The sequence below is a fragment of the Dermochelys coriacea genome, chromosome 6, assembly GCF_009764565.3.
Source record: "Dermochelys coriacea isolate rDerCor1 chromosome 6, rDerCor1.pri.v4, whole genome shotgun sequence".
Lineage (NCBI taxonomy): Eukaryota > Metazoa > Chordata > Testudines > Dermochelyidae > Dermochelys > Dermochelys coriacea.
In genome coordinates this window covers 111,480,005-111,716,398 of record NC_050073.1, presented here as the reverse complement: position 1 = coordinate 111,716,398, position 236,394 = coordinate 111,480,005, and the positions used below count along the sequence as shown (strand labels likewise).

The following is a 236,394-nucleotide window of genomic DNA, read 5'->3' as shown; positions in this document are numbered from 1 at the left end:
CTCACTAGTCGCAAGTTGCTGCCAGTCTGACCGGTGCCAGATGGTAATATTTCTGTTAATGGAAATCTCCAAGTCTCCACTTTTGCTTGGAACTGTATATTTGATTTTTGTTTATTGCATTCTGTTGCACTATAGTTTTGCCTGTAAACTGAAAAACTTCAATGAAATATTTAATAGTTATATAGAAGGAATCACAGGTCCATATAAATTGAAGGGTCTCTCGACTGTATCACCCACAGCAATTAAGACCTGGCAGTAAGAATAAGATAATGTTTGATAGTTTACAAGGAAGGATCTAAGTTTTCACTTTCACTGACACCTGTTTTCTGCGCTGTGGAAGTTAAAGTCAGATTCAACTATATCATCCTTTGGCATTGCTCTTCCTCTGTTATATAATGGGTTGATGGTGGTGTTCTTCTGTTTATAATTACCCAGAGGGAAGGCAGATGGCCATAAATATACATAAAAAGGTCATCAGTGTCAGAACAAGCCAGCCAGCTTATACTGGGTGGAGGGGAGTGGATAACCTTAATGATAACATACGTGCCATCAGTCATAGATTTATGCGCTCGCCGTACCTTTGAAAATAAATCATTAGAGCAATGTTTGTGTTCCTTGAGAGGGACTGGAGGGATTAGAAGCATCAAAGGGAAAGGAGGGCAACCAGGAGGAGTCTGATAGAAGAGTGCTCTGAGCACAGTACATGTGGGAGCTGCATTTAGTTTACATGCATTATTTTGAAAGCTTCGGGATATTTGGGATTAATCTTGTTGCATCACAGTGGTTGGGTTCCTGTGTGCTATGCAGCAATTCGATCATCTTGTCATACCCTCACTGGAGAGCCCTTGCCTCAGCTCATGTGCATCCTGTAAAATATCTCTCTGAATTATGCACGCATACTCAGCACAGCCTCCCTTCGCTGCACATTTCACTGATCCAGCTCCCTTTAAAGTCAATGGAAAGATTCCCAGGGGTGAGAATGCCGGGAGAGAGCAGCTATAGGTCATCCTAGCTCAGCCTTAAGCAGAGAGCATCTGTGTCATCCTAGCTCAGCATTAAGCAGATGCGGATGAGACATTAAAGGTCCTGTGACCTATCTGCACTTGCACTCTCACCTTTGCTAGCCTCAGTGTACATGCACCAGTACTAGACAAAAGCAGCTCAGTGTAGAGAAACTAACGGGGCTACGTTCTCAGACGATGCATTACACTTTTCGGGGGGCATTTGAACAAGAGGCAAAGAGACTTCATGTAGCTGAGATGTGATTTGCAGAGAAATGAGAGAAAAATATCCCTGATTTAATTGTGTAGCAAGTAAAGTCTAATAAGTGTCTCAGCTCTTTGATAAGCTTCATTAAGATGCATTTTTATAGTCTCCCCCCCCCAAATAAAACCGTGGCTTCTTTCACACTCCTTAACTGCTGACTGGGAGAGGAGGGAACGGCGGAGGCTGCCATTGTTAATGTCTGGCTCAGTTTTAGTCTGAACTGCCTTACCCACCTTCTAGCAGGGAATTGCTCTTGCCAGGGCTGCACAGAGGAAGCACCCATCTGGTACATCCCACAGTAGCCAGAGATTGTGTGATAAGTTCAGTGGCTGGCCCTGCTGCTGGAGAGTCTAAGAGCTGCCACAGGGTCTGATGTATTAGCCAGCCAGTCACAGGGATGAATGGTTTCGCTCTCTGTGCTGGCAGTCGGAAACAATCCAATAGGCAGAGGAGTGCTAGGTGGTTTTTCTCACAACTTCTCATTTCCCTGCAGTGTCCACTGTCTTTGAGTTTCACTGATGTACTTGTTAGTGTATATTCTATGGCAGCCAATCCCTGGCTTAAGAAAGTGCCAGAAATGGTATGGGAAGAGGGTGGGAGAGAGTACCAGCCAGTCAGTAATGTATGCGTGGAAGAATAGGAGCTTGAACACTGATTAGAGATGGGCTTGTCTGCTCAATGAGCAAATGCTGAGATACAAGAATGGGCTAAGTTTGGATGCAGCGACTTGAACCATTCACATTATCTGTCCCGTTAAGCCTATTGGGGTCTGGCTATATGAGGTCCTATTTTTCATATGGGCGTCCAGAAGAGATTTCCTGTGCCTTTTGGCCCAGACACTAGTAGGTGGTAGGAGCTCTATATTTATGTACAGATGTGTTCAATCACATTGCATTCTGCCTTTCAGTGTCTCCTCATTCAGGGCATATTCTCTGTAATCTACATTTTCCCCTTTTCTGCTGTTATTAAAGTCTCAGGATCTGAGTTTACAAAACAATCAGTATAAGGCGATTATGAAGTACAAAGGGAAATACATAGCACTACTTTACAGCATGACATTGATGTAAAACAGTGTTATTTAAATAACTGGAATGATGGAAAAATAAGTATGAAGGAAAAGGTAGAATGAAAGAAAAGATACCCTTTCACTGTAACGCTAAAGCCATAACCACATAAGAGAGACAACATTGTCTAGTGGTAAGGTCGCTAGATTAGCACTCAGAAGAGACAGTGTTTTATTCCTGTAAAAGCGGCCAAGGTGCCACAGGACTCTCTGCCGCTTTTACAGATCCAGTCTAACACAGCTACCCCTCTGATACTTGTTTTATTCCTAGCACCGAGTGAGAGCAAGTCACTTCATCTCTATTTCCTCTCCCACCCTTTGTCTGTCTTGTGTGTTTAGATCGTAAGTGTGGGGCAGGGACTGTCTCTTGCTCTGTGTACAGTGCTCTAGGTCCAATCTCAGTTGGGTCCTCTAGGCATTATTGTCGTAGTAATTCAGTGAAAGCCAGCAGATCTATCAAGACCAATACTCACAGGTTTCAGAGTAGCAGCCGTGTTAGTCTGTATTCGAACTGCTGGAATTAGCCTACCTGCTTGTCACCATGAAAGGTTTTCCTCCTTTTCCCCCCCCTGCTGTTGGTGATGGCTTATCTTAAGTGATCACTCCCCTTACAGTGTGTATGATAAACCCATTGTTTCATGTTCTTTGTGTGTGTGTATATAAATCTCTCCTCTGTTTTTTCCACCAAATGCATCCGATGAAGTGAGCTGTAGCTCACGAAAGCTTATGCTCTAATAAATTTGTTAGTCTCTAAGGTGCCACAAGTACTCCTTTTCTTTTTAAGACCAATACTGAGTCACTAGGTAACTATTACAGGACACCACTGAGTTGTAAATTTACATTAGGATCTCCTGAATGTAAAGATCTAGAAAAGGTTGTTAGATCAGGTCATATGGTCTATAATTTCTTACCTTGATGGTTAGGCTTGGAAAGATTCAATTTTTATTGGTAAATGTCAGTAAACTTCAATTTCACCATATCCATGCAAACAGACAAAAACAAATTTTCATCTATGATAATAGAAATGTATAGATAGGCAAGATAAGAAAAATGCTGCTTGAGAACTTATTAGAGTTTGATTTAAGGAAATTGACTTTGTATATTTTGACATGGGATATTGACAATTCGTGTTTTAACAATTTTAGCTTTAACTTTTTGAATTTTAGTGTTTACTGTCATTAAATTGTCTGACCTCCCAGTCATCTGACTCCCCCCATAATTTCTCCTAACTGTGAAAGTTTAAATAAAAAAATACAAAAAAGGTTAAAAATTAATATTGACATTGTCTATTAAAATTAAAAAAAAAATCTGCTAAGCCTATTGATGACTAAACAGGTATTAGCAGAGCAAAAAGAAATTTAGTGAGTAAACTCTTTTCCTTAAGAGATCACATTTAGAACCAGAAAAGATACTTTGTTGACTTACACAGAACAGGAAATAGAGATAGCATGGGGACAACATAGTTTTATGACTCTTGTGTTCCAAGCAGTCAGTCTATAGTCCTGCTCCTGAGCAAGGGGCGAATGAAAGCTCAGCTGAGTTTAACCCCATGTGTGCCAGAGATTAATTAGTGTCCCTGCCCCCTTTCAGTGAGTTTGTCAGACTTTTTATGTAAATATCCTTCTGAATTACTTGAAGAAAAAGTTATTGTACATGTGACACAGAAGACAATTTTAAAACTCAGTCCTCTTCAAACGGATATTTCATAATGCTTGGTGATTTGGCTAGCATATTGGCTAATCATTTGCCAGATTTGTTTGTTTTATCTTGAAGGAAAAGTGAAATGACAATTCAGTTGACAAATTGCTTTTTGCCAGCAGATCAGTCTTTGCAAATGGAAAAGAACAACATGGCTTTAGAAGATATGGATTTTCCTGCTTTTAAGAAATAACAGAGTAAACATTTTCAGAACTACTTTTAAAAATGTCCTTTAAATTTCCTCTTTAAAAAAGCAGTGGGAAAGAATTGGACTTCATTGCTACTATTATTTAACATTTGTATTATGGTAGTGCCTAAAGGACTCAACCAAGTCATAGCCCCAGCATGCTAAGACACTGTACAAACATACACTAAATGACAGTCAAAGAGCTTACAGCCTATAAAAAGAGCTTAAGAAGGTCCCAATGCTGCAATCAAATCCATGGTGGGCAAACACTTGCACCCTCAGGGATCCAGTTGCAACATCAGAGCTGTACGATGTACTCAGTAGACTAGATCATCACTGATTACGTTTATGAAGCAATTACCTAATTGCGCAGTTTTATAGTCTTGTATGATGTTCATAAAAGTTTCCCGCTGCAATTATGGTGCCTTTTGGAGTCACATAGTTAAGGCATTTAGGCATGTTTGAGCATTAATTTGGTTGAATACCTGTCTAATGTCATGGGTGCCTAGAATGTATGGATTTATACAAATATAAATAAAGAAGACATTCCATTATAAAAAACCTTTAGGAAATTTCAGTGTTTTTTTGTTTTTGTTTGTTGTTTTTAAAGAACTATTCATCCTCTGTAGGCTACTTTAAAACTTAATACCAGCCATTTTTAGGGTTAACAAACTCAATAGGCTTATGTGAAGTAGTAAACTTGCCCAGTTCATCATGTAAGTCATTTTTGATGTTGAATAACAGATGCCAAAAATCTTATTAGGAGCAGAGTCCAATACTGCATGTCCTTTGTGGTTTCACTGGGAGTTTCACATCGCTGCTGTCTCGAAAGGTCAGGCCCTAAACAGGTATTTTATACGGAGACAGGAAAATGAGCTGGCATTTGGATCAAGCCTATGTTTGAGCTGGGGTTTGTTTCAAGAGCACTAGCATCACAGAAACATTACTAGATGGAGATGGTAAAAATGTTAATGATATAGAAAATATAAAAGTGTGCAATAAATGTTTTTGTTTGGTATTTATAAAGAAGTAGGCTGATGTACTCGTATTACATGAGGATGATGGAAGTACTTTCCAGTGCATTAGTAACTAAGAAGGATGTTAACAGCATCTACTAGGAATGAACATGTGAATCAGCAGGCCTGGATAATTTGTACCCAGAAGTGTTAAAAGAGTCGATTAAGGAGAACTCTGGCCTGCTGCTGTTAATGTTTAATAAATCTCAAAATACCAGAGAAATTCCAGAAGACTGGAAGAGTAATATTCAAAAAGGGCAAGTGGGTTGACCTAGGTAATTATTGGCCAGTTAGTCTGACATCAGTATCAGGCAAAACAATAGTATAGCTGATACAGGATTCAATTAATAAAATATTAAAGGATGGGAATATAATTAATTCCCTTCAACATGGTTTTATGAAAACTAGATCCTTTCAAACAAACCTGATTTCATTTTTGATGAAGTTATAAGTTTGGTTGATAAATGTAAATATGTAGATGTGGGCATTTGACTTATTACCATGTGACAGTCTCATTAAAAATTGGCATTAGACCATATCTATAAAGCACACATTAACTGGATTAAAAACTGGCTAACTGACAGATATCAAAAAGTAGTTGTCAATGGGGAAACATCATCAACTGGAGATGTTGCTAGTAGGGTTCTGCAAGGATCAGTTCTAGACTGGATGCTATTTAACATTTCTTTCAGTGATCTGGATGTAAATATAAAATCACTGCTGATAAAATTGGAGGATGACACACAGCTTGACAGAATGGTAAGTAACATTGAGGACAGGGCCGTCATACAGAGCAATCTGGATTGCTTGATAAACTGGGCCTGTTCAAATGAAATGCATTTTAATACAGCCAAATGCAAGGTCGTATATCTAGGAACAAAGATTGCTGACTGTATGTACAGAACAGGGGAGTGTGTCTTGAAAAGCAGTGACTCCTGAGGTCATGGTGGATAAGCAACTGAATTTGAGCTCCCATTGTGATTCTGTGGCCAAAAGGGCAATCCTTGAATGTATAAATGGAGGAGTAGGGAAGTGATTTTATCCTCTGTACGTTGCATTGGTGGGACAGATACTAGAATACTGCATACAGTTTGGGTGTTCACATTTTTAAAAGGATGTTAAAAATTGAAGAGAGTGCAAAAGAAATGATTCATGGGCTGGAGAAATTTCCTTACCGCAGGAGACATAAAGAGCTCAATCTGTTTAGTTTATCAAAAAAAGAAAACTGAGAGGGGACTAGATTACAGTGTTATACCTTCGTCAGGGAGAAAATACCGGGTATTAAAGGGCTCTTCAATCTATTGCAAAAAGGCAGAACAAGAACCAATTGGAAGCTGGAAGCTGAAGCTAGACAAATTCGAGTTAGAAATTAGGCACTGATTTTTAACAGTGAGGGTGATTAATCACTGAAACAGGCTACCAAGGGAAGTGGTGGATTCTCCATCTCTTGAAATCTTAGTCAAGACAGGCTGCCTTTCTGGACGACATGCTTTAGTCAAACACAAATTATCGGTCTCAATATAGGGGTCACTGGGTGAGGTGCTAAGGCCTGTCAGATACAGAAGGTCAGATTAGGTGATGCAATGATCCCTTCTAGCCTTAAACTCTACGAAAAATTGCTCATGTGAAATTTTAAACCAAAAATGAAAAGTCAGACGAGCAGCTGTGCTTGCAATAATTTGGCCATTGTAGCCCAAAACGTTGTAAAAATGGCTTTTCTCATGTTATTTTAGGTAGCCCCTAAACCTGAAAATAGGCCCCTTCCACTTTTGGATCCAATCCAAACTAAAACCCCATGGGAAGGTTCGGATCAGGTCATTCCAATCAGAAATCTCCCATCAACACCCATCAGAATGCAAAGAAGTTGAGATTTGAAGTTCTGGTTTTGGACTATCAAAATGGCAAAACTGGGAACCGATGAGAGTATAGACTGACTCTTTCTGGTACTGCCTCTTCTACTCAGAAGGCTTGCTGGACAGCATAAAAATAAAAGTTAAAGGCAATTAAAACACACACAGAGAGTCGTATTCATCCCAATAAGCAGGAGAGTTCTCAGTCCTGAGACTTTACCCTCAGAATTTCTCAGAGGGTTTGTTTTCTCTCCTCTCTTTTTAGTATAATATTTGGGCCAAATCCTATACTGGTGTAAATAGGTGTCACTCCATTTAAGTTAATTTACAGCAGCAAAGGAGCTGAGCTGACCATTTGAGTTTGTTTTTCTACAAAGCAGTTAACACTCATCTTTATGGAGGACAGAAGAAAACAAATTACAATATATTTACCACTATTGTTTGGTAATAGTTATTTTACAGTCTGTGAAAGATTGACAGAATATTTGGGGACCAGTAAGCCATGAAATAGCTAAACTAGGAGCAGGGAGAAGGCATAGTAAAGTCAGATGAGGAAGACCAAATTCATTCACGAATTAAAAACTAAAATACTTGCTGTGTTTGTTTGTGTTGTAGCAAATTGAAAGCAGATTGCAACAGGACCTTTGTTTACTAATAATGGATTTGGTCAAAAGTTTATAAATTCTCTATGTGCTTTAAATGGAGGAATCCACTGACTTTTATAGTTGTTACACAGAACCTTTATCTCTCCCTTATTTGGAATATAATAGGAATGAATGTGGGGAGGTGAAATCCTGCCTCCACTGAAGTCCATAGCTCAACTTCTATTCACTTCAATAGGGCTAGGATTTCACCATTTGTGTCCTTGCCTAATACAAATACCCACTGTGTTGTGTTTGGAGTGGGGTTTGATCTAGGGCAGGGGTAGCCAACCTGTGGCTCCAGAGCCACATGTGGTTCTTCAGAAGTTAATATGTGGCTCTTTGTATAGACACTGACTCCGGGGCTGGAGCTACAGGTGCCAACTTTCCAATGTGCTGGGAGGTGCTCACTGCTTAACCCATGGCTCTGCCACAGGTCCTACCCCTGCCACAGATCCTGCCCCATTCCAGCCTTTCCCACCCCCTCCCTTGAGCCTGCCATGCCCTCGCTCCTCCTCCTCCACCCTCAGAGCCTCCTGCATGCCACGAAACAGCTGATCGGGAGGTGCAGGAAGGGAGGGGGAGGCACTGATCAGCAGGGCTGCCGGTGGGCGGGAGGCGCTGGGAGCAGGGAACTGGGGGGAGCTGATGGGGCGGGGCTGCTGTTGTATTGCTGTGGCTCTTTGGCAATGTACATTGGTAAATTCTGGCTCCTTCTCAGGCTTAGGTTGGCCACCCCTGATCTAGGGTCTTAGCTACTTAGGGGGAAACGTAAATCAGGGGGACTTAAAATTATATCTACTAGCTGTGGTTTGGTTTTCGGCCCTATGCCTCACACTGTGCCTGTCCTGCGCCATTCTTGACAGCAGGCAGGATATTCAAATGTAGAAAGACTCCTTCACACCTTATGACAGCAGGGAAGCAGGCAAAAGAGGGTGTTTTTAATCACCAGGAAATGCACCACCTCAGGTATGTTGTGGAGGACTAGTACTTTCGTGTATATGGGATCCACGTTCCAGCTCTCAGCTTGGACAGCAGGAGATCAGTGAGCTTGGGGGATAAACGTTGATGGGCCACATTCTGCCTTCAGTTATCCACGTGCAACCCCTTCATGCCCTGGTGTTGCCTGGGTGTCAGTGAGGGCAAAATTTACCTATATTTTAAAGGTACACTACACTTAAAAGGCCTACTTGATTAAAAGATCCTGCTGTAGGTCGACTTGTTCCTCTGTCTTTCTTTACAGCTTTTGGATGGTTACTTTGATTTCTTGGCATTCAACGGTGTTGGTGACTCACCAGGTTAGGTGTTATGCAGGTGGTGACATGGCCCTGGAAAGCTTCCCATCAGTGTCGCTGCACGCGGGAGATGGATACAAAAGAACCTGTAACTGCTAAACCTATACAGGAAGAGGAGAGGCTTCAAAGATGTTTAGCAGACATGTCTGATTATAGACTTTGGAGTTAGTGCGAGCCCTGCATAATGGCTGGGTCAGAGCAGCTTCAGGCCCTTCAGGGGAATGCTACAGCTAGAAGCTGGGAATGCAGAGACAAGAGCAATTGCTGAGGGCAGATGGAAACAGAAGAGGCTACTCAGAGGGGGATTTCTGGGACAGGGAAGGAAGCAGAAGATCCAATGACTGATACAGAAGTGCCCAATCCTGCAAGGTTCAGAGTCTCCACTGCAAGGTGCTGAATGCCCTCAATTGCCAGAGACCTCAGTGAGAGAGGAGGGCATGGAGGTGTCTAGCTCCCCTTGAAATCAATAGGAATCAGGGGCCTAAACACCCTTGTGGATCTGGGCCTCAGCACCTTGCAGGATCAGGCACAGCATGATTAGGGTCAGAAATGTCAGGTTACAAAAGGCAGAAATAAGAGAAGGCAATGGAAGTGGACTGGGAAAGCCTGGCTAAAGAGAGCATCAGAGTGTATTAACTGTGTGGGAATTAGCTAAATCAAGGGGAGAAGCCATTTGAGAAGCTTACTGTAAATACTAATCATGGAATCAATGTGGTAGACGGTATTTTATCAGTAGTGTTAAGCTGGAGAGTTGAAGCACAGATCATAGAGCAGCTCATTAGTGCTCTGACCCAACTCCCACAGACATCTATAGCAAAACTCCCATTGACTTAAGTGGTGCTGGATCGAGCCCCAGAACAAGTTCTAACAGCACTGTTAGCTCAATACTTTTTCTTTTAATCTGGGCAGGATAGGTGCTCTCTTTGCCCTTATCCTAACTGTGAGGCTCCATCTAAGAGCATCGTGCCTGGGAGCAAACAGATCTATGCTGAAGACATGCAAGGAAGAAGCATCCAACTACACTGCATTAGTCTGAACATGCTGCTAAGAAGTGGGTGATGGTCAGATAGTAAATATAGTCTGAGACTAGCAAGAACACATGGAATGTTCCCTCTTATCCTTATTAAATAAGATTTGATCATATTTACCAGTCTCTGAGTCTAGCCTGGTCCAGGCCTCTGTACTTCCTGATCAATTCTTACCTGCAGGTGATGATTTAGTACATCCATTCAATACCACCTCCTCCCATCATCATTACATAAGGACTGCTTTAAATTCTAACCTAATGTTGATAAATCAAAATGTATTTATATAGGGTAAATATAATATATGTCAGTTGATCACCATGAGGCAGCCTTTAAGACAAGGCTGTGATGAAGCTTTTTACAATATCTTAGTGAACTTCGAGACCCCGATATGTTCAAAGACATCTATTTTCTCTTCAACTATGGGATCATGACACATAGCTACATAGAATGTATGAATTTTTAGTGACAATTAATTTTGTCACTGGAAACTAGGCTTGATAGGATTTGTACTGTACACTAATGACCAGATTATCAAAAAGTCAGACATTTAGGCCCATGTGCAAGAGTGAGTGCGCACATGTATCTAATTGGTATACAGAATTAAATTAATGTACCTAATTGGTATACAGATGAAAATTCATCTGATTAGCTGTTTGCACATTCAAATACCAGTTAGGTACTTGACTGCATTCACATTTTTAGTTAGTCTTCTACCTTTTGAAAATCTATCCCTGAGTTTGACCTTATAGTTAATACATGTCTACAGTCTGGCTTAGTCACTGATTTAACAAAAGGCATGGGAGATGGCAGACAGGGAAGGTATGCAGCTTTTCTTGTACGGTATCAACTAATTCTTCTGTAATTAACTATATAGAAAATGTATTACACCAACAACCTTAGATTGCATGGAGTCAGTCCTCTGAGAGATGTAATAGACTGTGGAGTTAAAGGCTTTATTCTTTTATAGGGTTGATCAGGTCAAGAGATGCTCATATTTAGAAAATCACTTTGGACATCTAAATTGGATTCCTCGCTTTGCTATTATTTTTTCCAGGAGTTGATTCACTACTGATTCTTCACAGAACAATGTATCAGTGCCATCACTAGTAAGAAACAGACACTGTTTCCTGGCCTGGAATAGGGAGCATTTTACCACTGGACCTCTATTGTCGCTTCAAATTGCACCCTCCCTACGGAATCTCCAAGTAACCAATTCTTGCCCCATTTTGATTTATACCAGTCTCTCAATATCTCCACATTCTAGGTGATCTCTGCTCTCTGTATTTCCTTTGATAAAGCAAAATCTGTTTTCTCTTCCTTTGTCTGATTCATATTGTAAATTAAATCTCTATAGTTTTTCACAATTAAAAAATAAGACAAAGAGAAGCAAAGTTGAAAAGCAGCAGTTAAAACTGACTAGTGGCAACTTCAATTTATTGACTTAACTATATTACAGTAATTACCAAGAGACCACAGCCCATTGTGCTAGGTACTGTACAAACACTTAGTAAAAAAACACACCCTATTTTAAAGAGCCTTCAATCTAAATAGACCGGAGTAGGAGGGAATACACAGTCACAGAGGGCTGAAATGACTTACCTAAACTCATACAGCAGGTCACTGGTAGAACCAGAAAAGAAGCCTGGCTTCTTGCCTGGCTCCTGCTTCAGTGCTCTGTTTTCCAGACCACCTTAAATCCCACACAAGTCTTCTCTATTATACAACCTAAGGTTTGATTTGCATTTGATTTGCATTTCAGCTGAATGTTCTTTTGTATCTGAAACAGTTTACCCATCCCTTGCTGGGAGATGGCATGATCCAAAGGTGGAAATCTGCAACTATGCTTCCCAAGCATATTCTCTTGGAAATCCAGAGTCATTGTGTGGTCTTGGTCAAGTCACTTTCTCTACCTGCCTGTTTCTTTGCCCATATGTAAAATGGGGATAGCACTACCGATCTGCCTTACAGCGGTATTGTGAGAATGCATTAGATAGTATTTGTATACAGGATAGTGCTATGTAAATGCTAAACATTATGGAGCTGTGTGCAGCTGGTAGGCTCATACTTGGTCACTGCATAAATTCCAAAGGAATGATGTAGTGTGTGAAGAAATAGGAAGATTTACAGCCATTTCCTCCATAGGAGCAGGGGCGTGGTTCACAGCCAAGTTTCGGTAGTTTTAATGTGAATGGCTGCCTTTCAAAATCCTACTAACTTCTTTGAGGAAGGGGCAAGGAGCCCTGTGCTCAGCTTTGCAAGCTCCAGCCCTCTCTACATGCTTCCCCGCCGCCAACTGGAAGATGATTAACTCTCCTTGTGGAGCTGCAAAGGGCCCAAAGACGTGCCCTGTTTGGGAAATAGAGCAACACTTTTTATGTAACATAAGCAATTATGGCTTGGCCATGGCATGGAAAAATCCATTTGGAAACGCCTCCTAGTGACTCTTGCAGTTTTTGTCCGTGCCCCTCTCCCAACACATGGGACTTTGGATCATTGGGCAGCAAGGTGGCTGTGTGTGTGTGTGTGTGTGTGTGTTGGGCGGGGGGGTGTCTGGAGTTCCCCTACAGGGTATTTTTGCTGCTTCCCTCTGCTGCCCCCCACAGAATAGATCTAATGTGTTTGGACAGAAATACTGTTCTGTTTGAAGTGACAACGCAAACATCCCCACACAACCTGAACACAGTGGGATTCAACCACCCGCCTGTGCATCGTAGAGCCAGGCTATATATAGATTCTCTGCACAGGAGTGCTGAGAGTCAGGAGAGGGGCAGTGATTTGGCCCGCAAGAAGGTACCCCATGCAGCTCCACTGGCTCAAAATCCAATGCAGGGGGAGAAGCACTGTGCAGCCAGTACTCCTGCCTATCAGCTACAATAGTAGCTAAGCAGCATGTCTGTCTAAGGTTCTTATATGGCCCTCATTACCATAGTAACTAAGCACCTCACAAACAATTAATAGATTATAAAGCTGGATCAGACTACTATAATTATCTTAGTCTGACCTCCTGTACAACATAGGCCATAGGACTTCCCTGAATTAATCCTTGTTTGAACTAGAGCATATCTTTCTTTCTTTCTTTCTTTTTTAATCTTGATTTAAAAATTTCCAGTGATGGAGAATCCACCACAAGCCTTGCTACATGGTTCCCATGGTTATTTACCCTCACTGTTCACCTTATTTCTAGTCTGAATTTGTCTAGCTTCAACTTCTAGCCATTGGCTCTTGTTATCCCTTTCTCAGCTAGATTGTAAAGTCTTCTACTATCAAATTTCTGTTCCCCATGTCAGGACTCTCAGACTGTGTTCGGATCTCCCTTAACCTTCTCTTTTATCAGGTCCGCAGACTGAGCTCCTTGCATCTTTCACTCTACAGCATATTTTTCATTCTCATAACTCTTCTTTAACCCTGCTCCAATTTAATAACATCCTTCTTGCAGCGTGAACACCAGAACTAGGCATAGTAGTCCAGTAGTGCACCAGTTCCATACAGAGGTAATGTAACTTCTCTACTCATAGAATCTCAGGGTTGGAAGGGATCTCAGGAGGTCATCTAGTCCAACCCCCTGCTCAAAGCAGGACCAATCCCCAACTAAATCATCCCAGCCAGGGCATTGTCAAGCCTGACCTTAAAAACCTCTAAGGAAGGAGATTCCACCACTTCCCTAGGTAATGCATTCCAGTGCTTCACCACCCTCCTAGTGAAAAAGTTTTTCCTAATATCCAACCTAAACCTCCCCCACTGTAACTTGAGAGCATTATTCATTGTTCTGTCATCTGCTATCCCTGAGAACAGTCTAGATCCATCCTCTTTGGAACCTCCTTTCAGGTAGTTGAAAGCAGCTATCAAATCCCCTCTCATTCTTCTCTTCTGCAGACTAAACAATCCCAGTTCCCTCAGCCTCTCCTCAAAAATCATGTGCTCCAGCCCCCCCTACTCCTAATCATGAATCCCCTATTTATACATCCAAGGGTGTCATTAGCTCTTTTGGATACAGCATTACACTAAGAGCTCATGTTCAGCTGATGACACGTACTATGTCCTTTTCAGAGTCACTGCTTCCCAGGATAGTGTCCCCCACCCAATAAATGTGGCCTATATCCTGTGTTCCTAGATGCATGACTTCAGATTTGGTCATTTATAGAACCAAAACATTATTTGTTTGTGATCAGTTTACCAACTGATTCAATTTCTCTGTAGCAGTGACCTATCTTCTTCATTGTTTATCACTCCCCCGCATTATTGTGTTGTTTGCAAAGTTGATCAGTGATGATTTTATGTTTTCTTACATGTCACTGATAAAAATGTTAAGTAACATAGAGGGAGGAACTGATCCCTGCAGGACCCCACTAGAAACACACGTGCTGGATGATACTTCCCCATTTACAATTACAGTCTGAGAGCTAGCCAGAGTTAACCACTTTTTGATCCATTTAATGTATGCCATGCTGATTTTTGTATCATTCTAGTTTCTTAATCAAAATGTTGTGCAGTACTAGTCAAATGCCTTACAAAAGCCTAATTATATTACATCAACCCTGTTACCTTTATCATTCAAACTTGTAACCTCTTCCAAAAAAAAAAAAAAGTTAGAGACAAGATCTATTTTCCATAAACCCTCCATATTAGCTTTTCCATTATTTTGCCCAGGATTTATGTCAGGCCAATAAGCCTATAATTACCTGGGTCATTCTGTTTACACTTTTTAAATACTGCCACAGCATTAGTTTTCTTCCAGTTTGGTGGAACTTCCCCAATGTTCCAAGACTCGCTGAAAAACAACATTAGCCCAGAGAGTTCCTTAGCCAGAACTGTTGCATCTCTGGGATACAAGTTATATGAACCTGTTGATTTTAACATGTCTATCTTGAGTAGCTGCTGTTTAACATCTTCCTTAGTTACTCTTGGAATTGAAAGTATTTCATCATCATGTTATCTAAATGTCATCTGGCTTTTCCCAAATACAGAACAGAAATATTTATTAATACTTCTACCTTTTCTGCACTATTATTAATGATTCTACAGAGCTGGTCAGAATTCAGTTTTGTTAAAACAGCTTTTTTTTGTGTGAAATCATATTGATTTTAATGAAATTTCCCTGCAGAAAAGCTGTTTTAGAAATGAAAAGTTTTGGAAAATTTTCATTTTGGAAAATTTTGAAATTTGGGTTTGAAAACGGCTATGAAAAAAGTTAAAACATGTAGAACAAATGGAAGGAAGGGGAAGCTGATAGTAATGAACACAAATCAGAAGCTAGGAATTGCAGAAAGAAAGATAAGATATTTCAATCAGTACTGAATAGTATCTGCCCTTAATGATTAAGGCTACATTTTAGTCACAGGTATTTTTAGTAAAAGTCATGGACAGGTCATGGGCAGTAAACAAAAATTCATGGCCCGTGACTGTCCATGACTTGTACTATATACCCCTGATTAAATCTTGGGAGGGATCAGCCTGGGGGTGTTGGAGGGGGGTGTGGCCCAGGTGGCACCGTGGGTGCTGGGGTGGGGGGTAGCCCAGGTGGCACTGCGGGTGCTGGGAAGCGGGTGGCAGTGCACGGCTTGGGACCCCTGCTGGTGCTGCCGGGGGCAGTTGGCGGGGCTGGCAGGCTCTCTACCTGGCTCCGCACCTCCCTGGAAGTGGCGACGTCCATCCTCTTTCAGCTCCTAGACAGAGGCATGGCCAAGCAGCTCTGTGCACTGCCTCCGCCCCAATCACCGGCTCCACAATTCCTATTGGCCGGTAACCACGGCCAATGGGAGCTGCAGAGGCAGTGCCTGCAGGTGGAGTCAGTGCGCAGAGCTGCCTGGCCATGTCTCCACCTAAGAGCTGAGGGATGTCGACACTTCCAGGGAGCCACCCTGAGGTAAGCGTCGCCCAGAGCCCTCCCCCTCTCCAGTCCTGAGCCCCCTTCCACACCCAAACTCCTGCTGCTGCTGTGGGTGGGGGACATAGTGGCATCAGATTGCCCCAACAGCAGTTGGTGCAGCTGGCCCAGGGGCCGACCGAGTTGCTCAGGCAGCCCCCGGGGCCAGCCTCACTGGCTGCTGCAGAAGTCACAGGGGTTTTGGAAAGTCACGGAATCCATAACTTCCGTGATAGACTCGCAGCCTTATTAATGACTGCAAAAATAAAATAAGACTATTTCAATTATTATGTTGTCATTATGACATGGCAGTAATAGTGTCTCAGGCTGACATATGCACTCACAATGAATTCAAGATGCCAGAAAAAAACAAAATATTAACTACAGGAAACTTTTGCAAGAGAAAAAATACACTTCCCCAAACACTTGGAGAAGGTGCAATGGAATCATTAGTCCATTTAGAATATATAAATAGTCAAAATATAGGTCATTTAAATATTAAAGTTATGTATTTTATTGGCCAGTATCTTGTAATTCAAATGTTTCCTGTACGGTCAATCTTCTATATTAAAAAATCTATTTAATTGATTGTTTGAAAATCCCCCATTGTTTCAATTAGAAAAGAGTTAGAATTCAACTGAACCTGGTGAATTCCAGTTCGGTAATCCATAAATACAGCACTTAAGGGCTTGGCTTTGCAAGGTGTTCAGTGTCATCCACTCCTATTCAACTCAGCTCTTCATGTGAGTGAGTGATCACAGTCTATATTTGCATTCTTATCATCTTACATCTAATGCCGTCAGTCAGAGGTGATTTCCATGAATGGGTTTTTGTCCTTTACTTTAGAAATGTTATTCTTGCACAATGCAAAGAGGTACAGAATACTGTATTGTTACCATAAACATACACCAGGGGATGCTCTTGGGTCATCATGAAGACAAACTGCCTCTTCTTGCTTCTTAAATAAGTGCCGTTTTAACAGGAAACCAGAGATTTACAGTAGAGAGATTAAAATAGTGTTTTAATGGACAAATATATAATATCAGAATAGTGAAGGATACTGATAAGATACATTTTTTTTCTTCTTGCAGCTGTAATGCTATTAAATATGTTGATTATATTTAAAGATTCAGGATTTGGATAATTCCTGGAGTTCCATGTTTTTAAAATAAATATTCATCATAGGGGAAAAGAGAGGGGCTTTAATCAAATCATAATGCTGAGAATACATTTGGTGAAAAGGTTTGGTAAAGGCTTGTAAGGGACATTCCCAGAGCCCGGTGTGATGTACAGTTTGAAGAATATTTAAATCAACAATGAGAACAAGTTGTATCTTGCAGAAAAAGAGATTCTGGGCACATTTCTGAATTCCTTTTACACCCAAAATTCCCAGTGACTTGAGCGTGTTTTACCTGGGGTTTTACCACAATATAAGGGAGCTAAGTGTCTACTTCTCAGGCTTCTTTGAAAAGACCACATTTAGTTCAATGAGAATTTTCAAGCCCCAGCCTGCAAGCTGCTCTGTGTGGGTGAATGCAGCTGAGTCCCTTTGAAATCACTAGTGTTCCAGGTGGGCACAAGGCGTCCATATAGAATAGCTTGCAGAATCAGGGACTTGAGGCTCTGACAAGCATGTACTTAAGTGCTTTGTTGAACTTTAAATACTCAAGTAATCACACTGATTAAATGTCATGCATAAAGTTAAGCATATGCATAAGTGTATGCAGGATTGTTGCCTTTGGGTACTTGTGGCACCTTAGAGACTTTGCGAATACAGACTAACATGGCTGCTACTCTGAAACCTGCCTTTGGGTGTGTCTGTTTACTCTGCAATCAGAGGTCTGGCTGCAGCAGGTGTAGAAATACCCAAGCTAGGTTTAGACTAGCTAGAGCAGGTACCAATAATGGTGGAGCCATGACAGTATGGGCTGTTCAAGCCTGCGTGGAACCCTGGGTACCTACTAGGGAGGCTAGCCCATGCGGCCACAGCTTCACTGCTATTGGTACTTGTGCTAACTAGATCAAAGCTAGCTCAAGCATGCCTGCAAGAGGTGCAATCATACCTCCAGTTGCAGAGTAGGGATACCCTTAATTTGAAGACATCTGACCCAAATCTCTGGTAGATAAAGTTTTTAGTTGTGTATTTGTACATACATAATAAATAATAGCACTAATATAGCACTTTTCATCTGAACTATTTTTGGTGGTTGGTTTGAAAGGTACATTCATTTAAAATGCATTTTTCGGCAAGCGACTCTTCCATAGCTCCATGAAAGCTGTTGCTGCACATTGTAACCAATCCAGTAAAATGGACATAAGTGCATCCTAAGCGTCAGCAGACACCAGAAGATCCAAAAAAAAAAAAATTGCTATAAGCTAGGGGTTTTGAATATACTCAAAATTATTCCTACTAAATATTTATATAAAGTATTTGCTAATGAACTATTTTAAAATACAGCTAAAGTATCCAGTAGCAGGGGGAACCCCCTTCTTTAATCAAGTTAACTGAATCTGTGCCATGGTTTAGTTATTATGGACCCCATGCTGCAGCTCCTGATCACACAAGTGGTCTTTAATGGGTCTATTGACATGGTTAAGGTTTCTCAGGAGCATGCTCCTGTCTGTGCAATTTTTGACTTTGGAAAATCCTTATACAATACCTCGTTTCATACAAGAGGCTTTCTTTTAATAGTTCTCTGTACCTTTAAGCCCCTCTAAAAGTAAAGATAGGTTTTGAGAGAGACCCAAAGCAACATGCAGGAATAAATATACCAGATCATTTAAAATGCAGCAATGGTATATTTGGCATTTAGTTCCAGTCTTGTTACCTTTTCTCTTCAGCGTGTTTTTGAGGCTGCTGAGGATGAAATCAAGGCAATATGCGATTCATTGCATTCAGGATGAAGTAAGGTATCGAGTTTTACACCCTCCAATTAAGATATGACTAAATCTTCTCTCATACCAGCAGAAAATGAGCGTCACTCCAGTGGCATCAACGAGCAATTCAGTGTAAATTATTTTTGGTCAGACACTGCAAACGTGGCCAAAGTGGGGGAGGAAAAGAAAAGAAGCAGAGTTCTCAGATATCTGTAACAGATAGATGTGATCTGTCCACTGTGTTTGTGATTTAGTGCTGAAGCATAGGTTGTGCATTCAGGAGTAAAATTATTTAAAATACTTTGAAGGGAGGCATTGTCTGCATGTTGCTATAGCATGCAGGCAAAAACAAGGGTCCAAGAAATAGTACAGAGGATTGGATCACACACAGGGTAACGTTGCTTCCTAGTTCCTATTAATTAGTGGTTGGTTTGGGGGCTGAAACATGAGGATTTGTAGCTATTGAACAAATATATATATTTGGCTCTTGTAACTCTGGATGTTCTTGTTCTGCTGGTCTCAGGGATACCATGTGGCAATGAAGTCTCACAGGCTAACTGTGTGAAAAAGCCTTTCCTTTCATCAATTTTTTTTTTTTTTGCCTTTTAATACCATTGAATGCCCCCTTGTTCTTGCATCACATGAAAGTAATGTTTAAGGCAGGGAGCTGGAACTGACCCAAGACCAACAATTCATTGCACAGAGGCCACTGAACTGCTGACAGGTTATAACAACGGTTGCTCACTACCACCTACCAAAGGTGCAAAAGAGCCTGACACGCACAAAAAACATTCATTGGGAAATTGTACTGTGGAGGACAACTCTACTCCAGGAGAATAGTTCAGTAGATATTTACTTCATTTGACGGTCCTCAAATCCACAAGATGAGTGCTTCAGCCTGCATGCAGCTTGCGGACAGAACCACACCTGGCAGGCTCTAAGGCAGTAGGGGAATCCCAGCTTCCTGAAGTTCCATCCTGTTTTTTTGTCTCCCTAGTGGGCGGCAGCTCAGCCAGCCCTCCCAGCTGCATAGCTTTTCGGAGGGAAATTCCAACCCTGATTTCAAGTTCTCTGACAAACAATTTAGTGTCGTACACGTTTGTGTAATTCCCAGCAGCGTCTCAGAACAGCCTTTGTCCATCGGGGAAGATTGGCCCCTCAGCTCAACGGAGGGATAGCTCAGTGGGTTGAGCATTGGCCTGCTAAACCCAGGGTTGTGAGTTCAATCCTTGAGGGGGCCATTTAGGGATCTGGGGCAAAAATTGGGGATTGGTCCTGCTTTGAGCAGGGGGTTGGACTAGATGATCTCCTGAGGTCCCTTCCAACCCTGATATTCTATGTCTTCTTCTTCTTCCCCATTTGAAGAATTTGCAGCTGCTGGTGCCCCTGCAGGTTTCAGCGAGTGAGGTGGGCCAAGAAAAAAGAGAAGCAAAAGGAAAAGTGCATCTCTTCTGCTTCACCTCCTTATGAGTGTCCCATTGAGGAGCCTGAACAGTTCTGTGGGCAGAGTGCAGTTCACCTCTCTCAGCCCAGGCGAGGTGGCCTGAGCTCTTCTCTTCCTGACAGGAATGGATAAGAATTAGGTCCAGAGACAGGCAGCACCCTGCCCCTCCATGAGGGAGAGAAGGCAGAAGGGTAGACAATGGCACCTGAATCCCTAGAGCTCACACCAGCAGCCATACCTCTAACTACAGAGCTGAGTCGCCTCCTTCCCCATAGGTCACAGATGGAGGGTGCTGGACACAATACGGATACTGCCAATGTCAAAGAACGTGGTAAGGGACCTTCCAGCCCAGACCCTTCAGTGGATCCCTATTCATATCCCAGGGTGAGACCTCCAGAGAAAATAGGCCTTCCCCTTCCCAGCCCATGTGGATCCCATTGAGTGGAGAGAGGTAGAGCTTCTGGGGGCCCAGCCTTGAGCCCCAGAGCCCCTACTGCCCTGGAGACACCCAGATGGGGCTGATATGAGGGATAGACTCAGATATAAGCCCAGTTTTTTTTTGTTTTTGTGGCTAGGGAGATCACTAGCCTCTTGAAATGTTTTTGCAGCAATCTTCAAGCACAGTTTAGTTCCCCCCTCAGATAATTAAAGGACAAACTCCCAAAGGAGAAATAAGTGAAGACATAAAATCACTGCCATTTCCGCTGTTCACCTTCCTGGAGTGCATCGTGGTGATAAAACTCAGCACCTAATTCCCTGGCTCACCCTCACAGAGTGCAGTGGGGCAGACCAGTGCAGAAGAGGACTGGGCTACAGCCGTGTGCTGGTTCCTCACGCGTGCACAGGGAACTCTTCCTCGTGAGGGGTCGGAGGCCAGCAATCCAAATCAGAGTTAGAGACTCAATCAGTAAAACACAAAAATCATCCAACCCAGCGTACAAACTCTCAGACAGAGCATACTGAAGATTGTGAAACTACATTTAAGAAGTCTGCAGCCGCTCTAGATGAGCTAATAGTCATAAATCCCTCCTCCTGCACCCTCGGAAGATGTAATAGAGGGATGGGAATTTCCTGTCACTTCTAGAAGTCTCCAGCAGCCACTGGGGCTCACCGTGCCCTAACTATTGGGCAATCATTCCCAACCCCGTTTTTAGGGGTCACCATGCTCTAGTGTCCAGGTTATTGTTCCCAGCTTCTACTGCAGGTTGCCAAGCCTCGCCCCTGCCTCCACCTCCACTCCAGGCAGCTATGTCTGGAGTGGTGAGAGGGAAAGCAGCCACACCAGCAGAACAGCGGCAAACAGTAAGGGACCTTTTGGCCCATCATGTATTCCCCTCCACGCCTCCATTTGATAAGGCGAGCAGATTCCTCAGGGTGCACTAGTCCAAATGTAACCTGGTATCACTACCAATGTGGCTATTACATCTGATGGTCAGGGGCTCAGCAGTTTTAACTGAGGGAGATTTTTACATGAACGAGCAGCCTCTTCACTACACGGTCCCTTTACGAGCAGCCATGTCCAGGCCAGCATTGCCTTAGCCCCCTCCTTTGGGCGTGAAAGCTACCAGGTCCCATCGGAACAAAATAAATATGAACTAATTGTTCAGGACTCTGTACTGAGAGAAAGCTGAAGTTAACACACTGAGTTCCTAGAGTACTTGGCATTCATGGCACCAAAGGAACCAATCACAGTCGTGGGCTGAGGATGAATACGATGAGGTAGAAGGTCTCATCTCGGAACGTTAACAGAGGATGAAGATGGCCCTAGTGGAAAACAAGTGGTGTCACCGAAACAAAAATCCAGTTCTTATCAGAGCCTCTTGAAAATTCTGATCTCACATAGGTATGCTTCAGAGTTCACTGGAGACCGATGTAATAATTCCTATCATCTCCTCTGCACTTCACCCTTCTCATCCATTGGCAGAGCTCTAGCTCCAATTGTATAGTCTTTGCTCATGAATGTGGATTTAGGTGTGTTTATTTTTAAGGAATCCTCCCAATTCAGTTCAGAGAATGGGCACTAGAAAGAGAAATTCCAGCCGGTGGATGCTGGGCTACCTTTCATTGAGATTTTGGAGCACTCTTCCTTCCCTAGGAAACAGGTTTGTTCTGGTCATGACAGTCAACACATCTGATGGGGTTTTAAATAAACTAGGAATTACATGACCAACCCTACTCCAGAGAGAAATTTTCTTCGCCTAGGTGGAGCAAAGTTCCCTATGTGTATGCACTGCCCATTTAGGGAAGATGAATGCCAAGATTTACATGGCAAGAGTTGGATTAACAGACTAGAACCTGCACCCAAATGTATCCCCACATGCTGTAAGTCAATTTGATGGGCTGGTGCTTGACCTCTTTGCATCTGGGAAGAGCAAATAAAAGAGTCTTGTGGCCTCATTGTGTATCAGGACTTGGAATGTGAGGTGCTGAATGACCGCTCAGAAAGTTGGGCAAGGTTTCTGCTATGATTTCCCATCTCTTCTACTGCTCCCCAGGACAATACAAAAATAGGAAGGAGAAGGCAGCAGTGATACTATTTATGCCTTCCTTGCAGAGGAAGCTGTGGCTCTTGGGCCAGATTAATCTAGCATTGGACCTCTGATGTCTCTCTCACAGCAGAGGTCTGCTAGTGCAAAATCAATCCTCTGGATGATTCAGCCAAATTCAAAATGGAGACTTTGATAAAGTCATGGTCATAGAACCAAAGTCAATAAATAGACCATATTCTACTTGGTCGTGTAAAGTAGTTTAACATCCATGTTTAACAAGCGAAATGGCTCTGAGTTCCTCCAACAGGGATTGAATTTAGAAAAGCGGAAGGAAAGTATCCTGGCTGTGGAAGTTCTCTCGACTGGACAGAACTTCAGGGGGTGGGGCATTCTGCTGCTGCCAGAGGCTGACTGGGCTAGATCTGCCACAAGCAGGCTGAATTACCCACAGTAATAGATCTGTGACCTTATCACTCAAAGAAAGGAAATTTTCAGGTAAGCACAGATAAATTTTCTTATTTCTCCCTCATCTCACACGATGGTTTAGCCTACACCATCTGGGACTATTTGAACTAGCACCCTTGAAACAAGAGCTTCTGCATTCCATTACTGAGTACCTAAACTAACCAGTTCCCTTCCACGCTTGTTTTATTGTAGCAGTCAGAAGTCATGCACTAACACAACTCTGACTTGCAGAGGACTATTAATAAACAGGACTCATGAGGTACTGTATGAAGATAGTATAACTAAATAGCAAACTGTGTTAAAACTTAAAAACCTATAGTGAAATGGGTTCATCAGAAGTATTTTATAGTGTGTGACTGCACAAATGATGGAGAAACAAAGGGATCTAATCAAAATGCTACAAGAAATTGTCTACAATCATATTAATGTTTATAATTAGCACCATAGGTGTCCATGGTGCATTGCAGAGAGAATAAAACCATAGTCTCTGCCTTAGAAAATGTATAGTAGATGCCATTTACACACACACACACACACACACACACACACAATTACGCTGCTCAACTTCCAACTTTGAGAGCTATTACTGACACGTAGGAAGTGAATATTTGATAAGCCTAATAAAAGTGTAATTGAAAAATTGAGAAGCATTAACAAGCATACCCTGTGCTATAATAAGATGCAGTATGTTCTTATGATTAGTTGCTGGTCCACATTTATTTAGGGATGTTATCTAAAGGATGCACCATATATAAGAAAGGCTATCAACGAAGTCAAACGTCAACATCAGCTATATTATTTCATAATTTCTTCACTGATCCATTATTTAAACATTCTCTGGCTGAAAGAAAAAATGTACAATTTTTTAAAGTTTAAGGCAAAAGTGAAATCAAACAGGTTACTACAGTGGAAACACTGTCACTTATAGCTCTGTTATATTGCAATAACAACACTCAAGTTGCAGTTGAGATAGCACTTCCAGTGTGAAGGGGTTTGTTTTGGAAGGGGCGGTAACGAAGGAAAAAAGGCATTTGTTTGACCTTTTTAAAATATAACTGAACATGCAAATAAAAGTATTTTACATGCCATAGCATTTGTCAGGTGCTCCTTTTTGATATAAAAGTTTAAAATAATTCTTTGTTTATAGTTAAAGCTAAAATGTGGCTTTGAGTAAAATCCCTCTTTTTCCAAATTTTCACCCCAAAAGAATTTTTTTTGAGAAAAGTTCTACACTTGGTGTCTGCTCAGAGTTGTTTGTTTGAGCAAAATCTCTTCAACTGTTCTTGAAGTCTACATGTACAAAGACACACTTGCCCTGTATATTCAGATCAGCAATTTTATACATTCATAACTCAGCAGCTAAAATTTTGTTCAAACTTGTCTTGATTGAAATCTCAGTGAGATCTATAAAACAAGCCAAGTCTGGAGATTTGTACTATATGTAAAGCTGTATAAGAATTCAGGTTTGTATGTATATTATACAAATACAATTTCGACAAATTTACGAGAGGCAAATGTGCAACAAGGGATGGACAATTTTGAGTTTTCAGACGCAACTCTTCATTTCCAGGTTTCTATGTACTCTATTTCACCACTTTTATATTAGTGTTAATCTTTTGCATCGAATATCTGAAAATATTCAAGGGACAATTTTATATCATGCTGGGTTCCAAGCAATGAGGAATAGTGCTTTAGTTTTAAAGGGGGCAGTCAGGCAGCTGAGAGAGCAAGCAAAAAAATCTGGCAGAATGGCAGGGGCAATCTCAGTGCACAAAAGAACTGGGAGACTAAACTATAAATTGGCTCATAGTTTACCGTTAGCTTTTTTAGGTGAGAGATTATTTATTTCCCTTCTCTAAGCTAATGGTGGAAGTGTTTTATATTTGAGAGGCTATAAAAAAAAACTTAAATTATTGCAGTAGTTATGGACCCACCTATGTTCTGTAGATACTGTTTAAAAAAAAAATTTGGTTTGTATATATTTGATTTGCTGGGGGGGGCGCTATGCTACTTTCTTCAATTACTAATTGTTGAATAGGTATAATTGTTTTGTAGTCTAACATTACAATTGTCAAACTTGGCTAGAATCAGTTTCCTCTTTTTAGGAGGCTTGACTGTTGAGTGTGCTGATTCTTTATTTCAGTGACCATTTTTCCTTTTTTTATTCCAACCACTCCCACTCCTCTCCCTCTAAAAAGTAAGGTATACTAAAGAGACCCAGGTGCTAGCGTTTTTCTCTGTTCATATTGGCTTGATGCTATTGTAAGTTTTAAACTTGACAAAGGAATTTTTTTGTTTAGCATAGTTTTACATAGTTCCACTCAAAATACAGTTCCACACATGAAACAGAAAATCCTAGAAATATTAGAGTCCATTGTGCACAATATTTGTTTTTAAGAGGAATTTTAAAAAAACCCTGAAATTAGCTTGATAGAGGGAAATTTGGGGCAGAATCACTTTTGGCACAACACTCTAGCCAAGACTATTCAGTTTAGCCAGCTCTAAGCAGTTCCAGGTCATCTTGTCAGCTTCCCCCCCAAACCCCCATTTTAAAGAATTAAGCAAAATGCGTTGTGTTATACTTCGCCCAGTCCCTTGCCAATGGCTGGATGCTGAAGCTAGACAGTCAGACTTGAAATAAGGGATAACCAGTGAGTAATTAACCACCGTCACTGATTGGATGTGCTCTAGGAATTATTGTGGAGAAGTTCTGTGGTGTGAGAGATACAGGCGGTCACAACCTAGCTGATCACAATGGTCCCTTCTGGCTTTGAAATCTATGACGGAAGTTCTGTTGATTAGCAGCTTCATAATACAGGCCCCTTTCCAACAAGGAGCTCTGCGTAGGCAGATTCCTGCATCCATATGGAACCCCAGTGACTTCAGTGGGACTAGCACTTGGAGATTCTTGAAAGACCAGGGCCATATTGCATAAGTTAGATTTATGCTAAGATGATGAGAACAGATTAGATAGGCGTTTTCCACAGCACCTGACACCATAGTATCTCAGCATTTCCTCGGTAAGTTAGGTCTCCAAGAATGAGATGCTTTGCAGTGAATTCTTTGCCCTACTAAGTCAATAGCAAACCTCCCATTGACTTAGCCCCAATTAAGAGTTCACCCCATCTGCCTTCTGCTCTTTTCTCTCCTCTGGTAGCAGGTGACTCTGGTTAGGAGATTGTATATATTTGTGTATGTATATATGGGGGAGGGAAGGAAATCATTTGATCCTCAGACACTTCTACAGTAATTAGACACTTTATATTATCTCTCTTTTAACTCCACTCAATATTTACAGTATTACCTTCAATGCATTAGTGAAGTTGTTCATTCACAAGAAGTTCATTCACATCAACTGCCTGCCAAAATATCTGAGTTAATTACGCTTGGTGATAGAATTCAAGCATTTTGAGTCATCAAAATCCTTGGCATTAATGTCCAACATCAAATACACTCAGGAGCGAATACTGATGTTTTTAAAAGTCAGCAATTCCATTTGATTTAAAGTCATGTAAATTGGGAGCCATTAAATCAAAGAGCTGGTAGCAATGGCCAGAACTGGCCATTACATAAACCATTCTGGAAATAGACCTTAGTCCTGACATGTAGCACTTCCAGTATCTTGACATTGGCAATGTGGTGTGAGGAGAATGCCTGTTGTTGGGTGGTTGGGTGTTAGCGGGACGGACACACACACACCCCTAGAGATTGCAGCATTACCCAGACAGACAGTCTCCACTTGTTAGTTAAGCAAGCTTTGAAAAAAAAAAAAAAAAAGTGGCTCAATTATTCATGAGTTAAACTGCACACTTTTATTACACCAGATGTTTCTCTGAATATTTGACACTGCCCATTAACTCACCTTTTAATTTTAATTGCCTAACTAATGACTACATTCAAGGTTAAATGAGTTGAAATCTTTATACTAAATGACATAAGAAAAGAATGAAGACAGCATGTGACATGGGGAGAGGGGGGAAAAGGGAGAAAAGAAGCTGAACCCAATGTAATCCTTGACAGAGAATCTGAATAAATGGTCAACTTCCACTCCTTGGGCCCAGGGATGGGCACAACTTCCATTTGCTTTTAAAAACAGAGAAGTGACAGAAAGATATGGGCTTGCAAAGCTGACTGCTGTTGGGAGTGGCAGAATACGATATACAAGTAGTTCACACTGTGCTACTTCCTTCCAACCCATAGAATTCTTGAAGCGAGTCGTTATAAACAATTGAGAAAGGACGCACTCGCTCAGGGTAGACGGTGTTGTTCAAAACATTACACTTTGGAATGAGATTTCAAATAGCTTCTGGGAAATTTGGTTAGCAGCATAACTTCTGTTTCAATGTTAACCTGATATAAGACCGCCCCAGTGCTCTGTTAAGTTCTGGGATAAATATTTAATACCATTCTCTTGATGACAGAACTGGCTGGCTGGCTGGCTGGGAAAGGAGTCACTGTGGAAGGAGGACACCACTACCAGGAAATGCTAAGTGCTAGGACAGGAATGTTCCAGCAGCTGTAGAGAGGGAGAGTCGTAGGTTTACCCAGCCCAACTTCCCACCCTTTTCTGTTCTACTCAGGGAGCTCCAGCTGGTCTCCCCTCCTCAGCCAAACAGCGCTCTGACACTGAGCTCTAAAGCAGTGGTTCTCAAACTGGGGGATGTGACCCCTCAAGTGGCCATGAGGTTATTATGTGGGGGTCATGAGTGGTCAGCCTCCACCCCCAAACTCTGCTTCCCCTCCATCTTTTATAATAGTGTTTAATATTAAAAAATTGGGTTTTTAATTTATAAGGGGGGGTCACACTCAGAGGCTTGCTGTGTGAAAGGGGTCACCAATACAAAAGTTTGAGAACCACTGGTCTAAATGCCACCTCCCAGGCCAGCGGATGCCACCCATTCTGCCTCTAGAAGTTGGGGCCCCTCGGGCATAGTGAAAGTTGGTGCTAATACCGCTGGAGGAAGAGTGCCCCCCCTCCCATCCCTCACGACACAGCCATTAGTGACAGTAGTTCTGACCTCCGCTGCCCAGGCCACCCACGTCAGGGCTGATCTTCACTAGAAAAATGAAGTCATTTAAAACATGCCTGTCAGGGTTCCTTCCCCACTCTGAACTCTAGGGTACAGATGTGGGGACCCACATGGAAGACCCCCTAAACTTATTCTTACCAGCTTAGGTTGAAAACTTCCCCAAGGTACAAACTTTGCCTTGTCCTTGAACCATATGCTGCCACCACCAAGCGTTTTAAACAAAGAACAGGAAAAGAGACCACTTGGAGACGTCTTCCCCCCCAAGCTCTACACACCCCCTTTCCTGGGGAGGCTTGAGAATAATATCCTAAACAATTTGTTACAAAATCAGACCCAAGATCCAGGGGTTTGGAAAAATGGGGAAAAAAAAAAAGTCAGGTTCTTAAAAGAAGGATTTTATTTAAAAAAAAATCATCTCTGTAAAATCAGGATGGAAAATACTTTACAGGGTATTCAGATTCAAAACACAGAGGATCCTCCTCTGGACAAAACCTTAAAGTTACAGAAAACAGGAATAAACCTCCCTCTTAACACAGGGAAAATTCACATAAAACAAAAGATAAACTAATCCGCCTTGCCTGGCTTACCTGTACTGGTTGCAATATTGGAGACTTGGATTAGGATGGGTTGGAAAAGATGGATTTATGTCTGGTCTCTCTCTCAGTCCCAAGAGAGAACAGCCACGTAAACAAAGAGCACAAACAAAAGCCTCCCACCCCCCAAGATTTGAAAGTATCTTGTCCCCTAATTGGTCCTTTGGGTCAGGTACCAGCCAGGTTAGCTGAGCGTCTTAACCCTTTACAGGTAACAGGACGTTGCCTCTGGCCAGGAGGGATTTTATAGCACTGTATACAGAAAGGTGGTTACCCTTCCCTTTATATTTATAACAATGCCCTTGAGGACACACGAGATTATACAAAGGCTTGTTTCCATCAGCACAATCGGGGCCTATTTGAGTTCAGCATAGGGCTTGTTAATATGACACAAGAGCATATTCCACCAGGGCCTGATTTTTCTCGCAGAGACAAATCCGTAATGGGAAGTGGCCTAAATATTGCAAGCCTGACCTGAGAGAGAGTGAGTGTGCGCGCACACAGAAAAAAGTTACAAAGCCAGTGGGAATGCAACAGAAAAGAAGGGAGGGGTTCTGTTTGTATGTTATGGAAACAAACAGCAAGATGTCACACCCACTCTGCAACAGGGCAATAGGAACATGACATATAGAGCCAGCGCAGGTGTAGCATTGTTTTAGCATCAATTTATGGTCTCTGACACACTCACCCTCTTACATCAATACCAGTATCGTCCCTGTGACCCAGGAGCCAACTATCCGGGAGGGAACAGAGAAGAGAGCAACTTTGTCATTCTTGAGGAGAGAAGAAAGTGTCTGTCTCTCCCACCCACCCCACATTTGCCGCACCAGTAACATTAGAGACTGCTTTTACGGGCCTCACCTTGTGGGTAGTAGGCTACAGGTCGATTTGCATAACTCTCCTGGTCATTTCTCCTCCTTCCATGTGTCCAGGCAAATGCAAACAGTTGCCATTCTTTGAAAGTCCTCGGAGATAAGCAGATGGTACTATTTACATTCTCGCTGTGTCATTTGAAAGTCACATTGGGCCAAATTCTAACCTCAAACTATGTCGCTGTAAATCAGGGATAATTCCAGTAACTTCATTACACTTAGCATCCCATCCAGCATCCTTACAGGACTGGGCCCTGACATTGGATTTCCACAAGAGTTTTGGTAATATTGATAAGATTCCTGAGCATCACAAACCAAGATCATTTAGAATTAATTCATAATCACTGTTTTTGCAAAGTAAGTTACAATACCTTATTGCAGTAAATTTAGTCTGAAATAACTTAATAAAAATGATTTGAAGCGGACCTGTGTGGGCATAGAAAGGCATTCCCTCTCTTCCTTAGATCAGTGTTTATGTTCCACTTTGAACTATATTAAATAGAGGTGGCCAAAGAAATTTGACTTGTAATTTTTCCATGGAAAGCATTCTTTTTCAGATGATTTCTTACATGATGCAAGCAACAAAACCTTTTGCAGACAGGATCAGGAACTGGTAAAATGTGACTTTCATTGCTTTGGGTCTGGCCCAAGGTTCAGTAATGACAGACACACTCACCTGCCAGCCATTTGGTGGCATACATTACAATGAATGGGTGATCTCAGACTAGCTCCTACCTGACAATTTGCATCATGTTTGACAGTCACAGACAAAAGGCCACAGATTTAATAATAGGGAGCCTTAAATATAGTCCTACCCACAGAAGTGGTTTCTGCAGAACAAAGTTGCAGGACCCTTCCGGTGTCATGGTGCATGCTGTGCCAGTTCTGTGAACAAATGCAGGATTTCAGAGCTTTTAATCTTTTGCTTTTCAATCGCACTAAAACTCACTTATGATTTTTTTCCCACCTACCACGCGTCAGCTTGAGTTGTATTTAGTTTTGTTGAAGTTCAGCACATTCTGATTCTTGGCAGGGGAGGGGAAGGTTACATACAAGTATTCCCTTTAGCCTGTAATTTCAAGGTCCAGTTGAGGGCAAGCTACCAGCTAACCCATACCCTTTCATGAATATCAGATTTCTGGGTACAGAACTGAGGATTTCATTCTTTGTTCCTGAATTCATTCTTTCCATCCCAGGGTCCAATGGAATGTGATCTGTCCAGATGCCAACACTTCTTAGGAAACTGTAATATAGCAACTATGCAGTTTAAGTGGCTTATTCAGGAGGAGAAAGAGAGAGTGTAGCATATCCTAAGGGCCAGATCCTCTGCTGAGGTAGCTGAGGATTGACATAGCTCCAGTGAAATCCATGAGCTACACTAATTTACACCAATTAAAGATCTGGCCCTAAATAGGCATGTTTTCAGAGGGGCAGCTAAAGCTTCTGTTCTGCATTATACTGCAAATGTGCCAATTTTTTCTTGCAGCTAACTTACAGGACTTGGTAGAAGGTAGGGGTGCCACAAAGGTTACTATAAACAGTCTGGGAAAATCCTCAGCTGATATAAATCTCCTTTGCTCCAATCAGTTGGCACTCCAATGATTGACATCAGCCCAGAATCTGGCCCTTTTTTATTAATTATTATTATTATTATTAAAATAAGAGGGATTTGCTGAAATATTCCCTTTGGAACAAGCCAAAGGAAATGCCTTGTAGAGAGCAATCCCGTGGGCTATTTTATAAGCTCTCATTTAACAACTCAGAATGTAGAGGTTTGTCAGAAAGAAAAAGCATCTAGGAGAACAAGGCAGCCCAAAGAGCCAATTGACAGATTATCACATGACAAAGCTAAAATGAAACTCCAGTTGTTGCCAGCACAACTGTCTGTAGAACATGCCAAAGAGCCAGATGCTGCCACTGGAAGAATCTCTCTGAGCTTGGCGACGGGGCCTCATTAGTGCCATCCAAAGCTCAAAAGGTGAAAAGAAATGAATGTTGGAATAACTATTTGCACTGAAAGGAGACCAACAACGCTAAAATGCTCAGAAAAGTGTGCGCTACACCTATCAAGACTATCTTATTGCTAACAGGATATTAGGAACCATTAGGAAAGAGAAAAGATGACAAAAATATCATAATGGCCCCCTATAAATCCATAGTATACCCATAACTTGAATACTGAGTGCAATTCTGGTCGTTCCACCTCCAAAAAGGCATATTACAAATGGAAAAGGTGCAGAGAAGCGCAACAAAAATAATAAGGTATATAGACCAACTTCCATATTAGGGGAGAGATTAAAAATACTGGGACTGTTTATCTTAGAAAAGAGATCACCAAACGGGGGATATGATGCAGGTCTATATCATGATGAATGGCGAGGAGAAAGTGACTAAGGAAGTGTTATCTACCCCTTCACATAACACAAGAACCAGGGGCACCCAAGGAAATTAATAGGCAGCAGGTTTAAACAAACATAAGGAAGTGTTTCTTCACACAACGCACAGTCAACTGTGAAACTCCTTGCCAGGGGATGTTGTGAAGGCCAAAACTATAACAGGGTTCAAAAAAGAATTAGATAAGTTCATAGAGGATAGGTCCATCAATGACTATTAGCCAAGAGTCAGGGAGACAACCCTGAGCGACCCTAAACCTGACTGCCAGAAGTTGGAACTGGACAACGGGACTGATCACTTGACAATTGCTGTGCTCTCTTCATCCCCTCTGATGCATCTGGCACCAGCCAGTGTCAGAAGACAGGATACTGGGCTAGATGGACCTCAGGTATGACCCAGTATGGCTGTACTTATGGGCAACCATAAAAGCATTTATATGATATTTAATTTGAACATGCTGTCACGGGGCTGATACACCCAGTCACCCTTTGGGGGCAGGGAAGAGGTCCATTACAGCTGCCCCCGGTCTCGGGCCTGCATGGCCCTGTGGCCTAAGTCAGTAGCCCAGCCCTTGCTATCAGGCAGTATGGCATAGTGGCCCAAGTCAATAGCCCGGCCCTTGCTACCAGGGCAGAGTGGCCTAGTGGCCAGAGTCAGCCCTTGCTATCAGGACAGAGTGAACTAACAGCCAGAGTCAATAGTGCCAGTGAGCTGGGCCACCACCCTAGGGTGGGCAGTGGCCAGGATAGGGGGACCCAGACCCACCCCTTCCACTGGGTCCCAACCCAGGGCCCTGTCGATGGCGGGGGATCCTATCAAAACACACAGAACCTATCTACAGTTCTACAACTGCTTCACAGAGTTTCCCTGGGTCACTTCCTACCCAATTCTCCACAGCTTGCCGTCTCCGGGTCTTCACTGTCTTTCCCTTCTCTGTAGCATCCTGAGCCTATATGTTGAGGTCCATCTCTGACTGGCTGGCCTCTGCATCTTGGAGTGCAGGCAGTCCTCCCCCAGGAGTCAGCAGCGCACCTCCTTCCTCAGTCAGAGTCAGCCCAGACTGAGCTGCTCTTCTGCATTTTATATCCTGTCTCCAGCTGGAGCATGCCCAGCAGAGGATTAACCCCTGCTACATCAGTGCAGGACTGATACACCCCGTCACACATGCTATAAGTAAAACAGTCATTCCAATGTTATTTGTATTGGAGTAGCGCCTAAAGGCCCTGACCCAGATCAGGGCACCATTGTGCTAGGCATGGTATATACACATAGTAAGGAGACATTCACTGCTCTAAAGGGGACTCAAAGTCTAAATACACAAGACAAAGGACATATTATCCCTTTTTACAGATGGGGAACTGAGAGAATAAGTGACTTGCCCAAGGTCACCCAGAAAATTTGTGGCAGAGCCAAGCACTGAGACCATCTCCAAAGTCCCAGTCCCTTAACCATGACATACTTCCTCTTGAGCAGCTATCGGTGAAACAGCTTTACTAACCAGGGTCAGAGCTAGAGCCATCAGAATTTCCATCAAAATGAAACTGATGAACAACAGGAGAAAAAGATCTTGGGAAAGTGTTTTGTGACCAGCTCTAATCATAACTTAAAGGAGGTGGCTCATTTCATTTTTGGATCACATATATTTAGGTTCTGCATAGGCTGTATGAAAGGAATACATAGCATATGTGGTACAATGATTAGCAAAAGGGGTATGATAGGTACCACGTGCGTTATTTTCAGAGCCTTTCACTTAAAACTGAGTTATGTACAGTATTTCCCTTTCTGAAAGGATTCCTCCTATTACATGCTCAGCTTGACCAGGGTACACAGAACCCATGAACAGGAGCTTGGAAGTTGGAATTATTCTGATGTATCACATCTACAATGTATTCATTAAAATCACTTTAGTGGGCATGAATTTAGGGATTATACCAGATGTTTTGGGGATAGCATGTATTGACAAGGAGGGGATTAGACAGCAATGAACACTGCCACTTATAAAGAAAAAGTTTAGACGTCAAATCTGCTTCTAATTATGTGAGCACATTCACAGAAACTCCTATGTGAAGAAACGAATCACACCAGACTCTGGATAATTTGGAGCAAACTCTTCCTCTATTATGCCTACATTCTGCAATGTAAATTCTGCTCTCAATAAAAGGCATTATAAAGGGGCCAGCTAGGAGAAGAAGTTAAGAATATCAGTAGATGAATGAGGGGGGTGTAACTTTGTGGTCTTAAGAACCAAACTGCATATTGTCACGATTTAGGCATAACTACTTACCTCTTTTGAGGTAGAGGTTTTATTAGTCACCAGCTGTAACATTAACTTTGCAGTCAAATTAGTTCACCCCTTTCACAGTGAACAACGCTATCTCTCTCTCTAATGGAAACCAAAGTTACAAATATAAAATGCTTCACTGCTACATTGTGACAGCTATTCTCATGGATACCTGGCCTTTCACCATTTCTTCATGCATTGGGTATTATTGTTCATTGCTACCCATTTTCATTTAAAAGTTTGCAGACATTAAGGTCCTAATTCTACGCTCCTTACTCAGGCAAAACTCTCAGTAATTCCAGTGGGCGTTTCACCTTGGTATGGACTGTAGGATGGAACCTTTCACTTGACTTCTGGTGAAGCAGACACAAAAAATCAAATGTACATTTCTTCTTGAACAATTTAGAGCCACTCTAGTGATGCTATACCTGACTATTTACTTAAGGGGATGGCACAGCTCTTAGGATTTAAACATAAAACACTGCAAATGCAATAGTTGGGTAGCTCAGCGCATTTAAAAAAAAGGGGGGGGGGGGGGCAGAATCTTCCAGTTCTTTAACCAAAGCTGAAATCCATCCTAGAGTCAGAATGTTCACTTAAGGTATCCACCTCGCTTTCACAACCACATCAGAATGTGATATTGTTGCAAAAGCCAAGCAAGTCTGTACCATGTCAGTACTTGGATAAAGTATTCCAAGGAAAACTCAAGTGCCACAGGAAGCAATGTTGGTGATTTACCAACTGTCAGGAGCATTGTGCTGTTAAAAAAGTCCCAAGTTGAGATGGCAAACGAGATCCTGATGCTGTGAAAATTAAAGATCTCCTGACTTGTTCATAAGACAGCCCCAGTGTCCTGGCCAAATTCCAGTTTAGTAATTAAATTTTGCACCTCCACCTTTTTCCTACTGTTTTCATTTGGATATAGGATTCTTCACTTGTTTCATAGTGTTGCTGTGCATCATTAAAGATAGAGTAGTCATACATATGGAATATAGCACATTTTGGAGATCCTTCATGATAAAAGAATTTTTAAAATAGATCTTTCAACTTTCTTTACTCTGAAATCAATGTGGCTTTCTTTTAAAAAAAAAATAATGAAATGTTGCAAGAAATTGAAAATATGCCATGGAAGCTACAGAAAAAGTGCTACAAGAAAATCGTTGTGCTGATACTGAACACAGGACAGAACTGGAATAATTTTCGGCATATTTTGAAATTGCAAACATTGCAGAGCAAAGTGTATGATCTTGTCAAATCTAGTTTTACAAGCCGAGAAGCAAGGAACAGGTGTTTTTTGTGGTTGCAAAGTCTCAGGTGACTTTTTAAACCTAATTCGCAGAGATAATTGTTTCTAATTTTATTAATAATCATGGATGAAATTCATTCTGGCATAGCAGTCTTGCGTGAGTTTCTCTGCACTTCTGAAGTTCAGTTGGCTAAAGCCACTGGAGAAGTGGTATTTTATCTATCTAAAATACTTCTGTAGGCTTCCCCTTCCTCCCCCCCCCCACCATAGCATTTCAAAAAACTCACAATGTGAGGAAGGCCAGTATTAGCCTCTGTAAAATGGGGGTAATAAGTGATTTGCCAAAAAAAATCAAACAACCCCACACAGGAAGTCTCAGGGTATTGAACTTGGGTCTCTGGTTTTCACCCTAACCATTGGGCCACACTTCATCCCAAAAAGAACGGAGGAGTACTTGTGGCACCTTAGAGACTAACAAATTTATTTGGGCATAAGCTTTCATGGGCTAAACCCACTTCATCAGATGCATGCAGTGGAAAATACAGTAGGAAGATCACATCACACACACACACACAGAACAGAAACATGAAAAAATGGGGGTTGCCATACCAACTCTGATGAGACTAATCAATTCAGGTGGACTGTTATCGGCAGGAGGAAAAAAAAAACACTTTTGTAGTGATAATCAGGATGGCCCATTTCAAACAGTTGACAAGAAGGTGAGAGTAACAGTAGGGGGAAAATTAGCATGGGGAAATAGTTTTTAATTTGTGTAATGACTCATCCACTCCCAGTCTTTATTCAAGCCTAATTTAATGGCATCCAGTTTGCAAATTAATTCCAGTTCTGCAGTTTCTCATGGGAGTCTGTTTTTGAAGTTTTTTTGTTGAAGAATTGAGACTTTTAGGTGTATAATTGAGTGTTCAGGGAGGTTGAAGTGTTCTCCGACTGGTTTTTTAACGTCATAATTCTTGGTCTGATTTGTGTCCATTTATTCTTTTGCATAGAGACTGTCCGGATTGGCCAATGTACATGGCAGAGGGGCATTGCTGGCACATAATCATATATCACATTGGTAGATGTGCAGGTGAGCGACCCCGATGGTGTGGCTGATGTGATTAGGTCCTATGATGGTGTCCCTTGAACAGATATGTGGACCTCTCCAGCGCATCATCAAGGATCTACAACCTATCCTGAAGGACGATCCCTCACTCTCACAGATCTTGGGAGACAGGCCAGTCCTCACTTACAGACAGCCCCCCAACCTGAAGCAAATACTCATCAGTAACCACACAACAAAAACACTAACCCAGGAACCTATCCTTGCAACAAAGCCCGTTGCCAACTCCGTCCACATAATCTATTCAAGGGACACCATCATAGGATGGCAAAACACAAAACGTCCAATAAATTATTGGAATGTATTGGGGACAATTTCTTTCAGAAGGTGGAGGAAGTAACCAGGGGGACAGACATTTTAGACTTGATTCTACCAAAAAGGGAGGAATTGGCTACCAATCTGAAGGCTGAATTCAACTGGGTGAAAGTGATCGTGCAATGGTAGATTTCATGATTCTAGGGAAAGGAAGGAGTGAAAGCAGCAGAATCAAGATAACGGACTTCAAAAAAGCAGACTTTAACAAGTTCAGAGAACTGGTCAGTACAGTCCCTAGGAATAAAGAGTTCAGGAATGCTGTCAATGTCTCAAAAAGACAATATTAAAAAGGCACAACAGCATGATAAGAACCACCCAGGAAACTATAGACCAGTCAACCTAACTTCAATACTTGGAAATATACTGGAACAAATTATTAAGAAGTCAGTTTGTAAACATGCAGAGAATAATAGGGTGATAAATAATAGCCAAAAACAAATCATGTCAAACCAACCTAAATTTCCTTCGATGGGGTTACTGAACTAGTGGATGGGGGAGAAGCAACAGATGCAATATATCTTGAGTTTATATCTTGAGTTTAGTAAGGCTTTTGACATACTCCCAAATGACATTTACATAAGCAAACTAGGGAAACATGGTCTCATTGAAATTACTGTAAGGGAGGTGCACAATTGTTTGAAAGACCCTACTCAAAGAGTAGTCGTTAATGGTTCACTGTCAAATTGGAAGGACATATCTAATGGGGCCCCATGTTGGGCTGGTACTATTCAATATTTTCATTAATGACTTGGATGATGGAGTGGAGATTTTATGTTTATAAAATCTGCAGATGACACCAAGAGGGCACGGATTGCAATCACTTAGACAGGATTAGAATTCAAAGTGACCTTGACAAACTGGAGAATTGGTCTGAAATCAAGAAGATGAAATTCAGTAAAGATAAATACAAAGTACTACACTTAGGAAGGAAAAATCAAATGCACAATTACAAAATGGGGAATAGATAGCTAGGCAGTAATACTGCTGAAAAGGATCTGGCAGTTACAGCGGATCACAAATTGAATACGAGTCAACAATGGGATACAGTTGGGAAAAAGGGGATCATCATTCTGGGGTGTTGTGACTTAGACCCCTTGGCAAAAGGTCCCCTGGTCTTTGCAAAAAGCTCTCAACACAGATCTGACAAACTCACTACACCAGGGGCAGGAAAACTTTTTGGCCTGAGGGCCACATTAGGTTTCTGAAATTGTAGGGAGGGCCGGTTAGGGGAGGCTGTGCCTCCCCAAACAGCCAGGTGTAGCCCAGCCCCTGCCCCCTATCTGATTTCCCCCCCCCCCGCTTCTCACCCCGACAGCCCCACCCTGGGACGCCTGCCCCAGCTACCCCTCTCTGTCCCCCGACCACCCCCGGCAGCCATGCCACCACACAACACAGAGCACCGGGTCAGGCCATGGCTCTGCAAGAGCCCTGCCACCCAGAGCATTGCACCGGCAGCACAGTGAGCTGAGGCTGCGGGGGAGGGGGAACAGCAAGGGGGGCCATGAGCTCGCCTCCCAGGCCAGGAGCTCAGGGACTGGGCAGGAGGGTCCTGTGGGCCGGATGTGGCCCACGGGCCGTAGTTTGCCCACCACTGCTCTACACCATATACCTCTTACAGCATATTTATCCATAAAGACTAACATGTAAGGTATGTACAGAAAGTTCACAACTTGTCAAGATTCATAATCATTGCAAGATGTACATACAGGTAATATTTAAGGAGCAATGTGTTTATGTTGAAAGTCTGCTTCATGGACTTGGAGTAGAAATTAGTCACCAGGAGATAATGTGTTTCAGTGACTGCCCATTCAGGCATGGGGGAGTTGTCACCGCTTCTCTATTTGGCTGGTGATATAGTGCAAGGCTCAATTTGTTTAGCTTTGTGCAATACTAAGACTTTGACTAGGAAAACAGAGGCAATGATAATCAAAATCACTTAAAGATAATTTAGCATCTTTACAAGAAGACAGGGGTTGGCCCTGCCTGTACATAGAAACAAAAAGCTGTTCTCAGTATAACACAGAGGAGGGAGAAGTACTGTATACCCATTCACTGAGGAAAACCCTGTGGAACAGGCTGCTTTCACAAATGTTTGGACCTTGGTTTTTGAGAAACTAGCCAGCCCTGCAACAGAGTGAACGTTTGAGAGCGTGGGGGAAATTTATTAGATAAGAAAGGTAACTATTGATAAGCGTAGACCCAGGTTTGCATTAATGATTTTGTTTTGCTTTGTAACCAGTTGTTTCCACCACTCTCCCATTTCTAGTTAAATCTTTATTCTCAATTATTTAAGCCTTCTTTGTTTTATTATAAGTGCTCACAAGTGCTGCATGGTTTACAGGAGCGGCGGGTTAAGGTAAAACTGGGATATACCGCACTGTTGGGTGCCAAGGATGTGGAATTTTTGTAAATAACGAGTGAGAGGGGCTGGACTTCACAGGAGAATGATCCAAAGAGATACAGGGATTGGGAGGCACCTATTGTTATTCCGTAAGGCAAAGTCAGGACTGCCCGCACTTGAGTGGCTGAAAGGCTAGTGGGTCAGGGAGCTGATACCCACTTACCACTAGAAAGACTCCCTCACTCTGTAGAGGCAGTAGGTAATGAGGTGACTCTCTGTCCAGGGTGCCCCAAGAACTGACACAGGAGTAGGGCTTAAATTCTCAGAGTATTTCCCAGAGCCACCCCCTGCAAGCTATAAAAACTCCACAGGAGTTGAAAATGTTTACTAGAGCTCCAATCCTGACAGCTCCAGCCCTGCACAAGAAGGTATTAACAGGAGTGTTGTATGGACAACATGGTAGGTAACTGTCCCGCTCTACTCTGCAATGGTGAGGGCTCAGCTGCAGTGCAGTGGCTAGGTCTCGGTGCCACACACTAGGAAAGATGTGCACAAACTGGAGGGAGTAACAAACAGGGTAAATGGTTTAGAAAATCTTTCCTCATTGGTCAGGTTAAAAATCGTGGGCAAGTTTAGTCCTGAGAAAAGAAGACTAAGGAGGGGACCAGATAACAGTCTGCAAATATTATTAAGGGCTGTAATAAAGAGGATGGTAATCAATTGTCCTCCATGTCTACTGGCAACAGGACAAGTTGTAAAGGTCTTAGTCTGCAGCAAGGGAGATTTAAATTAGAGATTAGGGGAAAAAAAGCTTTAACTCTAAAAGGGAGCTAAGCTCTGGCATAGGCTTCCAAGGAAGGTTCCTTAGAGGTTTTAAGGAACAGGTTGGACAAACACCTGCCAGGGTTCATCCAGCCCTACATTAACATGATTCTATAATAAAAACATTTGTATGGTTTCAAATTGGGGTTTGTTTTTTCCCCTGTAGCCTGGCTCCTTCTCCCTGGGACACTGGGTCCAGTTCTATTTTCAGTATTTCTACTGGTTAGTTTCATCCATTACCCCATAACGTGACTATATAAACTGATATAAATCCATTTTTATAGCCTAATTGTCACACTGACAATAGAAGTTCCTTGCTTATCCAAATCAGAGGAACCATCAGACAGTTATGATATGCATATAAATTTTAAACTGCATCCTGAAAAGGTTTGATTATAAAATGAATCCAGTAAAGCAAGATTGAGAGCGGGTTTAGGGAAATGATTAAAGAAAATGATTAGACAGTAGAAAGTGATGATGTATCCCTGCATATAGGGATTCCCTGTTTAGAGGCACAGAGATAAAATAGTTGACCTCTAATTTAGAGAAAATTCAATGTCTTGTTGCTGATCCCTTCTATTAAAAAAAAAATCAGCTTCCAATACATGAGTAAATAGAAGATGTATCTCTAGGATCCCCACCCCCCGCTTCAATAGGTTAAAGCAATAAACATAGATGCGATGGATTTCTGAACAGCTTCTTCAACTTATGTATATTGTGAAAAATTCACCAGAAACTCCAAGCTTTAAAAGGTCTTTAAAATACCTTGCCTCATAGTTACCTTTTACACAGAGTACACACCAGCAGTCAAACCCAAGCACTAATTCAGGAGTATTATCCATTGGTTAGTTGATAAAATCACTCCTAGGCCTGTATATCCATTACTGGGGGAGGAGCAGGGAACATTATTTACCCAATAATCATCCTCTTTTTCCTGGAGCAATCAACAAACTGGCTTCTCACTCTGGAGTATCTGTAACAGGGAAATTGACTGTAGTTCAAGACATCTAACAGCAATTTTACATAGTCTTTTCTCTTGCAAGAGTATTCTAGTATGCACCATAACTCTGTGATCCTTCTCTTTCTGTAATGATCTGAAACAAAGTTTTAGAAGTCCAAATGCGTAAAAAGGATTATTGGGGTAGAGATGGGTTATATCCAAATGGTCCGTTTTCTGTGTCTTGGAAAACGATTTGTTTACACATGCACCTCTTTGCTCCTAGTTTAGTACTTTTGAGAGACATTGGATGGAAGGAAAAATGATGTCTATTTATTCACACAATAGCATGGGCAGACTGTCCTTCCAAACGTTTTTCACTCTAACCTTGAGTTGCAGAGACATACAAATATCAGAGGCTGGGGTTGCCTAGTTCATTTCTTGGCCTTTCTAGTAGAGCTATAAAGATGCCCATGATGAGGGCTTTTGTGTGACAGGGACACCAGTCCATTAGGACATGGCCTGGAGATTCATTTCTTATACTGTAGAGGCCAAGACTACTTATATATTTGGACCAAGCTAGATCATTTGAAATAGTTAGCCTGGCAGTGAAAGGATGTGTGTCCATTATCAATCCCCTATGGATTTGGCTTGGGTTGCTTTTAAACTCAGAAGAGGGACAGCAACTAAATATTTTCAATCAAGCCACTCATGCCCCTTGCAGTAATTAGGTCACATGCCAGCAGCCAGGAAAGTCCCGTGGTGGAACATTAGATTCTCAGATCACATTAATGAACACTGTAAATGTAACATATGTAGGGGTTACCTGGAACACACCACCTTCTGAACAGTTACTGAACCTGCTGGGAAAGCATTAAGCAGATGGCTTATAACGCAACCTTCATGGAAGGGAGAGGAAGTGGCTGTTGAGAGAGAGGATCTAGGATGTGGACTGAGCAGTCCTGAGGTAGGAGCAGCCTGGGGATAAGGCTTCAGCTAAACTTTATTAATAAAGTTAAACCCAAGAAAGGGCCAAGTTTGTGTCTCCACACAGCATGTTGAGCATTTTAGAGCACGCTGTGAAAAGTTAAAGCACTTGGTCACAGACATTTTACCAAAGAACCAGACAGGGGAAACTGTGTATAGGAGCTTTTAAGAGGAATAATTTTTCACATGATGTGTAATTAACTTGTGGAACTCATGGGCATAAGAAGCGATTGAGGCCAAGACATTAGTAAGGTTCATAAAGGGAATGGATATTTACATGACATCAAGTCTGTCTAGTTACCATAATTATTAACAGTTACAGAAGTGACCTTGAGCTTCAGGTTGTAAGCCAATCTCTAACTACTAAAGATCACTATGAGCCCAAGTGTGAAGGGCAGATAATTCCACATCTGTCTGCTGTAAGGTTCTTGCACCACACTCTGAAGCATCAGATCCTGGCCACTGTCAAAGACAGGATACTGGACTGGTTGGACTGTGGGTCTGATCCAGTCCAGCAATTCCTAGGACGTTTGTTAGTTGCCAACAGTGTGGTTGATGCTATGCAAAACACAGGCTGTGCCCCACAGAGAACACTCAGCCAGTTAGAAAGAACACAAAACAAACTGGACTAGCCAGAGGCAGTTAAATATATAAATGGATGGGTTAACAGGAAAGTAGCTAAAAATGCAAGTTCCACAGACACTGTCTTGAACAGTTTAAATACAACTTGGTACACAAGAGAGACTATTAAAAAAAAAAAAAACAATCAGAAAGAGGTAGCTATCCAAGCGGTGGGAAGGGACAAGAGGAAGAAGCCTGGGTGTTAATTCAAGTGGGTAGCTGGATGCTGGTTTGTCAGAGCAGACCCTCTGCCTATGGAAACTGTCGTCACTGCTGGCCTGCACAAAATGTTTTGGCTGGCAGCCTGCAGCAGCACAGACTTGGCTCCCCGTTTGTGCCAGGCTACTCTTACTGGGGTAGTGTACGACTGTCACTTTGATGCATATAAAAGCCAAAAAGGATATTAATAGATTTTTTTTGATTAAAGCCAGGTTGGCAAGTATTTTTATTTTCTGTGACAAATCATTCTGAAAGGGCACAAGAGCCAGCTGTGCACAGAAGTGTGCAGCTGTACTAAAAAGAGAACAAACAGGAAAAGGTAACAATAAGCAAATTGTTTGTTCTCCCTTCCTATTAAGCAGGGTTAGCAAATATTTTTCATTTGGATGAAAAGCGCTAGTCAGAAGCCAATCAGAATGTCACAACCTCAGACACGTAGGTTACTAATACGTATAGTGCTTTGCATTCTTCTGCAATGTTTCACCACCCCCGTTCTACATTAATAAAAAGGAGTAAGAAACCAGAGTCTCTCCATCATTATGAAAGATGCAGCTCTGCACCAACTAGCTTAATCAGCTGCACTTGCAGCCAGGCTCTCCCCAGAACAAACAAGAAGCGATTTGAGACAAATTGTTCTTGAGGCTGACTAGCAATGGTGCTGTTAACAATCCTTATACTTCGAGCACAAAACGTTTTCATAGTCCAACTGCACTGTTGATTCCATTTTACTTGATACCAGCTTTGTCCTACAAACACTACTTCCTCTGGGTCACACCTGCCACAGCTTCCCTTAGATAACAGCTGCTGATTCATATTATGTTCAGGAATACTTAGAGCAGAACAAAAAATACCCACAAGACTAATTTGGAAGAGTGGCAACTGCAGTCTAAGACAGCAATATCTTGTGATGACCAGTAAGCAGAATGGCATTACTGAGATAGCCATTCCTACAGTCAATAGAAAAAGTTCAGTTACCCAGCAGACAACTCCTGCCACAGATCAGTATTTACTGACTTTCAACCTATCAAGGCTAACGTTGAGAATGAATCAGTCAGATTTTGGTAGTTTAAGCCAGCAAAAAGATGTTGCTCATGTGTGCTTCCAGTGTCAAAAGGACAGTACTTCATCACATCACAAGGCCTGGATGCTTAGTTTGTATTAAAAAAAAAAGTAAATATGGTTTTGACTAAAAGCGTGGCGAACCATAGATGCTACCTCTCACAATCTAGAATCCAAAATGCTAATGGAGAACCTACATGATTAAAATCCCCTATAGCACTTTGTTGCCAAACAGCTGATGATAACAAAATGCTGGTAACTATATTTGGGCTGCTATATCCTGTCCTGTGCCACATCAGTCAAGAGAGCACTAAGCCATTTCTTTGTGGTTGCAGTGGTCTCTGGCCTGCATTGTGACATGTGGTGGTGTGAACTGCACAGCTGGACATACAATATTGTGTGTCTGGTACCAAGGTGTTTTGCTTTTCCGTGTAGTTTTGTTTGAAGTAATATATGGGCCAACTTAAGGACCTCCTACGAACTAGGAAGTGGAAGGCAGTTGGCACCTCAAAGAAAAGTAGCACCAACCAGGACTGAATAGATAGCTAAACAGCAAGTCCATCTTTCAAAAGATATCAAAACCCAGCAGCCACTCTGATACATGTCCCTCTCCTCACTTCTATTTTATTTATAATCAGTTGAGTCATTGGAAAAGCGTATTTCAGGCAGCATAGATGCACCTTAAAATTTAATAAGTTATCAAGCAATAAGCACCAAGATCTGGAGTGTTAGGATACCTTAACATTTTTAATTGGCATAAATAAAATGGGCCAAGCCAAAGTGTATGCAAAGTATGCCCAAGCCAAAGTGTTAAAAAAAAAAAACAAAAAACCTCCAACACTTGTGTGCTGCTTTCTTCAGTTTGGAAATATTTGTTTGACCCATATTTGCTGATCATCCACTTATAGGGTCATCTTTAAGTTTAATAAAAAGACTTTTCCTATGTCTACCATCCCTCAAAGGCAGGTATTTTTGTACAGCAGAGCAATAAAATAGGGTATGTTCAGTTTGCATCTTGAAGACAGTCTGTATCTGCAAGTGTATTCAGAAGGCTAGGGACAGAAGAAAACAATCGATAATGGTGCCAGACAGACAGCTGTAAGAATCCCAACAACAGACACTCACTTACCTCTAGCGGTGGCTACACATCCAATAAAATTATACAAAACTTGCCAACACTTCATCACATCACAGCCGGGTGCCGTAGGAATGATAGTTGTCTCCAACAGCATTCTATCCTCCCTACAGAGCGAGACAGGAGGTAGTGAAGTGCTGCAAGGCAGGAAATGTGCTTGAATACAATATGAGAGACTTCGCAATAAAGATATTACAGAAAAAGAAAGGGCAAAACATGCTCCCTGAAGTACAAATTTCCTTCCTTGCAGCTCTGCAATACTGGTTCTTTCAAACTTTCTGTCCCTGGTTGGGTCCTTCAGAATATAGCAACACACAGCTTATTCTGTCTCTTCAGAAGCAGCCAGCATGTCCAACTTGGGAACTTTAAAAAAGAAAACCCAATTCCAACTCCCACAGAAGGGAGCCTTTACATTTATTTCAGCGGGAACAGGCTCAAACCTTAAGGCCCCAATCCTGTCAACATGTACACATATAGTAACTACTCATATAAGTAGTCCAATTGACTTCAGTGAGACTACTCCCACCTGAATAAAGTTATGCAGGAGAAGTCTCAGTCAAGTCAATTGGACCATACGAGTAGAGTTGCTTAAATCCTTAAGCATTTACAGGATAGGAACCTGTGACCTGGTACCCATGTCCCCAATAGAAGCAAACACAGCTCTAGACAGAGCAGCATATACTGCCGAGTTTCTCAAAAATGGGCCAGATCCAAAAATCTCATTCAAAAGTCAGTTGAAAGGCTCACACCGAGATCAATAAGCTCTGAATTTTGTTCAGTATGACTAGGACATCAAAACAGAAGAACAGGATGTGAATATTTAGTTTTCCTCAGTGACGGGGTAATGGATTAAACACTGGGTCTATGTCCCTGTCAGACAAGAATATAGCAATTCCCTCAACTGTCTACTTTTTCAGGGCCACTTGGATTTTTAGTTTGTCATTCAAAGAGACAGTGAAACCACGATCAGGTATAGATTTTTAAAAGTTCTGTTAAAGAGTGAAAGGGCTCGATGTACAACTCTAGCACATTTTATTGTGTAAATTTATAAAGACAACAATCCTAATCACGATTGTCACATTTTACAGCACATACCAATACAGTAGCAAACAAAACTCCACACAAAAATACTAAGCGCTAACAATAGTTTTCCCTTAAGTCACTCTTTACGCGATTGTCGTATCTAGACTAAACAGGATAGTACTAACACTGAAGAAAAAAAATAGTTCACTATAAAACAGTGATAGAACATTTTTATAAAATATATTCCATTCCAATAGCTTTTCTACTTACTGTATACTATAAAACTCTCCCACAAAAATTAGTGTCTTTAAATATACATATTTAATCTGAACTGCAACAGGATTAAAAACAATTAAAAATATTGATGATTTTTTTTACATTAACTTCACAGTTTTTGTTTGTAGTAGAAGACAAATCCAGTGTTTAAAATTTAGAGCAGTATTAGTCTCTACAGAGAAGGTGACTCCCCTACAGTGAAACATTTTATGAAAACATACATAAGTGTGCAATGTTTTTAGTACTTCTCTGTTATGAACCATTTTTGAAGACATGCTCAAAGCTATTGCAACTTTTTAAAAAAAAAAAAAGCCAAGACAGAGCGCATCAAAATAAAAAAAAAAATAAAAAGTCACTATAAAATAAAAATAAGTGCAAACATCTTTACTTTAGAAATTCAAGCTATTACGGTTGGGGAGAAAAATACTAAGCTATGAGAAAAGAATAGTGCATCAAGAACGCACTAAAAGAAAACACACAGCTTGTTGTATCTTTTACTTTTACCCCATTTTCAATGCAGTACAGAGCATGCTCATAGCATTATTTTAGCGAGTTATTTCCAGACTAAAGCCAGATGCAAACTTGTTTTGACTTTCCCTCTCCCCCTCTACTAATGTCTTATGGCACAATTTATGATATTTGAGCTTTAAAAAAAAAAGTGGAAGTGAAGAGTGAAATGCAACAGCAGTATCACAAAAAATGCAAAATTTTAAAAAAATATTGCTAGTTTAGATAATACCACTACTGTATTAGTTGTTCACTTTAAAGCATGTACAGAAGTTTGTGTAAGATTTAAGGGGAAGCATAGATTAACTTATTTTGAAATAGTTTAACAGTAATAATTCCACTTCAAAAAATTCTAATAAATACTATATCAAGTATCATCAGGAGAAAAAAAAATAACTTAATTTTCGTAGATTTTTGTTCAGTGCTATTTCCAATCACAGCAACAACAACAAAAAAAGTGATTAAGTAGAATAAGACCACAGTACCAAAGCCACATCTGTTTACACATACAGTGCTCTCCCACATGTTCCTATGTAACAGGTTCAGCAAAAATATTTTACAGTAATGCAAAGAAATTAGTCTGAACAAACTAAGAGTAGAAGTAAAATTTCACATTACATGTACATTCATAGTTTAAGAGATGAATAAGGAGGTCACAACAAGTGAAGTCCTGATTTTTTTTTAAAAAGTACTTTCACAATAGATCAATATCACATTACACTGTTGAAACCACATAGGTAGTAGTGCTTACTTAATACATGTAAAGGGAAATGCTGGATAATTCCTTCTTTTGGGATGAAATCCGATATTCTGAAGTACAGTATTTAGAAGAATCCACTTCAGTGCTTCAAATTCACTTAAAAAATAAATGACTGAACTTCAAGAAACCATTCCAGGAGTGTCAGTAAACTTGACAAAATAAACTTTTTTTTCCTTAATTAAAAAAAAAGATTCAGTTCAGAAAAAATGAAATTCAAAAGCACAGATGTCATAAGAATTCAGTTCTGTATGTGTGTGTACCTTGAACGGATGCTTTAACTGGAGAGGCATAATCTGATATTTACTGACATACACAGACCAAAGGGTGTTCTTAGGCAGATAACTGAATTACTGTATTTAGAATTCAGTAACCTGTTATAATTACAGATGGTCTAAAGTTTAGGAAACAATGGGAAAGTTAGTATTTCGTTTGGCTGGTGCAAAACTAGCAGGGCCAAGTCCCTCCACTGGCTTGCATTTGTGCTACCCAGGAAATCAGTAGAATTCCACAGAACTTGGCCCAGGGCAGTTGCCAACTTTAACAATATATAAGCCATAAAAATATATACATCTCCAAGCTACTGATCTTTAATACAGGTCATTTCAAAAAAATTGTAATTTTACTAAAATGTACTAAAAGATGCTACAGGTATCCTGAACAAATCAGAAATCCCCGTTTTAAAACAAAAAACAAAAACAAAGATTGACTGTCACATATTACTACACTGACCAATTTCCTCTTAAGAATACCGGTCATCAGTTCCTAACTAGCTACTCAGCCACTGCATTTCCTTCACCAGACCCTGCAGTTGTTATATAGTTGTATCCATTCCCAAATGTCTGAGCAAGGTTATGGCACATATTACAGACCCAATCTTGCACCCTCTATGAGTTTACTCACTGAAGTAACGTTTCCCTGGCAGTAGCAGGATTGGTCCCTGTGTTTGTTTGTCCAGACAGGGATGGAGATGTGTTCATATATCACATGAGTTTACACGTTTACTCTAATGCTTATCCCTCAACAGCTAAGAAGTGAATATAGCGCAGATAAAACCTGGATAGAAACATGTTTTTAAAATTCAAAAGCAGCTTAGTGCTATTCAACAAAATAACAGTCCTTGGAGGAGGGAAGGGGAGAAAGAAATTTAAAACTTTTCTTCCAAGTATGCCAAGTCTGTATGCAAGACTTTTCATTCAGATTTTAGAACTGATTGCAAAAATACTCTGATACAGTAGTAAGAATCAAAAGCCAAACTGTACTAGATACGTAAGTACAAGTCAAGGAATTCTCAAACCTCTTTAAAAAACTGGGCCACTTACAGCCTTTTCAAGAAGTAGGCTTAAAGGTCTCATCTTCAGACACATGGAGTTAAGTGAGCAGATTCCCTCATACACATCAAAAGAAGCTATAGTTCAACTCTTATGTTGTCATGAAATACACAGATAGCATTTAGGGGATTTAAGTAAATCTTGGAGTATTTCTCCAATTCCGTTATCAATCTTTTTTTAAACGGGGTGGGGGGTAAATGGGGGTGAACACAAAGCAAGTACTTCCAGCATGAAAAATAGAAGCTAAATCATTGAATCTTAAATCATTTTCACTCTACTAACTTGGAAATAATGCAACAGGGTACGCAACAGACAATGGGGGGGAGGAACAGGGGAGAAAAGGCCATTGAAGTGTACACTTAGCATCTTTCAACATTGTTAACTGATGTGAGTATCAGTAAAAAAAAAAGAAAATCAGATGCTGCCTTAAAAAAAAGGCCAACAGAAAACCCCTACACATTAGTAACCACCATTAAAAAAAAAAAAAAAAAAAAAAAAAAAAAAAGAAGAAAAGCTTGTCTCAAACTACCAAGGACTTTACGAGGCCACAATGAAATTTACGGATGTGTCTGTATAAGTCACCGGATTGTGTAAATCGTCTTTCACACCATTTGCAACCATGGGGTTTCTCTCTGGTATGCACTACTGCGTGACGGCTGAGATTGTGGGAATACTGGAAGCTCTTTCCACATTGGGCACAGGTATAAGGCTTTTCGCCCGAGTGAGTCCTTTCATGTCTCTTTAAGGTGTACATGCAAGAAAAAGTCTTCCCACAAAGCGTACAGGTGGGCACCGAACCATCAGGTGACAACCTGGTCCTTGAGCCATCTTTATCTCTGAAGTGAGAGCTCAGGTGCAGCTGAAGGATGTGTGGGCTTGGAAAAACTTTGCTACAAAGGGGGCAAATGCAGATATGCCCAGGAGGCACAAGTACACCAGAGGAGGAGACATCTGATGAATCCATGTCATCTTCACTCTCATCTCTATCTTGATCTATATCCTCTTCTCTTGCGTGAGAATTGCCGTTTCCTGTGAACATGTGTCCTAACCCTGTCACTAGGCTTTTGGCTGAATTCCCAAAATGCTGACTCTCTGGACTCCTTGCTTCACTGTCCTCCTGATCTGACAGCAAGTCTTGTTCATCTTTAACAAGTGGCTCAGTACCCTGCTGCTGGCTGTCGGAAGCCAGCTGTCCAAAGACGTAGGAGGGGTGTAAGGAATCTCTCCCAGACACAGGCTTGAAAGACAAATCCAGAGCACAGTCCACATCACTTGAAGCCGGGGTATGGTTAACAGACCTTTGGGACAAAGATCCTGCAGAACTATTGACATTAGCTTTTGTTTTTCCAGCTGCTATGGTACATGATTCTGCCTCTGCAGACCCAGAGCTGACACACATAAGATCAGAGGACCAGCCAGGGTGACCACTGACCCGATCTTTATTCATTGCTCTATCATATTCTGTGACACTGAATTTTTGTTTGTGTCCCGGGTCGAACTCATGTACCAGGGGCACTCCTGTGTCTAAAAAATGCTCATCTTTTTCCAAATTAGCCACATCATCATTCATCTTTTCTTCCAAACACAATTCTTTATCTTTCAACTTGCCCTTGCAGACTTTCACAATGTCATACATGTGAAGGTAGCTCGCTGCAGCGAGCACATCTTCAACTGGAAGACTGTTAAACTCCAGCTTTCCTTCATACATGAATTCAAGCAGCAGACTGAAGGCTGGGGCTGTGACAATGTCACTGTTCAGATGCACAATATCCCTTTTGTCTAACTGGTCCCTGTAGAAAAGATGGAAGTACATGCTGCAAGAAGCAAGAACAGCTCTGTGGGCTCTGAACTGAGCTTCTCCAACTAAAACAGTACAGTCACACAGGAAGCCCTGGTGACGCTGCTGACTCAGACACTGCAGCAACTGGCGGCTATGGTCTGGAAACTCCATTCTTCCTTCATAACCTGTTCAAAACAGGAAAAACTTGAATGCTACTATAAACTAAAGACTCCTAGCAGCTGTAACAAACAGATTGGTTTTGGGTAATACAAGCCAAAGAAACAGCCTTGGAGATAACGTTTACTGTTTGTTGTCTACAATAGTTTTATTTAAAACAAAGAAAGCCAAAATGCTTCTCATCCTTCACCACCTGCTCCAAACAGGAAAAACTTGATTGCAAGTAAACAAAAGCTTCTAAAGAAGCAGCACCTCCAACCTTTGTCTCTTTCACTAACAAACTGGGGAGGGGGGGGGGGGACTCAGCAGTTTATGCATTCCTGGAAACGTCTAACTCCGGGCATCAGTTTTGTTCTTTTAATGAAACAAATCAAGGCAACCCCCCCCCCCCGACTTAACTTTATGCGCAATCATTTTACATTAAATAATAGAGCACTCATTCATTGCTTGGGCTAGTAGAGGAACTTCAACGCTTCACGTATGGGCTGGGGGGGGGAGGGAGGGAGGGAGGGAGGGAGAAAGGTCCTATGAATGAAGCCCGTACACACGAAGTTTACTGCCCTAAAAGTTATTAAAAGCCAAACCAATCATTCGAGAGAGATGCGGTGAGGCTACAAGTCCAACTACCTGCGGCCACAGCTCCAAGCAGGGAGATCCAAGCAGGGGGCTCACCTTACCCGGCTGCCACGCAGGGATTGAGAGGTGCATGGGGGGGGGGGAAACGCCCCTCCTGGAGGCGCCCAAGTTTGCGGTGGGAGAGGGCACCCCGGGCGGAGGCGGCGATGGTGCGGCTCGGCGGTAGCGGAAGAATAGCAGGCGGGTGAGTGCGTGTGCGAGAGAGGAGAGTGTGCGAGTGAGGGAGGGAGTGCTCGGTTTGCTAATTACACTGCAAGCTGGAGAGTCAGCTGCTCTGACTTCACTGCGCTGGAAATGCTACCTCCAGCTGTGCTCCTTTTAATGCCATATGTTACTCCAAATCTCGCTACCAGCCAACCACAGCTTGCTGCCTTTTAAAGTTCCAGCCACCCCATTTATAGCCCTCTATTAAATCCCATAAACTTAAACCGAGTCCTCCCCTGGCTCCGGCTCTGCCTCTCCCCTCCCCCCCCCCCCAAAGAATAATACTGGGAAAGTTGCTTAATAACCATCCCACCGCGGCGGCGGCAGCGGGGCGAGGGAGCCCGTTTGACCTTTGCTGGGAGAAGAGCCCAGCGCCAGCGCAGCTCGCAAACTTTACCCGGGAGGGGGAGGCTCCGAGTTGCGATCGGGCTCGTTCCGCTGGGGGGGGGGGGGGCTCATTGCGGCTCCCCCCATAACTTTACGGGACTAGTGCCGGGACTTTCCCTTTGCGGGCGGACTCGGAGGGGGCCCAATGCACTAGAGAGCACAGAGGCAGCCCCCGCAAGGGGGTGGGGAGAGGCCGCGGAGGGTGCCCCCCAGGCCGGGGTGGGGGTGCAGCCCGGGAGGGGAGGGGGGGTGAGGGGAGGCACCGCTGCTGGCTACTTACCAGCCTGCCTCGCTGGCGGCTCAGCCTCCGGGCCGCGGCCGCACGTGCGAGGCCGCCCCGCCGCCCCAGCTGTGGCCGGCGGCGGACGGGAGCCCGGGGCTCCGTGGCGGGCAGCCTAGCAGCGCTCTTGTGTTGTGAAGCAGGTTGTTAGCCAGCCGCTCTCGCGATACTTTCCCTGCGAGCGAGCGAGGGGGGGTGTCGCTGTCTCTCTCTCCCGGCTCGGGCGCACAATAGCCCCCGACGCGGCCGGCCCCCGGCCCCGGCCCCGGCCCGCCCGCCCGCATGCTGCTCGGGGCGGCAGCTGCCCCCGCGGCTTCGGGCGCGTCCCGCGCTGCGGCAGCGGGCGGGGGCGGGGGCGGGGGGTGGAGAAGGTGCTGCGGGGCGCTCCCCTGGCGGAGAGGGGGCGGGAGACATCGTCTCCGGCAGGGAAATGTGCTCTCATCATGGCTGGAAAGTGTCTTCTCCCCGCTCGCCGACCGGAGCTTGTTTAACTGCAACCCAACGTGCTGCGAGCCGAAAGTCCCTTTCCCCCGGGTGGCGTTTCCTAAGGAACCATCGATCCCCCGTAGCAGGGGCGATTCCTCCCCCGGGCTGGGGACTGGCCGTCGCTCCGCTGCGAGACGACCCCTGTTTTCCAACCGCGAAGCCGGGACTTCGCCCGAGGCTTTATGTTGCACGACGAGTGTTGCCACTCTGCTGATTTTTAAGCAGAATGTTTTGCCGGTACAGTCATTCGCACCGGGCTCGAGCCATCCTCCCCCCCCCACCCCCCCAACTTTCAGTTCTTGGGCTGGGAACTTTTTGTTTGCCGAGTGGCTTAGCTATCCGTGTGAAACGCAACGGGCTTGTATATGGACATTCCTGTCGTGTCCCGTCTAGATGATCGCAGGGGATGCTTTTGGCACGGTTAAATCGTGCCTGCTGGTAAAGAACTAACAGCACAAATCTGTAATCCGTGACATGTGGCTAGGATTGGATCAGGTGACTGTCATAAAATGGGGCTAATTTAGTCATAAATTACATGTACATTTTAAAAAAAGAAAAGGAGGACTTGTGGCACCTTAGAGATCTCCAAGGTGCCACAAGTCCTCCTTTTCTTTTTGCGAATACAGACTAACAGGGCTGCTGCTCCGAAACATGTACATTTTAGAGTAATTGTGATGCGAACCTGAGATCATCCCCCTGCAGTGTATTTTGACCTAGGCCGCTTTGATTGCAAGTAAATAAAGAAAAGGAGGACTTGTGGCACTTTAGAGACTAACCAATTTATTTGAGCATAAGCTTTCGTGAGCTACAGCTCACTTCATCGGATGCATTTGGTGGACTAACCAATTTATTTCAGCATAAGCTTTCGTGAGCTACAGCTCACTTCATCGGATGCATTTGGAGGGAAAAAAAAGTTTTCCACCAAATGCATCCGATGAAGTGAGCTGTAGCTCTCGAAAGCTTATGCTCAAATAAATTGGTTAGTCTCTAAGGTGCCACAAGTCCTCCTTTTCTTTTTGCGAATACAGACTAACACGGCTGCTACTCTGAAACCAGTAAATAAAAAGTCATTTAAGAGGCTTTCACAAAGTGTGGTCTCAGAGTAGCTCACGAAAGCTTATGCTCTAATAAATTTGTTAGTCTCTAAGGTGCCACAAGTACTCCTTTTCTTTTTGCAAAGTGTGGTCTGTGTCTGAAAGCAGGGAGATTATGGAGCACGCCTTCCCTAGGCGCTGTAGGGTTAAAGAAGGAAGAGATTCAAAATTTATATTTTAAAAAATCGAATTGAGCAGCAAGTTTTTATTACGCATTATCACTTTCCTCAGGCGATGCTAATTGCTCATTGCCTCATTCCTGCTTCCAGTATGGGATTGACTGAAACATGACACTTGGAAAGGTGGCATGCTTTCCTGGATTTATCTTTAGTTGTGTGTCAGCTGATAAATACCAGATGCCTACGGATTTTCAAGATGACCTTTTAGATAGTTAATTTGAATTTTAAATTTTAATTAGCTGTAATCTCTTCAAACGTAAACTCCTTTGTAGTAAAAAGTGTAGAAATTCATTGGCCATTTTACCGGTTTTCTGTTCAGTGTGTTAGGTACCACCAGCTAGTCCCACCAAAGGAACATAGGGTGAAATCGTGGCCTCTTCCAAATCAATGGCAAAATTCCCAATGATTTCAGGGAAGCCAGGATGTCATCCCTCCTGCCTGATCCTACACCATTGAAAGTTGGGCCCCTAGGGAATGAATAACAATATAAGCGACTTTCATTGTCCTGCATTTGTGTGGATTGTGAACATATGTAACATTTGAGGCATGTCAGAATAAAGATGGTCTCATAATTAAAGACCTGGACTGGGACCCAGTTTTAAAAATGTTGAGTTTAAAAAAATAAATTTGCATGAGGTAATATCTTTTATTGGACCAACTTCTGTTGGTGAGAGAGACAAGCTTTCAGGTTTACACAGAGCTTTTCTTCCGCTCTGTGTAAGCTCAAAAGCTCGTCTCTCTCACCAACAGATGCTGGTCCAATATAAGCTATTACCTCACCCACCAAAATGGCTACAACAACACTGCATACAAATACTGAATGACATTTTTTGCAAAAAAGTAATCCTGTTTTTCAACCTGTCATATTCAAGATACCTGGGCTCACTTCCTAGCTCTGCCACAGAATTTCTGTGTGACCTTGGGCAGGTCATTTATCTGTCTGTGCCTCAGTTTCAAATCTGTAAAATGGGGATAACACGTTCTGTCTCCCACCCATAGTCGGTCCTGTCTAGATTGTAAAATGGCCTGGGGCAGGGACTATCATTTACTGTGTGTATGTTACAATATCTAGAGCAATGGGGCCCCATGTACTATCATAAAATATTACTATAATTAATGTGTTTGGTTACAGTTTAATTCAGATTTCTGTCCTTTTATTTCCTGGCTCTTTGTTCACAGAAGTCAGGAACTGTATCGCCTTTGACTTGTTGTTGCTCTCAGAGATCAAATTTCACCATGGCTGGTTAATTTTAAAGACATTTCTATGGCATTGATTACCAAAGTATCTGCGTTCCTCATGAAAATTAATGACTGTATCCGCATAGTGTGCTTTTCACATAGAGGTAGTATTATTATCTCCATCTTACAAATAGGGAAACTGAGGCACAGAGTGGTATAGGTTCTGATTCCACAAAGCCCTTAAGCTTAAATCCATCCCTATGCAGCAAAGCCCTTAAACTTAAGTGATTTGGCCATTATCACACTGGAACAGAACAGGGAATACAACCTATATAATATATATATATATATATATATATATATATATATATATATATAATATAATATAGCCTAGATCTTCTCACTGTCCTGGAACTGTCCCTTTAACTATGGTAGCCTACATTACTCCACTGTAACGGCCAACAGTCCAGCCAACACCAGAAAATTATTCCTGTTTACCTCACAAATTGCATGTGAAGTTTTCATAAGGCTTTTCTTTGTTGATGTCCGGACTGACACAGTCTCCATACGTTCGTGTGTTTGAAATGTTATGCAGTCTCGTATACATCTGAATTATGCTGCTTTGGGTAGGGACTTTTTATTATGCGTGGAGTAAAGCATGGTGCAAATCCATGACACTCTGTCAGTCATACTAGTGAACTGATATCTCAGCATCTTCATCCTGAGTTTGTAATGTCACTAATACCATCTTTAAAAATTTCATACCCGTTAGTGCCTCTGGCTCTTTTTTTTTTTTTTTGGAACAAAAACATTTTATTGAAATGAATGAGACTTTCTATTTTTCCAGTCTAGGATCTGATCCCACAATCTACACTTTGGCAGTATGGCTACAAGGGGAATTTTCTCTTAACAAGATCTGCAAGTATCAATTCCTTATTTTGCACTACCATATTTTTAATTGCCACTTCTCTTCTTTAAAAACAAGGGAAAAGAAAGAGAAAGAAAAAGAGAAACAAGCAGAAAAGGTTAGATTTAATTTCTGTTGGCTTCCTATCAGCTAGGAATAACTGTCTACAAATAACAGCACTTTATTTTTAGTAAAGTGATTATAATTTCACAAAAAGAAAAGGAGTACTTGTGGCACCTTAGAGACTAACAAATTTATTTGAGCATAAGCTTTCGTGAGCTACAGCTGAGCTGTAGCTCACGAAAGCTTATGCTCAAATAAATTTGTTAGTCTCTAAGGTGCCACAAGTACTCCTTTTCTTTTTGCGAATACAGACTAACACGGCTGCTACTCTGAAACCTATAATTTCACAGTAATTTTAGATTAGTTTGTATCTTTGAAATGTAACTAAAATATGGCAGCAGTCAGTTTTTCTCGAGAAATAACATTTATCTATATTTAGTCACATCTAAACTTTTTATTTAAAACAAAATGGGAATAGTGACACCTTACAAGAATAGCTATCTGTGTATCTAACTCCTTTATACTGATATAACTGTGTTCACACTAGGAGATTGTACTACTTTAACTATACCAATATAGTTTAAACAGTACAACTTTCTAGTGTAGACAAGACCTAAGTGGTGACCTTGGCAAGGACAACAGGGACAAATGCCCTTGGCACCACATTTTGAGAGGTTCCGCACTTCTGAAGACCCTCATGTAAACATATGACTGTGTCCAAGCAACCTGCTTTCATCTCCCTTGCAGGTCTCTGAGTCCCTCCCAACCTGCATTATGAAAATTCCCCTACTAATAAACTGAGTAGGAGGCTCCATTTTAAATTATTCCATGAGAGGAGGGAGCCAAGCAGGAGGTTGTGTCCCATCTAAACCACTGCTGCCACCGTTGCAGAGCTATTAGACCAGGGGTTCTTCAGCTGGGGTGTGTGAACAAGTTGTGACCATGCTGCTCTTTCCATATCATTGAATGCAAGTGTGGGTCCCAGCTAGACCCCAGCTGAGGAAAGGAGAGAGAGAGGGACCAATATAGAAAAAATGGAGAACATCTGCATTAGACTATTCAAGAGTGCAGTCTATGGTGTCATATGCTGTCACTGGGCCCTGTTCTGCTGTTAATACTCATGGAAAACTCCCATTGACTTCAATGAGCATTTTGTCTGGGCAAAGACTGCTGGGCCATAGATTGGAAGTAGAACTCGGAACTGATGTCAACTGGTCTTTCATGTGCAGATCAAGGGTCATATGTGGCCCTAATAGTTTATGCGATTTGGGCCTGATTCAAAGTCCATTGAAATCAATGGAGGCACTGAACACTAAAATGGGCTTGGGATCAGGCCCATAAAGCTTGATAATTCATTGTCATTTTTCTCCCTTTGATCCAACAAGCGTATATATTACCTCATGGTATCTCTCTTCCCTCTCCATGGGCAAGCTTGGCAGTGGTAGCAACAGGGTTTTTTATGTGATCTGATAATAGTCTCACACTTTCTCTCATCCCATTGTATGGAAGGCTTCCCTGTATTTTCTGTCTGTTATTTAAGTGCTATGTGATCTTGCTTTTATGTTTTGGGTTAGTCCGATATCAGTTCAGAGGGAGAATCAGTTTTAGAAATAGTATTATACTCATAGGGCCTTACCTTAGACTTTAATTCATCCTGAGTCTCTGACATATCGGGCAGTCCAGTTCTTCCACTGATTATGCTCATTCGCTACTTGTGGTACTTCTTCAAGGATGATGCCTGTACATTCAATATCCTCTGTAACTCTCTTCTGCCAGTTCTTCCTGGGCCTTCCTCACTCTCTCTTTCCACCCTTATGTACCCACTTTAGTGCCTTCTTAGCAGGCCTCCCATCTTCCATATGATGTGCATGTCCCAATCACCTGAACCTTCTTTGATGATATGTTCTAACATGTCCTGCTCTGTCAGATCCCTTTCTCTCACATTTGTTATATTGTCTTTCCATGAAATGTGTAATATCTTCCTCAGCCATCTGTGACGGGCAGCCTCCCATCTCTTGTAGTTAGTCACAGTCATCAGCCAAATCTCTGCTCCACACAGTGGCATGCTTAGTATAGTCCCATGATATAATCTCAATTTTAGTTTGGTGTGGAGACCACAGTCTGACCAGATACTGTTCATCCTTCCAAAAGCAAGGTTTGCTTTTCCTAATCTCATATGAATAACTTTAGCACAGCCACCTTCAAATGTCATCAGACCCTCCGGATGGCAGAACTCTTCTACCTGGTTGATTTCTTTTCCATCCACGTACACCTTTGCATCTGTTGTCCTGTTTCCTACCTTCATAATCTTGGTTTTCTGTGTATTTGCTTTCAATCCAATTGTTACTGCTTCCTGTTGTACCTGTGATGTAGGGGCAATCATTTTGTTCCATGTCATATTTAGGGAAAGCAGTGTCATCAGCCAAGTCAAGGTCATATAACTCATCTCTGCTAACCCAATTTACTCCGTCCATGATACCTTTTGGTGCCTCTTCATCACCCAATCTGTTGCTCATGCAAAGAGGATTGGTGATAAGACACAGGACATACTCACAGGAACTGAAGGGTTATCAAATACATTGGTCATAACTGGTTCTATGTAGTTAAGTTTTTATGCTTCTGTTTCTGAAGCCCATTTATGCCAACTGGTTCACAGCATACAATAGAAAGGCTGCCAGTTACATCTCATCCTCTCAATACAAGTGGGAGCCAGAATGCGGCTCCAGTTGGTATAAATTAGAGTGGCCCCATTGAAGTCAGTGGAGCTACTCCAATTTACATCAGTTGAGCATCTGGCTTGCTACCTTATGATTTTAGGGAAACATGGTATGGTGCAGACAGCTTGCTCACTACTCGGTCCTGCTGTGGAAAAAGTGGGTGTGGCTTTCTGAAAAGGAGGCATGGTCAAGTACCAAGTGCAGCAAAGAAGGGAGCTGCTTGAGGCAGCTTTAACATGCATCTTTGCAGCTCCTTACATGATCACAGTAAATATTGCAGCCAGTGTGGTCTCCTCCATGGATTCTGGATGCCCAGTCAATGCACCAGTGATGGTTGTTTCAAGAGACTTATTTGTTTTATTGATGTCCTATTGATATCTCACTGACACCTAAACCACTGACACCTAAAACTTGTTTGCCATGCTCTATTTGATGTGCATGTATGTGTAATTAAGTGTGAGGGTTCTATATCCATAGTATATTCATCCCTGAATGGGATCCCTATGTTGCTGAGTGTGTGTGTGTGTGTGTGTGTGTGTGTGTGTGTGTGTGTGTGTGTGTGTGTGTGTGTGTGTGTAAAAAATTTATTCATCCAGTTTATTTCAACGCTGGGGATTAGTAAGAACACACCAATCCAGAACTGACATGCATGCACAGGTACAGCCAAATGTATATTGTTTGGGGAGCGCTATTATACATGGCAGTGTCTGCACACGTTCTCATTGAAGTCGGCCAAGCGTTTCTGCTCTTACACCTCTGTTTTACCTCCAGTGTTAAAGGGTGATTATCACCCCTGAGATTTGGGGATGCATTCCCATTAGACATGCATCTTTCACACTTGTACTGTCTGTCTGCCTAGTTTTGCTGATATTGTCGGCTGCCATGACCTCTGTGCTATGCCTGCTAGACACCTTTCATTTCTGGTTGTTCTTGTTGTAGGCTGTGTCCAAGAGCTCTCAGTAAAGGTGCTTATGCAGCCTTAGATTCCCTCTTCCTTATATGGAACATTTATCCTCATTGAAACCACATCTACTGGTTTCTGCTGACATTGCAAATTTGCAGGAATATGGTAGGTTACAATTTACACTTTCCTGTTTTGTATAGCTTTTGAATATTCCCCTCCCCCCCACACACACACATTTACCCTTTTTTACTCCCAAAGTAATGTTTGGGGGCCTTCCTTTGTATTATAGGCTTATATTCAGAATGTCTTATTCTTTTTAAATAAAAAAAATCCAGTAGCGGTAAAGTAGAATTTTCATTTTTTAACATTTTGTTTCTTAAATTTTCCCAGAAAAAAGCAATCTGATAGCCTACATTACAAAATAACAGGTGAATGCAAGTTAGTATTCACTATACTGAATGGGGAATAGTAATAGATCAACTTGGTGTCAACCGGGGACTGGGTACCAAGACTTATCATGTCCTAACGAAATTGTTTAAATCAGAAGCCATTACAGTCACAGATAAGCCAAGTAATTCAGTTAAAGGCCAGACTGCCAGGGAATAAGAAAATATCCTGTTAAAGGAAAAGAACTTAACCAACATTGTTCTGTTTAAAATTGCATAATACATTATTTTAACAATTCATCACGAGGCTTTATTTTACCAGTACCAGGAAGAACACATTGTAATGTATACATAAGTGTTTATCTGCAGCAATGGTATTTTGCTATATGAGAATGGAGAGATCTTGTGATTAAAATACATATTAAGCAATAAAATAAACTAGCATAAAGGCTTGATACCAATCACCTTCTGCTGAAAACTTCTTCCTTTAGCAACAGTTTCTTAGCAGATGTTTCAGAGTAGCAGCCGCAAAAAGAAAAGGAAGACTTGTGGCACCTTAGAGACTAACAAATTTATTTGAGCATAAGCTTTCATGAGCTACAGCTCAGTTTCAGCATAACTGCATCTGTATATCCCCACCACCACCTCTGGTCAACCCCAGGAGGTCCCAGTCAGGTCTCAGGTCTCCAGCCATCATCTGTGTCTGGACAGGGACCCTGTCCCACTCTTTTCTAGCCATGGGTTTGAAGGCTGCACAACCCCCTGCCTTGCACTGTGATATCCCCAGCAAGCCAGTCTGCCTAAAGGCCAGAACCCATGTGTTGCTTTCTTTCTGAGGGCTGTGAATAGTGTATTGCCAGTAGTTACAAGTTACCACACAGCTTTTTCTAAGCAAGCACCTTTATTCTTAAGGTAAAAGTATTACAGAACATATAAAAACAATTCAAGTTCCTATACCATGCTACAAGCCTACCAGAGGTCACCCACCAGTTTTATGGGGCCCTAGTGAGCCAAGATCTTTCCAATGCTTCTGCTATGGAAAGCAGGTCCTGTCTGTTTGTTTTATCAGAAAGAAGTTTAAGTGCAGCATTTTTATGCCAAAGCCCTTTCTTTGTCTGTTGGTCTCTGGGAAACCCAGTTTGAACCAGTATATGCTAGCCTCCTCTGGGGATGGTACCTCTCTGGAAGTGTTTACACCCTAAGTGATTCACTTTAATCCCCCTCACTGCTTTTGGTGCCTGGAGAAGCTGTGGTAACCCACCCCCCTGGAGTTGCATACAATCCTTTTCCTACAGTGATACATAAAGTTAATACTATATATGGTCCCCAAAGATATTGCATGGGATTGCAATATCTATCACTTTATAACCTAGGATAAATCAGCTTACCTCTGTTACCCAGAGCTTTGCAAGGTAGAGGATTGATGCACCCATAAAAGGTCTCTTAAGTAGGATCAGTTCCTCTCTTGTGAACCATGTAGTCAGCCTAACATCTTGGTAGAAAATGTGTTGTGATCTGTATTAGATAAATGCCTAGCTCTCTCATAGCTTTAATGGCTCTGTCTTTGCCCATGCTCTCCGATAAATGGAATAGAAGAGTTCTTCCCTTATCCTCTTTTGATCTTTGCTTTTTGCACTGAGATCCTAAATGTCCCTTGATTATTTATTTGTATTTATCCCTAGGCACCCCAGTGCAAGTTACAAGTACAAAAATTAACTTAAACAACCCATTTCTCTGCATCCCCCATGCTGAAACCCCAAAGCAAACAGTAATCAGCTCCAACCATGACTACAGGATGAAGACCATCATTGACAACTTCTCTCCTCTGGCACAATGGAACTCTTAATAATAAGTGTTAAGCTCGTCTGTGTAGGAGACAGAATCTTCACAGGGCATGGTCTGAGATTGTGGAGTGCACCGTCCCAAACCTCACCACTTTCTGCTCCAATGCAAGGCACATTTCTTTGATCCTCCTCTAATACGAACAAGTATATTAAGAAAACAAAAACCCTAACCAACCATACAGTACCCTCCACTGCCCATGCTGCTGCCCCTCAGGAGAGGATGAAAGCACAAACAAGACATGACAGATGTGTAGTTATGTTCTTTAATGCACAACTGAAAGGTGCTCAGGTACTGTGGTGATTAGTATGTTCTAAAAACCTATATAGACAGCATACTACTTTAGCCTTCATGCAACTCACTTTAACACTTGCTAATCTATCCAAAACTCCTGCAGAAGTCAACTCTACCTTTGCTTTCCCCTTTCCCAATCCCTCACTGGCCCTTGAATTGAATTCATATGTCTTCCTCTCACCTTCCAGACCCTCCACAACTTAATTCCCTCATGAAGGAATTTTTGTCTCCTTTTACTCTCCCTCGGCACTCAGCCCAACCACTCATTTGTCTCCCTCTTTCCCAATGTCTACTGTCCATCTTTTTCATACTGCCCCATATTCCTAGAACACCCTGCCTGACCCAATTTGTCATGCCTCTTTCACTAAAAACCCCCCAACACTTCCACAGGGAGGCTTGTAAGCTACAGACAACTATGCATTTAAAACATCATAGACCCGTTTTAAAACACTTTATTGTGACCTTCAAGACACTTGTGCTAGCCTCCCAGTACCTCAAGCACAAGACCATCTTCCCTCTCTACCATTCTGCTCATGCTAGTGTGAAGAACAGGGGCTTGAACAGGCCATAGACGGTGCTGTCACTTAGTTGGTGAAGGTGTGGATAAGGGTTTCAGGAGGGGTAGTGCTGAAGCAGCATCTGACATGGCGAATGTTGCACAGATTATGATCATTTTACGGTTACAGGAACTCTGGGGCCTGACCCTGCAATCCTTGTGCAACCCAAACTCCAGTTGGTTTCCCTGGGATCTTTGGATGACTAAGGCCTACCTGGCTGGGCCACTAGGGGCAAAAAAGTTTGGAGGAGGAAAATGGAAGATTGGAGATGAGGTGAGCAAGGGAGAAGATCATTCCTCTCGTCTAAGAGAACCACAGCGGTCTTTGTGACACATAGCAGAAGGAAGCCAGCGCGTAACAGTGGCCCCTCCATCTCCTTCAGTCTTATTCCATTGAAGGGAAAGTCCAGGCAGTGCAACAAAAGAAATGCAAATAGAAATATCTTTCCAGAACTTCCTTCTCCTGCCTGCCTGGAAGCTAACTCCAGTCCCTATTTTATTCTGCTATGAATTTGCTTGACACTTTTACACTGCACTTTCACTGTGGTTGCTTTGGGGTTATATAACTTGTCCCTTCCTGATCAGGAAATGAAAATGGGATGCTCGTCTTGGTTAGTAAGAGCCTAGTATAGGCCCTGATCCAGCACTTAAGCACAGGCATAACTTTGAGCCTATGAGTAGTTCTATGACTTAAAATAATGCAACTGCTTAAATACTTTGCTGTGTAGAGGCCTGGCCTTGTAAGTATGTAAATGTCCCCATGACAGATTTGGTGCTCCTTTTTTGGAGAAAATAATTATGGAAGAGAGTGAAAACTAGGACCCAGCTGTACTAAGGTATTGAGCTCCTTCGGTAAACTGTTGTGAATCCTCAAATCCCATTTACTCCAGTTGGAGCTGAAGGTTTTCAAGGGCTTGCAGGAGACTTAGTCCATCTGAAGTCTGGTGATGTGAGATCCTGGAGACATTAATAAAAAAACAAGTAAGAGTATATGACAAAATATCAGCCCATTATAAAGTTGTATTTATTCTTTTACAAAGTATAAATCTCATCTGACAAGACCGGTGGCATATTTAGAAAGCAGGTGGATGCCATCTACTTGGCTTTGCAAAAGGCACTGAACAGGAAATTAGACTATATAGTTAGTAAGTAGAAGGGAACAATCCTGAATGATAAGGTAACCACAGCACATATTAATAGTAGTATGTCATTAGTCAGGGAGGAAGAAGGAATGTGTGGAGTATTACCATTGGAAAAGCATTGGTGATATTTTTCATTCTGTTCCTAAATAGTTTAAATGAAGTTGACTCTAGCATGGAATCCAAATTTGCAGAAGATACTAAACTAAATGGACTAGGCAATAGTATAAGGGAAAGTAGCAATGGGTCAAAAAGGTGGTTTTCAGATCTGAATTAGGTTTGACTTGGGTTCAAGGTTCTGGTTTGAGGGCAACTATGGGCTAGCGTTCATGATTGAATACAATAGCACCAAACTTGCGCAACTGCAGCCTAAAAAGTCAAAAATCCCACGAAATCAGTTGTTTGAGAGATTTGTGTCATCTTGGGGCACATATGAATTGTAACCAGAAAATAGTCCGCTTCTGATTTTGCATGTGACCCAGAACTAAAGCAGAAGGGGCAGGTTCTGATCCAGAAATGAAAATCCAAACACCCTTTCCCACCTCTTCCCGTATTTGAAAGAGATTAGATTCAAGATTCTTGGTTTTGCCATCTCTAAAGTAAAGTGGTAACATCCAGAGAGATTTAAATAGATGGGGAGAATGGAGGACAAAGGCATTGTGAGTCTCACTTTAAATGAGGGGTCATGACATTTGGAGTTATATAGTCAATATACAGGGAGAGCAGGAGAACCCCTCGAAAAACAAACCATTAGCACAATTAATGACAGGTCCTTGGGTCCGAAGGCGAAGGGGCTACTGTAATTAGTGGCATAGAAGAGAATTGGAATGCATTATAGCGTTTGGTTGACGGTTGTGCCTAATATTAAGCATACAGTCTGGGCCCATTTACATCAAGGGCAAAACTCACACTGACTTTGATGGGGCCAAATTTTCACCTTGTATTATTATAAGTCCTGGTGTAATCGGTAGAGTCAACTGAAGTCAGTGGAGGTGTGCCCATGTGCCCCAGGGCTGAATTTGGCCCACTGAGGCAATAAAAAAGTCTCAGAGAAGAGTAGCAAGATGATAAAAAGGTGAGTCTCAGTTAAGTTCTACACAGAAATTGAAAAAATAAATAAATGGAATGAGATAAATGAGACAGGTAAAGGCCAGATCCCAGAAACACTCACTCACTCAGCCACTGATTTAAATAGGACTGCTCCTATAAGGACTACTTCCATGAGTAATGGCTGGCAGGACTGGGCCCAGAGAGCGGTTAGAGTTGACATTTTCACAAGGAGGTGTAGTCTTCAATATGCCACAAGCGATAAGGGGCAATTGTGAGAAGATAACTTTTGTCCAGTTCCAAATCTAAGTGTGGGTGGGGTAGGGTAGCAAAGGGATAACTGGGAAGTGACTCAGTGAAACTGGCAGGTCGGGTGGCTAGCTACTAGTTTTGAACTTCAGTGAAGGCAGACCTTCTGCCTATGAAAACTATTTCCAGTGCAAACTTGCATAAGTTGTCTTGGCTATCAGCCTAGAACAACACTGGGCTGTTTTTTCCCTGTTCGTGCCAGTCTCGGATGTTTAGGACAAGGTGGGGTTTTCACTTTTATACAAAGGAACAAAAAATGATTTTTGTGTGTATTATTAAAAAACTGGGTTGACAAATAGTTTTATATTGGCAACAAGTCTTCATGCAAAGGGCACAAGAGGTAGCTGAGGGTGAGCAGTGCACCTATAGTTGAAATGAACACACGAAACCAATCAGGAGACTTGCCCCCGCCCCCCTTTGCTTTTAAAACAGGGCTGGCTAATAGCTTTTTGTGATGAGCCTCCCCGAAAGGGAACACAGTAGCATACAGCTGCTGCAGAAAGAAATGGAAGCAGAATAAGCAACAAGTGCATAACAGGAGGGGTTTCTGTAACTAAAGTCTGATGGTCAAAAACATAATATACTTTCTATTAGAAATGACACTAAGCAGGGAGCTCATGTGAGTAGTCTCACTGAAGCCTATGGGATGACTCGTGTGAGTAACTGCTCACCAGCATGAGAAAGGAGTGCACAATCTGGGCATAAGGGCTGATCCAACTCCCACTGAACTCAGGCGAAAGACTCCTGTGGACGTCAGTGGTTTTAGGATTGGGCCCTGAGGACTTATTTGTGGCTTTGCAAGAGGCAGCGAGTAGCTGTGCTGCCCCAGGAGCAAAGCAGGATCCAGAGTGTGACTCCAAGAGTCACTGGAACTACTCCCATGCTTAAACTTAGGCATGTGCTTAAGCACTTCTTTGACTCAGGGCCTAAATGGTTAATTTTCAAGTGGCTTCTTGGAGCAGATGTTGTGGGGATGACCCCATGGGAATGTGTGTGCCCTCCTTGCCTCTCCTACAGAAACAGCAGATTGCATCACTGCTGTCCTTTTGATCTGAGGGAGGGGAAGGAAAATCCCACATAAAAATGATATCGGTTGTCTTTTTAGGCAGCTTGGTGATGGTGCATGTGGCAACCAACATTTGGCCGTTTCTAATGCATCTATGTTGCCACTTTATTCGGTATCATTTATTAACATTAGAAAGTACACTTGTAAGGGGAAATGATATATTTTCCCCCTGCCAACCATATTTTTTCTTCTGGAAAATTAAAAGAAATATATAGTCCTCATAAACTTTCTTTAGTTTCTTGATTAAAGTGAGGACTACACGTAAGATTTTAGTTTTCTAACATCGGTCTATAATAATAAGAAATGAGCACATTACATTACATTTATTTATATGTCTTTGATCAAACGTGCTGAGGAAGCATCACAGAAAGATACAGTCACAAAACAAGCAACGATCAACAGTAAAAAGAAGTCCACAACTTACAATTCTTAGTGAGGACAAAATATTGAGATTTAAAATTATGGACGAGGATCAGAGAAACAAATGAGAGGGGGAGAGTTCCAAAAAAGCTGAGCCTAAAACAGGTCAAACCATATTGTGACTGTGACAGAAGATGACAATAGTAAGGTAACAGAAAAGTGCTTAATCCATCCCATTATAGCAAGATAGACTAGCACATGGGAGATGAAACATTATGTTTTGGTCTCATATCCTTACAATTCTAAGGTTGTTAGTGGTTGGAAAGTTCTCTATTCTTGTGACCTCTCTGTCCAGCTATAGCAGATTTCAAGGTCTCACAGGTCAGTTTCCTGTAGGAGGAAAAATCAGGGACATAGAATCAGGGTATTTTCCGAGTATAAATTGTATATTTACACTATGTACACCAGTCCTTGAACAGAGATGGTCACAAACTACAAGCAGGCTATTCCCTCTCTCAGAGATCTCAGCCCAGCCAACAATGCCAAGTTCTCAGGAACCAACTTTACAGCAAGAATTGATTCTAGTTGGAGAGATTAAGGCAAGGAACACTTGCTGTTTGCAATGGCTTCCCCCGAATAAATTTGCTTCACAAAAGTAACAATACAGCATTTAGTCCACCATAGTACACTGCTGAATGCTAAGAAAAAGATCATGTGTCACAGTGCAACCTGGTGACTCCCTCCCATACCATTAGTTGGCACTCTAATAGTTGGGACCCAATCCTCCAAGTCTCTGCCCATGTAACTCCCTTTGGAATCCATAGGACTTCTGTGCCCAGAAGGCTTGTAAGAGCAGGCCCTTCATTAATGTATTTGACTTCGTAGTTGTCTTTGCACATGCACCTATAGAACACTCCAAGCATTTCTTTATATATAGGAAAGGTGAATAAAATAAACTCCTAGGCATTCCAAGAAAGGTCATTGATGGAGAGTCACCTTCTTTTATAAGAACAAATAGCTTAAAATGTTTACAGACTTCAAAATTCTGCATAATATAGAACTGATATGGTCTCATATCAATAGATCTCCTACTTATACACCCACTAGAAGGCTGTTAAACAGTCTCTCATATAGAAAATGTCTCAATGGTCATCCCCACAACTCCCAAGCACATTTTAAATAAAAATCAAACCATACTAAAACAGAAAAGGACAAGTAGCATACAGTCACTTGCTGGTCAGCCAAGGGGAGCTCTGTTATTGGAGTCAATCTAGCCGTTGAACTAATTTTTTTAAAGTAAGTATGTTCTGACTGTTTAAAAAAATGCAACCCAAACATTACAAAAAAAGGGAAAAGACCACTCTTGTTGCAGATATTTAAAAATACTTAAGGGACTTAGGTGAAAGAGTTTGCTGGTCTGTGGGCTCAGTCCAATGGATAGGACTCCTCATCACAACCTCCTCCCTAAGCCATGACACAATTTTGGCAGGCTTGTCACCAGCTAAGAGGCCAAGAACTGTATTGACTATGGAGTCTAAACTGATCTCTGACCAGGCCAGTCTCTCTTGGTTAGTGTTGAAGCTCACTGTCAGGGTGTTGCGGAGAAGCTCACACTGCCACTGTCCTCATTGCACCTGTCCTTTGGAGAAAGAGGACTTCATTCTCCAGTGCTATCAATCTTGTAGCACAGATGCACTACAATCAATCTTTCTTAGGGTGTGTCTACACTAGGGAGACTATACCACATAGCTGTGTCTCTGTACTGGCATAGCTGTGTCTCTTTACCGGCACAGCTGTAGCTCTGCCAGCATAACCTCATAGTATAGAGCAGCGTTTCTCAAATGCGGCCACCGTGGCCACATGCGGCCACCAAGGACTTTTCTTACAGCACAACTTCTTGGTCTGTGATGGGGGAGGGATGGAGCTCTTCCCTGTCCCTCTTGCTCCTGGATGCAAAGCCCTGCTGTTGGGTGCCCCAGGTGCCAGCAGCAGGGTTTGGGCTCTGCCCCCCCCTGGAGTCACCTGGGGTACAATGCTGTAGGAACAGGCAGTCAGTGAATTCCCCACCTTCCCAAGCGTGGTGGGCTCAGGATTTGGGCTTCAGCCCTGGGCTGGTGGGGCAGAAGCTTTGGCCGCATGGCTTCAGGCTTCATCCCTGGACCCCATCCTCTGGCCATGGGGCTTCAGGCTCTGACTACAGGGCTTCAGATTCCAGGCCCCCTCTCCCCCCACTGCCTCTCATCCCCATCGCCTCCCCCAACCCTCCATCCAGGGCTTAATTTGTCCCCAGGGCTTGCCAGGGCTAAATAAATCTACTGTGAAAAGTGATACTTGTACGTTTGTTAATATCACTTTTCACAACAGACTTACTAGCTAGCAATAAATAAATTACAATGATTTGGGCATGTATATGTGCATACTTATTTGATTTTCCTAAAGCTAATTAAGTATTTTAGGGGGGAAAGTGTGAGAGCGGCCACTAGCAAGAGTTATAGAGGCAGCTTACACTGGTATAGAGGCAGCTTACACTGAAAGAAGTGGTTTTCCCCTTGGTGTAGGAACATCACCCCAAACAGCAGTAGCTGCATTGACGGGAGCATTCTTCTGTTGCCATACCTCTGTCTACACTAGGGGTTAGCTCATTTTTCTCACACTCCTGACTTATGTATCTATTGACCTAAGTTTTTAGTGCAGACCAAGCCGTATTCACCCATCAAACAATTTGTTAACTGCTTTTGTCCTCTGGCCTCACTGAAATTTTGCCTGGATGTGGTCTTAACTGCTCAAGTTGCTTCTTTGTGCTATCTAGGGGGGAAACTGTCTGTTGTCCTCTCCTGTTGGTTTAAGAAGGTTTTATCTATCTCTCTGTCTAGGTAGTTATACCGCACTTATCACCATGGCATTACTGCATCAGAGGATTAATAAACTGATATCTGGAGAGTTTAGAATCCCACTTGAGAAGCTTCAGAAATGATGGAAAAACCTTCATAGAGCAATATTACTTAGTGAAGAGTAGTGAAAATGAAGAGTAATGAGAAAAAAAGAAAAGCATGTAGTTGAATAATTTCATTTCCATAAGTCATTTCACTCTGTCTTATGGAGCAGAGAGTGTTATGAATATAAAAATGAAGAATTTCATATTTAAAGGAACCTCAGCAAATCAGAATTTAGATCGGAGTAGTTTCTAGTACTGCAACTGCCCCTACCCTTTTGGCAAGTTTTCTAGTTTTACAGTCACATTTTCTTATTTTCAAAAAGTATTTTCTCTCCCTTTCGGCTCTGTGAGAAATGCACAGAAACTGCAAGAAAAAGTGATTGATGTGACAGAAGAAATAGTGAGATGGACTATATAGAAAATGCTGTCAAATACACAAAGTAAACCCTGAAAAAAAAATAGTGAGAATGGCTTTTTCTCCTCTAATCTTTCAGTTTCAGTAATCTCAGATTCCCTGTAATAATGGTGACTAGCAATGTTTTAGACAGAAGAGTGATTTTTTAAATTGGTGCTTTAACAAACAACTCAGGTATTAGCATGCAATGAAATAATGATATTGCACTTGGAATGGCAGTGGCAGTATGAGGATGTGTCACATTTAGGGCTCTATCCTACCTGCACTGAAGTCAGCAAGAATTATATGTACATATATTTCAAAGGACTACAAAAGGTCTTTGCATCATTACATGCTAGCTAAATGTTCTATTGCTTCAGCATCAATTCTCCAAGCATCAAATACTCCAGACAACTAAATGTGTTTTCCCTTTCTCAGTAGTAGACAAATTTTGCCTTTGATTTGGAGAACAGCTTCATATCAGCTGATTTAAGCAGTGGGCAAAGTGAAAATTACTATTATTGATGGCCTTGCAATTCTTGGTTTCTATACCAGAGACAAAAAAAAACCAGTTCTTTCTCCAGAAAGTTCTTTGGTCTCATGCCAATCTCTATCAAATTATTCACATTAGCTATTATTAAAACATTAAAATATAATTAATTTTCAAATGTATATATAAAATACACATATAATAATCAATGCACAGATATATATTAACAATGTAATGTCATAACATAATTAGAAACTGTGATGAAATATATATGGTATTGCAATATCTGCAAATCTGGTGCATGCAAAGCAAATACCGGACTGCTATATATCAGAGCTCTCAGCACATCACAGGATAGGATTTTAAAAAAAAGCTTGCAATAACATACATTATTTTTCATACTGAAGGTCTGTTTCTGTTTGGTACATCAGTTGTCTTATGACAACATTTGTCCAGTGGAAAAGAATAATGTTTATATTAATTATAATGAGACTGTCTCAGAATCTTCTGTGACTAATAATCAAATTAGGGGTTGGAAGAATTTTGGCTACACCAATATTAATCCATTTTCATATTTTAAAATGGCCTTTCCCAGAGCTCATTGAAGTTTATGTTCCAGCCACATGTCCCCCAGATAAATAAACAGATGCTCGATGTAAAGCGTTATCTCATATTCTGAATGAGTGAGGAACATATATCATCATTAAGGGAAGCTTCAGTGCCAATACTGGCAATAAGGTAGAGGAAAGAAAACAAGGAGAAATTTGGAATAGGGCAACATAATTCTATGGAAATAGTGAAAGTAGAAGATTAATTATATTAATTATAACTGGCCAGAAAATGTTTTCATCAAAAATTTCCATAGAAAAGAAGTTCTCATTTCAGCATAAAAATTTGTTTTTATTAAAAAAAAATAATTGTTGCTGGTTTTTGGCAGTTTTCGGTTGAAAAACAAACAAACAACAACATTTTCCCAAAAAGTACAATAACAAACAAAAAATGTTTTGGGCTAAAAAGAAACACCTTGTTTTGGGGTGTTTCATTTTTCAACTAAATGGATTTTTTTTTAGGAAAACAGGCACTTTCTGTATAAATGTTCATTTTCTCATAAACCCAATTTTCTGTTTAAAAAAAGTTTTGATGGAAAATTTCCCACCAGCCCTAATATTACCACTTTCTTTTATTCAGTAATAAAAGGAGTTTCATGAGGAAATCTGGGCACAGCAGACTATAGGTTTTTAGAGACTGATATGAAATTAGATTAGGTCTTCTTTGGGATGAAGAGCTAGCACAACAAAGAACGTGCACTTTGGCATTGTCAGATGTGCTTGTTTTGAATACCTGTAAAGCCAGCTCCGTCACCATAAATAATTAAATATATCCTTTCATCATGACTCAGCCAAGCATGTACATGATGTCTTTTACGTTAACATAATTATATTTTGTTCTTATATAGGTCTTTATATCAATCGCTCTCATAGATGACTTTACAAAGGGGATCATTATCATCACCCCCATTTTACAGGTGGGGGTGCACAGATTTCCAGTGCCACACTGCTGGTGATTGGCAGGAACAAGAATAGAACCCAAGTCTTTTCACTCCCACTGCAGTGCCCTGTCCGCTGGAGCAAGCTGCTTGAACTTAAGATACCTTCATATGATATGTCCACAAAGGTCCAAATTTCATGAAACTCAAAAATATAGAGAGTTAAAAGAGAAATATTGTAAAGAAATCTAGAAGAATGTCAACTTCAATGCTTTAAACCAAATCCAAGCTGAAGAAAGACACCACAAGCCAAGAAATCACAGAAGTTGTTCACAAAAAGTGGCTAGAATTAAACTGCCAGACAAATGGGAGAAGGAAGAAAGATTAGAAAATAGAGAGGTGAATATTTTAGAAGTGCTACAAAAGTGATATAATTAAGTAATTGACAGAGCAAAGATCATTAAGTGAGTTAGAAGGTTTTATGCAGAACACGGCTTCAGTGTGCCATTTGACTTCCTATATGACGGATACCTTACAAGACATTTCTGAAGTTACAATAAATTAAGTTAATGAGCAAAGCATTGGCAGAACATTTTGACTTTGCCATAGATGCTCTATCAGATGGTGAACTCATAATACACAATTGTCTTGCTAAGTTGTCCAAAAGATGGTTGATGACTTGGAAGAGGCCCACAAGATAAAAAAAGGAAAAAAAACATTATAAGAAAAATGAAGAACTTCATGACAGACCCAATATCCTATGTTGGATAAAGAGACTTCTGGACTGTAATCAACACAGGTGAAAAGTTATTTATCTGCGGACCATAAATTAGTTCTGGAGAAGGCTGCTGAGTTTAACAAGCCACTGTTGATTGCACTGGTTGTGTTCGTCAGTGATGATGGATAAAGATTGGAGGTGAAATCTTGATTCCATTAAAGTCAATGGCCAATGGGATCAAAATTTCACTCCAGGTATCCTGCTGATATTAGATCTATCAGCTGCCTTTGACCCTGCAAACAGATGGAGCTTGAAATGTTAATTTGACTCAGGACCTTAACGAGTGGAGTCCTTGGCCATTTGATCAATGAAATCAAACTAGATCTGGTTGAAAAAAAACGGGGAGAAAATCATGACTTTCCCCTAAAATTTCTTCTGTTTCTCTCCTATTTCCCCTAACCTCCAATTCAAAATTTTGACTAGCTCTACAGTTTATTTAAAAATGAGGAGCAGGATTTACTGAAGTATTACTTTTTTTTTTCAATTTATTACATTTCAAAATGTGAAATTTTGTCAGCATTTCAAAATTCAAAACTTTTCAAGCAGCTGTAACTAAAACAGGGATACATGCTACCACAGTAGCCATCTCCGTGTGCGCTCTAAATCTAATTCTAGCCCAGAGCCAAATCCTGCAGGCCTTAGGCCTTGGGCACAACAGGGCTTTGATACTGGAATAGTTACACTACCATGGCTATACTGGAGCAAACTCCTCATTCAGGCATGTGGGGGACTACTTCTTGTGTAGCGTGGGTACAGAGCGGGACACACAGCACAAATGCTGACCAGTGGGTTGGAGAGGCATTGCACCAGTGTAAATTGTGACTTGCACCAGCACAGTTTACACTTGTTTGACTCTGAGTAAAGCTGCCGTTTTTACACCATTGGAATTGACACTAGTGCAGCTACATTGGTGTAGACAAGGCAAATGAAGAGTTTTGCCTGACTAAGGACAGCAGGATGTAGCCCAAAGAGTTAGCCCTCCCTGTATCTTCTGTTATGCTCAAAACCTGCTGGCTAGTAGATTTGTTAAAAATAATTTGAAAAAAACAAATAAATGAAGGGAGTGGCCAGTTGCTTATGGCCTGATCCACTATCAAATACCCACTGCTTCCTGTGATACAAAAGCCCAGGAAAGCCATAGTTTCAGGCTCTGATCCAGAGGAAACACCAGCCTGGAAACACCACAATACTCAAGAGAGTAGCTCTGCCACAGAAAGTTGTAGAAAAAGGTTGTAGAGAAGGCTAGTGCATTTCAGTGAGCTTTGTAACTGTCCTGCCGGAGTTACCACAGCTCTGTAGCTGAGTAACACCCATTGTGTGTGTGAGAGAGAGAGATAACAGTCAATCAGGTAGAATTTTCAGTTGCGTGGGACCTTTCTTCTCCCACACTGACCTTTAGAGAGGAGAGATCAGCAAAGCAGACGTCTTCAGGTCCAATGGGCCATTTAAATTATTTTTCCTGACTGACTGATTGGCACACATTATGACCTTGGTGGATACTCAGTACATCCCATGACATCATTCCCACAAGCCAGATTGCCAGATGGATGGCATCTGTGACTATGTCCTTGGGAAGATGGCAGTTTTCAGTTTCCATGGCTGCTTCTGAGAAGAGGGATTAGCTACCATGGCTCCTCATCCTCATGCTCCTGGAAGTCTGCTGAGGTCTTGCTCCTGTGAGGGTCAGGTGCATCCCCAGGGGGTTGGGATGGGGGCTGGGGGTTGCTCTAGTGCACCTCAACCCCCTGCCCAGAGCAGGTGGGGGGTCTGGGACTCCCCACAGCGGCCTGGGCTCTCTGGGTGGTGCTTACCATGTCTTGGCTCTGGCTGCCGGCCTGGCCAAGGGGTGGGGCCCCTGGGGGAAGTGGAAAAACAGGGGTGGGGCCACTGTTCAGGCGCTGGTGGCCTCCTCCCCCCTGGTTCTACACAGCTTCCAGCGCTCCAGTGGGGGGTCCAAGTTGGCCCGTGCGTTAATCCACCACTGCAGCTGAATACAGTCCTGCTTCCTTTATGTGACACTTTGTGGGAAACATCTGGCGAAGCATCTGACTGACATGTCTCCAGCTATAGAAAACCGAGAAGTCAAGTCAACACAAGGACAACAAAATGCATGGTTACACATCTCAGGCCTGATTCTCCTCTGAAGTGTCAATGGGGCTACACTTCAAAGCATAGTACACTAAGCCACACTCTGGAACTTTCACTGCGCTGTAACAGTGTCAATGCAGGACTTTACTGTATGGCAAGCTGGTGCCCAGTAGATCCACACCCTGGTTTGCTGCATAGTAACTTATTATATGAACAAGCCCTTAGACTTCTGTAAAGTATTTGACTTGGTAATATATGCCATTTTGATTAAGAAATTAGAGCAATGCAAAACCAACATGGCACACATCAAATGGATTGAAAACTGGCAATCTGATAGGTTTCAGATTAGAAATGGAAAGGAGGAATCATCATTGAGCGGGTGTTTTTCTAGTGAAGTACTGCAGGGATTGGTTCTTGAGCTTACACCATTTAATTTTTTTATCAGTAACCTGGAAGGAAACATAAAAGCACTGATAAAGTTTACAGATGACAAAGATTGGAGGAGTGGTAAATAATGAAGAGGACAGGCCACTAATACAGATTGATCTGGATTGCTTGGTAAGCTGGGTGTAATCACACAATATGTGTTTTAATACAGCTAATGTAAATGTATATGTCTAGCATTGAAAAATACAGACTAGGAAGGGGGATAGCCTGAAAAACAGCTGCCAATGTGATGCTGTGACCAAAAGAGCTAATGTGATCCTTGGAGGCATAAACAGGGGACTCTTGAGTACGAGTAGAGAGGTTATATTACCGCTGTCTTTGGCTCTAGTGTGACTACAATTAGAATATGTGTCCAGGTCTGGTACCCACAATTCAAGAAAGATGTTGATAAGTTGGAGAGGGTTCAGAGAAGAGCCACAAGAATGATTAAAAGGTTGGAAAACCTGCTGTAAAGTGACAGACTCATGGAGCTCACTCTATTTAGCTTATCAAAGAGAGGGTTTAAGGGTGACTTGATCACAGTTTATGAACACCTACATGGAGAATAAATATGTAATAATGGGCTCTGCAGTCTAGCAGAGAAAGGTATAACACGATCCAATGGCTGGAAGTTGAAGCTGGACAAAGTCAGACTAGAAATAAAGTGCATATTTTTAACAATGAGGGTATTAACTATTGGGACACCTTAGCAAGCGCTGTTGTAGATTCTCCAAACCTGGACATTTTAAAGTCAGGATTGGATATTTTTCTAAAAGATATGGTCTAATTCAAACAGGAATTAATGCAGGGAAATCCAGTGGCCTGTGATTTGCAGGAGGTCAGACTAAATGATCACAATAGTCCCTTCTGGCTTTAGTATCTACGAAAACATCTCTACGTCTCTGTTTCCCCTCACACTCTTTGTCCGTTTTGTCTCTTTTACTGGGCTTGCCCTTTAATGTGTGTTTGTGCCATACCTAGCACAATGGTGCCCTGATCTCAGTTAGGGGCTCTGTGTGCTACTAGAATACAAATAGTAACATGTGAGGGAGAATCAGGCCTGTAATATTGAAACACTGTGGAAAAGTGAAAGGAACTTTTGGAGAGCTGCACATCAATCCTTCGAGCTTGTTAAAGGGGGGGAAGGGAGCTGTAAATTGAGGACATTCCAACAAGTAACCCACTACATACTACACACAGCCTGAATGATGGTAGTGTCATCATCTGACCAGTTTGCTATTACTGCTTTCTTGATCAAAATACTAAGTGCACTATTGGCATAGGGGAGAGGTAAATCTCCTTGCCTGTGATAGAGCATTATCCAAATGTTAAATAAGTGACAAAAAGAGAGTTTTCTGAAGTAATTAGGTCAAATAAAAGTTAACAAGAACAGAGGTCTGGACAGCATTTCAATTAACAGGGAACTGGATACATTTGGCCTTTTTATTTCATTTCTCCATTTAACCATCCTACTCATCTATATGAATTTCTGGCAAGTTAAAGTCACAAAATTGCCTCTCCAAAAAGATGGTAACTAAACTGTGTCAAATTACGGGTCAATGTTACTGGTGCCTATTAGGTCTACAGTGTAAGAGAAACTCAACCAGATTGTCAGCTAATGTAAATTGGCTTGAATTCAATGGATTTACACTGTGTATGCCATCTAAGGATCTGGACCGGTATTATGTTTTTATAAGGTTCAGAGGATAAAATGGCTGAAGTTCTGTATTTGCCAATTGGGTTTTAAAGTTAAATATTCAGGGCCCAATTCTGAAACCCAGTGGACTAGTAGTAAGACAAAGGGTTGAAGTGGCTCTGGTTCTCCATGTGGCCTGTACCATCCAAAGTTGCAGTAGGTATTTATGTAGCCACAACTGATGGTTTTAAGCTAGTATAAAATGCGTGGATCTAAAAAAGGGGGGGGGGTATGAAAAACTGGAGTATGATGTTCTCTTACACAAATGATAATAGTGGCATCCATACTCAGTGAGGATCTGGTGCTATGGCTTGGATGTTATATGGCTGATCCCCGACCGTCAATCTCTATTAGTGAAGCTAACTTGCATGAGGAGGAATTCCCCCCTGTGCAGAGAGTTGAGAGAAGACCTATGCACCAGTTAAGTCCCACTTGCCAGTAAGTGATGCAGTGTCTGTGCTAGCCCTCTGCACAGGGATGAAATTCATCTCTTTGAAATATCAACACAAGTATCTTGAAGGATATGCTGTAAGCGATCTTCCTAGTCTTTGGATCAGAGTTCCTTCCTTAATGGCCTGGTTATGATTGCACTGTGTTCTTAATCAGAACTCCCACAGACTTCATTAAGATAAAAAAAATCAGATTCTAAAGGACAGAAAAAGTACTCAGTGTGTCTTTTAATGGAATTATTTTTGTGGGGAAGAGAATAGGAAGATGAGGAAGTTGGGCAGGGAAGGGATATCATTGGAGAAAAAAAGATGTATTTGGAAAGTATATTTTTATGCAACTTGTATATAAATTTCTCTCTCTCTCTCTCTCTCTCTCTTCCACTTTGGATTCAGGCAACTGGGGAACTCCCAACTGAGTATTTAGTAGTGAACTGAATATTCAAAACAATATTCCTCTGTCATATTAATAATTTGTGCTTTAACCTGCCGTTGAAGAAGATGGAGCTTTTCTGGAGAAACCAGCTTCACAGTCTGAGAAACACATGGTGAATGCAATTATACCTCTGCATGGAAGAAACAGCATTGTACAACAGAGACATGAGCTTTGATAGTGTTGAACCATCTTTGGAGAATAAATTATATTTTCTGATTGGGTACCTGGTGAATTGAAATAGGGTGAGGCTTCAAAATTTTGGGCCTGGTATTTAGATGGCTAAACATATAGTTAGATATCTAGATATACAGGGATGAACAGAACCTTGACAAGACTCTAAAGTGAAGATAAGGAAAGTTGGATCATTATGTGTTTGGTTGGGGATGAAAATTAAATCTGTAATAGGGATTGGTGAATGGGTTTGGCCAAAATAAGACTCAGTTTGAAATTTGCCCAGCCCCTAACCTCTACTGAACCTGAAGCTTTTTCTTAAGATCATAGGCTGTTTTGATTAATGTGTACTGCAGTGATGTTGGCTCACTGTTGCTGTTGTTATAAGCTACTGGAGCTTCCTTGGCATTGTATACCCAGTATTGACCAGGAACACATCACATACATTCTAGGGCTTCCCAGGCATCCTGTATATCTTTTGGCATCACTACCATAGAATCCACAAACCATGCTGCTTTTCAACTGAGCAGCAATGTATTTAACACTATGGCTAGGTGAGGAAGGGCCAGGAACCTGACTTCTGAAGATACTTACAGGTGGCAAGACTCCTTGGAAGAGCACTGCTGCCAGAGGAGGAGTGGGAAGTCTCCCCATGACAAAGATAGGTGGCAGGAAACAGGGAATTTCCCAGGAGAAGGATCTGAACTTTTGAGTGCTTGTCTGACCTAAACCAAATCACCAAACTTTTCAAACGTCACCCTTCACGAATCTATATGTTTGTGATATACAGACCAGTGTTTCCCAATCTGGGGGCATAGGCCCCTGCAGGCAGAATGACCCACACTAGTCAAGTGGAGGCTGAGACAAGACAGTGGGGAATGGAGAAACTTGCATGCTTGCAGGATCTGTTCCCCTCCCAATGCCAGTCAGATCCTGTGGCAATAGGGAAAGCACTGAGTGATTCACTGACAGCCAGCTACTTTCTGTCAGTGCTCCTATAACATCTCTGTGACAGAATGTACCCCTGTGTCCATGCCCTACACTCTAGTGTAATAACTGTTGTACAAAGTATGCCTTGTGAGGAATCATTTGAAAACTCATAATTTACTTGTCATTATTGTGCTGATAAAATGTTTATGGCAGCACTGTATGTGAAGTTATAAGACTCCCCTGCATAGTGTTCTGAATACATAGGCCAAACAGGTCTGTCTCAAACAAAGGAATTTGTATTTAAGCAGTCAACAGAGTCATCAAGCAGGAAGGGAAAAAAAAGCACTCAAACAGGTGAGGCAAAAATAGCAGGGAACATCATTTCCTGTAGACTCTTGGTGTCCTGAATCTCTGCTGGAAATGTTTTTCCACAGGGGGACTGACGCTACAAAAAAGAGGGACAAACACCCCAAGGCACCCCTCATCTCTCTCTCCCTGCTCATCGTGTTCATGGCATCCGAAGTAACAAAACAAAGGAAGCATTTGTTGGATTCTGGGGAGAAGGATTCCTGACCTAAGAAGTTTGGTCAGTAAGACTGCTGAAAACATGTGGTAAGAAAACTTTGCTTTGAATTTAACATAGTATGTTAAGTTAGGCACCAGTTGCATTTTATCTTTATCTTTCTTGTAACCATTTCTGTTCTGTCTGCCTCATTACTTGTACTCACTTAAAATCTCCCTCTTTGTAGTTAATAAACTTGTTTTATATAATCCAGTGTGTTTAAATTGAACTGTTTGGGAAATGCCATATGCGGTGGCAAATTATGTGCATATTATTTCTATTAAAGAAATAACAGACTTTATATAAACTTGTACTGTCCAGGGAAGGGCAGGGAAGTACAGGACAAACATTTCTGGGGGGAAATCTAAGACTGCGAGTGTGTTGGGGTTCACCCTGGGGTATAACCAAGGCTGGTAGGAGCCAAGGTGTGGCTGGCTGGCTGCAGCCCACACATAGACATGGCTGGGAGTGACTTGCATGCTGGAGGCTGTTTGTGAGCAATCCAGGCAGGCTGGAAGCTACAGCAGCAAAGCTTTCTAAAGGGCACTCCACGTTAGAGGGCTGGGGTGACACAGCTACTCATTAGTGTGGATTGTGCCCTGGTCTGTCACAAGCTCATAATGAATCAAGTTTTCAAAGAGCAGCTTGTATTTACAGGGCTGCATCTTGCCTTTGCTCCTTCAACAGTCAGCTAAATTGAAAGAGTGTAAGGGGCCACAGAAGGATGCTCTCTGGCCCCCACATCATGGGCCACTGTGAGGGGGCACCAGAGAGCAAGAAATCCCCACAAGAATAAAAATGGGAAAGTACAACAAGCAAACAAACCAAAGACAGAAGATAAAAAGATAATGTAGAAGAATAGACACACCAGTGGCACACCCCCTGCATGTCAACAGGCTCTCCTCAGCTAGCATCCCCTGTAGACACCATTCAGGCTCTGCGGTGTTCTGCTGCTTCTCATGACTCAGCTCTCCAGCCAGATCACATTTAGTCTCAACCCGTCCAAAGTAACAGAGAATCCAACAAACAAGAGTCCACCATCCTTACATCGGTTTTCAGCCCCTGACATCACCTTCCCCAGTGGCTGATAGGAGAACCCAGGTCCTCCCACTCCTCTCTGAGCAAGCAAGTTCTGTCTCTTCAGAGCCACCCCCTGCTACTTCCCTGAAGGTCTTCCTATCTCAGTCTGTCAGCAGGCCTTCCCACAGCCCCTTCCTTGGCCCACTGTGTACTTGTGTTCTTCTCAGACTCCACAACCTCTCTGTCTCCTCCAGGTGCAGGGTTCTCCTGTCTTTCAGGGCCAGGGAATCACTGGCATCCTCCCCGGAATCCTCCAACAAATTCAAATTGAAAATATAAACTTAAGCCAACTTCTTCTCTCCTTGGGCTTGATCTTTCATCCCTTGTAACTTTCTCACGCTCCATTCCTCAGCTGAATATCTCCCAGGGTTCTCTACCTGGAAGTCCTGTGCTTTTCTCAGGACTCATCACCATCGCTTGCTCCACATCTTTCCTGACCCTTTACCAAAGCATCTTTTCAAAAACCACTCCAAGACCTCCTCTACCCTGGGGCCTCCTCCTCCTCTCTTCTACCCTGAAGCTCTTCCTTTATAGCAGCCACCCAGCTCCTTCCCAGATGAGACTCATCCTAAAGTGGTCCTGCCCCATCACTATGTGAGTTCTCCAGATCCTGTACGCCCTTTCAGTGCCATTGTGGGGTTTACACCCCCTTACAGATGAGAAGAAAGGAGAGGAGCAGAGAGAAGAGGGAAAAAGAAATCAAAGCTCTGCCAGGATATTGTGCGTGGGGACAGGAGTGGATGTGCCCCTTTGACAGTGAATTTCAATGAGACACTCCGCTGCAAAAGGCTGGGAACCAATGGAATAGAGTGGACTGAACTTTATTTAAAAAACAAACAACACCTTTAACCCCAGCTGTGGTCACCATCTAGGACTCCATCCAAAGTGAACTGCTGGCTAAGTAAGTGATGTAAAGTAGAGGGGTTAGATTTTGTGGAACATTGGTCCACCTTCTAGGGGGAGAGGGAGCTGTAGAGCTGAGATGGCCTCTAGCTCTAGGGCAGTGGTCCTCAACCTTTTTGTGGGAATAGCACATTCCTATTTCCAGAAGACTGTGGTGGGCGCCAGATACCCACCGCCGAAATGCCACCACAAAATGGCAGCGGAAAGAAGTGTCACCACTGAAATGCTGCTGAGAAACGGCAACGCTTCTCGGCAGCATTTCGGAGGGCGGTTCTTCGGTGGTGGCATTTCGGCGGCGTTGTGTCCTTTGGGTGCACACAACTCCCCCAGCGCCTGCCACAGCGCCTGCGGGCACCGTGTTGGGGACCCCTGCTCTAGGGGATCCAATCTCTTTGGGCACAGGCTAGCTAGACTCGTCCGGAAGGCGTTCTGCCAATAACAAAAGGGAAGGGCGAAAAGGAAGGAGAAATACGTACCATGTAGAACCCAGTCATGATCTTGAGAACAAAAATAATCAAGGCACCAAGGAAAATGAAGAGACTAAACGTTTTAATTGCATATACACCAAGGCTATTAGCTTGGTGTAATAAACAAGAGGAATTGGAATTTCTCATTCATCTATCTAGCTGATATTACTGAAACCTGGTGGGATGATTTGCATGATTGGAATGTTAAAATCACTATTTAGGAAGGACTGAGTGGGCAAAAAGGGAAGGGGAGTGACACTTTATGCCAGAAATAGCATTACTGTTTCCAAGTCACTGACAATTTGGAAGCAAATGATCTTGAATGCTTAGAGATCAATGTCCTAACAGATAAAGCACAATATGGAGTACTAGTTCGTGTCTGCTACAGACCATCAAATCACACTAGGGAACAGGATGACTGACTCCTTCCACACCTATCTATAATGTGTGGGGGAAAAGAACAGCATGATCATGTGGGGGACTTGAATTTGAGTGACAAGTGCTGGAGGTCTCATACTGCCATGACTAAAATGTCTTCAGAATTTCTAAATATTACAGATGACAATTTCTTAATCAAAAAGTGTTGCATCCAACATGGGAGAATTCTATATTAGACCTCATCTTGACAGATAAGGAGGACAGATCACAGAACTAAAAATTAGAGGTTGCTTAGGCATAATTCATCATGACTTGATTACATTTGTTATGTGCAAACAGAATAAAGTCCAGACCAGTAATACAGACAAATGGGCAACTTCACAAAACTAAAAATAATTATGAGCTGAATCAGCCTGAAGAATTTTAACATTAAAAAGTGAATGATGTTGGGAATTGTTTAATAATATGTTACTAAATGCCCCCAAATCCACTATTAAGAAACAAGGCTACATGGCTTAAAAAAAACAACCTGGCTTAGAGGGAAGCAAAAGCAGCTATAAAAATACCCAACAATATATAAAAAATGGAAAAAAGGGGAAGTTGATAGTGATGAATATAAACTAGAAGCTAGGAATTGTAGAAAATTGATAAGGGAAGCAAAAGGACATAAAGAGAACTCAAAATCCAGAAAAGTTTACAACAAAAAAGTGTTTTAAAGTATATTAGGATCAAAAGGAATCTTAATGGTATTGGTCCATTGGTAGAATGGTAGAATTGTTAATAATAATGCTGAAAAGGCACAAGTATGTAATGAACATTTCTGTTCCGTATTTGGAAAATAGCCAGATGATATAGTTATATCATATGATGATGATGAAATACTTTCTATTCCAGTAGGAACTCAGGAGGATGCTAAACAGCAGCTACTAAAGTTAGACATTTTTAAATCAGCAGTTCTGGATAACTTGCATCTGAGAATTTTAAAAGAGCTGTCCAAGGAGCTCAATGGATTTTTAATACTAATTTCCAAAAAGTCTTATAACACTGAGGAAATTCCACAGGACTGGAAGAAAATCAATGTGCCAATATTTATAGAGAGTAAATGGGACGACCCGCAGTAGTTATGAGCCTGTCAGCCTGACATTGGTCCTAAGCAAAATAATGGAATAGCTGAGATAGGATTCAATTAATAAAGAATTTGAGGAGGGTAATATAATTAATGCCAATAAAGTTGGGTTTATGGAAAAAATATCTTTTGAAATAAACTTGATATTTTTATGAGATTACAAGTTTGCTTGATAAGTGCTGATGGAATATGTTTAGTCCTTTGTAAGGCATTTGACTTTGTACTGTATAACATTTTGATTAAGAAACCCAACAATACAAAATCAACATGGCACACATTAAATGGATTAAAAATTAGCTAACTGACAGGTCTCAAAATGTAATTGTAAAGGGGAAGCCATCATCAAGTTGGGTGTATTTCTAGTGGGTCCTACCAGGACTGGTTCTTGGCTCTATGCTATTTAACATTTTTATCAATGTTAAACATAAAAGAAGAAAACATAAAATCATTACTGATAAAGTTTGCAGATGACACAGAATTGATCGAGTGGTAAATAATTGAAGAGGTCATATCACAGATACAGAGCAATCTAGATCACTTGGTAAGCTGGGGACAAGCAAACAATATGCATGTTGATGTGATCAAATGTGATACATCTAGCAACAAAGAATGTAGGCAGTACTTATTGGATGAGAGATGCTGTTAAATTGGAGAGGGTTCAATAAAGAGCCGGAGGAATGATTAAAAGATTGGAAAACCTCCCTTATAGTGAAAGACTCAAGAAGCTCAATCTATTTAGCGTATCAAAGAGAAGGTTAAAAGGTGACTTGATCACCGTGTATGAGAACCTACATGGGGAACAGAAATTTGATAAAGAGGGCTTCTCAATCTAGCAGACAAAGATATAACAAGATCCAATGGCTGGAAGCTGAAGCTAGACAAATTCAGACTTGAAATAAGGTGCAAATATTTAACAGTGAGGGTAATTTAACCATTGAAAAAAATTACCAAGGGTTGTGGTGAATTCTCCATCACTGGCAATTTTTAAATCAAGATTGAATGTTTTTCTAAATGATACGCTGCAGTTCAAACAGGAATTAATTCAGGGAAGTCCTATGGCCTGTGTTATACAGGAGGTCAGACTAGATTATCCCAATGTGGCCTCTTTATAATCTACGAATCAAAGGAAAAGACTTCCTGTCAAGCTGTCTGGAGTGGCTCATTAGTGTGAATACCAACTTCAGGACAGACTGTGAAGAAGCAGGGCCTAAACCCCAAACTGGTTGTGAATTCTATACTTAGATTTCATCAACCAAATATCAAGTGTAAACTCCTCAAGCACTAGAACAACCTTGTCATGGAGTCACGGACAGTCTCCTTGTGTACTTCCATCTATCTTGCCACTCAGGCAAGCTTGCCTTTGTGATAGAGGGTCTCTTATACCAAAAAACACAACATTCAAGTTACTCCCGATCTCAAAGGAGCAGTCACATACGCAAGGTCAACCACACCTTACATCCTACACCAAAGACAATGCTTATAGTCAATCCTATAATAAACTCTCTAAAGATTTATTAACTAAGAAAGAGAAATGAGTTATTTACAAGGTTAAAGTAGATAAACATACACCCACAAATGAATTACAGGCTTAAGTTTCAAAAGGTGATAGAAGTGCTGTGATATGCAAGCTCTGGGCCAGGCTAAGCAGCTGGGGATCTCTTGCTTATGCTTAGAAATCTTTGCCTCTCAGAGTCCAAGCAGCATAAAGAGATACAATTCCTTCTAGTCAGAGATTTTTATTCTCTTCTCCCAGAGTTCAAACTGATGGGACAAGTCCACCTGCACATCTCCTCTTCATGGGTGTGTGGGAAGCAATCAACAAAGTTTTTTTCCTCTGATGTTCCATTCATCTGGTGTCTATGGGCCTTCTTTTGTTGGGCAGAAGATGACACCTCTTGTGGAGAACTTGGTAATGCTTCTCTCCTGACTATGGGGGCTTATAGTTTCAGAGCAAATGGGATACAGATATTACAAATGAGATTAATGCATGAAGCAACTCACAAGCATTTCATAAAGTCTAAACACATTTTTATAACTTTAATACCCATTTTAACACTATTAACACACAGGCGAGCCAGACTGGTTTTTAGCTAAGCATTTGTCAGCATTCAGTGAGGCCTAGAAATCTTGACATGAGTTTGCACCTGGTCTGCCAGAGTCACACTTCCATTTACTTCAGCAAGAGGCCAGATTATCCAGGCAGTGATCGGAATACAGCGTATACATCCCAAACTGGCCAACCCAAAAGTGAAAATAAAGTAGATGGAAAAATTCCTTTTCTCTTGGACAGCTGGCTGATGAGCTCTGATTCACATGGCAGCAAAGAAAGTAATTTAAGAGATTTATTGCAGAAGAAGCTCATTCATATTGTAGATTGATCACATGCCTTTTCATCTGATCATGTCTTCTCTGATTTTTCTCCTTTTATTTTAATTGTCTTATTTTGGTATGAATTGTAACCCGACTGTTATGAATTAGCCAGTTTGAAAGTGTACCTGGAGCATCCATTCTCATCCACTATTTGCATTGGTTAACAAGTATCATTTTTCCTAATGAAGGATAATTATTACAATCACATTGACACAGCAACTTTCATCCTGAAGGATTGAGACCAGTTTAATAACTTGCCCAACAAACTATAGATGCAGGAAACACCTTTTATGCATCCATCTTTACATGCATACATGACATAAATTTTGTCAAGTTTCAGACGAGACCAAAATGTTCCTGGCCCAGTTAAACACCCTTAGAAATGGGGGAAGGGATTGGTGGGAGCCCCTCAAACAACATTAACACTAGTAGTTCATGTTGGTGCAGTGGTACTGGAATATACATTTTGATCAGCTACTCCAAAAAACAGCTCACACTCCTAAACACAATGTTTACAAAAAGATGCAGTGGATTACAAGGTGAATTTCATAATGCAGAGCAGACAGAAGTCTTGGCTGCTTAAAAACAGACTTAATTCATAGCTGAAAATAAGTTAATTTTCAGTTTTCCTCCACATCACATACTAGATCCAAAAAACCCATATATGATTTTTGACAGGCAAAAATTGTCTGGGAATTGTGGCTTTTCAAGATCTGTCTTTCTCAGCAGTAGCAGGTATAAGACCAGACTGTTGATTAGCCCTAAGATGACTTGTGAATGAAAAAAAGGACCCCAAGAACATACTAATTCAGCGGATATAATGAAATATTATTTGGTGAACATTGAGTGAATGGTGATTTGGGGAGCCTGTAGAATCTCAAGCTGAATATATTTTAAAATAGTGCTTAGTTAGAGCTTCCAATTTTACAGGATTACAATAGCATTTTATATGATCACTAGCTAGACACAGAAATTTTATATATGTGGGTCAATTGAGTGACTCAGCAATCAAAGTTACTTAGTCTTCCTGCAGTCAGAAGACTGCAGTTTGATTTTTAGAACCAGGGTTTACTATTTCCAATGGGTAGAAGGAAGAGGAGATAAGTCAGGGAATTAAAACAACCTTGCATTGCTTAGCTAGTGCCTGTGTCTTGATCAATAGTACTGGCAGAGCTCTGCTGTAGGGAAACCCTGCAACAGTGTCGCAGTCTGCTCACTATTCTAGAGTGCTGTGGCGGATACCAGTGCTCTATAGAATTGGGGGGGAAGTGGGGAGGAAGAAATATGGGAATGAAATAATACTGGAATTTCATCTCAAATCAAATAGTAAATAATATTTACCCTTTTCTATATGAGGTTATGCACACTCTACCCCAGCAATTAGACAGACAAATAGACAAAACTTTATATCATAGTCCAAAAATATTGTTATTTTCAAGACACAGCCAATCACTGCTAAAATGGAATGCACACAAATACACAAGGTCCACAGAACAGGAGTATATCCCTCCCGGTCAGCTACAACATTAGGCAGGTAATTAACGAATGCCAGGATAAAAGGAACAAGGGTTTATTTATCAATCAAAATGATATTAATTATCTCAATTGTGTCAATTTTAATTGAAGTGATTTAGATTAATAATGGTGATTTGTGTAAACATACCTCGAGTGATAAATATTCGTTTCTATGTCTAGCATTAGGCAAACATTCTAATAAGAAAAAATATGTCATGACAGTTTCAAAGTAGAAAATTTCTTGAAGGTGCAGGTTTCAGTGGATATTATTAACAAAATCTGCCAGTGAAAAATCATTGCCTAACAGCTTTCTCTGGAGTAAAAAGAAGAATGCCGTTATGTAAGAAACTGTCTAGTGGAAGACTTGTCATAAAAAAAGCTCAGACAACATACATAAAAGGGTAACATTATTTGCAAACTATAATGATAACTTTCCACATCTACGATCATAAAGAAGGAAAGCTGGATGGCTGGTGATATTTTATCCAAGGTTTTAAACCATCCATATTGTATTAAATTTGAAAAAAATTAATTTTTTCTTTTTCTTTATATTTATTTTTTCACTTTATTGAAAACCTGGTATAGTGATTTGCATTAGAACCCTATGTTTTTATGAAAATGTCCCACTGATGCTGACTCTCTCCAGGCTTAGTTTTAGCCCAAAGGTGAGTTTCTGAGGACAATCCCTTCAGCTATTTGTCAATTATTGGAGGTTATTATTCATTTATTAGTTGTATTACAATAAAGTCTAGAGACCCCCACCCCTCTTGAGCTGTCCTAACATGTAGTAAGAGACAGTCTCTGCCCCAAAGAGCTTACAATCTAAATAGCCAAAGAAAGTAAAATACTATTAGGTCCTAATCTGTAGAATAGGGCTAAGACAGAGATGTTAAGTGACTTATCCAAGGTCATGCAGGCAGTCAATAGCAGAGCAGGGAACCGAACCCAGATCTCGAGTCTAAGTCCCTAACTTAGCCACAATGCCAGTGAATAGCAGTAGCATCCAGAGGTCCAAGTCAGGTTTAGGTTCTATTTACGGTGTAAACATAGAATAAGAGATAATAACCACATGGATGGACCCCTACTGCTATGTGGAGCTCCAGTGATTTCATTGCAACTCTAGAGGCATAAGGGTCCACCCATGTGGAGCTGATTACCTAAATAGGGATAAGACAGGTGCACAAGTCAAAGGGTTTATGGGAATAGAAAGGTGACCATGGGTAATAAGACTGCGTGGATGGGTGTATTAGATAATTGTGCAATGTGGAGGCATCCTAGTTTGCTTAGTAGGCGGTGTGGCCTAGTGGATGGAGACATGGACAGGATTCAGGAAATGTGGATTCTATTCCCAACTCTGCCCCTGACCTGTTGAGTGACCATGGGCAAGTGACTTCACTTCACCTCTCTGTACCTTAGTTTCTCCATCTGCAAAATGGGGAATAATACTGAACACGTTTGTAAAGGGCTTTGAGATCTGATGAAAATTGTTGTTTTGAAAATGATTATTTTGTTCTGAAATAAGAGAAGTGAACATTACTACATTAGTACACATAAAATGCACATTTTCAACAGTCAGGCTTCAATTTTGCCAAGCACTTATATCCCATTGGCTTCATTGTTGACTATACTATGGACTATATGAGCAAGGCTGAACATGTGTTTAGTGTTTTGCTGAATCAAGGCTTAAGATCTTCTTTATTTGTTCATTTATTTATTTGTTTATTTATTTATTGGCTGAAGGATAACTCAAAAATATTTAACAAAAGCAAAAGTCACAAAACCCCTCCAAACAAATATTGCATATAAAACAGTCTTTACCCAGGAGAAGGCTCTTTGTTAATTTGGGAGGTGGGTGGGTGAAAAGGACATTAAAAACAGAGATATTGGACTGGAAAAGAACAGTGATCATGCTCAGTGGGCATCTGCTAAGATTTTATCAGAGCCTAAAGAAGCTCTGGCCATTCTGTGACATCACTCTGTACAGCTTCCCTGCATGTCCTCACTGATTATACGGCTGCTGCTGGAACAATATATAGGAGGCAGATGGAAGCCAGCAGAAAAATACAGTGGGCCTGTCTTGCAATAAGTATCTCATTGAAACATAAAGCAGAGTCCTTCATCATAACACAAATTAGGAGACTGATTGCTGCGGTAAGGACTGCAGGACTGGCCCCCGGTTTCTCTCTATTACTGTTGCCCTTGTTATTATTTTCAGCATTTAATATTTGTATTACAATAACACTCAGGGACTCCAGTCTGGATAGGGGCCACATTGTGCTAGGCGCTGCACAAAGGCATATTAAGAGGCAGTTCCTGCCCCAAACAGCTTTGAATGTAAGGCCCCCGTTCTGCAAAGACTTATGTATCTGCTTCATGTTATACCCCTAAGTAGTTCAACTGATGTCCCCTTCAAATTACCTATACGTGGAAAGTAAAGCACATGCATAAGCGATCTGGGGCAGAGGCTGTCTTCTTGCTCTGTGTTTATACAGTGCCTAAAACAAAGGAGTCTTGGTCCATGACTGGGTCTCCTGGGTCCTAAAGTAATGCAAATAATAAATAATACTAATAAAGAGTTTGCAGAATCAGACCCTAAGAAAACAAGTGATACACAAAGTGTAAGAAGAGGGACGCATTCAAATATATACTATTTTTGTATAGAGAGATATGCATTTGCAGTTTCTTATCACGAATTAAACAGGATCCATTTATTCCACATTGTCACTCAAATGGCCATTGTTAATTTGGCTGACTTCTCATAGCCATCACTGCAGAAGTGGGTCTTGAGGGCATTGAAGGAAGAGAACAACAAAGGTGTGAGCTCATCCCTGCCTTATTCACCTCCCTGAAGTGTGATCTCTTTACCCAGAGGCCATTCACCTTGATGAGGTAGGTGTAAGTGCAGGAATGCAGATATAGAAATCACTAGGTGAAATCCTATGGCCTGAGTTATGCAGGAGGTCAGACTAGAATGATGAACATAATGGTCATTTCTGACCTTCAAATCTATAAAATCTATGAACTATACAACTAAGATGAGACCATGCAAATGCTAACATGCACTGGCAGATTTTTTGTGTGTGTATTAATAAAATATAGTGTGGGCGATAGAAGCACAAAGGAAATTAAATGCAATCTCCTCTCTCCTAATGCTAAAACACAAATAATAAAAAGAACTGTTAATGCACTGTTAATGTGACATATTTAGGTACAAAAAACCTACTTGAAATCTTTTGACAGGTTTCAGAGTAGCAGCCTTGTTAGTCTGTATTCGCAAAAAGAAAAGGAGTACTTGTGACACCTTAGAGAATAACAAATTTATTTGAGCATAAGCTTTCATGAGCTACAGCTCACTTCATCGGATGCATTCAGTGGAAAATACAGTGGGGAGATTTATATACACACACAGAGAACATGAAACAATGGGTGTTACCATACACACTGTAACAAGAGTGATCAGGTAAGGTGAGTTATTACTAGCAGGAGAGCGGGGTGGGGGGGGCAGGAACCTTTTGTAGTGATAATCCAGGTGGGCCATTTCCAGCAGTTGACAAGAAATGTCTGAGGAACAATGGGGGGTGGAGGGAGGGAAATAAACATGGGGAAATAGTTTTACTTTGTGTAATGACCCATCCACTCCCAGTCTCTATTCAAGCCTAAGTTAATTGTATCCAGTTTGCAAATTAATTCCAATTCAGCAGTCTCTCCTTGGAGTCTGTTTCTGAAGTTTTTTTTGTTGAAGGATAGCCACCCTCAGGTCTGTAATCGAGTGACCAGAGAGATTGAAGTGTTGTCCAACTGGTTTTTGAATGTTATAATTCTTGACATCTGATTTGTGTCCATTTATTCTTTTACGTAGAGACTGTCCAGTTTGACCAATGTAATGGCAGAGGTGCATTGCTGGCACATATTGGTAGATATGCAGGTGAACGAGCCTCTGATAGTGTGGCTGATGTGATTAGGCCCTATGATGGTGTCCCCTGAATAGATATGTGGACACAGCTGGCAACGGGCTTTGTTGCAAGGATAGATTCCTGGGTTGTGGTTCTGTTGTGTGGTTGCTAGGTGTATTTGCTTCAGGTTGGGGGGCTGTCTGTAAGCAAGGACTGGCCTGTCTCCCAAGATCTGTGAGAGTGATGGGTCATCCTTCAGGATAGGTTGTAGATCCTTGATGATGCGTTGGAGAGGTTTTAGTTGGGGGCTGAAGGTGATGGCTAGTGGCGTTCTGTTATTTTCTTTGTTGGGCCTGTCCTGTAGTAGGTGACTTCTGGGTACTCTTCTGGCTCTGTCAATCTGTTTCTTCACTTCAGCAGGTGGGTATTGTAGTTGTAAGAATGCTTGATAGAGATCTTGTAGGTGTTTGTCTTTGTCAGAGGGGTTGGAGCAAATGCGGTTGCATCGTAGAGCTTGGCTGTAGACAATGGATCGTGTGGTGTGGTCTGGATGAAAGCTGGAGGCATGTAGGTAGGAATAGTAGTCAGTAGGTTTTCTGTATAGGGTGGTGTTTATGTGACCATTGCTTATTAGCATCGTAGTGTCCAGGAAGTGGATCTCTTGTGTGGACTGGTCCAGGCTGAGGTTGATGGTGGGATGGAAATAGTTGAAATCATGATGGAATTCCTCAAGGGCTTCTTTTCCATGTGTCCAGATGATGAAGATGTCATCAGTGTAGCGCAAGTAGAGTAGGGGCATTAGGGAACGAGAGCTGAAGAAGCATTGTTCTAAGTCAGCCATAAAAATGTTGGCATACTGTGGGGCCATGTGGGTACCCATAGCAGTGCCACTGATTTAAAAGTATACATTGTCCCCAAATGTAAAATAGTAATAAACACCCCCACTGTATTTTCCACTGAATGCATCCGATGAAGTGAGCTGTAGCTCAGGAAAGCTTATGCTCAAATAAATTTGTTAGTCTCTAAGGTGCCACAAGTCCTCCTTTTCTTTTTACTTGAAATCTATCTGCATACATAAAGCACCTCCCCAAGCATAGCAACTATGTGCTGAACTGTTAGAGTCAGAAAATAAAATTCTTACCCTAGAGGAAATTCCAGAAGACTCCATTAGAAACCTTAAATCTGTTAGTTTCTACTGGGAAACCAGTACCGTGGGAACCAATCTAGCCCAATAGACCTTTTGTTCTATACTAAGGCCTAGAAGCAGGAACCAAATGGAAATTTACAACTAGAATCTCTGCTAGCACCATTACATTAATTCACCTGTACATTTACAGGTTAATAGCAAGTAGCAATGTGAGTGAGTTAAGTCTACCACAAGAACCTTAGTATTTCTATTTCCAGACTTTTATGTGTGTCTGTAATCTTAATGCTAAAGCACCATAGGTTTTCCCCTTTTTTACATAACTAACAAGATTTAGATCTAACTTCCAAAATCTCTCTGCAAATCTTAGCATTCTCAAACAAGTCCCCCCAAATGAGGCCATAGCAGATATTAATTACGGAGAGAGGAAAATTCAGCTTTTCAAAGCAGACTGTAATCTCTTCAGAAGAAAGACTCCTGTGTGTTCAGAGCAAGAACTTGCTGTGTGTGTGTATGGTGCCTATCATGGCAGGGACCTTATCCTGACAGGAATTCTGGGTACTACTGTGATGATAATTAATCATTTGGGGGGATCTAAGAGACAGGACTCATGTGTTTGCTACTTTAGCATGTTCAATATCTAACCAATTCAGTCACTGTATTCCTTGTAGCATATGTTTTGGCTTGTGTCCCAGTCACAGTCTTTCAGATGAGGAGAAAGGAAGGGTACTCCTGCAAGAGTTTGTCAACACTATTAATTAATCAGTCACTAGACCTCATGGGCCTAGAATGTAGGACCAGAGGGTCTGAGTCAGGTGCTGCTGCCTCATTGCCACCAGTGACCCAGGCAGAGTTATCCCTGAGCAGAACTGAAAGGAAGTCCTGCCTAACAGGGTTTAAGCAACTGGCCTCGTTGGCTACATCTACGCAGCAAAAAAAAAAGAAAACCCGTGGCTGTGCCATCTCAGGCTCACAGGGCTTGGTATACAGGGCTATTTCATCTCTGTGTAGACTTCCAGGCTTGGGTTTGGGCTGGAGCCCAAGCTCTGGGATCCTCCCACTCTGCAGAGTCCTAGAGCCTGGGATCCATCCCAACCCTAGAAGCATACACAGCGATGAAAGAGCCCCACAGCCCAAACTCAGTGAGCTGGAGTCAGCTGGCATGGGCCAACTGCGTGTTTTTCTTTGCTGTGTAGACTACCCTCTGATTCCCTGATTGGCTGGCAATTTGCCTATAACCCAGGAAACCATTTCTTGGAGTTGTCTGAGCAACACAGACCTCTTGTATGTTTATACCCCACACCTTGCTTGCTGCTCCTCGCTGCAACTTGCCTGGATCCCAAACTCTCAATCTGGCTCCCGACTCTGATCTTGGTTTACTCTCTTTGTCTTAGGACCATTGCTGGCCCTGGGACAAGACCCAAGGTGGCTTGAACTCAATTCTTGCCTCATGCTCTCAATTTGTTAACAAACTCTGACTTAGCAATTTTGACTTGGCTTGGCACCAGACTGATGTTCAACTCTTCAGCTTAGATACTGAGCAGCTCACCCCATGCCCACAGGCTGCCCACAACCCAGCCCTAAAAGACTATTCAGACCTTTTCCTCTAATCTCTCAACAGATGATGGAAAGAGCAGGTCATCTCCTACCACTTATCTACTGGAGGAGACAGAATGTCAACTTTTCTTTCAATTACTGCGAAAAAGTAGGCCTGCAACCCCCATATGAGCCAACCTTTGCTCTCCAGGAAGGGATGTTACCACCCCAGGAGACATCCAGGGCAGTGGGAGCGAGCCAGAAAAGAGGTACCTTGAGCCCACAACCATGTCCCTCCAAGAAATCACTGATGTTTTTGAGAAAAAAAATTTGGACATCCTGCCCCCTCTCTGGGACTAAGATTGCCCCATAGATTTGCAGCCCAGGGCAAAGGCCCCTAATGGATGAACATACACCATGTTTTAATCAGAACTGGAAACACTGTGCACATATATCTAAGAAAATCTTGAGAAGGGCTTCATCTGCTAATCTACCGCCCCATTCAGGGCACCAATCCTTTTTTGTATGGAAGAAAGATGGATTGCTGCAACTTTACATGGACTGTTGAGCCCTAAATCAGGTCACAATTTACAACCAGTATATTCTGCCTATTATTCCAGAATTGCTAGATTGCATGAGAATGGCCAGGATCTTCATGAAGCTAAAGCTTGAAGAAGCTTACAACTTAGTGCATATAAGAGCCAGGGATGAATAGAAAACCAACTTCCATACCCAGTACAGGCACTTTGAACACCCCTGGTTTAACACTGCCCCTGCAACTTTCACACACTTTGTGAACTACATGTTCAGGGACATATTGGATCAATATGTCGTTGTTTATCTCAACAGTAACCTGGTATTTTTGAAGAACCAAGAACAACACCGTTGTCATGTCTGACGTATTCTAGAAAGGCTGCAGAAGCACGGGTTTAAGCCAAACTGGAGTTTTTAGGCTACATCTTTCCAAATAGGACATTCGGATGGATCCACAAAAAAATAGCAGCAACCTGTGACTGGGCAGCTCCCCAGAACTCTGTGAATTACAACACTTCATGGGCTTTGCCCATTTTTATCAGTGGTTTATCATGAAGGCTGAGATTTTGTCATGGATATTTTTAGTAAATGTCAGGGATAGGTCACAGGCAATAAAGAAAAATTCACGGAACCCCATGACCTGTCCCTGACGTTTACTAAAAATATTCATGATAAAATGGGAAGGGGCTGGGCAGCTGTAGAGTGGCTGGGAGCTCTGGGGCCCCCACCACCTCTGGGGCTCAGAGCTCCAAGGTCCCCTCTCCCCAGCAGTGGCGGGGAGCTGTGGGAGTCTTCCTGCCCCCCCCTGCAATGGTGAGGAGCCACGGGGATCCCCCTGCCCCGCTGCAGAGGCCGGGGAGCTGCCAGAGTCCCCCTGCCACCACAGCGGCTGGGGATCTCCCTGTCGCCCAAGGCAGCTGGGAGCTGCGAGGTACCTCCTCTACCCACGGTGTCCAGGAGCTGCAGGGTACCTCCACTGCCCATGGTGGCTTGGAGCTTAGGCGCCTGCTGCCTCAGGCGGCGGGGGTACCTCACAGCTCCCAGCCACTGTGGAGGTGGTGGGACCCTGCAGCTTCCAGCCTCCAGGGTTGAAGTCATGGCGGTCTTTGGAAGTCATGGATTCCGAGACCTCCATGATAAAATCATAGCCTTATTTACCACTGACTTCTCAGGAAAAGTTGCTCCTCTGATTTTGCTCCTGCATAAGACCATTCGGTTCACTTGGTTGCCCGAAACCCAGCATGCCTTCACACAGCTCAAATCTGCTTTCACAATGGCCCCCATCCTGGTGCATTTTGACCCAACCTGCCTGTCCATAGTGGAAGCTGATGCGGCCAATGTGGCCCTTGGGTGGTACTCTCATAGAAGCTCAGACCCCAACAAGTTTTGCACCCCTGTGCATTTTATTTCTGCAACCTCACACCAGGGGAAAGAGATGACAAAATATTAGATAAGGAGTTGCTCGCAATTAAAACTGCATTCGAGGGGCACCACCACCTTGAGGGGGCTTGGCACCTTACACAGGTCTTCACAGACAATAAGAACCTTGAGTATCTTTGCAAGACCTGAGTGTTAAACCAAAGGCGAACCCTGTTTTTCTTTCAGTTTGAGTTCACCATGACCTACCAGCCTGAGTCCTGAAAAGGAAGACCAACATCTTATTGCAAAAAGGAGAGCATTAACAGGAGGGTGAGGAACCAACCTCCAAACCCCCATGCCTCCTCAAACACAGTAATTTCCTCAAAGTGGAAATTTGCCAAGTTCTGATCTCCCTTATTCAGCCCACCTTGAAGAACCCCCTTGCCCAGGAACCACTTCCTGAGTACTCAGACACTTGAATGCCTGCTCCACAAAAAGAAGAAGTAACATATTTCTGTGGGCACATGCATGCCCCTCTAGAGCCCCCACCTCGAGGTACTACATCATTGTCATGACGTCCCACTGTCATGACATTTCAGTTTTCATAAGACATCCCACACAACCTCCTGCTTTTTCTACTGGCCCCACATGACGGCCAAAGTTGAAGCCTATGTAGATTCATGTGAGCTCTGTGCCCACACCAAGGCACCTTAAATCAAGCCCCTTGGTACTTTAATATCCCTAAAAATACCCCCAAAGCCTTGGACATCAATTACATTAGACTTCATTGTAGAACTCCCCAACTCTGACAGTCACATTCTCATCCTGATAGTTGTGGACTGTATGATGAAAATGGACCACTTCGTCCGCTGCAGCTGCCTTCCCTCGGCCAAGAGTATCAGCCAATTGTTGTTAATACGTATTATTTGTCTTCAGATGCTCCCTGACTCCATTTTCTCAGACAAGAAATTCACCTCATACTTCTGGCATGAAATCCTGCAACTCTTGGACTTCTATGCCACTACCTCCACCACTTACCACACTCTAACCAATGGACAGTCTGAAAGGGTGAACCAGGTACTGGAACAGTATCTCAGTTTCTTCACTGTCACCAGGGTAACTGGTACAACCTGCCTCATTTTCCTACAACAATGTGGACCATGCCTCTACGGGAAAGAGCCCCTTCTTTGCAAATTATGAGTTCCACTCCCTATTCCACCCAGCACAATCAGCAGCATTGTCGAATCCAGCTGCTGCTGACTGGGTCCAACAAATCCATCATACTCAGCAGAAACTAGAGAATGCAAAGAGAGCTTACAAGTGATATGCTGATCAGAGATGCCAGGAGGCCCTGGCCTTCTCCAAAGGACAGAAATTTTGGCTCACTTCAAAGCATCTTCCATCCAGTAGACTCTTCCACAAACTGGACCACCTGTTCTGGGACCTTTCTGACTCTGCCAGCAAGTCAATCCAGTTGCTTTCAAATTACAGTTTAACCAATCCCTCAAGATACACCCTGGATTCCATGTGTACCTCCTAAAACCCTATGTTGAAAACCCTTTCCCTGGCCAAACTACTCCTCCACCTCCACCTGCTGAAGACCAGAACCATGAAGAATACAAGGTGCATGCCATCCTCAATTCCACATGCACCTAATGATGCCTTTACTACCTTGTAGACTGGGAAGGATATGGATCCAAAGAGAGGACTTGGGAACCTGCCTCCCCATCCATGCCCCCGGCCTGGTAAGAGAGTTTCAAAAGCTCATCCAGACAAGCCTGGCCTGGTTGCACCCCAAAAAGGAGAAGCCTGAAGAGGGAAAGTCATGTAAGAACCCAGAGGCCTAGAACTGAGGACTGCAAGGTCTGAGGCAGGCACTACTTCCTCATCAGCCCTGGAGAGGTGCCACCAAAAAGTACTGAGAGGCTAGCCCTGCAGGAAGTCTCATCCTAAGGGGGATGAATGACCGTCCTTTGTGATTTCCTGATGCTCTCCATATAAAGCAGGAAGGCATGACTGGGAACTTGTCTAAGCAATGTAAACCTCTGGTATGCTTCTTTCTCAGACCCCATTCACTGCTTCTCTCTGTGATTTGCCTGGATCCCAAACTCTTGGCTCTTGACCTCAGTCTGATTCCTGATCTTGATCTTGGCTTAGAGCCACTGCTGACCCTGGTGCAAGACCCTGGCATAGCCTGACCCCACTTCTTGCCTTATGAACTCAGTTTGGTAATGGTCTTTGATTTTGCAGTTTTGACCTGGCCTGACCCCGGTATGACCTTTGACTCACTGGCACAGATACTGAGCAGCCTACTCTAGGCTGCTCACAACGCAGCCCTGAGAGACAAAAAAACTGCTACTGAATTCTTCAGAAGCATGCCTCCCTCCCACTTCTCCAGCTGAAGAAAGCATACTGCCTCCTCAATGTTCTCAGGCTCTGTCATCTTGGGGAGCAGGAAACAGGGACTAGAAACCAAACATAGGTCTCCTATAAGACTGTGCAGAGTGCTTGTTCAAAGCCATTGGGAAGTACTTCCAACAAATGCTTTAGTAAATGGGGACTAGTCCAGATTTCCATCTTTTTAAAATATCAATTTAAACAGCACTTTCAGATCCTAGGATCAAAGTCATTATAGAAGTGCAAACCAAATAATAATTAATAATACATTAAATTATTTACAATGTAAATTTCTCAAGAGTTTTAATGATCCATGTGACTATATATCTATAAAAAAATCTTCCCAGTTAGTCAACTACAGTATGGCTATTCCAGAAATATCTATTTTTAACATCCCTTCAAACACCAGACTTTTACAGTTTAGAACCATAGTTGTTGATTTCTAGGTTTGGCACTGTGAAGTTATGTTCTTTTACTTTTGTTTTTTTTATCAAGTTAGATTTTTGGGCTAATCCAAATTCATCTTTATTTAAAAGGTGCAACTACCTAGGCTGAAACCTAGCTCTATTGAAATCAATGGTAAAACTCCCATTGACTTCAGTGGGATCAAAAGTTCACCCTCCATCTCTTTACTGGTGTTTCTTTAGTTCAGTGTAATATATCTTTCAAAGACAGAGGAACAAATTCACCACTGGCATATAACACCAGTGGATTAGCACCTTTATGTCAAGAGTTAATTTAGTTCTGATGCTTCCTTTTGTTCTCTGATTTTTCTTTCCTGTCATTGGATATAAATATTCTCTCAGAAGTTAAATAATTAAAATGTTTTAAAGTAAACTGTTTAAAATTTGTCATAAAATTGTATCTTATCTCTATATTTCTTTAACAATGGAATAGGACAGAAGGGCCTGTCTCATACTACTCCATTGATATATATTCTGGTAATCCATCCATTCTTTGCCATTAACCTATATATTAAGTATTTTTATGGTAATATAATACTAGGGGAACAGTTTGTACACCTTATCTCCTAGTATTTGATAAACCAGAGTAAACAGATGTGAAATTTGAGGAAGGAAATCTAGGGACTTCCCTGAAAAACAGGGTTCATAGACTGTAACACCATTGGTGACAATTGTATTATAAAACTCATGATGTATGCATTTATAACAGTTCCCTAGTGATTTCATTGTTCTTAGAGAAAAAAATGCCATGTTTTTCTTCACTCCTTAATACACATCTCAACTGTTATTGCAAAGCAGCCACTTCCTACTTTACCTAGGTATTTTATCTCTAGTACTTTCATATTTTCTGGAGCTAGACCTGAATCTAAGCCTTAAATCTAAACCCCTCCAAAACTTTGGGGAAGTCCAGAACTTTGCTGTTCCCATCTCTAATATCATTGTAAATAAGCAGCTGGTAAATCTAAATGATCTGTTGCCATTTTAAAATACTTCCTTTTCAGCAAACAAAATTAGGTTTCTTTTCCTCTCTCAGGGCTGATATTTGCCTTTGCTTCTGTGAGCTTACTTCTTAATCTGCTGCTTTATTAGTGGGGGAAACCCTACAGAACTTGTTCTCCAAAGTGATTGGGGATCTTACCAATCAGAACAAGATTTGGTAAAAAGGGCAAGAACTGTAGCCTGTATCCTGCAATTAGATCTGTTAACACAGACCCCTGGTCTGATTACAGAACTGGGGCCATAGAAAAGAAATTAATCCTTTAGACTAACTTTCTTCTAGATTCATCTATTAATTTTTATTTAGATCTATTTAATATGCTACAGGCTCACACTTTGACTTTTAGTTTCCTTTTAATCCACCAACATAAGTTTTACGAGATACCTTCTGTATTCAAACTCATTTTAATCTACAGCTAAATATATGCTTGATATTTAGTGGCAAGCATAAGTGTGCTTACAAGCCTGGGAAAAAGAAGTGAAACAGCAGGGTTTACCACTGCTTCTTCCCTTTCAGTGCATTTACATCCTGCAGAAGGCAAAAATCCAGTGCACATTGATGTCAATGGAAAAGTTTCCAGTGTCTTCAGCAGGTGTTGGGTCTGGCCCTAGATGAGGTGGTATGGCACGTATTACCATCTGAAGCAGCAGATTTTAAAATATATGCTGATATACTCAAGCATATATCAGTAATCAGTCATACGCCATATAATATTACTAATGCTTCTTCATCAGGAGGAAAGAGTTATAGAAATGTTTTAATTGTAGTTTAGTTTTGGTGGAAAAGGAGAAACAAACATTCCCTTTCCCCTGACACAGGAGAGAATGAAACCCAAGCTCCTCTTTCCTGTTAGGGATTTTCTTGGTGCTTCATTGTTGTGGGGTTTTTAAGGGTTGGGGGGGGAGGGCTGGGGTTACTATAAAGACCCATTAGGCACTCTGATACCAGTATGGGTTTTAGTATGGCTAAATGTAAATGTGTACATCTGGGAACACAGAATGTAGTCCATACTTACAGGATGGAGGACTGTATCCTGGGAAGTGGTGATTCTGAAAAAGATTGGGGGGTTGTGGAGAATAATCGACAGCTCCCAGTGTGGCGCTGTGTCCAAAACAGCGAATGCGATCCTGGGATGCATAAAGAGGGAAATCTTTAATAGGAAAAGAAGGGTTCTTTTACCTCTGTATTTGTCACTGGTGTGGGGACTGCTAAAATGCTGTGTCCAGTTCTGGTGCTCACAATTCAAGAAGTATGTTGATAAATTGAAGAGGGTTCAGAGAAGAGCTATGAGAATGATTAAAGGATTAGAAAACATGCCTTACAGTGAGAAACTCCAGGAGCTCAGTTTATTTAGCTAAACAAAGAGAAGGTTAAGGGGTGACTTGTTTACAGTCTATAAGTACCCACCCAGGGAACAAGTATTTAATAATGGGCTCTTTCATCTAGCAGAGAAAGGTATAACACAATCCACTGACTGGAAGTTGAAGCTAGACAGATTCAGAAATAAGATGTAAATTTCTAACTCAGAGAGTAATTATTCTGGGGAAGTTCTATGGCCTGTGTTATACAGAAGGTCAGACTAGATGATCACAATGGTCCCTTCTGGCATTGGAATCTATGGACCATTGTGGTGGCCATGGTATAACTGCTAAGATAGATCCATTAGATTAAATTGTGAGAAGAAAATAGGTACCACAGGATATGGGGTTTGGTTGCTGATTTCAGAGAATGTGTATAATCATTCAACTGATAAAAATTACACCTGCATATTGAACAGATTTGCTACCTGTGTCTATTCAAAGTCAGATCTGCTGACTTTATTGATACTAGTTCGTTTTTATCCCTTTTTATTTGTGTTAGCAGTGCAGAGTCAACTGAGCTGTAGGAAAGTGTAATGAATTCTGGCTTCTACATCATCAGTATACTTGCTAACTAGGTTCCAGTTACAGAAACTTCAATTATTACTCGTGATTTTATGATTCTGAAAGAACTGCACTTTACTCTCACAACCCAACTTGAGTTTTCAGCTGGGAAAACATCTTTTAAGTAGTAAACAAGGCAAATTTGATATGGAGAAACAAAAAAAATATCAGTCACATTTTCACAGAATCACTTTTCAGAACATAGCTGCACTAAAACTCTTACAAATTATTACAATATATTTAGCAATGGTTCAAAACACTGCATAATTTGAAAGTCCAATGTTGTGGGCCATTATTATTGCAAAGTCAATATTATCTAATGACTGGAACAGAGCATTGAGAGTCTGGATTCCTGGACTCCATTCCTTCAACCATTCCATTGCCACTGATTCCCTAAGCAAACTAGGGTGAGCCACTTAACCTTTCTATGCCTTAGTTTTCCTATTCTTAAAAGGGATATTAGAATACCTTATTGAGGTACTGTGGTGCCTAACTAATTAATATATAAGACACATTGGGAATCTTGCACTAAAGGCACTGTACAAATGCAAACTATTATTGTATTATATTTTGATAATGGATGGCAGTATCAAGGTATTTAAAATGTCCATAGAACTAAAGATTAGTTCAATCCAATTTAAGATAATTGGAAATCACTGTACCTTAACAATTAACTTTATTTCCTTAGAACCCTACTAGAAGTGTAATAATGAGAAAATGTTTAAACCCCTTTCCTGCAAGTGGATTGGGCCTTAGATTGTAAATTCCTTCTTAGATTAGGTTGTAAACTCTTGGGGCATCATTGTATTTTAACAGCACCAACAGAATGGGGCATTACTAATGATTGGGCCATCTGTGCACTTCTGTAACATAAATATTAAATAATAATAATAACTGTCTTGTTATGGGACTTCCAAAGAATTCAGCTGGTATAATCAGCTGTCTCCTCCAAAATTAATTTATGGGAAGCAGCATAATCTAGTGCTTTGGGCAGGGGACCAGGCGTAATAAGACTTGAGTTCTATTTTCAATGCAACCACTGTTTTACTATGTGATCATGAGAAAATTACTTACATACATGCTTACAGTATCAGGGTGTAACTTTAAGCATGTGAGTAGATCCACTGACTTCGACACCCAAAAAGGATAGCTCTGATGTGAAGTACTGTCCTACATTGATGTGTCAATAGAAGACATTTTAGAACAAACTGATAAATTAAACACGGATAGTCAGAAAGACCAGAGGGCATTCACCCAAAAATTCTGAAGGAACTCAGATATGAAATTGCAGAACTACTAACTGTGCTATGTAATATATCACTGAAAAAAGCCTCTGTACCAGATGACTGGTAGCTAACATAACACTGATTTTTAAAACGGGCTCCAAAGATGACCCTGGCATTACAGGCTGGTGAGCTTAACTTCAGTTCTGAGCAAATTGGTAGACACTATAGTAATTGATAGACACTATAGTAAAGAACAGAATAATCAGACACATAGATGAACATGATTTGTTGATGAAGAGTCAACATGGCTTTTGTATAGGTAAGCCATACCTCACCAATCTATTAGAATTCTTTGAGGGTGTCAACAAACATGTGGATAAGGGTGAGCCAGTCAATATAGCAGAGGGGGGCAAACTATGGCCCGTGGGCCACATCTGGCCCGTGGGACCATCCTGCCCGGTCCTTGAGCTCCCAGCCAGGGAGGCTAGCCCTTCCCCCACTCCCCCCCTCACAGCCTCAGCTCGCCGTGCCTCCAGCACTCTGCGCAGTGAGGCTGCGAGCTCCTGCCAGGCAGCGCAGCAGCGTGGCTGGCTCTGGCCAGGCCGCGCAGCTGCCAGTCCTGCTGCTCTGAGCGACATGGTAAGGCGGTGGGGAGTGGGGGGGTTGGATAAGGGGCAGAGGGTCCAGGGGGTGAGTCAGGGGACAGGGATCCATTGGATGGGGCAGAGGTTCTCGGGGGGGGCGGTCAGGGGACAGGGAACTGGGGGGGTTGGATAGGCGTGGGAGTCCCGGGGGGGGAGAGGGGTCAGGGCAGTCAGGGGACAAGGAGCAGGAGAGATTGGATAGGGGGTGGAGTCCTGGGGGGCAGTTAGGGGTGGGGGTACTGGGAGGGGGCGGTCAGGAGACAAGAAGCAGCAGGGGTTGGATGGGCTGGGGGCTCTAAGGGGGGCAGTCAGGGAGTGGGAAGTGGGAGGGGGCAGATGGGGGATGGGGTCCAGGCTGTTTGGGGAGGCACAGACTTCCCTACTCAGCCCTCCATACAATTTCAGAACCCTGATGTGGCCCTCAGGCCAAAAAGTTTGCCCACCCCTGCAATACAGGGTACTTGGATTTTAAGAAAGCCTTTGACAAGGTCTCTCACTAAAGACTGTTAAAGAAACTAAGTATTCACAGGATAATAGGAAAGGTCCTCTCATGGCAGCTTTCAAGATCTGTGGATCCTACACATGCCTATCACAACACATGGTGTACCTCATCCAGTGCACTAAATGCCCTAATAACTATGTAAGTGAAACCAGACAATCACTACACTCTTGAATGAAGTCACATAGGAAAATGATAAAAGAGAAAAACACCCTATCACCTGTGGGTGAACACTTTTCACAAAGCCATCACTCTATATCTGAACTTTCAGACCTCATCCTCAAAGGAAACCTGCACAACACTTTCAAAAGATGAGCCTGGGAGCTTAAATTCATAATTTTGCTAGACACTAAAAATCATGATCTTAATAAAGACACTGGATTTATGGTTTATTATAATAATCTGTAACTCTCTAACCCCCTCTTTTTGTCCCCTGACTGCAGAGATGTTAATCTATCCATCTACCTTGAATGATCCCTTCCAATATGTGCTAACTACTTATGCTAAACAATCTGTTCTACCTTGCATTTCACTCTGAAGCTGGGAGTTTCTGTCCTAGATCTGAAGACGAGATCTGTGTGGCTCGAAAGCTTGTCTGTCTCACCTACAAAAGTTAGTCTAATAAAAAATATTACCTCACCCACCTTGTCTTTCTTGGGCAACAACATGGCAGATGAAATTCAACACTGATAAGTGCAAAGTAATGTATGTTGGAAAAAATAATCCAAACTACACATAGATAATGCTGGGTTCTAAATTTGCTGTTACCATGCAAGAAAAAAATCATGGATAATTTTCCACTATGGATAGTTTTCTGAAAACTTCAGCTCAGTGTGCAAGCAGCAGTCAAAATGCTAACAGAATAGTTAAGAATTATTAGGATAGAAATTATTAAATTATTAAAAGGATAGAAAATAAGACAGAAAATACCATAGCTCTATTGTATAAACCTATGGTGCACCCATTCATCGAATACTGTGTCCAGTTCTTGTTCCCTGTTTAAAAAAGGATATAGTGGAACTAGAAAGGGTCCAGAGAAGGGCAACAAAGATGATGAAGGGTATGGAAAGGCTTCCATTCGAGGAGAAACTAAAAAGATTAGAGCTGTTCATCTTAGAAAAGAGATGACTAAAGGAAGGTATGACAGAGATCTATAATCATGAATGGTGTGGAAAAAGTGAATGGAAAAGTGTTATTTACCTTTTCCTACAATACAAAACCAGGGGTCACTCAGTGAAATGAATAGGCAGCAGGTTTCATATAAACAAAAGGATGTACTTTTTCACGCATGCACATTGCCATGGGAAGTTGTGATGGCCAAAAATATAAGTGGGTTCAAAAAAGAACTAGGTAACTACATGTATGATAGGTCCATCAATGGTTCTTAGCCATGATGGTCAGGGATGAAACCCTATGCTCGGGGTGACTAAATCTCTGACTGCCAGAAGCTGAGAGAGGAAGATGGGTGGATCGCTCCAATTGCTCTATTCTCTGCTTTCTTCCTAAAGCTCTGGTACTGGCACTGTTGGAGATAAGATACTGGGATAGATGGACAGTTGGTCTGAGCCAGCATGGCAGTTCTTTGTATCTGTAGGAACAGAGTCTTCATAGAATCATAGATTTTAAGGTCAGAAGGGACCACTATGATCATCTAGTCTGATCTTCTGCACAACGCAGGCCACAGAATCTCACCCACCAACTCCTGTAACAACCCCTTAACTTATGTCTGAGCTATTGAAGTCCTCAAATCATGGTTTAAAGACTTCAAGGTGCAGAGAATCCTCCAGCAAGTGACCCATGCCCCACGCTGCAGTGGAAGGCAAAAAACCCCCATGGCCTCTGCCAATCTGCCCTGGAGGAAAATTCCTTCCCGACCCCAAAAATGGTGATCAGCTAAACCCTGAGAATGGGGACAAGACTCACCAGACAGATACCCTGGAAAGAATTCCCTGTAGTAACTCAGATCTCACCCCATCTAACATCCCATTACAGGCAGTGATGAGCTGCCAAAATCTTAACAACGGGTTCCCTCCTCACCCCACGAAGGGGTCGTTGCCCATCCCCGCCCCCCGGGACTCCTGCCCCATCTAACCCCCCCACGTTCCTTGACCCCCCCTCCCCTGTCCCGTGTCTGCCCCCAGAACTGGGCAGGAGGGTCTCGTGGGCCACCGTAGTGGGTGCCCACCCCACCCCTAAGAGCCAGAGGTACCTGCCAGGGGGCGAGGTGGGGAGTCCCGGCAGTGCTTACCTGGGGTAGCTCCCAGGAAGCATCCGGCAGGTCACTCTGGCTCCTAGGAGTGGGGGAGCGTAGCTGGAGGGGAGCAGGGGGAGTGGCCGCTCCCCCCACTGATCACATCAAAAGTGGCACCTTTGGCGCCGACTCCCTGGGTGCTCTGGGGCTGGAGCACCCATGGGGAAAATTGGTGGGTGCAGAGCACCCACCGTCAGCTCCCCGCCCTGCACCCGGCCCCAGCTCACCTCCGCCTCCTCCCTTGAACGCACCGCCCTGCTCTGCTTCTCCGCGCCCCCCCGCCTCCGCCTCCTCCCCGCTTCTCCACACCCCCCCGCCTCCGCCTCCTCCCCTAATCACACCACCCCGCTCTGCTTTTCCGTGCCCCCCCGCCTCCTCCCCTGAACGCACCGCCGCACTCTGCTTCTCTGCGCCCCCCCACCTCCTCCCCTGAACGCACTGCCCCGCTCTGCTTCTCCGTGCCCCCCGGCCTCCTCCCCTGAACGCACCGCCCCGCTCTGCTTCTCCGTGCCCCCCCGCCTGCACACACCACCCTGCTCTGTTTCTCCACGCTCCCTCCGCTTCCCGCGAATCAGCTGTTCGGCGGGAAGCTGGCCGCGGCTTCCCACTCAGACCGAGGGTGGCGGAGGTGAGCTGGGGCGGAGAGCGGTTCCCCCTGCGCGCCCCCCCCGGTTACCTGCTGCAGTGCAGGTGGCCCCCCTCACGTTCCCCCCCCCCAGCTCACCTCCGCCTTCCTGGGCCTGGGAAGGAAGCCGCCTCTTGCTTCTCAGCCTGCCCCAGCTTCCCGTGTGAACAGCTGATTCACGGGAAGCCTGGGGGGGTGGAGAAGCAGAGCGGGGTAGCGTGTTCAGGGAAGGAGGTGGAGGCGGAGGTGAGCTGGGCCAGGGAGCTGCTGGTGGGTGCTTTGCACCCTCCAAATTTTCCCCTTGGGTGCTCCAGGGCTGGAGCACCTGTGGAGTTGGCGCCTAAGGCGCCACTTTTGGCCGGTTAAATTTAGAAGCCCTTTTAGAACCAGTTGTCCCTTGCGGAACAACCGGTTCTAAAAGGGCTTCTAAATTTAACAACCAGTTCTAGCGAACAGGTGCAAACAGGCTCCAGCTCACCACTGATTACAGGCCATTGAGCATATCTACTGCAAATAGTTGAACATCAATTAATTGCCAGAATTAGGCTATCCCATCATATCATCTCCTCCATAAACTTATCAAGCTTAGTCTTGAAGCCAGATATGTCTTTTGTCCCCACTGCTTCCCTTGGAAGGCTGTTCCAGAACTTCACTCCTCTGATGGTTAGAAACCTTCCTCTAATTTCAAGTCTAAACTTCCTGATGGCCAGTTTATATCCATTTGTTCTTGTGTCCACATTGGTACTGAACTTAAATAATTCTTCTCCCTCCGTGGTATTTATCCCTCTGATATATTTATAGATAGCAATGATATCTTCTTTTGGTTAGGCTAAACAAGCCAAGCTCTTTGAGTCTACTTTCATAAGACAGGTTTTCCATTCCTCAGATCATCCTAGTAGCCCTTCTCTGTACCTGTTCCAGTTTGAATTCATTCTTCTTAAACATGGGAGACCAGAACTGCACACAATATTCCAGATGAGGTCTCACCAGTGCCTTGTATAACGGTACTAACACCTCTTTATCTCTATGGGAAATACCTCGCCTGATGCATCCCAAGACCGCATTAGCTTTTTTCACGGCCATATCACATTGGTGGCTCATAGTCATCTTGTGATCAACCAATACTCCAAGGTCTTTCTCCTCCTCTGTTACTTCCATGTGATGTGTCCCCAGTTTATAACAGAAATTCTTGTTATTAATCGCTAAATGCACGACCTTGCACTTTTCACTATTAAATTTCATCCTATTACTATTACTCCAATTTACAAGGCCATCCAGATCTTCCTGTATGATATCCTGGTCCTTCTCCATATTGGCAATAGCTCCCAGCTTTGTGTAATCTGCAAACTTTATTAGGTTTCAGAGTAGCAGCCATGTTAGTCTGTATTCTCAAAAAGAAAAGGAGTACTTGTGGCACCTTAGAGACTAACAAATTTATTTGAGCATAAGCTTTTGTGAGCTACAGCTCACTTCATCGGATGCATTCATGTTAGTCTCTAAGGTGCCACAAGTACTCCTTTTTTTTTTTTTGCAAACTTTATTAGCACATTCCTGCTTTTTGCGCCAAGGTCAGTAATAAAAAGATTAAATAAGATTGGTCCCAAAACCGATCCTCGAGGAACTCCACTAGTAACCTGCTTCCAGCCTGACAGTTCACCTTTCAGTATGACCTGTTGTAGTCTCTCCTTTAACAGGGCCACAAGTCCTCCTTTTCTTTTTGTCACTGTGTGTTTGTCTTGGAGTTGTGGGGGGGAGAGGGGGGCGGAGGGAAGGTCCGAGCTGTGACTCGAGCTAATAAGCCTGGACTCTGGTCCCATCCATGTGCGTGTGTGAGCTGAGCTCTCTTTTTAGTAAACACCAGCGTGAGTGGAAAGCAGCCCTAGTTACCAGGGTAAGGAAATCTGCGGGCGGGAAGCCAGCAGAGTTCCCCATTCCTCCCGCAGCATGCAGAACACACACCTTTTCTTGTCGACCCGCAGAGCGCGTGTAAGTGGGTGTGGGGCCGGGACAAGCGCTTCTGGAGCTGCAGAAACCCCCCCGCCCGGCGGGCGAGGCTGGGCCGGCTCTGCAGAGGGGACGAGCGGATTCCGCGGGCGGTAGGACCCCGCAGGCATCGCCGAGGCCAGACAGCGGCTCCCCCAGGCCGGGTTCGTGTGCGCGAGCGAGCGGCGGGCGCAGGCTGGCGGAGCCGGGAGCGGCTGCAGCAGCCCTGCCTGAAGCGGGGCTGGGGCAGCGGCAAGCGGCTCGGGGCCCGGCCGCCCCCTTCTGCTCCCGGAGCGGCCCCAGCCAGGCCAGCCCCGCGCCGGGCGGGGGGTCCGGCCGGCCGGCGCGCTCCATGGGCTGACTCCCCGCGAGAGGGGGCGGAGGAGCGGCCGGGCGCGGTGAGCCGCAGGCTGCGCTAGCCCGCTTAGGCCCCTCGCGCCGGAGGAGAACCCGCCCGCGGCCAAGCCCCCATCGCCGCCCCTCTCCCGGGGCTGCTCCGCGGCCGGCGTGTAAGTGCCCCGCTCCCCGGGCGCGCGGGGCGGCGGGAGGAAGCGCCGAGGCCTGCTCCGCCGGGGCCGGCGGCGGCGGGGGGGGGGGGGCTGCTGTGTGCGTCTCCCCCCCGCCCCCGCGCGCGCACACATTGGCCCGGCTGGGCGGGGGGTAGCGCGCTGCAGCGTGCGGCGCCCCGGCGGGGTTAGCCTTGCAGGGAGGCGGAGAAGCGGCTTGGGGCTGGCCCCGCTCCCACCTACTCCCTTTCTTCGCTCTGCCTGGGGCTGGGGGGGGCTTCGCTAACAGGAAGGTGCAGGCTGGCTGGGAATCGGTCCAGGCGAGCGTCGGTGAGTGACGCGTCCGGGGTCTCTCACCGGCGGAGCCGGCTCTGGGGTGGGTCCAGCCTGGGATCTCCTTCCTTGAGCCTCCCCCATCCTCCAGCGCACGGGTAGGAGCTAGGTTGGATCGTTCTGCGAGCCTTGCTTGGTGGATTCCTCGGCAAGCGGAGCCCTTCGCTTTTCACAAGCCTTTATGTGTGTCGGCGGCTATTGCCCTGCTTTTCAGGCTGTTGACTGCTGGTGCTGGGTTTCTAAGTCTCCCCAGAAGTTATGACTCAATGTAGGGTAGAACTGTAATCAGTATACTCGAGGTGGTTCCCCCCCGACCCCTTCCAGCTTCTGTAATGACTGAATTGTGCCTTGGAGACTTCTGGCACCTTCACTTCCCTTCCCTTCAACTTCATTGAAAAACACTCCGTGTGTATGTGGGTGTTTCCTTAACGTGACCGGTGTATTTTGGACTTGTTTATCATAACCAGTGTGAAGATGCATTAGAAGTTTTGATATGGTGGCATTAGTCCTCATGTGGTTACAGCCTTTTCACATGTTTTGCTTAGGTGAAGTGTTAACTGTATTTACTTCCCTTTCCCAATGTACAAGAAGCAAGTACGTGAGTTGATTTGTTTGTCTTTACAGCATGACATGAACATACGTTTTAAAATGCGGTTTTTAAGGGGAGTTGCTGGATTAAATATACTATAATATTTGTTTACAAGTGAAAAATATGTTTGTGTGGCTACTAGATTTTATGTAGCTGTTAATTTCATAGTGACAGCCAGGATATTTACCATGACACAGTAGTATTTATGGATGTAAAGACTTTGCTACTACCTTTTACTTTCTGAATATGTGGGCTTTCATTGTTTGCAAATATTTTACACAAATTCTTGAAAGTATGCAGTCACTAATTAAAAGAAGTGTCCCAATTTATTACCTGGTATCTAGAGCTCTAGCATTCACTTGCAAGTTAATAATATTTGATAGAAGTAGTTTAGTTGCAAATTAAATGAATCTGTGACTTGTTTTATCTTTACAAAGGTTGGGGCAAACCATTTGTTTACAAATGTGTTCCCTCTGATTCCATTGTACAGTCTCCTGACTCTATATGCTCATATAATTTAAAACTTATACAAGAATTTTATAAACTGGCTTGTTTCTCACTTGAAGGGCAAAATAAAAATGTAGGGTTCAGGAGAAGTTGTCTCCCTTCTGCAGCCCCAGTCAGTTTTACCCTGCTTAGAGTTTGTCCACACTACAACCAGAACCAGAGATAGGAGAGCTAAACTTGTGTAGCCCCCCCCACCTCAAACAGATGTATCACCCCATCTGTTGGTTCTTAGACCATTAAAGACATGAGAAATGTAAGCATTGCAAACTGCAGTTTGGAAGTCTAGATTAAGTTTATGGAGTCACAGAAAATGGGATGTGTGTTACAGTTTTCTTTTGCTCACAGCTTGTGCTTATACTGTAGTTTCAATATCTGGAAAAGCTTTTCTAAGCCTTATCATAAGCTCCATGTGTAATGATGACAAAATACCTGTTTTGACATGGTGGCGTCTTAAGTGGAATGTCTTCTAGACTAATGGAGAACATCAGTAATAACACACAATTGGTGGCCCACAACAGGATTTTCAAAATTAAGTTGAGATATAAAGATGGTTGTTCATTTTCTGCTTTCTTGAAAATTAGTCATTAAGATTTGATGGCTGTGAGTCGGCTTCTAGCTCCTGACACCTGCAATTGGTATAGAGCCTGTGAACACAGTGGAATTAATGGTTCTTCTCATTGAAATGATAATGGAATTTGTGGGGCTCTAACATACAAGTCAAGGTAGAGATAAACGAATGAGGCTGGAAGATCTGTTACTGCGTGGATCGACCTGTTGTATTTATTTAGATGGGCAAAGGTGTTAACACAACCTAGTCAGTGTCCAACATTAAACAGTATTAAGTGAGGTCCAGGGTTTGAGATACAGAGACCTCAGCCTGCTTAGCACCATAGCAAACACACCATTAAAAATCCTTTTAACCTTTTAATTAAGATGAATAAAAGAACGAAAAACAGTTTCAGGCTTTAACAGCAGCACCAGCAACAACAGCTCCAGCTCAACTGGACAAATTTCTTCTCTTTTACCCAAAGGACAGTTATTACCATCTTTGAGACCACCCAAGAAACTGCCAAACAAGCGGTGGGTTTTTTTCCTTCTAAAACTTTCTCCAGCTAAAGGGAACAATGGATGTTGTTAAAATGAAAGCCTAATACTTTACCTTTCAAATGCTTTCACTGAGGATAGGGCACCGCCTACGGAGTCTGTTGCTTCTGCAGTTGTGACTGCAGAGTGGTGGTATTTCCCTCAACTCTGTTACCAAGATCCCAGCATGTTCCCCCTGAGCATGGCCTGGCTCCACAGATTGTGCAGGAAATGAAGACAAAATAAAATCTCTTCCTGAGCAGGAGAGCGCTCTCTGTAAGAGCAGAACAGGTATATTTCTTAATTTTGTAGGGGGCTCCTATAACAGGGAAGGGGCACATTTGAAAGACAGTAAAAGAGAGCATCCTGATTAAGCAACTTCCTGTCTTAAGAGGCTGCTCCAAATATATTGAGTATAGTTCTGCTCTACCTTCTATTCGAAGATTAGTTTGGGTGGTCCCTTAAGACATCTTTCATTATGCTAGTACATAAGGAGGTGATGTATCTTTCTAAAATTAATAGCGTACTGAATTTTCACAACTTAATTTTATGCACATACTTATCAACTGTTGCCTACATTTGTAGAATAATCAGCAGTGAGACACAAGGTAGTATTTATATACTTAATTATTTATTTTAATCTGTCTGAATGATGAGTACAGGTGGTCTTTTGATACTGAATAAGGTGTCATAGAAACAAATCTTTTTAAAAAAAAAAAAGAGAGAGAAAGGAAGAATTGTTCATCTGCAGCTCCTGCTGTCACTCAGTCACATGCAGATACAGGCTCTAAAAGCAGCCCATAGTCACCTCAAATGACGTCTATTCACTGGGAACCATTCCTAAAATTACTTAATAAGCCTTATGATCATCCATTTTTTCAGCTTGTGCAAAAGGCAAACCTTCCATTTGTCCATATTCACTAATGCATAGATCCCCCTAGGAGAGCTGACTTCCTCTTCCTGTGTGAGATCTTTGTGCTACCATTTTGTGTCTTTAAAAATAAACCTCTCTCTCTCTCTCTCTCTCTCGAATTGCACTGGATATAATTTGGATGTGCAATTAAAATTGCACCAGGTATAGTGAGGTTATGCTAGATACAGCTTTATGCCCAACTGCACTAAGACATCCCACCTTCCCATGTTATGAATTGAAGATATTTTAAATGAGTTTGCTCTCACTAACACACACACACCAGCGTATAAGGCCTGACTCTGGCCTCTTCTGCACGCTGGTATAAAGGGTATTAGGGGCCTCTTAATTCTTTGTGCCATACTGCCACTTCAGTGCACAGAGCCACTATGTTATCTCTCCCTCTCCCCAAAGAGGCTGGGAGGGAGCAAGGATGTGCCTGGCAGTGTACAGTTACACCAGCATGTTGGAGAGGGTATGTTGTACTTGGCTCATGCTGCCACTCCCTTCCTGGAACAGGAGGCAGAATGACTCCCGAATCATGATCTCCCTTCTGGGGTATTTCAGGGGTAGCGGAATAAGATGCTGCTAATTGACAATCAAGCCCATAATAAATAGGGTGGTGCTATGCAAGTATATAGGTTTGTGATTCCAGATGGATGTAACGTAACCCAGCCTGAAACTCCAGAAATCTTTTTGTCATTGTTTTTTATTTCTTCTAATCAGGGGATTAGCCTTCCTACTAATTAGTTATTTGCTTTTAACTTTCTCTTTCACCAAGTGACTGTGGAAAAGAGGTTGACTGCTTATTTCCATTGTTTTAAATTCAGTGCGTGGGTATGATGTACAGTACCCTAACCTGTTGTGGCATAGTGTTATACTAATAAGTAATGTGTGTTAACTTTCACACAGCAATTCCATTTTCAGACTTTAGCTGTGATAATCAAAGGGTTTTTATTCAACACTTTGCAGATAGCTCCGTATTTGAGAGAAGGCTTTAAATGAGGTCTGTTCTCCCATTGATGCCTAGGTGTAACTGTCAGTAGGTGTGTGGGAATAACAGTCCATCATGTTTGTCCAGTCTTATCTTAACTGCATGTCAAAAGGTGCTTGTTCTAAGATACCTTTTTGGTGAAACTCGTCTCCATTTTGTAACATATACTTCTTCTGTACTTGTCTATGATGTCAAGAAATTCCTACATGTCTATGTTCCAGTATCAGATTTTTGTATTTTCCCTCCCCTAGGCAAATCTTAGGCTTGTTTCTTAGAGTTGATAATTATAAGAAGTGAGAAATGCAGATTACTAACTTGGAAAAACAGTGAATTATTTATTTATTTTGAGAAAAACAGGGTGTAACTTCTAAAGATTTAGAACTCTGATAACTAGTGAAAGTTCACAGAAATACAAACAGGGACCTGGCCTCCTTTCTCTCACAACTCATCTCACTGAAAGTTGCACAGTTTATATTTACAGTGATTGATATATGTCAGTTTTAACTTCATTAGACAGAAGCTCTGGCTGGCTCAGAGTACTGGCAATGAAATATAGAACCTCCCATCTCTATCAGATGTTCAGTCGTAGTCCAGGTTCATAATGACCAGAAGTTGTTATATTCAGTGATCGCCTGAGTGGATAACATGAAATTAGTTGACCTTAGTCCAGTTCCTAATGGACTGCTATCCCCATCATGACTGGTATATTTGTTGCCAATTCAAGTAGAGATGTCATGGACTGAATAGGCATAAAGATGTGGTCCCTTCAGAAGAGGAGTGAGGCAGGGATAAATGCCAGTGAACTGAGTTGAGTAGCAGAGCGACGTGTGTCTAGTTGCGGGGGGTGGAGGGTGAGAGGGTGTTGTTTTAATATCTTTACCATTATCTGGAATTTGGCATAAATTACATTTTAATGATACTCCCCTGTTATACTGAACTAGGTAAAGTTGCAGATACCTCTGAGGACTGAGAAATTGCCAAATTTCTCCAGGTTTCTTTTTATAATGTGGACAGAAAATAAGGAACAAAATCAGATTCAGTTTGGAAGATAATACAAGGTTATAGTTCTGGAAAGAAGGATTTTCAGTGAGGGAGCAAAACTTGGAAAACAGACCTCCTGGTGACAGTGAAGAGCAAACAGAGAACTATAATAGCCAGGAAGACCAAGGAACTCAGTTTGGGGCGGCATAAGCAGAGGCCTCAAGCAATAAGAGCAAAGGGATGTAGGGGCTGATTTATGACAAGAGAAAGTTAAATGATTTTACCCAAGATACCATATGCTCATTTAAGAGGGGATTTGAATTGCTTAGAGAGGTCAATGGGAGTAATGGGATGAGTTTAACAGGGAAAACTGAAGTGGCATATTAGGAAAACCTTCCTGACATTGAGATGCATTAGGCTGTAGAAGTCTCCCAAAGGAAGTGGGGAAGCTTCCGTGCTGAGGGATATTAAAACTAGACTGGATAAAATTACTGCTGGGGAGTACTTTTTATTGGTGGGGAGACGGAAGAGACCTGGATTAAGTCTTGCAGTCCGTGTCTAATGTAGGGTTTTGTACTGACATTGCTGTTCTATCTGTTGAGTGACTAGGTAGAACTTCCTCAGACATTCACTTTGGCAACCCCATTCTTCCCCCAAATAAAAATACTTCTGAAGAACAAATCCCTCATTTGGACTTTGTAATCAAAATAGCAATATAAGCTACCTTCTGTTGTGTTCCTTACTGCATATATGTGAAATGCTGCAAAATGTTGTTTGTTTGTTTTTTTAATATTTCTAGAAATAGCTGAAAGAGAGAGGAAAGAAGCCCTTTTCGTGGCCCCTTCTGCTGGAATCCAGAAATAACAGTGGGGTGATCTTTTGGCATAAACTCTTTTTTCAAGAGACATTCCTGCCATTATGAATGAAGTAGCGATAGTGAAGGAAGGATGGCTTCACAAGCGAGGTAAGTGTCTTTTCCTTTCCATTTAAAGGAACACTGTCCATTTGGGTCAACCAACAAATTGGCTTGGTCTCACCTTTAAAATTTACCTTTAAATAGCTCTTCCTTATTTTTCTCTCTTAAAACCTGACCCTTCCTAATGCTACATATACATAGGAAGGATGTATGACTTTCTACGAGGCATGCAAGACACTGTGAAATGTGTGTATTATGTTTTTCTCAGAAAACTCAATATCTTCACTATTTGGTTTGAAAATTATGCTAATAGAAAAAAAGAGGCTCCTTAAAATAGAGACTTGAAAGTTGGACTATTGCAAAGGTGGGAGAATTTATTTTGTCTCTATGGTATCATTTTAAATGGAGATAGAATAGCTACAGATAACATATCTGTGAGAATGTATCACCAGAAAATATAATTCTCAATGTGAATCTGCACGTGGACAGCAAAGGATACAATGATTATTCGCTATCCTGTGATCCCATGTAGATTTGCTAGTGAATGCACTCTTTAGTTGATTTAAAAAAAAAACAAAAAAAACCCCTATCCCTCTTTGTACCCAAGACATGAGCAGTAGCATTAATTTTGCACACTCCATGTACATCTGTTTTAACACTAGTAAAATAAAACTTTAATAAAGTCCTTCTGTATGAGAGGTGGGGCAGAGAGCTGAAATATAACTGACACAGTAATTGCATGTCCCTCTATCCTGTTGCATTACTAGACATTCCCCCATTCCCTCAAAGTCTTGCTAAGAGTAAGTGAAATTTTACTGTATCCTTTTTTCCTTAGGAACAGTGTTGTTATGTTATCAGGTATTTGGCTTACCAGTTTCTTTGTACTATACTATTGCTTCCTAGAAAGGAGAGAACATCATTAGGTGCTTTTCATAATCTCATCATTTTGTTGTAGACAACAACAGATTTTGTATCTTCCAGATTTTGTATCCTCCAGCTTGCTGCTTCTGCAGACTCAGGATTTTTCTGGACAGTTTGCAACAGCAATGTAATGTAACATGAAGGTGCAAAGGTACAGAATAGTTTTTGGGGGAAGAAGATGGCATTCCTTATCATAACCTTGATAAAGGTTAAAGATTCTTCTGCAAGAATAAAATTGATAAAATCCATGTTGTTAAAATAAAAGGGCAATTACTTTTTCTATAATCTGTTATAGCCTTTAGTTTTCCATTCTCGTCTGATGATTGGTCAGGAGAATTTGACATGGCCATATGAAAGCACTATAATTTTTTATTCAGTTTTGTTTCAGACAGCATTTATGCATGTAAATGTCCCCTCTCTAGAGCTTAGAGAAATGTATAACATCTTAATTCATGTCACTGGATAGTTCTGAAGAATCTAAACTACCTTTTGCAATAAATATGTTTGAGAGAGACATTTTGATTGGGTAAAACAAGGCAAGGGAAAAAATTGCTTACATTTTATTTTCCATTTTAAGATCCTAGAAACTCTTTCAGTTAAAGGGACACTATGGACTTAAATCACATTTCTGCCTGAATATATTTTTTTACCTAGTTACAGCTAACATGACTATAACTGAAAGAGGTTGGAGGGAAATGTGTATTTTGTGTGTGGCAGCACTTCGTCTATGCAGTTTTATTGTAGTCAGCCTTCCTCTGTTTGTGTGGTTCTTTCTCACAAGAATGGTGGGAGAGAGAGAGAGAAAAATTTTTTAAATAAGAAAGCATGGTTATAAATCCACAGACATTGTTCAAGGGGGATTCAAGGGCAGATGTAGTATCCAAAACTATTTTTATTTCCTTTTTTTTTTTTTAACAGTCTGACTAGATTTCAAGCTGACAGTGACCCTCATATTGAAAATTGAAATTTCTATGCTTCCTACAATAAAAAGATAAGCTGAACACAAGTACTGGTTCTTCTTACTTTGCAATATAGCTGGGGGGTATTTTAGTTGTAGATTCTTGAATTGATTTCTAAATGCCTTTAGGGACACTTTATTGCCCTCCAGGCATCAGAGATTATAATCTGTAATTTAATGTGACAAGACCACCTGCTGAATATGTGTATGGTAACTTTTTTTTTTCTTTTCTTTTTGGTCTGGTAAATAGTAGTGCATGCTGTGTATCTGAGATTCCAATTTTGTGCTCGGAGTTTGCATATTCATCTTGGTGTTTTGCATCCAAGTAAACCCCATTTATTTATTGTGGTTCCTCCACAGCTTTTCCCCTCTTCCTCTCCCCTTCCTGATGAATACTCTGGCACCTATTTCTTTCCACTTCAGTAGTAAAACACAACTGGTAATGTTACTTCACTAACCTGCTGATGGGAGATTTCAGAAAGCGATGCAGTATACCCTTCTTTGCTTGCCAGGATACCACATGTGCTAAGCTCCACTATATTCTGACAGGTTGCTGTAGCTCACGAAAGCTTATGCACAAATAAATTTGTTAGTCTCTAAGATGCCACAAGTACTCCTGTTCTTTTTACTATATTCTGAGTTTCATTGGCAGCAGTGATGAGATCGGTCTTGAAAATTGATTCACTTGCATGGAGGGAGAGAGGCTGGTCCATGAGTGTGGGTTTTTTTGTTTCTTTTTAAGTGACTTCACAGCTACAATGCTTGTTATAGATCTGCACTTGAAAAAGACCGGATTAATTTGCTAGTTCTGCAAGACTAAATGCTCCAACCAGAGGATGTTTCCAAAACTGATGCTTGGTACTGTGAGCTTGTGAAAGAAGACATAAACAGTAATTACTGTAGGGAGGGACTACAAAGGGAAGATTACAGATATAGTAAACATATACAGTTTGTCTTTTGGGTAACAAGTAAAACAGAGATCCTGACTGCTTGCGGTCTTTAAAGATCCCATGGTTCTTTTCACAGGTGTAATCAGTGTTAACCCCAACTGGCCAAATGCCAGTTTGGGTAATTATGTTCTGCCTACCTTAAATTCCCTCCTCAGTTTCAGTTGGATAAGGTATCTTTTAGTTCCTGTCCTGAACAGTAGAACAGCATAGCTGTGTGCAGTTAAACAGTTGTTACATTTCACCCCAGTGGGGCTGCGTTTCAGTGGTTGCAGTGATTTGTGTATGTGTAAATCAGCTTGCAAAGGGCTTTGGAGCCCTTCTGGATGGCAGGTGCTCTATATGCCATTATTATCTAGAGCAGGTGTTTTTGGCCTGGTAGAAATAGAAATAGCATGACCATTTCTTGGGTAGCTTTCTTGTCTTTTTTTTGTTTCAAAGTCAAAAATATAAATGGAGAAATGAAATTCAACATTTATTTCTGTGCATGTCTGATAGTTCCTTTAAGTGACTGACTCATGGGACTGCTGGGAAGTGTCATTTCCAGTAGTTCAGATATTTTTTGTGGAGGGGCCAGTGGCATCTATCTCCATGACACTTCTAGCTTCAGCCAATCAGATGTATAAGAATTCATGAATGAACTCATTTTTTTTTTAATTGGCAACACATAGCTCTGTAACCCTAATCAGGATGGAACAAGTGCTTGCTCATCAGCTATGCATATGAAAACAATAGTTAGAAACCCTGACCTCTCTTTGCAGTATTTCTTCATGCACATGTGGAAAACTTGGAATGGAGAAACTTAGACTTTGTCATGTTTAGGGGTGTGTATGTGCATGCACATACAGTACACGATGTTACATTGGTAGAGGGACGAGACATTGGAGGCTAGGATTTGTCTTGTGGGAAGGCATAATGGGTCAGTTAAGTGGTATAAGTCCCGTGACCAATGATTAAATGATATGTGGGAGGGAGGAGAAAATCATCTGCTCTGAATGGTTTTAGATGTTGGAACTCTATGTAATTGTGATTCTATACGTATGTCAGTGGCACCCAGAGATTTGGATGGGTGCCCTTTTATGTGGAATTTCTTCTAGGCTGAAGTAAATACCAGTCTCAAGGTCCTAATGATTTCCTTTTCCCATTTTCATTCATCTGTTCACACTAGTGGGTCCTCCCAATATCAACTCTCCATCTCTAAATCTGCCTTTCCTAGTGTGTCTTATCCTCTGTCTCTCTTATTTAGGTTGTAAACTCTTTGGGGAAGGGATTGTCTCTTTTGTATATAGTGTATACAGATGAGAATTTTGTCTGGGCTAAATAAGGAGATAAGAATCCTCATGGGAATCCCAAAGCAGTTACAAATTTACACAAGGACTTTGTCCACCAATAGGTACCAAATGTGGTGGTGGTATTTTTAAACAGTGAACAAAAGCACCATGCAGCAGTAAAGCCAACAAGTGTAGAATACCTTATCCAGCAGAAACGACAGAAGGATTTTAGGCATGTAGACTGTAATTACCCAATTATGTATCTGGCTGACCAACAGGCAGATATTACGAGATTTTTAATGACAAATGGCTCCTTGTCTCATTTGTAAGATAGTGCTTCCAGTATCAGGATGCCTTCCACTGACACACTGGAGAGTTGATTCTGCTCCGACATGGAGGGACCATTACTTCCTGTTGAATAACTGGTGTTCATCAGAGATCTCCAAGCCAGGCGTTGACCTGTTGCCAACCTGATTATTTTGTGAGGTCTGTTGTAATCACAGCACAAGATGACTGCAGGATATGCATAATTAAACCACTGGATTGATGCACACTCCATTCTGCTGAGGGAGTGTAACATAGCCTAAAATATTTTAGCATTGTTACCCTGAGAGCCAGTCAATATTTTTAATTGTTCACCTATTAGTATCAATTGAACCAGGGTCACATGATCATGTTTCCACCAATTGGCTTTTTTGGCAATCCCTGGGACACAGTGTTACTGCTCCCCTTCAACTCTTACTGCTTTTCTCTTCTGTTATCATCTTGCCCCTTACTTGGCCCTTCAATTTTTGGGCAGGGTTTTGTCTCTTCCTGCAATGTGATTTTGGGTTTTTCCCACTGACATGTGCAACCAGAACCTTCAAGGTTCAGATTAGCTTAAGGATCTGCGGACTTTCATGGTATTTCAAAGGAGAGGCTGTGGCACCTGATTCAAAATATCTTAATACACATCAGGAGATGCGAGCTGCAAAGTATAAAGATACTTCAGAGGAGAAAGCAGGGTGATGAGGAAAGGAAAGGAATAAGCTAGGGTTTGAACAAGAAACGAAGTGGGGTGGGGGGGAGGGAGGGATTCATAATGAAGGGAAAGGAGTTGCTGTTTCCTTTGTTTTAAAGAGAATAACAAAATATATAGCTGAAGGTTTATAGCTTATAGGGAAATCTGTTGCTATTGAGGTTTAGGGTTAAAAAGAACCTTTGGTAAACAATGTTAGTCTTTGGTTTTGCACGTTGGTCATTTTTTCAACACAAGGGGCAATAGTTCTGTGCTGTAGCTCTCAGTTTCTGTCTCTTTCTTGTCCTGCTCTGGGAGTCGGGAGGAACCAGGAAATTGTAGACCAATAAATCTGACGTTGGTGGTAGGCAAGATGCTAGAGACATTAAGAAAGCATGAGATCACAAAACATCTGGAGAAATATGAGATGATAATGGCTAGTCACTAGACTATTTTAAAAAGTAAATCTCAACTGATGGAATTATTTGTGGAGAGATTGTAAGAAGCAGGAATGAGTGCAAAGCACTGGAGATGGTATGTTTTGGATGGCAAAGGACACAAATGCATAGGTTAGCCCGTACAACATAGGTGGCATCAGCACTGAACAGTCAAAAAGCTGACTGAAGGGAGATTAAAGATTGCTTGGAGGAAGAAAGGGCATGAACAGGCTACCATGGGAGTAGAGCTAGTCAAAAGTGTTCCAGTGAAACTTTTTTCCAATGGCAAATATCTTTCTGAGCAAAACAGATTTTGTTATGAAAAGTTTTTATTTTGGTCAAAACTTTTAGTTTCTTGGGAACAAATTTTTAATTAAAAATAAGTGATTGCTTCTGCTTTGAATTTTGAAAAAATGAAAATCCCCCCCCCATATGCAAGAATTACACTGGGCCAGATACTTTTCACTATGTTTATAAATGACTTGCCATGGAACCCGTGTGTAAGCATGATACTATATAGACTTTCCGATCAAATGATACAAAGAAGAGATCAGATGCTGGCACATTTGATATCTTGTGTTACTATGCAGTTCATTAGATTAATGCCCTGTCACTACACCTCTGGAAACGTACTTTCACATTTTGCTTACTGTCTGTCAGAAACTAAATGAATTAAGTTTCAGTCTTATCCTTAATAAGTATCAGATCATGTCACTAAGAGACCACCTTGCTTGTGTTTCAGCAATGAGGGATTGGAGTCTTTCAAGCCAGGCTTAAAGTGAGCTGGTAATGCTTTGTAGGGCAGGTTGCACAGTCCCTGCTCACAGTATTTCTAATTCTAACTTGTATCATTTATTTTTTTCATTTTCATGAGTCCTTGGTACATAGACATATTTGAAAGAAAAAAATAAATTGGGAGAATGAGTAAATAAATGACCTATGTGTTTTCCCACTTATCTGTAATGCAAGATCATCAAGTCTGGGCTTAGCAAGAAATAGAGTACTGAGTTGGGGTGGTGTGAAAGCAGGATACAGAGAATGTAGAGAAAAGAAGCATACATCTGTGACAGAATGTAGCTGCCATGCGATATTATTTGTTTAATCCGCAAAGTTCTCTTTATGGAAAAGTCTTTGAAGATGACTAGGGCAGTTGAGGGACATAGCTTCGTTCAAGAAACAAACTTTACTACTTAGTATGCTAAACTTTCATTCAGATAGACTTTTTTTTTAATCATCTTCCAGTAATAACTCTGTGGCCTGTTGGGAAATATATCTCTAAGCCATGTTTTTCTTTTGTGATGCAGGCTAAACATTGGAAATATTTATTAAGAGAATTTTTAATAAGATTTAATTAATTTTAAAAATATATTTAAAAATAGATTCCCCTTCTCCTCACCCCAGTGATATTGCATGCATCATACTACAGGTGCAATGTGTGTTTTTAAAAAAGGAACAAAAACCAGGAAACCATACAAGGAAAGGGGAAGAAAAAGAATGGATAAACAATAGTACCATATTAGGTGTGATATAATCTGTATTTGTGGGAATTATACTTTGCAACTAAATGGGGTGGGGGTGGGGGTGGAATAACAAAAACTTATTTTTAGAATGTTTTTAGTTGGAAAAAGTTATAGAATTCATGGATTATGCTCCTATCACTAAACTGAGCCAATAATGAAAAAAGACAATTGGTCCAAAAAGAATTGTTAGAATCATCAGTTTATTCAACAAAGACTTGAACATCTCTGATTATAGCAGAGGTACCCAGAAGTTATAAATTGAGGGTTGTGGGGAGGAGGCTAAAATTATCCACTCTTTTTAATTTTTGGGTGAGTTTGGAGGGAGTATTTTGAAGTACCCATCTAAGGCCCTGATCATGCAGTGGTCTGTGTGTGGGCAGAATCTGGGAAATCAATAGGGCTCAGGAGGGGTGGAGGGAGTGCATTGTAGGTCCAGGATCTAAGTTCTTTTACCAAAACCATAAGTGTGCAGTGTCTGAGGTGGCTTGAAAGTTTAATAAAGTGAACACAAGGAGATCGCTCTTCCTTTTCATTGTGTAGGATGCTGTTTGTTTTTTTAAAATATGTTATTTTGGTGGGGATCATAGAGGGACACATAAGCCAGGGAAGTGGGGTTTGCCTTTCTTCTGATGGTCTTGAGCTTGGTGGGCAATATGATCTGTCTTGGGAGGAGTTCCACAATTGCTGGAAAAGCTGTAGCTCAGAAGTACAAAAAGACTCTCCCTCTTGAGGTGTATGGTACCATTGTTCCAGCAGAAAGTTGGTGTTATGGGAGTCATGGCTGCTTACAGTGTTGCCAACTTCCATGATTTCATCACAAGTCTTGTGATATTTGGTATTTTTAAGTCCCAGCTCTAGGAATTGTCAAGTGATTACATGAGAATTTCAGCTTACTTTTTTTTTTTAAATGAAAGTTTGTAACTCTCATGGTTGTAAATGAAAGCTTGAGAACATGACTTAAGTGTACTGCAAAGGCTTGAAAACAAAAAGGCAAAGAAAAAAAGAACTGACATTGTATTAGTTTTTAAGTCTCATAGTTTAGGGAGAATGATTCATAATTTTTTAATGCTTACGTTTAGCAATATTGTTGGTCTCTCCATTAACTGGGATCATTCCCATGAAGGAGTCTGGAGGCAAACATAATTACATTTCTAAAAATCTAGTAGTGTAAAAGAATAACTTTAGCATATATTGTAAGAAATTTAATAGGGCTATATAGTTTTCTATTCTGGGTATTCTGTCCAAACTACCTTTTTATCTGATAAATTACATCTAGATATTTAATTAAAAAATGCCTAAAAAAACCTAAGGTTCAACCTCCTTTAATAAATTAGTGTATTACTGTTTTCAAATAATAGTTCTAGTTCACACAGAATCAGTAAGGAACTCTGTCATAACTGATTTTTATCTTCCTCAGATTATCCAGTAAAACAGCCAACAAAATGAAAATTAAGCCCCTGTTGATATGAGTAAATGGTATTGCTTTGCATATAACAATTTTTAACACAAACAAATCATTTGCAAACTGAGTTTACACTGTTCATTACTGTAAGCTTCAAACTAAAATTGACCAGATAACTTAACAAGAAAGCCTGCAAAATTAGGCACTGCTTATTATTTAATCATATGTAGTGGATCATGTTGTGGTTAAAGCACTGGACTGGGACTCGGGATATCTGAGGCCAATTCCTGGTTCTGCCACAGACTTCCTGTGTGACCATGGTAAAGCCATTTAGGCCTTGTCTAAACACAGGTTACACCAGTTAAAATCGTACCACTCTGGTCATATGAGCACAATTATAACAGTGTAAAGGTGCTTATTTTGGTGTAGTTGATTCCCCAAAATTTAGGAGAATAAGCTATTTTGGTATAAAGCATTTTTATACCAGTATAAATGTTCACACTAGGAGCTGTTCTATAACAATTTTGGTGAAAATCGTACCCCTAACCAAAATGTTTACATCACTGTAAACACTATGTGTGGGTCAGACCTTAATCTCCCTATGCCACAGTTTTCCCCATATCTATAATGGGGATACTGCTTCTTCCTTTGTATGTTGAGTTTTAGACTGTAAGTTCTTCAGGGCAGAGACTGCTTCATTCTCAGTGTTCATACATGTAGGTCTTGGTTGAGATCTCTAGGCGCTATTCTAATAGAATTATTTGTATTAATTATCTAAATTCAAATGTTACTTTCCAGATCACAGTTACAATACAATTTTTAAAAAATCAGCTTTAAGCAAAAATTAAATTCTGGTGAAACACAAGTAAAGTGAGTGATTCTCAGATGAAGATGTTTACTTCTTAATCCCAGGCCTGATCTACATTCAAATCTTCACTGATTTAACTAAACTGGGTTAGTTATTTTCATGCAAGTCTACGTGTGGACACTGTTAATTTAGAATAAAAATACTTGTGCCAAAATACTCGAAACTAGATCAGTTTGCATTTTCACCTTTTGTTATTTCAGTGCAGGTTGGTGCATAGACCAGGCCCCTAATTTCAAAGTTTTGGGCGCAAGGCCTGAGCCTAATGGTACTAATTAGCATGTGACAGTGTTGCTTGCTCTGGGGAGGGGAAGTAATTTTAGAGTTAGTTTTATTTTCTGGACATGAGAGAGGGTATGCTATACTTAAGGCTTGTCTATACAGGAAAATTTAATCCAAATTAATTTTTAAAGTGAATTAATTAAACAATGTTAAATCTCACCATGGACCCATTTATTCTGAATTAAAGTGGCCTTAATTTGGTTTAGTTCAATTCACTTTGGAAGGGAATTAAGATAAACCAAATTAAGGCCTAATTCAGAAGTGAATTAAGGGCACTTGAATTTTGAAGAACAACTTCCACCTAGGTTTAATCCAGTTTAACTAATCCACTTTAAATTCACACCTTTAGATAATTTGGATTTATTTTCCTGTGTTCCCAAATAGATAAGCCCTCAGTGAGTTGTAATAGCAAGCGATGTATAGCATTTTCTTGGTTTTGCTGTAGTGCTTTGCCATTATATGTTGCTGAGGACCATATTTATATTGGTGGACTGCACCCCTATTATGACTTCTCACTGTCATTGATGAAACATGCTTAGATTTGAGATCGGGACTACTTAGAGAACGTTGTATTTTTTAAAAGGGGGCCTCAATTGGGGAACTAACTTATTTCAGTTTGTTGGCTTTGTCCCTCACCTGTCAGGGGTTAAGGGAGTGGGAAAATGGTTTGTTTCTTAACCTGAAAAGCTCTTTGCAAGTGAGATTTTGGTGGTTTATCCCATGAGATGGTTCTAATTTTTTTAAACTAAAAATTGTTGTTTCCTTGTGCTCTCTTGATATAGTTTAAATTGCCTGCATGATACAGGTGTGTTGTTCCCTCCTCCCTCCCATAATATAATTAATAACTTCCTCTAAGTGAGAAGTAGGAAACTAATACAGTTTTCATATTTGGGAAGTTGTCAGTTATTCCCCAGTAATAACCTTCCCATTGACTTGCATGAACTTACCCTACTGAGCACAATTGTTTTCAGTTAAGTTTAGCCTGTAAAATCCTGATACCTTGATTTTTTTTTTTTTTAAATGAGAGAGAGAGAGAGAGATGGGGGAAATAGTTAAATTACATCATCATGGAAGAATACTTAGGGTTTAAAGCCATTCCAGACTACATTGGCACCCCTTTGTTATACAGTGTAGCTGAAAACGAACTGCAGCAATAATGAACCAATCCATCTAAATCACAGCAGCTGAACAACTGACTATTCTATCTCAAAATGCAAATGTGTTGTGCAGAATGGATTTAATTGTAAATGTTTGCTTAGTAGGGAATATGAGCCTTTCAGTTTGCGACAATAATCATGAATACAAAGAATCCACAGAACTGAAGGGCTTACATAGCTTGCCCCTGTTGTCATAACAATATTTCAAAGTTAGTTTTTTGTTTGTTTGTTTTTAAATGTACCATTTGGCTTTGTTTTAGCTAACTAATATTACTCCAAACACACTAGTGCTAGGAGAGGTTGTGAAAGCTGAAAGATAACTATATACATTTAGATCAAGTTGGATTTTCTATTGGTTTTTCTTTTAAAATATGTGGTAGAGGATTTTTTTTATAACTTAAGATAATGGGAGAAAAAAGTGCTGACTCTCAAAATGTTTATTTTGTCTTTATAATGCAACAACATTGAGAGTTTTATGGCTTTGGGACTTTTGTTTAGTTTGTTAGAAGGTGCCTTTTACATATTAAAAAGGTTACTGTTAAGGATTTCTACTCTGGTTAAAATAATTCCATGAACAGTGGCAACTGACCGTTTATTCCCATGTAAGAATCCTTTAATCCTGCGTGTATGCTGTCAGACATTGCTCATAAGAACTGGGGTTTTGTCACCAATTTTAATTTGCAATTAAAATCAGAGTGTATTAAAGTGTGGGTTTGGGGGAGAAAAAAAGTACTGATGTGGACTGGCAAAGAGAGGCAGAAAACAGGTCCAACTCCCAACTGTCATTAGATATCCCTTGCAGCAAGAAAAGGCAAAGGTAAGTGTAAAAGAAATCACAGGTTTCAGAGTAGCAGCCGTGTTAGTCTGTATTCGCAAAAAGAAAAGGAGTACTTGTGGCACCTTAGAGACTAACAAATTTATTAGAGCATAAGCTTATGCTCTAATAAATTTGTTAGTCTCTAAGGTGCCACAAGTACTCCTTTTCTTTTTGTAAAAGAAATGAAATCTGCAGTATGTGGTATATGGTTGTGCATCCACTGGCATTTCATATGTGTATTCTTCACACTAATAGACACCAAATGTGTGTGTGTTCTGAAAAAAGCCCCTGGAGAGTAGGCTTTTGTGACACTAGAAAAATTTACTGTTCCAAAGTTATGGTAAGAATTTGTAAATTTTGGCTCCTGGAACACTTCCTTCCACAATTATAGATTTCCAGTATTAAAAACATAAGGCGAGAATGGCATCTTTTAGAGGACAATGCACACATTCATTTCAAAAACAAAACTATCCATTCACATTATATTGCTGGCTGAATATAAACGCACGGTTGATCTTGTCCTGCAGATTTGTTCGCTGGAATTCTGTCATTGTTTTCAGGTCTGCTGTGTGTCAGAGCCCAGGTCAAGTGACTCTGTCTCATGGGGCTTGAGCTGCAGAGCTGAAAATGGACATGTAGACATTTGGGCTCTGAAATTCCATGAAGAGGGTGGGTCTCAGAGCCCGGGCTCCAGCCTGAGCCTGAATGTCTACACTGCAGTTTTTAGCCCTGCAGCCCTAGCCCTGTGAGCCTGAGTCAGCTGACCCTGGCCAGCTGCGTCTGTGAGGGGTGACTTTTATTGCAGTATAGACATACTCTGAGTTGGCAAACTAAATCTGAGCAGCTATGTTGAACGTCTCTAGACGAATGGCTTTTAATTAAGATATTTTTCTTTCTTTCTGTCTTTTTATGCTTTATTTCTGGGACCCTAAAAACTATTTTGTTTCCCTGAAGTTCAGCTCCTGAGTAAAGCCTAAGTTGTTGTGAGGAGATGTTCGGTATTCCTTAGCGACACCATCTTCCTCTTAATTATGATGTTGGTTCCTCATGTTGTTCTTCATGTTGTTGGGAGTTTTATATTTAGAATAGGCAGAATAATGTGTTACAGCAGGCTGAGGAAGAATGTGCATTTTCTGTGGAAGTCACAGGGCTGGAAGGATCCAGGTAAATGCATACTGAGGTGGTGGGCGTTCCTGAAGGATGGAGGGCCATCTTTTGCTCTTGGTTACAACCGGTGCAATCCAACTGATTTCATCAGGGCTTCACGGAGTAACTGGGAGCAGAATTTGAGTCCAAGCTAGACTGTCCTGGTGACAGAATGTTTAGGAGACATATTTTCCTGCCTCAAACAAAAGCTTTGACTGTGCAACATGAAGTAAGGTTCCAGTCCAGATTGTGTGTTTTAAAAGGTTCTCTGGGTTCCATGCTTTTTTGTGTCAATCATTTCCAGATCAGCGTTTTTCAGTTTACAGGTAGAAAGAAGTTGTCTTTTTGCCTAACCATCAGTCTTGCAAACTCCGTTTGATCTCTGAAAGCCTGGCAGGGTTAATAAAAGAATTATTGGCCTTCCATTTGGACCAAAGTAAACATTTCTGTCATTGAAGCATGGATGGAATGGGATCCAGCTTGTCCTCTCTGTAGCCATTCTGGGCTCTGCGCATTTAGAGGAGAGAAAGCAGGAAAAACTTATTCTTGTAATTGGAGCAAGCAGGTCTGATTTTGAATATTCTCCTGGTGCAGACCTGTTAAGTACTTTTTCAGTTTAGAAAATGCTGTTTCTGCTGCATTAGGGACCTGTCATATTGTTTTTTTTCATCCTTTGGCAATTGCTACTAACACTTTTATTTTTCTTTTCTTGTTCCTGACGATTGGAGATATTCTAGCCTCTCCGATACACACGCTACCCCTAACTTCAAAAGAAGCAAAAGGTCTAAAATGGCCGTGGCTGTTTGGTCAACAGAGAGAATATAAAATCCTGGTAATAAAATGGGCAAAGATGAAACATTTGCCAAGTGACTGGTAGGTAATAATCATTAGCCAGCCACGTATAAGTCATTATTACAACAACAGCTCTTGCAGTTTAGGCATATCTTGCAGATTACTGATTTTATTCTCTCTTGTATCCCAGTTGTAATTTTGGAAAAGAGTCTAGCATTGTGTGTGTGTGTGTGTGTGTGTGTGTGTGTCAGTCAGAGACGCAGTTTAGATGAGGAGGAGGCCTTCTCTCTGAAATAGTGGCTTCTCTCAAACAAATGGCAACTTTAACTAGTTTGTCAGCTGAAACAGTACCTCTGGGCCTAAAGAGACTGATATGTTCAAAGTTACTGTTTTTTGTGTCCTACGTGGTTCTGAAGCCTCTTGGGTATTCATGGAAATCAAAAGCGAGTAAAATACAAAGGGAAAATTACCACTCTCTCCCCAAAAGTATTAGAATCTAGAAGGCTTTATTTAGAATAGAAAAATCAGATTTATTACATCTTTTCTAAATAGTTTTTTTTTTTTTAAATTTTAAATGTCATTGGGCTGGCTAGTTGATTGGTGGTGAGTTCATGCAGCAATCAGTGTTCTTGATGCTTCCTCTCCTACCGGTGCTAGGGGTAGCATGTTCAGGCCTGAAGTTAGAGTAATGCTTGTGTCATTGTCAGCAGATGAAAGCTACTAGACTGTAGTTGGACTGTCTGCTTGGTTTCAGAGAGATCTGTTTAGTGACTGACTAGACTGGGTGTGATAATGGCAAGACCTGATGGTGCTGGAGACTTCTCTTTCCCTGTACCATTTTAGAAACGGAATGACATAACAGGATGTGTGGTTGTAAACATACATTCACACTTCAGTGTCTGAACATATCTCTGACCATATACTATGCCATACAATTTCTCGCATGATTCAAATAAAAGCATGGGAGAATTCAGAATTTTCATTTCTACTTGTTTGACCATTATACATACAGGATATTTATTGAGTGTTCATCATTCTGCTGGCTTTTCATAGAATCATAGAATATCAGGGTTGGAAGGGACCCCAGAAGGTCATCTAGTCCAACCCCCTGCTCAAAGCAGGACCAAGTCCCAGTTAAATCATCCTAGCCAGGGCTTTGTCAAGCCTGACCTTAAAAACCTCTAAGGAAGGAGATTCTACCACCTCCCTAGGTAACGCATTCCAGTGTTTCACCACCCTCTTAGTGAAAAAGTTTTTCCTAATATCCAATCTAAACCTCCCCCATTGCAACTTGAGACCATTACTCCTCGTTCTGTCATCTGCTACCATTGAGAACAGTCTAGAGCCATCCTCTTTGAAACCCCCTTTCAGGTAGTTGAAAGCAGCTATCAAATCCCCCCTCATTCTTCTCTTCTGCAGACTAAACAATCCCAGCTCCCTCAGCCTCTCCTCATAAGTCATGTGCTCTAGACCCCTAATCATTTTTGTTGCCCTTCGCTGTACTCTTTCCAATTTATCCACATCCTTCTTGTAGTGTGGGGCCCAAAACTGGACACAGTACTCCAGATGAGGCCTCACCAGTGTCGAATAGAGGGGAACGATCACGTGCCTCGATCTGCTCGCTATGCCCCTACTTATACATCCCAAAATGCCATTGGCCTTCTTGGCAACAAGGGCACACTGCTGACTCATATCCAGCTTCTCGTCCACTGTCACCCCTAGGTCCTTTTCCGCAGAACTGCTGCCGAGCCATTCGGTCCCTAGTCTGTAGCGGTGCATTGGATTCTTCCATCCTAAGTGCAGGACCCTGCACTTATCCTTATTGAACCTCATTAGATTTCTTTTGGCCCAATCTTCCAATTTGTCTAGGTCCTTCTGTATCCTATCCCTCCCCTCCAGCGTATCTACCACTCCTCCCAGTTTAGTATCATCCGCAAATTTGCTGAGAGTGCAATCCACACCATCCTCCAGATCATTTATGAAGATATTGAACAAAACGGGCCCCAGGACCGACCCCTGGGGCACTCCACTTGACACCGGCTGCCAACTAGACATGGAGCCATTGATCACTACCCGTTGAGCCCGACAATCTAGCCAGCTTTCTACCCACCTTATAGTGCATTCATCCAGCCCATACTTCCTTAACTTGCTGACAAGAATGCTGTGGGAGACCGTGTCAAAAGCTTTGCTAAAGTCAAGAAACAATACATCCACTGCTTTCCCTTCATCCACAGAACCAGTAATCTCATCATAAAAGGCGATTAGATTAGTCAGGCATGACCTTCCCTTGGTGAATCCATGCTGACTGTTCCTGATCACTTTCCTCTCCTCTAAGTGCTTCAGGATTGATTCTTTGAGGACCTGCTCCATTTTATACCTTCCAACCAAAGACTGGAGCTAAGAGGAATAAAATGAGGGTGGCCAAACAGACTTCGATAAACCAGCCAGCCCCGTCTCCCCAAATTTGACCTGAATATTTTCCGAGAGTTTGAAAAAGTTCGGTTAATTGTGGTATCTCCGTTTCCCCCCAAGAGGGGGAAAAAAGTCATTCCCCCTCTTGTCGGCAGGGTTTCTCCATTCCTAGTATTATGCATGCGTGTTCAGATAAATAGAAAATAAGGCTGTTTTAAGAGAAGAAGTTCAGGGGGTAACCGAGTATAGAGACATTATTACTCTTTTTGGTTTAGTGTAATGGTCCAGTCACTGGGACAGACGGTTTCCTCCTGCTTTTAAATATGTGGGGCCAATTCTCTAGCCCAGTAAGGACAAAAAGTAGTCTTAAAATGGCCAGAGATAGCCAGTAGGGAATTTCTGTGTAGCGGAATTATCTGCTGTCAGAAAACAGAGCCGTTTCTGATGCCAACTGCTCTCGTGACCTCTTAGCGTAAGGGGAGGGAGAGGGGGAGTTGCAGGGGTGAGGTGTGGTCAGGAGGCAGTGTGGTGGACTGAGCTTTGCTCTGCGTGATCTGCATGTACGCAGTCTGCTACCTTGTGCCAGTGGCTGAGTTAGGGAAGGCCCCCTGCTACCCTAACATCCATCACAACTGGGTGGCTGAAGATAAAGGAGCCACAACAGCGTGCCTGTGGCTGCTGCCGTCCACTGCATCAATGCTGTATCCAAGACATGGTCTCAATTCATGCTGTGTCAGTGAGGTTTAAAGGTTAGGGTCACTAGATTACCTGTTCTAGTGCAGGAGAGTTGGCCCTTGGTCAGTGAACCTGTCCCTCCAGTCTCTGTGGATAAACTGGAGCCCAAAATAACAAAGTAGAGGCAGAGGCTGATCTGCTGCTGTGCTTGGCTCACTGGTTGACATCTCATGCCCTGTGCCTGAGACAGATCTGATCCAAGCATTTCTGTCCTGCCCAGTGCTTGGGCATAGTGGAAAGTGCTAACACTTGTCAACAAGACCCAGTGGTATTGGAATGACAGACACATCTCCCTTTCCCTGATGGTGATGATTGTAGAGGACCCACCTCCAAAGGAGAGACAGGCTAGCTTAGGTAGTTAGTAACTGGATAATGGACCCTTGTTATGTCTAGGTCACTAGTTTTGAAACTGTTGCAGGATAATAGTGACTAAAAGTTTCTGCCATTTGATGGCAGTTCTGAGGCTTCAGTGTAATGTTACCAGCTATCACACCTTGTGCTCTTGATGGCTCTCAGTGAAGTAGCTGAGGACAGGACAGACATTAGAGGTTGATCCATGTTCTTTTTCTGAAAGGTGACCACACAGGGATGAGGCTGAGATGTGGCGAGGGAAATGGGCTATCTTGTGCTATCCACTGCTTATGGAGGAACCTGGTGTTGGGTCTGAGACTTCCATCGCTACCCTGAAATCTAAAGCCAGGATCTGTGTATGGAGCTTCATCAGTTTGTAAGCTGGATTGGTGTGGCGTTTCTATTGATTGATTTATTTATTTTTAAAACAAAATACCTGGAAAAGAGAGGTAAGGTGGTTGGCATGCTTCTTGTGCCTGCGTCTATAGTGTGTTTCACTGATTATTTTTAAAACGTGGAATTTACTGCCTCCTGTGGAATTTCCTTTATTTCAGATGCTTAGTATGTGATTCCCCTCACCCAGAGGCAGGCTAATGCTGAAGATCAGGGACACCAGTTTCTTTACCTAGTTGGGAGAGAGAGACTTTCTGAAAGCAGGCAGAACCTTGACTGTAAGAGAAGCTCCTCCCACATTAAAGTGGCGGTAACTGTTCTATGAAAGGCAGTTGCACACGTCCAAAGTGCAAATGGCACATGTGCTGCACCCCTTTCAATTTGCCTGGAGTAGGAAAGGGACCCACGAAGTGTGCAGACGTTCTCCAACTCTTATTGCCGAAAGGGAATAGGTAGTCTCCATTAATTGGTTGATAAGAGAATAGAGTGAAACAAAGGGGTGAACGGATGGTCTCATGATTAGGGCACTATCCTGGGTCTCGGGAGACCCAAGTTCAATTCCCTGCTCTGCCACCGACTTCCTCCTGTGTTACCTTGGGCAAGGGACTCTGTCTTTGTGTGCCTCAGTTCTCTGTCTGCAAAATGGGGAGAATAATATTGCCTTGCTGCCCAAGAGGGTTGTGAGGATAAATGCCTTAGAGATTGTGAGGCACTTGGATATTATGGTAATAGGGGCCATATAAGCACCCAGGCTAGATGGATAGAATGATTCTATGTAGCATCCTCCTGACCATTCTTTTGCTTCTCAAGCTAGTAATAGGTTAAAATGCTGATGTGAATGGGGCACCTGCATAAGCCCAGAGCTGATCGCTGCTATATGTATTCCCCTGTATGTTTTTCTGTCTCTCACTGTCTGAATGTATTGTAAATAAAACCTTGCAATTAACTTCCTTATTAAATGTTGTTTGGACCACTGACTACAAAGTCTGGGAACCCAAGTGTCTGTACATGAGCTAGCTTTCATGTTTGTCCTGCAGGCATAGTCACAGTGATTAAATAGAAGGCTTCAGACTTTGGTACTATCAATGCAGCACGTTTCACAAACTAATTTAAACACTGAAAGTAGATTTAAAGAAAAAGTTACAAACTCTATTATTATAGCTCCAAATGTGGAGTTCAGAATAATTCAGTAGTTATACATACAAGTGGCGTAAACTGTAGTCTGAGCAAACTATAAAACAGTGAAATTGTCTTTGGTGTAAGTAGTCAGATTTACATAGAAACTACATCCTTGTTGTTACCAGTGACGACAACATCATCATTCCCTAATGTTTGAATTCAGGTAGTAGCTTATACCCAAATGTGTGTGCAAACATATTTTTCTAAGGAATTTCTATCTAATGCCACTGGAAAAGGTTCACACTCTGCTAAGCTTAACATGAATCCTTTACAGTGACTCTGTGTTTGGATGTGTATATGTATGTACTTATACACATACAGGTAAGAGACAGGAAATCTGTCTGCATAAGGCTTGTATTATCACTTATCCAAAGGAGGTTATAAAGAACTGAAGAGTAAAATTGCATCTTGCATGTGCAAATTGAGGTGTGTGGCTTTTTTGGAGTGTGGGGCAGCTCATGTATTGGCACTTCCTTTAAACATGTGGCTCATGTCATCTTCCTTTTTCACCTGCTTTGGGAAATCCTATATTTATTTGTCTGTGCCCATCACTTCAAGTAGACAAAAATAACTTCTGTGTAATCTAGCCTTTCTCTCTCCTTTCATCCTCTCTTCTGTTGCTGCTGGGTTTAAGGTATTCATTTGTTTTCAGAAGTGAATGGTGGTGGTAGAAAACATTTATACCCAGTAATAAAATTGTTGTGAAGAAACCCTTCTTCCTCAATTAGAATACTTGTTGACGGGTCAGAATATGGTCAAAACACTTGAAGGGGATGGGGCAGAATGATTGGGAAATAAAATGACTTGCATATGCACGAGACGTGCATCTGTTTGACAAAAGCTAACAGGAACAGGGGATCAATGGACACATACGGGGTTTCAGTTCTGAGCTCTGGGATTCAGCCTAAAATTCTCAAGAGAGCGAATCTTCAGATAAGTCTCCTATGGACTTTAACTCCTGTTGTGAAATTCTGTATAATATTTTTTAAATCTCTTCCCTGAAGAAATTCTGGGCAAGGTTTGTGCTTAGACTGAATTTCTTGTATCCTCAAGACTGGCACACTTTGTACTAATATCAGTAACAAACACTGGGTTCCAACTGTTGTATCTGGTTTGTGGATGAAGAGGTTATTAGTAGCCACAGTAAGGCCTTGTCTACGCTGCCACTTACAGCGCTGAAACTTTCTTTGCTCAGGGATGTAAAAAAATACCCCCCTGAGTGATGCAAGTTTCATCGCTGTAAAGTGGCAGTGTAGACAGCGCTGGTAGCTATTCCCCTCACGGAGGTGGTGTTCTCCCAGCGCTGGAGCCGCGACTACACAGCCACTTTGAAACGCTGCCGTGGCAGTGATTTAATGTCAGCTGTGTAGACATACCCTTACTTAGGCTATGTCTACACTACGCAGCTTTTAGTGACACGACTCTCAATGAGAGGTGTTAGCTTCATTGGTAGGAGAGTGCTCCTGCCAACAAAATGCTGTTCACACCAGCGCTTTTCATCGACAAAACTTTTGTCTTGTGTGTGTTGTTTTTTTTTTTTTAACACCTCTGAAAGACAAAAGTTTTGTCATTCAGTTGCCAGTGTAGATAAAGCCTTAGTGAAATGGTTTAAAGTTTTAGTGGTATCTGCTAAAAGATGTTTTCTCTTCACAATGCAGTTAATAGGGTTTTGAGTCTGTCTTGGATGGTGTAGACCAGTGTGGCCCAAACTTTCCGTGTCACGTCCCTCTCACCCCCAGTAATGGAATCTGTCCGAGCCCCTCCTCCGTTACAGCTTGGTTGGCTCAGCAGAGGAGCTAGGGCTGATGTGGGAGGAACTGAGGCTAGAGGCGGAGCTGGCCTGGGGGCAGAGAGGAAATAAGGGCAGAACTGGGCTAGGGGCAGAGCAGGGGTCGGAGTGAGACTGGGTCTGGAGCTGGGCTGGGGACAGAGGGAATGAGGGCAGAGTTGGGCTGCGGGCGGAGTAGAGTTAGGGCTGAGTCTGGGGCTGGGCTGGGGTCGTGCAGGGGGCAGAGTGTGAAGCTGTGGCTGAGGCCAGAGAGGGAATGCGGGCAGAACTCGGCTGGGGTCAGAGCAGGGGGCGGAGTGGGGCTGGGGCTAGAGCTGGTCTGGGGTGGAGAGGGAATAAGGGCAGAACTGGTCTGGGGGCAGAGCAGGGGTCGGAGTGGGGCTGGGGCTGGAGCTGGATTGGGGGCAGAGAGGAAATAAGGGCAGAACTGGGCAGGGGATGGAGTGGAGCTGTGGCTGGGGTCTGAGCTCGGCTGGGGGTAGAGTGGGGCTGGCTGGCACTCCCTCCCCATGGGGGCTGGCCTGAGCCCCGCATCTTGCCTTCCTAAATGTTCCTTTGGGTGTGCCCCACAGTTTGGGGACCACTGGTTTAGATATGACATAAACCCTGCATCTTGGCAGGGAGTTAGACTAGATGACCCTTGCGGTCTGTTCTAACCACATGATTCAGTGAGAGAGCTGTATGGCTTCTATAGGATGACCATAGGGTGCTTTGTGATGGAGACTTCGGTGCTTTTTGTCAAGTTTGCTGCACTCGTCAGCTGAGTGTTTGGTATAGCCGATCAGTGAAGTGGGCAAATACGCTTTGCCTAGAGCTGGGTGGGGAAATGTTTTTTCTTCCTGAGAGAATTTTTTTGATGGAAAAACAACTTTTCTTCAAAAGCTTTGAGGATTTTATCAAAAACTGAAAAAACCCAGATATTGTTGCTGCTGAAAACAAACACATTCAATGTAATTTTTTTTTGATAAAACCCCAAAAAAATCAAAAGCGAGTTTCCTATGGAAATTTCCATTTTTCATTGAAAAAACGTTTTGAATGAAAAATTTCAAACACTTCTAACAATGAAAGCAATTGGGTGCCTTTTTTTATGTTTTAAAAAGTCACAATTTATGCTAATGAAGATTTCACTGACAGAATTTTTTGCCTCCCCCCCCCTTTTTTTGTGCTTATGAAAAGGAGGGACAAACACTATAAGCAATAGCCAAGCATAGGGCAGACATTCTAAGCTTCCTCACCCTGCTGTGGCTTTCAGTGCTCTACCAATCTGACTTGCCGTGGCCCTGGTAGCACAATCCTGAAAGACAGCTAACCAGCGACTGCCAGTTGTCAGATTATGTTCTGTGTTGTGAACAGATGTCTGTGGGAAATAAACTGAAACCACCAAACCTTGCTTTCACTTAGGCTATAGTGTAGACATAGCCTATGTCTGCAAAACTTATGTCACGCAGGGGTGTGAATATTCCACTCCCCTTAGAGACATAAGTTACACCAACATAAGCAATTGTGTGTACAGCGTTGTGTCGGCTGGAGAGCTTCTCCCACCGACATAGCTTATGCTGCTCATGGAGGCTGGTTTTGTATGCTGACAGGAGAACTCTTTGCGGTCAGCATAGAGCATCTTCATCAGACACTCTGCAGTGGTACAGCTGTATCAGTACAGTTGCGCCACTGCAGTGCTGTTCGTATAGACATGGCCTTAGAAACTTAAATCCAGATTTGAACCCAGGTCTACAAAATTAAAAAGATTGGGGTATTAACCCACCATACCACCTTGCTCTTGTGTGATCAGATTGGATTGTGTTTGTCCTGCACTTTATGCTGCATTTACACCAAGGACTACTTCAGTTTTTAGGAATGCTAATTCCTTGCTTCACAAACCCAAATATGCACTCAGGTCACCTAAAAAGGAGTGGGCCCTGAAACGAAAGCACACTTCTCTTGCTTCAAGGCATAATGTAATCCTTTCAGTAGTTTGGATTGCAGAGATTGTACTGGGCAGGCCAGGATGCCTCTCAGACATCTGCTTTTTGGTCTATTGAGTCAAGTCAATATCCTCAAAACTGTAATTTTCACTGTAATGATGGATTACACTTGTCACCGTTTATGGAATTTTGGCTTGGGTGTTTAATAAAAGGAAACAGATTCCAATGCTTTTTTCTGAAGTCCAAGTAGATCTGAACTAAAGCTCAGCGTATGCAAGACAAACTACGCTTTAATTTTACAATTGTCTGATGGGACTTCGCGATTTATTTGTTGTTACTTCCTTAATGATGTTGCAGTCAGAGGCACTGTTTTGCTAAATGTTGTGTAAAAAGTAAATTGTAGCACAGCAGATGTTGGTATTTGGATGGATGTTGGTGCAATGGGGGGACAGCAACAGTCATCTCTGTCAGCTGTCTTCAGACTCCACAGGCCTGCTGTGTGGTTACTTTGGTGTGTAAAAACAGCTCGTTTTGCAACTGGGAAGTTTGGCATTACATTTGGCACTGAGCCATTCTGCTGGGTTAACACAAGTGTTTATCTAGCAATTTTCCTAAAATTGGTAACTCAGAAAAAATGTTTTACACTTCAGTAAAGAGGAAAAGGGAATTATACTGGCTCTGTTCTTTTAAAATAATCACACAATTGCAGTACTGCAAAGATTTTGTGTGTGTGGGGGGGAAGCTGTTTTATAACCAACCTTTTTATCAAATGCTTGTTATAATTTCCCAATTTTACCTTCAAGAGGAAGCATACCCATCAAGAAACTAAATGTACACTGTAAAGTAGTAACTATCTTTCTAGTTAGTCTGTTTCTTGTCAAAAATAAGTGCAAAGAATTAAAAATGCAGGAATTTGTTTACCTATCCTTTTTGTAGGAATTCCAACTAAAGCATGGAATTTGAGCCTTGATCTGCAGAGCAGCTGATTTTGTGTGATAAACTACTATAGATTTTACCTTTAGGTTTTCTGCAAGAGTCCCCTGCAGGCTTTCAAAAATTCCCTTTTCATAAGACTCCTGTCAATTTTAGATTCACTTCTTCATGGAAATTGCATTCTGGGGAGTAATTTTAATAAGGAAAAGAAAGGGAGGTGAATTTATAAGATATGCTGCTTTAATTTTACACCTTAACCTGAGAGTTTTAAAACCCTTGATCTGAGGCTAATGCGAAACTTGCTTATAATATTGGAGACGTTTATTTTGGATTCATAATAGTTCCAGCCATTAGTGCCACTGTAGTTAAAGGATTCAATGCCTGTCATTCTTTTGGGGGAGGACATCCATTTCTCATAGAAAGGGGAAGGTGGCTAAACTCGGATGCTCAAGTGAAGGGTGCAGGATGAGAAGTGTGAGACTGCAGAGTTTCTCAGATGTTGTTGTTTACAGAGCACTCATAAAATGTGCTAGGTACTTAGTAAAATGTTTCACTGAAATATCATTTTGTTGCCCAAAATGATTTCAGTGGTTTAATTTTTGTTTTTTAAAGGAGAGACTGAAAAGGTTTTTTTCCTCTGCCTTCTTCTGTGCCAAATATGTCTTAATTTTTAAAAATATAATTTTGCAAGAAGGTAGCCCTTTAAAAAGTACAAACAAATACCCCCCACTCCATCAAAACAATCCTCCTTACTATCGTTAGGATGAAATGAACAGTGGAGATTTGCTGTTGAACATATACTCACTTGTCCTTAGGTTTGATACTGACCATGCAAATTAAAACTTGTCTTGTACAATATTTACTTTTGCGGGAGGGAGTAAAATCTTAGTTTAATTATAGGAATAATCCAGATTTATAATGTCACTAAACAAAAGGACAGGCTGAGGCTTCCATATCAGAGCTGAACTTTTGTGAGTTTCCACTACAGAAATTGGCAGCCCTTCTGCTGGGCTACAAAGTTGTAGGTGAGAACAGAAATGAGCAGCTCTCAAACTCCATTCACACTCTTTGCATTGGAACCCAGTTGACATTTGTTTTCTCATAGACATAGTCAGGCTATTTAAATTGCCTCAGTCTAAACTGGCAGCTTTCAGAGATAGGAAAGAAACCCTAGATGTGGAGCAGTGCTAAGCCCACTTTTAAAAACGAAACAAAGCCTTCCATACAATCCGTCCCCCCAACCGCACTGTGTGCTCTGGTGGTCCTGAGTGTGGGATTTTGAGACTTAGGGTATACTGCAGAAGAGGCAGCATCCTAGACTGGCAGAGACCCCACCGGTCTGATAGCATGGCCGTCTACCCCACCCCTATCCTGTCCTTTTATCAGCAGCATTCTCTCTGGGGCAGCTGATTCCAGTCGGAGTCACAGCAGCCGCAACATCTCGGCTGATCTCTGCCAGACTTTGCTTCTCCCCTCCCCCACCTAAATTGCTGGCAGAAGCAGGATCGTCAGGGTGGCCTCTCTTGGTTTGACCCCTGTGGCAGCAGCAAACTCCCCTAACAGCTGCAGTGAGATGACAGTATCAGATCAGGGAGTGTTGGGAGGGAGAGGCGGAAATTTGCCATGTGTCCAAAACGTACACTAAGCAAAGCAGGATTCATGGGGTTTTTTTGTGCACCTTCCTATCAAAAACTCCCTGAGGCAGGATGGCTGTCCCAGATGCCCTTCTGCAGGAGCGTTACCCCAGATGACCTTCAGCAGGAAAGGTTCACATAAGCTTAATTTATGGCTTCCTGGTTCTCTCATGTTTAAAGCACAGGTATCTGACTTGGCTAGAGAGCCATTTTCATGTTCATAGGAGAATGTGCAGTTATTAGGGTAAATATATCCTAATTAGGCAAGTGATTTTTGTCCTGTTAAATCTCTCTGGGGGAAAAACCAACCCTGGTCTGCCCTGAGGTCCCCCTGGATACATGCTGGGGGTAGAAGGAGTGTGTGTGTGTGTGTGTGTGTGTGTGTGTGTGTGTGTGTGTGTGTGTGTGTGTGTGTGTGTGTGTGTGTGTGTGTGTGTGTGTGTGTGTGATGGGGAGGAGAATCATGTATATGTACTGCACTGCACTTGGGATATCAGGTGCTCTGGAAGATGGTGCTCATGCAACTGACCCCGACCTCTGTAGATCCTTATGGTGGAGGAAGTGCCATTTTGGATGACCTACTAGATTGTAGGGGGTGGGTTGTGTGTGTTGAGAGTGAGGGAGCTTGTCCTTTGTTTTGTATTCCCTGGGAATGGGGGGAATTTTAGAGGGTGGAACCACTGAATTTCTCTCCTTCCCCTGCCTATCCTCATTACTATAGGATTGCCCTAATTGCAATGCCTGTGATCTTATTTTAAATAAGAAATGTCCTGTCTCTCCTCTGCCTTCACCCTTGAGTTTTTGCTTTTGCATCTTCAACTGAAAATCCTGACTGTCCCTGGAATTGGATAGGCACCTTAGCTGGTTGCTTTATTTAACGAAAAGTAGCTTTAACATTCTAAGCTGTTAGTGCAATATGAACATTAATAAATACTGTACTGGTGTAGAGTCAGTTGTTCAATCCACTGAATTAGTTATATTTCAAATCCTGTTGTTTTAGTAAGCAATATATTTGCATGGGAGTGAATGAGATGTTTGCTCGGCTGGGACTTTGAGCAATTAGGGATGAAGCTGATGCTCCATTAGAATGGAGATTAGGTGCGCTAAAAATGCAGTAATGTTTTCTATTGAGTATTAGAGATTTTTTTTTTCCCCCAAGACTGAGTTAAATCCTCGCCCTACTGAAGTCAATCAGAGTTTTGCTGTTGACTTCAGTGGAGCCAGGATTATGAAGGGTGGCTGATGGAAGATCTCTGCTTTGTGGTAGAATCCTGGGGCAGTAGTGGTATATAGCTGCCCTATGCTACCCTGACAACATACCTCATCCCAGCCCAAAGAAGCCACCCCAGAGGTTTCTCTACATCCATTCAGTCAATAGTTTCTGTGCTGAAACTGACAAAAGGACGCTGATTGGTGATGGTGGTTTAAAAAAAAAAAAAAAAAAAAGGTATGAATTCCAGTGAAACTGTCTGTAGACAGCTATGATATGTTCCATCACATTCGTGTAGATAATCTGGTTTCTGGCACATATGCTCAGCTGCACTGAGTTTACACTTGGCACGACTGAGGAGAGTAAGATTGGGGATGTCTGTAAGTCACCTTTTCTGCTTCCCTGATCCTGGGACTCCATATCCTCCATAGGAGGAATCCTCAGCTACCCCTTTAGGGCCAATTTGCACTGATTCGCCTAGGGCCAGAGTTGGGATGGCGTATCAGTTTGCACTGATAATGCATTAACCAACTGGTGTGTATTTTTACTTCTCATAACTCCTCTGAAACAAACAGAGCATTCTTACTACTTATCTTCCATGAGACTTTCCTCACTGACCATCAGGGCAGTGACTCAATCCAAGTTAGAAAGAGAGCTATTGCTCTTATCTGTACAGTACCAAATCTGAAAGCGGGGAGGGATGCCCTGATAATAACAAGCACTAAAAATTTTTGCTGGCAATTTCTTGAAATTTTCCCTTGGCAGCCATTTAAATAGTCAAGTTAATGAGACAGTCAGGACTATCTTGGCCTCACTATCTGCTTCCAGAGGTTTTATAAACTTACAAATGAGCGTGTTGGATTGGGGAGGGGAGAACAGAGTTGGCCTTGTCTATGGAAAAGGCCATCCTTTTTCTGATGTGGCTTCTTACAGACTAGGTATTGCATTTGTATAGCACTGACCTGTTTTTGTAACTTGGTTTTTTTGCATGTATATGTGGAGTGTTTGAAATACACCCAGGACCTCCAGCGTCTATCTTCAATGTGTCCATTCTGTTACCTGTAAATTAGTTTGAACTTTTTCATTGACTTTGAAAAACAAAACAAAATAACTTTCTGATGTACATCTGTATTGTTCAGGACAACTTGGAGCTAGGGTTTGACCTTTCCATTCTCATGGTGAATATTTCCATTCTCATGCAACACTCCAGTAATTGAATGACGCAGTGAATCAGTGGCAGAACCAGGATTAGAACCCAGAACCCAAAAGATAGCAGGATTGAGTCTTTATTCTCAACTCCCTCTAATTTGCTGAGTGGAATAAACCCATTTATCTTCATTATCAAGTGGATTATTGGGCAGTTGTGCTGAATGCAAACATTTCATTCTATTCCAAAATGGCAGGTTTCTAAAAATGTATTCATATGCATGCTTCAGTGAAACTATTGGTCCCTAAAGGTATTGGTAACCCATTTTGTTCTTCTGAAGTCCTTTCTTTTTTTTTTCATTTCTTTTCACTTTCTCCAAAGTCTCTGAGTTTGAGTGAAGCCAGGATGTAGTGGTGTGAGCCCAGGAGTGTGAGCCAAGAAATCATGAGCCCTCATTCTACCTTTGACACATTCTCAGTCTCTCTCTCTCTTTCTGGCCTTAATTTAATTACTTCACCTCTCTGTCTCTTTTCCCCACCTGTAATTTTGGAATGCTAATATTTAACTTTGCTCACAGTGGTTTTGAGGATTAATGTTTGCAAAGTGCATAAGAGTTTAAATGCACCATAAAATTCTAATTTATATGTATTGGACTCTATTAACTTTTATATGAAAAGAGGAATCAATTTTTATTTCATTTAATAGAGCTTGTCCTGAATGTCTTCAATGCACAGTATATATAAACTGTGTGTGGAATTAAAACTTGCATTATGCCTTTTGATTCATTTTTTGTTTTTCATACATTGTGAGGGATGCTTCTTTGGTTTGTATTTGCTTTTCTTTTTGCATTCTACCTGTCCCCACTCCCAGATCTCTGAATCTTTAAATAGAATTTCACTGAAGAACAATACTATATATGGTATATTATTTAAATAAACTCGAAGTTCAAATAAGTGCAAAACTCATGTTAAGGATAATGCTGCTTGCAACTTATTCCAGGAGTTATAGAAACTTATGCCTGGTCTGCACTACAAAGTTAGGTTCATGTAAGCTGACTTGTGTTGACCTAGTTGCGCATGTGTCTACACTTAAATTTGTCTCCCGCCCGATGTAAGCACCCTTTTCCATTAACACCTTCTTCCCAAGCAGCACTGAGCCGTGGTCAATGTATTGAGGCCAATACAATGCAAGTGTAAACACTGTGTTACTTGTGTCAACCCTAACAGTCTGCTAGCAGCTGTCCCACAATGCCTGACGCTGACCACTCTGGTCACGGTTGTGAACGCCACTGACCAGGGGTCACGCAGAGCGGAAGGTCCCTTTGCCCCACTGTTCAAGCTCCACAAATTTTTGAAATGCCTTTTCCTGATTGTCCAGCTTGGTGAGCACACCTAGCAGCTCTCCATTGTGTACAACTGCTCAGTGACCAGGCCAGCTACACTCTCTCCTGCCTGGAGTAAACAGGTGAGATGGGATCTCCTGGGCCTGTGGGGAGAGGAGGTGTTACAGGTACAGCTATGGACCAGATGTAGAAACGTTGACACATACAAGCATATTGCCCAGGGGATGCAGGAGAAGAGTATGACGGACCAGCAGCAGTGCTGCATGAAAGTGTAGGAACTGCGTCAGACATATCAGAAGGCCAGGGAGGCCAACAGTCAATCTAGTGCCAAGCTGCAAACATGCCACTTTTACAAGGAGCTGCATGCCATACTTAGCGGAGGCCCAACCACCATCCTGCAGGCCAACATCAATACCTCCAAGGATCCCGAGTCACAAGCCCTTGGCATGAACAGCAAGGAGGAGATGGAGAAGGAAGAAGAGCAGGATGAGGGATACGCAACCAGAGGATCCAGCTATGTTGCAAGTTGGGACCTGTGTGAGACTCTACCGCAGTTCAATCGATCCTGCCAGTTAAACATAGGCAAGCCTGGTACAGGGGAAGGAACCCTGAGTATGTGTGTAATTGCTTTTCCCATTACAATGATGTGCCTTTGGTGCCCCCAACTTAGCAGGACACAACAATCGACTTTTGATTTATTTACTCGTACTTGAAGAGGTAGCGGTGCAACAATGAGAGGTAAAGTTACTTGTTTGTCATTCCCCTACAGAGTTTGGCAGTGGGGGCCATGCAGCACAGTTTGTTTATGTACATAAGGATGTTCCTTGAATCCTCCTGAGAGATTTGCATGGAGGTGTTCTGCAGTCCTCTCCCAGAGGTTTCTAAGGATGCATCCTTTTTCTTCTTCTGCAGTAGGACACTTGCCTACGCCAGTTGGCAATAACTTCAGTAGGCTCTGTTACAGTAAACAGGCTAGCAGCATACGGGCCTGGGCAGCTTTGGGAGGCCAGTTGCAGCTGTGATCTCTCTGCCTCTGTTACCCTCAGGAGTGAGATATCAGCTAAAATCACCACTGTGTGTGGAAAATGGTGCCGGTAGTCGGTGCCAGTAGTCAGTGCCATTGCCCTGCACTCATGGTTTCATGCAACTGAGCAATTCCCTCCCCATTCCCCTCACCCCGGGTGGGCCGTACTTACCGTTGCTTGTGCTGTGAGTGGTGCCATGCACAAGCACTCCAAAGACCAACTGTCAATAAGCATGTCTTGTTTAAAACTTCAGGGGAGCAAGGAAAGGGAGTTTCTTTCACTTTTTGTTGTGACTGTGCTGATATTGTATGTGTTATCTGTAGCTGCTGCTGTTGTGGCCTGAGGGATTTCCCCTCCGCATCCACGGAGTAAGTGAGCAAGATAAGGAGAAGAAAGAGGAGGACTCGGGATGATGTGTTCAGTGAGATCCTGCAAGCCGTGCTGCATCAGACCGTGTGCAAAGGGCCTGGAGGGTGAATATTGCAGACAGCCTGGAGAAGGAAAGAGCAGGCAGGAGAAATACCTGGGAGTCCCAACAGGAAAAGGAGAGGGATGTGTGTCAGGAAACAATGGGGCTTCTCTGGCAGCTGCTGTAGACTTTTGTGGACCTATAGGTTCAACAAGTCCAGGCTTGCCTGCCTTTGCAGTCCATGGAGATCTCCACTGCAGCACCTCCCTACACTGCCCCTCAACATTGCACATGACATCAGGGTCACATCCCTCCCCCTACTACTCCATCCCGGGAGACAGTAAGGACAATCACAGCTTTATATACACTGACCTGTGAAAGCCATGGTTGCTGTATGTGTAGCTAAAATGGGCATGAATATTCTCTCCCCTTGTTAAGTTCAGTTCTATTAATTTATTAAGTTTTTAATGTTTGCTTTTTAAATCTTACAGATTTTTCTTTGCACTAATTTTGTTATTGAATAAAATTCTATTTGGAAAATAATTCATCTTCATTAGTTCACAACATATGCTGCAGAGTGCCGAGCAGATCAGAAAGTATCCACATACTTGCTATTGTGCTGTATGACACAACTCATAGGATCAGTGACAAACACAGTATAATAATAAAAAATGTACAGTATGCACCACAGAATCAACAGGTGCATTTGCAGTGTTATATTCTTAGATGTAGAATTCCCAAGAGGCCCCAAAACAGCAGGGGCAGGTAGAGCACAGTACACCAGGAGGTATTACTGTGGCTCGCTGTTAGTGGTGTTTAAAAGCCTCACTGTACCATATAGCTCCACAGTGAGCTCTTCTTCTAATAGCCCTTGTGTCTGGCTGGTCAAACACAGCAGACACCGCTTCACCTCCACTCCAGTGGCAACTTCCCCCGGTTTGCTTCACAGCTATTATGCAGGACGCAGCAAGCAGCTATAACCACTGGAATGTTTTCTTCACTGAGATCCGGTCATGTGAGTGAACAACACCAGCATCCCTTCAGTCAACCAAAAGCACATTCAACTGTCATTCTGCATCTTCTGAGCTGGTAGTTGAATCTTTCTTTGGTGTTGTCGACGTTGCCAGTGTACAGTTCATGAATCGGGAGCAAAGGGTATGCTCAGTGCCTGAAGATCACTGTTGGCATTTCAGCATTTCCACTATTCAGGAAAGAAAGTCCCTGCTTGCAACTTTTTGAACAGTCATGTGTTCTTAAAGATGCTAGTGTTACTCACCTTCCCTGACCAGCCAACACTAATGTCAGTGAAGCATCCCCAATGATCCCTGAATGTTTATGTAACGACAGAAAAGTAGCCCTTTCTGTTGATGTACTCTGAGGCAAGGTGGTCTGGTGCCAAAATAGGGATGTGTGTGCGATCTGTTGCTCCACCTCAATTCAGGAACCCCATTGCTGCAAATCCATCCACTATGTCCTGCACATTGCTGAGTGTCACAATCCTGCATAGCAGGAGATGATTAATGGTCCTGCACACTTGCATGACAACGGGGCCTACAGTGGATTTTCCAACTGCAAAATGATTTTCCGCTGACCAGTAGCAATCCAGCATTGCAAGTTTCCACAGTGTCATTGCAACTTCTCCACTGTAAGTGCAGTTCTCATTTTGGTGTCCCTGTGTTGGAGGGCTGGGGCAAGCTCAGCACACAGATCCGGGAATGTGGCCTTGAAAATTCTGCAGCCACTGCTCATCGTGCCAGGCCTGCATTATGATGTGAACCCACAAGTCAGTGCTTGTTTCTCGGGCCCAGAAGCACCACTGTCTGCAGCTGCTCCGTGAATGCCACTAGCAGTCTTGAATTGGTTCTCACTATGTCTCTCAGCCATCTGTCCTCCAAGAAAACCTCATGTACTCTGTTGATTCGTTTGTCATTGCAGCTCTGAAAATACTGGAGGATTGTGTGTCCTGTGTTTGCTATACTTATTGCAGTAGTGTAGAGCTGTGCAGGCTCAGTGCTTCTGTCCGAGATGATGGACAGCGAGGAGGGCCATGCAGGTTCATGGGATTTTTTTAAAAAGTCATGAAAATTATGGGATATAAATGACATTATGGGACGGAGCCAGTTGGATGCTAGGAAGTTGATCCATTGCTCCCAGTCACCCCGTGTGATTTGTCTCTGCCCCATCATGCATTGTTAAAACTTCTCAAAAGAGTGTGTGCTGGATGGTAGTGAGATGCACATTGGGTTACCTACTCATGTTGCACCACACCCTGTGAGTTGACACAAGCACTCCTGGTGGGTACATGCAGCATAGACTCAAGGAACCAAGTATGCACATGCACAAGCCATATACTAACTGTGGCAGCTTTATGTCAAGGTAGCTTGTGGCAGCAAAAGTTTGCAGTGTAGGCATGGCGTGTGTCAATCTTTGTGGCTACCCAAGGCCTTTAGACTTTGTTTAGACAAGTCCATGGGTGTCTAAAAACGCCAGCAAGTTTGTTTATTTTACTAGTGCTCGTTATGTTGTTTGGGGATTATGTCACACCCTTCACAAACAATTGGTTATGTTTATATGTATTTGGGGCCTGATTTAGAGAAGTGCTGATCACCCACAAATCCAGCTGAAGTCATGGTGAAGTTGTAGGTGCACAACTCTTCTGAAAAATCAAGAGTCTTTTCAAATGTCCGTGGGGCTTGTTTGCTTAAGTGCTTTTGAACATCTCCCCCTTAAAGTCTAACTAAAACATTGGGGAAAAAAATGGTTCAAAATACATTTAATTCAATTTGATGCCTCTGGCCTTTGTTCTGTTGTAAAAATACATAAACGCACTTGTCAAAAACAGAGTAATACATGGTGGCACTTCTTACTTGCATGTTTTAGTTTTTAAAATGCTGTAATTGCTGATCATATTGTGTTATGGAAAAGTTTTAAAATGGCATTGCATGGCTTCTAATAGCTTTCTTTTTAGCCCTTTTACTTCCACCATGGCGTAATGGAGACAAAGTTCACTCTGTTTGTTTTTACCGTACTTTAAGAGCTCAATGTATCCTTTCTTATAATTTATGTAGCTATCCTTAAAACTGCAGTGTTTAATAAAACTTCATTTGCATCTTTTCTCACTAGAGACAGCTGTAGGTTAGGACTAGCCTGAGTAAGCTGTGCCAAAGGTAGGAGTAAGGAGTTTTGTATGCTGATTAATTCTCTTGGACTCCTTTGGGAATATCTGGCATTGCTTAAATTGATTACTGTAAGCAAGATGGCAACATTTTTGACCTTCTAAACAAAACAATGCAAAAAAACCCACAAAAAAACAAACCAAAAAACCCCAACCCTGTGTTTCAAATATACTATGAAGTAAAACTGAAATGCTGTGGTACAGAATATAGATATTCTGATACAAATGAGGGTGTTGCTTGTTGGATGATGCCTAGTTTTGAACTTGGGTGTGCTTAAAACTTTAAGTATATATAAAATGTAAAAATCAGTCACTGTCCATCTTTTATGTGAAAATGATGCCTGAATAAGTCATAATCAATGTCTGTTTCCCCATGTTCTTTATTTTGATGTCTCATAGGTATCCAGTCTGCACACAAGCTAGCTTTATGATTCAGAGCATCTTTTGCCCCCCTAATTAATGTTTGTATTTACACTGTCCATATATTTAAAGATCGACATAGCTTCTAACGCAACCTTGGTGACTTTGTTTTGCTAGTTCCTCCAAATAATTTGTGTACTGTTTTGTAGCTGTGGCCCTATGTGAGATATGTGGCGTTGGGTTTTTTTTTTTTTTTTTAAATAATCTACTGATGTGTGAAACCAGATGAACGTAAGTTGCTGTTCGGTTGTTTTTAATGGGCTTCTATTTGAGTACAGTGTGAAGATTTTTTTTTTTTTTAAGTGCTGCTCTGAACAGGAGACCATTTAATCATTCCCCCTTGCCCCTCCTCCAGCTTTCCTCCCCCCTCTTCAAATTCCCTGAAGATATGATAATTAAGCAGGTGCCATATATTGTAGCTTTGTGTGACCGTGAGAAACAGTAGTAGTTTTAGGATAATCAGAGCCACACTTGAGGCAGAGGCATTTCTTCTTAACCCTGTTGGCAGTAACGCCAATCCTTGTCGTGCAGGCTGCTGTAGGGCCATAAATGTAACATACTACTATCCAGCTGCACGGAAAATGAGTAAGAATAAAGTAGTGAGCAGATTTGCCGTGCACTGAATTAGCTTGTTGTGACAGTGGACTGCCATATATGGTCAGTGAAAGGAAAAAGAGCTGGGATAAGCTGTGGAGCGCCAGACTGGTGCAGACAGTCTGCTGACTCAGGCTTGACCTCCCTATTGGGGAGCACCCTTGACTGCAGTCTGAGCTGGCTTATTGAGATTCAGGGCACAGCCAAAGTGTCCGCAGCTGTATGCTGGAGGCAAAGGCTGAGAACACATCCAGAGTGTGACCCAAAAATAATCAAAGCACTGGCCCCCTTCTGTACTCCTATGAATAGGCAGACAAACCAGAGGTCCTCGCCTCTTAGTGAGCATATTGGGAAAGACATTAGCATACGTTTTATTTTTTTTTCCCAAGCTCCCTAAACCCAAATACTGTTTTGACAGTTTGTTCAGGGAGAGAAAAAGGAGGCATATCAACTGAGGGAAACAAAATAGAAATTAAAAAAAGTTACAACACATATTTTGTTTGGCATAACTGACTTCTCTAATTTAAAAGCATCAAATGTACATGCAATGTGAAACGAATTCCTTGTCTGAAAAGTGCTTGCTTCTGTTTAAAAAAAAAAACAAAAACAAAAAAACCACCACCACAAGGAGGGTTGTCAAACCCTTTCCAACAAAAGAATCTGTCATGGTTTTAATAAAGTTGATTTTTAAAGTGAATGAACAGAATTTGCTTGAACAGCAGACACTAGTTGTAAATCCACATCTCATTTCTCAGTCACTCCAGTGCACATGAGATGACATGTTTTAAAAACTTCAAATCTTTAAGGAAGCTGGCATCTGTTTTGCTGAAGCCTTATTGGGCAGACAGGATGCAGACCATTCTTTGCTTCCATTGAAGTTTTATAAATGAGTCATTCTGTTTCTTTGACTGGCGAAGCATTAGTACTGCATTTGGCATAACTTTCATGTTGCAGTCAAATAGTAATGTGTGCAATCAAGGAGTGCATTACAATTTTCTCTGTATGTAATATTTAGTGTGTTCATTTTGTCCATTAATAAAGGTGCTTTTTGATGCTCAAAGCAGAATGCATAATGCATTTTTTGTCAAAAGTTTCCTGATAGTCACTCTAGTACATTTAATATAATTGTGGGCTTGTTTTTCCCCCAGAGCTTCTAAGCAGGTTCTAGTTAGCTTGGGGCATTAAAAAGTTAACAGTCAAACCTGTACTTTTTGTAAACTTGTTGGATTCTTGCTTTATTAATCTAATTCTTTTTTAAAAAATCCTCTGTGTATGCATGAGTTTAGCTAAAATATTTTAAGCAAAGACTGCTTAAATACAGTCTGTTATGAATTAGAGGGTGTGGTGTTGGCTTTGAATGAGCTTGATGCAGCAACAAGCATGCAGCAGTTGGTAAATAAAGATGGATTTTCTTTTGTTCTGCTGGTGCTTGCTGCTCATTATTCTCCACTTACCCTGTAAGCTTCCCAGGGAGTGGCAGCTGTTTCTGATGTTAGACACTTTATCAGTGGTAGACAGCTCCAGATTCAGTAAGACGCTGTTGTGGGGAGGAGAGGGAAAAAAATAACCCTGAATTATTGTAAATTCTCTGTAGAATTAACTTTTCATGAACCAAAAGATTTTCATGTTTAACTTAGTGAAATATTAAAGTGCAAGAATGTTTTGCAATACGTCTTATAATGAAAAGTGTTTTTGGCATGAGACAGGTTTACCAAAATGTATGTTAAGCATTTTAATGTGCTATATGTGCGGGGGCAGAGACAAGGCAACAAAATGAAATTGATCTAACAATCTTTGTGTATATTTACAGAAATGTATAGTTTTGGAATTTTTGCAGTTCAAAAATTGCTTTGGGTAAATAGAACGGTGCATAAAGATTTTACATATTTTTTTTAAGTTAGCAAGTTGTAGATGAGTTTATTCAAAGCCAGCATTTTATATGTAGGATTTATAAAACATACTTTTGCTTTTCTCTTTGCACTGTTAGCATTCTGTTATTGAAAACAAAGACGACTGCCAAGGCATTACACAAGCAATGAATCACAGAGGAAAAAATGTTTGGCTTTGTAAATTGTTCAGTTTTCTATGGTGCTTCATTACTATTTTTTACTGTTACCTAATAAAACTGCAGTTTTACTTTTCTTATTCACACACACTTTTGCATTATCCTGCATCTCTTGCACTTTGAATTTTCTATGTATTGAAACTGTTGGATGTGCAGCAACATGACTATATAAGCTACTTCAGATATCTTTTTACTTACAATTGTCTTAAAGAAATAAAATCAGGACATAAAACCTGTTTTTTTAAAAAAAAAATGTTTTAACTCACCCTTCAAATATGCCAATGTCCAACACTCCAAACATGTGTGGAAGGAAAGGCTGTTGGTTTGTTTTTTAAATCAACTTTGTCCAGGCATTTTGACATTGCTGTATCTTGTCTGTTTTAACAAAAATCATAGAGTTCTGTCTTAGATATTCAAATATCCTATTGTAATTAGTTTGTATTCTAATAAACAGGCAAAATTACACACACATAGTTTTAAAAAAGCAAAACCTCACCTCATTTCATACATTTCTATTGCTTTACTGAGTGATTATTTTTAAAGTTCCAACTCCTTTACATATAACGTCTCTACTGTTCTATACTTAAGAATGGTTTCTAAAGGGAGATAAAATTTGACAGCTGTCACAGGTAAAGTAGGTTTATATTTTTTAGCAGTTACAATTGCCAATCATAGAAATTTAAACTTGTTTAGCAAGTACAGAAATTTCATAAATGTATTCATGATTTTTATTGACAAATTTGTGTTCCAGCGCTTCTGTAGATGGATGATCAGACTTCCTAATGTTTTATTAATCTACAGATTAAGTGTATATTCAATCTGCTCTAATCATTTTCACATATAACCACGGATAAGTCAATTTCATGCCCATTCGTTACATTTCTGGTTTATCATGTCACTTCAGAGCATGTTATGTAATGGCACATATGCTATAGTTACTGCAGTGTGCTTCATGATGCTGCAGGTCATCAAGACATCTTGGTTTTATACTTATTATTATTTACTGATTGGTTGTAATCCTTGGTACTGGTAATAAAAACAAACAAACAAAAACAAAAGACTCAACAATTTATTAAGCTCCAGACATAGACCAAGCATAATATTTAAGAAAATTTAGAAATTTACTACTAGTCTGCAAATTAGCAATGTGAATCAGGAAAGAGAACCAGCTACAGTGATGAATAAGTGAAGGTCCCATTCTAAAGAAGAGTATAGAAGACGGTAACAAAAATCCTAATTCCTCAAGGATTTCTACTTGGAACTTATTGGTCGAATAAAGCTATAGGACAAAAATACTGGAGTGATTAATTTAAACATGAAATAAAATTATAAAATGTAAAATGGGAAAGAGGAGGTAAAATGTTTGTTGCAACAACTCAGTGCAGTTTTGTGTGAAATCCTGCTCATATTTCACTTTAAAAAAATAAAAAAATAAAAGCTTCTCTAAAATTAAACCTTTCCTCTGAGAACTTTAATGACGAGAAAGAGTTTATGGCAGATTGTCACTCATTTGTAGAAAATAGAAAGGAAGAGTAAAAATCCCTTGCTGGACCCTGCTCAGATTGTGACTCAAGCTGTGGTGGGAAGTACAAGTAACGGCTACTTCTTGCCTGACCCTTCCACTCCAGTCCCTTCCTGTGTAAGTGGGAGGGGACTGGCTAGAGTTACTGGCTAGGTGCATAGCTGGGAGTGAGCTGCTCCATGAAACAAGTGAAGTAACTTCCTCCCTCCCCAGAGCAATGGGGGAACACAGGGGAGGAACACTGACAGTGACTGACTTCATTCTCTGGTCCTCTTGTGGGACATAGCTACATGCCACTCCTCAGAAAGGGCAGATTGTAACGTCACACTCTTACTCTTAGTGAATTTGCAGGGTAAAACTATTAATTATAATTTTGGCTTTAAGTGAGGGTCAGATTTTGCATGTGCTGAAGACACTGAAGTTGGTGGGAGTTGAGGGAACTCAGCAAGACACTATAAGGTGCCAAGTTAAATTAAATCAGTTTAATGATGAACTAGACCCTTTCTCTAGTTCAGGGGCTCTGAAACTGGGGGTAGGGACCCCTCAGGGGGTCACGAGCTGTCAGCCTCCACCCCAATCCCCGCTTCACCTCCAGCATTTATAATAGTTTTAAATATTTTTTAAAATGTTTTTAATTTATAAGGGGGGGGGTCGCACTCAGAGGCTTGCTGTGTGAAAGGGGTTACCACTACAAAAGTTTGAGAACCACTGCTCTAGTTCATCATTAAAGGGATATCATCAAGATTTCTAAACCTGAAACTGACCTACCTTAAAATTGTTAGGGGCTTAGTCCTCCACATTTGAAACTTATTTCCTTTTCTGTTTTTATTTTAAATATACCATGTATTGTTGGGAGGGGTTGAGGGTTGTTTTGTAGGGTAAGCTGAAGCATTTAAGTGGATATTGGTTATTTTGATGCTCATTATCTGTATCTGCGTTTGCTTTAGTAAGTGAAGAATGTTTTCACTGCTGGAGATGGTGTCAGCCTGACAGCCCTAGAGAACAAGTCACAAAACAGTGGCAGTCCAGACAGCAGGTGGGTGAGCTGCCCCCAGTCTGCCATGTCCAGTCATGATGGTGGCTTTTCTCATTTGAGACTCTTGTCCACAAGATCTCAGCTGACACCACCAGCTCATTCTACTCAGAGTAGGTACATAAACAGCCTGATGGTAATGACTCTTGGACACTACTGACCTGGGCTGGATTTGAACTGAAGGCTTAGAAGTGAAAGGCTCTATAGCCTATTACTGATTCCCAAGAGTTGCCAGTGTTACATTAAAGGTCAGATTAAAAAAAAAAGTATATGTAACACCTTGAATGTAAATGTTAAATCACAACACCTATGGATGACTTCTTCTGAAATTCCTAAGGTACCTCTGACTATTTCTAAACCTGTTTCAACTGGGGCAAACTTACTAGATTGTATGCAGGGTATTTGTTTTTTTTCTGTCTGCAATAACACTTGTATCAGTGCTAATAGATGTTCTCATACAGTCCCAATACCCAGAGGAGAGCACCCCTTAAGTCTTGGGCAGATCCCTCCTCAACTTACTGTCAGGTTTTTTTTGCTTTAGAATAAAAGGTGAAAAAAGCCATTGTGGCAACAAGTGACAGCCAGTTGTGTGCCTGTCCCTGAGAAATGGGAGAGAAGGTAGGAGACTGAGCAAAGGGAAGAGGTACTACAGCTGGTGTTAGAAGCAGAGGGAGGCTGCACCACAGAAGGAGAGGTGGGAGAGGGAAAGAGGCAAGGCAGCTGTAGGGGAGTTCCTGGGGCAGAGTACACATCATCATGAAAGAAATCACCTGGGGTGGAAAGTAGAACATCAGGAGAGGTGGGGTGTGGGTGAGGGTGGGGGATGGAAAGAGAGCTGAATAAAGGAGCCTTGGTCAATAACCTGTTGTGCCTTTGGTAATTTTTGTCTGTTGTTTAATTTGGGAGCAAACCCTTCAAACAATTGGCCAGGATCACCATATCTTGCTACAGTGAACTCTCCTGTGTGTATGTGCACCTGCATGCTTTTTATAATGAAATTGAATGAAATTAGAAAATTGCAAGTGATGAAAAAAGCTTGGAGCAGATTTGTTTAACACCAGGATTGAGGGCCTCTAGGCACAATGCAATAAAAATAATTCTTGAAAAATTATTTATGGTGCCTAGAGGCCCTGCTGAGATTGGACCCCACTGTGCTAGGTGCTGCAGAAATGTGGTGAGTGACAGTCTAAACAGATAAAGGCAAAGAGTGAGAAGGGAGACAGAGGCAGTGTGAGGAGAGGTGATACGCCTAGGGTGGCCAGGAGCCTAGTTTTCGACCGGAAAGTGAGATTGAAAAGGGGACCTGCAGATCTACTGATCAGACACCTAAAGTCTGGTTAATGTGAGTGGGGTAGGCAGGGAGATGCCAGTCATCACCCCCGCTCCAGCCCCTGCTGAGCCCGGGGCTGCCTTCTACCTTCATTGGGTGGCTGCAGCTCCCAACCCTGACTCCGCAGGCAAGTCCCTCCTGACCTGGATCAGGAGAAGGTGGGAGGGGAAAAAGTGGTGAGCGAGGAAGAGTGGATGGGGGTGGGGCCTCAGCGGAAGTGGGGGGGAAATAGGTGAGGCAGGAGTCCCAAGGTTACACAGCAAGTCAGTAGTAGATCTGGGAATGGAACCCATGTTTTCTGTATCCCAGTCCAGTGCCCTGTCAAGTAGACCACTCTGCTTCCCTAGTAAATAGAGATTTGATCTTTGTAGTCACTGTTACTTCTGTTGCCAGGAGTTTCTGTGTGGCTGTATTGTTTGTGTGTAACAATACACTATCTCTGCAAAACATTCATACGACCAGTGGCATGGTATGCTTTAGGGATGCTTTCTTCAGAAAAGAGAGAGCATGTACTTTGAAGGACCTTTAGAACTTTTATGTTATTAAAAGTTAGGTTTTTACCCTTCACATTGCAATCTCTGTTGTGCTTCATTGTTTTAGAGGAGTGAGTGATGTTATGTAATTTAAGTGGAGAATTGCCTTTTTATGCTCTAAAAATTGTTGGTTTGATAAAGCAGTTGACTAATTACTAAATTACTCACCATTGTGTAAAATACTTGCGCTGCAAAATGTAAATGAAAAAAATGTCTCCACATGTCAGTATGAAAAATGACAATGGCAAAAATAATACATAGGACATCTGCTCTGATTTTAAATTTTAAATTGCATTTAAGGCAGATGTTGCAGAATTTGAATGAAATAGGCATAGATGGGGGAAATATAGCTATTTACTTTTTATGAAGTCCCATTTTATGGTTAAATCCACTGTCAATATCTGAATTGATGCCTATATTTTTCCATTGTTTTCAGCAGAACAAACAATGAATTAAAATGCCTTCTGTATTAAGAGGATGTACCTTATTAATATTGTGAAGAGGTTCTCATTGGAATTCTGGAATATGAAGAATTAGGATGGAATATATGGAATATTTTACTGTCTTTTCTCCTCTGTTTTTTCCAGGAGAATACATAAAGACATGGAGGCCAAGGTATTTTCTATTGAAGAACGATGGCACGTTCATTGGCTACAAAGAGCGGCCTCAGGATGTTGACCAACGGGAATCCCCTTTAAATAATTTCTCCGTAGCTCGTAAGCATTTTCACAGGCACTCTCATTCTTGCTGTATGGGTTTTACAGAATTATTGTAAGCATAGCCCTTACACACACTATCTTTCATGTTAAATCAAAATCAGCTCAAGACAAATGTTCTATGAAAACATAAAAAGTTTTCATTTTATGCAATATTAGATTTTGCAGTATTAATCTGATTTGTAGCTTTGAAGTACAAATGATTAATGCAAAGGTGTGATTGCATTTACTTTATGTAATTCGCTGTTATTTTTCAGTCTTTTCTAGTTGAAATTACTAATTGTTGTTTGTAGTTACAATACAAAATACTCTTTTACTCTTTTACCTTTACTCTTCTTATACGTTGTACATTAGGAAAAATAGCTAATTTTTAAGCCCTGGTTCAGCAAAGTACTTATACATGACTAATCCCATTCAGTAGTATAAGATTAAGAACATTGCAGAATCAGGGCTTTCAACCCTAAACTACATGTTTGCTGTTTGGATATGGTCCTAAGTGTGTTGAAATCAATGGGAGTCTTTCCATTTACTTCGATGGGCATGAAATCAGGCCCTGAAATTGATGGAGTGTGTTCAATTTTTTTATTTATTTTAAAATCAAAATTGTGTGTCAGAGGCAACAAGAGAATTTTTGGGCTCAGGGGATAATAGAAATTGGTCCTCTTCCTACTTCCCTTCCCCTGGGCATTCTTTACCATGTTCATAGAAATGTAGAGCTGGAAGGCACCATGAGAAGTCACCAAGTCTGGCCCCCTGCACTGTGGGAGGAACAAATAAACCTAGACCATCTCTGACAGGTGTTTATCCAACCTGTTCTTAAAAATCTCCTGTGATGGAGATTCCACAACCTCCCTTGGAAGGCTTTTCCAGAGCTTAACTACCCTCGTAGTTAGAAAGTTTTTTCCTAATATCTAGCCTAAATCTCCCTTACTGCAGATTAAGACCTTTACTTCTTGTACATCTTCAGTGGACATGGAGAACAATTGATCACCATCGTCATTATAAAAGCCCTTAACATATTTGAAGAATGTTATCAGGTCCCCTGATCTCTTCCCCCCCCCCACCTTCTTTTCTGAAAACTAAACACCCAGGATTTTTTAACCTTTGCTTGGGTAAGTTTGCTAAACCTTTTTATCATTTTTGTTGCTTTCTTCTAAACTCTGTCCAATTTGTCCACATCTTTCCTAAGGTGTGGCCCCCCCAGAATTGGATACAGCACTCCAACTCAGGCCTCACTAGTGCCAAGTAGAGCAGGACAATTACCTTGTGGGTCTTGTATGAAATACTCCTGTTAATACACCCCAGAATTTTGGCCTTTTTTCACAGCTGCATCACACTGGTGTCTCTCTTTCAGTTAATGATGCACCATAATCCCCAAATATTTTTCCTCAGTACTGCCATCTGTCCTGGTATTCCCCAGTTTGTAGTAGTGCATTTGATTTTTCCTTCCTAATTGAGGTGTTTTGCACTTGTCTTTATTGAGTTTCATCATGTTGAATTCAGACCAATTCTCCACTTTATCAAGGTTGTTTTGAATTCTAATCCTGCCCTTCAAAGTGCTTGCAACCCCTCCCAGCAAGGTGTCATCTGCAAATTTTATAAGCATACTCTCAACTCCATTGTCCAAGTCATTAATGAAAATGTTGAATAGTACTGGACCCACAACTGACCCCTTTGGAACCCTACTAGAGTCATTCTCCCAGTTTGACAGTGAACCATTGGTGAACCAAGTGAACCAAGACTCTCTGAGGACAGTTTTTCAACTAGGTGTGCACCCGTCTTATAATAATTTAATCTAGACCACATTTCCCTACTTCTCCTGTCAAAGAAGGAAATTAGGTTGGTTTGGCAGGATTTATTCTTGACAAATCCATGCTGGCTATTCCTTATAATCCTGTTATCCTCCAAGGTGCTTACCAATTGGTTGTTTAATAATTTGTTCCAGTATCTTTCCTGGTATCCAAGTTAGACTGACTGGTTTATAATTCCCTGAGTCCTCTTTGTTCCCCTTTTTAAATATAGGTACTGTGTTTGCCCTTCTCCACTCACCCGTCCTCCAGGAATTCTGAAAGATAATAACTAATGGTTTTGAGATTGCTTCAGCTAGTTCCTTAAGTACCCTATGATGAATTTCATCGGGCCCTGCCGACTTGAATACATCTAACTTATTTAAATATTCTTTAACCTGTTCATCCCCTATTTTGGCTTCCGTTCCATCTTATTGTTTACTATTCTTTCTCAATGTCTATCTTCCTTATGCTGATATGCAGTCTGCCCTTCATTTCACCTCACTTCCCACAGCTTTACAAATGGAATCATGCAGCACTTGTTATAAAGAGTGCTCCATTGAGCGTCCCTGCCTGGTAGTCTGGGTAGTGAAGTTCTGCCTGAGGAGCAGCAGTGGGCACTCCGTACATTGAGGGGGGAGCTTGCACATCTGGAAGGAGATGGATGCCTTTTAAAGATTAGGTACAAAAATGAATCTCCAATCAGATTTCTTCTAGGGCATCCTGAGGCCTATTAAAACACAAGAATGTTCTTGGGAATTATTGCTCTGTGCCAGCCATTCGCATGGCAGACCTGGTACCCATGTGCCCAATAGGTGTGTAGTCACTTATTTTAAGGTGTGATGAGGCTGGGAATAAAAAACGAGCGTGTTATCACAAGTTGCATCAGTCCAGAATGACAAGAGTGTGTGTTTGGGGCTTTTGTCTTGCCAAGCCAATCCCAAGAGAGAGTTAATTAGTATTTTCACCTCAGCAGTGATAGAGCCTATAATGCTTCCCTCTTTATGCTTATTTCTCCTTACAGGTCAGAAAAGTAAAGAAAGCAGCAGAAAGCCATTAAATCCTAGGCTTTGTCTACACTGGTAACAGAACTTTTGTTGTTCAGAGGTGTTAAAAAAAACACACACCCCCGAAAGACAAAAGTTTTGCCAATGAAAAGCACCGGTGTGAATTGTGCTTTGTCAGCAGGAGTGCTCTCTTGCTGACAAAGCTACCACCGCTCGTTGGGGATGGAAGTTTTTTGTCGGTGGGAGAGCTCTCTCTCTTGACGACAAACAGTGGCTACATTGAGTGTCTTTTAGTGGCACGGTTGTAGCGGCAAAGCTGTGTCGCTAAAAGGTGCATAGTGTAGACAAAGCTCTAGACTGTCTTTTCAAGCATTTGATATGCACCCTGAAGATTTTAACACATTCATTAAGTTGCTGCTAACTATATTTCTATGGTAATTACAGAGGAAAGGTCAGTGCTAAGGTCTGAAAATGGTGAGCATTGCCTTCTTTCTTCTGCTTTTCTTCCATAACTCATTCAGAAGGGGTTAACTTATTCCTTAGTTGAGGGTTCTGAGAATTTTTGGCTGATCAAGCCTGTTGGTCTAGGCATATATAACAAGCTCATTGTCATGGTATCAGAGTGTCTTATAGACAGACACACGTTAACCATAAGGGGTATTATCCTGGCCAGATTGGGGAGGTGGAGGAAAGGTGTTTTTGGAAGCTGCTGGTATTTGGAAATACAGTGGCAATGAAGAGTCCAAGAGGATCCCAAGACTGCAAACTATCTTGATGATCAGTGGGCAGACATCTTTGCTTGAGGCAATGATTGTAGTTTGAGCTAGTTGTTGAAACTACCATGAACACATCACAACTTCCTACACTCTTAGCTGGTTTCAAATCAAATTCATGGACATGGTCCTTATATTCAAAGCGCTCTATGACCTGGACCCATATCCTAAAAGACCATCTAAAGCTCTGGGACAAAGACCATGATTGACATGCTCTTTTGGCCCAGTGGGACTCTTATTCTTGAGAGTAAAGGTCGTCCATGTGGAGACAGAAACCTCACCACTTTCCACTCCAAGTGCAAGGCACGCTTATTTAATCTTGCCTTCTCTAATACAAACACATAGCAACAGGCATATTTATTTTGTAAAAAAACCCTACCAAAATAAGACACAATTCTGCACGTTTCTCCTTCTGAGAAGAGAGTAAGAGAACAAACACTTGACCAATGTATGGTCACATTGCTTAATGCTCTACTGGAAGGCTTTCAGATACTATGATGATGAGCATGGTATAAAAAACTATATAGATTTCACTAGACTATCTCTTCCATCTTGCTCAGATTTAGCTTTGTTCAACTACTTGTCATCAAGGCACTGGGCTCTGGCACTTTAAATAGAACTGGGAATCATCTGCATACTGTTGGCATTGGAGGCCCAGTTATGTAACACTCTTGTCTCTCTGAGCCTACTCAAACCTCTCTCTCCGCCCCCAAATCTGATTGCCCAGTTTCATTTGTCTCGGATTGGAGTCTGCTAGTCTGTGAAGCATGTTTGTAGTTGGGTAAAGGGATGTCCAAAATGTATAAAGTTAACTCAGGCTTCCTTTACAAGTATCAGATGAATAACACAGCCCAAAATACTATTTTCACTCTGCCAGTGGGATACACATAGCTAACAGTGGCTCAGGGAAGGTTGATACTAGCAAAACTGGGGACAGGCTTGCCCCAGAATGTTACATAAAAACTTTTTTCAATTTGTTTTCAGTAATTTCACAACTCCAAATGTTTGCTATTTAGTGAAATTCAACAAAGTGGCTATTTCTCTGTCAAAAACTTGTGAAATTGCAGTATTTCATGACAAAACTACTCTTGCTCAAAAATTACTCTCTGCTGCTACCTGAAATCTTCACGTTTTCCACTAGAAAACAACTCAGTTTTCACTCAGTAGTCTAATCTTCAAGAAGAAAAGGTTTTAAATGAAAATAGGGCCATTTTCATATTTGTAATGAAATGCAAAAACTCAAATATTGAGTGTTTCAGTTTTGTTGTGAATAAGTCACACCTTCTGCTACACATGTGAGAATAACACACTGAAGGAAGGTGGCAGATGGTATTAGAGAAGAGTTTGATTTCCCCCCTCCCCCCCCGAGGAAGAATAAATAAGACGGTAGGTCCAATACTAACCACATGTCTGCACAGTAGGTGCAAAAATATAAGTTGCATCTACAGTTTTGCAATCAGCAAATCCCTCACTACCCTAGGACCAGGCTAGACTCTCATGCTTCAGGTCGAATGGGCTTTGATCCCATCACTGTCTATGAAATCTGGTCTGAAAAGCTGCCTCTGTAAAAATCAGTCTTATCTTTATTTAAAAAAGGGACAAAAGGGAAAAACCCTGCTTCTCCTTTGCCTGCTGTACGTTTTGAAATGTCCGTTCACCTGTTCGTGTAGTTCAAGGGTTCAATTTGGAAATTTTCTCTCATAAAATACTTGTTGGTGATTTCAATTTATTCCATCGAAACTAATGCCTAATCCTTCTGAGTGTGCCGCTCCAACAGATTTGCAGGATTGAATCTCTGCTCTTCTTGGTAATTTATTTTGTTTTTCCTGCACTACCAAGAGAGATTAGATAAGAGACCTTCTAGCAAACAAGTGTTCATGCAGAACTTTTCTGAAATAATGTAAAACACCCCAGAGATCATGCAGGCAAATAACAAATAGGTTCTATTGCTATGAACAGCTTAGGTTAGTGGAATTCATATTGATGGTAATCTCTGATTGTCACGCACATCTCCATATTAGATTATAAACCTTCCTTTAAATTTTATGCATCTGAAAGAGGTAATGTATAGAAAAAATTAACATGGAAATAGAGAAGAGCCTGCTACAAGGAACAGATTATTTTTCTGTCATCAAAATTTGAGTGGACTATGTTCAATACAAGAGGTTCTGTTGCATTTTGGTATATGACAACTGCAGTCGCCCAACTAAACTAGTAATAGTTTTATGGGCAGGACTGTATATCTGTGGCCAAGAATGATCATGTTCTGGACCTTTTGCACAAGGTGATCAGATTCCAGTAGATAACTTGATTTTATCAGCGATCTGCAGGGTCCAATGAATTTAAATACCTTGCTGACTTTGGGCATAAGGTGGCATTCAAAACTCTGTTCTCACTTGCACCTTGGCATTGTATGATTAGGTCTATCCAGTAGCACAGAGAGAAGGCTTGCTATAAGACATAACATTCCTTATTCGCCTTTTCAAACCATCTCTTCTTCACCAGACTGCTCTTCTTACTGTCTGTCCTTTTCATTTTTTTTAATTAAAAAAAAAAAGTGGGGAGCGAAGGAGTCTTCCTTGACATTATTGGTTTAAAACGTGATGTCATTAAATAGGGAGCAGAGTTTGACACCTTCATCACAAATAATCTGGCTTTTAGTTTAAGTGCTAGGGAAGCAAATATTGTGACATTTTAGAAAGTCACTAGGATAATACTAAGTGTCTTTCAAATACAAAATGGTCATTTGCATTTGAATGCCTTCGTGTCTGTTCCTGTTAAACAATTTCTCTGTCCTACTTATTTTAAGACCAAACGCCAAGAAAGAATCAAGAGGTTCTTGAGAATAGTTTACATCATTTTTTTTTAAACAGGCTGCAGTTTATAGTACAGACTTTGTTGCAAATGGAAAATAGTGGTATTGGTCCATTTGACAGGACTGATTGTTTTTTCTAAGTGGGCAGGTGATCCTCAGCTGATATTGGAGTTGAGGTTTTTTTTCATATCAGAACATAAAAATGTGATACCAGTAATCCATAGTATCACAGGGCCAGTAATAACTTTTTATTTATGCAGTGCTATAGGTGTGCATGACGCTGTACTGACATATAAAAATGACAGGTTTCAGAGTAGCAGCCGTGTTGGTCTGTATTCGCAAAAAGAAAAGGAGTATTTGTGGCAATGGTAACCTATCCTGAGTAGTTTGTAAAGTACCACAAATAGCACTGTCAGATTTAAAGATTTTTTTATTTGATTTATTTTTTAAAAAAGAGGTATTTCCTGGGTTCATTGATAAAATAAAGTCCAGGAGACTCAGCTATGTCTGGAGGAAATTGGGTAGTAACTTGATTAATTTTTTTAAAATCTGTATGGTACAGTATTTTAGTGTAATGCAAGTTAAAAATAAAGATTTCTGCATTTTGAGATATGTGCTGTTATGATTGAGCAGGGTAATTAGACAGCATATTGTTCACCAAACAAAACATTTCTGTGTGACATATTTGAATTATAGTGGTTATTAACTGACAAATCTCTATTATTCATCTTGCTGCATACGTTAGATTGCTGGATCAGCAAGCTTAACAAATATCAATGGACAATGCTGATTTAGACGAAATGTGTTGATATTTAATTGGTCCCGTTCTCTCTATTGAAAAGCCTAGCATAGTTTGTTATGCTGAAGTTAAGTAGTTAATTTTTGTTTTTATGGTGACTTACAGAAATATTTACTTTACTACCTGAAAATATCTATTCATAGGTATCAAGTAGTGTAGCAAGCAGGTCTATGACAAGGACGTTGACTAAATACATGTAAAAAAAATTATTAATAGTCTCTTAAAAATAATATTGAGCTGCAGGGTAAACATAGCAGACAACTCAGTTTTTTATCTCATTAGCTATAGCCAGTATTATTATTTGTTTGTATTATACAGTAGTATTTAGAGGCCTCAGCAAAGATCAGTGCTTCATTGTGTTCAAACGCATAGTCCATGCTCAAAGAGAATACAGTCTAACTAGACAAGACAGACTAAAAATAGGAGGGGAAACAGGCAAAGAGAGGTAAAGTGACTTGCCCAAGGTCACGCCGCAGGTCACTTGCAGAGCTGAAGATAGAACTCATTCCACGGTCCTATCCACTGGACTATGCTAGCTCTTATCATAGTATACAGTGTAAACTATAGTTCCTTAAAAGATGGTGGCAGCTTACAAGAACACATGCAGTAGAGGTGGGTGCAGCATAATAAAAGCATAACTGCGTCTGTTTGTGGTGGTTCTTTAATGTTTGTTTTTCTAGGGAATGAAGTCCTGTTTATCACACTAAAACCTTTCCATGACTCTCTAATAAATTTTCTCTTTTCTTATTGCAGTTCTTTAGTAGGACACAGTATAACCTCAGTATGCTATTAAAGAAAAATTAGAATTTCTTGTAATAAAAAATGCAAAATTACTTGTTGAAAAGCTTATAATTTCAGCATCAAACGAGGCATGACATATATTGCCAAAAATACAGAACCCAAATACACTGGCAGTAAATATTTTATCTTGCAGACAATGTGCTAATTAAAGGCTTGAATTTAAAATGGGGCACTCTAAGTTTTCACAATAACAAAATTTGTCTAGCAATTCTAGAGTGTATACTCTTAAGAAGAGAATGTATCCAGAGTGACAGTACACATTACTAAATTGTATCTTACTGAAGGTGGAACCTGTTAGAAGCTTTAGCAGTAAGTAGAGATGTCTTCTTGACTTTTTATAGGGCCTTTTGTTTACTGTGAAGTTAATTTAGAACTTTAAGACCAAATAATAATAAGGCAGCGCTTTCAGAAAGCGCAGAGCAAGAGACTTGATACTGGAACAAGAACAGCTACATTCCCTTTTTTTGGTCCTTTTTGTTTTTATTTGGGCAATTGGTTGAGCTTTCCATTAGAAGGAGGAACTCTATCATTATAGAGCTCTGCTGAATGCAATTCAGAAAACTAGGTACAAAAAATGTCTTAAAATAGCCTGAAGATTGCTACTTAATTGAACTTATTTGAGTTTGTTCAGCTTACAGCAGCCATTCTGCTATTAATGAGGATCAATGTCAGCCCCAAATTTGAAGGATCTTAAAGCTGTCTGTCTCATGAGGAATGGCCCTAAAATACCAAATGTGGCTTTGAAAGAAAGAAAGAAAGGAAAAAAAAAAAAGGACCACTTTATTCCTAAGAGATGCAGAAATAATTTTGTGAAGAAAGTGCTGTGTGAATGGGTGGTATAAGGAGTCCACTTTATGGTTTCTGGATGTTATGAAATGATCCGTACTTCTGTGGAATTGTTAGTTTAGATTGTGTTGCAGTATCTGCAGGGGTGAAAGCTGTCACCAGAGTTTAACATGGGTGTCTGCACATCCATTCTCTGGGTGGTTTTTATGCTAAGAAGGGCCTTTTCAGAATGCCCCTCTGTGATTTGTCCCTTATAATGATAAGGTAATGAGGACTAGAGGTTCTTTCCTCCAGAGACTGTTTTGTTGATCTTTCTGTTAGCCACAGGGGTCTTTGTAGAACAAGGACTGCAAACACACACTCTGCTAAAAGAAAAGGAGTACTTGTGGCACGTTAGAGACTAACAAATTTATTTGACCATAAGCTTTCGTGAGCTACAGCTCACTTCATCAGATGCATCTGATGTAGCTCACAAAAGCTTATGCTCAAATAAATTTGTTAGTCTCTAACGTGCCACAAATACTCCTGTTGTTTTTGCGGATACAGACTAACACGGCTGCTACTCTGAAACTCTCTGCTAACTTCTTCAAAGCTATGGGCCTGATCCTGTGTGACTGAAGTTGGTGAGGGTTTTGCCATTAACCTCAGTAGATGCAATAATCAGACCCATTGTGAACTGCCCCTGTCATGTGCTGTGCTCCACACAATCAGGGGAATGTGGGACCTGAGTTTGGATCTCTTTAGTGGCATTACCCTGTACTGCTGGTCAGCTCTGAAGGCTTTCTAAATAGAACTTGATTCAAGCAAAGTTTAAATGATTGTCTACTGAGCTATTTTTTGGTTTCATCAGCATAGCAAACTGTCTTATATCTCCTAAAGAAGTACTTAGAAATTTCTGTGGCTGATTAATTGCAACGGTTTACTAGATAAGAATAAAGACAAATGATTATTTAAACCTGCTTATGTACCATGACTTTTTCTTCCTTGATTGTGGTAGAATGCCAGCTGATGAAGACAGAACGACCTAAACCAAACACATTCATCATTAGATGCCTCCAGTGGACCACAGTAATTGAAAGAACATTTCATGTGGAGACTCTAGAGGAGCGGTATGTTTCATTCATATTTAATACATAAACTACTTTCAAAAGCAGATGTGAATGTTCAGTGCTATTAGTGTAGTCCTTGCAAAAGCTCTGATTTCTCAGGTGACATAGGTCTAGACTCAAATAGGTTTATGTTTTCAAAAGTACAAATGATCATGGATGTCACAATTTTGGGGTGGTCCAACCTGAGAGACCTTTATAAAGGGGCTTGATTTTTCAGAGGGTGGGTGCTCAGCATTTTCTGAAAATCCAGCCCCATGCTAGTTGTTGATTTCAGGGCTCTCGTTGCATAAGAAATAAAGGTTCTCCCACCTTGAGATTACGGGGAGAGGTCAGCACAAAGCGAAACAAAAATCCCAGCAGAGTTGAGCTGTCTCCGCCTACTGACCCTTTTTGAGGACACTTTTTTAAGGAACAAGTTAGTTGTATTGCTGCCACCTGCTAATGGGTTATGTAAATAAGATGATAAAAGTGATGACAGAGAAGTAATATACTGCTGCCTGAGACTTGTATTTCAGCTGTTGAAGGAAACAGAGCTAAAAGAGTGTATCCTGTACACTGACTAGCGGAGAATTGATCTCTTACCTTCTGAGAGAACAGAATCCCAGCATAGCTGTTTAACTATTTTAAATTGCTCTTCAGCTGTTGAATTTAGATTATTTCCCGGTATCATTGTGGGGTATTTAAAATCCCAGCCCCCACACCCCCATGTATGACAGGCACAATATTTGTCTTTAACCTCCACACATTTTTACCTGGTTCTCTTATTTTCTACTTAGTCTTTCATTCATTGATTCCAATTGGTGTCATATTAACGGCTTATGATTCTGTTATGATGACATGGGGAGGATGAAAACAAACTAAATCAAAGAAAAATAAATGACGTGTTTTCTTTTATCACTTTGTAGCAGATGGCTCCAAAATGACTGAGACACCTTCCATTTCAGGGAGATTGCATTTCAGTCTTATTTTTGTCCCTCCCAACCAATTAGAAAGGCTGCATCCAGGGTGGATAAAAATCAATGATTTAAAAAAAAATCAGATTTTTTTTAAAATTTAAATCAGATTTTTTTTGATAAAATGCTTTTTGAGGAAAAAAACCTATCTAAAGATAGCTTTAATTAAGATACATTATAGCTCAAAGATATCTCATCATGGAATAGGGATTATACATTTTAATTCTATAGTATGAGACTATATTCATGTAATGTTTAAGAAAAGTTTTGTAAATAAATTCCAATAGTTCATGGATTAGGGACTCAACTTTATGGGGTTCCACAAGCTTCTGTGTAGATTATTTAGGTTAATCTTTCTATCTACCCAATGAACTCAGTGCTCAGTCTAGAAGATACCATCAGAGATGCTTAGTTTTGCAGTTCTCAAACTATGGATTTATGTCTCCAGAGGTAACATGTTTGTTAACAGCAAAAATGTTTTAAATAAATAAATAACATATAGAGGTGAAAAATAACAGACCTCAACTCTATTGTCCCTCTGCAAATTTGTGTACCCAGAGTCAATCCCTTACCTCTCTCTAAAAGTGCAAAGTTTCAAAAAGTTCAATGTGAATAGAAGATTGTTGGGGGCAGAATAGATCTGGACAAGGAGAAGAAGTCTGGAGATAAATGTGAGAAGCAAGGGACATATGCTTTTTTGTTAAAATATCTTTGCCGTTGAAAAAAAAATCCACAATTACTTAATATTGTTTTAGTTAAACAAAACAATGTAAATGTCTGTCTGGTGATGTTCTCCTCCTAATACAGCATGGCAAGAAAATCCTCCAAATATTAATGATTAACCTGTTGAATAGGAGATAGTTCACCTCCCAATGACTTCATAAATACCTGCTTCAATTACCTTTGGTAAATGAAATAACCAACTAATCATTCATTCATTTTCTAATATAGCTGTAAAACTAATCAGAAACGTTTTCAAAATAAATCACTGTTTAAAAATGTATAGTGTGTACCTTCTAAAAATGAAACCTACATCTATCTCTGAGTTGTGAAGAATATGTATTAAGTTTATAACAACCAACAAGATTAAATCAAATCCACCCTGGCTGCATCACAGCCTGGAAGTGCTAATATTAATCATCTCTGCAACATACATTTGGGAGACAGTCTGAAAGTACATCTACACTTGCGGTGGTGTGTAGAATACATACACTGCACGCCTAGCTAGCACAGGTATAAATAGCAGTGTAGACAGCTTAGGTGAGTAGAGTAGAGTGCCCTACACACCTGAACCCCAAGGTATATACTCTGTGCTGCTCTGCATATCCACGCAGCACTTCCCACATCAACACTGCCATTTTTAGCAGTGTAGCATCCTGCTGTTGGAGCCTTTTCCTGCTGCAGTGCCTGGGGAAAGGCTCCGTCAGCAGGGATCTGCAGGAACCTTTCCCCATTGCCTCCCCACTCCCAGAGCCTTTCGCTGCCTTGTGTAGCTATACACTGCACTGAGTGTGGACACAGCCTGCCTTTCACTGTGGCTTCTAGCTACACATAGCCTACATGCCTCCGCCAGCATAGACAGGATCTAAGGGTGAAATCCTGGCCCCAGTGAAGACAGTGGCATTTCACCCAAAATCAGTAAAAGAATCTAAAAATAGACTTAAAAGTTGATGTAGCTTGAATGTCCTTTTATCCATTAAACCCAAAAGCTGCTTTTAAGAGGGAAATGGAGAAATGTGAACACAAATGGAGGAAGGATGTTTTCTTTGTAATGGTTATTTTTAATGTTTAGAGGTGGGGCATAAAGACAGGCATTCCTGATGTTGAAGAAAAATCTGTGCCTTTGTTCAGAAACTATTATTCTGTGTGCATATGTGACCACTTGGCATCTCAAGGGCCTCACCTCAAGACTCCAGTGTCTGAGGATCTTCTGAGCAAGGGATGATCATGCAAGTTAAGGTTTCCTGGACAAAGTCCACAGGTTTTGCTAACTTCATTCCACATCCCCTTTTTGAGGATAGGCAGATATTCTCCAGACAGAGAATACTAAACTGGACATAATTTGCCTAAAGAAACTACTTAGGACAAGTGTATTATTCAGACAGTGAAAAATTCAAGGTACTGCAGGGCGAGTGTGAGGGGTTTACAAGGTAATGCCAGTGTACCTGCTATATTTTTAATTAGAATTGTATGCCAGATACTCTGTCTTGCCTGGACCTTGTATTTGTGTTTTCCTATTTTATTTTTCAAACTGAAATTCAGCTGTTTTGAAAGATGTACTTCTAAAGCTACTTTTTTTTCAATGGCCCTTCAAAAATGCATATCTCCCCAAATTCTGTGTCGCGGCCTGCAAACTACTTACTATAGTGTGTTCACTCCTGTGCATATTTGGAGGTGCAGTTGTGGAGGCGTATTTGAAAAATTTGTATGTTATGATGAAGTGGACACAGCAGTATCTGCATCTTAAACATTTTTAACACTTTCTTCTTCTTAGGAAGATCTTTTGAAGAAATATAAATGTAATCATGGGAGCCTGTATTGCAGAGTCACTCTTTCCAGAATTTTAGAATTAAATGCTCTTAATTACTTTTCCCTGTCTACTGTAGGGGGGGGATTTACCAAAGTATTCAGCACTGGTCTATCTCTGCTCCGATTGTAATTACTGGGAGTTTTTTACCTGTGACTTAGTGGGAGCAGGGTTAGGCCAATGCCAAACACTTCTGAAAATCTTTTGTAAATTGGATAGTCCTGTGCAGTATTGATGATGATGTTAATCGCAGGACATTTCACATGTAGCTGTTTCAATATTGAATAAATAGGTTGCTAAAATGTGGGTGTTGATGTTAATTGGCGGAGCAGTGTCATTGAGCAAAGATTTCTGAAATTCATCAGCTTTTCAGTGGTGTTTTCTTTGGCTTCATTCTGTTCTTTGTCAGGAATTGTGCTGTAAATAAATTTAGAAAATGAAGTCTATGGAAACAGTTTAAAAGGAAGCATGTTCCTGTTTTCAGCTCTGTTTTGGCTTCAGTCAGTGAATACTACTTACCAAGTGCAAATTTTATTTTAAGGACAAAGAAGTGGGCCAGGCCAATAGGTTTCCAGGGCTTTTCACGGCCATTTAGAATATCAAACTTCCATTTTTTGGCTCTTGTCCATTGGTACCAAGAGTGTGGGTGTATTAGGGACATAGCGAGCTCATCTCTTAAGGGCTTGTCTGCAGGCCTGGGTGTGTTAATTAACCTCTCCTAACCATGACCTTTTTCCTAATGTGTGTATATATTGCAACACCTTTTAACTTGACAGAGCAGGTCAAGGTCTAGGATAGGTTTTTTTACCTGAGTACACCTTCACCTGCTTATTTGAAGTAGAAGGCACTGCAGTGGTCCAGGGTAGGAAAAAAGTTGTGGCTAGACTGAGGTAAGTTAATACACCAACTGAATCTCGACCCATTTTTCTAATGTAGGTAAGTGCTCAGTAGAAACCTTGTAAGATTAACCAAAAAAACCCAGCACTTTTTCCTTCGCTGCTAATTACCACTTTTGTCAATCTACCGACACTCAAACTTAATCCACTTTATTTTTTGTTTTGGCCTTGCTAGCAAGTTGGGGGTAGGGATGAGGGAAAATACCTGACATGGTTACAGTTACAAATTTAAAATAAGCAATTTGTTTATATGCGAGTTGTTGTTTTGGTAGACTTGCATTGAAATGAACCAGAATGGCAAGAACATTCACTCCAGTAGCTTCCTACAGTGTAAAATTCCCCACAAGACGCTTTCACTGCAATTGAAGTTTCTCCAAAGGAATAGGGACGCAATAATAGAGCATCCATTGCTGAAACAATTGTGGACGCTTTCCTGTAACCTAGTACCCGCATCTCAGATCAAAAATACTATTTTTGGGGGGGGGGGGGGGGAGGGAAATCTCAAAGCAGGCGAGAACAACCGACAAAAGCAGAGATATTTTGTTAAACGCTGTATATTGTATACAAGCATTGCAACACATTTAGTGTCCTCTCTGACAGCCCAAGAACCCTGGGCAGTGTTATCTGGTACTGGAAAACATATATTCATTTTAAAAAATGGCATAAGTGTGTGACGAGTTGTCACTATGTGTCGAACTCTTGCATGTTTTTGTTACAATGTACTGTGAAAAAGCGAGGGTGTGTTAAATAGCTCTGTGAGGTGGAGGCACCTTGTAGCTTTTTGGCTTTGGCAGGCCTAATGTTGAGATGTAATGTGTGTATCCTTAGACAATGTTTTGCTCTAAAGATTGAATGTACATTTTAGAAATTTTGCTATATATTGAAGGTCCTAGTTATTATATTCATATTGCAGGGACTTGAGTCATCTCCTGTTTCTAAAACAATTAATAGCTGTAATAATGGATATAGACATTAAAAGTGTTTTTTTGAACACCAACTTTTACATCTAAAAACACATGGGATTTTTCACCATTCATTGAACTGGTTTGACATTATCAGATAATCACGCTTTATTTTTTTCTGACTTTTGCTGAGGCAGATGGTAATCTGAGGTCATGAATAACAAATGTCATTGCTTACATTTTCTCAGGGAAGAATGGACAAAAGCCATCCAAACAGTAGCAGACAGCCTTAAGAAACAGGAGGAGGAAATTATGGATTTTAGATCTGGTTCCCCTAGTGATAATTCAGGTGCTGAAGAAATGGAAGTTTCTATGACAAAACCAAAACATAAAGTGGTAAGTTAGTATAGCAGGATCAGTGTTTTTAAAGGGAATCTTGTTACATGTGCACACCTAGCTGATGCCACAGCTACAAGCTTTGAATCCAGCGTCGGCTGTCAGCCAGTAATCCTTTAGATCCTGAATAATTATAGGGGAGGAGCACTATTAGGTATACTGAATCCAAGCGAGAGGCAGCCATTAAGACACCCCTCCCCTCATAGCAATATATTTATTTGTGAGAAGATCCTACCCTGTAAATTATAGTAAGGCTTTCTTCTGTGCCCTTGCCGCCTCACTTCCATTTGTTCCCAGAGTTGTGCCTCTGTTTTGGAAAATGAACCGAAACAATGGACAGCAAAAGGATCATGCCTGTCAAATTGCATCATTAATGAACATGCACCATATGCTTTGATGCTTGGTTATGCTACAAAATTAAATTTATACCAACCTGGGCATGTATTCATATGCCACTCTGAACCATGGCTGCCATCAGTTTAATATGACCCCTACTAACTGGGCCCTTAGCATCTTGCCGGAGGGTTCCAGTAGGATGCTGCAGGTGAATTTTAAAAGGATGGGACCTCACTAGCTTGGCTAGTGTGTCATGGATGTGGTGGAAAGTTTCTCTGCTCTGAGCTGATTCATTCTGAGCAAGGATAAGGCTGAATGACTGTTCAGATCGGGGATAGTCAATAGGTGGTTCATGGGCCAAATCCAGACCGCCAGACGCATTTGAACGGACCCTGACATCTTTTTATTTACTTCTTATTATCGTTGTTGTTGTTTTTGAATTATTTTCTCTGGAGTCTGGACTTTGACTATATTTTGACCAAGAAATGTGGACCTTGACAAAGAAAACTGAGTACCCCTGGTTTAAATCCTGAAACCAGTTGTCCCACACATCCAAAAGTGCAGTCTTGCTTTTGTTAATGCAGTTCAAAGTGAACTAAACCAGTCCTAGCAGAACATGCAGTGTGGGAGTAGAGTTCATCATGCTTTCAGGGAGCAAGAAAGCTGTTATCAGGAGCATCTCATAATCCTTTCTAGAAAGGAACTTGTGAGCCCCTGGATACACAGATCTTTTGTCACCCCCTTGGCACTATCCCTTGAAAATGCTGGAATAGGATCTAAGAGACTAATCCTTTCCTATTTTCCCTCCACCTTTTCTAATAGAAAAACAAACAGGAAAGAGAAAGATAGTCTGTGTGCAGTGTGGTTTCTGTACATTTTCTGGCACCATTCCATGGGTCACAGCAAAACTGATCCCCCATAAATATGGGGAGACTTATTCTCATGTCAGAACCTCAGAGCGGGAATCAGACTGACAGATCTTTAGATTGAGAGATGTGGATGGCCTTCCCAAGCTTGCGCACTGACACAGGCTGCATGAACAAAACACCTATTTTAGCTCTTACCTATTTCACGTGAAGAAATTCTCAGTTACATGGAGGAGGGTTTTTTCTTTATTAAGCAATTCAGTGGGTTTGAAGTGTCTTATCCTTGGAAGTGTAACAATCATATTCGTTTTGAAAAACTAGTTTTTTATTTGAACTCTCTAGAAGCAAATCATAAACGGTATATGCATCATTTTAACTGACCAAAACAGTCTACTTTAGACAGTATTTACATTATTATGAAGTTGGTCATGACCTATATTTAACTTGAATATCTTTAACAGACCATGAATGAGTTTGAATACCTTAAACTACTGGGAAAAGGCACTTTTGGCAAGGTCATTCTAGTTAAAGAAAAAGCAACTGGACGATATTATGCTATGAAAATCCTGAAGAAGGAAGTTATTGTTGCAAAGGTGAGTAAATTAGAACATTCTGGGCCCAGTTCACTCCTGGTGTAACCCTCTAGCTTTTAGAGTGTGACCTCAGGGTTGCAATTTACCCTGTGTATGTGACTATGTATTTGTTGTTAATAGAACTCTTGTTATTTAGTGATTGCATTGATAACTTTCTCCGGGTGGCATTGCAGGATGAAGTAGCGCACACTCTGACAGAAAACCGGGTTTTACAGAATTCTAGGCACCCATTTTTAACAGTAAGTGTTCCTCCTTTTTTAGTACATCTGGTAAGCAAATTGAACATTGTGACAGCTACGGCTTTCCCCCTTATTATCATGATGATAAAACAAGGGGGGAGGGATAGCTCAGTGGTTTGAACATTGGCCTGCTAAACCCAGGGTTGTGAGTTCAATCCTTGAGGGGGCCATTTAGGGATCTGGGCCAAAAATTGGAGATTGGTCCTGCTTTGAGCAGGGGGTTGGACTAGGTGACCTCCTAAAGTCCATTCCAACCTGGATAATCTATGATTCTAAGTCTCACAGGTCTGGGTTTTTAACAGTAACTAGTGTTTTGGGGTACCTTTATTTTTGGGGGTGCATAACTTGCGATGCTTTCAAAGATCCTGCTTTTCAGAGGGTAGATGCTCAGCACTTCCTGAAAATCAGAGATGCTTTATGGTGTCTCAGTTTGGGCCCCCAGAATCATTGGTCACTTTTGAAAATATACTGTACTGTGTCCAGTCTATGGCATATGTTAGTTTACTTTTTATTACAGAATACTGTCAGAGTTGACAAACCCCAAAATCTGATCCTCCCTTCCTGCACAAGAATGTTATTGATTCAAATGTGCCACCAGATTGATATCATTGTTTGTATATAATTGTATGCTTGCATAAATCAAAATATATCTTCAAAGCAAAGGGCTGCAACTGCCTGGCTTGAAAACCCAGCTGTAAGCCTGGGTTATGACCCAAACAAAATAAATCCAAGGGTGTGGCAAACAAGATGATGGGACTTGTGATGCAGGAATGCACATGACACAACTGGATGAAGGCACTTGATGACATTTCATCACTCTCCGTGCATGTTCTGTTTTTTGTGAATTGATGGTAAATGCATATTGACAGAATTTCTCAATCCCCTGGGTGGCTGTCAGCTTGGAGCAGCAGCAGTAGAGAAAGAAGAAGGGACAGAGATATAACTGTCCAATAGTAATGTAACCCTTTGACAATTTTTTTTTTAATCCTTGTGTGTTTTTCCAGAATTGATCCCTACTTCAGTTAAAAGAAAAGGAGTACTTGTGGTACCTTAGAGACTAACAAATTTATTAGAGCATAAGCTTTCGTGAGCTACAGGTCACTTCATCGGATGCATTTGGTGGAAAAAACAGAGGGGAGATTGATATACACACACAGAGAACATGAAACAATGGGTTTATCATACACACTGTAAGGAGAGTGATCACTTAAAATAAGCCATCACCAGCAGCGGGGGGGGGGGGGGAGGAGGAAAACCTTTCATGGTGACAAGCAAGGTAGGCTATTTCCAGCAGTTAACAAGAATATCTGAGGAACAGTGGGGGGTGGGGTGGGAGGGAGAAATACCATGGGGAAATAGTTTTACTTTGTGTAATGACTCATCCATTCCCAGTCTCTATTCAAGCCTAAGTTAATTGTATCCAGTTTGCAAATTAATTCCAATTCAGCAGTCTTTCATTGGAGTCTGTTTTTGAAGCTTTTTTGTTGAAGGATACCCATTCTTAGGTCTGTAATTGAGTGACCTGAGAGATTGAAGTGTTCTCCACTGGTTTTTGAATGTTACAATTCTTGACGTCTGATTTGTGTCCATTCTTTCTTTTACGTAGAGACTGTCCAGTTTGGCCAATGTACATGGCAGAGGGGCATTGCTGGCACGATGGCATATATCACATTGGTAGATGCGCAGGTGAACGAACCTCTGATAGTGTGGCTGATGTGATTAGGCCCTATGATGGTGTCCCCTGAATAGATATGTGGACAGAGTTGGCAACGGGCTTTGTTGCAAGGATAGGTTCCTGGGTTAGTGGTTCTGTTGTGTGGTTGCTGGTGAGTATTTGCTTCAGATTGGGGGGCTGTCTGTAAGCAAGGACTGGCCTGTCTCCCAAGATCTGTGAGAGTGATGGGTAGTCCTTCAGGATAGGTTGTAAATCCTTGATGATGCGTTGGAGAGGTTTTAGTTGGGGGCTGAAGGTGATGGCTAGTGGCGTTCTGTTATTTTCTTTGTTGGGCCTGTCCTGTAGTAGGTGACTTCTGGGTACTCTTCTGGCTCTGTCAATCTGTTTCTTCACTTCAGCAGGTGGGTATTGTAGTTGTAGGAATGCATAATAGAGATCTTGTAGGTGTTTGTCTCTGTCTGAGGGGTTGGAGCAAATGCGGTTATATCGTAGAGCTTGGCTGTAGACAATGTGGTATGTCTGTGGTATGATCTGGATGAAAGCTAGAGGCATGTAGGTACAAATAGCGGTCAGTAGGTTTCCGATATAGGGTGGTGTTTATGTGACCATGTGCCAGCAATGCCCCTCTGCCATGTACATTGGCCAAACTGGACAGTCTCTACGTAAAAGAATGAATGGACACAAATCAGACGTCAAGAATTATAACATTCAAAAACCAGTTGGAGAACACTTCAATCTCTCTGGTCACTCAATTACAGACCTAAGAGTGGCTATCCTTCAACAAAAAAGCTTCAAAAACAGACTCCAACGAGAGACTGCTGAATTGGAATTAATTTGCAAACTGGATACAATTAACTTAGGCTTGAATAGAGACTGGGAATGGATGAGTCATTACACAAAGTAAAACTATTTCCCCATATTATTTCTCCCCCCCACCCCACCCCATCCCCCACTGTTCCTCAGATATTCTTGTTAACTGCTGGAAATAGCCTACCTTGCTTGTCACCATGAAAGGTTTTCCTCCTTTCCCCCCCTGCTGCTGGTGATGGCTTATCTTAAGTGATCACTCTCCTTATAGTGTGTATGATAAACCCATTGTTTCATGTTCTCTGTGTGTGTATATCAATCTCCCCTCTGTTTTTTCCACCAAATGCATCCGATGAAGTGACCTGTAGCTCACGAAAGCTTATGCTCTAATAAATTTGTTAGTCTCTAAGGTGCCACAAGTACTCCTTTTCTTTTTGTGAATACAGACTAACACGGCTGCTACTCTGAAACCTACTTTAGTTAAACTCCCATATCTGACCTATATGTTTTATAAAACCTAAAACCACCATGGGATCAGTGATGAAGAAGTGCTGCTGAAGAACGTATCAGAGAGAAGTTTCTATAAAATATTGTTACAATATATGTATTTTCTCTCTATCTCTGTTTCTAAAACTTCACTGAAAGCGCTTTTGTAAATCTTGATATGGGATCTCTGCTAAGTCTTTGTTTAAATTTGTTTCAGGCTTTAAAGTATTCCTTTCAGACACATGATCGTTTGTGTTTTGTTATGGAGTATGCTAATGGAGGAGAGGTAAGGAAACCACGTTAAAAGGCTTTGGGATTTTCCTATATTTTTTTGTATTCAGTTTCATGTTAGGATTTGCTGGCTTTGAGCCCTCATTAACTTACTCATATATGTAGCCCTAACTCACATGAGTAGTCCTACATGAGTGGGGCTGTTCACATGAGTTAGGACTACATACGTGAGTAAGGATTTTCAGGGGTGAGCCCCTCGTTAACACAAATTATACTAGTATCTTAAAGTCTGTCTTTATTGGTGCAGGAGGTTTGTACATCTTGTTGCTGCTTTCTAGTTTCTCTACACCATTGATGCTTTTTGGATTATAATTTCAAAGCACACGATACTTTGAGGAGAGAGCTGTAAATGAAAACACATGCTGTTAGACATTTCAGAAGAAGAGAAATCCAGTTTATGTCAAATAAGGAATCTCCTGCTTTTAAAGTAATGCAATAAAAATCTGGTTTAATAAGTAACGAGCTAAGAAAATGTTTTGATTTGTTTTAGTTTATATATACTGATAAAAATTAATAGTACATCAAATTGTCAAATAGAGCAGCTCTGAATTTGAAATATATTATTACACTTACGTTTAATCATTTAATTTATGGTGCAGCTTTTAGAATGCTTCAGAGCGCAGCTGTGTGCGGGGAAAAAGGTTCCTTTCTGGGTTAATATCTGATTCCAGGCAGGATTGTCTATAACATATAGTATATAACTAAGAAGTATGTGCATTCTAAACGTAATTCTTGCTGTTGTAGTTGTTTTTCCATCTGTCAAGAGAGCGTGTCTTTTCTGAAGACCGGGCTCGGTTTTATGGAGCTGAGATTGTATCAGCACTGGATTACCTGCATTCAGAGAAGAATGTGGTTTATAGAGATTTAAAGGTATTTAGAAGACTGTTAATTTTATAGGTTATTAAAAATGGGTTTGGACTGTTACAGTTCTTAAAGTCACAGAAGATGATTACACTTAAATACAATGAACCTATCCACCAAACTGTTATAACAGAAATATTACAGCTATATTATTGTTGGCCATGATTGTTATAAGATCTCAAACTAAGCACTTGAATACTCTACAAGGTGCTGCAGAAAGCATATTTTTGGATTGATTCCCTCCAAGCATATGGAACCAGTGCCTTGGTAGAATACGATGGGGCACTCTGTTATTGGGGATGCATGTTCACCTGGATATGAAATTAAAGAATTGACCACTTTATTATGAAAAAGACCTTGGTAGTTCTTCTAAGAGATGGTGGGTATTTGTGGTGTCTTGGTCAATTTCCCACTCTATGTACAAATTCAGACTGTGTGAACATTCTGCTCCCTTGTCCTATTTTTCACTTGCAGTTAAAACTGGCTACGTTTTCCTTGGCTTTTCTATTTGAGGGGGAAAAATGAATCGTACAAACTTTTGTGTTCTTTCTGATCAAAGAATGATGGCTGCATTCCCTCACCAGAAGTGTATGAGAAGTGCTATTACTATACTTTCAGTCCACAGTTCATTTTAGGAGCCATCTAGATGAAAGGCACTGTGTATATAGGGATGTGGATAAACTGGAGAGAGTTCAGAAAAGAACCACAAGAATCATTCAAGGTTTAGAAAACGTGCCATATAGCGACAGACTCGGGGAGCGCAATCTAGTTAATTTACCAAAGAGAAGATTATGGGGTGACTTGATTACAGTATGTAAGTGTCTACACAGTGAACAAATATTTAATAATGGGCTCTTCAGTCTAGCAGAGAAAGATATAACAAAATCCAGTGGCTGTAAATTGAAGCTAAACAAATTCAGTCTGGAAATAAGATACAAATTTTTAACAGTGAGCGTAATTAACCATTGGAGAAACTTACCAAGGGTCATGATGGATTCTCCATCACTGACAATTTTTAAATCAAGATTTTTTCTAAAAGATCTGGTCTACACCTTATTGTGGGGAAGTTCTATGGTCTGTGTTATATAGGTAGTCAGTCTAGATGATCACAATGGTCCCTTTTGGCCTTGGAATCTATGAATATTCAAGCTGTTGTGAAATTCAGTAGGAATTACACCTCTCTCTGAGGCTCCTTTGAAAACCCCACCCTATAGCATAAGTACCGTCAGCATATAGAGCTTATTTTCATGAGCTATGGGTAGTGCCATCAGAAATGGATAGTGCTAGCATTCTCTCAGTTTTTAGATAATTGCCAAATTCTGAGTAAATTTACAGCATATTTATCATGTACAGTGTGCTATTGTAAATTGATCCCTTAGCTGTAAATTGATTCATTGTTTTTGTCACTGCTGCTAGCCTCTGTCAGTATTGAAATGGCCTATGAAAGATACTCTAAGTAAAAGCAGGGGCAAAGGAGTTTGTTTTTAAATTTGTGCTTTTGCTGACTGTAACATTTAAGAAGCTTAAATGTAGTATAACTATTTTCTGTATTCTCACTATATGTATGTCAACTGCCCAATGATCTCAAGTTACTTTTCTGAAGTTATCCCTAAGGGAAATTATATAATTATATATTTACATTATATGTGCTTTGGTAGCTAGTATAATTCTTATCCCAGGTGAACAGGGCTGAAAAGAATAACCTGCAGAAATCCAAGTATTTTATAAACTCACTCAAGTCTATGGATTGTGTATCTAATGACCATTTTAATTTGGATTTTTATCTCAGTTGGAAAATCTTATGCTGGATAAAGATGGACACATAAAAATAACAGACTTTGGGCTATGCAAAGAAGGTATCAAGGATGGAGCAACAATGAAGACTTTCTGTGGCACTCCAGAATATCTTGCACCAGAGGTACCTTTATTACAGCTATTGTACCAAACTATATTCTTAAATAAATGCCATTCTTGAGATATCAGAATTGTTGTTTAAATATTTACTGTACTAACTGCGCTGTTTGTTTGTAAAAATGTGTATATTTTATTTTATGATATAGATAACCTTTTTATTCATTGTTCTGCAAAATTTTGTTAGTATAGAGAAATGTTAAATGTTTTCACATAGATTATTTTCTTCTGTCTGTGCGTCTCTAAGAAGAGAAGAGTACAGTTCACTTCAGAGAGTATATAAAAAGTTATAATTATATAGCAGGGTATATTTTTATATTTAAAATTAAATAGCTATAGAAAATATTTTGAGTATATTTCAAATTCTTTTAAAAATTAAATGAGTAACTTTGTGATGGATGTGGAACTGCTCTATATAATAATTTATGAATGCTCTATGTTGATGTGGTTATTGGGATGCTCCCTGTATGAGTCTATTGGTTTAGTTTAATTGGGGTCTGTAAGAAAGAACAAGCAGGCTGGGGAATAGCATGGCTCAAGACAAACCACTTCTCAGGAAACCCTTGAGAGACATTTAGAGACAAAGCCAGGACAGGAATGGTCCTGGGAAGCAGAAGATCAAAAGAACTGTGGCAGGATTGAAAAGGAAGACTTGAGGAATGCGGTTAGGAGGAAGTTGTTCCAGGGGAACCAGATTGAGGGATAGGCACCCAAAGGGGGTATCTGAAGAAGTTACCCTCTTAGGTTACTGTCAGAGGATGTTAAGGCTTTAGGTAAGATAGACTGATGATCTAAAATCTGGTCTTCAAGTGATGTCCCTGTGAGTGCTCCACTTCAGGTGATTGTATGCCCCTGTGCCTCTAGTCAGAGTAGGGCTGCACATGTGCTCTCTTTGTATTGTGCTTGTAGCGGCAGTTAACTAGCTGCCAACCCTCTGTCAGTTCCTTCTCAATCACCCTTGATCCAAGTCAGCTTCGGCAGTGCCTCTGTACGACTTATCTTTAAATTTAGGATTAGCTGTGTAGTGTAGTAGATTGAATATTTAGGTAGAATTCGTTTCCTATCCCTTTTCTTTTTTCTCCCCATTTTAAAAAAAAACATTTTTTTCTTTTTCATTCACTCCTCTCGGGGATAATTTTATCTGTGAATGCCTGGGTCTCTGGGCTTTAAACATTGCCTCTCCTACCAAGAGGCAATTCCAGTCTCGGATGGACATTCCTAGTGTGTCTGCTGCTTGGGGAAAACGCATGTACCTCAGAAGTTTGGATGGACATTCCTAGCGTGTCTGCTGCTTGGGGGAAACTCATGTACCTCAGAAGTGCTTTCATTGCCAAAGTGAGGGGCTTAAACTCATCCTCATGGAGAAATCTCTCTGCCCAGCCTCCAACCTGGGATCACAAACTCCTCCCGATCACTGGTTGTATACTTCGGCTTCTGACAGACTTCCCTCACTGATTCTGCACAGGAAGGACCTGTCTCTCAGAAAAAAGACGAAGAAGAGAGCTACCGCTTCTCCTATGAAAGGATTCTTGAAAAAGAAGCGTTCTCCAATTCTCCATATCATCAGTACAAACCACGCCATGGCTAAGTACCTACTAGTCAACAGGATCTTCCAGTACCAATAAAGCCAAAGACCCTAAGTGGGCAGGCTCTCAGAAGGACTGCAGAGACAAGACTACTCCTTCTACCATGACACCGTCTGCAGCAATTAAACACTCCGTATTGAGCACCTCTACAGTGCTTCAGCTTATGGCGCCATCTCCTGGCCCTCTGGTGCATAGTGTAGAGACAGCGGTACGAAAGTCTACTTTACCTCCTTTGGTATGGACATGATCAGCACCGATTCTCTTGGTGCTGCAATACCTCCTGGTACCACAAAAATTCCCAGTACTGCAACAATTACAGATTCCATCTTTGGTACACTAAGATCTCTTGGAATGCAACAGTTTTTCCAACATAAGGACTTAGTAGTTGCTGCAGCACCAGAATCACCTCTTTTCGGTACTGATATAGCGTCGGTACATTCAGCACCACTTTACAGACAAACAAACAGATCTGCCTCTCCTTTTTCCAGCGAGGAGGCCGATGATGAGGAGGGAGATGTTTGTTCCTCACACCACTCTTCACTTATCCAGAGAATCGACAGACCAGATCTATAGGAACAGCCAGGACACTGCTCCAAAACTGGCACCCAGGGGTGGTATGGACATCCATGGATGCTACCACGAATGTCATTCCTGCCACAATGGCCATACTAGGACCCGTAGGCAACATTATTCCAAGCTTCCCAGTAACTCCAGGGAAAGGCAGAGACGCTCCCCATCAGCGTCAGAGGAGGGGCTCTGTGAGCTCCCTGAGGAGACTCTTGAGAAAACAGGAGGCTCTAGATCATGAGGCCACTTCTGCAACTAACACCTCCTCCACCTCTCCAGATGAAACCATCATGCTTCTGCCACCTACAGTAGGATACAATTTTAAGCACACGCTCCAAATCTCCCTGGAAGAGGTTGCTGATTCCCAACACAAGTTGGTGGACATATTACACGTCAGCTTCATGTAAAATAGCCCTTCCTATAATGAGGCACTCATGCATCCTGCCAAGACCATCTGGCAGACACCCACAGCAATCCCCCCCTACTTGTAAGAGGGCGGATAAGAAGTGTTGTGTCCCATTGAAGGACCTAGAATTTCTTTTTTCACACCCCCAGCCAAACTCATAGAAGCTGTCAATGAGCAGGGCAGGCAACACCATTCGAGGACCACCCCATAGGATAGAGTGGGAAAGATGGGATCTTTTTGATCACAAGGCCTATTCATCAGTAACGTTACAGTTCAGAATAGCCAACTATGAAGCCATGATGGTAAAATACAATCACACAAATTACTCAAAACTGTTTGAATTTATTGACATTATCCCTGAAGACAAAAAGGAGCAATTGAGGTCAGTCATTTTTGAAGGCTATCTCCTGGCAAGAATAGCTTACAGGCATCCTTAGACTCAGCAAACACAGTGGCAAGATCCATTGCAACTGCCATAGCCCTGGTCTACACGAGGAGTTGAGGTTGAATTTAGCAGTGTTAAATCGATGTAACCCTGCACCTGTCCACATGTCGAAGCCATTTTTTTTTTTACTTAAAGGGCTCTTAAAATTGATTTCCTTACTTCACCCCCGACAAGGGGATTAGCACTGAAATCTGTTTTTGCTGGGTCAAATTTGGGGTACTGTGGATGCAGTTAGATGGTATTGGCCTCCTGGAGCTATCCCAGAGTGCTCCATTGTGACTGCTCTGGACAGCACTCTCAACTCAGATGCACTGACCAGGTATACAGGAAAAGGCCCGCGAACTTTTGAATTTCAATTTCCTGTTTGGCCAGTGTGGCAAGTTGCAGGTGACCATGCAGAGCTCATCAGCAGAGGTGACCATGATGGAGTCCCAGAATCGCAAAATAGCTCCAGCATGGACAGAACGGGAGGTGGGGAGGGTGGTTAGCTTACAGGGAAGTAGAGTGAACCAAGGGGCGGGGGGTTTCATCAAGGAGAAACAAACAGAACTTTCACACCATAGCCTGGCCAGTCATGAAACTGGTTTTCAAAGCTTCTCTGATGCACACCGCACCCTTCTGTGCTTTTCTAACTGCCCTGGTGTCTGGCTGTGCGTAACGAGCAGCCAGGCGATTTGCCTCAACCTCCCACCCCGCCATAAACGTCTCCCCCTTACTCTCACAGATATTGTGGAGCGCACAGCAAGCAGTAATAACAGTGGGAATATTGGTTTTGCTGAGGTCTAATCGAGTCAGTAAACTGCACCAGCGCACTTTTAAACGTCCAAATGCACATTCTACCACCATTCTGCACTTGCTCAGCCTGTAGTTGAACAGCTCCTCACTATTCTCCAGGCTGCCTATGTATGGCTTCATGAGTCATGGCATTAAGGAGTAGGCTGGGTCCCCAAGGATAACGATAGGCATTTCAACATCCCCAGTGGTTATTTTCTGGTCTGGGAAGAAAATCCCTTCCTGCAGCTTTTGAAACAGACCAGAGTTCTTGAAGATGCGAGCGTCATGTACCTTTCCCGGCAATCCCACGTTGATGTTGGTGAAACGTCCCTTGTGATCCACCAGTGCTTGCAGCACTATTGAAAAGTACCCCTTGCGGTTTATGTACTCGCTGGCTTGGTGGTCCGGTGCCAAGATAGGGATATGGGTTCCGTCTATGGCCCCACCACAGTTACGGAATCCCATTGCAGCAAAGCCATTCACTATGACCTGCACATTTCCCAGGGTCACTACCCTTGATATCAGCAGATCTTTGATTGTGTTGGTTACTTGCAGCACAGCAGCCCCCACAGTAGATTTGCCCACTCCAAATTGATTCCCGACTGACCAGTAGCTGTCTGGCGTTGCAAGCTTCCACAGGGTTATTGCCACTCGCTTCTCAACTGTGAGGGCTGCTCTCATCTGGGTATTCTTGCGCCTCAGGGCAGGGGAAAGCAAGTCACAAAGTTCCATGAAAGTGCCCTTACACATGCGAAAGTTTTGCAGCCACTGGGAATCATCCCAGACCTGCAACACTATGCGGTCCCACCAGTCTGTGCTTGTTTCCCGAGCCCAGAATCGGCATTCCACCGCATGAACCTGCCCCATTAGCACCACGATGCCCACATTGCCAGGGCATGTGCTGTCAGAGAAGTCTGTGTCCATGTCCTCATCACTCTCGTCACCGCGCTGACGTCGCCTACTCGCCCAGTTTCGCTTTGCCAGGTTCTGGTGCTGCATATACTGCTGGATAATGCATATGGTGTTTAATGTGCTCCTAATTGCCAAAGTGATCTGAGCGGGCTCCATACTTGCCGTGGTATGGTGTCTGCACAGAAAAAAGGCGTGGAACGATTGTCTGCTGTTGCCCTGACGGAGGGAGGGGGGACTGACGACATGGCTTACAGGGAATTAAAATCAACAAAGGGGGTGGCTTTGCGAGAAACTGAATGGCCGCCTCAAGGATAGAACTCAAAACTGGGTTTAGCAGGCCGTTGATTTCACAGAGGGAGGGAGGGAGGAGAAAATGAACACAAAACAAATCTGGTCTATTTCTTGTTTTGAGCCACTTCATCTATCTTTATACATCATGCTGGCAGCAGACTGTGCAGTACGACCGCTAGCCATCGTCACCTCCTGGATGCTCGGCAGAAGACAGTGCAGTATGACTACTGGCCATCGTCTTCTGCTCGCTGCAGATTAAAAGACAGTGCACTGCCGGTAGGACTCAATCGCCATGAGACGAAACAAAGGAAATGACCTGGCTGAGTGTCTCCCATGTTTGCCCAGGCGCCCGGTTAAAAGAGCACCCAGGACTACGTCGACGACAGCTACCAGTGATGCTGCACTGTCTGCTGCCAAAAGGCAATAAACTGCTGCTGTGTAGCAATGCAGTACCACGTCCGCCAGCAGGAGACATACGGTGACTGTTAGCTGAGCGGGCTCCATGCTTGCTGTGGTATGGTGTCTGCACAGGTAACTCAAGAAAAAAGGCACAAAACGATTGTCTGCCCTTGCTTTTACGGAGGGAGGGAGGGAACAGGGACCTGATGATATGTACCCAGAGCCACCCGCAACAATGTTTTAGCCCCATCAGGCACTGGGATTTCTACCCAGAATTCAAATGGGCAGTGGAGACTGCAGGAACTGGGGATAGCTACCCACAGTGCAAAGCTCCAGAAGTCGACGGTTGCCTTGGTACTGTGGACACAGTCCGCCGACTACATGCACTTAGAGCATTTGTGTGGGGACACGCACACTCGACTGTATAAAAACGCTTTCTACAAAACCGACTTCTATAAATTAGACCTAATTTCGTAGTGTAGACATACCCATAATAATGCAATGTGCCTCTTGGCTCCACCTGTCTGGATTCCCAAAGGAGGTGCAATCCACCAGAGAGGATCTTCCCTTTGAAGGTCAAAATTATTTGCAGGTAAGACTGACGAGTCCCTCCATGCATTGAAAGACTCTAAAGTGACTCTTCGGTCTTTAGGCATCTACACACTTGCACAAAATGAAAACGGGTCATATATTACCCATCACAACATTCAAGACCAGTGCCTTACACACAACCGCAGAGGCAATATGATGCCCAGAGGTGGAGGCAAAGACCCACAACATGTAGGCCACTCCCATCTCAATCTCCTACATCACAACAACCAGCTAGTTGCAGGAAGAGCAGGACCGAAACATCAAATTTGATGGTTTGGTGAGGGTCTGAGAGACCTCCCCCAATTCCAGTTTCTGAAACCTCTTTCTACCAACCATCCCTTTACAAACCATTTGACACCATTCTGCCTAGCATGGAAAATTATTACTTCAGACAAATGGGTGCTGGAAATTATCACCACCAGTTAGTCCATCCAATTCACCTCTATTCCCCCCACGAACACCTTTTGAGACAGGAAGTAGACCATCTCCTGCACTTTGGTGCAGTAGAACCAGTATCGGTATAACACAGAGGGAAGGGCTTTTATTGCCATTATTTCTTAACCCAGAAAAAGACCGGGGTTTGGAGGCCCATTCTTGGTCTGAGAAACCTAAACAAATTTGTCAAAACACATTTGTCAGAATGGTTACTTTAGCAACAGTAATCCCATGAGAGGACTGGTTTTCGGCCCTTGACCTGCAAGACTCGTACTTTCATGTCACCAGACATCCATCACACAAGCGGTTCCTCCAATTTGTTTTGGGATAAGATCACTATCAGTACAAGGTACTGCTCTTTGGCCTCTCCATGGCCCTCCAAGTTTTTTCCAAAGTTCTAGCAGTGGTAGCGGCCCATCTATGCAAGCAAGGGGTCATGATATACCCATATTTAGATGACGGTCTACTTAAAGCCCCCACTTGGGAAGAAGCCATCGAAACCACACAAAAGACAACATTACTTTTTACAAAACTCAGTCTCCAAATAAACATTCAAAAGCCAACAATGATATCAGTACAAGAACTAGAATTCATTGGGGCTCACCTAAACTCTTGGAGGCGAAAGCTTCAATACCACTGCACAGATTTGTCTCCCTAGTGAATCTGATCAACACTACAGTGAACAGTCCACAAACATCTTCCAGGACTTGCCTCCAACTACTAGGCCACATGGTGGCAACCACCTCCATCGTAAAACATACCAGATTACACATGTGCTACCTACAAGGGTGGCACAGGACAGTGTATATCCCCCACAAACACAGACCAAGCAAGCATATCAACGTACCACAAAAGGTCATGGACTCGCTAGAGTGGTGGTCCCATTCACACAACGTGTGTGCAGGGCTCCCCTTTCTACAGATTCTCTCACAATGATAATCACAACGGATGCCTCCCTAGTGGGCTGGGAGGGTCCATCTAAACAACCTGACAGTACAGCACAGATGGTCTCCTTTGGAATCAGCACTGCACATAAATGTTCTGGAACTGCAAGCAGTTCGCAACCCATGAACCCACTTTCTGCCCATGATCAAAAACAAAACCATACAGATCCCAATGGACAACATTGCTTGCATGTTCTATATAAACAAACATGGAGGAGCAAGGTCACGCTCCCTCTGCACCAAGGTGTTAAGACTGTGGAACTGGTGCATCCATCATAACATCACCGTATCAGCCTCCTATCTGCTGGGACGTCACAACACCACAGCAGACCTGTTAAGCAGAAAGTTCTCCTACAATCATGAGTGGGAAATAAATACCTCAGTGATACAGCATGTATTCCAGCAGTGGGGATTCCCCACCGGTGATCTACTTGCCATGAATCAGAACAGCACATGCCCATCATTTTGCTCCAAAGTGGGGTTAGGGCCAGGATCCATAGACAATGCCTTCCTCCTCAGATGGGCTGCACCTCACTTCTGTGCTTTCTCTCTTGCCCCGTAGTTGTCCAGGGTCATATAAAAGATCAAGACTGACCTATCCAGGGTCATCTTGATAGCCGTCACATGGCCCAGACAAATTTGATTTCCATACTTGCAGCAGGAGTCTGCATGTTCACTGCACATTCTCACACTTCTTCCACATCTCCTGTCACAAGATGCAGGCCAGATCTTGTACCTGAACCTGGAGATACTCCACCTGAGAGCATGGCTCCTCCATGGTTTCAAAGCAAGGAGATGATCTGCTCAGAAAAGGTGAAGGATACCTTGCTAGGCAGCAGAGATGGTTGACTCCACGCTCAGCCTACCTCCACAAATGGAAGAGATTCCACACAGGTGCCAGAACAAACAAATCAGAGCTACCACCTCTGCTCTACCACTAATCCTGGACTATATACTTCAATAAAAAAAAATTGGGTCTTTCACTGAGCTCATTCAGAGTACACCCTGCACCTGTCACAATGTTCCACTCTAAAGTGGATGGTTTATTTTCAGTTTTTGCCCATCCAACTACAAAACAATTCCTACAAGGTTTCTGGAGCTTCTATCCTGAACTCAGAGTCCCAATGCTTCCATAGCATCTTAATTTAGTACTTCATTCACTTACCAGACTTCAGTTTGAACACTTGGCTGCCGTTCACTATTACGCCTTTCAGTGAAAGTAGCCTTCCTTGTCGCCATCACATCCGTAAGACATGTACGAGAATATGGGGCTCTCCTGGCATACCCCCATATACGATATTTTTCAAGAATAAGGTCACTCTAAGAGTGCATCCTAAATTTCTACCTAATGTACCCTCTTCGTTTCACCTCAACCAACCTATCAATCTTCCTGCATTCTTCCCTAAACTTCACAACAACAGACAAAAAGCGGCACTTCATCCTCTAGGTGTCAGAAGGGCACTAGCCTTTTATCTCGAATGGATTAAACTATTCAGGAAGCCACAAAAACTGTTTCTCTCAACTACGGAGAGATCTAAAGGAGAAGCTATATCTAAGCAGAGACTCTCCAAATGGATTTCAGCATGCATTCATCTCTGCTAATGCCAAGACAAACTGCAACCCTCACCGGGGATTAGAACGCGTTCTACTAGGTCGCTTTCCCTGTTGGTGGCCTTCCTTAATGCTGTGACTATTAGACATATGTAAAGCAGCCACTTGGTCCTCAGCCCACACATTCATTCAGCACTACACAATCGAGCAAGATTTGACATCTGACACTTTTTATTAGGACTCACAGTCCTATCATCTGTCACAGATCCAACTCTGAAGCCCATCCCTTCCACTGCAGGGCACTGCTCTACAGTCACCTAAAGTGCAGCACCCCAGGGATATCACTCGAAGAAGAAGAGAGGGTGCAGTACAGGGAGTGGAAGATGGGAGGGATCAGCAAGGAAAGCTACCTAATTGAGGTCAGAACATGTAGGGATAAAGTGAGACAGGCTAAAAGTCGAGTAGAGTTGGACCTTGCAAAGGGAATTAAAACCAATAGTAAAAGGTTCTATAGCCATATAAATAAAAAGAAAACAAAAAAAGAAGTGGGGCCGCTAAACACTGAGGATGGAGTGGAGGTTAAAGATAATCTAGGCATGGCCCAATATCTAAACAAATACTTTGCCTCCGTCTTTAATAAGGCTAAAGAGGATCTTAGGGATAATGGTAGCATGACAAATGGGAATGAGGATATGGAGGTAGATATTACCATATCTGAGGTAGAAGCGAAACTGAAACAGCTTAATGGGGCTAAATCGGGGGGCCCGGATAATCTTCATCCAAGAATATTAAAGGAATTGGCACCTGAAATTGCAAGCCCATTAGCAAGAATTTTTAATGAATCTGTAAACTCAGGAGTAGTATCGAATGATTGGAGAATTGCTAATATAGTTCCTATTTTTAAGAAAGGGAAAAAAAAAGTGATCCGGGTAACTACAGGCCAGTTAGTTTGACATCTGTAGTATGCAAGGTCCTGGAAAAAATTTTGAAGGAGAAATTAGTAAAGGACATTGAAGTCAATGGTAAATGGGACAAAATACAACATGCTTTTACAAAAGGTAAATCGTGCCAAACCAACTTAATCTCCTTTTTTGAAAAAGTAACAGATTTTTTAGATAAAGGAAATGCAGTGGAACTAATTTACCTAGATTTCAGTAAGGCATTTGATACCGTGCCACATGGGGAATTATTAGTTAAATTGGAGAAGATGGGGATCAATATGAACATCAAAAGGTGGATAAGGAATTGATTAAAGGGGAGACTGCAACGGGTCCTACTGAAAGGTGAACTGTCAGGTTGGAGGGAGGTTACCAGTGGAGTTCCTCAAGGATCGGTTTTGGGACCAATCTTATTTAATCTTTTTATTACTGACCTTGGCACAAAAAGTGGGAGTGTGCTAATAAAGTTTGCAGATGATACAAAGCTGGGAGGTATTGCCAATTCAGAGAAGGATCGGGATATTATACAGGAGGATCTGGATGACCTTGTAAACTGGAGTAATAGTAATAGGATGAAATTTAATAATGAGAAGTGTAAGGTTATGCATTTAGGGATTAATAACAAGAATTTTAGTTATAAGTTGGGGACACATCAATTAGAAGTAACGGAAGAGGAGAAGGACCTTGGAGTATTGGTTGATCATAGGATGACTATGAGCTGCCAATGTGATATGGCTGTGAAAAAAGCTAATGCATTTTTGGGATGCATCAGGAGAGGCATTTCCAGTAGGGATAAGGAGGTTTTGGTACCATTATAAAGGCACTGGTGAGACCTCACCTAGAATACTATGTGCATTTCTGGTCTCCCATGTTTAAAAAGGATGAATTCAAACTGGAGCAGGTACAGAGAAGGACTACTAGGATGATCCGAGGAATGGAAAACTTGTCTTATGAAAGGAGACTTAAGGAGCTTGGCTTGTTTAGCCTAACTAAAAGAAGGTTGAGGGGAGATATGATTGCTCTCTATAAATATATCAGAGGGATAAATACAGGAGAGGGAGAGGAACTATTTCAGCTCAGCACCAATGTGGACACAAGAACAAATGGATATAAACTGTCCACCAGGAAGTTTAGACTTGAAATTAGAGGAAGGTTTCTAACCATCAGAGGAGTGAAGTTTTGGAATAGCCTTCCAAGGGAAGCAGTGGGGGCAAAAGATCTATCTGGTTTTAAGATTCTACTCAATAAGTTTATGGAGGAGATGGTATGATGGGATAATGGGATTTTGGTAAGTAATTGATCTTTAAATATTCAGGGTAAATAGGACTAATCCCCTGAGATGGGATATTAGATGGATGGGATCTGAGTTACCCAGGAAAGAATTTTCTGTAGTATCTGGCTGGTGAATCTTGCCCATATGCTTAGGGTTTAGCTGATCGTCATATTTGGGGTCGGGAAGGAATTTTCCTCCAGGGCAGATTGGAGAGGCCCTGGAGGTTTTTCGCCTTCCTCTGTAGCATGGGGCATGGTTGACTTGAGGGAGGCTTCTCTGCTCCTTGAAGTCTTTAAACCATGATTTAAGGACTTCAATAGCTCAGACATAGGTGAGGTTTTTCGTAGGAGTGGATGGGTGAGATTCTGTGGCCTGCACTGTGCAGGAGGTCGGACTAGATGATCAGAATGGTCCCTTCTGACCTTAGTATCTATGAAACTGAGGTTCTTCGAGATGTATGTCCCTGTGGGTGCTCCACTACCCACCTTCCTCCCCTCTGCTTTGGAGTTTTTGCAAGGTCCTCTGCAGTTGAGAAAGAACTGAGGTTGGGGTTGGCCACATATAGTGCTAGTTAACCGCTGCTACAGGTGTGAGACAGGGAGAGCGCATGTGCAGCCCAACCAGGTACTGCTGTCAAAGTTCTCTGACTAGAGGCATGGGGCGCCCAATCACCTGAAGTGGAGCACTCACAGGGGGACACATCTTGAAGAACCTCAGTTACTGCACAAGGTGAGTGACCCTCTTTTTTGTTCTAAATGCTTTATTCCTTCTGCAAAATAAACCATCCTTTAGGAAAGCTGTTTTGTCACTGTACAACACTGGTCAGAGACTCCCAAAGGGAAGAACTACAAGTTGTCAGAGCTCACTCAGACTTGCTGGGTAAGCATGATTGATACTCAGGGTAGATGGTCTAGGGCTCAGTCTAATTAGAGGTATAAAAGTGGAATTCAGGCCTGGGATAGGTAAAGGCACAAGGTTTGATACCTGAGGGGGTACACTCAGAGAGACTAGGTAGGGGACAAAGGTGCAGCTAGAACGTACCATTATAGAGCGCTATATATATATATATATATATTTTCCCCAAAGTGAATAGAATACCATCCTTTTCTGGAAGGAACAATACGGACAGGTAATCTGTGTTCAGAATTTTACATTTCTTTGTACTAAAGACATTTTGCAGAACTTAATTAGCAGAAATGTTGTCACGACTTTCCTCTTTAAAAGTTTTTAAACATTTCCCCTGAACTGTTTGCAATCCAGACAGTGGAGCACTGTGCTAGTGCACAATAGCATGAAAATGAACCCTTGGCTCCATTTCACTCTTTGTCCAAGTTGGGTGAAATGGAGCCACGAGTAAACAGTCTTTCAGTTATAGCAGCGTAAGGCACAAGTACAGGAGTTGATTACGTGGAAAAGTTACCTTTGGGAAACATTGCTTTTGTTTTTGTTTTGTTCCACTGATGGCTCTTGTCCTTTCTGGAGGCTTCTGTTTGTACTCTCCTCCTTCACAACAGTGGCAGGGAAGGCAGCTGTGTTCATTTTTTCCAGCTCTTTGTATAGGCATCCAGCTGCTTCATTGAAATGAAGAACCTGGGCACCTGTCAAAGTAGCTTGAAGCAAGGAGATGGAGCCAGCCCCATGATGTCTGCCAGCTCTCATGGACAACCAGAAGCTCCTTGTGAATCATCAGCGGTCCATAGGTTCCGAACCACTGACACAAAGAGTTATCAGTAAAACAGCTAAGGCAGTTTGTTGTTTACAAATATGGCTTTAAATCTGCCATTATCCCTTTTAAAAGCAATGTTAAACTTTAGTCTCTGATTATAACTGTGGATTTTGTGGGACAGTGAAAGACTGGTCAAATCACATTGGAGATTATTTAACTTTTGAATTTTTTCCTGACACGGAATGTGTCTGAAGCAGCCATGGAATGTCTCTATATGAATTACCCCTCAATCATTTTACCTGTAAGATTTTCCTTTAATATTTATAATGATCTGGCTTAACCATAACACAGAAGGACAAATCCTTTTGACTAACTTAGCTCACTCCTTTCATTGCAAATCCCAGCTATCAGTTGGAGTGTTAAATTCTGAAGGCTTTTGTCATCTGGCTGATAGCACGCAAAAAATCTGGAAATTGTGCGTGAATGAGTATTCTGTATGTTTAAGGTCATGTATCCTTAAAAGTAGGGGTCTCTTTCTTTTCCTCTCTATTTGTAACTTGAATCCAGCATAAGAGCGTGTTTATACAGTTGTTGCATAGTTGTTTTTAGGTTTGTATTGGAATCTTGTGCATGGATGGCAGTGACTGAACTGCGTCAGCTTTGATGTGTCAGATATATTGATGACTATCCTGTTTACAGCTGTTGTCTTCTCTTGTAAATTCCATTACACAGCTGCCAAGAACTGTTGTGAACTGACCATCCGCTTAATTTAAGTTAAATGACCTTGTTACCTATTGCTTCCCAGTTACCAGGCACATTGCAATAAATCATGGATATATAAGTACCTTTCATACTACTTCTATATTATTTTTTCTCTTCTCGGTTTTGAACATACTTAAAGTAAGACTAAATAATTGTCCTGTTTTGTATAAACATTAATATAAGCTCTGTGGGGTTTGTGAGAAGTATTTTTTACTTTAAAAATAAGGATTGGTACTTGTTTCGTGCTGTATGGAGGTAAGAAATTCAGGTTCTAGTTAGTAATCTGAATTATAACTAATGTTCTTTTAGTATCTTGGCCAAATTATCGTCGTTGCGTTTTAGAAGGCCTAATTTTGTAGGGCTTGATCTTGGTTTTTAAAAAAAAATTATTCCTATTGTGTATCTAGCAGCAATGTGTCTACTTTATTTTAAGTAACCTAAGTGGTTTAGAATGAATAGGAAGTGCTTTGTGAAAAGGTGTGGCTCAGAAATATGGCTAACTGCATTATCACACAATATCTCCTATGAAGTTAGAGACTGTGATTCCTCATAAAGGATGAGGCTGGCTCCTGGAATCCTGGCAGACAAGCAGCTGTGTTGGTCTTATACATATATGGGGCAGCTGTAGAACCAGCTGTCGTTTGGTGTGAATCATACAGCAAGAGATGCTGTAAATAGACCTGTGCGGGGTAATCTAATACGTGACAGCCTTTGGATTTTTACTGCAGGACTTTTTTTCTGGTTCAGATAATTTTTAAGGCAGAGTACTAAATAATTAGTGAATATATATAGAGAGAGAGAGAGAGAACACAAACAATTTTTTACAAAGAAAATCTTGATCTTTCTCTTTATCCACAGGATCTTAATAATTAATTCATAAAGTGCCAGATTCTGCTCCCATGGAAGTTAGTGGCAAAACTACTTTTGGCTTCAGTTGGCTCTTTGGTCCTGAGTCCTACTGAAGACTCTTATTTCTGAGCATAAATGGTTCTGAAGTGCAGTTCTGTAAATTGGGTAGGCACTGACACTGCAAGGCACTAAAGAATGAACAAACAGTGCTTTTACCTTGTACCAGTGAGAAGCAGTAAAGTGCAGAACTGTAAGGAGAGTAAAGCTATCAAATATCATGTAACCCAACCCAAACCTGGGGATACAATTAAGTAAGAGAAAATTGTAATAGTAGATTTTCTGCACTGTGAGAGAGAAACAATTTTTTTTCTGAACATCTGTGTGTATAGTAAGGAGACTGCAAATTGAAAAGATTTAGGGGCAGATTTTCAAAAGCAGTTGGCTCCCATTTAGGGCAACATAAAGGCCAGAAGTGCAAAAGGGAACCGAGCTATTTTGAACCTTGGGCCCTTACAGTTTAATTCAGCTCAGCAATTCTTCTAAAACTTGCAAGCAGTCTTTCCTGGGTTGCAGTATAGCTTTTCTGATGAGGATAAAGAAAATGTACAAGTTGACATGGAGAGGGAACAGATATGATTGTAGCTTTGAAGCAACAGGTTAATCAATCCTCTCCTGCCCCCCCAAATGGCATCCTGTTTTTAAAATGAGGCCCCATTTGGAATGGTTTCTAATGAATAAGTTAGGATTTAACAGCTGGTTTTGTAATCTGAGAACAGACTTGGGTTCTCAGCCTCTAGGCATTAGAAGGTTATGCATATCATGGAAGTAATGTGTGTGTCTCTGTGTGTGTGTGTGTGTGTGCGCGCGCGCGCGGGGGGGGGAGTGCCATCTCTCTCTAGCCTTTTTTCCCTCTTGCTTGCCTAGAGCGTTCCCTGTGGATAAATGATTGGTGTGCATTAGTGTCAGTTGTCTGCAATGGGATCGGCTTTCTCGGCTGCGGCAAGTGTGCTGTGCCTGCAGAGTTGTGAAATGCATGAAAACGAATGTAATAGTATAAGTCCCTGTCACTTGAATTCCCTGCATGGTCACAGAACAGGAATATGTGCTAAAGCTGTTCTCTACATTTCTGCAGGTGCTGGAAGATAATGACTATGGTCGTGCCGTAGACTGGTGGGGCTTAGGAGTCGTAATGTATGAAATGATGTGTGGCCGGCTCCCTTTCTACAATCAGGACCATGAGAAGCTCTTTGAACTTATCCTCATGGAGGAGATTAGGTTTCCACGCACTTTGTCACCTGAAGCAAAATCTCTTCTATCAGGTTTGCTGAAGAAGGATCCTAAGCAAAGGTGAGACCGTATTTTTAAAAATCAAACATTTTAATTTCTTCGGTTTTCTGAATGATAGCTATGGTCACATTTCTTCTTTGGATCCACCACATCAAAACAAACACGGGGCACAATCAGCTGAGGTACTAAACGAAAAAGAACATATGCCTGACCAGTTGATTTCAGAAAATGAGTTAAAAATAGTTTCTCTCCAATGCTGTTGGAAAAACCGACACAATCAGAGCAAATTGTGCATTCAACCACGCTTTGTAAATGGTCGCTTTCACTAAGGGCTAATCTACACTGGCAACGTTAAAACATTGCCGCATCTGCACTTCAACTTGCCTTGTGTGGTCGTGGCGCAGCGCTGGGAGAGAGCTCTCCCAACGCCATAAAAAACCCACCTCCAGCACTGGTACACTGTGTATACTGGTGCTTTACAGTGCTGAAACTTGCTTCACTCAGGGGGATGTTTTTTCACACCCCTGAGTGAGACAGTTGCAGCGCTGTAAAGTGCCAGTGTAGACAAGCCCTAAGTAAACACACGAAAAGGTAAAAGGTGTTTTCCCCTCTAATTTCTTTCAGGATTTCAGATAAAAGTGTGGTGATTTTTTTTTCTTTTTTAATGGCAACAGGAAGCAAATGCAGTAATAGAGGGGCAGAACTGAAAAATACCCTGGTTGCCGTTGTATTGTACAGAAGGCTATAACCCAAACAAACCACATAACCTATTCTAGATTACAGTGAACATGACTTTTGCATGCTCTGCAGTGACTGCTTTCACATCTAAAATTTTGTTTTCTGTTTCTTAGTTCCATGTTGAATCAGTGGGCTGTTAGCAGTGCTGCTCTGCAACTTAGTGGGTTAGTGTTATCTGTGCCGTGTAGTTAGCCCTCTTTCTTTGCTCCCTTCTTGTTGGTTTTTTAGTGATAACGATAAGTGAAAGACTTCATACACAACAAGCCGTACAATATTGCAGGATTACAAAGGACATTTGACCTTCTCACAGTGACCTGTCCCTGCTTACAACCAATTGCACCACTGCCAACCCCACACATACAAAAATAACATGTTTGTCCCCAAAAAACTGAGATTGACCCTGAAATTGAGACTTTTTAAAAAAAAAAAAAAAATGTAAGGCCTGGTTTTTTTGGTCTGTCCTTTGATTTTTTTTTTTTTTTTTTTGAACTCCCCATGCCCAGACTCCTGTGTGCATGTGACATTAGTCTTCCCAACTCTCACAAATGTATAGCAAGGTGACTGGCCCCCACTGCAGGAGGTTTAGCTGGAGGACCCCACTTAGATTTGGGCCCTATAGTGGTAGGTACAAACACTTAGTAAGAACCAGGCCCTGCCCGCAAGGGATCAATCTAGTTCAAAGTGTAATGGTGATATTGGGAACTGGAACTGCGACTTGCCATACTCATGCAGGGGCTACCAAACATCCATCAGATGGGAACAATTTTTAATCCTTTCTGAGCTGGGTAGCATCCAAACCGGTAACCTACAAATGAAGAGGTTCTATAGTTTATTAGGAATACTCTGAGGAATCCAATCGCTATTAAATACTAACATTGCACTGTGAGAATGAGGCTGCTTTCCAGAAAAGTATGCATCTTAGATCAAGTTATCACCTTTTTGTAGCTTATGCAAGCAGCCTCTTCCAATCTCTGGAAACGCAGGCAAAATCTCCTTCAAGCTTCTCTGTCTGCCACAAACCCTTAACGGAGCAGCTCCTATTAACCAAAATACAAACAATAAAATATTAATACAGCATTCGAATTCACTTCTAGATGCAATGTTTTGCAATATAAAATAGTTCCAACTATTACTTCAAGGTTCGTATGCTAACTTTACTGTTGTATATGTTTTCACTTCCACACGAATCATCCTCAGCAGGGTTTGAATGTACAACCTTCTGATCTATAGAATAGTGGTTCTCAAACTTTTTTTTGCGTACTTCTACCCCGATATAATGCAGTCTGATATAACGTGAATTTGGATATAATGCAGTAAAGCAGTGCTCTGGGGAGCAGGGCTGCTTTACCTCGTTGTATCCGAATTCGTGTTACCGCAAGCAGTTCCTCTGCGCTCCCCACCCAATTGCTGCAGCCCCCCCACTCCAGCTCACCTCCGCTCCGCCTCCTCCCCTGAGCGCACCGCTCCGCTTCTCCCCCGCTCCCTTCCAGGCTTCCCGCACCAAACAGCTGATTGGCGCAGCAAGCCTGGCAGGGAGGGAGGGGAGGAGAAGCGGAGCGGCAACGGCGCACTCGGGGAGGAGCTGGAGAGAGAGTGGAGGTGAACTGAGGTGGGGAGCGGTTCCTCTCCCTACCCCGATATAATGCGGTCTCACCTATAAGACGGTAAGATTTTTTTGGTTCCCGAGGGATGCATTATATCGGGGTAGATGTGTACCACTTTAAAATTGCTGAGGGTCTCGGCGGACCACTTAATGATCTTTCCAAATGTTGTTTGCACCATTAGCTAACTATTGCAAAGCGCTTTGGATAAAAGCGCTATATAAAAAACCCTTAATAATTAACGTTTTTTTGCTCTACATATAAAAGCACACAACTCTTTTTTTAATATCAGTAGTCTTACCTTCTAATGCAATGGATGTGCCCTCTCTCCCCTCTCACAGCAGCCCCTGAGCTTGGGCTGGGAAGGAGGGGCAGTTTCTCTCCGGCCACAGCAGCCACAGAGCTGGGGCTGGGAAGGAGGGCTGTCTCTCCCCAGCCCTGGAGCTGGGGAAAGTCGCCTCTTTCTATGGCTGCTGCAGCCCTGCATGCCCCAAATTCCCCCCACCCCCTCTTCTCACCCCACTTATCCCGTATTCCACCCAAGGCCACCACCTCACCTTACATGTGCATCTTCTCCAGGGTCCAGGCACCTAATAAGTGGAGCCACACCTGCCATGGCTCCATTAAATAGGTGGGTGGCTCTTCATTCTCTTGTGTGCTGCTGCCCAGGTGCGCCTTAAAAGGAACTATGGTCTGCGGACCAGTTTGAGAACCTCTGCCATAGAGCATAGATATCTTCAGTGTCTGCTATAGGAATAAGCAGAGGGGCAGAAAGCATGCTGTTGTTCTCTGTGGACTAGCCTGTACCAGGAGGCATGACATGCACACTGCTAGTTACTTTACAGAAGTATACATGACATAAATATTTGAGAGACAGCTGTGGAACAATGACCATCAGAATTCTTGGTTTCTCTGCCCAGCTCTGGGATCAGACTGTGGCCTAGTGGTTACAGACAGAATAGGCAGATGTAACAATGACTCTGTTTCTGCAATCTACAGGGAACTGAATCTGGGACCTGTGGATGAAGTATCGCCCTATATTACTTGAGCAAAGGAGCCATGTCTCTTAGTATCAAAGCAGTATCATGTCGTACATTCCTATATGTGGTTCAGCTCCTAGAGGGTGACACAGAATAATGCTATTAGTGTGGGTTACAGAAACATGTAATTTGCTGTGTTACTCCTGAAAGACTTGTGTGGAAAAGTGGCTGAGATTTGGGCCTCTGAGACCTGGTGTCACAGCCCTGGTCAAGCAGCCCTTTGCTAAACACTCACCAGGCTGCTGTGTTTGGACTCGCACATTGGGCCTGTGTACTTGCAAGTTCCCTTGAGTCACGGTAGGCCCAGTCACGGTAGGCTTCAGACATTATGTCTGGCTCTGGCCTCTGGAATGCTTGCTGGTCCCAGACTCAGTCAAGTATCCTTTTTGGAAGTGGGACCCCATGGCCCAGCTGCCCTAGGTGAGACCCCAAGACCAGTGCTGAACCTTCCAGGTCTCCCAGTGGCTTAAGCAAAGCCTTACTCCTCTTACGTGCATGCTGGTTTATAGTTTATCCCTTCAGGGACATGTGACAGTGAAGCCAGTAGACACAGACTTTGCAGAAGGATATTTAAAACGAATCAATTTACTTTAGACTGTACAAGAGATATGCAGATCCCTGCAAAATAATAAACACCAATATGCTATTTCTTGCTTCATTTTCCTCACCACTCTTGAGTGTTCTTTGGAATATGGTCAGAGTCTTCAAAGGAGTCCAGGATCCTTCCTCTCCCTTTCTCCTCCAGAACATAGTCTTCTTTCAGACCCCTGAAGCGGTGGCCAGTATGTCCCTCGGCCTGTGCTGCTTCCAGCAGCTCCCATTGGCCTGGAGCAGCGAACCGTGGCCAGTGGGAGCCGCGATCGGCCGAACCTGCAGACTCGGCAGGTAAACAAACCGGCCCAGCCCGCCAGGGGCTTTCCCTGCACAAGCAGAGGAACAAGTTTGGGAACCACTGCTCTAGATGATGGCTAGTAGTACCTTAGGTTTAAGAGTTAGAGTAGTTGGCTGCCCTGTGTGATTCCCTAACCAAGGCTCAAGCATTGGTCGTTGTGTGTGGGGGCCAGCCCTAATAGTGATCCCTACCCAAGGTGCTCGTGTCTCGGTACATTAAGGAACAGTGCTCCATCTGTAAAGTCATTCAAGGGTACTGCTTGTGAGCTGCCTACATGGAACATAGCTGCATCTCTTCAAAGAAGAAAAATGGTTACTTTCCTATATTGTAACTGTTCTTTGAGCTGAGTTGCAGGTGTGTATTCCACAACCATTCTCTGTCGCCTCTACATCAGACTTTATACTCTTGACATCTGAGGGGGTCTGGTCAGTGCTATCCTTATATAACCAGCGAGAGTCTAGCCTGGGTGGGTGTATACCTATGTGGAATGCATGTCTGCACCTCATCTCTAAGAACAACAGTAACAATACAAGTAAAAAATTGTTTTTTTCATAAATTCAAAGACCAGAAGGGATGGTCTGGTCTGATCTCCTGCATAACACAGGCCGTAGAACTTCTCCAAAATAATTCCCAGAGCAGATCTTTTAGAAAAAATCCAATCTTGAAAAAATGTCCAGTGATGGAGAATCCACCATGATCCTTGTTCCAATGGTTAATTACTCTCAGCATTAAAAAATTATGCCATATTTCCAGTCTGAATTTGTCTAGCTTCAGTTTTGAGCCATTGGATCATGTTGTTAATTTTTCTCTCCTATACTGACTAGCTCATTAGTAAATATTTGTTCCCCTTGTGTGTACTTGTCGGCAGTGCTAGCCCATTGGGGGCCCTAAGCAGGAATATTTTTGTCTCCCCCTATCTAAAATGAGCAAGTTCTTATAATAAAAACTGAATAAGTGACCCCCTTGAGCTGCTGGCGGCCCTAAGCAATTGCTTAGTCTGTTTATGAGGCTCTGACTTAGACTGTAATCAAGTCACCCATTAACCTTCTCTTTGTTAAACTAAATAGACTGAGCACCTTGAGTCTTTCACTATAAGACATGTTTTCTAATCCATTAATCAGTGTCATGGCTCTTCTTCAAACCCTCTCCAATTTATCAATATCCTTCTCGAATTGTGGACACCAGATTTGGACACTGTATTCCAGCAGCAGTCATAGCAGTTCCTCTTTACTCCCACTCAAGATTCTTTTTTTATGTATCTGTTACAAAGTGGCTTACCCCTTAATGCCTGGAGGGCCTGTGGCTAGCCAAACCTGATTACTAAAGGAGATACACCTGTGTGAGAGCAGCAGCTGGCTGCAGTAAGCTGGGAGATGCTCAGGAAGCAGAAGCCTGAGAAGCTATAACTGGCTTGAGCAAACAACAGCTGCAGGGAACAAAATTGGCGCTTGCAGAGACTGAACTATGCCCAGCTCTGGGGAAAAGGGCTGGGAACCCCACAGCTAGGGGGAGAGACACTGAACTGGTGCTGGGGCTTGGAGGACCAGTATATACCTGAGAACTGAATAAAGGTCAGCTTTTTTAAACCTTTTCTCATTTGTGTTGCTCTCCTCTGGACTGTCTTCAGTTTGTCCACATCTTTTCTAAAGTGTGGTGCCTAGAACTGGATACGCTGCTCCAGCAGAGGCTCCACTAAGTAGACCTCCTGTGTCTTCGGCATGATACTTCTGTTAATACTCCCCAGAGTATTCACCTTTTTTGCAGTTGCATATTCAATTTGTGATCCATTATAACCCCTAGATCATTTTCTGCAGTACTGCCACCTAGCCAGTTCTTCCCCATTTTGTATTTGTGCATTTGATTTTTTTTTTCCTTCCTAAGTGTAGGAATTTGCACCTGTCTTTATTGAATTTCATCTTGTTGATTTCAGACCAATTCTCCAATTTGTTACAGTCGTTCTGAATTCTAATCCTGTATTCCAAAGTGCTTGCAACCCCTCCTCACTCAGTGTCATCTGGAAATTTTATAAGCATACTCTCCAATCCATTATCCAATGGCTCAAACATGAGAATTCAAGAATAGTCCAGAAGGAAGACTGGCAGACCTTAAGAAAGAAGTATGAAATAAAAAGTTTACCAACCTGAAGATCCTGCATGTTCAGACATGTTCCTTTCATCATCTTCAATGCAGCTTCCTCCTGAGAAGGGACACTTCTCATGATGTTGTTTCATTCAGGCAACCAGGCCTTGCATTTCTTTGATGCACTGTTTGCATTTTGCACGCATCCTGTCTTATCCAAGGTAGAGGAACTTCATTAAAATATTCCCAAACTGGGTCTCTTTTTACGGTCTGCTGCCATGATAGGTTTTCCTTTCTAGTGAGAGAATGGTATAGTAGATCAATGAAGGCTACACTCAGAAAGACCTCAAGACTCCTGGAATATGTTGCTCAAATGGTTTCACTTTTGTTTCTACTGCCTGTCCCTCCCTTCTCACATTTATCTCCAGACTTCTTCTCCTTGTCCAGATCTGTTCCGCTCCCAACAATCTTCTATTCATTGAACTTTTTGAAACTTTTAGAGAGAGGTAAGGAATTGACTCTGTGTACACAAATTTGCAGAGGGACAATAGGGTTGAGGCCTGTTATTTCTCACCTCTGTATATTATTTATTGATTTGATTGATTGATTTAAAAACATTTTTGCTGTTAACAAGCATGTTCCCTCTGAAGACACAAATCCACAGTTTGAGAACTGCAAAACTAAGCATCTCTGATGGTATCTTCTAGACTGAGCACTGAGTCCCACTGGGTAGATAGAAAGACTAACCTAAATAATCTATACAGAAGCTTGTGGAACTCCATAAGATTGGGTCCCTAATCCATGAACTATTGGAACTCATTTACAAAACTTTTCTTAAATATTACATGAATATATTGTCTCATATTATAGAATTCGAATTTATAATCTCTATTCTATTCTGAGATATCTTTGAGCTATAATGTATCTTAATTAAAACTATTTTTAGCTAGGTTTTTTCCCCAAAAAGCATTTTATCAAAAAAAATCCAATTTAATTTAAAAAAAATCTGATTTTTTTTATTAAATCATTGATTTTTATCCTCCCTGATTTAGACTATAGTTTTTTCTGAAATTTCTGGGTCTCGGTTCTCATTTAATCTTTGTAATATTTCACTGTAAACTTTTAATGGCGTATTGCTTTTATAGTGTTATTTATATCCATAGTTAGGATTGCAAGAATTGCAGAGTGAAATTGTGTTGTGGCTTGTTTTATAAGAGGAAGTGTGGCCCAGTGGTAAGGTGCTAGGCGGGGACTTGGTGTAGTGAGTTCAGTTCCCAGCTCGACCCTATTTCCTGTGTGATTGGGCAAGTCACTTAGCTTCTCACCTGTAAAATGGGGATAATAATAGTTCCCTACCACACAGGGGTGTTTGGGAGAATAAATACATTAAAGTTCATGAGGTGCTCAGAAATTATGGTGATGGGCACCATATGCAGGATGTCAGACTAGATGATCATAATGGTTGTAATGGTACCTTCCAGCCTTCATATCTGTGAATTTCATCTATCTTCTGTCTGAAGGTGATAGGTGAACTAGAAGCCTGTTGATCTCTGTGTGTGTTTTGTTCCAGAAGAACATGCTTTTTGTATTGTTTGGATAATGTGATTCAGTCTTTGAGAGAAAGCATTTCACCCATATAATAAAGTTAAAACTCCTGTTGACTCAGGGCTTCTCTACACGTTAACTGGAACAAAAATAACTAAATTGTTTTAATTTATACCTGTAATTATGTTGGGTCATGTGTGTGTGAAGACTCTATCGTAATAAAAGTGCCCTATCTCAATATAATTTAAATCAATAGAAAACCCGTTGTGTTTCCCTGAATCCAGGAAGGAGGGTAATGTTTGTGTACAACTTGATGATAATATTATTTATTTGTGTTGTTATAGGACCAAGTGTCTTCTTCTAATTTACATTTACATCAGGTTGCATAATTCATTTCTTTTAAAAACTGTGTCTTTCACCGTTGGTCGTTAAGATCATTTTGGCTTCCAAGAAAATATCCCAGCAGACTGAGAAGTGACTACTCCTTGTAACAGAGTTAGAAGGAAGTCTGGCTAGCTCAGTCAGGGCTTACTCAACTCTTGTTACAAAATGTATTTTTAAGCTTCAGCTCTTCTCTGAAAGTTGACTAAAATGGCAACATGGGGTTCTATGTTTGTGTTTCATTATCTTCCATAACAGCTTCTTAACAGTGAGAGTAATTAATCACTGGAACAATTTACCAACGGTTGTGGTGGATTCCCCATTACTGGAAATTTTTAAATCAAGATTGGATGTTTTGTAAAAGATCTGATCTAGAAATTATTTTGGGGAAGTTCTATGACCTGTATTATACAGGAGGTCAAATTAGATGATCACAGTGGACCCTTCTGGCCTTGGAATCTATGAATCATATGAAGTATTTCCACAGAGAGTTTTTTGATGGCCTGTAAGTTATGCTTCCAACAAATGATTAGGGTCAAATTCTGCCTATCTTCATTTCTATGGTATAACTCCCATTATCTTCAGATTTTAGCTTTAATTTATACCTGAGCAAACCTCATTCCCGTTTCCTAGTTGCTAGGTGTAACTGATTGGACCTCTAATTGGAACACAATAAAACTTAATGCACAAGAAGGACTAGAATCCAGCTCACTCTCCCATAGGCATGCACAAGTTCTGCATGCTAAAAGTAATAACTTACTTCTGCCACTAAAACAAATATGAATTAGAGCAGAGATGTTGAGTAAGAGAAGCCCCCTTTTAAAGTCACATAATAGAACTTCATTTTGAGGTCAGATATTTTGAAGCACAAATTTTAGATGCACCTTTTTCTGTATCAATAATTTGTCTCTTTAAAATAGTTCCACTAGAGCTTTTGAAAGCATGTTGAAGTCTGAAATGGACAATCAAACAGTATTCATGAGTCTTAGTACACGAAACAAATGCATCAAGGTAAAGGCTTGTTCTCAGACCTGAAACTGATAATCTGTTATTTACTTAACCATATAACCCATGACTTCCTCACTTCTCAGTAATAGTCTTATTTGAAAGCTATATATGCTCAAGTGTTCTTTTTTTTTTTTTTTTTTTTTTCCCCCCCAAAACAGGTTAGGTGGTGGCTCTTTTGACGCAAAGGAGATTATGCAACACAAATTTTTTTCTGGCATTGTTTGGCAAGACGTATATGAGAAAAAGGTACTTATAATAATTCCTCTGATGTAAAGTGGGTTTGTGGAGAAACTGAATATGTGTAAGATGGTCCCCTATATTGGTTATTGAAGATTACTTCATAAAAAAGTTTTCAGAGTAGCATTTTATCAAAAAATTGTATTCGCAAAAGTCTGTATTCGCAAAAAGAAAAGGAGTACTTGTGGCACCTTAGAGACTGACAAATTTGTTTGAGCATAAGCTTTCGTGAGCTAATTTGTTAGTCTCTAAGGTGCCACAAGTACTCCTTTTCTTTTTTCATAAAAAAGGTTTGCTGTGTTTCTGAGTCAGCTTTTCTAAGCCAGAATTGTTACCTAGTTCTTACACCAATATAGTTCTTTATTTCTAGCTAAAAATTTCCTGCTAAAGAAAACATATCTAAATCAATAACAGGAGTAAAAGAGAATCTGTTAGGTCAAAAATGGCTCAAAATATTAATTTTTTGTAAACACAAGCTTTTATAAAACTAGTTTCCATGAATTCTGTTTTAATTCTAGTTGAAACAGTTTTCTCTTTGATAACCAATGATACCCCTAAGATGCTTGAAGCCCAGAAACTGGCTCATTGAACCAGTGCCTGAGAATCTGAACATGAAACTAGTCAGAAATAATAGTGAAACTGTTTTTTGCTTTTTGCATTTCTCTCTGTTTGAATAATGCAAATAGACTAGATCAGACAAATAGCATAAACACAGCAAAGTAAAACTTGGATTTTTTAAAGTTAGTCCAGTTCTAGTAAGGGGTTTGTGACAAAGAAGGGAAGGACAATTTTAAGTATCTGAATTTATGGTTTGTCGCCTACTTTTCTGAAGCCCCGCCCCCATGTTCTCTAACAAGAGCCCTTAGAGTCAGAGAGACTGACCTGCTGCCATGTGACTGGCATAACCACTACTCTGTCAGTGATGTCAGCCTCAATTACTTCCTCCTCCATTATCTTAGTGCCATCTTCCACGTTGCCCTCATTACCTCTTCCGAGTGTTTCTCTCCACTCATTCAAGTCCCTCCCACAAACACTTTTGTCATGACACCCACAGGAACTCAGACATCTTCTTAGTGATAAAAAGAAAAACTACTTCATCATGCCAGGCACTAGCCGTTGTTGAGTAACTGTGATTTTATTCATGTTATTCCACTTCGCCCTCCGTACTGTCTTGTTTTCCCTGCATCATATCAGAGCTAATTTAATTAGGAGGCAAGAGTGGTATCTTCCCTTGGTTTTGGAAAGTGCTATAGCCACCTTTGGGCCTCAATAGGCATCAATAATAATATATTTTTAACCTGAAAGTCTCTTATTAATTAATAGAAATGTATGATCTGCTCAGGGTTTTAGCTGTTGGATTCCTTTTGGTATAACTAACGTAATAATATGTTAGCAGTTTCCATATCATACCAATAGAGATTAATATTGTTGGCTTTCCTATTGTATTGGGAGTACAAAGGGTACCCATCTTCTCCTTCCAAAACTTCCCTCTCTCCTTGCAGAAATGTGTCCCTCTTTGTATTCCTGATAAAGTTATGAAGATGTTAAATAGTCCCCTGGAGAACACACAAGATACAGCAAACAAAGTGTAATATGACACGCACATTCCTAATACTAGAAGACACTTGTATTAGGAAAGATTGTTGCCCCTTTATATCATTTCACAGAAGGGAGAGCGATGCATCTGAATCCTGATGAAATATTTCAGCATTGTATGTTTCAAACTTGAATAGCTGTGCATCATTCAGCATATATTGATCCTTTTAAAGGATGCTGTCCAGGTTGCCAGGCTAAAATTTTAACCTGTTGTATTTATATACACATTTTAATATTTACAATATAACTCTGCCCTTCTGCTTCTGGAAAATCTGTCATTTCCTCTAAAGAACAGTTTCCTCTGTAACTGACAGAAGTCAAATTCTTCTGCTGGGCAAGTGGAAAACAATCTCTAGAACTGTGACAGGTTTCAGAGTAGCAGCCATGTTGGTCTGTATTCGCAAAAAGAAAAGGAGTACTTGTGGCATCTTAGAGACTAACAAATGTATTTGACCATAAGCTTTTGTGAGCTACAGCTCATTTCATCGGATGCATTGTTAATTCACACATGCATGTTTTACTGGGCGCCTCTCATTCTGCCTGCTCTATTCTTGTCAGAAAGCAGAGTTCTGAAATTTACAAGGATCTCAATTCTTGAGAGAATAGGAGTTGTGTATATTCCATACCCTGTCTGCTCCCCAGACTAAGGCAGCCAAACAAATTGGAGGGACAGCAAGTCATTTATTTGCCTTTTGTGCATCTGCCAGGAAACAAAGAGCTGTCTGGAAGGTCTGATTTTAGGTCTACTAGCCTTGACAATATCCCTTTTAAGAACAGATATCAAAGGAGACTGCCACATGCAGAATGTCTGCAGTGAATTTATCAGGTCTTGGACTTCTGCGTGCCAGCATTCTGACTGCAGAGTTTACACAGTTCAGGGTAAAGAATATTGTTTTTAATATGAACTTCATGAAGCTTATAGAGCGTGGTGATGGGCCAAAAACTTCAATCTTTTTTCCCAGTCCCTCCAGACATTTGCTGCCTTGGAGAAAAGAGTGCCTGGACCAAGACTACCTCTGATATTGTCTTTGCAAAACCAAAACCTAGCCTCTTTGGCCCATTTCTAGCAAGCAGGCAAATCAGAAATTGGATCTAAGACATTATCCACTGTAGAAATACACACTCTGTGAAAGCCAAAGAGACAGGTTTAAGTGGCCTGGAGGGCCTTCTGAAGGTGATAGAATATCACCCCATAGTGAGTGAAATATGCTACATGAATCTCTGGGACAGACATGGTTCCCCAGTGTCATCAGGAAATGTTGAATACGTTTACATAATTGAGGTTTTGTATGAACAAGGACATTTTCTGTGTAATTGAGCCTGGGAGACAAGATCTTGCTTTGAACAACAGGGAGTTTGGCGATACTGAGTTTTTCTAGTCACAGAAATTTAAAATCTTTATCAGAAGATCCCTGCTGAAATCTTTGCTATTTGTCCTTGGAGAAGGCTGCATTTTAACTGTGCAATACTTCATCCTTCCACAAACTCCATGTAAATATTGATATTTTAATTGCATCTTCTCACCAGTTGGCTAGTAATCTCTCTTGGCTAGGTAAGCAACTTAAGTCCACGTATCTCATGCTGGCATGCAGCAGGATTACGCTATAAGTGGCACCTCTCAACCATAGTTTGCTGAACTATTGCAATGAGGGCTGCAATCCACTTAATAAATCCACTTAATAAAACGAACCTCACCGCTCCTTGCTACATTCTCCCACTTCCCCTCATAGTTCAATAATCCAAATCTGACCATATGCAAAAATATTTTCCTCGTTTTGTAGGTGCAGCTCACCCTGTCTTAGATTATTTTTTACAAAATATTTGTAAAATACAATCTAAAACACCTCTTATACTTGTTTTCTGTTTCCTTCTGTGGTTCCCAGTCATTCTCTAGCGTAGAGTTTAGGTTTCTGCTGCAGAGCCCGAGTCCTTAATCACTTATGCATTCTGAGACTCAGCGCTGCAGACAATTTAGAGAGTGACTGGGAGCAGCACATGTGCCAAAATCACCATTAGCTAAATGGGTTATGGATAGAACAAACACACAAAGAGGGCCAAGCTATTGCTTAGATGCCTTATGGATGATCTGAATATTGGGGGTTTAATACTGGGGAGAAAGGATGTTTATCCTCACAAAAAAATACATTGGTTGGACTCACTTGAGAATAGGATTGTTATCTTATGAAATGAAATTGTTATCTTATGAAATCTTCTAATGTACCTCTAATAACATATAGACTATAAAGTCTTCATTTTCAATAAGGTCCAATAATTTGGGGTACTTAACATTGATATCTGAGCCATTTGTGATTATCTTTGAAAAGTCATGGAAGATGGTAGAGATTCCAGATGACTGGAAAAGGGCAAATATAGTGCTGTTCTATTAAAAGCTGGAGTATTGTGTTCAGTTCTGGGCATCACATTTCAGGAAGGATGTGGACAAATTGGAGAAAGTCCAGAGAAGAGCAACAAAAATGATTTTAAAGGTCTAGAAAACATGACCTATGAGGGAAGATTGGAAAAAAAAATTGGGTTTGTTTAGTCTGGAAAAGAGAAGACTGAGAGGGGACGTGATAACAGTTTTCAAGTACATAAAAGGTTGTTACAAGGAGGAGGGAGAAAAATTGTTCTTCTTAACCTCTGAGGATAGGACAAGAAGCAATGGGCTTAAATTGCAGCAAGGGAGGTTTAGGTTGGACATTAGGAAAAACTTCCTGTCAGGGTGGTTAAGCACTGGAATAAATTGCCTAGGGAGGTTGTGGCATCTCCATCATTGGAGATTTTTAAGAGCAGGTTAGACAAACGCCTGTCAGGGATGGTCTAGATAATACTTAGTCCTGCCATGAGTGCAGGGGATTGGACTAGATGACCTCTCAAGGTCCCTTCCAGTCCTTTGATTGAGACCTCTTAAAGGGGCCTGAATTTCTGAAAGTGCTGAGCACTTATCTGATCCTCAGACTCCTTCAAAGTATCATTGGACACCCAAAATGACTAGTTAGTTTTGAAAATTTAGGCTTAAAATATGTATATTGTTTGCGTCTTGTAATTGTATTAGGTATTTATAATAAGGGCCATTTTTAAAACAGTTGTATTCTCACTTCCCATAATGTTGAATTGTTGGTTCTAAACCTCACAGGATTTTTCTTTGAAGTATCACCAGATTCTGTGTCTGTGAATCATATTTTTGTCTTTAATTTTAAATCTAATCTGAAATAAAATTAAAGGGGTCTAATGGTATTATTTATTGTATGTACTGCAGTAGCAACCAAGGAAGTGTTGTTTCCCCTTTTGCGTAACACAGGAACCAGGGGCAGGTTAATAGGCAGCAGGTTTAAAACAAACAAAAAGAAGTAGTACTTTACATAACAGAGTCATTGCTAGGGAATGTTGTGAAGGCCATAAGTATAACTGGGTTCAAAAAAGAATTAGACAAGTTCATGGAGGATAAGTCCATCAATGGCTATTAGCCAAGATGGTCAGGGATACAACCCCATGCTGTGGGTGTCCTAAGCCTCTGATTGCTAGATGCTGGGACTGGACGACAGAAGATGGACCATTTGATGATTGCCTGTTCTGTCCATTCCCTTTGAAGCACATGGCATTGGCCACCATCGGAAGACAGGATACTGGGCTAGATGAACCATTGGTCTGATCCAGTATGGCCGTCCTTAAGTTATTTGACCTTGTTGTGCCTACACCAGGGACTAGGTCAGCATAGCTACAGCACTCACGGTGTGGATTTTTCATGCCTCTGAGCACCATAGCTACGTAGATCTGTCTTTTAATTGTAGACCAGGCCTGAGTGATTTAATGTTCTGCTTAGCTAACCTAGTCCCTGCAGTTTCAGTGGGATACAGTATGCTTCCTTGATCCCATTCCCCAATTGTTGTGTTGCCTAGTGTAGTGTAGTTGCTATTACGACTGCCAGATTTATCCCCAGTGGTGGGTGATTTGATGCCCAGCATCATGTCCTCTGTGGAAGGGCTACAGACTGTGACTTCACACTCAAGTTTCTGCTGTATCATGCAGTGGGAAACAGAACAAGGTTTGCCTACCAGATATGCTGCCTTCCAAAACTGCACATTACAAAATCCTTTGGAAAGTTGCATCTGCATAAGATCAGCATGGTGGACGTGCTGCTTCCCACAGTCCCTCCTCCCGCACCCAACTCAAGCAGCTCTGTTTACCTAGAGTCCTGCTGCCAGACTCCCTGCTTACACGGGGCTGACTTCCACCCCTCACACCCAAGAGAGTTTAACAGCACAGCGTAGGGTCTTATTAGTGCTACTCATGGTTTAGCCAGAGAAGGATGCAATGTAAGAAGCTCTCCACTGACCATGTCAGTTTCCCTTAAACCTTCAGAGCTCCAGAAGTGCAGAGTTTATATCCAGTTGTTTCCATGGGATAGGAGGGAGCTGAGATGCCACTGAAGTACAGCTCCCCTCTCTCTGAACAATTTTGGGCAATTAGGCAGGCTTTCCGCTCCTTTTGCCCCTCTCCCATGCCTAAAGCAGAGGTGATAAGACCTATAGTATGTATACTATTTTTAAAAAATAGACTATTAATTTCTTAACTGTAAATATCAGCTATTTATGTATTGCTTGAAGTAGCATCAAGAGCTCACAACTCTTTCTACTGCAAACACGCTTTAGAAACAAAGCCGTTCACATCCCATAAACAACAAATGCACATTTAAATACTTTGTATTGTATACGTTTCTTTCCTACGAGCCATGATTTTATTAGCAGTATAGGAAAAGTCACTGTGGTTTATAGCTGATATTCAAAGCCAACCTATACAGAATGTATTTCAATAAACTATAAGCTTGCAGTATTTTTGTTTTTCAGCTTATACCTCCATTTAAACCACAAGTTACATCTGAAACAGACACAAGGTATTTTGATGAAGAATTTACAGCACAGATGATTACAATCACTCCACCTGACCAAGGTAAAGTTTCCTAAATATTTCTCACTTTTTTTTATTGGGCCCACCCCAAGATAATATTCAGTAGTGTTATCTGGCTTTATAGAAAATATCAAAGAAATGTCCGTTCAGATTCATCTGCATTTCTTCGTATACAGTAATTAAACTGTATGATTATACTTGATCATGGTGTTAGTAAACTGATATTGAGCTTTTCACTGTTAGTTTGCCTATTCAGATCTGGGATGGCAGCAAAGATGAGTCCATACCAAACTCCCAGCTCCAGCTTTGGGATGTTTAGAAATCTGAAACTGAATTTTGCACCCTGAGCCCATCTCTAATTGATAGTACCAGAAAGTTGTTATCCAGTGGCTGCTCAGTGAGCTATGTGATTCGATCTGGTGGTCTGAGTCCCTATCCTCATACATGCCTCAAAAACCAATACTATAACTGAACACCATTATTAGTAGCCTCAGCAGAGAAGCAAACTATTGACTGGGCATAGAAACTGAATTGCCCTCTAAACCCCTACTGGTGGTCTCTCCAGTCTAGTGTTTTGGGGAAGTGTAAATGACTGTACCCACTCCACAGCTAAATAGAGAATTCCAGTCTGGTACCTTTCACAGGCATAGAACATCATAAACAGAACTGAGGAGAAACTGGATTTTTTGTTGTGGGGAGTTCTGAGAGTTCAAAATTTGGTTTCTGTTCTGAAATGGAACTAAAACAAAATATATGAAATATCTTAGAAAATGAAATTCTGAAAAAAAGAATCATTTCGGGTCAGTTGAAATGTTTAATTTTGTAAGATCAGAAAGTTTCATTCTAATTTTGACATTTTACAAAAATTGATATAAAATAAAATTTTAATAAGTTGTTTAAAAATAATAAATCAAAATACTTCATTCTGAAAATGTCAGAACACTTTGCACTGGCTCTTTTCCAAATGAAATAATGTTCAAATTAACAAGTTTCTTCAAAATATTTGATTTTCAACGAATTGGCATTTTCCAACAGAAAAACGTTCCGTTGGAAAATTTCCAACCACCAATATTCATAAGCTTAGAAATGCATACACACACACACAGTGTATATTAACAAACGCTTGTTGCATAATGGCTAATGTGCTTTTTTAATTTAAGTATACTCTATTTCCATGGTAACTTAGCATTCACTTTGTACCACTAGGCACGGAGGGGTGAAAATTCAGTACAGTGAGTATGGATTCAGCCATACAACTTCCAGCAATGTTAAATGGACACCAACTCAGCTACATCTCTTGCTGAAAATTAACTTCTTCTGTGCCTTGCATTAAATAAAGAGAGTCAAAGCAGGTCTTAAGTTTGATGCCTTTCTGTTACTAGCTTTAGCTATATTTTTAGTTTGGGGTGTAGGGGGGAAGTTACAATGCATTTGTTCCAAGACATGAAAATCATTAACCTCTGCTCTGTTTAAAATCAAAATATACGCGGCATTATTCAATGTGGGTAAAATTTATTTTTCTCTTTACAGATGACAGTATGGATTGTGTAGATAATGAGAGAAGACCTCATTTTCCTCAGTTCTCCTATTCAGCCAGTGGAACCGCTTAATGTTTTGCCTTTTTTCCCATTCAGAAACAAAACAGACTACATTTTGGGGACCTTACTTCAATGGACACTAGAAAACTGTCTACATTATCTGAATTACAAACTATGTTTGTACTACAATTTACATGAATTTGTTGGAAGCCTCACAGATTCTGTATTTAAAACAATTCTCTGATGCATTTTTGAGAAGAAAACATTTAAGAATGGATTTGTTTAAGTCAAACTTTTATGCTGAATGACTAGGTTTTTAAGAATACGTACCAAAACAGTTTACATTAGAAATAATTAAGATATTCAACATATCAGCAACTCTGACCAGAAAAATCCCCTTATTTTATTTATTTCATACAGGTCATTATCTAAATATAGAATCTGCACTCTGAACAATTAGATTTATTTAGGAAGCTATAAAACTTTAGTAGCTAGTGCAATAATATAAGCAACAAAGTGAACAAACTCTGGAGAGTTAAAGGTTCAAACTCACTTTGGACAGCAATGAAGTGTCATCCTACTCCAGAAAATCAACTATAGGAACAGCATTAATAGCCTCAGTGAGGTAGTTCAAAAAGCAAGTTATTTTGTTATAACATCTGCTACAAGACATTATGTATCAAATTGAATTCTGTGGAATCTAGTCCATTTCTACATCGCACAGATGAGTATTCCCTTCAAGATAGTGCATTTAATTATTCCATTTGTCTAGAGTTTAGGAGTATTTAACAGGATTGGCTGCTCAAAACTTAGAAAACAGTCTGATTACCAATTTAATCTAAAATGCTATACTGCAGAATTGCCCCACTTCGTACAGTGTATAAAAAAACACACACAGGTCTAAGGGAGAAATTCATCTTGATGAATGAATCAGCCAAATGGAAGTAAATTATGGCACTGAAGTAATGACTTCTCGCTGCTTTTTTTTTTTAAAGAGAAGTTGTATAAAGATACATAAACAATTACTGTTTGCATCATGCCAGACAATTTCCTCACTCTTCAGTGTGCATTCAAGGTATCAGTCATTGGTGCCTTCTGACTCTTGAAGAAGCACTTTAACAGTGTTTCCCATATATAAGAAAAAAAAAAAAGTAGGTTGAAACTTCCTCTGTGTTTCAGTAATAGGGTGTTCAAGTGAATATATTTTGTTTTTAATCTTAGTGAGAAATTCCTGCACTCCCTTTTTTGTTGTTGTATCATGTTTTTTTGTAACTTTCATAAAAACGGTCTTATTCTGCCTCTACTGCCCAAATGACTTTATTCCCTTGTAGATTGCATTCTTTTAGATCGCTTTTTGTTTTCATTCTCTTGACTGTATAAAAATGATGAAATGTACTGCAGTTAGTTAGCATTTATTTTTTTAATTTGGAAGAGAGTGTATTGCAAATATCCTCACTTCCCCTTTCCACGAGAAACTATTGTGGTCCAACACAGAGAGCCCATTGCCGTGACTTTTTTTTTGTACACAAGGTTCGACTCTAGTATTTTTACTTATGATATGGAAGTTTCCCTCTAAATACTTAAATAAAAATTGCTTAAACACGGTAGGTGCTTATTTTTTTTGATCGGAGCTTTATGGATTCAGAGAAATGTGAAAACTGTTCTCATATTTCTCTCCATCGTTCTCTGATCCAAACTCTAAAGCTCTCACCTCTGTGAGTGGAATTTGCCTTCCCTACACTCCTTCCTTTTGCTGCTGGTTTAGTAACAGGTGTTTTCAGCAGTAGATTGTTAAAGAAATAATTCATTCTGCACTGGAAGATCTTCTCTGGGGGGATGAAAAAGGAAGGGACTCACTTTGCCATGTTTAGTCTGTGAGCTGTCGCTAACGTCAATGGGACTAATCATTAAAAGTCTGCAGGATCAGGTAAGAAAAGAAAGGGCAGGAGTATAATTAAGGTGTGGCATGCAGGAGTGTTGCTAAATCTTTATTTCCTGCCCCAATCACTTGAGTCAGGGCCACAGGAGGCCAGTATTCATTGACTCCAAGGGCTCCTGTTAAAAAGAGTGTTCCCTCTCCTTGTAGGTGCTGGAAAAAAATACTGTGTTGTTTAAACACAATATATTTGAAGCTAACCATGGATGCTTCAGCTGTGCAATAAGCAACAAAACACCCAAACCAGATCTGTTTGGTTTAAGCAATGGGCTGTAATTCCTAAAAAGTTTACTGTCTACCAAAGCTCAAGTTCTTACCAGGGAGTGTAAGCCTTTCTCTGTAGTCTTCTTCACCCAACCAAGCAATAATTATTAAGCATCATGGTGGGCTAGGAGCATCAGCATGTGTCTGTATGGTCACATGAACTTTTGGGGGGCAGAGTGGGGTCTATTTCCTTGCAAAGGGATGCCTTCAATGTGTGCCAGACAGCATGCCCCTTTTGTCTGATATAACATACCCTTGAGTCCTATTGCTCTTGAACCTGTGCCTAGATTTGGGTTAAGAAATGGAGCCAACCAGCACACCAAGACCAAATAGGGCTAAGTTAAAAATTACTTAGCAAGTTAGCTGTCTTCAAGGCACCAGGGCCTGATGAAATACATCCTAAAATACTCAAGGAGCTGACTGAGGAGATATCTGAGCCATTAGCAATTATCTTTGAAAAGTCATGGATGATGGAAGAGATGCCAGAGGACTGAAAAAAGGCAAATATAATGCCAATATATAAAAAGGGGAATAAGGCCAACCCGGGGAATTACAGACCAGTCAGCTTAACTTCAGTACCTGAAAAGCTAATGGTACAAATAATTAAGCAATCAATTTGCAAACATCTAGACGATAATAAGGTGATAAGTAACTCAGCATGGATGTGTGAAGAACAAATGTCAAACCAACCTAATATCTTTCTTTGACAAGGTAACAAGCCTTGCAGATGTGGGGGAAGCAGTAGATGTGGTATATCTTGACTTCAGTAAGGCTTTTGATACTGTCTTGCAAGACCTTTTCATAAACAAATTAGGGAAATACAACCTAGATGGAGCTACTATAAGGTGGGTGCATAACTGGTTGGAAAATTGTTCCCAGAGTAGTTATCAGTGATTCACAGTCAAGCTGGAAGGGCATATCACATGGGGTCCTGCAAGGATTAGTTCTGAGTCTGGTTCTGTTCAATATCTTCATCAGTGATTTAGATAATACTATAGAGAGTACACTTATAAACGCAGATGATACCGAGCAGTTAGGGGTTGCAAATGCTTTGGAGGAGAGAATTAAAATTCAAAATGATCTGGACAAATTGGAGAAATGATCTGAAGAAAATAGGATGAAATTCAATAAGGACAAATGCAAAGTACTCCACCACTTAGGAAGGAAGAGTCAGTTGCACGCATACAAAATGGGAAATGACTGCCTAGGAAGGAGTACTGCAGAAAGGGATTTGGGGGTCATAGTGGATCACAAGCTATATATGAGTCAACAGTGTAACAATATTGTAAAAAAATCAAACATCGTTCTGGGCTGTATTAACGGGAGTGTTGTAAGCATGACATAAGAAGTAATTCTGCTCTACTCCTCACTGATTCAGTCTCAGCTGGAGTATTGTGTCCAGTTCTGGGTGCCACATTTCAGGAAAGATGTGGACAAACTGGAAAACGTCCAGAGAAGAGCAACAAAAACGATTAAAGGTCTAGAAAACATGACATAGGAAGGAAGATTGAAAAAATTGGGTTTGTTTAGTCTGGAGAAGATGGAGGGGAGTGAACATAACAATTTTCAAGTTCATAAAATGTTGTTACCAGGAGGAGGGAGAAAAAAATTTACTAGTTAACTTCTGAGGATAGGACAAGAAGCAATGGACTTAAATTGCAGCAAGGGAGGTTTAGGTTAGACATTAGGAAAAACTTCCTAACTGTCAGGGTAGTTAGCACCGGAATAAATTTCCTAGGGAGGTTGTGGAATCTCCATCACTGGTGATTTTTAAGAGCAAGTTAGACAAACACCTGTCAGGGAGGGTTTAGATGAAACTTATTCCTGCCTTGAGTGCAGGGTACTTGACTAGAAGACCTCTCAAGGTCCTTTCCAGTCCTACAATTTTATGATTCTACAAGTTGTGACAAGTTCTGAGCCAACATATATAGAAGGCATTCTAATATAGGTTGCAATAACTTCTGCCTATTTGTTTAAACCTCTCAAAGAGCGACCTTGCCTTCCAAATGCAGAAAAACAGAGTCAGCAAAACAATCCATCTCAAATGCTCCAGAGGAAAATTATATCTCGCTGGGATGTTTTGCCAGTTTGTTGCAGTGATAGATTCTGTCTCAATACCACCACACAAAATGCCACTTAGCGGAACAACAACAAAACCCTGCAAATCAGTAAGAACCAACTAATGAAGCCAGTGTTAACAGAGTAAAACAGTCACCAATTCTGTTTCACAGTATGGTCCGCATCTTAATAGAGTGTCTCATGGGTCATATCCCCTCCCATTTGCGATTATACCACCCATCTTGCTCTGATTGCATGATATCTCTATGGCAATTACACTTGCTTACATGGAAATGTAACATCTTTTTAACTTTCATTATGATTTAGTAGATGAAGACAAGGAGAGTCAGTTGCATGTCAATCACTGTGAACAACACCCTGCCATCCCACCTGTTAGGCTCATCTTTGATGCAGCCCTCTCTCTAGGTCCCCACAGCCAGGATAGTCTTGCAGATTTTTTCTGCATAATGTCTCTAAGGACAAGTCTATGCTAGAGCGCGACATTGGCATAGCTGCACTGATGCAGCTGTGCCACTGTAGCACATCTGGATGAAGACACAGTCTGCTGCCAGGAGAATGCTCTCCAGTCAGCATAATTACTCCACCTCTGCAAGAGACAGAAGCTATGCTGGCGGGAGATCGTCTCGCTCCGACATAGTGCTGGTGTGGACAGTGCTTAAGTCAATGTAACTTGCATTGCTCAGGGGTATGAAAAAGGCCCCACCCCGAGTGATGCAAGTTACATTGACTTAAGCGATAGTGTAGACCAGCCCTAAAATACAGCCTTCCTCTATCCTTCCACGCAGCTAAAACTCTCATCCAGGCTTTTATCATAACATCCTTCTCTTTGGCTTCTACAAATGCTACTTTCCATTCTCATATCTATTCAGAATGCTGTCACAAAGATGATTTTCCTAGCCCATCACTTTGCCCATGTCACTCTCTCTTTACTTCCCTTCTCTATCACATCAGACATAACTACTTGTCTTCACTTTCAAGACAAGACACTTCATGGCCTATCCTCACCCTATCTATTGTCTTTCGTTCAGAATCAGGATGTCGTCTAATCGGCACGAGGCCAACCTCCATCTCCCATTTGTTAAATTTGCAAACAGGCTTTCTCCCATGCTGCCCCACATGCTTTGGAGGAACTCGCCATAAACATCTACAAAACTTACGTATTATCTCCTCCAAATCCCTTCTTAAAACTCCTTTAAAGTGATGCCTACAAAAAACTTGACAACAATTCAGCTGTTGGTGGGTTGAGACCACTTCCTGTCATGCTGACCAATACTGTCTCATTGTTTCCTTATAGCTTTGATCTGTCTGTATCCATCTGTTGTCTCGTCTTCGATTGTAAGCTACTTGGGCTAGAGGCTGCCTTTTTGTTGTTTGTGCGGTATAGTCCTGGTACGTGACTTAGGTGCCATGGTAATACAAGTAATAAACAGCTCTCCTCAGACCACTAGTGGTTCACAGACCTCAGACTGGGAACCACTTAGTAAAAACAGGAGAGGAAAAATTGCAAATGAGAAGCACAAGGCCTCTATCTATCTGAGGCCAACAGCCAGGGCAAGACGAGGTCTTCAGAACGCTGACAAGGAAGTAGGCATGCAGTGTCCTTGCTTCTGCCTGTCACAGGGTTGAAGAAATTTTAGATCAGACAAAAAACAGTGGGTCACGCAAACCACATTTGGTACTCTCCTACTGGCAAACTGAAAAGCACCGCATATTCCATTAGCGTATGCCGAAGTGTATTCCCTTCAAACTTGGGCAAAAAGCATTGTGTTCTCTAGGCAATTGTAATATTTAGAAGGTCTCCAAACACCCAAAACTTTATCGACTGGCACCTCAGAGAAAAGTAGCTCCCTTTAATGCCCCATTCCTCCCCCTACAATACATTTTCATCTTACAAATACTTAGGTTCCACACATCTCACAGCTACTGCTCCTTTCCCAACCAGAGTGAAATAGCTCACCTGCTGCTTGAACCTGAATCCAAGATGTCTTCCTTGCCCAATTGAATATCATGACTTTTAAACATTCCAGGCTAAAGCTCATGATTACCTAAACTCTTTTAGGGACTCTGCTTTATCCTGGAACCCATTTTCTGTTTGTTGCCACTTTGAATTGCTTACATGTATTTATTTTAAGTAGTAACTATGAGACTTGTACTATTGACAATTCTGAATATTTTTCTCTGACTGAGGATCCTGCTCTTTGTTTGCCCATGCCAAACTTAACAAGAACTGGGAACATATGTTAAGCAACTTTCTGCCTCCTAAGCAGGGATTTAGGATGAAGGTCTGGTCCACCTCATTGTAGGCTTCACAGCAGTGTATCACTAAAGCTCATTTGAGGAAATCAGTCCGTGAAGAAAGGTTTTGTTTCTTGTTTTTTTTCCTGGGTGGCGTATATTGCAAACAAGCAAGTTTGTCCCTTTTAGATCAACTTCTTTAATAACGGGAAAAGACACACAGCGCATATAGCGATTAAGCAGCCTATTATCCCAAATGTTGCTGAGTGCAGACATTTCTTAGCTCAGTCTAATGGCATATGTGTTGCATTCTTATGAAATGATGACTAGTTGCTCTGTCAGAGAGCAATCATTTCAAACCAACCCATTTCATTACTATACTCCACTCCCTCACTCTTCTCCATGGACTGCTGTGTCTTTGGTCTTATGGGTGTGACTAACCCATCAGTTTAGTGAAACATTTTTTGGATTCCATATACTTGAAAAGACCACTTTTTTCATCATATTTCAGCAGAGCCTAGCTGTGTGAGGCAAGGTATTCTCAGTGAACAGCCCTATGTTCTGAAATTTAGCTTCTGACCTTGGTCCAACAGAGTAAGTTTGACTGCTGAGGTACAGTTGCAAGGCCTTTCTCTTCATTCTTGCTTTGAGGATTTGAGGTTCAGGGTGGAAGCCTTTTTAGGGTAGCAAAGTTCATTAGTTAATGTTGCTGCCACACATGGCTTCATAGCACTCGTACTTGGGCAGAGAAATCACAACAGGTGCATTTTTATAAACTGGAATAATAAAAATGCAAAGCAATATTGCTGCAAAAGGAGGAAAGGGAAGGATGCTACAGGAATTGTCTCATGATTCAGTTGCCACAAACAATACTAATTCATTTTTAGATATAAAATTAGCAAAATTTGAGGAGTAAAATGTAGGCACTAGAGTAAGAATGGATGGCACTGCGGAGGGTAGGGTGAGTCCAAGCCGAGTGAGGTATCAGAGGATTTGAAGGAGATCTGTAACGTCATTTGGTGCAACTGGAGAAGACGACCAGAGGGGAAAAGCATGAGAATAAATTAGAGGCTAGGGCCGGAGAAGAGGAATAATAGGTTTATTTATGCAGGTGGAGTTGGCACAATGTGATGCACGACTATTTAAGAGTCAAGTTATGGCTACAGTTGAATCGGGGAGTGTATTTTCCCAGCTGTAGGAGACATGCTCACACTAGCTCTCGTTGAACAAGAACACTAAAAATAATAGTGTAGCTGGTGTAGCATGGGCTAGCTGCCCTGAGTCCAAACCCACCTGGATGCTATGGGTATGCACTGAGGCAGCTAGCCTGTGCCACTGCTGCCCCTGCCTGTGCTTCCTTGACTACACAATGCTTTTTAGTACAGTAGCTCAAAGAGCACTAGTGCAAGCATGTCTGTAGAAACTGGGAATCGCATCGCCAGCTTGTGGTGTAGATGTAGCTAAAGGAATCAAAACCTGGCCCACCTTTAGTTTTTTTCCGTAATTTCAGATTTTACAAATGAATTATGTCCCAAGTCAAACTTTCCCTTTGCTAAACAGTTTTGTAGGAAAAGGTGACCCAACCTGAACTGACAATTCTGGAGTCACACCTTATTCCATAAGTAGTCCCACTGATTTCAAAGGAATCCAGATGCACTGAGGCTAGTTATTGTTCCATATGAATAGAGTGAAGGTATCCAAATCTGGTCCTAACCAAATAGTACATTTACACAGCAACATGTCTAAGAAGTTTGATGCTGTTGGAAACATCATCTTCTTTCCCCCAGGGTCTTTGATGTAATAGAAGTTTAGCTGCTGAATGCTCAATCTATGGATTTGGAATCCGGCATAATAAATTCGCCGTAATGATAGTATCAGACAATCCCTAAATAAAAAATAGCAGTGCAGCATCTAATATGTATTTTTAAAATACAATTATGACTAAAACCACCTTGCTTGAAGCTTGACTACTCAGCACTCCTTTTCCTCATTGAGCAGAAGTCAAAACATGGCTGGTCATTATTTAAAAAGGACATTTTTGAAATCTACAGCACTCAGATTTGATCTACCCTCCTTGGCTGCAATGTCCATAGCACTATCTGGGGTTCTCCTATCTAAAAATTTGTCACTCAGGTTTTCTTTAAAAAGAGCAGATGCCAACAGCCCTGTGCTCATAAGCAATCCTTCCATAATAACACAGTGTACACGCAGGCTCCAGGGAAGGGGGAAAAAAGATACACCAAAGTAACAGTCCCAAATACACAGGTATATTTTCCTAGAGTACAGCCACAGTAGCATGAATTCAGATGTATAGACTCGCAGCATGTGTGTATATATAACATATTTAGGCTGGTTTCGGCTGGTGCAGACCCTGGTGGAAGCCTCTAGCAGCTCAAAGCTGCCATGGAGAGAGGCTATGACAGTGCAAAGTAACTTCAAACTCCCCATCTGGCCAAAAACAAAAAAACACACAACCAACCCCATAGGAGGGCGGGCATTGGTCTCACCATCTGCCTTCCCTCCACAGAGTGAAACCCCCTTGGGGAAGCAGGGAAAGGAGCTCATACTGGAAGATGAAAGTTACCCCTGCCTGTATTAGCTCTTTTCCCTGCTGCCATTTAGTCGGATCTGGCCCATTGTGCGTTGCCTGTATACAGAGAACTGGAAGGGAAACATGGACCAGGCAACTGTTATTTATTAATGTTGCATAAAAACTCTCAATCTTTGCCAGTTTTCTCTATAATATTCAATGTTTTGTACTGGTATTTTTTCTTCTTTGGACGCATTTCTCATTGGAACTTGACTTCCCCCCACATATATTTGGTGTCTCTGGCAGATGCACCCAGATTGCTTCATCTTTTCTGGTCCATGCTCTCTCCTCTCCCCACCTCAACTACTATTCTCTTAACTTTGTTCCCAATCCCACTGTGCAGCTCCCCAATTCATGTGGCTATTTATAGAGGAGCCACTTCTGCCCTCCAACCCCCCAGGGAAAGGAGGCAGTAAGAGCTGTGTTTTCTTCCAGCCCTCCCCCATGAATGAGAGAACAGAGGTAAACCAGAGGCTCAGCAGTTGAAACACTACCAGGCCTGGCTTGCTGGGCCAGATAGCATGCATCTGTCATCAGGCCTGTCAGTCCTACCTGCCTTGGGGCAGAGCTAGTGGAGTGCTGATCTGTGCTCCCACAGCAGAGACTGGTGATGCCAGTGGGGGCAAACCCCTTCACGGTGTCAAATCCAGATCTGATGTCAATCTGCCCCTGCAGAATTATTAGAGAGTGAACACAATAAACCTTCACTTTGGGTCTGTATTGAGCCAGTGCCCTTGAATAAGGGGGCACGGTGCCAATGAGGATACTGACTGTTCAGTAGCATGTACAATGGAAGGTCTCCACACTTGCTGTCACAAAAGTTCACAGCGCACTTTATTGCAGGAGCAGGTGTGTTAGAATTTGACCAAGAGAGCGTGGCTATTTTGGATAGTGAGTCTTCCTCCTTCCATGGCAGTTGTGTACAGTATTCTTTCCTGCCTGGCCCAAACTGTTGTGTAGCATTGCTTTGCGCTGTACAATAACTATATAGAACTACACTCTGGGTAGATGAAGTTCCTGTAGAATTCTGGTATATACATTTTAGGGGTGATTATCCTGACCCCAGGAGGACACTAGCAAAACTCCAATTGACTTTAATGAGGCCAGGATTTTACCCTGGATATTTAAAACATCACAGCGCACAATTAACCATCCAACCATCTTTGATAGAAGAAGTGAGTTTACCACTTCAAAAATCCAGTCATTCCTATCTCTGGATTTTCCAATGTAGCCTAGCTTCTTCTGTCTGACCTTTCAGACTGTAAACTCTTCAGGCTAAGGGTTTGTGATGTGTAGGCAGCCAAGCCTATTGTTATCATTAAACAAATGATGACATCACAGCTTTATGCCAAAACAGAGTCAGAGCCTCAGCTGGTATAAAATAACATAGCTCCATTGACTCAGTGTGTATTTGCACTTAGTTACAGCAGCTGAAGATCTGGCCCTTTGGATTTGTACCAGCATCAGTTCAGCTACAGAGCTCTCAATTGCTATGCAGCCTACAAAAGATGCACTATAATACAATAATGCCGATTTAATTACTGAAAAGAGTATCTCACTAAATTCTGGATGAAGTAAGAATTTGTATTATTTTATAAGAACCGTAAGTAACAGCAAATTTCTCAGTAGACATAAGCCACTACCAAGAATGTACCCACAGCTAAACAAACCAGACTAAAGACTGCTGGAGGTAGGTTTAAATATAGACTGAGCACATGAAGATAGGTTCTAGTGCTGGTGCAAACTCGCTCTCAGTAACATGAAATACCACAGTCATCATTCTGAATGGTTTGGTTTGTTTAAAAAACAAAAAACCACACAGACAGGCACACACCCTCTTCTCCTCAACAAACACACACATTTCACCAAACTACTAAAGATCTAAGGCTCTTTGGCTAATTCCAGTTCCTACATGTCTGCTGGATATTTCTAAAGCTGTCTGAACAATAGAGAAATTTATGTCCATGTGTGTATTTAAAAAAATGGTGATTATCTGCCTCAGTTTTTAATCTTACAGTCAGGACCAGATTTTCACAAGAGCTCAGTACACAATAGCTTCTATTGAGACAGGTATGAGCAGATTTGAAGAGTTCTGCATGTTGGGTGCTGAGCTCTTGTGAAAATCTGTCCAATACTGAATAGAATAGGTTTCTTCATGCAGTTCTAGAAGCCGTAACACTGACAACTATCACCACCTGGAAAGAAGTTTACTCATCTTCAGAACAAAGGTGGTTTATAGGACAATGACCAGATTATTTTTTTTAAATCTTGCACAAGATCACAATATCTCAGTTTGAATGTGCACTAGGATATTCACACTAGAGAGAATCATTTTTCCTATGATTCAATTCCTTATATTATTAATCCAATATGAATTAGGTACCAGGTGGAATTTCTCTCTCTCTCTCTCTCTCTCTCTCACACACACACCCCTCTCTCCTCAGAATATCCCATAGCCTAGTAGTTAGGGCACTCAGATGGAATATGGGAGACTTGCATCTAAATCCCTGCTCTGACTATCTGGGATTGGGCGGGGGGGTGGGGGAGAAGGGAAGGGAAATTATCTCTATCATTTCTTTCTTCTGTTCTGAAAATTTTCCCAAGGTCTCAGTTTTATCTTGATACAAACAACGAAGGGGGGGGTGCATGCTGGGGGAAGAATTGAAATCTCAAAGATGGTCATAGAATGGGAAAACCATTTCCTGTCCAGCTCTACTTGTGAATCTAATTTGTAGCCTTAAACTATCTTAGTATTATGGAAAGAAATCAAAATCTCAGCACACGAGTAATCTGCTTGTAAAAGAGTAGGCACATCAAACTTTTAAAATGGAACTAGCATGGGCTAGGACAAACAACAACATATTAAAATTTTAACATGAGCACTTGAGCCTCATCCAGCAAAATACCTAAGCATGTGCTTAAAGTTTTTACATGAGTAGTCCCCTCAAAAGTTAATATGGCAGAGGAATGTTTGCTAAATAACTATCTCCCCCCTGACTTTTTTTTAAAGTTCCTGGAAACATTCTATTGGTCTTACTGTAGGTTTTGTAAAAGCATGTTTTTACAAACTAAAACTGTTGACCCAATCATGACTTGATTCCTCTATCCAGCTGCCATGATTTGAGGAAAAACAGAATATTAAGAATTTATGCAAAACTTGCAAGGCAATGCCACCTTGTGGCTATATTCTAAAACTAGTTTTAGCACAATGGACATTCGCCATTATGCACTTCAATTTATTCAAATATTGGAAAACTTTTTAAAATTTAAATCATAGGCCCCAATCCTCTAATCAGATAAGTGTGCCTGGACCTTTGTGCTTGCAGGGAACCCCGCTGCCATCAATGGGGTAAGTGCAAGGTTGGATCCACATAGATCACATTAAAGAATCAGGGCCTAAGTCATTAAGTAGTCTGCAAATAATGGGAGCATTTTTAAACATCTTACTGTTACCAAATGTTGTTGAAATAGTCTATTTATTTATGACAGATCAACAGGTGTATTTGAACAGGTTAATATTTCAGTGAAAAAAAAAAAAAGTCTATTCCATTCACAGTGGACCAGATTTTCATCTGGTATAAATTGGCATAACTCCACTGATTTTAATGTAGCTATGCTATTTTACCAGCTGAGGATCTGGCCTACCACCTACATTGGTATTCCTCCGAGAGAATGAATAAAAGGAAGAAATTAAAAGATTACAAAAATATGTACAAACCCCAATCAGTAGTAATACGTTTCTAGTTCCAACCATTACATTTTAATAAGAACAAAATTATGGAAATAGCTGAAAGCAAATGCACAAATCCATATACAAAGTAATTACCACTATGTAAAACCTTAAAGCAACCTGCACTACCTATACCACCAGTTTAAATTGACATTGGGTAGGGATGAAAAATTTACACTAAGTGCAGAACAGAAAAAAAAATAACTGAACTGAAGAACAAATGAAATACATTTAAAATCACTATTTCCAACCTCAAGAATTAACATTCAAAAATGCCCCCCCAAAATGATATTTTAAAAACAATAAATTTCAGTCTTAATTTGTCTTCAGGTTTTTAAGCCTTTAACTTTCACCTTAAGTTTTTCTCTGAAATCATGTGGGCAAGAAATTTAAAAAAAAAGGAAAGCTGAGGTTCTCACATAATCATCTGACACCAGGACTGGAGTGCTAAGAAAAAACACCAATATATTGCAAAACTCATGTTAAAATTGCTAGAGCTGGCAACACAAATGGCATTACAATACAGAAATTAAAGTGCTATGCAGCTTGTTTGTATGACATCTGAGCCACTAAAAAACAATGACCTCTATACAATGCAAAAGGTACAAAATGCTGCACAACAGAAGTAGTCAATCTAGAAAAATAAATGATCTGTTAGGTCACTTAGTCCATCTCTGATAACACAAAATATAAAATCCAAAGGACAGCTTGCAAGAAAGCACAGAAACCATCCTAAACCACTACTGCCATTTTAATTATGGATCTTTTATTTACTATCCAATGAACCATGTTAAAATTTTATAAAGCCTTTGGACTGTGCTTGTAATTGTTTATAGTAGGATAACTGATTTGCTTCACCATAAGTGAGAAGCAATTAACAATATCCAAAGCATACTGTGCCCTGCAAACTTGCTGAACAATCCCAAAGATATCAATGTACAGCATAACCAGATTTTTCCCCTTTATACACCATTTTTACTGAGATAGGACTTGATTAGCCACTTCCATGTGAAAACCTGCATAAGGGGCCTGTAGGAAAGAAAATCTCCAAGGAGTTCTCCACTCATTCTAGGATGGGTTTGCCCCTGCCAAAGAGGATGCAGGGTTCACTTATGTACTACAAGCATTCCAAGCTGGCTACATTGAGGCTCTGTGCCTTTGCAGCAGCTCTGCTCCATTCCTCAGCTGTAAGGCTGCATTGCAGTTTCCTCAGACAGCGACAGTCCTCAACAGTAGAATAGTCTCTAAGGCTGGATTACTTGTTCTCCCTGAGCTCCATGGGGCCAGCAGGTAAACAGCACATGTTCCCACCAGCTTACCCATGCACTTTAAAAATAGATTACAGTTTTCCCACATCACACTGTAGGGGAATGAGTTGTCTTTCACAGAAAAGTGTCAGCATTTCACTTTAGATCTCTTGCCTTACTCCCAGATACCCTTTCTTTCTTTCCTGCATATTAAGGGTCTCAGAGACAAGAAACTATAGTAATCCAAGGGTGTTATCTCTTATCTTAACCATCTACTTTTTTGTTTTGAAAAGGTGAATTCTGCAAGGCCAACTCAGTGGGGTGAAATGAAGCTAGAAGGCAACACAGGCTACGTCTACACTACACACTAGTGTCTGCAGTGAAAAGCAAGCTGCGCCCACACTGCCGTATGTAGCTACAAGCGTCAGCTAAAGACTCCACAGCATGGAAAGGCTTTCAGCAACTCTCCACTGCCAAAGCCTTTCACTGCAGCAAGGAAAGAATCTGACAGGGGGGAGGCACTGCTGCCTCCCCTCCACCACCAGAGCCTTTCCCTGTGGTCGGGGAAGGACTCCAGCAGCCAGTTGGTAGTGGGACACTACAGTGCTTGGAGAAGTTGAGAGCCATGTGTACACACACACACACACCCCACCCACCCCCTTTCATGCGTGTCTTTACTAGCTGTACCCCACTGTCTACACTGCAATTATACCATGCTGGGAAAGCTACTTGGTTACATACGCTACTCACTACCAAAAAAAGCACATAGTGTAAGTTGTACCCACAGAGAGCCTTAGAACAATGTAAGTATAGCAATGGAATGGAAAGGTCTCATGCAGTTATTTTGTTATATCCATAGCCTAAAGGAAACCCCTACTCTCATAGCTTTTACACCACGGCTAACTCTAGAACTACAGCCAACTCAGCAGCTAGAAGAGAGACTTATTCTTTGTCTGAACCTTTAGCATTATTACACTGTTCCAATACTTGCAGCCACCCAGCTTAAAGTTTTCAGTGCCCACCTTGCACGGTTGGAATACTGTGATCACAAAGAAAACTCAAATGCAGCTGAATGCAACAAAGTGAGGCCTATTTCCCATTCCAGTAATGGAACATATTCAGTTACCACTGCCTGCAGCTCTGTAAGTATCCCAGGAGCAAACTCTATACTGCTCCATAGTAAACTGCACCAAGGGAACCAGGATGTCCAGCAACACATTTTACATTTGAAAATGTAGAAAGAGTGTGTTTGTGATTGGTCTTTCCTGTTATGGCACGGGAAGGACCGTTAGTACCTATACCTCAGCTAATAAAGCCAAAAGAGATTCTGATACTCGGACTAAAAATCTTTTCCCTGCTGAATTGCCTATAGGGGAGTAAGTCCGTTAAAAGATTTAAAACATTTAATGGAGGGCTGAAAAGCTCTTGCTCCAGTTCCCCAATCCTCCCCTAAAAACAAAACGTGTCAGGCTTTGAGAGTTAAAATACAGCTACACCAAAAGGATATTTCTGAGGCAAAAAAATAAAACCTTTCAGACTTTCCAACTGGATTGTGAAGAAACAAAGAAGGCAGGTGCCCTTTAAACAACATTTCTGGAGCACATTACACCGTTCCATTACAGGCAAGTTTTCTTCGCCATTTGTTTCTCTGCTTTCGGTATCCTTTTTCTTCCCATCCATGCAACCCAGACAAGCACTCCTTTTCCCTTTCTAGCTCTCCCTCCTTCCTTCTAAACCTACATTGTCTGCATAAGGCATCTATCATGACAGCCACCTTTCGAAGGGACAGGCTTGAGGATTCCCTGGAAAAATCATGGAGCAGGTCCTCAAAGAATCAATCCTGAAGCACTTAGAGGAGAGGAAAGTGATCAGGAACAGTCAGCATGGATTCACCAAGGGAAGGTCATGCCTGACTAATCTAATCGCCTTTTATGATGAGATTACTGGTTCTGTGGATGAAGGGAAAGCAGTGGATGTATTGTTTCTTGACTTTAGCAAAGCTTTTGACACGGTCTCCCACAGCATTCTTGTCAGCAAGTTAAGGAAGTATGGGCTGGATGAATGCACTATAAGGTGGGTAGAAAGCTGGCTAGATTGTCGGGCTCAACGGGTAGTGATCAATGGCTCCATGTCTAGTTGGCAGCCGGTGTCAAGTGGAGTGCCCCAGGGGTCGGTCCTGGGGCCCGTTTTGTTCAATATCTTCATAAATGATCTGGAGGATGGTGTGGATTGCACTCTCAGCAAATTTGCGGATGATACTAAACTGGGAGGAGTGGTAGATACGCTGGAGGGGAGGGATAGGATACAGAAGGACCTAGACAAATTGGAGGATTGGGCCAAAAGAAATCTAATGAGGTTCAATAAGGATAAATGCAGGGTCCTGCACTTAGGATGGAAGAATCCAATGCACCGCTACAGACTAGGGACCGAATGGCTCGGCAGCAGTTCTGCGGAAAAGGACCTAGGGGTGACAGTGGACGAGAAGCTGGATATGAGTCAGCAGTGTGCCCTTGTTGCCAAGAAGGCCAATGGCATTTTGGGTTGTATAAGTAGGGGCATAGCGAGCAGATCGAGGGACGTGATCGTTCCCCTCTATTCGACACTGGTGAGGCCTCATCTGGAGTACTGTGTCCAGTTTTGGGCCCCACACTACAGGAAGGATGTGGATAAATTGGAAAGAGTACAACGAAGGGCAACGAAAATGATTAGGGGTCTAGAGCACATGACTTATGAGGAGAGGCTGAGGGAGCTGGGATTGTTTAGTCTGCAGAAGAGAAGAATGAGGGGGGATTTGATAGCTGCTTTCAACTACCTGAAAGGGGGTTTCAAAGAGGATGGCTCTAGACTGTTCTCAATGGTAGCAGATGACAGAACGAGGAGTAATGGTCTCAAGTTGCAATGGGGGAGGTTTAGATTGGATATTAGGAAAAACTTTTTCACTAAGAGGGTGGTGAAACACTGGAATGCGTTACCTAGGGAGGTGGTAGAATCTCCTTCCTTAGAGGTTTTTAAGGTCAGGCTTGACAAAGCCCTAGCTGGGATGATTTAACTGGGACTTGGTCCTGCTTTGAGCAGGGGGTTGGACTAGATGACCTTCTGGGGTCCCTTCCAACCCTGAGATTCTATGATTCTATGATTACTAACTAATGTGGATTTCATGGCTCAAAATCCCTATCAGTGGTCTTCGACCATAAGCTCATATGAAATAAAATGTAAGGATAAAGGAGCCAAAATGCTTCTGTCAACTACTTTGAAATACAAATACTTTGAAATACAAATACAGATACTGCCTGATCTCTCCAGGAGCCTGGAAGAGAGTCATTATTTTCAGCCTGTAACCCTAAGTGGAAAGGGGGAAAAAAAAGCAGACATCAGAGGTTCAAGTTTGTAGAAAAAACTTAACTCAAAACCACTGTTTTCTGTTCAAAAAGTTCTCAAAAGTTGTTTCCTAAAATCTCTCTAAAAAAACCCTGATATTTAAGCACAGTAACATCTACCAAAGAATGTTTTACATTCACAAAATACAGGCTTAAGCTATTTTACTGTAACAAAAACAGAAGGATGAAGGAAGGCTGTAGAGCGGATATCACCATTCAAAAAAGTGTTTGGTATAACTTTTTATGATCTTTAAATTTACTTTAAAAAAAAGTTAGGATACTTTTCCTAAAATATTCATTCACACTGACAGTCTGCAGTTTCTGGTTGAAGTAGACATCAAACTTAAATGTCCAGATATAGTTACATACAAAGCTGCTTATTGAATAATTAGATTTCTGATGTGTACTCCGAAGGAGAGTACCACGTATGCATCTTTTCTAGATCAAGGTTATGCTAGAAGGAACCATGAAGATTCAGGCAGCCAATAATGTGTTTGGGAGAGAACATTTACAAGTCAGATCATATTGGGAGTCAAATTCTACTCTGCTTTGAGCTATGTGACCTAGGACAAGTGCCTGAGCTTAGACCTCACAGATGAAAGGTTGTGTGTCTAGAACAATGCCACCCCCCTATGAAAAAGCACTACGTGAACTGATACTATTTTGACCCATAAACCAGTATCCAAATATAGCAGCCACTGAACAGCCTTCAGAAACAAAATGTGTATTCTAAATGTTATTTGTAGTGCTGGGAACTATGCTCATCTATACCAGTAGAATCCAGCTCAAGATAGTCCTTGAAGGTAACTGTAGCCTCAGATAATAGCATCAGTAATTCAGAAGTCTCTTCAACATATAAAAAAGTTTATTTAGCTACAGTATTAAAAAAATATCACATAAAATGTATAGAAATCCCATTGTCAATTCCACACACTAGAAGGGTCAGATATAAACATGTTCATGGCACTTGATGCCTTAGCCATGAAGAGGTGTTGATAGTTCATAAAGAGTTTCAGGCTTCAAACATTGAGCAGTCATTGCAGAGAACTTGCTCGCCAGTATCACTGTAACTAGAAGATAAACAAATCACAGGTCAAATGAGTGTACACTATTTTGGACACAGTATAAAGCTTCCCCTCCTTTCTTCAAAGCTCACCATAAACAAGAACTATAAGACTTAACCCCTGCTCTAATGTAGATAAATAGTGTCTCAGACTTCATTGCACTGAGACCCCCTTCTGACAACAAAAGTTGCTACACGACCCGGGGGGGGGAGGAAAAGAGGAGAAGAAGAGAAGAGGAGACAGAAGCCTGAGCCCACCCAAGCAGGGGGGCCAAACCTGAAGTCCAAGGGCTCCAACCCCATCTAGGGGGGCTGTAACCGGAGCCCTGCCACCCAGGGCTGAAGCCCTCAGGCTTTGGCCCGGGGCGCTAAGGCTTGGCCTTCAGCCCTGGGCCCCAGCAAGTCTAAGCCAGCCCTGGCAACCGCATTAAAATTGGGTCCCAACCCTCAGTTTGAGAACGGCTGCATTACAGAAACACTAATGGTGCTGTAAATTCTTTCCAGCTACTTCACAAGTATGTATTTCCTCTATCAGCTCTACAGAGCTGTGATATGAGACATGCTTTTCTCACCTCCCAGAACATTTGGATAGAAAGCAGAGTCACTTACAGTAAGAGTAGATTACTTCATACACAATATCCTTTCCTGTTTCAGATAGTTTAATGACAAAACTACACGCCCCTTGAAAGTTTCAGGAATACTTGGGTACAACATGAAGATACAGTATGTGAAGGCACAGCATATGAATGGGTGCATACTGCATCCTTTCCCTTATTGAAATAGTATAGTCTAAAAAGTTGCATGAGGCACTTACTCGATAATCGAACACAAGGAACAGGCAACAGCATTACAGCACTTGCAGAGTTTGCTGCAATTCTGGCATACAAAACGATCACACTGTGTGCAAGCTTCTTTGATGTCAACAGTTCTTATGCAGGAGGAACAGGCTTTAGAAACTCCGACTGGTGGAGCTGTTTTAGAAATAGGTTTTTAGATTCTTACACCAGAACAGAAGATTTGAACATCAGCGGTTTAAAGTTCTACAAGGTTCAGGATAGTAGATTACCTCCATATCAATGTTATGATTGCAATTACATTAGTGGTGTTGGAAATTTTGACAGCTAAAAAGTGTATTACTGCAGGCATCAGCACAAAATATAGCCCACCTATGAAGTTTCATTGAAGACAGAATTTTGTGGCATGCCACACCTACTTTATCAAGCAGATTATATTTAACTAAATGTATAAACTGATTATGAGGATCTCAGCTTTTAAATCAATTATATTTTAAACAAAAAGAGAGCCACATGACATCTACTAAACATGTCATTAGCAACAGCAAGGTGCCACAAGTACTCCTTTTCTTCTAGTAGAAAAAGGTTATGTTCTGTACATTCACTGAAGGAGACTAATGAAGTCCACTTCCCTATGTTGCAAAAAGAAAAGGAGTACTTGTGGCACCTTAGAGACTAACAAATTTATTTGAGCATAAGTTTATGTAGTCTATAGTCTCCAAGTACAACTAAGTGCCACAAGTACTCCTTGTCTTTTTGTGAATACAGACTAACACGAATACAGACTACTCTCAAAAAGAAAAGGAGTACCCGTGGCACCTTAGAGACTAACAAATTTATTAGAGCATAAGCTTTCGTGAGCTACAGCTCACTTCATCGGATGTTCCCTATGCTGCTGATCCAAAGCTATTGCAGATACCTGCTGATATAACAAATAATTAGCTAGATGCCACTTACTCTTTTCCATTGCTTGGGAATGCCTCAGTAGTTTTCCATCTTGCCCAATGAGCATTTGTCTGTTCCAACTGTACTTAGTACAAGTTTCCTGTGTATCTTTAAGTGGCTCTGGAAAGCAGGGGACCGTGCAAGTGCCTGCTGCGTTGCCCTTCCACATGCTATCCATGTAGGCCTGGGCGCCTCGGAAGAGTAGCTCCTTGGTCTTTTCTAGGAGACAGCAACAGGGATGGGAAGAAGAGGGTCACGTTAAGAACAGCCCTATAGAGGGGCACGCTAGGAACTCATCCTAGGCCTGGAACGATGAGTTTTTAACTGGGTCAATGTCCATTTCACCGCAGCATGGAAACCTACAGAAAAACCGCTTCCCTAGACATTTCCCTGGAATTAGGGCCGGGCAGAGGAAGAAACACGCCGTTTGAGGGCTAGGAGTTGGCATTAAGGCCGCTTCCCGGGAACATTTTGCCAGGTGACGCTGACAGCTCGTGGGTCAGGGGTTATAACGCTGGAGCTTTTTTGAAGCTCAAGCTCGGCTGCCCTCAGGAAGGGGCTGCCCGACGCCCCCAGAGCTCGCCCGCCCGCCCGCCCATGGCGCTGTCCACCAGCCTCACAAACCAACCCCGAGCAGCCCCAGGCCCCGCTCGCGGGCACCTACCGCAACCCCCGTCTGCCCGCGGAGGGAGCCCGGAGCGACACAAGACCGCCCCGCCGCGCCGCGCCGCGCCCTCCGGGGACTCCCGCCCGGGGCCGCGCGGTCCCTGCCGCTTCCCCGCGCCCGGCCCCTCACCGAAGAGCTCCCGCCGGTACTTCTCGCCCAGGGCGCCGCGGCTCAGCTCCCGCAGCCCCACGCGGGTTTTCAGCTGGAGCGGGGCCGTGTCCCCGAAGGGGCAGGAGCGCTTCGGCATCCCGGCGCCGCCGCGCTCCGACACCCCGCAGGGACGAGCTGCGGAGGAATCGCCGGCGGCCGAGCGAGCCTGAAGGCCCGAGCTCGGCCCCGCCCACTTTCAGCCCTGATCGCTGACGTCACCCAACTCCCGACCAATCAAGGGAAGGGAATAAGGCGGAGCGCGGGCGAGCGGGAGTGGGAGTGGGGCGGACAGGCAGAAGAGTGGAGGGGGCGGGGCTCGCACGTTAACCGCGAAATGGCGGGGGAGGGGGCCTGGGCTGCTGGGTGGCGTGGCCTGGCCCGGCCTTGCCTACGGGCAAGGGAAGGAGCAGCCTGAGGGGCGTGGGGGCTGGGAGCCAGGACTCCTCGGTACTGTGCTGTGTCTGTCAGGGGGCCTAATGGGTAGAGCCGGGTGCCAGGACTCCTGGGGTCTGCTCTGGGTCTGGGGGAGTCAGGGGGCCTAGTGGGTAGAGCCGGGTGCCAGGACTCCTGGGTTCTGCTCTGGGTCTGGGGGAGTCAGGGGGCCTAGTGGGTAGAGCCGGGTGCCAGGACTCCTGGGTTCTGGTCTGAGGTTGTCAGGGGGCCTAGTGGGTAGAGCCGGGTGCCAGGACTCCTGGGTTCTGCTCTGGGTCTGGGGGAGTCAGGGGGCCTAGTGGGTAGAGCTGGGTGCTAAGACTCCTTGGTGCTGCTCTGCCTCTTTGGGTGACAAGGGGCCTAGAAGATAAAGCTGTGGTCCAGGGCTTCTAGGCTGGGTTTAATGCCTCAGTTACCCATCTGTAAAATGGGATGAAAGGGAGAACTTTAATGTCCCTGAAGCATTTTGAGATCCACAGGTCAATCAATACTATAGAAACATAACCCCCACCAGCCCTCTGCTCCCTAGGAGGGCATAGAATCCTATAGACACCCTCCTCCCCAGTCAGGTACAGTATTCTGCTGAAAATGTAAACACATTTCTTTCTTCTCTCTTTTCTAATAATACCCGTTGGTAAG

General features: G+C 41.7%; 3 protein-coding genes and 1 long non-coding RNA gene across 11 annotated transcripts; 1 reads left to right on the top strand and 3 right to left on the bottom strand.

Annotated features, from left to right (window-relative positions):
- Positions 1 to 46,169: 46,169 nt before the first annotated feature.
- ZBTB42 (zinc finger and BTB domain containing 42) lies at positions 46,170 to 52,822 on the bottom strand. Its single transcript, XM_038404875.2, has 2 exons — positions 52,513 to 52,822; positions 46,170 to 51,013 (listed from the first exon to the last, which is right to left on the bottom strand). The coding sequence occupies exon 2, from the start codon at positions 50,997 to 50,999 to the stop codon at positions 49,569 to 49,571; it is 1,431 nt and encodes a 476-aa protein (XP_038260803.1). The 5' UTR covers positions 51,000 to 51,013; positions 52,513 to 52,822; the 3' UTR covers positions 46,170 to 49,568.
- A 56,376-nt stretch (positions 52,823 to 109,198) lies between these two features.
- On the top strand, positions 109,199 to 215,851 carry AKT1 (AKT serine/threonine kinase 1). 7 transcript variants are annotated; one of them, XM_038404870.1, is made up of 14 exons: positions 109,199 to 109,355; positions 115,894 to 116,058; positions 157,263 to 157,391; positions 167,157 to 167,268; positions 172,795 to 172,942; positions 174,606 to 174,737; positions 174,911 to 174,976; positions 178,162 to 178,230; positions 178,980 to 179,105; positions 180,886 to 181,014; positions 196,529 to 196,743; positions 206,126 to 206,213; positions 212,648 to 212,750; positions 214,239 to 215,851. In XM_038404870.1, exons 2-14 carry the CDS (start codon positions 116,013 to 116,015, stop codon positions 214,316 to 214,318), a joined length of 1,443 nt encoding a protein of 480 aa, XP_038260798.1. In that variant the 5' UTR covers positions 109,199 to 109,355; positions 115,894 to 116,012; the 3' UTR covers positions 214,319 to 215,851. The 7 variants fall into 7 exon arrangements, with proteins under 7 accessions (XP_038260798.1, XP_043373685.1, XP_043373686.1 ...); XM_038404867.2 differs by lacking the exon at positions 109,199 to 109,355 and adding an exon at positions 109,396 to 109,700; XM_038404868.2 differs by lacking the exon at positions 109,199 to 109,355 and adding an exon at positions 109,860 to 110,027.
- LOC119856837 lies at positions 197,353 to 201,576 on the bottom strand. 2 transcript variants are annotated; one of them, XR_006282408.1, is made up of 3 exons: positions 199,580 to 201,576; positions 198,357 to 198,458; positions 197,353 to 198,226 (listed from the first exon to the last, which is right to left on the bottom strand). It is a non-coding gene; the product is annotated as an uncharacterized LOC119856837 (long non-coding RNA). The 2 variants fall into 2 exon arrangements; XR_006282407.1 differs by lacking the exon at positions 197,353 to 198,226 and having other exon boundaries at positions 198,238 to 198,458.
- An 11,622-nt stretch (positions 215,852 to 227,473) lies between the features above and the next one.
- On the bottom strand, positions 227,474 to 235,588 carry SIVA1 (SIVA1 apoptosis inducing factor). Its single transcript, XM_038407522.2, has 5 exons — positions 235,303 to 235,588; positions 234,519 to 234,725; positions 233,582 to 233,738; positions 231,468 to 232,774; positions 227,474 to 230,129 (listed from the first exon to the last, which is right to left on the bottom strand). Exons 1-4 carry the CDS (start codon positions 235,418 to 235,420, stop codon positions 232,717 to 232,719), a joined length of 540 nt encoding a protein of 179 aa, XP_038263450.1. The 5' UTR covers positions 235,421 to 235,588; the 3' UTR covers positions 227,474 to 230,129; positions 231,468 to 232,716.
- Positions 235,589 to 236,394: the final 806 nt, after the last annotated feature.

Excerpts from the sequence above, each read along its gene's own strand:
- SIVA1 (XM_038407522.2), bottom strand. The coding sequence starts at position 235,420 with ATGCCGAAGCGCTCCTGCCCCTTCGGGGACACGGCCCCGCTCCAGCTG. Across the intron at positions 234,726-235,302 it reads GTACCGGCGGGAGCTCTTCG|AAAAGACCAAGGAGCTACTC; the intron begins GTGAGGGGCCGG and ends GCTGTCTCCTAG. Across the intron at positions 232,775-233,581 it reads TCCTTGTGTTCGATTATCGA|TTACAGTGATACTGGCGAGC; the intron begins GTAAGTGCCTCA and ends TTTATCTTCTAG.
- AKT1 (XM_038404870.1), top strand. The coding sequence starts at position 116,013 with ATGAATGAAGTAGCGATAGTGAAGGAAGGATGGCTTCACAAGCGAG. Across the intron at positions 167,269-172,794 it reads GTGGAGACTCTAGAGGAGCG|GGAAGAATGGACAAAAGCCA; the intron begins GTATGTTTCATT and ends ACATTTTCTCAG. Across the intron at positions 181,015-196,528 it reads CAGAATATCTTGCACCAGAG|GTGCTGGAAGATAATGACTA; the intron begins GTACCTTTATTA and ends ACATTTCTGCAG.
- ZBTB42 (XM_038404875.2), bottom strand. The coding sequence starts at position 50,999 with ATGGAGTTTCCAGACCATAGCCGCCAGTTGCTGCAGTGTCTGAGTCAG.